We start from the raw sequence: 288,358 nt of genomic DNA on the forward strand, positions 1-288,358 counted from the left end.
AGTCAACATATCGGAACCTGCTTCTCCAATGGAGTCACAAGATGAGACGCTAGATGTTGACCGTTTAATTATAGAAATAGAAGGAGATCACCTTTGTGGTATAAATACTCAAAGTCATACAGCGATTGCATATTGTTTCACGACAAGCGACTGGTACGAAATCCATGTCGAGAATGAACAAATCGTCGACTTTTCATCGCAGTGAATTTTCTGCGATAAATTACAGCGCGATTCTAAAATCGTGTCGCAAAAATTAAAATCGTGGTACGCGCTTGGCCTTAAGCCCGCTCCACACTCGTGCGCGAATCGCGGCGCGAAGCCGCGAACGCGAGTCTGGAGTCGATTTCGCATATCAGCGAACTAGACTCCACACTCGCGTTCGCGGCTTCGCCCGCGATTCACGCGCATAGTCTGGAGGGCGCTTAACAGACGCCCGGACCGCGACTTTGCGGTCCGGCGCACGTTCGATCGTGTGTAAGGTGATCCGCCGTATGTACGTCCATTAAAGCCGTGTAACAGACAACCGCACCCATGAGTGAGAGCGAGAAAGAGATGGCTTTTAAGGACGCAGTTTTATAAAGCCACACATTCACACTCCTACCGTCCTACAAACGGCTAAACGGTAGGACGGCTCGTAGTCTGCAACCCCCATACACAATCCTACTCAACGAGGCGGACTACGAGGCGGCCTACAAGGTAGGAGTGTGAATGCGGGGCTTAAGTGAGAGCGAAAAACAGATACTTATTAAACCAGCATCCACACGGCCTGGTACAGCTATCAGTTCATGCTGTAGGATATAGAGCGAGATAGGGAGACAATTATAATAATATAAACTTATAATTATAAACTTGCAGGACTATTTTGTAACATCGTGTAAATACTGCTTAATAATCATAGACATTTCAATTATTTTAAAGCCCACTCCACAGTTGCGGTGCGGAGCCACGAATGCGAGTGTGGAGTCGATTTCGCAGATCTGTGATCTCGACTCCACGCTTGCGTTCGCGGCTTCGCGCCGCGATTCGCGCACGAGTGTGGAGCGGGCATAAGGTTAACTGGTTTGCGAAACAAGCGGTATCCAGACGGGATGATAAAATCGACCTATTTGATCAGGAATGAAATTGGCGTCAATCTCCAATTTAATCACCAATTTTAGATTTATGGTAATATTAAAGCCCTCTAAATTGAAAAAATACCCCAGAACGAAAATACTGGCGTCACAAATTATATAGTATTCTTGCATCTCATTTTATCGGTAATATCGGGCATTATCGGCGGTTGAATTCGGCGAGCCAAATTGTCGTTTGCGTCCGCACGTCCTGATTCGATCGGGCAATTTAATCAGATTGGCAAAAAATTGACTAGTCTGGATACGCGTTCTTAAAATTGCTTTATTTTTTTTTTAATATTAAGGAGGGAAAATCGTAAGTATTTGACATTTTTTATATTAAGATTCGAGTAATGCTTGATGCTTAAATAATTAATTGCCTATTTTAACTTATTTCCTCGCATATTTAGAGCAAAGCACTATGCTCCGGTGGGAATAGCAATTCGTGGAATCGTCTCATTGTCGGACTCAGTTCAATTCTTTCATTTCGTCGAACAAAATCGAAACTCATCCACGAATTGCTATTTTCGCCCTCTGTAATCATGTAATAATAAATCTCGTCTACACCACTCATAGTACATGGACGGAAACTGAAACAATATTTAAAGCTATTTTTAGTTTTCGACCACGTATTTTAAATATGATTTTAATCAAGCAACAGTGACAAAATCGTGGACGAAAACTAAAATGTATAATCTTATAAGCAAGAAACATCATTTTAAGAGAAAATATATAGTAGTTTATAAGTCTTTTGAAGTAAAACGACCATAACAAATACTCACCTAGCTGTTCCAGTTACCGTCCGTGTGGTCGGAAACTAAATATTTTTCAAAATTAGTATGTCAGTACTCGTCCACTAAATTTATCAAAGATTATTATGAAAAAACTATAAAAAAACACTTAAAATTGCGTTTATTATACTTTTCAGTTGCAGTATGTGCCAATAACGTAACTTAAACTAGCTAAATTAATTAATAAACTTACCGTGAACATTTGCCGCTAACACTTTTTTTTTCTTGCAAAATGACGTTTTCAAGCTCTGGGTGCAATGCCGCCACTTAAATAATTTTTATTTAAGCCGCTATTTGTCAAATAACACTTTTATTTTGGTAAAAATATTGCTTAGACATTATGGATTGCAACAAATCCAAACATGTGTGAGAAGGCTTGTTTATATTCAAATTTTCCGCAATTCTTTGTAGCAACTCCGCCAAGTGGACGGAAACAGGCACTGGACGGCAAACAGACACAATTACCCTATTTAACGTCATTTTTGATACTGGCATATCCGATCCATATCGTATCTAGAGCAAATTTTTGACGTATTTAAAGTTCGAATCAGGCCGTCAGTCAGTTGTAATCTTGACAACTTCATGCTAATATGCTAATACTTACTACGCGCAGTTATTTATACATGTTTTTTTATTACTAAAAAATACTTACATTCGAGGTTTACAATATTTTCGTCCTGCCTAGGTATCTATTTCTCAATTTATGTCATTGCCTTTTTTCTGTCCAATTTTTAAAACTTATTGAACTAAAACCTATACAAAACAAATCATTATATTTCACATTTAAAGCAGTGCAATAATTATTCCGACGCTGTAACTCCTGGTTTTATTTTTTCATTCATAAAACCACTAACATCATAACAAAAGGTTAATGTGTTTAGGCAAATACCTCGTTAGTAAAGCAGTACGCATAATTATATTGCAATAATTAATGATCACTCTAATAATGATTACAAATTACAAACCTGTGGCGCCTTTCCGTCGTCTTAAAGGGCTTGAATGGTAATAAGTACCTGTACTACCTACTCCATTTCCAGAAATCATTTAAAATTAAAGTTAAAGTTATTAATTATAAGAGCACAAAGTCACGTAGGCAACGTTAAAACACTTTGACACAAAGAATACTTGTACAATTGAATTGAAAGTGGAGAAGTGGCAGATCCACTTATTATGTTATTATTTTTAACTTATTCATAAAAAAGTTGACAGGCTTTTTAAATATAATTATTATATATGTATATACCAGTCTACGCTAACTCCGCACAGAACTTGCAGCGACAGAATGTGGGAATGTCATAATAAACGCCAAATAAACAACACTAAATTCCAAACCTGAAATATTAATCATTTAGGCGTAGCCATTTATAGCATAATATATGTGGCTTACCTAGTACCTAACTTGCACCCCAATATTACGTTAGGTTAATAAACAGAATTTTCCAGATCGATCGAGCTGCACCTAAGTATTTTTCTCAAAAATGGATGGCAAAGTCGACTTTGCCGTCTAAAAAATAGGTCGCGAAGCGCGTAGTTTATGGTCAGTCAAAAATTAAAAAGTTAAAAACATTGCAGTCTCGATTTTGGGACTGCAATGTTGCATACAAATTCCATTATTTGTCGAGATCCAAACTTTTTAAAAGTTGAAATGACCATATCAAATGAAGGCCCAGGCCCATTAAACAGCCAAACAGATGATTAGTACTGCGACTATTTAGCTGTCTCAAATAGGTTGGCGTATTTTTGCCAGAAAAATACACTTCTATTTTTTATTAAAAAAATTAAAAGGCGGCAAGGGCTTTTTTCTATGAAAATATATACGTTGCCTTTGTAAAATATTTCTATGATATTTATATTTCTTGCACCATTTTTGAGAAAAGCACTATATATGACTCGGCTGGAAGGCTACTTGCTGGCTTCGGATTCAATTAAACGGACTCCCAAGGTCGTCCGTTTAAAACGAATCCTCAGCCTGCAAGTAGCTACTTCCGAGCCTCGACAATAATGTACTATTTTCTACTCGTGTACTTTTATCTGTCATTTACATAGTCACGAACGAACATATAAGGGCATACATTATTAATACTCCTTAAAAGTCTATAGTCTATTGCCCAAAAAAGCACTTGTGTCGTTTTAGAGACATTACGATACGGTAAGCTAGTGCAGGTAACAAACCAACGTGACAAACGATTGAATGCATACGGTTTTATAAAAAAAAAAACAAATTTGTACTGAGTTCATTGCTACCAACATAATAAAACATACTTTTTTTGGTATCATCACTATTGGAAGGTGGACTTCTAAGGCCTGTAACACACTTATACCCTACAGCACCATAACCCTGGTGAGGTGCGGTAGTGTGTAACGGCTTTAAAAAAAAACATAACCATAGACATTACTGGTTTGTTTTTACGTTTCCCGCCTTTCCCGGTAATTTCTTGTTCTTTAAGTATTTTGCGTTACTATTTGTTTTGCGTTCATAAAAAGTGTTGAATATGGACAAAGAGGACAACATTGTTTATACACCTGAAGAAATATCCGCTGCAGCACAAGCAGCGACCGAAAATTTGTTGCCTAAGTAATAAATCGCAGCACCTATACGACAAATCTTATGAGAAGTTCATGGCGTGGAGATTGGAACACATATCTTCGGCATTCTCTGAAAACGTCTTATTGGTGTATTTTCAAAGACTTTGGAAGCTCCGGATCAGATCTATCTTTTAAGCAAGGTTGGTATATGTTGTATTTTTTTTTTATTTAAGGTACACAGTACAACGAGCTATATTTATGCACATTTTATATTTTTGCATTGAAACTGAATATTATTTAATTCTCCGTTGTCTTGTTACAGGTTGCAGTAAGATTTGGTATTATGGGTGCTTGTCGCAGAAAAGAGCTACATACATACATATAGTAATACCTACTATCCAAAATTTACATTGACATTTTCATAAATAAAATTTTGTTTATATTTTTTTGTATTTTATTTAATATATTGCCTACTCATAGAAAAAGTATTGTATGCAACGTTGTATAAGTAGTCAAAAAATGCTCATGGCGTATTTATTAACAATGTTCGCCTTCGGCTCACATTGTTACCCACGCCACTCACATTTTTTGACTCCTCTTATAAAACTGTTGCATAAAATACTATTTTATCTTTAGTATAACTTATTCATAATAATCTGTAGCTGTTTTATAGTACCTCCGCCTACCTGATCTTGAAATACTGTCAATGACTAGGTAGGTATAAGTTACCATGAGGTTACCTATCCTAGCAATTTATAGATCAATTGACAAATAAACCAGCCTGGTAAATTTCTATGGAAGGTATAATCAGATTAAATACTTATCTTAATCTAAAATTGTATTTTTAATATTCATAAAATAATACGCAGTGTTTGTGCTAACCCCGATTATCTACCTAGATCAGGAAATTACTTACGCATTAAGAATTATAAACCAATGGGCTTAAATTGTTAACATTGTTCTTAGAATATAACTGTGCAGAGTATTTGTGCTATTTATAGCTAAGTACCATTAACAACTTCCAGTTTAAATTGTTATGTAGATTAAGTTTAAGGACTGACAGCAGCGGAATTACCTGAGTACGCGGGATTTTCAAAATTAGGACACTTTCTTCTGAACAGTTTTTTAATGTTAAGATAATATGTAGATCATTTGAATACCTCTACTTATATTACAGGTACTTTCAGTGAAGATTGTACAAGTAAATAAGTAGGTAATAGCTGTAGTACCAGACACGACACAAAGCTATCTCTTGGTTCAAACACAAACTAGGAAAATGACTAAAATGGACCTAAGATACAATCAAATGAAAAACCTATACCTACTTGCAAAAACTAAATAGGTTAGTGAGTGACCTCTATTATCACCTAATTTTGTTGAAATTAGAAAATCAAGGACAAAATATTCAGTTGAAATTGGAATGCGTTTGCGGCATTTGCGCACCCGGCCGCGGGTGGTGCGTAGGTAGGGTAAAAGCAAGGACGATATTTATATCGTCCTTGGTAAAAGGGACCTTTTTGCCCGCAGAGATGTTACTTTAAACTACAGTGCGCGGTTGTTTGATGCGATAAACGCAACTTTAAACGCAATGCGTTAGCCGCACGCCCATTTTACATCGGATAATCTAATGACACTAAATGTGGGTAGTGTAAAAGAATGGTTTTACGCGATATAAACGCAGCGGTAAGCGCATTGTATAAGTTTACTTACATTCCGTTGAGGCATGCGTTCATCGCATTTCGTGCGCTTTCAAATGTCAGTAGCGAATAATAAAATTCTTATTGTTACTCCGTTTTTAGCCACGAAACAACCGCATCACAGTTTGTTAATAGAAGGGCTTAATATAATTACCAGTCACCAAAATTCATGTTTGATGAATTTTAAACATATAAAACCAAGGTTTCTTGATTCAGCCACTTATAGATAAGTAGGTGCGTTTTAGTCTAAATATCAAAATATATAGTCGAATAATAATAATAAAATGAACGAAAAAATCGACATCTAACTAGTACATGCGTAAAGCTCTAGACATTAAAACGAAGAATCGTAAAATTAGATTAACTATTAGCTAACTAATGTAAGTACAAGTCAGTATCAATAGTAGCAAATGAAACAACGTTCCAAAAGTATCTGCTACCCTGGAATACTTTTCCAAAAAATAGATAAAGGTAAGGTATACCAATCTCTAAAGTTTGAGTTCAAAAATACGTTTAACAATCTTATGGTTCTACATACATACATATATTTATTCAAATCATGGGATTAGTTGTCAAGGGACCCCAGGCTCTCATGAGCCGTGGCGAAATGCCGGGATAACGCGAGGAAGAAGAAGATACATATATTTATACGACAAGGCCTCTAACGTTAAAAAGTTTGCAATGCAAGTACCTAATGCGTAGATAATTTAATCTAATTAGTGCTCTAGACACAATTTTTACGACAAATATGCAGTAGTTCGAAATTTTAAAACCTTTTGTAGTGAACCGCAGCGCTAACTATGCAATGCACAGAAAAAATGAGATAAACAAAATTGCAGTCGACACTCACGGGATACAAATAAAATAAAATACTGACTGAACTACTAACAAAGCTCGGGAAGCTTGTGAGGCGTGGCTCTATGTACCGCAAAGCTCGCTCCGTGATTGGCCGGTGATGCTCCCTTGTTTCTCAGAGGCGGGTCGACGCGCGCGCCGTATAAATAGGCGAAGCCGCCCTCGCGCCCGCCAGTCGTCGCCCTGCTAGCCCCCGGTGCGCACGTAACGTTCTAACAAGTGAAACACACAAGTGACAATATGGTGAAGTTTGAAGGAGATTTCAGTATCAATTCTATACTGATGAACCACGAGAACAAGGCGCCGCCGTCTCCGGCCGCCTCCTCGACAGGCGCATCACCTTCTGAAGCAGATCTTAGTGATTCAGAACTGGATGTTACCGGAACGGAACCTGTCGACTGCTCTAAACCAAAGGATGATGAGAAAAAAGACAAGAAACATGAAAAACCAGCGTACAGTTACAACGCCTTAATAATGATGGCTATCCGCAACAGCCCTGAAAAGAGACTCACACTCAACGGAATCTACGAATACATTATGACCAACTTCCCGTACTACAGAGAGAACAGACAAGGCTGGCAGAACTCCATCCGTCACAACCTGAGCCTGAACAAGTGTTTTGTGAAAGTGCCACGCCACTACGATGACCCCGGAAAAGGCAACTATTGGATGCTCGACGCGTCTGCCGAAGATGTGTTCATTGGTGGAACTACAGGCAAACTCCGTCGGCGATCAGCACTCAACGGCCGCTCGCGTTTGGCTTGCTTCAAACGCCCACTGTTCCCAGGAGCTCCTATGCCCGGCGCGTATCCCCCGTCTTCTTACTCTCAACTTGTCGGCTTGTACTCTCAACTGCTATATCAAAGATATGCTCCGATGCAAATGAAGACACCACCAGTAGCGCCAAGTGCAGTACACCCAGCATTCCGAGGCGCGGAAGCGATGGGCTTTGGAGGCCTGCCTTACTCGCCAGCACTGTACGAGCGATTACCGTCGGCACCTTTCCTGAGCCAGAATACTTTACTACAGAGCTCACATTTAGCTCAAGCATCAGCGATGATGGCCCAGACGTCCCCTCTGCTGCCGCCGTCGCCTCCCCTGATGGCTCACTCACCACCCACGTCTGGAGCGTCGAGCCCCGAGCTGCCGTCGCCGTCGCATCACCCCCTCACGCCACACATCTACAAGCCGGTGACCATCCTCAGTCGACAGTGACTTACTAATCTCCGTACGGCTGAGCAAAGCTTGACGTTCCTATCTGTGATCTAGTTTTAATTAGTGTACCAAATGGACCAGTGGAAGTGAGGTAATTTCTAGTAGCGAGTGTAGCACTGATGTCCGCAATATTAGTAACATTCGTTGTGACCTCACTTAGCATTCCGCATTAGCAATTGTAAAAATGTAAATATTTGCAGAAATGTATATTTATTGAAATAGGATAAAAATTATGATAAGAGAGATATAATTAATAAATAAATTGAAAATATTGTTTCCCTTACAAGTTGATTTTATTTAACTACCTTTTTTTTCTTAAGCTGGTTGCCAGAGATGTTTACGCTCGTGACAAACAAAAGGGTAATAATAATAAAGCAAATTAACAAGAAGAATATTCAACAGGCGATTTGTTTTCGGGTCGGATTAAAAACTTTACGAGCAGGTAAGCCTGAATTAAGATTAGTCTCACACGCCATAATTAGGTTCCTTATTTTAATCCATGGAAAAGATAAATACTAAGCCGAAACCGAATAGATAGTGAGCTTGGATTAGTCATATTGGATCATAGAATGTGTTTACTGCCGGAAGACAGGCGGCTCATTAACCAAACATCCTCAAGTGTTCGGCGCCCACGCCACGCACTAGATTTGAAATAGAAGTATTAACTCTTAAAACAACTTCGCCTTTGAAGTCTGCTTCAAATAAACTTCATTGTGAATGTTTATTTACACTAGTTTGGTTTCAAAACACATTTTACTTTAAACAAATATCTTGCGTGCGTATTACCAAATATTTTATATCTACCGGTCGCTACAAGGTTTCGATATATAAAAATTTTGTGATAACATGTTTATCGTTATGCTTTATCGCCAATCACAAAATTAATCTTTTGCAATAATCAAAATAATACATATTTAGGTAAGTACCTAAATATTTATCTTTACAGTTCTGATAAAATATTACTTACTTACAATGAATGTTCATAGACATTAAATTGAACTGGGTAATTATGACACAAATAAAATAACCTACATTATTATATATAGGTATACTCGTATATACTTTAATTTTGATTATCTATACAAACACTATTATATAAATTATAAACTGAAATACTGGCCGGCACTGGAAACCTAAATCTCTTTTTCTCTCGTACTTATGATATCCAGGTTTCAGTTTATAATTGTATTCCGCATTAGGTAAGTATGGTATATTATAGCTACATACCTACTAGATAAATCTTAAATCATTATTCAAAGTTATAAGATTTGAAAAGCATCACCGAACTTCAAGCAGATACGAGTCGCTTAACTTCAAACTTGGAATAAATCCTCTCTACCCTTATATTAATATGTTTATAAGGGTAGAGTGGATTTATCAGAGATTCTTTACGTTAGCATGACAGACAAATAGTTATCTAATCTAATACCTTTAAACAAGCAATTATTGTTTATTTATTTAAGTATATATACCTATGTATATATTTCGGGGATCTCGGAAACGGCTCTAACGATTTCGGTGAAATTTGCTATATGGGGGTTTTCGAGGGCGATAAATCGATCTAGCTAGGTCTTATCTCTGAGAAAACGCGCATTTTTGAGTTTTTATGTTTCCCCAGCAAAGCTCGGTCTCCCAGATATTAGTATTGTAATACGAGTAGGTACGATGACACAGATTTGTTTTTCGTTTACCCAATCAGCATAAATTAAGTAAATGATATTACATTGGCTGGTTAACATTGACATTTGACTCTTTAGAGATTTGACAGATCATTTGACATCCCGCTACATCTCTATTTGAATACATTTGATGAAAGAATGAGTATCTAAAGTAGATGCGATTCTATTATTTAAGCCAGGGCTCGGAACCGGTATTTTTTGAAAACCCCGAAATAGACCAATATTTAGAATTATTTTATGCTCTTTACGTAAGACTGGATCATGTATTTAGGTTACGAATTTGTGTTATCAGATTGTCCAATTAAAAAAGAAATAATAAACCAAAGAACGAAAAAGAACGTAATAATACCGGTATTTTTGTATGGAGCAAATACCGGTTTCCGAGCCCTGATTTAAGCTCTCCTTCGCATTAAAGTATATATTACAGGTAACTTTACCTTGTTTATACCAAGATTACACAATGAATAATTTGAGCAAAATATTTACCGAGATAGCAAATTTACTTATCATGTCCTGGCGATAGCGGATAACTAATGTTGTGACATGACGGAGATACGCATTGTTATCGAATTACAACACGTCAACCGGATTGATTTAATACGGAATCTTATCAAATAATACCTGACTTAGCTTACGTTTTACCTACTCGTTCCCAAATTCAATGTAATTCATTTAATTGTTTTAAATAAAACAAAGATTAGTGAATTTAAAACTAATCCATTTCAAATCTAAATACATTTGAAGTTATGTTGTAAATACTGTATAGTAACAGCACCAGTCATGGGACATTTAAGAGGGAATTTGGAGTATTTGTGATATTTCCCTAATACATGTGAATGGTCTACCGCTTAGCGTATTGAAAGATGAAAGTCCTACCCGTCTTTCATGTTTCAGGCGTGTTGTATCAAAGATACTGCAATGAGTTTCCACATACTTAACAAATTAAAACTATGCTATTTTTCTCCAGTCATGGACACCAAAGCTCCAGTAATGGGCCCCCCAGTAATGGACACTGCTCTATCAGTATAAAATATTGAAATAGGTCATCAGATCTGGTCCATGTTATCATAATATTGCATTATCATCCGATTTGCATATTTAATTACGAATACAAAATTTCAACTCAATCGGAAAACGGGAAAGTGGCTCAAACTCGGCTACCAAGATTTGACCCACACTAAAAAACGATATTAATTTATCCGAAGTCCGAGCATACCTCCTGGTTGACATATTTCGTAACTACATTTTACTTCTGTATTGTTTAAACATGAAATGATGGCATGGCAAGCATCATTATGTAAATTTCCCATTATAGGAGGTATGCAGTTTTACAGCTCCTATAATGGGATTGGGCCAAATACCACTATTTTTTTACATCTGTGGACTCACAACATAGTATGTTGAATACCTTATCTCATGGTAAATGCAATTAACAAAACACATTTTAGTTTTCATCAAGTATTAATTAATTAAAATTTAATAAATTAACTCACCTCTCTTAGCGAAGTTGTTAAGAATTCGTAGTGGTATTTTTTTTCAGTGACACGACAACTTTTGGGTTGACGCCAATTTCTTAAAAAACAACCAAATTTAATAAAAATTCAAACTGAAACAGCTCTAGGACTCTTATTTATGATAATATACAGGCAGTGTTTATAAACTACTTTTAGACACTTATTTTACAGGATTTGTGGTTTTTTGTCCCATTACTGGTTCCACGCCCATCATAGGGTACACTACTATAAGTCGGTGCCCCAACATAAGTAGAGTTAGACCAAGCTGCCAACTTACAGCTATTTTGATAGCGCCGACGGTGCAAATGTCATTTTAAACGTCAAACTTCTATGAGATTATGACGTTTAAATAACACTTGTACCATCTGAGGGGCTCTCAAAATCGCTGTCAACTTGGCTTGGTCTAACTCTATTCACTTTACTAAACAGCTAGTATGGCCACGTGGGTACGTAAATAACTTGTATGATACCTTTTACTTGGCAGCTGCGGCCTTTACAGCATGTCTTTCCCAACTCAGCACGCATCTGGGGAATAGTTTGTATCTATGAGCCAAGTAACAGAGGTACAAATTGCATTGATTACTTCTGACAACTATTTTATATAAACATTTCTATATAGCAGTATACGAAAAAGTGCCTATTGATTCTTTATCGGAATTACTAAAATTATTCGTTAGCTTGATAGGTAACTTTGATGGGAATTATACGTTGCTTTCAAATTGTATGACAAAGGTCAGAGAATTTATTTGTGTCCGTGCAGTATTGGTTAATTGTGACCAATTTTTTTATAAGATCTAACACAACAATTCACATGTCGCATCCTAAATAGGATGCGAATAGGAATAGGATGTGAATTTCCCAAAATGCATAGGTAAATATGCATTTTGGGATATTATGATAAACAATAACTGGGTACTTTGGTACTTTATATGTTTCTAATAAAAATACATGCCCATATATGTACATATATACTAAATTAAGCGACAGTTAATTTTACAAAAAGTAAAATTAATTTTACAAATTTATTATTTTGGGGTTAGCTTCCTACACAACATTAATTTTAGTACATACTAGCGACCCGCCCCGTCTTCGCACGGGTTAACAAATTATACACAGAAACCTTCCTCAAGAATCACTCTATTGATAGATGAAAGTCCGTTCAGTAGTTTTAGAGTTTATCGCGGACATACAGACATAGAGACGCGGCGGGGGACTTTGTTTTAGGTGTAGTGATAAATATTTTGTCCCATGGTATCTGTTCCGGTACAACAAATATGTATATACCTAAATGTAACAAGCTGCTCAAATTTTGTGTTTAAGAAACTATTTACAGTAAGTATTTACCGAGCTTACACGTGTAACGGCACCGGCGGCATTCGTCCCGGTTGAGCGATACATGCGAAACTTACGGCCTTATACACTGCCACAATGCAATACAATAAACATTCAGCAAACATCATTTTATAGGCTTAACAATAGTTATTTGCACTCATTATTTAGAGACATTTGTTCTTATACAAGCAATAATTATGTGAATGTTCCTTTTCGAATTCATTGAATATTTTACTCGAGTACCACACATAAAGGTAAACAACGTTGTCTCTACCATCTGGGCATAGACGAATAGGACGCGTCGATTAGGTCATTAGGGTATTACTAACCTATGTAATGTCAGTTTAGTCGTATTTTTTATATACTAATTTAAGTATTTAAAAAGTCACGAATCCACAAAGTGAAAATAGATAACACATCTGTATCTTAGGTAAATTAAAATCATCGCAATTCATAATGTAAGTCCTACAATGAACGACGTAGGATGGCAAGGGTCACCCCTTGATATAAGGGGTAAATAATTTAGGAATATGAGACTTGTTACAAAATCCGTTATTATAAAAAGACAGTTAATTACATGGTTAATTAAAAGATAAAGACATAATTGATACGAAATTGTCTGACACCTTAAAAACTACGTCGATACGTATTACTTACTAAAGTCTTACTTAACCTCTGAGCAGAATTTGATCGTCAAGTAATAGGAGCATTCGTTAAAAAGTTATTAATGATATTTAAATACTTTATCATCCCCGTACAGTTTTAATATTTCTTCATTATTATGTGTTAACTTTTTTACTCACTTTAACTTTACCCACTCTTGTAGGTACTTATACATCCTATAAAATAATTTACAAATTTCAAATTTTACATAAGTAGATACCTACGCTATAATAGGTTCGTACCGTTTAGGTAGTCCTTTATTTGATATACTGCCGGTATATGCAAAAAAAAGAGTAGGTAGGTAATAAAAAAAATTAAGCAGATTTTTAACGAAATGTGTTTTTAAGTAATTCATTCAGATTCCGTTTATTAATTATTTATGTGGGATTACTAGGCGATGATGTCAAAATGCTCGTCAATACTAAATAATCCATTACTGATTTTACGGTTGCCTTAAACTCGGCATGTGCAACAATGGCAATCTGCAACGTGCTAAAATTCATTCTGACTTCTGAGGATATCTATCACTACAGGGGTGTGGTGCAAGTTATAGACGGATGATGCTTGTGAAGCTGATGTTTGCATAAATTGCTTATTTAATTAACCTACCGCAATTAGACACCTAATAATTTTAATATTAGTCTCAACGAACGATTAGACCTAGACTTAAACTTTCAGACTTTTAGCATATAAATATAGGACATAGAACATATACCTGAACTGCAGTGCTCATTATTTTAATTACTTCACTCGGAATATTAGTATTATTTTCGTGAAAATTTGTAACCAGATTCTATGATTCAATGGATTTTTTTGTTGATCCAGTTTTTGGTAATTTTTCAAAATGCTGAAATTGGCACAAAGCACCGTCTATGGCGCCTAAAACTATTGTGAGTTCACTGTGATAATGACTCAACGAACTAAGTATTTCGCACTTTACATTTGTTTTTCTAAGCTTATCCCGAGGGAAACAGCTCACAGAGTGACTAGTGAGTCATAAAAGTGTGTATAAAAGAAATACAGTTACATGTATTATAAAATTTATAAATGATGTAAAAATTATTAACTATGGAGAAGAAAACAATGACCTCATGTATTAGCGACCATGCAGTCATTGGGAAAGAAGAAAGAAGATAAATTATACAAAATATAAGCGAAATCATCATAGGTTTCAAAAGTTCCCATTCGTTAATCTTAAAAACCGATTCGCATGGTAAGGCTTCTTTCGCCTGTGCCTTGGCCCCGCTTATACCTGCGTCTGTCATTGTCGCACAGACAGACGGCAGCCCATCATTAATCATCCATCACTCGAAGCCGGGAGATGACACTTGTATTACGGTACATCTAGTAGATTGTATGATAGAAGTTAGCACAATGAGTCTTGTTTGGTGGCTATAATATAAGAACCTGCGGGTGACCATATTATTGAGTGACACTAAATTTGATGATTGATATCTACAGGGAACTTTAAAAAATATTTTATATAAGTATGTGAATTACTAGAACAACTACTTAGTTCTTATAAAAACAATAACATCAAAAAAAAGCAAAACCAACAGACATAAACCAGACAGAAAAAAAACCCTATAAAGCTCAACATAGTTCAAATCATATAAAAAAGATCTATTTGCTGCTAATCTAAGCGCTGGTGGCCTAGCGGTAAGAGCGTGCGACTTGCAATCAGGAGGTCGCGGGTTCAAACTCCGGCTCGTACCAATGAGTTTTTCGGAACTTATGTACGAAATATCATTTGATATTTACTAGTCGCTTTTCGGTGAAGGAAAACATCGTGAGGAAACCGGACTAATCCCAATAAGGCCTAGTTTCCCACTGGGTTGGAAGGTCAGATGGCAATCGCTTTCATAAAAACTAGTGCCTACGTCAAATCATGGGATTAGTTATCAAGGGGACCCCAGGCTCCTATGTGAACCGTGGCAAAATGCCGGGATAACGCGAGGAAGAAGAAGACTAAAAAAATCTATCTAGGGCCAAAATCCACAGAGGTAAATGTCGAGAACATTTGTATGGATAAATTACCACTAATATTTCCTATTAATGAAAATATACGCACATATCAATCTGTTTTAGAGGTGGTTAAAATCTGGTGCGATTCCCTTGACAGTAATGAATAAAACATTTATCACTGGAGGTGCGAAAAATGGACAACCGCGGGAAATCGTATTGTTCTGCCCATCCATTGAGATCACTGCCCACCCTGGATGATGTCGTGAACTGAAGATACCAATCGGTCTCTGGGGACAACTGTCGCGTCGCCCAGTGAACAGTTAACATATCTCGCGACGAGAACTTCTTTCATATTAGAACATTATATTAGTAACCCTTTGTAACGATTATATGTAACTATACCTAACAAGTGTAAGACAAATAAGCAGAAAAACTGTAGATATCTCTCGGTATAACTATGTTCTAAATGGAGTTAATTATGTTATTGACCAGTTCAAAACGTCTCAAATTAGTTTCCCAGACAATAGTAGACTATTTATACCTACGTTCTGCGGTTTTCCTCCTACAATATTACCAAAACTATAAAACTCATAACGTGGTCAATGCGACATCAATCTACTACTTAATGTTATTTGTATTAATAAAATGAAAGCGATGTCTTCAACTGCAAAGTTACATTTGTTGCTCTATCAAGGTAATAAGGCTTCGATCGTTTGGTATGTTGACGCCTACGTGCGTAGCGATGGCCTAATTCTAACGCTGCGTTAATGACAGGCCAATCGTTAAGCGTTAATTAATTGTTATACAACATTTGAAGGAGTACGTGCAAAAATGTCATTTTGTTTACTAATATTTGGACGAGGCGCCAGCACGTCGCGACAATAATATACGTTAAGTACTGGTATCATTTGGTGGTTGACTCGAAATTACATTACGTTTCCATTTGAAGGTTGGAGGAAAGTTTGTAGTTGTGACGTTATCACAGGTGCGAGGTGCGGTTTTCATAACTTAATTTGGTCTTAAATACGTGTACCTAATCCGAGTTTGCGCAATCCCAGGGAGTGTGCATATATTTTTGCGCTTTTTCAGTTTTTTGCTTGTAGATAGGAAAATTTGTTCTAATCATTATGAAAATTGATATCTGAGAATCCCAAAGGTATAGAGACCTTACAGACAGTCGGCCGCCGCTTTCATATAACGATATGAATTCTGTGTCAGGTATGTCTATGAATTAGTCCTTAACGGATATTGGTATGAGGGCCAGTAAAGCGATTGAATCGGAATCTTGTCCTAAACTTCGGCCAGGTGACGCGTGACAGCTAATCGTTAATTAATAGTTATTTCTATGAAGTAAATCGTTTGTTTTGATTAGTTTGGTGAACAACCGTGCTCGTAGTCACGTATACCTAGCACTCGCGTCACAAACCTTAAAGTTACTGGAAGACCTTAATTGCTTTTCTGTAGGTTCACTTTTGGTTGGTTTTGGGCCAAGCTGTGGAGTCGTTTTAGACGCCGATTCGGTGATTCTCTAATGTTGTGCCTAATTAATCGAATTTAATTGTACCTAATGCGGTGAGTCAATAGGCGTCTATGCTTAATTGAACTTACAATTAGGTTCGGATAATCCTTAGCGGAAATGTTTGTTTGGGTTATTTAGTGCAATGCTAATAATTACAAACATGCATTACATTCTATGTATTGAATGCGATTTAAATCGATTTAAGAGTGTCGTGTTCACTTTTTAATAAACAGGGAAAACCAAGATTCATGTACCTACCAGCTAGAGACGTGTTCACTATTTTATAAACAAGTTTTACACTAGATACCTACGTCTGTAATCAAAATCGCAATCTAACAAACGAACATCGTCCTTTTAAAGCAAGAAGAGTAACATGATACGAGTTTTATTGATTTTTAATTTAATAATTTAATATAGCTAGTTATACTTATAAGTACCTAGTGTACTCGTACTCACATTCTAGTGCCGTATATATACTCGTACTGCAACTTCTTGTCACATTAAGTTACATACACTTGGCTAACTACACTACCGTATATACCACACAGAACATAGATATATACACACACACCAGACATAGGCCAGGCACATTAGTTCCCAAAGAAGCGTTTCAGGAATTAATTCCCAGCAAGCTGGAAATAATTTTAATCCCTTCATTTGGTCCTAATAATCGAAGTTTGCTCCATCCCAGGAGATGTGGATAATTTTTGGGGGCCTTGGGAGATACATTTTACCTTGCATTGACAAAACCACTCGATGTAGAATAAAGCCCCATTTACACGTGTCAAGAACTTGCATGCGATTTTCGATACATTGCGGTATTTGGTCGTTCGACTGAAATTCATTATACTCTGTAGTTAGCAATGTATTGAATATTGCTTGCAAGTTCTTGAATAGTCTAAATGGGGCTTTACAATGGCAGTACCAGCAAGATTGTTGTAGATCACACTGATAAATTTACAATATTTGACCACGAACTCATATTTAGGTATCTTTTGGATCATCAGATGTAAATTTTTATGATGATTAGAGAAAATTTTCCGTCGGACGTACGGTTTTTGAACTACAAGCAAAAAACTGAAAAACCGCAAAAAAATCTACAACTCCTGGAATGGAGCAAACTTGGATTACACTAATTTAAAACCAAATGAAGGTATTAAGATGATTTCCTGCTTGCTGGGAATTCATTCCTGGAAAAATCTAATTTGACTGGCATAATAGATATTATTCACCTTTGGAACTAGCGCCACCTGTTTCAACTGAGACTGTCAATATTATTGTCACTACTTACACGTGGACAAGTGTTTCTACTTGTGCTGTCAACAAACAATTTCTTCTATATTAGAGGTTACAGTAATACTCGTATTAAGGTATAACACATAACGAACGAATACATAGTGAATTTAATGAACGAAGGCTTACTGAAAACACAAGCGTTTTCTAACAATGTTTACCTGACTGCCGATGGTGGGTTATATTTAGACCAAATTTATTAAATTCACGAATTGTGCAAAAATGAAATGACAATGTAATAATTTAAGAGCATGGCTCTTGTCCAGGTTGTTTAGGTCCCTGTAAGACACAACATAAACATATTCTGCTGCTGAGGACCATAGGGAATAGACGAGGCAAAATGATAGGTCCCAGACACGACACTTTCTTTAATACTAGGTATAATAGAACTTATTATTATATATATATAACACCTACAATGAAAACACAAAAACACGTAAACACGTATCGTATGCATGCACACAGCTACAAACACCTTTAATTCGGATCACACAAATGTTTTGGCAGACAATGACGTAGATATTCGACTAATATTGACTCGTCTAGACGTATTGTTCGGTATTATTGTCGAAAACATTCGATTGGTATTGGAAAACATTGATTCGATTTCGAACTTCGATCGTTTGGAGACTGTACTGGTTGATCATAATAATATTCCAAATTGTAAAACACATTACACAGCCTATATTTGCAGGTAGGTAGAAGTTAATTAGTTTGACGCAATTAAATTACCTATGTAACCTATGTTAGGTACATATAGAAACGAAACGATAATTAAACAATTTTAAATATAAACTAATAAGACCATATAGATGTCGCAGTCGGATCTTATAATCCGCCGTATTACATTACGGCTAGCCGTTTTCAAAAACAGGGGCGTTTTGAAATGCAGCGGTTTAACGATTAGCCGTATTGAATGCGGCTGAATGAGAATCCGCCGGAATGTATTCGGCTCCATACGTTCTTCAACACGGCTAGCCGTAATGTAATACAGCGAGTCATTAGCCGCCGCTTTGTCAGTTTTTAGTTCCCATTTTTAACACTCGTGTTGCTGCCTGACAAACGCTGGGGTGTCCATCAAATCTGGAGTTTGTCGGACTGTTTCTTTTCAAAAAAAATTTCCTTCGCAACTTAACTAGACGGAGCCCCGCTTCGCGGGGCTCCTATTTCTGAGCGGTTTGCCCTTCGGGCATCTGAAGCTACCTAACGAACCTAACCTACCTACCTATTGATTAAGTGAGACGTCCGTGAAAACATTACACTTTGGGGAAAAAAGCGTAGGTAGGTAATTAGGTTAGGTTCGTTAGGTAACTTCAGATGCCCGAAGGGCAAACCGCCCAGAAATAGGAGCCCCGCTTGCGGGGCTCCGTCTATTTAAGTTGTGAAGGAAATGTTTTGGAAAAGAAACACATGTAGTGCGGTGGGACCATGCATGGTAGAAATAAATTAAATTGCAAACATTGTCAAACTCCGGTTACGTAGGCGGCCGAAAGAACTGGTCACTCTACAATGTACGATGCGGCTAAACGTGGGCCGCCTTATTGAAGAACGTATCGCAATGACAATCCGGCTAATCATCGAACCGCCGCATTTCAAAACGCCCCTGTTTTTGAAAACGGCTAGCCGTAATGTAATACGGCGGATTATACGATCTGACTACGACATAGACAATTAGACATGGCAAAAATATTGTAAGGAACAGTTGTTCCTAACTTCCTAAGTCCTATTTGTATGAAACAACATCCTGTGCCCTGTATAACTGTACTTAGATTGATCTAGCCGTGTGTTTGTTTTATGTGTTGTTTAATTCGTTAGTGTATATTTGGTGTCGTCTGCGTCCCTAGCCCGTTCTCAAGCAAGCATTATGCTTATAAGGATGTGTTCACTTGAACAATTGTTGGCTGGCACGACGATATCCTTCGCTCTAGCTGGGCAGCGGAGCTCAAATTTTGCGTAGGTTGCAATAGGTACCAATGTAACATACCGTTTATGCTTCCGTAGTTAACATAACCCTTGATAGTTTCGCCATTCCATGCATTTAAGAATGTATTTATCAATTCACGCTTAGCTCACTGTGGTCACTATCGTGAGTGCTAAAAAACTTCAATTTATTATGAATGAATATTAATAGGTAATGCCGACAAATAAGCAAAATTATATGTATAAGTAGGCAAAATAAAACAAAACTAAATTTTCCCATGAGTTTTACGCCGCTATATTCGCTACTAAATCGCTATTAAACTTACTCATAGACCTTCAGTGCTTCTCGCTCGCACTAATGTCTACATGAGCGAGATGCACTGAAAGTAAGTTTACGCAGTCGCTAGCGTAAACCGCGGTAATCTGTTGAAATAAGGATACTGTAAGCGCTGACGAGCGACAGTTTTAGAATCTCTGGCAGGATTAAGGAATGTGACAACAATTGAGTTCCACGTCGGACTTGTGTTATACACAACGCGACGTGCGTTGGCAATTGCTCCAAACTGCCCGTCACCAGGAGTTACGGCTCGGGGTCGTTGTAAATGGGTCATCCTATTCACACATACATGTATAGTATGAAAATATGCATGATTTTTATTGATATGTTTTCAAATACAGATAAATGCGTTAAATTTAAGCGTTATAAGGCGGGCGAATCTGTTGGTACGAAATATCATTCGATATTTAACAGTTGCTTTCGTAATAACTATTAAACGTGGCTACGCCAATTCTTGAGAGTAGGCTATTGAGCGAACCCCATTCGCAAAAATATTCGCATCGTAAGATTTCTTTGACAAAACTTGTTCTTTCTTTTGACTGTTTGCATTTTAGGTATCTCAATCCCGAAACATTTAGTCGTAATATAAGTAACTTAAACAAAGATATTAGGGTTCCAGCTTGACTACAGTACCCTAAACAGTAGCTCAGACATTTAACCTCTTGTGACCTTCTCACAATTGCTGAACAAACTTTATTAAAATAACCCTCTATTTAAATACGACATAAACAATGAATCACCAAAGTCATACGAGTACCCGTACCCACTACGTCTTCTCTAGGCTGGTAGTACAGTTTAGTCCGACGATTTGACACGCACCTTATAAAACAAAGTCCCCGGGCGCGTCTGTCTGTTTGTGTGTTTGTTTGTATGTTCGCGACTCAAAAACTACTGAACGGTTTTCAACTTTACTTGCGGTTTTCAAGATTCCTGAGAAGATTCAGGAATCTTCCTGGAGTGTATAATTTGTTAACCCGTGCGAAGCCGGGCGGGTCGTTAGTAATCTGCTAAATATAAGTTGAATTGAAACAGTACCTAAAGAGAAGAGTTCTTCTGATGATTAACAATTAAAACTATTAAAAGCACGCATTTACACACTATTAAAACACGTTTTTTATTATTAGAAGAATGATCGGCGATTGGCTCTAGTCACACCTGATGGAAAGTGAAGACAGAGCCTAAGATGGAGCTCACCGGTTCAGTAATAATAAGTAATTAAATTGTTAAGTGATATATATGAATAGTATATATATATGAATAGTGGCTCTGACCAATATTCGTACAGTTGGAACATTTATGGGTACGAGTACCATAGGCTACGGTAACCACATACATATACGGCAGGCTATATGCTTGTTTGCCCTAGTATGTGTCTATCTGTCAGACGCCAAAATTAGGGTTTTGAAGGTTTACCCATTCTTCATACCTCTGAACCTCTGTATAGTTTGTAAGAATGAGAGTTATTTATTATCTAGGCTTTCTTTTTTATTTTATTTCATATTTCTCCTGCATGGCACACCCTGATTGCAAATATGTACCTCCATAAATAAATAGACTATGTCCATTCTTCGGATTTAATAAACTCAAACTAAATAGGTAATAAGTAATACCGTAAACGGGTATCCAACAAACAGAGTAGGTAACGTTCGCATTTTTAATATTAGATAATTAATATGGAATAATTAACACCGTGTTAATAACTATATTAAGGAAGCGTTCTATGGTTAAGTCACCGTTCACAGTTCACTGTACGAGTACTTATTCCTCTTAGAATAAAACCAACGACCTCTTGTATAGTATTACCTATGTCAGCCTATGTAGAGATTGGGAGGCCAATTCGAACATAGGTACATTTTGATATCAAAATTATACTTAAATGTAATTTTATTGTTCGCGGGTGCACTTCGCTCGTTATTGATCGTACATGTATTGTCTCAACCGAGATGCACGGAGGAATGCATAGAGGTACAATAATATAGAGAAGACACAGGGGAGGGGCCAATTGACCGAACGAGATACACTTATAGAACTTTCAGTAGGAGTAGCAGAGAAAGCGGTACTATTGCTTGTCCTTGTCACAGTCTCACTTTTTGTTTGTTCCCCACCTTTTTGTTAGTATGGGCTATGGTGGGCAACAAATAACCCGACCGAATTACGAAGATTGTTTTTGGTATATTGTCAGGAATGTCAAAACGTGTTTTTAATATTGTCGCATTGCGTATGTTTTGTCCCTCACGGAGGCACGCGCACACCACTTCTATAGGATGCTACTTCTATGGAGGAATGATAACAAAATGGCATTATTTGGATATCAAAATATAAGTTCGAAATGTTGGAATTAGCCTCCGGGTCGCGACTCGCGCGACCGGCGCACGCGCCGCCCAATCTAATTACCGAGGCGTCTGCACAGCGTTGATTAACGACACTGAGCGTACTCGTAGGGATGTCCACGAAACGTTAAGATATCGACACGTTAACACGATTATTGTAACCAGAACACCTAGTTTTATTCGAAGTTAGAACACTTGAATTTTAATTAGTTTTAGTAATAGGTACCGTTTAAGAGGATACAATTCGGCCGCTTCTCCATACAAACATTTTCCCCATTTTCCTCTGTGGATATTGACATTATGGAAAATGTTTTTACATTGTTGTATACTGTGTGTAATAAATGTATTGATGTGTATTAACCATAGCTATGTTTGACTTTTATCGATTTTTTTTATTTGTGTATAAGTAAATTTGGAGCGAAAACCAGATTTAATACATAATCCTTAATAAAACAAATAACTTTTACGTTTAATTCGCTTGGTGCCTGTAAGACATTCTGTTCTTATGTTATGAAAAATGGTTCCAAAACTATATATTTTCGATAAGTGTACGTGCGTCCCTACACTTTTGAGCTTCACTCCACGGGGCTTCCTTGTTAACAAGCCAAATATCCTCTCCTATTACAAAAGCTGGACTAGTCTTTTATCGCTTAGGTTACACTGAATATAAAATATACAGTCAAACTTTTATGCAGAGGGACTCAACTATCCCTGCAGCTGCCTGTACATTTTAAGAAAACGCTGTGGAATTAGTTAGCTAAGCAAAACATGTGATTTACAATTTTACACTCATTTTAAATTATTTACAATTGAGTATGGTAATTCAAACGTAGTGGATTCGCTATAGAAATTGACAGTGGTAATTACGAGTAAATAGTACCTGGAGGTTGTACAGCTCCATAAAATATAATATACCTACCTTCAAATTTTAAGTTTCCATTCCTTTATAGTGCTAAACATATTTCTCATTTTTCCCGGTTACATCCTAAAGATGCTCGGGTTCAGTTTTGGCAACATTATAATAAGAATTGGTGTAGGCACTAGTTGTTACGAATGTGAATTCCATTTGCTCTACCTTACCTATAAAAAATATAAACTTGTTTAATATCCAAAGCAAAAAATGGCAATAGTAAATTCTTGGAAAACGTTGCACATTGGGTAAACACATATCTTAAATACATACTTTATAATCTCATTCATCTCAATACATATATATCATCCTAAACACATTGACCATTTGATGATGTTTGAACTTGCAATTCGTACAATTATTTACATGCAGGCAAATAATTAAGGAAGTTGAATATGTACGACTATTACTAATTAGTAATTACCACAAGCGAATCTAAGTCTTCAGAGTGTATCAATAAAGTTTAAAAGAATTGGTTTCCCCTGAAGTGCATATTTCCCTTTGTTTTGCAGAACATTTGTTTTATTTATGAAAGCGTGGGAGAGGGCAGGTTTGCTCAAACAGAGGGCGTGGCGGGCGCCCTTTCTTTAGAACTAAGGACTTGATCGGTGTTAGTTTACCTTTCCATTTTGATAGCCTGATTATACCAGTACACTCAACCACGCTAACTCACATTTATCCACGTGATAAAACAACTGTCACTTTTTAACTCTGCGGGATAGAAAGAGACGAACACCGTTTTATCACGCTGTCACGTAGACAAATTCGACCATCATATCCGTACAGATGTCAACATATGCGGCGCGATTCGAACTTTAAGATATCGCGCCGTTAGACATTCACTAGATATGAAATAGTAAAGATATGTGACGTTCCACGGAAAAAGGTACCTTATGGCGGCTGGCGCTTACGCTTATTATTAACGCCGCTCCAATATTCAGTCGGGGCAATGGTACCTTTTGCCGTGGAACGTCACATATCTTTACTATATCTTATCTAGTGCATCTCTATTTCATTTCCCGAATCGCGCCGATGGAAAAATTTAACCAAATACAAAACACTAGATAACATACAAACGCGAGATTAATATACACAGAAAGAAAATTCTTATACAAGGTTATTTTTTAGCATGAATCGAAACAAACGAGTACAGTGACCATATTTTTTATTTTTGATGTATAAAAATGCAAAACGAATTACTACCTACTTAACACTTTTTTTTTTCAAAAATGTGCGCTACTGCCTGAAGCTATTATAATGACATGTTCAAATACCTACTTATGGCTAACTGTTCAAAAATGACCCTATCTTTTATAAATCTTATGTGATGATTACTTACTAGGCGAGACACATTTACATACAAAATTTCGTCACCGAAATTTTTAGGATTAAAAAAATTTCGTTTCCTAGTTCAACTGTATCACAAATAATTGATTCAAGTCGTCCAATAAGGGGTTGTAACGGGCAGTGATCGGCCGCAGTAAACAGATGCCAATGTCGACAAGACTTGCTGATTACAGGGCCGTTTGAGTCCGCCGCTGTCTGCAGGCAAAGCACCCGCAAATCAATCGATACCTAACTACCTAAAATGCAGGTCAACGTTGGGAAGAAATACAATGTGATTAATACTCTTAGCGCTTTACAAATTGAAGAGAATATCTCTTCTATCGTAGCTAAAACTTAAGCTAAAAAGCTACTTGCAGTTCGATAGCTACATTGCAAATTTCACAGATTCTAATGACAAAAACCAAGGACAAAGATACGCAAATATGCAAATACCTAGTATTTATGTACCTCTCTCGCATAGGACTATACAGCCACGAACGCAAGTGTCGTCATCAGGATGCTGCTTAAAACATCTGACACGGATGAAAAGGCCTATTATTATTATTACTATGTACCGAAATAAATGTCATATACAAAGGAAAAAATGACCAGCGAATGAATGAATGCACTGTATCTACTTGACATAACACAAATTAAAATATATTCATAGAAAGTAATTTAATTAATTCTATATGTATATGTATTAATAATTAAATTTGATTCTCATAAAAAAATCATTAAAAAAATCTGATTCTCATACATACTCATCTCACACTCTACTATCCTGTTCCTGTCGCTCCACACTTCACACGCGTCATTGTGTCACGAACATATTTACCATCTTTTATCAAAATAAGCCATTCGACATCTAAATTAGGGTTCTATAGTCAGAGGATACATTGACGAATGTCAAAAAAATGTCAAAAAAGGCTGCGGCATCAAAAAGCCAACACAACAATGGCTATCCGACATTCGGCTTTATCCTGCGTCCACACATTAGCACTCTATCAGATATCCTCGAGAAAAAAGGCTCCATACACTCACATCTGACAAATTTCAGACAACAATACTGCACAGAATGATTAAGGGTTAAACGGATAACGTCTTACCAACTTGTGTTTGCCTTTCCTAACGAATATCCTCTACAGTCACGCTAAATCAGTCCGTAATCCCTCGGAATACGATTATTAATAAAATCACGAGACTGCAGTCTATGTTAATCTAAAAACAATACTATTACAGTGTGATAAGGTGTAATTTTTTTCGACTGGTTTTTGTGGGGTGCAACACGCGAATAGTGGATACGTAAAGGGCTATAGAACGCGGTGCGTTTGATGCCGTGTCGGATGTCTCAATCGTATCGGAGGCTGCGCCCGCGCCATCCCACACGCGGGGCGTTTCTGAACGGATTTTATATGATAATTTTAATCTTTGATAACTTTTAATACTTAAGTATCGACGACGTCTAAGACGTCTCTCTTTGATGATATAATTATAACAGCTTGCTGTGAACATTTTAGAGAAATAAAAAAATATTTCTTTTGTTTTAAATTTAATGTATGAATGCTGACATAATCTATCTATATATATAAATGCAAGTGTCCTGACTGACTGACTGACTGACTGACTGACTGACTGACTGATTCATCAACGCAGAGCCGAAACTACAAAAGCCAGAAAGTTGAAATTTGCACACCAGATTGCATTTATAAAGTGTACAAGAGATAAGAAGCGATTTTGAGAAATTCAACCCCTAAGGGGGTTAAAAAGGGGATGAAAGTTTGTATGGGGTTAAAGTTTTCTTTTAAGCTAGGAATTTGAAACTTCGTAAAAAGATATATTATTAAAATACAAGAAAACTGATTTCAGCGTTTTTGAAAATTCATCCCCTAAGGTGGTGAAAAAGGGGTTGAAAGTTTGTATGGATATCAAAAAAAATTTCAAGTGGTGGGCTTGAATCTTTGTATTTAGGGATATTATTAGAAGACAGGAAAAGTAATTTCAGCGTTTTGTAAAATTCATCCCCTAACAGGGTTGAAAAGGGGTTGAAAATTTTAATCCATTACAAATGCTTTGAAACTTCGTAGAAAGGCATAATAGCCGATTACAAAAAAAGTGATTGCAACGTTTTTGGAAATTCAACCCCTAAGGGGGTTAAAAAGGGGATGAAAGTTCGTCTTCGGGTGCAAATTTTATTTAAAGGTAGGAACTTGAAACTTTGTAAAAAAGTATCAAATTCAAATACAAGTAAACTTATTTCAGCGTTTTAGAAAATTCATCCCCCAAGGTGGTGAAAAAGGGGTTGAAAGTTTGTATGGACATCAAATAAAATTTCGAGCGCTGGACTTGAATCTTTGTATTTGGGGATATTATTAGAAGACAATAAAAGTAATTTCATCGTTTTGTAAAATTCATCCCCTAACAGGGTTAAAAAGGGGTTGAAAATTTTAATCCATTACAAATGCTTTGAAACGTCGTAGAAAGGCATTACAAAAAAAAGTAATTGCAACGTTCTTGGAAATTCAACCCCTAAGGGGATTAAAAAGGGGTTGAAAGTTCGTCTTCAGGGTTAAAAAGGGGATGAACGTTTGTATGGGGTTAAAGTTTTCTTTTGAGCTACGAATTTGAAACTTCGTTAAAAGATATATTATTAAAATACAAGAAAACTAAATTCAGCGTTTTTGAAAATTCATCCCCTAAGGTGGTGAAAAAGGGGTCGAAAGTTTGTATGGATATCAAACATTTTTTCGTGTGGGACTTGAATCTTGGTATTTAGGGATATTATTAGAAGAGAGGAAAAGTAATTTCAGCATTTTGTAAAATTCATCCCCTAACAGGGTTAAAAAGGGGTAAAATTTTTGAATCCATTACAAATGGTTTTGAAACTTCTTAGAAAGGCATAATAGCCGATTACAAAAAAAAAGTGATTGCAACGTTTTTGGAATTTCAACCCCTAAGGGGGTTAAAAAGGGGATGGAAGTTCGTCTGCGGGCGCAAATTTTATTTTAAGCAAGGAACTTGAAACTTTGTAAAAACGTTTTAAATTAAAATACAAGAAAACTTATTTCAGCGTTTTTGAAAATTCATCCCCTAAGGTGGTGAAAAAGGGGTTGAAAGTTTGTATGGATATCAAACATTTTTTCGAGCGCGGGACTTGAATATTTGGGGATACTATTAGAAGACAATAAAAGTAATTTCAGCGTTTTGTAAAATTCATCCCCTAACAGGGTTAAAAAGGGGTTGAAAATTTTAATCCATTACAAATGCTTTGAAACGTCGTAGAAAGGCATTACAAAAAAAAGTAATTGCAACGTTCTTGGAAATTCAACCCCTAAGGGGATTAAAAAGGGGTTGAAAGTTCGTCTTCAGGTGCAAATTTTATTTGAAGCTAGGAACTTGAAACTTTGTAAAAAGGTATTATATTAAAATACAAGAAAACTAATTTCAGCGTTTTTGAAAATTCATCCCTATGGTGGTGAAAACGGGGTTGAAAGTTTGTATGGATATCATGCATTTTTTCGAGCGCGGGATTTGAATCTTTGTATTTGAGGATATTATTAGAAGACAATAAAAGCGATTTCAGCGATTTGTAAAATTAATCCCCTAACAGGGTTAAAATGGGGTTCAAAGTTTGAATCCATTACAAATGCTTTGAAAATTCTTAGAAAGACATAATAGCCGATTACAAAAAAAAGTAATTGCAATGTTTTTGGAAATTCAATCCCTAAGGGGGCTAAAAAGGGGATGAAAATTCGTCTTGGGGTGTAAATTTAATTTTAAGCTAGGAACTTTAACTTTTTGGAAAAAAAGGTAATAAATTAAAAAACATGAAAACTAATTCAAGCATTTTTGAAAATCATCCCCCAAGGTGGTGAGAAAGGGGTTGAAAGTTTGTATGGAGATCAGATATTTTGTGAGTGCGGAATGCGGAACTTGAATCTTTGTATAAGGGCATAGGTACCTATTATGAGAATACAAGAAAAGTAATTTCAGCAACCAACATCAAAATCCACTTGACTTAAAACTTCATACAACTTGCTAAAAAAGAAAAGAACTTAATTTCAACATTGCTTGGATATGAAAATTATAGGTACTAAAGATGTAAAATGTTGAAGATAAGATTCCACGCGGACGAAGTCGCGGGCAACAGCTAGTCTCTCATAAGCCTTCTTTTAAACTTTTTAGATAATTTGGTTCACCTGTATATCCATAAGCACTAGCATGAATATGATGGGTCAGTACTAAATAAGTACTTTGTAAAATCGAGGACGGTTCTAAAACAGAATGAAGTTCTGTCATGACATGTGAAGGTCAATCCAAACACGTGAGTGTAACTAAACCATGTTTGTATACAAGTAACGCCGCGCGCCGCGGCCCAACAGAATCGTAGATAAATCGCGGCAATAAATCAAGGATGCGATGAAAGGGTTAAACGCTGTGACGACACTAATTGTGTTTTACTGCATACAAAATTAACAGTAGAAATTAGGCTCTATTTTAATGGCACAAAGTTCAAATTTAAAGATTCATAAAGTGATGTTAGAAAATATTTTATAACAAAAGTGGGCATTAAACTTATTGTCATCGTGATGCGGATGTCCTTTTGTTTTTTTTATTAGAAATGTTTTATTTTATAGCGTTATAAATTGGAAATTAAGGCTTGGGTTTCACGTAGGTTTAATTTCCTTCGTCACAAGGAGGCTTATTTTGAACCAGTACTTCCGCCAGAAACCGCACTTTTGACACTGACCGATCACATCCAAAACAAATCTACTTAAAGATCAAATTCATAACCACTTATCACAATCAGAATAAGCCTCAAGGATTTATGCGCATTCGTAGCGACGTGATAACAACCACTAACACGAGTATTAGTACTAAGGTAAGTACACCACCATTCGTCACCCGAAGAAATGTGACTTCTCCCTTTCAAAGGAAATTATAAACACTGCAAAGTAAAGGTAGTTTTATAGCCGATGGCAGTTTTGTGGCTATATCCAAACCTAAATGTAAAGCTATTCAACCTAAATGGGAATTGGGTACCTACAAAATAAGTGACATTTATTTATTTGCAGATACATACTCTAAAATACATAAATAAATCGCTCTAGGATTTCTTTGATTGTCTGTCCAAGTTTGAAAGATCAACTAATCCTCTAAAACAATATCAACTGCGAAGTTATAAGAAACATCAATATTATAAAACCTTCTTAAAGAGTAAAATACCACTTGAAAGTTAATATAAGATTACTACCATGGTTAAATATAGCACTATCCTTTAACAAAAAGATAATCAGCTTATTTTAACTGCTTTTCACTGTAATATAATCTAATAACAATTAAACCATCATACCCGCGAGTATCCTCACAGTGATCCCTCTAGACGGAACCATTACACCGGAAAACGCAAATTATACAACAAAGATGTAACACATCTGCACAGACGCATCGAGCCATATTTAAGAAATCCTTACCATCCATTATTGGAAAACATACTTAATTCGCAAAACATAAAGTTCAATCTAGACCTAACCCTATACTTGCCGTATTTAAGTGCGCAAATTTGAATGTTATACCCTAGTAATAAGGGTGCAGGTAAGATGAGATAAGAAGATTTGTTATTGATATCAGATATGGTTAATGTGGAAGCAACGGCGCGGATGGATTTGAACAGGGTGACCAGTTTTACTTATGGGTGAAGGTGCTGGCGCAAAATCCTGGCCTAGTTCTCTTCTTCTTTCTTCTTTAATCTTTATTTATTATTCCCACGTAGGGGTGTTGTACTAATTCACAAAAATCATTTGACCATTGATAAAGAAACCAATTTTTGTATGTTTCCAGCACATATTATGTATTTTATAACACACAACGTAGCTCTAATAATTACGTAAAAATCTACAATATTTCTATTAACGCGAAAATGTGATACTGACCCATTCTCGAGTAAATACAGTAACAGCAAGAAAATACAGTAGAAAAGAAAAACTGGTCATCAAAATTAAAATTGCTTTTGTCTCAAAATATTGTTAAAAATTACAGTCACCGTTGCAAAAGCTTTTGAAAAGCTCACTACCCACAACGCGTGTAAGGTTAGCTTCAAGATCAGTTTATACGGACTCTTGTACAGTCAGTCCCAAATGAAGTCTGCATCCAGTGACAAGTGTAATAAGCATCTGGTAACCAATGTATACACACAATTTTTCAGAGGAATAATAATAATATTTTAGTCGTAGTACGAAACGAATGAAATAAAGAAATGATAAAATTATGTGAAAATGGGGTAATTTAACCTGTATGTATATAGCCGTAAAACTCTACCAAGGAGAGTACTCGAAGGATAGATAGGTCAGGAAATGAATGCTCAAAAAACGTTGTAGAGGGAAATGCTAGAAACACAATTTTTGACTCCGTAACTTTGTTTGGACTAGTTAGGAGGTGAACATATCAAAAGTCCCCGGCTGTAGCCCCGCTGCTGGGGGGTAGAGGGGGGTAAGAAGGTCGAATTTTTCGGTTTTTCATTTATATCTTGGAAACTTTGCGTCTTAGCGACATGACTACTAAGACAAACCGAAAGCTGATAAAATTAGTTACAAGTTTTATCCAGTCAAGTTTTTCGATATCATGAATAGTTTTTGAGATACCCGCTCTTGAAAGTTTATTTAGGGATTTTAATTTTATCTTGATATCTACGTCAGTGAAGCTGTTAGGCCATGTTTGGTATCATTTTCGTATAAATCGGGGGTGCTGAATTCATTTATGGTATCACATTGACACTATTCCGAAATAAAACCAAAATTTAAAAAAATATATTTTGATTAAATCCCTCTTCACGCTTAAACTGCTGAACCAATTTCGTTGAAATTTGGTATAGAAATAGTTTCAGTCTCGACACAGAACATAGGATAGTTTTAATAACCAAAATCATATTTTGAGGGTGTGAAAAGTGGGGTGGAAGTTTGTATGGAGAGTCAATAATTGCTGAACCGGTTTAGATGAATTTTAGGACGGAATACATCTGTGATTTAGATTAAAATGATACCAAACATGACTTCAAACCTTACCTTGAGCAGTATTAACCTCAGGAATTCAGTTTCGTCGACGAAGTTGAATTCCCCCCATACTCCATTTCAAAACTTTAAAGGATGATTATTGAGATAAAAAGTATCTTATGTCCTGTCTTGGGACTCGAAATATCTGTATACCAAATTTCAATTAAATCGGTTGAGTGGTTTAAGCGTGAAGAGGAATTTAAAAAAAAAAAGGTATTTGTTTAAAGTTTATGTTTTTTCTTAGGAATGGTGTCAATGTGATGCCAAAACTGAATTCAGCACCCCCGATTTATACCAAACGAAAATGATACCAAACACGGTCTAGCAGCGTCACTAATGTAGATATCAAGATAAAATTGAAAGCCCTAAATAAACTTTCAAGAGCGGATATCTCAAAAACTATTCAAGATATCGAAAAACTTGACTGAATAAAACTTGTAACAAATTTTATCAGCTTTTGGTTTGTCTTAGTAGTCATGTCGCTAAGACGCAAAGTTTCCAAGATATAAGTGAAAAACCGAAAAATGAGACCTTCTTTCCCCCCTCTACCCCCCAGCACCGGGGCTACGGCCGGGGACTTTTGATATTTTCACCTCCTAACTAGTCCAAACAAAGTTACGTAGTCAAAAATTGTGTTCCTAATAGCATTTCCCTCTATAACTTCTTATTGCTTGGCCTAAGAGCAATGTTTCAAACCAAAAAAAAACTATAAAAGTATATTCAGCGGACGCCAAAATACGGGTATTTTTCTCATACCTACAGTAGTTTCAAACCTTAACCCGATCAAACTCGCAAGTTGCAGTCAGTATTATGTTCGTGATAACATTATTGCATGTAAATATTAAGATTTATATGGGTCAATTTTCAAATAGGCATTTTTTGCTGTCCCACGGCTAAAACTCGAAGTCCATAGGACTAAAAGACTGGGTATGTATATATTTTCATTCAGTGTATTATAAGCTTTAAAAATCATGCACAATTGTACCAAAAATATTATTTGGTTCTGACAAAATCGCATTTGAAGTTCCAAAAACGGCGAAATTTGCCGTTTTTCGCGTGTCCCAGTGGCGGCATCGCGCAATAAAAAAAATCATAACTCTGGATGTAGGCAACGTATTATAAACAACTTTGTATTTCTATAAAGAGCATTTTCTAGAGAATTGATTTAATCATATTGATAAATTTATGCGTTATTTAATAAAACAAGGGAAGCCTTTTTATCGCTGTCCCGCGCGGCACCTGTTTTGTTATGACTTAAATATACCCCCTATAATCTTCTTTGTCTATTGAATAACGGTTAGATTAAATTTACAACGCAATAGTGCGGTTAGTTGGGCATCGATTGACATCAAATGTAAACCCGGAAACAGTTTAATTTATTTAAAAATAGATAAAAATCTCTTTCGATATATTTTGGTACGACTACAACGACATTTGTATGGACGCTGAATACGTTGGTACATAGTTGGAATAAAAATATTTCTTTTATAATAATAGTTGCAAATATAGTGTTAAAATATATAGTAAAATAAATAAGTGAATCTGTTGTATTGTGTAGGAAATATCGCAAAAAAATATTATTGGCGACATGTCGCGACATTTGTATGGCGACATTTATACGGCTATTTTGACCGTATAAATGTCGATTGTGGCATAAAAATGTCGACTTAGTGCCATACAGATGTCGAGAAGGTGTCATACATATGTCGTCAGGGTCTTATAAATGCAACAAAAATAATAAATAGTGGCATATACATGTTGATACTGCCATATAATGTCGAAAAAATGGCGTATACATGTCAAAAGCGCCTTACAAATGGCTAAATAGTGTCATACAAATGTCGATCTTTAAACGTCCATATCTAGCTAACTATAAAAAGTACAGAGGTGCCTCCTACAGTATTTTTTTTGTTGTTAAGAACCCTTCCTAAAACGATGATTATAAATCAGATTTTTCAAAAATAAAAAATTGCCATACAAATGTCGAAAAAACACCCTCTTCAAAAATTGACCCATATGAGCTGACTGTACATCCGCCACTTCAATCTTCCCGCTTCATCTCACAACATCCGACGGACCGAACAACACCACTCCAAGATTACTAAAAAGTTCCCTTATTCCCTATTCATACGCCAAAAATTTCTTAGATTAAAAAAATTAAACATCAGTGTCCGCTACATTGACTTAGAAAGGGTTAACATAAGTGTTTTGTAAGCGGATTTTTACCTTTTTTAACCTAGTACGAATAAGGGGGTTACTGGTTACAAAAGAGCTTACTTTAAGACCTTTAAGTGGTTTTTAACGGCTGGTTTTATGATCGATTACCGAACAGTGGATATTTTAATAGTTTTAGATACCAGGTACCTATATAATTATGTGATTGCGGGAAATTATTCTCCTTCATGTACTTTTGCATCCTTAGTACACCGCACCACCGTGACCACATCACTGAGTTTTCCCTAATCTACATCTACACCTACATCTGTACTTTTTAAGGTAAGTATTTCTTCCTAGTATTCCTAAATTTTTTTAAATACATCATATCTGCATTGGCTTTAGGACTGATTTGATATATGTTAATTAAAATTTATTAACTATTCTCTAGAGAACCCATGTTTATAAAAATCATGGACCTTTAACTGAAATCAGATTTAGTAATCGGTAAGTAATTATGTAAACAAAAAGAGTCATTAAATCTAATAGCTTTTAACCGATATTACTCAAGTCAATAGAAAGTAATCCATCTCATCGCGCCGACGGCAATGTTTGTGTATCGATTAATTAATAAACCAAGATAGCATCGGCCGAGATCGACCGTCGATACACCGCCTCTCTAATTGAGCCGCCATCTCAAAAAAATGATCAGTGAAAACTATGCCATCAAAACCAATAACGACCAAAATATATTTTTCAAATATCAACCTTATGTCCTTGAAATTGACGTTGGCGATCGTCTAACATAACACTGACTTCGAGCTTTTTGGACTTTGATTTCCGATCTGAATATTGAGCGAATTAGAACTCTATGGATCAAACTCTAAAAACAGAAAAAGAAAACGGAGAACGCTAAATGCCGAGCATTTACCTGTCAAATTATTAAAAAATAAATCTCCTCCATGCCTGGGAACAACGATTTTGATTAATGGAGCTCAAACCCGATTATGTTGTTACATTGTGCAAATTTATAATAGTAACACTATCGCCCGCATCTTTTTATTGTATCTTGTAATATTAGCAGATTTTCAGCAGTTTTTTGCACTTTACTCCTTTCCCACCTGTGGGAAGGTCGCTTTAACAAAACATCGGCACTTTTGACATTCAACCCAGGTTCATCACAAAACACTTTTTACCATCCGCGATTTTCATCAATATTCTAAGGCACAACACAATGCGCACTTTTTAAAAGACATTGCGCGGCGTAAGCCAATACTTGGGTTTATAAGTTAAGCTGATTGGAGGCGTCGGGTTGCGCGGTCAGGTTTCTGCGCGGGCGCAGTTCGTTAATGCGGGAGGTGTTAGTTGTAACCGTATACGAGGTTATTTGCATGGACGGTCATCCGACTGGGAGATCAAAGGCCTTTGCAAATGCTCCACGTTGGTATAAACAACGACGCGGCGCTCGGAGCCGTCACAGACCCTGACCTGACAGACGTTGCCGCGTGACTGACAAAGAACAGACCTACAGTGAATTCGAAAACTAAGATAAAGAATCTAATGAAATAATTTATACGAGGAATAGACGTCAATGCTTATAAATCTAACAACACGTTGAAAATACAATCAGTCTCGTATTTAGGGCTACAGACACAGACCCTAAATCAAGATAAACTAGTACTTACGTATGATCTTGTACTTGACATACATAACCAAGTAAGTACTTAAATAATTATGATCATACTATCAAAATCATTAAAAAAAATTAGTCATGTCGGTGAATATAATTTTATAAGGTTACTCCAATAATTGAAATTGAGTCGAGCTCAATTTTAGGGTTCCGTAGTCAACTAGAAACCCGTATAGTTTCGCCATGACCGTGTGCCTGTCTGTCTGTCCGTCCGCGGATTTGCTCCGTGATCGTTAGTATTAGAAAGGAGCAGTTTAGCATAGATAAATAAATCAATCATGCCGACAAAGTGGTAAAATACATAACTAGAAAAATCAAAATCAAAATCAAAAAATATTTATTGTATGGTTATGGGTGAGGTTTACAAAGGTGGTACAAAATATTTATGTTCTCCATATCCTGCCTTACAAAAGCGTACAATATTAGTAAGTTGTCTTAGAACTAAATACTATTTTTAAACTTCAATAACACTTTTAACAATAAACTATGCTAGATAGACTCAATAATAATGAATAACGTGAACTAGTTAGCTCTGTAAAAAGTCATTTATGCTATATAACAGTGTTGGGCGTAATTAATTACTCGTGTAATTTAATTACTAATTTAATTACATGTAATTGAATTACAATGTAATTGAATTACATAAAATTTAATTACATGTAATTTAATTTTCTGTGTAATTTGCAATTGTAATTACATTAATTAGTAATTAAATTACTCAATTACTTTTCATTTACTTTTTTAATAATATGCAAATATGAACAAATTTACTTGGAGTAATTATAAAGAAAAACTTTTATGAATTCCATTATACGCTGGATAACGTTATAACATATTTTTTGTCCCTGGAATCATACCTTTACAGGGTACTATGTGACAAACCACGTTGAATATGGCGGTCGGCGCTTACGTCGCGTAGCACCGCATTAGTATTGGGGCGCCGCTAATAATGACGTAAGCGCCAACCTAAGGTGCCTTTCGGGTTGGACTGTAGCAAAGGGGGGCTGGGACTTCAAAATAAGCATCTTTTACTGAAAAAACTTTTCTCTAAAATAAAAAATGGCTGAGTTAGACGCCTCCAAAGATTTATGTTTTTAAAGGGAGCTGGGACTTAGAAAATTTTCATCGCGAGAGGTGTCATTATGACATATATTTTAAATGATTGTAACTTATAGAACACGTCAAAATAAGCTACTTTTACTTGAAAAACTTTTTTCTAAAACTTTATTAAGAACTGTTTTAAAACCCCTGTTTTTTTCATTTTCTCAAAAAAAATTCCAAGTCCCAGAAACGGCCCCCCTTTGATACAGTCCGCTATTTTCAATTTTATAAAAAAGTTTTTCAAGTAAAAGTTGCCTATTTTAACGTGTTCTATACGTTACAATCATTTAAAATATATGTCATAATGACACCACTCGCGATGAAAATTTTCTAAGTCCCAGCTCCCTTTAAAAACATCAATCTTTGGAGGCGTCTAACTCAGCCATTTTTTATTTTAGAGAAAAGTTGTTTCAGTAAAAGATGCTTATTTTGACGTGATCTACACATTACAATCATTTAAAAATAGTATCATAATGACACCACTTAATCAGAAAATAATTCTAAGTCCCAGCCCTCCCTTTGCTACAGTCCAACCAAATCAACCAAAGTTAACATTGACAATGTTGCTTAGTCAAATTTAAAACCATTCAAAATGTTCATCTGATTTTGGAAATAAAGATGATCAAAAACTTGCATTCTATAAAAGTAATTGTAATTCAAAAAAGTAATTAAATTACAAATTTTAATTACAAAATGTAATTAATAATTTAATTACTAATTACATTTTGCAATTGTAATTAGTAATTAAAATTTTAATTACTTTCCACATGTAATGGAAATTATTTGTTGGAATTACATTTTGTAATTGCAATTGTTAATTAGTAATTCAATTACTTTTTGCCCAACACTGCTATATAAGCACTGTTTGATTAGCCAGTCAAACAGGCTTTTTTTGAAAGGTAATGATGCCAATTTTTTAAGGTCTGAAGAATACGGTACCCCTACAGGTTAAGTGGGGATGACCTTTTAATTCTATAGTGTAAAGTACTTAACTACGGAAGTACGAAACCTTACACTGAGCGTGACCCGAAATGATCTTGCCCGGTGAATTAAAGGATGATTAGTTATTCGTGGAAGGAAATGATTCTTAAGTTGATTGAAGTGATTCACAGAGTCTGCTATTTCAACAAATAAACAGACTACTTACGTTATTCGCTCATATCCTGATTATGTCTCGTGATCAGAGATAGCTGAAGCAAAAAGTAGCAATGATGAGAAAGAAAAACGATTTGGTAAAAATAACAACACCATTAATTATCAATGTGGTAAGAGTTGTATGGGCACTCTACTAGTGTCGATTACAAAACAATACTTTTTTAATATTTCTGAGAATGGTAAGGATTTTTATTGACATCTTTTCTTCTGGTCTGACTACCGAATACAATGTTACATGCGTTTTGCGACGGACGGACTCTACTTACAAGTAAAGGAGGAAAAGTAACTTACGTATCGACTTACATTTACATATTTTAATTTGTTTCACTTCAAAATATATTGAACCTTTCCAAAAACTGATTAGAGATATATGTATATTTTAATGTAGGTAGATTATGATGCCAAGTCGCTGGAGCATGGTCGGCAGGATTAGCCGTTTGTCGGCGCCGCCGCTGAAACTGTTTCCATGTTCCACTCGCTCAGGCGTACACCCCGTTCGGCTAATTACAGGGTACACTTTACCATTTCATACTAGCAGCTCTGTGAGCTGTAGACCTCACAAACCCGCACGGCGGATCATTTCGAATAATAATAAAAAATTGAATCGAAAAAAGAAATATCGGACTTGCTAACAAAATTTCACGAGAATCGGTTAAGTTTGTATGTCATGTAGATGAGAACTTCATAACATACGAAATCATTTTGTTTTCAAACTGAAACGGAGACCTTTAACTTGGCTCGGTCAATAACGGAGCGTTTTTATTGGCCTCATTGACAACTCGCGTACAAACCTCTTTACTTGAGAGGTCAATATGAGTACTCGTTACAGTATCACTTAGAGTCTGTTCGGTAAGAGAAGCTAGTCGTGGAATGTATTGGGTCGCGTACATTTCACGACTCTTTCTTACCGAACAGACTCCACAACATCATTTTAGGTACCTGCTTTATGCACCTCCATCATCATTATCATCAGCTTATATTACGTTCCTCTAAAACGGGCACGTTTTCCCTGTAATGGAAAAGAGAGATTATGTTAAACATAGGTATGTAGTCACTATAAGCAACATCTCATACTTATGTACGAGTATATGGAACCCATCCAATATGTATATTATCATACTCATATTTCATACTCATACTCATGCTCATACTTATGTATATTTTGTATATGGAATTCATTGTCCTGAAATAAATTATTTGAATTTAAATTGTATGTGTATGTGTATTGTAATGGCTGGCCTATCTGCCTCGAATATCCTATAGTGTCGAGTCACGTTGACATATCAATAAAGAACTCCTGCGCAGCGGCGCGGATGATCGCGCCGACGATCCTTCCCGGCCGCAGGATTTAGGAAGTATGGTTCTTGATGGAAACTAAATCGATTCCGATTTAATATGACACTCAAAAGTACACATAGTAACGTTACTTGACAGTCTTAAGACCGGCCTCACTAACACATCGTATGGACTATTCTCCGAGTATACAATGTTCCCGTAAAATGCTTTTTAGCTCTATAAACTTTTTTAGTATAAAATTGTATAAAAATCATTTTACTTGGATACATAACTTATATTAAATTGAAATAATCAATATAGGTATAATATACCTATGCTTTTTAGTAAAGCGATAATTATCTATGATACTAACAACAACATGTACAGTTGCGCTCCGCGAATGATATGCCATTTAGGGTCCTAATATAATAGTTGTTCAATACTTGCGCTATAGAATGTCCAATCTAGCTAGAACCCTATATGGCTCAACAATTACGGAGCGTGACTGTACCTATGTAGTGTTTGACAGGCAAGTCAAATTAGTTACTTTTTTAACTGAAAAAACGTTTAGCTACTTATAGAGTTAATATGAGACACACATAAACTCACATTACTCACACATATGGCGTTACGTTCAAATCACTTATAATATAATAATATCTGTGAGACCTAGCTTTGCTCGGAAAACATAAAAACTCAAAAATGCGCGTTTTCCCAGAGATAAGACAAATTTCATCGAAATCGTTAGAGCCGTTTCCGAGATCCCCGAAATATATATATAAATAAATAAATATACAAGAATTGCACGTTTATATAGTTCGTTTTTTTTAGCATTAGAAAGAACTCCACAGAAGCAAGCGTGGAGTTTTTATCAGGCTCGTTATTTGTTAATAATTACTGAATTATCTAATTTAGCATGGTCAATACATATAATTTACTTCAAATTATTACTGCTAGAAGTGCCGGATTTGGAACCACAAGCTTACTTCTGCGAAGTTCTTTCTAATGCTAAAAAAAACGAACTATAGGTATAATAATTATAAAAGCGAAAGCAGCTCATACTGTCCTATTTACCACTCTTTCACGCTTAAAGTGCATTTCCAAATACATATTAAAGGTCCCTGTAGCATTTGTTCTCGCGGATCTGAGAGAAATATTACTTACCTACTTACTGTACTTTAAATCCATACACACAAAATAAACAAAATTAAGTTAGTAGTAAGGTTTGCAATTATATCAAAGAGATTTTTCCCGATCAGATGAGGCAAAGAGTTAATTCTATTAGAGTGACAAAGGCGGGTTGTTTAACAATAAAACGATGCAGACGATATCTGAAGTGAGATGTGTATCTCGCTACCACAGAACTAAGAAGCACTTAACACAAGAACTTTGGGTTCTACACATAGCTCTCAGTACGCTAAGGCCCACTTAGTACCCATATACATAGTTAAGGTTTATAAGAGTTTTGCAAAGGTGTCCAAATAATTTAAAATATATATCAACGTCATAATGATAGTGGCCCTAAGAGTTTTAATTTAAATTCACAGTAACAGCAAATCTTTATATTTTATCTTGAAGCAGTCTTTCTTGCCCAGTTGATTTACATTCTAAATAGATTACCTACCACGTACCTGGGGGGCGATTTTTGAATTTCGATCGCGCGAATTCGTTACTCGAAATCGGCGGAAAACGGCAAATTGCTAATTTTTGAAATACAAGCGATAGACATTTGGAATCGAGTGGTATTGACCACTCGTTTTCAATTCTATTAGTAGAATTTAAATGCCTAGTAGTGGAGATATTATTCAACGAAATACACGAAATAGAGCGGTCGAAATTCAAAAATCGGCCCCCTGATCCTAAACTTGACGTCATTGTCACTGTAATCAGAGAACAGACATTTGTGTTTGTGCTTAACAATGGCTGAAATCAAATCTGTTTACCTAGCAACATTCTTAATTCTTGGGACAGACAGCTTTGTAACCACAAATTTAATCTGCAAAGAGGTTGTTTATCCTAAAGAGGTTTAGTTTATCTTACACCATCTTAAGACATTTTTCAAACAGAATTAAAAACCTTCTAATCTTCCCTAACTCTTAGTCATATCAACGATAACCAAACACAATAACTGACGATTATCTCTCGCTAATCATCTGCAAGCAAATTTGAACGTTATCAAGTAACGTTAAAGTTTAATATTGGTGTAATATAATCTAGCACAGGGTCGGACGGTCAACGAAATGTTTCTAATAATTAGTTATCATCGATCATCGGAGCTTGGATACATTAATAAAGATATTAAATGCCTTTAGCTTTTCAGCAGTAAACAAAATTGAACCATTTTACGAAAGTTTAAAGTCTTTATTGGTACATTAAAGAGTCAGGTGGGCGGTGAGATCAAAGACGGCGGTATCCGTTGTGCATTAAGGGCAAAACCAATCATGTGACAGCTACAGCGGCGTGCGCGCAGTCTGGAGACAAATAGAGAAAAAAACTGTGCACAGTCATCTTGTGGTGATAATTTTATATGCAAAATCATCTGTTATTGAGCAGGGGGTTAATTTTCAGTGCAAAATTATAATGTAATTTCTAGCACCACCCATCACTCTACATTTCGAAGGTGCTTGATACCTGCTTAGAGTCTGATGACTCCTGATGGAACTAGCGGGCAGTACCTGTTAAGTAATCGTATTAATGAAACAAATAGAGAGTATGACAAAGAAGAGGTATCACGGCTCATACCTACTGCTACTGAGTGAGACCTACACGAGATCGACATTCACTACTTTTGCTAGGCTATGTCATTATTTACAAATAATATAATTATTTCTCAATGTCTTCATCAAACCACAGTTGCTTGAGCCCACCGATCCAAATCTGTCAACATATAATTGCATTATAATATATGCCTCCAATTACTATTTATCGTAGGCCCCGACGTCATGCGGTCCGTCATCCGTCATCCCCCATTCCGTCATTCCGTCATCGAACTCTGTAATTGGTTTTATAATCCGGTATTGACATGTGACGGGTTGTGTCCAAACCTTTTTGTATGTCAAACTGTTTAATAATAAATTAGGCATGTTTGTCTGCTGGTATTTTTAATGAATTTACTTAATACTGTATGTATGTGACTGTCTGTATGTGTTGTGTTCTGCTTTTAATGTCGCCGAGAACTGTGTAATGTCAAACAACGCTGATTCCATTTATACTAACATTTCAAGACTTAGGGATAAACCCATAGATAGATAGATAAACATATTTGCAATTTCAATGGGCACTAAAATAATAGTCTTCGTATATTGGCAAAGAACTACGACTGGAAAGACCTCAACCAAAAGTTTTAAATGTGAAGAGTTAACATCAGAAAGAGAGAGTTAGTTTCGCATATTAATAAGGATATATAACGCATTATCGTAGGTAAGTGTTCCTATAAGTGTGACATGATTCAGTTATTTTAAAAGTCAAACTTCTATGAAATTATGACGTTTAAAAAACACTTATGTACACTGCGCTAACACTTATCAAATCCGCTGCAGACTTTTTTTGGTCCAACTCTATCTACATATGCATGGCAAACAGAGTTACTGCCTTTCAACTTTGAGTAGCAGAGTGAGATACGAGATATTTTCAAAGTAGTGACGAAATGTTTTTATTTCTTCAGGGTTTGATGCTTAGATTATCTTGTAGCGAAAGGATTTAAGCAATTTTGTATCATAAATTAGATATAGTAAGTCGCGAACATCTTTGATAACGAAAGCAAAGCCACGGGATTGACACTAGTTATTTTGATGTAAATTTGTTCCACTCGACTGTCATACAAAATAATACCTTACCCAAACGAAATAGAGTTAACAATATTATGCAGATATATAATAAAGATATAGTAATGATTATAAATATTTGCAACCGGATTGACGTTGATACGTCTTAATTGCCACAATAACTCGAAAAGGACAACATTTAAATATTATCATAAAATATTGAGTCATAATCATAATAGCGACGGAATGAGAGAGCCGGTCATTATTTCCTAGTGTTTTAGGGTTCCGTATGCAAAATGCTAAAAATTTAACATTTTAAGTTAATTATGGTTATTTCTACATAGTTTTAAATCTTATTCGAAAATATATCTTTAGTTAGGTTAGTGTGTATTATTTAGGTTTGCAGACTCGTTATTTTTTTTTTATCAAAAGTAAGCATGGTTTACTAATTACGGGAGGCTATTATTTGAAAAAAATATTTTTATTATGTATTTTAAATACACTTTACAACTGAATTTAAATTTTTAACTATAATTAATTACCCGTATGTATAAATTAAATAAGTTTTTGGCAAAAATTTCATTTTTGGTACAAGCTTTTATCGCTGACTGTACTTTTCTTTCCACAGGCAACTAATGCTCATCGAGACAATTCTAAAAACCCCAAACACAATTAGGTTTCGTTGTTTTATCGCATAGTTCCTATGGCCACCTCCGGTCTCCATCATCAGATCAGCTCGATGACACCATAATATTGCATTGTCACCCGACTTAATACGTATGTATACAAAATTTCAGCTCAATCGGAAACCGGGAAGTGGATCAAATTTAACTTGCAAGATTTGATACACACAGACAGACAGACAGACAACGGTCAGGAGAAACTAAATAAAAGCTTGTAAATGACATCTAACACGCGTATTCGGGAAACGAGATAATCACAAGATCTAGAGACGATATAGAGATCAACTAGATTTACATAAGATATCGACTAGATGTGACTTGGATATCTAAGTCATAACTTGTCGAAATCGTTCAAGAGGACCTCCAGAATCGCGGAAACGTCAAATTTGACATATCTATCTTACAAATATCTTTAAATTATCCATATCGTAACTTGTTGAGGTCTAGTAGAGATCTAATTCATTTTCCGAATCGAGCCGTTAATCTAAAATATCGGAACGAATATCTTTCCACGTATCTACACAAACTGTACACAACCGACACCCTCATACGAGTACTACTCATTAATATAATAAAAAAACCCTAACCTAATTCACGATTTATCCTTATTAAAGTGTCCAAGCGATAACAGTAGAATAAAACCTATTTCTATGTAAATGAGGATTCCCTCCTCCCCCTCCTCCTCACCCCCCACTCCCTCTTGATCGGCGTCTTTCATCTGTCAACGTTTTGACATCTTTTCATATCCACCGACAATTACACTATTACCACGTTTCAACCTCCATCACATCAACCTTTATGACTCATACTATAAGGATCACATTTAATAATTCTGAATGTAAATAGTCCTAATTCTAGGTATGACAAAGCTACTTTATATTTACACATGTGTTAAACACTATTACTCGTGCCTTAAGAGTGAATATGGTATATCTTTGGTAGTAATCAATTCACTGCCCCATACCACGGATTCCTGTTTGGTTAAAGGAAATAATATGTCAATTTGATAGAAGTATTGTATGAATTTGCCGGATCATTATTCGAAATATGTTCGATTGTATTTATTGAAACGTAGATAGGTAAATCATAAGAATGATGTATTTATGCAAAACATTGCTACAGTAATTATACCCGAAGTAAAAGCGTGTTGTTTTTATTGATTTTACAGTCGCCATCAGATATATCGGAGCGGCCAAGGTGCTCACAATATCTGAATACGCACTCTATCGCCTTGACAATAAAATATTCAGATATTTGTGAGCGCCTTGACCACTCCTATACTAAATATCTATAATGGCGACTGTAGAAGAGTTTGTAAAGCTTAATAAAAATTTGTGGTTCAAATTTTACTGTTGATGTAAATGGCGCTGTATGGCTCCGTATTACATCATATGGAAAGTCTAGTTGGAAGTATTTCAGGATTTTTGGCAATTTGAAAATTGTATGTCGAGCGTTATTCCAATTTCGACCAGAGAATTGTTTCGTGTCATTATTTTAAATATATGGTTTTCATTGTGGGCTCAGCTAACAACACAGTAACAATAGGCTTCAGATATATTTTTATAACGAAGCCTAGTTCTCGTACGATTGTTTACACTTAACTGCATAGTATTCCAAATTCAACTGCTTTGCTTGCTTTTTTAATTCTTTAACGGATGATCATAGAGAAGCATTCAAAGGTTTAGGTACTACAATCTTACCAATTCAGAAACCTTTCAGTAAACGAGATACTCCTTCTTTCAATAGCCGTCTATTGTTTCTAAAACTATTCCTTTTTACTCCCCTAATTACTGAATCGCGATTAGAAAGGGATTGAGATAGCTGTCAATCCATATTGATTTTGACGTAAGTGTATGGAAATCTGTTATTTCTAATCCCTTTCTGATCGCGGCATGATAATAACTATACACAATTACACATATGTATTGTACAAAGTAAAACACAAAAGACCTGCCAAAACAGCAAAAAAAAAATAAAGTTAATCATTTCATTATCAAGAATCTAAATGATAATCATTTCTTGGTATTAGGTAGATAGCGCTGAATATAACAATCAACCCGAAATATTGAGTAGTTAGTGCTAGTGATAAGCATCACCCACGCGCGCACCTCAATTCTCTACGGTTGTCCAATGTACTACAATAAGGGTTGTTTCACACGTACCACAACCACACCACGTCGCAGCGTTAAAATGCGGTCAAGCAGTGGTTACGTGTGAATTGTACTATTCATTAAATATACAAAATATGCGCCCGACCACATGTTGTGGTCGTGGTGTGGTTGTGGTTACGTGTGAATTGTACTATTCATTAAACATACAAAATATGAGCCCGACCACGTATTGTGGTTGTGGTGTGGTTGTGGTTGTCGTGTGGTTGTGGTACGTGTGAAACAACCCTAATACGAAGTATATTATTTATTATCCAAAACTTGGTTTGTTTTGTACACATTAGTGTTACGCTTTGTTACGTTGTTCACGTTCAATTGCCCCCTAAATTAAAATTACGTCGTAAAGCCTACAAGCCCCAAAAATACCCGAAAGGGAAAAAAATAAAAAGCACTAAGTTTAATTTTTCTCAAAGTACATATATTAACACGCTACAAAGCTAACTGCAATCCAACTATGTATGTACTAAGCTTCTTTTTTAACCACAAAAATTAAAGGACATTTTGTAATGAAAAAGATATTAAATTTCCCCTTGTGACAATAATGCTGCCGGGGCTAAGAGCACGGATGCACGGGTTGGCGTGTAGCATGGATATCCGGAGCCCTAGTAGACACACATATCTATTTTTTCCCTAATGCATGTCTTTACGTCAAAGTCATGTTTAGCTAGTTTGAAGTGAATGTTAGCCAGGGCAGGTGCTACCGTTAATGGAAGACGTTGCAGTTATGCCATTGTGTCCGTCTGTCCGGTATGATCGATGAGTGGGCGGCGGCGGCCTGCGCTCGCGCCGGGCCCGTGCCGTTTTCGGGTGCCTGTGCATTTTTACTTGAGGAGATGGTTTGTAACTTTGTTTAGTTTGGCTTTATTATAAACAATGAGCGAAATCAATTCAGTGACATGGAGTCATAAAAAATGCAGAATGTTCCGTAAATAGTTAAAACAAGTGTTTTTAAAACATTAGACAGAAAAATATACCAAATATTATATTCATTGCGTAATTACTATTTATTCGTTTAGAAATGATAAATACCGAACTAGGGAAAAAATCAAATTATTTTTTATGAAGTATTTTTTGATTTGTTTTTCTTTAAGTACGTAGTCACACTGTATATAAACTGATATGGATAACATAATTATTTACACTAAATAAAAAAGTGACTAAGTCTACCGGTTACTTTATAAATCAGTCAGTCAGGGTTCAGTTTATAAATGATAAATAATTGCAAGCAGTTGTTATAAAGTTAAGACTCACTCTGCAGTGACAATGATGCTAGATGGTTGATAGGGATAGGAAACGGACACTGGGCCATTACACGAAAAACGTGGTCACCATAGCAGATAAGGACACTGTTCCATTGTCGGCGAGCGATGGTGTGATAGCGCCCCCCCCCGGAGTTAACACATAATTACATAACTTAATTTAAGCTCGCCCATGCGGGAAACTTAATTGAGTTATACCCCAAATAACATGTAAGACAGTTGTAGAAATGGTTTGTTTGTGTCAATCCTCAGTGCGAGTTGGTTCTCATTCAGCATTGAACACGTTAAGGACATGTCACAGCAGAAAGTGATCACGAATACGTACGAGGTTAACTACATGTTAATATCGTTCACTGTTGTGTTTACCGAGATGAAACCTATTATGGTTTAGACAGTATTTATTATTTTAATTTTATTTTGTAAGCTATTACTACTAAAGTTATACCAAGAAAAGTCTGCAACGGATTAGATAGCCCACACAGCGCAAGTGTTATTTTAAACGTCAAACTTCTATGAAATTATGACGTATAAATAATACTTGCACTGCGTGGGCTATCAAATCCGCTGCAAACTTTTCTTGGACCGACTCTATTTAATAATATGAACCAACAAAACCCCGCCTGTAAATTATTATACATATAAACTCTAGATTAGGGTTGCCAACTTTGTTTTGGTGGAATAGTATTTTCCAGGATAAGTAGTACCTATTTTCCAGGATAAGGCATCAAAAATATAGTACATACATTTCAAAAAAATATAGTACTTTTAGATAAAATACTAAGCATGAGTGTAATATACGTTTAATCGGAAATATAGTATTTTAGCGTACTATATATTTTTCCAAAAGTATAATAAGTATATAGCACAGAGAGCCAAAATAAAGTACAATACTATATAATATAGTACGGTTGGCAACCCTACTCTAGATTGTCAATGTATTGGCCCCATACATTCCACGACTCTTCTCTTTCCGCACTGACTCTACCATTTATAAGTTAAAATCTTTATTTATAACCCGTTAATGGTTCATGGTCATTTCGTATCTCAAGTGAAAATATGATGCATATGAGTTGGTCAAGTAACTTATATAAGTTACGAAGTCGTGGGTCGTCAGACAAACAAACAAGTGGAACAAGTGCGATCTGATCACCGTGCGCAAGCGACGCGTGCCGAGAGACCCTCACGCCAGTGGTCGCCAACATTGTAGGCCATCGCAGCAACAACTAATTGTATTATATCATTTATAACCCTAAATATCTGGGAGACCGAGCTTTGCTCGGAAAACATATAAAAACTACAAAATTCGCGTTTTCCCAGAGGTAAGACCTAGCTAGATCGATTGATCGCCCCCGAAACCCCCCATATAGCAAATTCGATATCGTCGGCATAGCCAATATTATTAAAATATAAATAACTAGTGCCTACGTCAAATCATGGGATTAGTTGTCAAGCGGACCCCAGGCTCCCATGAGCCGTGGCAGAATGCCGGGATAACGCGAGGAAGAAGAAGCCAATATTATTAACAAAACAGCCGTCCCCTGAATAATCTACATTCTACACCAGCGCTGCTGAGCTCCTCTGCCTAAAAATCCTAGTATAATTATACTTCCAGTATGCCTAAGATTATTAGACAGAAAGTAAGTATTAGATATTGTTTAGAGTTAGACCAAGAAAAGTCTGCAGCGATTTTGATAGCCCACGCAGTGCAAGTATTATTAGACATCATAATTTCATAGAAGTTTGACGTTTAAAATGACACTTGCACTGCGTGGGCTATTAAAATGGTGTCAGAGATGGGGTCCAATTTCTGGATTTCTCATTCTGCTCAAATGACCAGACTCCGTTTTATTTATACAGAATCGTTTATGGCCAAATTATTAATTTCACATTTTCCCGCTGCAGACTTTTCTCGGTTTGACTCTATTTCATTCGAACGAATATTTAAGTTCATAGTTTAAGTAAGACATTATGATATCAAAGTTATTTATTAACTTGCCTTTAATATTACTGATAACAAATTCGAAGGAGGAGCACGCTTACGTGTCACAGCGAATTACCAAAGCTAGGACAACTGGCCGGTCCTTAACTTGTCGCACATCAGATGCTTGGTGCAAAAGCTGTAAAAAAAAGAGATAAACAGACCTAGTTATTTCTATTATAACATGCGCAGTCTTTTGCTCATGAATATATTTCTCGTGTAAAGGTTGATGAACAACTCACCGCTAGTGGCAGAATGTGGTGCACCCCTGTTGCGCCCGAGCGCCAATTGCTACCAGATTATCCAATCAGGACTTTCTCCGCAGCTGCGACCCTGTTAGCCTCTTGCACAGCTGATAACGTTTCACAGCGCGGTCATAACCTTATCTTTCAAAAGGATTAATCAGGAGTCTGATAAAAATCTATTGCAGTTTCGCATTAGGCGAGCTCTTTAACGTAATAAGTGTATAATAACTTAATATTAATACATCCTTAAGTATTATCTTGAAAGAAAGCCATGACAAAATAGTGCTTATTCCGTGGTCGTAACCCTAGTAAAACTTATTTTTCACACAAATGTCAAAGTTGGGAATTGATGATAAGATTCTTTTTGGATACCCTGAGCGAGGAAATTTACAATCCATTAATCTTGTTTTGCATTTGTCCGGACATTCGCAAATTTTTCTATTGCCTGGATTTTCACATTCATGTACAGAATTACCATATAAAGACGTACGCTCCATGGTTTCGACACTCCCCCGTATGCAAGCTTCATGGTATCGCGATACAGATTTATAGGAATAAGGAATGCAGTTTTTAGAGTCATCTACATTATGTTTAACGCATTTTCTTTTATGACAGTTTGAGCTACTAATACTAGGACACTTTATATTAGTATGTGAAGGAATACAGCCTATAATTACGTCACTAATGCCTTCATTGTAGAGGTTTTTCCGAAACATTTTTTTAGGAATTATGATATTAGGCCGTTCCGTCTTATTTATATCTTTATGGTTAACGGAACAGGGGCAGTAGCGGATGTTTTTTAAATCTAAATAGTGGCATCTAGCCGCTTGGCAACTTTTGTTAATCTGCATCATGCTGCGATCAGGTATTGGTTTACTTTTAACAAGAAATGAGCGTCGCCTGATTGGAAACCAACCAGCTGTGGTGTCGGAAGGCATGGGTGAACATGTAGAGCATGTAGAACATGTAGTGCAGGCGGTATCCGGAGGGAACAGCGCATCACAGCTTGCATTAACTGTGTTCCGCGTCGTTGTACCTTGATCACGGAATGTCATAATACTGCTATTGACACTGTTCTCCCTTCTGGAGATTAGTTCAGGTCTACATTCAGAACATTTGACTTCTGATACATTGTATTCTAGGTCTAGGACGGGAATTTCTGCTGGAAAATGCTGTATTGCCAATGGTTTTAAAAAACAATTGGAAGTAGTAGTAAAAAATTGGCGATGTGTAATAGAATCTAAGTCAGAAGTTACTAAGTTGAGCGGTTCAGTATTGAATGTAGAGCCCAGGCAGTGAAAACTAATTTTCTTTGACTTTTGCTGGACCAGGTTCTTGCATTTTTCAGCACCACTACTTATTTTATTTACTTTCTTCATTTTGATATATTTTTGTACCGCTGTTTTGTCCTGCGAAGGACAAAACTTTTCCAAAAGGTTTGGTTTCGCTTCAGGAGTTTCGCCATATTTGTAAATCATGATGTGAATCTAAAAACTATTGAAGCTATTTTTGTATTTATGTCATTTTTTGTTGTGACATATTACTGACATTCCGATTACTTGCATTTTTCTCTATGATACATCACATTAAGAAATGAACTCACCTTTTTGATACAAACAGCTGACGCAGCGGAAGCACCCAGTTGATCGCGAACCACTTCAAATCATAACCTCGTGACAACAAGGAATTGAGTAACAAATTTCCTTACAAACTTTACGTTGCGGTCACCAAAGTCGTAACTCGCAGTTTCTCATATAAAACAGGTTGTAAATCTACCGCACACATACTTTGTGAATAATGTCACCAATCCAGTGTACGCTGGCCTTCCTCACTGCTCTGGTAGTTGGTTTGATTGGGATCTAGAGGGGGCTTATAGATTCAATTGGCGAGACCAGCGCGTGTCTTGAGACGACAGATGTGGACAATTGGCCGAGTCAAAGATCAGAGGAAGTGGAGGCAGCTGGGGCGCGCGTGCGCGAGCCGTCATCGCGACGCATTTGATTCAAGCTGTTGCCATGAAGAAACAAATCGCATTGTTGCTGACCAATTTGAAGCAGAGAATTGTCAATGTTAGTATTTCACCTTTTTTACAAGACAATTTTTAACCAGGCCCCTGTTTCACCAACGTGACAGGTGCGACAATTGTAAAACATGACTGTTGCTGACGTCACAGGCATCCATGCCAATGGTTTTAAAAAACAATTGGAAGTAGTAGTAAAAAATTGGCGATGTGTAATAGAATCTAAGTCAGAAGTTACTAAGTTGAGCGGTTCAGTATTGAATGTAGAGCCCAGGCAGTGAAAACTAATTTTCTTTGACTTTTGCTGGACCAGGTTCTTGCATTTTTCAGCACCACTACTTATTTTATTTACTTTCTTCATTTTGATATATTTTTGTACCGCTGTTTTGTCCTGCGAAGGACAAAACTTTTCCAAAAGGTTTGGTTTCGCTTCAGGAGTTTCGCCATATTTGTAAATCATGATGTGAATCTAAAAACTATTGAAGCTATTTTTGTATTTATGTCATTTTTTGTTGTGACATATTACTGACATTCCGATTACTTGCATTTTTCTCTATGATACATCACATTAAGAAATGAACTCACCTTTTTGATACAAACAGCTGACGCAGCGGAAGCACCCAGTTGATCGCGAACCACTTCAAATCATAACCTCGTGACAACAAGGAATTGAGTAACAAATTTCCTTACAAACTTTACGTTGCGGTCACCAAAGTCGTAACTCGCAGTTTCTCATATAAAACAGGTTGTAAATCTACCGCACACATACTTTGTGAATAATGTCACCAATCCAGTGTACGCTGGCCTTCCTCACTGCTCTGGTAGTTGGTTTGATTGGGATCTAGAGGGGGTTTATAGATTCAATTGGCGAGACCAGCGCGTGTCTTGAGACGACAGATGTGGACAATTGGCCGAGTCAAAGATCAGAGGAAGTGGAGGCAGCTGGGGCGCGCGTGCGCGAGCCGTCATCGCGACGCATTTGATTCAAGCTGTTGCCATGAAGAAACAAATCGCATTGTTGCTGACCAATTTGAAGCAGAGAATTGTCAATGTTAGTATTTCACCTTTTTTACAAGACAATTTTTAACCAGGCCCCTGTTTCACCAACGTGACAGGTGCGACAATTGTAAAACATGACTGTTGCTGACGTCACAGGCATCCATGGGCTACGGTTACCGCTTACCATCGGGCGGGCCGTATTCCTGTTTGCCACCATCATTGTATTAATAAAAAAAAACTTTATGATATCGGAAAAAAACAGATATTTCTCTTGCTAAGTTTATGACAATTGTCACAAGAAACACTACAATTGTCACGAAATTCCTATTCTCATTACCTGTCAAGAATTACCTACAATTCTTCTAAATCTTTGACAATTGTCAGAAACTTCGCAGGAGAAATATCTGGTTTTTTCCGATATAATAAAGTTTTTTTAAATAATACAATGATGGTGGCAAACAGGAATACGGTCCGCCCTATGGTAAGTGGTAATCGTAGCCCATGGATGCCTGTGACGTCAGCAACAGTGATTTTACAATTCGTGTCACCGATGTGAAATTGGGGCCATGCTCAGTATAGGGTTCCATAGTTACCCGTCCGTTACAATAGGCTGCCTTAAGTGCAAGTGTTATTTATACGTCATAATTTCATAGAAGCTTGACGTTTAAAATAAGACTTGCACTGCGTGTGCAAGGCGTGTGCTATCAAAATCGTTGCAGACATATCTTGGTCTAACTCTAGATGATATTATGGGTGCTAATGATAGTTGACAGACCATTATTCTAGTAAGTGCGTGTAATAAAAAACTTAATAGTTGTATAGGTACATAACAACCAAAAGGGAGTATCTTCGCAGCACTTGTACGAGTTGTATTGTACCTACGTCGTTTTAGTACTTATGAAGGAAAATCTGTTCGCGAAAACTCAGTATTAAGGAAACATTTATTTTAAAACTGGCCAAGAGCGTGTTGGATCACGCATAATGAAGGGTTCCGTACCTTCATATAATACAAAAAGCAAACAAGCAAAAGGGCGTATTTTAGCAAGACTTGCGTCGTTTTTATAAGAGGGTATTTTTTTAAAAAAAAGCTCGTCAATGACTCAACCAATCATCCTTAAAAATTTTTTTGTGGGAAGTATTTATTAAGGTTTAATTTCTATTTTTATTTTTTTGCAAGCCCGGTACGAGAGATTAATATTTTAAATTACATTTTGACATAGCTGTCGATTCACACGACTTGAATCCTTACCATACCCACATACCCATATACGCACACTAATAAGCTATAGTAATCGTTCAGGCACACACAAATACACATAAAGTTGTAAATATAGAGCAGTTCCTAACACCCGTATTCGAACAATGAGATACGTCAAATACTAGATGTTGAAACGATATGGATTAGATATGTCAGTGTCAAACAAGTGTCAAAAGTGACGTATTTGTTTGAAGAAACGTCAATTTTGACACTTGTTTGACACTGACATATCTAATCCATATCTTTTCAACATCTAGTATTTGACGTATCTTAAAGTTGGAATCGGGCCGTAAGAAAGTTACATTATGCTAGTAGCGAGCGACCGACCCCAACTTCTCCCGGGACCAGTCTGAAAATCAGCGCGGAGCCTTCTGGCACTGCACATGCTGACACTGGGACCCTTTGCCTCACCCTAGATTTAAGTTTTATGTTAAGTTTAGTTGACAAGTTTAAGTTTATTTTGTAATCCTAGTTTTATTTCTTTTCTTTTTTACCATAAATTGTATATTGTATGTTAAGGTGTGGCAATATTTTTTTTTTATTATGTATTTAAGTTCACTAAGTAAACGGCAATGGCTACAGAATGTTGTCCAACACTTACTTTTTAATAATATGACTCTATCAAGTCGTAAACTGGTAAAACACAGACTACGTTAATTGGCTTGACAATATTAACAGCAGCACTCGGATCATACCGTCGTTAAAGATATTATTTTGTCTCAAGAAACGTAACACTAATACTGTAACACCAAACAGGTCCTATAGATATACGAAATCGTTTGATAATCGCTCTTATATCCATAAGCTTAGGGACAATGTGATTTTCAGACAGGTCTTGTACGAGGCGACCACTGGCGCTTGGTGGCCAGTCATTAAAATTATTTGACGATCAACATATCGGTTAATAAAAAGTTTATGGGCCATTAAAAGGGAATGAATCTATTCTAGATAGGTCCTTATCAATTACGGATGCCAGTCATAAATAAATGTCGCTGAAACTTAGGGTTCCTTTGTATCCAAGGTTCTCACAACCTTGTCTCAATGAAAATAAGGTCTCGACGAACTCTAGTTACGCTCCCGCCGCTGCACGCTGCACATATTTTTAGTATTGCCTTGTAAACATCCACATCCAAACATCCATCCATCCATGTACTTTTACATTTGTAAGCCATAAACATCCTAGAGCTCGACATGCTAATACCCAATAGATGACACCCTGCTGTCACGTTTTTTAACTGTGACTTATTTAAGTTAAAGATGACATGTCCTGGAACAGTGACGAGCTCTCGGACGTGTATCCTATAGGGAGCTAAAATTTGCATATTATTACCTACAAAATTTTTTCACCGCTACCTTAAATTTGGCACTGACATAAACGCTAGCGTGAACGTAACTTACCTACTTTCTATGCATCTCGCTTGTACTGACATATTAGTGCGAGCGAGATATATAGAAAGTAAATTAAGTGGACGTAAGACGTGTATAATTATGTTTTGACACTGTCAGTGACTCATGGTACGGGTACTAGTAATGATAATTCATGTAGGTACTTTTTTTCCTACCACTGTAGGAAAATCTGGAACATAATAATAATTTAAGATTTAGAAGATTGTTTCTGGTAAAACAAAGTACAGAATATAAAAAATAACCAACCCAGCAAGAATTTTTAGACTCAGGTTTACAAAATGTAACGCCTATAATATATTTTTGCAACACAATTATATTATAGTAAATAGTTATAGCTGGTCAAGCAAATCTTGTCAGTAAAAAAAGGCGCGAAATTCTAATTTTCTATGGGACTATATCCCTTCGCACCTAAATTTTTCAAATTTGTCGCGTTTTTCTATTGACAAGATCTGCTTGACCAGCTATAAATACTGAACCAATTTTTATCAAACAGATACATCTGCAAGCGATACAACAAGGAAAAATTTACGCTTCCAGCAGGACCTGAACTCGCGACCGCGGATTACAGAACTCGCGGGCTCAAGTCCTGCCGGAAGCGTACATTTTTCCATTTATTCCTTTCACATATTTGTAGTAAATACTATAAGTATAATAAAGTTTTATTAGTATTAAATAAACAATGCGTAATAATACGAGTAATAATTCTACGCACACGTAGTGATTGTCACCTACGATAACACGATTTTATAACATTCGAATACAATAAAATATCCAAACAAAACGATTTTGTAAATAAAACCCATTGGAAAGGTTTTAATTCTTGTTTTAAAACATTAAAAATGTTACGAGGCTATCAATTTAAAACATCGTCGTGGCTTTTGAGAACAACTTTAGTTTTTGACATTTATAGTGGATACCCAGTTGCATAACTTGGAGATAAATGTAGTCAAGTGTTTAATATCCATAAGAATGAACGAGGGCTTGTCTAGCATCAACGCCTATCAATAACGGTAGATGTTTTTATGTTTGGTGTCAATAAGACGTCTACAACATTCGTAGCATCCTCTACGACATATATTATAGACTCGTAGAGACAATGATACTTACCTACGACTAATGAGACTAGTACAAGGTGCACTTATAAATATGATTAGAAGATAAAATAGCAATTGGTTAGTTAGTACGCAGTCTATCGCACTAACGTAAAACTAAAAAATTAAATATTTTCAGTACCTACAATAAAATTAAAGTAAAATTTTCTGAATTCATTAGGATATCACGTAATTTAGTGATATCACTCATCTAGTTCAAAAATGTATGTATGTATTATGTCACTTTATTGCACATAAATGCAGGTTTACATAAAAAGGACAAAAACAAAACAAAAATAAAAATGTTATGTACTAAGGCGAACTCATCCCTAAAAGGGATCTCTTCCAGCTAACCTTTGAGAAAATGCGAAAGGATATACATATACTAACAGGTGAAAGACAATTTAATATGGACAATATAAATGTAATTTTAGTAGGGTGGTGGGTGGTTTACACTAATACATTAGGTACGCATAATTAAGGATTTTTACTTCACCATCCACTAATTATCAATTCTCTCCTACTGCGTACAGTGATGATATCATCCACAGGTGGAGAGCAAACCGTAAAAGTTTTATGTCTCCCAATTATTTACACCAGCTATTCAACTCACCTGCCGAACTAAAAATTGTTTGGAATGTAGTTTTTTTGGGTCAATGCTGTAACATACATGTTTAATTTCCTATATAACGATATAAAATATTTAATCAAAAAAATAATATAAATGGTTAACACAATGTAAGATTTATTAAATAAAAAAAATATTAATTTAATAGGAACCTACATACTCGTAGTCACCTACCAAGAATGACAGGCGAAAATATATATAGGTATAGGTAATTTTGTTCTAAGTATTTACGCTATATAGCTATGGTGTTTGGCGTTTAATATATGGGACGCACAATTTGCAATACTCAAATGAATACAAATGTATTTCAGTTAAGTTTATCACTGAACAAAATGTGGGATTTCTAAAAATAACTGAAAAGAACAAAGCGCATAAATTGAAATATTTTATTTAACAATTTATTATGAGTACATTTTTTAATTACAAAGTTAGTTAAAAATATGTATACAGTACTGACGTTGTTCCAGATTTTTTATGACTTTGCTACAAACAAACAACCCTCATTTGACGAGAAGAGAGCGACCCGATGAGTATCTAATTGCAAGACTTCATAAAATCCTACTAAAATTATGCAACACCCTTGAGGAACACATTAAGGATGAAATCATTTATTATAATAATATTGTAATAATTAGTAATAAACAATACGAAAATAAATACTTTCCTACGACATCTTTTCTACTACATGGTTGTTTGATTGGTAACCATAATGTCCTATTCTTAGTGCCCATATTGCCTTGTGGATGTTTAAGTGGCGCCCCGCCGCGCCATGGGGCCTATTTTATGCAACACTGCAATCAGAATGCACAGAGTAAATTTGCCATAAATACAATTTATTTTGAAATATAAATCACCCTTATCTCCGTTATATCAAGATATAAATTTGAGTTTGTGTATGTTATTCTTGCCGACCTCTTGGTCTGTTCGCCGCCTGAGGTAATAGCTTAATACAGATCATTATGTTACACTATCAAAAACTTCAAATTACTGGCTCTGGAACACTGGTACTCAAGGGGAGTTGCTAGGAGACTAGACAGCTATTTTATTTCCATCACACTTGTTCAATGCGCATAAAGATTGGTAGAGTCGGTCCAAGAAAAGTCTGCAGCGGATATGATATCCCACGCAGTGCAAATGTAATTAATACGTCATAATTTCATAGAAAATTGTCAATTAAAAGGTATCCGATATTTATTTTTATTTCAATACTAATGGCATGGCGAATATTTATTGTACTGACAAAATATAAACAATTAAAATAACACTTTTACTGCGTGTGCTATCAGACTGCTGCAGACTTTTCTTGGTTTGACTCTACCTAATATTTAACGTAGGTTTAGCGGGAGGAATAGAAAAAGTCGCTAAGGAAGATTTTTTAATAATATATAAAAGATTTTCAGCAGGAAGCTGTAACAGTGTAGCGGTAAGCATTTAAGAGAGGAAGCGGCGACATCCCGCCCGCCGCCCGTGACGAGATGGCTGTCACGCCAATAACAATAATCGTAAATACTTACGCCCAACCCAATGACACGTGTTTAACTACTTCCACTTAATATAAATTCATGTTTTTATATTTTACTACAGTTAAATTAATTGAAAATTGTATATTTTTGCAAATTAAGAAAATTTATGTTAGGTGAAGGCTGATGCAGATCAACTGTATACGTAATAAATCAACTTAATTGACATATTGCGTTTATGGACCCTTTAGTTTAGAGAAAAATATTAAAAGTAATTTAAATCTTTGCTCTATTATAGGTTACACGTATATTCAATAAATTAAAATCAAAGTAAGATAATACAACAATTCACCAGTAAAAGTAGACGAAACACCCTTGTCAACGAAAAAATGTATGTAGGTAGGTAGGTTTATTTATAGCATTGACGGCATTATACCAATAATCAGAATAAATAATATAAATATGCATCCGAGATCTCTATTAACAGAAACAGTATACTAAACAAAAACAGCGGTTACAAACAAAGGTTTTTTAGTCAAAGGCAGGTGTAAGCTTATATTAGGATGTTACAATATTAATGTTTTATTTTGGCAAGCGAAGACACGAGCGGTATGCGAGTATGCCATGGTACAAGTTAAAAGCTTACCTACATACCAAAAAGTACACTAAGTACCTACAGTAAATAAAATGTCGGTATTTGCAGTCTTTAAATTAAATTAAGTTAGATAAATTGACGATCTTGTTTACCTAATTATTGGACCTTTTTAAAGGTTTTAGTATGAAAAAGATTTTAGTATGAGAAAGAAACCACAAGGATTTAAAATACACATGAACATGGAATAAAAATGCTGGTAAGAGGAAAAATGACGTCCATACACATGGGCTTGTCCGCGAACAGAATAAAATCAAACAAGAAAATATTTTCCTAATTTTCTACAAAAAGTCCTGAATTGAATGATGCACGCGTCTTTAAGTTTTTTTGTAATTTGACTGATACAAAATTGGTAAAAACCTCCCCGATCAACCACGTTTCCTCTTATAAAGATCCCGCTACATCTGTACCCTTGCATCAGTGTACGCGCGTGACCCCGCAGAGCCAGCGGGGGTCCATTCGGCCCCGAGCTAAAGGCCGTCATCCATTACCCCGTCAACAGGTGGGTGACGGCAACATGACAATGCCAGGCTTCTAATGCGGTCTGCTGTTCACTACGATAGAGCGTGAAAGGCAAAAGTCATGTTTACACAATCCATCTTTGAATTATTTAGGTACACTTGTGTTTTGTGTTGATGTGTTCATTCCTAACTCGATTCCCTTTGGTTTGCCCTTTATTTTTTAGTCTCGAATAAAAACAAGTAGGTACAGGTAATCTGCGATCCGGAATCATGTGCTCCACTAGGAGGTCACGACCCTCAGCACTGAGGAGAACGAAGCAAGGAGGAGGAGGTAAGGCGGGGTAAGACTAACATACTCGTACTCGTACCTAGTTTATTTTGCTCGGGTCAACACAAACTGTATGAGAATTCCATAATACAAGTGATAATCTTACCCCGGTGATAGTCCTATTCCACCTTACCTTATCTAAAATATGTAATTGATCAAACTTGCGCCTTGTAGGAATTTCATAATAAGTACTTAGTGCCAAGTAAATAATTAAATACAAAAATGGTTTATTCGCAGGAATATATGTTTCGAATGGTCTTAAAAGAACAAGGGGTCAATGTACCTACTTATTAGCCTTTAGCCTATATGCAGCAAATATGTCAAGCATACATTTTTTTGGTTAACTGTATTCAGCTTCTAATCAATCAGCTGTGAGGTATCTCTTATCAAGATTTAACGCCTTTGATTTAGAAGTTTATTATAGATCTAAGTACATATAGTATACTGTGCGAGATCCAATATTGATCGAAAGTTCTCACCAATCCCAGCCTCATCGTTACACAACAATAAATCCTAGCGATACAATTCAGATCAAATTAATTACACTCTCACAATTAAAAAAACATGTTAATAACATCGAGTTCATAAATGGTGATTTATCAAGCTTTTTCCGTCATTAGATTCGCGTTGGCTTGTGATTTATGTGCCGCGCCGCGAGGACGCACGAGACCCGCGCGCGCGCAGCGGGACAGAGCAGCGATCCGGTAATTGAGACTGTTTGTAATTATTTAGTGCCGAGGCCTTAACGGGGCTGAAAGCTGTATTTATATCAAATGTTCATTATAGTTACGTATATTCACGATTGAAGAGAGTACGTATGTACAGTCAGGTTCAAAAGTAGCGGATGAAACAACGCTCGAAAAGTATGGTAGAATCATTGACGTATATCTCAGGACGGGCCTTACGGGAACTAAAAAATGCTACTAGTTCAGCGGTGTCAGTCACGAATTCGAGCCAATCAATCGTGCAGTCTAACGCAACTAGTTGCGACCAATCACGCGCGTAATGCGAACTCGCATCAGCCAATCGCGTTATAGCGGTTGTCACACCGCTGTAATGGCCCCATTCTTATTACCATTCCTGAGATAAATGTCAATGACAATCCTTTGTGACGCACCTCTTTTTTAGGGTTCCGTACCCAAAGGGTAAAACGGGACCCTATTACTAAGACTTCGCTGTCTGTCCGTCCGTCCGTCCGTCCGTCTGTCACCAGGCTGTATCTCACGAACCGTGATAGCTAGACAGTTGAAATTTTCACAGATGATGTATTTCTGTTGCCGCTATAACAACAAATACTAAAAACAGAATAAAATAAAGATTTAAATGGGGCTCCCATACAACAAACGTGATTTTTGACCAAAGTTAAGCAACGTCGGGAGTGGTCAGTACTTGGATGGGTGACCGTTTTTTTTTTGCTTTTGTTTTGTTTTTTTTTTGCATTTGGTACGGAACCCTTCGTGCGCGAGTCCGACTCGCACTTGCCCGGTTTTTTTATTTTTATTTCGAGCGCTCGGTTTTGTCACTCGAAAATTGGGAATCTAGTGGTAATGACCACTCGTTTTCAATTCTATTAGTAGATTTTAAAGGCCACACGAAATCGAGCGCTCGAAATTCAAAAATACTACCCCCTAGAATACTTATGAAAATAGAGATAAATTATTATGTAAAAGTAATATTTCGGCGACGCCAACATAGAGGTTTTTTTATGATGCATATGTATAATCATTTAAACGGGTGGCATAATGCCGTAAGCAAGCAGTGAACTTTATTGCTTTGTTATAAGGATTTAAGTATTAATTTATTACCCATTAATTAAATTTTGTTGATAAATTTATATGACTACAAATAATAGCCGTAAACATGTTTTTAATCGTTTATTTTCTGATATAATAGAATTACATATATAAAATTTGAACATCACGCCTTTTATTACTGAGAAGGTTATTTGACAGACTATACAGGGCGTCCCACGGCGATGCCACATGGAGGGAAAGTACCTTAAATATCATAGATAGCATATTTTGCTGAAAGAAGACTTCATTTTATTTTTAAAACTTAGTAAAGTTGCATTCATACTTTTTTAATTTTTTTTGAAAAAAAATGTATGGAAAAAAATTATCGCGTCATTGGAGGAAAAGTACCTTAATTATTGTAAATGAACATCTTACTGAAAGAAGACATTATTTCGATTTAAAAAAACAAGTTGAATTGCATTTTAAATAATTTCATGGTTAAACCGGGAATCGAACCCGCTACACGAGAAAAAAAAATACCTTGTACCAAAAAAATAATTCTCACATTGAAGCCTTTCGATCGGTATGACAAAGCTACAAGGTATTTTTTTTTCTCGTGTAGCGGGTTCGATTCCCGGTTTAACCATGAAATTATTTAAAATGCAATTCAACTTGTTTTTTTAAATCGAAATAATGTCTTCTTTCAGTAAGATGTTCATTTACAATAATTAAGGTACTTTTCCTCCAATGACGCGATATTTTTTTTCCATACATTTAAAAAAAAAAATTAAAAAAGTATGAATGCAATTTAACTAAGTTTTAAAAATAAAATGAAGTCTTCTTTCAGCAAAATATGCTATCTATGATATTTAAGGTACTTTCCCTCCATGTGGCATCGCCGTGGGACGCCCTGTATAAGTATATGTACAAAGGCAAACTTATCCCTAAAAGAGAACTCTTCCAGGTTTCCTTTGAGAAAATGAGAAAGAAACAAACTCTTAAAGGTGAAAGACATCCTAAGTAGGTACATCCTTTAGGAAGATATCTGTACTTTATACTTTCTTAACACTTGTCCGTTCTGTTTAAACTTTGTATTTTCATAATTACAACTTAATTTACCTACGATTCTACTGTAAATCTGTGTCAAAACATAAACGAACGGTCATTCAACCCTTCAAGAGATGTCATAAATAGTGACACAACCATAAATTATGAGTAGGTAGGTAAATAATATTGTTTACGTTCAACTTTCAGTAAACAAAGGCAGTCTGTTAGGAGCTATAAACAACCAACGAGGGTTTTATAACTATAGGAATACAAACATAACTTTGCAGCTATGTTTTCTCCGATTATGCTTGTAAAACTATAACTTATTAATTTGGTTAGGTGCAAAGGCAACTTTGACATAGAGCAATAAACCTATTTGGTGAAATGACCATTCAATTTTGGTGTTTTGTAATAAAACCGTAATGTTTTGTGAAACGGAACCCGCAGAAAAAACGAAACTATTCTAAGTTAAAAATTCTGAGGAACACCTAGACTGGAGTAGGAGCAAGCTAACTCTACACATGGCAATTGCAATGCCATCATTTAAGTATGTATGTATGTCAAATTTTAATTACTATGAAAATAATCATAACGTTGTACTTTCTCACTTAGTTCTGTTCAAAGTGCAAAGTTAGTTTAGAAGGGCTCTAATACTGTAGTAGCTATGGTCAGCGCAAACTTATAAACCCAAATATAAGTTTATAAGTTATACATATTATATCTACCGTTTAACTGATGTTAACCGCAAAAGCAACGAATTTCTGGTCGGAAAGCCAACCAAAGCCGTTTTTGACGTGACATCTTTCACATGAGACCTGTAGAGTTAGTGCACCATGCACTCTTGTTCGAGTTGAAGTTGTTGTGCGACGCTGACGGAACAGGAGCTCCAAGATCATAATTATTATTCAACGTCAATTCATCGTACCTATTTTTTGTATTTTTGCATATAAATTTTACGTCAAAGTACTTAATAAAAACAGCTTCATTTGTTCTATGGACAGTCCAAACGCTTGCAACAGTTGCAACGCACGCGTCATTTCCAATAATCAACATCCCAAAGTTCCAATAACATTTTTTCTGTCTACTCCAACCTTATTGTCTCAATAATATTTCAGTTTGTCTCCAAAATTTACAACTGCCATATATTACGCCCGTGGCTACAGTGTGCCCCTGAATGGTCAATTTGACAAAAGAACGGTCAATTCGACAAGAATAGCTAATTTAACAAAAGAAAGTACGTCAATGTAGCGTTTAATTTGTTTTGGTTTGAGAGCAATGCTTCTTTGTTTGTGCATGAGTTCGTTATATTGTTTTGATTTAGCCTATTTGTTTAAGAGGCTCCAGGGGGTCCGAAAAAGTTGATTTATGTTGTATTTAGCTAAAAGCAAAGTAGAATGGATTCCTGACTGTTAAAATAAGAAGAAAAAAGTGATGATATTTTTTATACGTACATACATGATTTAATTTACATTACCTATTAGTCAAAAAAAGTCTGCAAAGGACTTGATAGCCCACGCAGTGCAAGTGTCATTTATACGTCATAATTTCATAGAAGTTTGACGTTTAAAATAACACTTTCACTGTGTGGCTATCAAATCCGCTGCAGACTATTCTTGGTCTGACTCTATCCACTTACACGATATAGAATGGCTTTCAAATATTTACGTAGAATGCTGCCGTAGGACAGAAACATTAATTGCACCAAATATACATTTGCAAAATATACATCAACATAAACATACTTTTTACTTATGTCATATTGACTAACAACAATTTTTTTTTTCTTCCTCGCGTTATCCCGGCATTTTGCCACGGCTCACATAGGAGCCTGGGGTCCGCTTGACAACTAATCCCATGATTTGACGTAGGCACTAGTTTTTTACGAAAGTGACTGCCATCTGACCTTCCAACCCAGAGGGGAAACTAGGCCTTATTGGGATTAGTCCGGTTTCCTCACGATGTTTTCCTTCACCGAAAAGCGACTAGTAAATATCAAATGATATTTCGTACATAAGTTCCGAAAAACTCATTGGTACGAGCCGGGGTTTGAACGCGCGACCTCCGGATTGCAAGTCGCACGCTCTTACCGCTAGGCCACCAGCGCTTCTTACGTTTGACTAACAACAATATAAGACGCTAAAATAATAAAAAAAAGTGTTCGCGCTGCACATTATCAACACATTTCATTTTATTAGAAGACTTCCCACAACATCACCTTTTTAAAATCAATCAACGCGTTACCAAATCTAAATCAACGTTTATAGTTCGTAAAACCAAAGTATAAAGGTCTTAGACAAAAACTTTTACTGCAACTTCTTTTATTGTATATGACATTAAAAATTTAATAGTGGTCGCCACGATAATGTGTAGTTTGATATACTGACACACGAATTCTTTGATAGTTTTATAGACGAAATAGTATTCGTGAATTCTTTTATAGGATTCATTTCGTTTATTTATGCATTAGGTTAGAGTCTGTGCGGAAAGAGAAGAGTCGTGGGATTTGAGGGCGCGGCAGTGCTATTTTATGGTTTTTGCTATGCTGACAACACTGGTCACGTGATTATAGTACGACACTAAAAGTCATGATACTTGAATCCCTTTTGTTCCGGTTTTTTACCACGGCTTACTAAACAGAGCCTGGTGGTGGAGTCGGCTCGTCAACTCAATCCTCTGATTTAGCGCAGGCACTAGTTTTCTTTTTAAAACACACTTGTAGATACTAAAAAGTGACAGTGCGATTGACAAAACTGCTAAAACTAGTTAAGAATCTGCCCAATACCTACAACTGTAATTTTAGTACCAAACAAGATAGAGTCTCATTTATGTACTGCCTAATCTGTGGCTGTGCAGTCCAACAGTTATTACAAAACCGGGTAGATCGGGTAGAAATTGGGCAATAGAACTGTAATTTTATCTGGGATATATTTCACCCATTGTAAACTTGACTTGTAATGTATGTGTACATTATTAATAATAAATATGAATATGAATAAAAATAGTGCATAAGTAGGTAGGCCTTATTGGGATATGTCCGGTTCTCTCATCTCACGATATTTTACTTCGCCGAAAAGTCACTGCTAAATATGAAATATAAGTTCGTAACTAACAGAACCTACAAATAAAGAAATATTTTATTAGAAAAAGTTTTATTCAGAACCTAGTAAACGAACTTACAAATAAAGAAATATTTTATTAGAATTTAACTATTCAATGTCACTTATGTTTGAACTAGCTTCAGAACAACCAGGGACACTCATAGAACTATCTTCATCTGAACTGGATGTGCTTGAATCCGGCACGTAGATTACGAATTCTTGCATATCACCTACTTAGCGGTCTTTTATTCGAGATACCGTAGGTACTTTTACACAATCCTGAAAAAGAAATTACATATAAATAGGCATAAAATGGCAAGTATCAAGACTATTTGTCAGTTATTTTAAAGATCATGAATGACCTGCATATTTATGAAAATTAATATATTTTGAATGAATATACTTACCGATTATGTACCGGAGACAAGTTACTTAGGGGGCTTATTAAACAGGTAGTTATTTAATATTAAATACAACATCAATACCCGCGAATAGCGGAAACACGTTCCGCGACTTTTTGTAAGTCGATAGTCGGCTTTTAGCCGTTTTCTTCCCGCTGACAAAACCGAACAATGTTAAATTAACTTTCCTTGTGGTTTTATGTACGGTTTTATCGTGTTTTAAAAATATTATATACATAAATCTTGCGGTTTTTGTTAATAAAAATATACAATGACAGAAGTTTGTTTACTTTTTACAAGACAGGTGTCAAAGGTTTGATTGCCATATAAAATTTAAAATGTTAGTTCCCGTTTCTGCCACGACTCTTCTCTTTCCGCACAGACTCTACATTTGTTTAGAATCACAATCGAATATGACAGAAGACTAGGCATAAGTAAAAACTTAACATGAAACTATATGAAGTGTGTTACTATAGTTAAATGCATAGATTTTTCTATCTGTGTTTATACGGTATGTATATACAAATATTACTTAGATACCAACCTCGCAGGCAAAACAAACCAATGAACCATTGAATATATATAGTCTTTGATATATAGGCACTACTACTAAATAGGTATACTACCTATTTTATAAATATCTTTGAATTGGAAGGTTTTAATGAGTCATTTATATTTTACTAAATAAAAAAATAATTTGGCCAAGTCCGAGATAGCTCGAGGCATTTAGTGTTCCGTACGGCTACCATCAGTTTGGCATTGACATAAACGATATCGTGAACGTAATTTACTTCCTATAGGTATATCTCTTTCGCACTAATATGTCAGTACGAGCGAGATGCATAGAAAGTAAATTACGTTCACGCCCACGGTAGCGTTTATGTCAATGCCAAACTGATGGTAGCCGTACCGCTCGCATCGTTACATTTTACAGAGGTTGTTTGCCTGTTTTTAGGGTACCGTATTCAACTACACACACAGAACAATAGTACAAAGTGTCTAAGTGCGAAGGCCGAAGGCCGAGCTTTAGCAAAATGTCATCGCTTTAGCACAGAGCAATAGTACAAGTGTCTAAATGTGAAGGCCAAAGGCCGACCTCCGCGTAGCCCGAAGGCCCGAAGCGTCCAGGATGTCAGTGCTTTAACACAGAACAATAGTACAAGTGTCTAAATGCGAAAGCCGAAGGCCGAGCTCCGCGTAGGGCCGAAGGCCCGAAGCGTCCAGGATGTTAGTACTTAAACACAGAACAATAGTATAAGTATCTAAATGCGAAGGCCGAAGGCCGAGCTCCGCGTAGGGCCGAAGGCCCGAAGCGTCCAGGCTGTCAGTTCTGTGTTTAACCACTGATATCTTGCAGGCGTCGGGCCTTCGGCCCTACGCGGAGCTCGGCCTCCGGCCTTCGCATTTAGACACTTGTATTAATTACCTGTGTTTAGAACTGACCTCCTGGATGCTTCGGACTTTCGGCCCAATGCGACTTCAGCCTTTGGATTTTGCGACTTAGACACTTGTACTTAAAAATACTTGGAAAAGTTACGGGAGGCGCGCGTCTGTCGGACGCTTCGGATCTTCGAATCGCTCCTTCGGCCTTTGCATTTAGTTAGATTCTTGTACTATTGCTTTGTGTTTGAATACCGAAGTCGAGCATCTCGCGAATGCTTGATGTATTATAATAATTTAGAGTAAGGCCAAGCGCGCACCACGATTTTTTGTCCTGCGATAATTTTGTCGCAGAAATGCAACGTATGTGTTTATATGTTAGTGCGCGCATATGCGACAAAAAAATCGCAGCGATTTTTAAATTGTGATTTGTCACATTTTTCCGCAATTGTTCGCGACGCGATTGTCGCAAAGTGAATTGCAGCATGCGGAGTTGTATGGCCCCGCGCGCACTATGATAATAAAATCGCACCCCGGCCGGTCCTCAGTCGGCATTTCGCTCTCCAAACCCCAACATCTCGGCACCTGCACCTCCAATGGAGTCTCAAAATGAGACGCTAGATGTTGACCATTTAATTATGGAAATAGACGGGGATCACCAGTCATACAGCAATCGCATATTAAAGACACGTTTCATGACAAGCGACTGGTCGACTTTTTCATTTTCATCGCTGTGCGCGCAGTGAATTTTCTGCGATATATTACAGAGCGATTCTAAAATCGTGTCGCAAAAATTTATATCGTGGTGCGCGCTTGGCCTATAATACCTTAAAATGTAACATAACTCCTTCAATTTGAATTTAGAACTCATTATTATTTTTTATTTGATTTTGTTTCTAGTTCTATGCCATATATATAGACTTTAATATTATTTAGAACTGCTAAAAAACAAGATCGGCTTACTTTAAATATTTCGTCAATTTTACCTTTGTTTCTAAAAAACTGTGATATTTAACTGTCATATAGGTACTATTTATTAATGTCTTCCAAAATTATTTTCTCGTAACAGGACTGAGGGGCTACCGCGTAAACCGAAATTCGCAATTTGCGGGGATCTTTCTCTTTTACTCCAATGAAGGCGTAATTAGAGTGACAGAGAAAAATGCTCGCAATTTGCGAACTTCTATTTTCGCGGTTATAGCCCTGAATCTTGTTGCTCACCGATCCGTTCAAAAATATACATAAGTACTGAATATAATTAATAGATATTATAATTATACAATTAATACAGAAATGTAATGGTACTTAATGAAAAGGAATATTGTGTATATTGTTTCGACGAATCAGATACTCTCAATAAAATCTATACATGAGGCCAAAGCTGTTCATAAATATTAAATGACTTTATTATCTCTATACGCCTTACTAACTCTATGTGTCCTATTGTGGAAAAAAAAACACAACGACAGTCAAGAACGGAATTCTTAATTTGAATTTTTCAGATTTTTGAGATGCTAGTCCATTGCTTGGAAAGCCCGTTCGAAATTGAAACTTATTTGCAATATAATAAGGTCGTATTTTGTAGATCTCTCTCATACTTATAGTAGGCTATTAAGATAAAATTAAATATCCCACAAAAATAAGCAAGCAGAATTAAACTTTATGTCAAAGACATAAGTCATAAATTTCAATGCCAAAGTTTTAACTAAGGATGTTTCTCGCCTAATATGAATTGACCAGTGTAAGCATCAGTTAGCTAGCCCTAAGCAACCAAAGGTCAAGCTGCAGTTGAAAAACTAATAAAGATAAAGTTAAGCTGATAATTTTCCCGCCGTCTCCATGCTTCTTTAAGTTGGGTATTGACTGGTCAGCTGCCTGTTAGCTATAGTTTTCGCGAAAATCGCCAGGACAGAGGTGAAAATTTTTGTATGAAAACTTGCAACTTTAAATGCATTTTTTGACGAAACTATTGCAGTCTAAAATGAAGTCAAAATCAGTCCATCGACTCAATTTTTTGCAAGCTTTCTAATGGTACCCCACACGATTCTTACAAATGAAAAAAGTTTCAGCCTACCCCTCTCAACCCCCTAAATTTCCCCCTTTAATAAGAAATAAGCAGTTTTGACTTATTCACAATATGAGTGGTGGTAATTGCTATAACTGTTCCAAATTTTAGGTATCTATGTCAAACGGTCTCTGAGAAAAACGTATTTAACTGATTTGCAAGACCGAAGTGATCCCATAAGTGTTCCGTAAACAAAGTTTTGTACGGAACACTAAAAACTAGATTAAAAACCTGCTGGAGTCAAGACCAAGAAGTCTGCAGCGGATTTGATAGCCCACGAATTGCAAGTATTATTTTAAACGTCAAACTTCTATGAAATTATAACTTATGACGTATAAGTAAATAACACTGGCACTGCCAGGGCTATCAAAATCGCTGCAGACTTTTCGTAGCTTAACTCTACTTGACTATGACTATAAATAAAGTACATACCTATAAGTACTAGAATGATAAACAAAATCAGCCTTACCGACATACAAAAATGTAAATGGCTGCGGGTAGGTAAGAATGGTAAGATGCGTGTCTGTTAATTAGTTTGGCAACTAACTCCCTATTAACATGTCAAACCATTGCAACAATATCAATCTTAACATTTTATACAAACATTTGGACGTAAACATAAATTAAACATTGAAAAGTAACTTAGGCAGAGCAAGGAGTTCCTTCCGTGAACGTCATTGTCGCCAAGACGGCCAAGATGGTCGCCCGCTGCGCCCCGTTCCGCGCATTGTCAGTTTTGTCCATGATTAAATAGTTGCGTTGTCTTAGCCCGCGGGAGCGGCTGAGGCGATCCATCACCGCTACTGCGCGGTTTGGTTGCGTGCCGTTATGCACTTTTGGGTAACGAGTCCTGTTCACAACAGGATGTTTTTATTTCATCATTCATCATCATCATTTCAGCCTATATACGTCCCACTGCTAAGCACAGGCTTCCTCTCATGCGCGAGAGGGCTTGGGCTATAGTCCCCACGCTAGCCCAATGCGGATTGGGGACTTCACATACACCTATGAATTTCTTCGCAGATGTATGCAGGTTTCCTCACGATGTTTTCCTTCACCGAAAAGCTAGTGGTAAATATCAAATGATATTTCGTAGATAAGTTCCGAAAAACTCATTGGTACGAGCCAGGATTTGAACCCGCGACCTCCGGATTGAAAGTCAGACGTCATATCCACTCGGCCACCACTGTTTTTATTTCACATACTTAAAATATGAAAAATAAACGGGATTTCTATTGTTAAATCAAATCATTTTTGACGCAAAAAACTCAGCAAATTATTAACTTACTTAGGTTCCTACTAGGATTAGTTAGGTACATTTAAGTCATTTAATGATTTGGTTGGATAGACTAAAGTGTTTTTTTGCTATGCATTTGTTTATTTTATCATTAAGGAACAAATATTTCAATATGTATTTTAAATTTTATATTGTCTACTAGCATTAACCCTGCTGTTATCATTAACCAAAGCTGTTATTCATTTTCAATCTCTGTTCCGTTTTAGTTAGACTAAAAAATCATCATCCTGTAGACTTGGCGCGTCATTACCCATTGTCCTTTCCACATTGTCATACAGTGGCCGTGAATGGCCAGCCTAACTCTGTTTACGATTTACAATTGTATGACTAAAATATGCTCAACAATCGGTTAAAATCATTCAATTTTGGATTTTAATATGTAGTGCTAAGGATAAAGTTTGTGTGCATTTTTTGTTGAAATAGGTATCTATCTTTTTCATCTTGAATGTGTATATTGTCTTTTCTAGAACAAAGTACGCCTGCATGCGGCCAGACAGTGCCTCCGTGTGGCGTTCTTAGAATGAAAGTTAAACATTAGAATTTGATCGATTCGTTTTTCTATTCTACCTACCTTCTTTTCGATGTTTATTAGGATAAAGGATTGTAAATGTACATATTTGTTGTTATGTCGTAAATGTGACTTAGTGAACAATAGGAACATTTTATTGCCATTTTGCCAAGCTGTCACACATATAATTAATATAGGTAAATTAATAAAAACTTAATTAATAAAAACTTTTTACAAAAAAAAGAAAACCGACTTCAAAAAGGATGAAATAAAATATTATCCTTTTTAAGTCTATGCGTTACCAACTGATATGTTTGAAGTCGGTGCCAGGCCAACTTTTGAAGCATACCATGATTTTGGTGCGATTCTATAATGATTTACGTTGGATTGCCTTACACGACAACAATGAACGTACTTTCTGTAGGTACAGTCGTCGTTAAAAATATGTTTACACTTTTCGTCTTATATTACATATTACAAAGGAGTACGGTGCAAAAGTGTAAACATATCTTTGACGTCGACTGTACCTAAGAACACACGATCAAACCTTCTTGGTACAGTCCGTACCATGTTTGTCGGCACGCAAGCGTGGGATTGGGACTGAGTTATTTCCCGTCCTTTATTCAGAGGACTACATTTCAAAATATAAAACAAATCAAGGAATTTACGTTCTTGCCAAATTTCACCTAAAGCGGTTCAGTTGTTTAGCCATGAAAAGGCGACAAAGAGGCAGACAGAATTACTTACACATTTATAATACTCATTAGTACAGTTCTAATGGGGTTTAAAGCTGATTATTTTTGACGGGTATTGTTACTACTTGGCTTGGCACCGACTTCAAACATATCAGTTGGTAACGCATAGACTCAAAAAGGATAATATTTTATTTCATCCTTTTTGAAGTCGGTTTTCTTTTTTTTGTAAAAAGTTTTTATTTTTCCATTTTTAGTTTTTAACGCATTGTTAAGTGCGCGACGCATGAATGAATAAATTCGTGTACCTACTTTAATAAATATGTACTTAATCAGGAATTTTTTCGAGTCCGTCTGGGAAATTATAATTCCTGTCACTACACTAAATCCATCCTCCGCCCCGCCGCTGACCCAATCCCTCAACTCCCCGATCACTCTACCTCACAGCGCATCAACCCCTGATCCATGAACCCCTCGACCCTGAACCAGCAGCCCTTCAACCGCCATTCCCTTAACTTCGCTTCGCCTTAACTCCTAACCCTAACCCCCGATCAGTAGCCTTACCAGCTTACCAAGAGTTTGACATTGATTTATTCGCTAGCGTATGTGTAACTTACTTTCTTTGCATCTCGCTCGTACTGGCATATTAGTGCGAGCGAGATGCATAAATAGTAAGTTACGAAGACGTTAGCGTCGCTAACTTAGCGAATATGTCAATGTCAAACTTGTGGTAAGGCTACACTTGGCTACACTTGCACTACATCAAATTGGCGGTTTTCGGAAGCAAATGCTCGAGTTACTTTAGAAAACACCGAAATCACTTTACACGTGCCTTTAAAAACTGAGGAGTTCCCTCAATTCCTCATGGATTCCATCATCAGACCAGAACCAAAAATAATACGGAAACACCTTGGAGGTAACTCCTTCCAAACAAAAAAAGAATTACTCAAATCGGATCACAGGTGCCGGAGTAATTGCTGAACATACTACATTTAAAAAAATCATCATCATTATCATCAAAACAATCATCATCATCTGGTCTACTTCATCAAAGTGGTGGTTTTCGGGAGAAAATGCTCGAGTTGCTTAAGAAAACACCCAAATCACCATGCATGTGCCTTTAAAAATTGAGGAGTTCCCTCAATTCCTCATGGATTCCATCATCAGACCAGAACCAAAAATAATACGGAAACACCGTGGAGGTAACTCCTTCCAAACAAAAAAAGAATTACTCAAATCGGATCACAGGTGCCGGAGTAATCGCTGAACATACTACATTTAAAAAATCATCATCATTATCATCAAAACAATCATCATCATCAGGTCTACTTCATCAAAGTGGTGGTTTTCGGGAGAAAATGCTCGAGTTGCTTAAGAAAACACCCAAATCACCATGCATGTGCCTTTAAAAATTGAGGAGTTCCCTCAATTCCTCATGGATCCCATCATCAGAACAGAACCAAATTAAAATGGGACCAACTCGGAGGTAGCTCCTTTCAAACAAAAAAAGAATTACTCAAATCGGACTACGGATGTCGGAGTAATCGGTGAACGTACATAGAAAAAAAAAAAAAAATAGCCACAACCGAATACAGAACCTCCTCCTTCTATGAAATGGAAGTCGGTTAAAAAAGCTAAACATTGGTAGATAACATAATTACCGTATTCTCTCTCTGTGAGCCTGATTACCGTTACTTATACCTAATACTGTCTCTACATTTATTAAAATACGTATTGTGTGGGTGCAACTTCCTAATGTTTGCAACAAAAACACTATTAATATTCAAAACAATGTCAGCATGACATTTAAATAAATGTCTTAACCGACTCGATTGGGAATTGGATGTTTTAATTAAAAATAATCTGTTATAATGCGTCCATTGATCAGCGATTAGCATAATTACTTGATCGAGCTCCTATAAAGTGTTGATAATCATAACAATCACGGGTTTGGCAGATTTATAGCTCCTGATTGGGCTCGGCTCTAGTGATGCCAAGAACGTAATGTTAACCTTTTAAATGTAGGTAGTGGCGATGGTATTAATCTTGAGACAAGGGGCCAAATTCGACACGTACAACTGTCAGATTTCGCATCCATGTCAAATCAACAGTTGATTTTATTGCATACTGAGTATTGATTCCATCAACTGTGGATAAAATCATTTGGTACAACCAAAACCATCCAAAACTCAACTCTAAACTAAGGGTGGTTCGGTTTGGTTTGCTTGTCACCCTAACTGTGGATTGTTAATGTCAAATTTTGACATTGTACGTATTCGAGAACTTATGATTTTTCCCACATCAACGGGAGATCAACACGATACGTCAAACGTCGCTTGTCGAATACCACCCAAGTCAAATTACGTTCAAATTCCGAACATCACTGAAAATCAAACAAATTTGATACGACCTCAATATTAATATTAGTCGGGATCACGATCTATTGGAAAAGAAATACTCGTAATACCTATTGCAAAGCTTTTATTATGTGCTGTATATGTAAGTACCCGTCCCCGTTGTGTCCGTTAGCTCGTTGGGTGGATGACATTCGGAAAATTGCGGGCCACTTTTGGATGAGACTAGCCCAGGACCGGGATAAGTGGCGTACACGAAGAGAGGCCTATGCTCAGCAGTGGGCGACTGAAGGCTAGAATGATGATGATGATGATGTAAGTACCTGTACTTACGCATTAAAACACTCATGTGATATATTATCGCCTTTGGCACACACTCGTATTTTAGTGCAATTAATTATCCAGCAGTAGGTAATAAGAATAAATAAATAAATCAAAAATCAAACTATGTATGTAAAATGGCCTAAAATCCGTTTACATATTTGATACGGACTCTTTGGAATATTATTGTAAGTTGCATGGTGAATGCTTGTAAGCCACAAGCAATATTAACGATATGTCTACATACATGTTTCAAAACTATAAAAATAGTAAAATTTTGGGTGACACTTAACACTTCAATATTTATTATGGGCCACATGAAATAAAATTGTATTTGGTCGGTTAACAAATTTATAGCTACAAATCTGAATGGTTGTTTATGATAGCTATTGTTGGTGGCCAGTGACGGTGAGGGCTGAGGGACGACCACAGACCGGTCACCGGGACGAGAAATTTGTCCGTTTGTCTGTAGGCGTAAAACAATAAACCACCACGACGAGGTGTGAGTCAGGATGAGAACCTCTTACTAAATCTTTCTTTATTTATGTGCCTTGACATACTTCATAAAACTGTCTTCGATATATTCCTTGATCGTTACTGACATTAACTTCCTGAGGATTTTAAGAGTCCACACGAATCTAGCCACCAACATTCAATTTAATTTGCGCTCCCATTTTAAAACGATATTGTGAAAGAACATTAAGTTTCAGTTTTACACATTTACGTAACATATGCCTGTTACTGGTACATATTTGCATATTAAGTAAATTTTCATGTCATATTTCATGTTATGGAAGGTAGAGGTATTTCATGTAGGTATTGTACTTCATTCAAGCATGTTGTTATAAAATGAGAGCGTGACTAAGATCGTATGAGAGCTGCTTTTTGGCGGCAGGTTTGTGTGACTTTTTAAAGGCACCAAATAACAGGCACTATTCATTCATTTAAGGCTGATAATTACTCCATTTTATAATATCTCTTATTTTAAAGCGGTGCGCCCGGAGAGGCGGCCAATCTCATAATCGACTAAAGGCCACGGTATCTAATTGGGCAAGCTAATCTAGATTTTTTTTTGTCTACCTACATAGTGCATTTTTTTTCTAAGAATTCTAAAGAACCCCCAGATGGATGTCAGCTTCGCTTTTAATCAATTTTCATTCCTAATACATACACGCCCCGTATAGGTACTGCTTACGTTAATAAAGCGCGTCATAAATCAATTGCTATCACAGTTAATGAAGACATTTTTGGTTTGAAAGTAAGTAAATCAAATTAAAGACCGATATGGTCCATCAATTATGGGATGGAAATAGGGCTAATGAAGCTATTTTAGACAAGTGGACGCACGCATGTACCTAGGTACCTACACAAGAATAAATCTGGTAGGTAGTTTATTTACTTATAGATTTATTCTCATTACAATATTATGTTAATGTTCGTTTAATAGCATGGATAACGTTTTGTAAGACTGTTATTTAATAAAGCATACTTAGTTACTTACAGTACGAAAAAGGCAAAAGCTCTAAACAACAATCACTCTAATTCTAGACCATATTATGATGGAATCAATTCACGCATGCATCAAATACATACTTAAGGCCAGTCCAGACGGCACAAAGTTTTGCACAATCTGATTAAATTGACAATTTGATTGTGTATTGTGGACACAAAAATAAATGGGCCGCCGAGCCCACAAATTGGTGCTTACATTTTTTAAGTCAATTTTATTTCTGATCATACTTAGGTACTAGGTATTTGATTGTCCCGTCTGACCCGCTGCCACGTATAAAAATTGTATAGCAATTCCATATAGAAAGCTTGCTCCGTATCTGGTACGAAGGTTTTATCGTTTTTATTTACGTTATGAGTAGGTAAGTCGATAAACATTTTCTCGGCCTTTTGCCGTACCTGTGTCACAGTAAAAGAATCGTAATGCTTTCGCCAGAACGCAATAAGTCTAACCAAATATGTCAAAGGACAGTGTAGGTACTAAATCAAATAAATTTTGGCCGTCTAATCAAAATCCGAATCAAGAATCAAAGTCTTATTAAACGGATGCTTCTATCTAGTACGAGTACAACACCGAAGGCTCGTCAACTTGAACATACGTTAAAAAATATCAAAGCCGATGCCGCGTGTAGAACATATACCGTCCAATAACGTTGATATATCGGCCTGATAAATCTATTAGGCGACGACGTCTCCATTGGTGACGATATTATTTTAATGTTATTATTCGGATTATGCGGCGGCCATATTTATTGCGTTCGAATAATCCTTTTTGATACGCCGCTTAAGACAAGGGCACACGCATACAGAGCTAGTACAACGCTACCGTAGTGAGTAAATCGTCGTTCATAAAACGCTGATGATGATTACTTTTGTACGTTGTACAGTTATGGGTGTGCTGTTTTCGAACATTACACTTCAGGTAACTAATGTTGGAAGAAAAACAGTCGTACACATTTTATATCTACAGAATAATAGATTAGGGCTGGAAAACTTAGCTAAAGCCTCAACATACAAAAGGGACTATAATCGTGCTATCTTTTGTATAGAATGTCAATTATGTAAAAAACTTTTACTGCGCTCGGACGAATTAAACGACAGCTTTGCCTTATAAATCATCATCTCAGCCATAAGACGTCCACTGCTGAACATAGGCCTCCCCCCTGGGACCCGGGTATGTCCTTAAACTACGTCCAGGACCCGGATATGTCCTGAAACTACGTCCAAGACCACCGGTGGACGGGCAGCAGCGTCCCTCAAATTCGGTGTACTCGACTGCGATCGCCAACCCGCCTGCCAAGCGTGGCGATTATGGCATTCACCCCCCAAAAGGGGGAGGCCTATGTTCAGCCTTATAAATATATACTTTAAATTCCATCAAGCCACGTACCTACCTACACCAAGCATTACTTCACATGTCGGGTAAAGTAGGTACATACAAGGAAAAGTTTACCTATACCTAAAAGAGAAACCTAACGTTAATCCTATTCCCAGCGTTTCTAACGCGCACTGTCCGTCGATCCTACTTAGGTGTAAACGCTTGTAAAATACGCTCAGGACTCAACCGGGACGATTTATTTATGGAAGAACCCGCTCCCTCCTCCCTCTCATCTTTACTCCAAAAACCACCTTAACACCTACGCATTACAATTATTTTTTCTCTATCAACACTGAACTTAACCTTAGGAGGTTGCGGTAAAGAAGTGTGAAACTTAAGACGATTGACTAGAATTCTTTTTAGGGCATCTCGCCTGGGTCCTTGAACATGGAAGGCTTTACCTCGGATAAATGAGCGCCGTAAAGAGGTGTGCGGCTAATTTACTTGTCATCTGCGACTCCTCGGTTTTTAAAGCGATTTCGCAGCGTGACGGAAGGCATATTTATTCTTGTTTATATTGTAAAGTAAGCGATTTATATGAAGCTCGCAATTAAGTCTCTCGTCTGAGCTGTTCGATAAGTTTATGTTTTCGTGATCGAATACTTATTTCAAACATTATTAAAATCAATCCTTTAAAATACTAATGGCCCAAAAATTATCAGAAAATAAACATTAACTACTAGGTACGACATTAGTTCGTTTGTAAGTAATATAAAATTACCATTTTATCGATAATACTATTATGAGTAAAGCGAATGGTGCTAGATGTTACCTACTCTAAATTTTTTAAACGGTGATGATCTGACGACGGTGCGGACGGATTAACTCCCAAAAATTTACTTCACCTTGTAATATCTTATTCCATTATTACGTGTCATGCTAATATCGGTGTTATAATTATATGCTCTCATATATCTGTTACACATCGCCGTCATAGACAATTAGACATGTAATTAACACGAAAAACGTCTATAATAATAGTTGAAGTATTGGTAATTTTAATTAAGCATGTTTTTAAGTAAGCGTATTTGCTACCTCGGTAATATTTGACAAGTGCACTCAGAAGGAATCAAACTATCTGAGTAAGCATACCCTCTTATTACGTTCGTGATTAACCCTTTAAAGCGACACCAAAGGGCTCGGAGCCCGTGTCAGCCGTGTCTAAGGAAGTGGATCCTGTTTCCGCCAGGCCCCGCCTTATGCGTGCCTATAGACTGCGCATAAGTATGTAGTACTCACAAGCCAACAGGGCCGCCATTGCACTTATATTTTTTGTTTACGTTGTACATATTATTAGATTAGAGCTAGGTAGGTAGGTATGTTATAACTGTTAGAATATTCATATATGTAGGTATTGGCTTAAATAAAACAAATACCTCGATGAATTAAAATTTAAGCGAAATTTTTAAATCGTTAAAAAAACCAAGGTATGAAACGGTATTAACTTACTGGAAAAATCGTAAGAAATACAATAAGTACGTATTTCTTCAAGACAACACAAGTACAAGAGAAAATATATAACGGTGCTGAGCAAAACTTAACACTATTAAAAATACGACAAATTATAAAATGTTACTCAATTTCGGTAAGATATCACGGGGCTGTTTTCTACTTAAACATGATATCGTCTTTGATCCCGTTCTTATCTATCATCCTGTTTCTATTCAACATTATTTATCATTTCCCAAGAATTTGCCTGTCAAAATGTTTCCTCTCAAATTCGATTAGAGCAGCAATGGCGGCCGAGCTTTTTGAAAAAACGTCCGCGCAGGGTGTTAGGTTACCTTCCAAGGGTTACCCGAGAGCCTTTGTACGACCGCGCAACACCTGTACAAAAGTGTTGAAGCCTTTGATTGAGGAAGCTTTGAAAGCCCGCAGTGCGTATTGTGGATAAATAAGCACTTAATTCAATTCGGACGATCTAATGAATTGAGCTTCAATGAGGCTTTTTTTAATATGTCGCCTGCGACTGCCGATTGTAAACAGTCGGTAGTTCTTTGCCACTTGTTTGATCTATAGTCTTTACAGAAATCTTATCAGGTAGTAAATGTATGGAGACCAAGTGTGTCCTACTTTCTAAAAAATAGTTCAACTAATTAATACTGATTCTAAAATGGTACCTATAAAAATAAACACATGCTACTTTAATTTTTACAAATAAAGATAGGTACCTACTACCTACCGGTTATGGCCTCGATGGTCATTATAAAGTGAAGTAAGGTGCTTGCTAATTGGCTATTAAAAAAGAAGAAAACTTCGATTATCTCGAAAACCACCTAACTTTTACAGACCTGTAGGTCCATTTTCTGGACCAGCCTAAGGTACTGTCAGTGGTTAGAAGGTTGTCCATTAATTATCGTAAACATACGTATAGGACAATAACAACAGTAGTGTGTGCCGTATGGCGCCGTCGGCTTGCATTGTGCTTATATATATATCCTGTGTTTAGCATTTATTGACTTCCGAAGTACTCACCAAATCAGTGGTCTACATATCACCAGCTTTTGTTTAAATCATTGACATACCAGGCCGCGTAGCCAACATGCCAATCGCTTACGCTTCGTAGCGATGGAAACGCAACTGTCACTGTCGCACTAATATGAAAGAGTGATAGAGAGACACAAAGCGTTTCGTTGTCGAAGCGATAGCGATTGTCACCTTGGCTAGGCCGGCTGTCCCGCTTATCCCGCAGAAGCCGGATTTACAGTTTAGAAAAACTCTATAAACTGTGGTGTCTGGCACACGTCTCTGGGTGTTAAAATAATAAAATGTTTAATTTTTAGCAAGTTTTTACTGGGTAGCTTTTAAAAGTCAAAACTCGGAGACTGGTACAGTTGGAAAAATAAATGTGTATAGGTATCAGATTACAGGTGAGAGCTTAACCTGGCTTAACTAAAGATTTCCTGTCAAAGTGTCAGACACGGCAATGATTAGAATGATTTCATTACTCACTTATGAACATTGTACTTGACTGTACTAATATATACTCTTAAACCTTCCTCGAGAATTGCTCTATGGCCTGAGTTATACTTGTAAGTTTTACTTACGTAAGTAGGGACAAAGCTATTTGTTAGAATGAGATAACGATATTCATCTCTCATTCTGTAGTATAGCCGTGTCCCTACTTACGTAAGTAAAACTTACAAGTGTAACTCAGGCCTATTGATAGGTGAAAACCGCGTTTAGTAGTTTTTGAGTTAATCGCGAACATACATACACAAACAGGCAGACGCGGCGAGAGACTTACATACACAGTTAATATCTAAGGTGTAGTGATAGATGCAAAAGTAGGTATATCTGTCTGTCTGTCACGTCTTCGCGCTTAAGCCGCTGAACCGATTTAGGTGTGGCATGGAGATAGTTTGAGGCTCGGGGAAGGACATAGGGTAGTTTTATCAATCATCATCATCATCATTCCACACAGACGAAGTCGTGGGCAGAATGTAGTGGTATGTATAATATATGTAGGTATTGAACCGTCTAAAGAAAGTTATTTCAGATTAAAACATTTCCCAAATATAACTTTACTAAAACATCATCTTAAAAACAGTTCCACGTTTTAGAAACTGATACTTATTAGCGTAACACGGGTATCTCTGTCGCGCCACAGACGTATTGAAACAACAAGTCAAACGCGACTCAGGTTACAAACAGCTGGCATCTGACAGAAAGAGCCTGTCGACGAAGCTGGTGGTTGCTGTAAATACTTACTCTTTTGTTTTTTCCAACCAAAATTCGTAAAACATAATTCGATTTCCTATTAATAAATATATACTATGCATATGTAGGTAGTTAGGATAGTTTGTTCCATACAAAACTTCTCAATAACGATTGCAACTGGCTTTCATCGAGCTTTCAGCAAAAGAAGAACTAAAACCAAAGAGAATATACCTATATACCTACCTAACCTAATCGTCACTCTTGCTGTAAAAATATTCGCAGAATACATCAGAAAATGTCGAAGTAGTAGTAGGTACCTATACTTTTGAGGTAAACACACACACACACACACACACGCACACGCAAGAATACTTATCATAATAGACTCAATCATTCATAAATAAAATATATCAAGTGCACATAGCAATAGAAATTATCAAATATTAAAGAAATATTCACCTTGTTTCCCAGACGAATCGCACAGTAGGTACCCACTCGAACGAGTGTGAACACCTCGGACACTTGACGGTTCCCACACCAGTCGATTGCAATGAAGCGTAATGATTTGACTCTTTAACTGTTTGACAGTTTCGGGAAAGATCCATGTGCAAAAGAAAGCAAATGTGATGGGATTTTGTAGTCAGTATCGCTAATCCTCTTGTGTTGAGCTGTCACCCGGTGTTTGAAAATTTGATGAGATGCAGGTACCTGCATATGATATGGATATCCAGAGGCCGTGAGTTCAAGTCTCACCCAAGACAGTAATTTTTCCACTTTTAAATTTATTCTAAGCTTAATAGCATCGTTCGCAGACGTTTCTGCTTGTTAAAATTAAATTTGCTTAAACAAAATCGAGGGTTTCTTTAACAAAAAAACGATTATTGATTATTATATGTAATTAAACATATTAGTGCTTAAAACTAACCGGCATAACTTTCCTTAGGAAGTTTACTGTAATATTATTTAATGTTAATTAATACAAGTTTTTTGATATTTTATATTTATAGCAGTATTGAAAGATATGTGCTGCCATCTATTATACAATAGCAAACACTATTTAAATTACTATAATCTCTAATAGATGGCGCTAGCCACATGCAAGTAGCGTCATCTATTGTTGAGTAGAATAGCTCAACTAGTGCATGATGTGGACAATAGATGACATTAGAATCAACTTTTTTTTAGTTGTTAAATATACCTATTTAATCTCATTCCGTGTTTAATTTAATACGATCGAAAGGTTTCAAAACAAACGTTCTAAATAGCGTAGATTCTAAATAAAAGTGTCCCGTGTACAACTGTAATATCAGCAGTAACCCCTTCCTCCCCTATACCAGCAGATACATTTTATTTATTGTATTGGTACTAACAGATAGTTAAAGTAGGTATTCTTAAAATGTTCGTTGCATAAACTATACCTTATATAAAAAACGTTAGTTTCAAAAAAGTCAAATTGTACCAATGGTTAATTGTTTTTTTTCTGTCTATTATTTTTTTTCCTCGGTTATTATATTAATATTATTTATCTATACTTATTTATATTATATACATACATATATGTATTATATCGTATGTACGTATACATATATAGATTTTGATTGTAAATACACAATTATTACTATTATTAGCTATAAAGTAGTATATTTTCCTGCTAAGAAGTAAACAAACCGTAAATTACCTACCCTAAAACAACAAGATGCGTCAAGCGGATGGGAAACTCACGCGGTAGGTATTTCCCCCTTGACAAGATATAACTTACATTGAGGAAAACTGGGTTTGCTATCATTCTTATAAATATAGCATAAGTTATATCCCAGCCGCAGTCTGTAAGAAGCATGCAACTAAACAAAATGGAGTTCGAAAATAAAGTGATATTGGTAACTGGCGCCAGTTCTGGAATTGGCAAAGCGACAGCACTATTGTTTGCCGAGCGAGGCGCTCGGCTCGCGCTCGTGGGTCGGGACGAGGCGAAACTGCGCTCGGTCGCAGAAGAGTGTGTGAAACACCAGCTGCAACACCTGCACATTGCAGCAGACCTGTCCACGGACGAGGGGTGCGAGAGGGTCGCTAAACAAACTTTAGAGCATTTTGGACGGTAAGAAGGTCTAATAGGAGGACATATTAAAATGAGTTTTCATTATTAGATAGGTAAAATATGGACTGTTACCTTAAGGTAGTAAGATTCTTACGGCTTGGCCACGACATTGCGCGAGTGGCTTCGGCTAAGGCGAAAACCATTTAAGTGTTGATAGCGATACCGTAGCGCTAAAACGATTTCCAAACCAGAAGTCGCGTAAGTACCTAAGTATTCGAACACGGCTGGTACTGATTTTCTTATCGCCATCCCTATTAACCCCAGTATCTAACTGCTTGCAGACTGGACGTGCTGGTGAACTGCGCCGGAGTGGCAGCCATCACATCGTTGGAGACGGCGGACATGGCGTCGTTCGACCGCGTGTTCGGGACGGTTGTCCGCGGCGCCTTCAACCTGACGCGGCTGCTCGCGCCCGCGCTTGTGGCGGCGCACGGTTCCATCGTCAACGTGTCGAGCATCGCCGCCACCATGGTGCACGTTGGCAGTCTGCCCTATGGAATGGCGAAGGTTTGTTTTGTGATGATACAGCATTACGCATTCTAGGTTAATCCATGTATGGTTCAATAACTATTCCAGGTCAGCACTGCTTTCTTCATTCGGTACTGATTGTTTTCTTTCAACAGGCGGCTCTCGACCACTTCACGCGTTTGATCGCCCTCGAGTTAGCCCCCAAAGGTGTGAGAGTGAACACCGTTAGTCCAGGAATCACAGTAAGTCAACCTATTATGTATTTCAATTTCTACATAAATAAATATTCTCTATCGATATCATACTGGTAACCGTGCCGATAGACTTACCTACATATACCTAAAGTTCATTGTGAACATTGTAAAAGTTTTTGTATTTTTCTAGAACACACCTCTCCTTCAACGTTTGACCGGCCACACAGACGAGGAGCACGCGGCCTTCCTCAAGAACAGCGAGGCTAGAATCCCGATGCGACAAACATGCGAGCCGGCCGACGTGGCGCGTGTGATCGCGTTCCTGGCCAGCGGGGACAGCCGGCTGGTCACCGGCGCCACCGTCAAGGTCGACGGCGGCCTGCAGCTCGTCGGCCTCGGAGAGATGCTTAAGGACCAGAACGAGCAGATGAGAAAGTGAACTTGACGATATATTTTTTTCTATCTATGTTAGCTTATCGGGTACCTACCTACTTATCAATTTTAGCACGAGCATAACAACTTTGCGCCCTCGTAAAACAAATGACTATTCCAAAATGTCAAGATCCAAACAGGGCAATGGGGACCACCTACGTTTGTATGGAAATGCGCTCTATTATCTTCATATGTGAAGGTTCAGTAAATCAGTATTTAATAAATTGATTTGTTAGATAATTTTTACATAAGCATTTTTTTTTAAGTGAAAATGTTCCAACCTGCTACATCATATGGATGGAGATTTCTTTAATTGAAATTAGAGGGTGGTGGTCAAAAATAGTGGTACCTCGGTTGTGCTGTGTAGAGCACAAATCGTTCTCAATACAAGCCTTGTTGAGCTTACCGTGGGACTTATTTATTCATTCTCATATTAATGTATGATCTAGTTAATTCTAGTTGGTTATGAATGAAGTGTCATTCTCATTAAAATTGTATCTAATACAAAATGTTCTGCTTCTACCTCAAAACCTGAATATTTAAATAAAGCACTGATCCCCAATGCGGTAACTGTTATCGCAAAATAATTGGTTATTAATTGCGAAGTTTGAAAATGGAAACTTGCGTGGCTCAAATTTTCACTATTACTATTAAACAACTAATATAGTCCAACTGTCAAGCCAGACCACATTCCTGAGTATTCAATAAAAGCACATACAATAGATGTAAGTACAATAAGTAATCAGTTTCACGAGCATAAAGAAAACCATATTCATTAATAGGGTTTTACTATTAATTTAAATGCATAAATGCTACAAATATATTACACAAGACTTTAAAAAAAAAACAGAAACAGTACTGTTATTTAAAAATAAACTTAAATAAAAGTAACATATTTAGTCATGGAAACAAGGTACTGACTCCAATAGGCTATCCTGAGAAGACGGACTCATATTAAATTACATTATGGTACTCCATTCATATGGTCTCATATTAAATTACATCAACTGTACACTATTCAATTACTTTCAAGAGTTGATTGAATACAATAATGGGAAAGTATAGTGTACTAAGTTTTCATGCAAAGATTTGTCCTAAGTTTTCCAGTAATTGGATAACTTATTATACAGTATACAATTCCTATCCTCGGCAGTGTCAATATACACAGACACAAAAAGTCAGAACTGAAATAAATTAATATAATATAAATTATAATTATGAGACCGACAATTATTCCAGTGTTGTTGGTACAATGGCACTTTATATAATTTATAAATTCAATTGTGTATAGTCCAATATGACATGATCTATAAGATATAATAAATATAACACGAACTACATCTAGGTGGGTGATACAAGCTATGTATAAGTACCATACTGAGTATGGCACTGTTGTCTGTATGTGCAATATTTGGCTGCACAAATCATTGTTATTTATAACCATCATGGCAAAACATATTTTTAGTTCCCAAGTGATAAAAATCTTAGAATGCTTTCTGTTACATACATTTTACATTTAGATACATCATAATATGACAACACTTTTATACAAAATTAAATATACTTTACAAATTACTCATTTATTTATTTGCCTCATTATGAAAAGACAGGATTTCTGCTGCCAAAATGCACATTATGTTGTAAAGAACAACAAAATCGATGAATATACTTGACAATGAGTTAATGCAAATACCAAAACCAGTCATGTGCTCATCAAGTTACAATTCTAGAAATCATCATTAGAGATCTGAAAAGCAGTTTCACTGCCATATCAAATGTGATGATATTTCTTGTGTAGCAATAAGTTTACACAACCAATTGGTACACCTATGATTTTGGTGCTTACAGTTGTAACTCTAGGTTCATAATAACATATCCACAAATATGTCTACAAATCCCATACTCATTAAAATAACAATTAAGCTATGACAAGTATTTCTGTGGTTTTAAAGGTTTATCATCATCACTGTCAGAGAAGCAAGCAGCAAAACCACTTTTTTCTCTAAAAGAGTCTTTATTAGATTGTCCAGTTTTGTTAGGAGACTTTTTTACAACTGCACACTTTGATGATGTTCTTTTCTTCTTTGAACTATCTTTTGCTTCATCTGGCACTGCGTTAGCCACATTAACAGTTGCCACAGTACTTTCAGGAAAGTCGCTATGAACATACACTGTAGGCTCTGTAACTTTAGAATGCCTGTTTCTCCCACTCCTTGTTCTGGAAACCAGTTGATTAGTTGCAGTTCTCTTATCTGAACTTAGCTTGGAGGGTTCTGTCTTCTCAGACATTTCTACCATTAATACATCCGAGGAATTATTTTTGTGCCTCTTTGGATACCTGGACCCAGTTGTACTTGTTGACTGAAAAGATGTATTCATTACACCATTTTTACTCTCACTCTTAGTATTTACAAGTTTTTGCCCTTTTTTGCTTTCCATAAACTTGAGTAAGGAGGTACTTTTATCAAGTTTCTTTGTGTTTGACTTTTTATCAACAGTTACAAGGTTGATAATATTCTGGGAAGAGTCAGTGCTGCAGTTCATAATGTTTGTTTTTGGATCCCCTGTAGCTTTGTTGATACTCACAATCAGAGATCTCTCTTCCTTGTGCCCTGATTTTTGTCTCGATTCTTTAGCCAAGTTTCTACTTTGCTTATTTCTTACTTTTCTGGGAGTTTTTGAATTTATTTTTGTGGACTTTATATAGTTTGCTGTGAACCCAGAAACGTCACTGAGATCATCAAATTGACCATTAATAACCCCATTGTTTGGTTTTGGAACTGATACAGCACATGTATTAACATTTAGTTCCTTGTTTGACATATTTATTAATTTTGTATTCTCCTCAAATTTCCCTGTCTGACACTTGGGAACAGTGGGATGATCGTTGCCATTGGATGTGTCAAAGATATCAAGGGTACTGTTTAAATGGCTATTATTATTGACAGAAGACTGAACTTTTCTCAAGCTCCTCCTAAGATTTGTTGTCACCTTGGGTGTAGATGTGACCACCTTATTTTTTTTATGCAGAGCTGCACAACTGCTTTTCTTTTGTGCCTTTGTTTTTCTGTTCTTGACCTGCACTGATGATTTTTTTATATTAAAGTCCACATCTGACACAAGTGTCTCTGATTCATCACTGATCACTTCACACTCAAGTTGAGGTGGTGCCTCAACTTGAACATTTGTTTGGTCCAATGTATCAGAATCATCATGCAAGACAATAAGTTTCTTTTTTTTCTTCTCGGGCTCTCCTTGTTCTTCAGGGCTAGCCGAGTGACGAGGCGCACGAGAACACTGTGGCTGCACACGCCGCAGGGGGTTGTTGTAACCTGCTAAGCACGGCGCGCGTTTTGTCACGATCCAATAAGTGATTTCGTCCATGTTGTTCATAAAGGGAGAGTCTGACACAACTCGTGGCAACGGCGCTCGGGGAGAGGGCCGCGGCTCAGGGCGGCGTCGAGGAGAGCCGCTGACGCCGCCAGCGAGCATGGCGCCGCCTTCGAGAAGAGCGCCGGGAGCCAGCACTCGCCCAGGGCCCGCACTACGACCGCCAGGCCCGCCAACCCGCATGCCTCCGTTTCCGAACTTACGCTTGACCCCGCAGGCCCATGCCTGCGGTGTCGAAACAACGTCTTGTCCATTCTCAATATATCGATCACATTCCATAAACCTGCAAGCATAAACATACGGGTGAAGAGAGTCCAGGCAGTACGTGGCCGCCAAGTGTCCCAAGGGCAAATATGCAATACTCACTTTATTATACTCGTCCGTTTCGGAGAGGAGAGATCCAGCTCCAGGTGAAACGGAATGTTCCAATGGAGACAAATGTCATCACCGGGCGGCGGCGGAGCACCAGGCTACACTACGACGGTCACAATATACGATGATGTTATGACTCTGCGACTACTAAATCATTAGAATGTCGAAATAAATGTCACAAACCTACGTAATTTTACGAAATTACAAATTCCTACGAGTTTTAGATGCTTTTTCACTACGATTTGACGCAACAACAATGAGAAGGAAGATGGCGCCCCGCCGATGGTGATTGATGTGTGGCTAGAAGTAAAAATAACAACCTAGCGTCGCGTCTTGACTTTTTTTAACAAGTTATGTTTATGGCATGTAATAATAATAAGAAAGTAATCCCTGACACCAACTCCCACAAATAAAATAAAAAAGGGCTAAAGAAGATTTTTTTAATTTCACCAACAATCGAATTGCCAATCTGATCAGTCAATTAAATTGGCTACGATACCAACAATGAATAATCTCATTATTTGTAAAGCGTTTGAAGCCCTTCACACACATTACTACTAGGTCGCACCAAGAAAAGTTTGCAGCGGATTTGATAGCCCACGCAGTGCAAGTGTTATTTTAAACGTCAAACTTCTATGAAATTATGACGTATTGCGTGGGCTATCAAATCCGCTGCAGACTTTTCGTGATCTGACTCTACTACTAGCATCCTAACTAGTATTATAAGTAGCATCCTAAAAAGTAATTCCTAGTTTTTGCAGTTAGACTACAGTACTCTTACTAGGCTACTTTTTACACTTTTTAGGATACTTACTGCTCTTGTTTCCTAGGATAGCGGTGCCGTCATATAGCGCCGTATGGAGACGGCCGCTATATGACGGCATCGCTATCCTATAGTTCGTTTTTTTTAGCATTAGAAAGAACTCCACAGAAGCACGCGTGCAGTTTTTATCAGGCTCTTTAATTGTTAATAATTATTGAATTATCTAATGTAGCATGGTCAATACATATAATTTACTTCAAATTATTACCGCTAAAAGTGCCGGATTTGGAACCACAAGCTTACTTCTGCGAAGTTCTTTCTAATGCTAAAAAAAACGGACTATAGGAAAGCCGATCTTTATACTCAAAGAATTTATAATACTCACTAGGCTTACACCTCTCACGTCTCTCGGTAGTATTCGAGTTTGGGGGGCATTTTTTTAAATTTAGAGCGCTCAAGTATCGCCATATCTTTAACATTGGTAATTAAATTGGAGATTGACGAGATTTTTTTTTCTGATTAAATCGGTCGATGTGATCTTCCCGTCTGGACTGGCCTTATTATCATTCTCAAAAAAACTGGATACAAAACGCAAATTTAAAAATTCAAATGGCAGTGACACTGACATTTTACTACATGACAGTACTCCATAGACATAATATATATATATAGACGGTGTCTCAGCGAGCTGTCACTGTTGCCACTTTTGTTTAGTGTACGATTAACAATTTAACACCACCTTGCTGTAGCCATGTCGATAAAGTCATATCGATAAACTATCGACATTTCTTACAATTTTAATTTTACTTCAAAGGTTTGACGATATCTAAAATGAACAAAAACGCTTTTATTCTTTATTGTGGTTATCAGATCACAATTTTATCGTCACGCCCCAGCAGGGAACCAAGGGAAAGTTCAGATATTTAATTAAAATACATAAATACCTACTAAGATATGTGTTCCGCAATAATTGAAATATTTTATTATATTCTAATATATTTATTATTCATTAGCATTTCAATTATGTATATGTTTAACAAAGATATTGAAGCTTCAATGAATAGCTATTTCGTTCCGCTGTGTAGCGTTTATCGATATATAACAGGATTAAAATCGACTTTTCACATCCCTAAAAGAACACACATACACGCTTTTACGCACACATTCACAGCCTGGATGCATCAAAAAAGGCAACACTTGATTTGAAGTTCACCTTGTCAGCAGTATGGTTGTCCTTTTTTGACAAATGGCATTTTAAAAGAGCGAGGAGAGAGAAATGATACTAGTTGCTGCGCCGTCAAATAGAACAATAAACGTAGGGGCCTTGATACAGTACTCAGTAGTACGCCATTTTCGCGCCATGCCATGTCTGAGTGTTGATTTTTATCATTGTGATTAGTGTGAGGTGAAAGAAGACGCTGTATATTATATTTTCTTTTCACAGATGACAATTATCTGTTGTGTTAAATGTAGTTTTTCAACTGATTAATACAATGAACGACCTCCAGTATCTCATCGATAGACAATTTGGCATAAGTACGTTGTATTTAAATCGTTACAATAACAGGCACTTGGCAACCTTTTCTTACTCTCGCTTCTTTGTAGGCAGCCGCTATAACTACGACAACGTGCTCAAGCGACTGGTGGTGAACGGTGCGGAGTGTTTTTACGGGCTGCAGCCTTCGAGTGCGGTGCCCGCAGCCTCACTCGATCAGCAGGACCCTCCAATCTTTGCATGCCGATTCTCGGAGGCTGCCGGCTATGAAAACATCTTAGCCTTAGCTAATGAAGACGGAAAAGTGGCTATTCAGGTATTTTTTATCAATATCAGAATATTACTACAGCATAATCTAAATACTGTTAGTGTGTAATTGTGTATTACATTGTTTTATATAAACACAAGTCTGTTCCATTTGCTTTTTTTAAATAGTCAATGAGATTGCCATGATTTTATTTTATATTCACTTATCATTTGATCTAAAAGGAATTTCAGAAATGTATAATTGATCAATAAGTCTTGTATTTCTAGAACATTCTCTAGAATCTAGAACATTCTGGATAACTACGCCCTCAGTGTGTCATTTTCACCTCTATTTGTTGATGTTTACAAGTTATTACAATAGCAGCAAGCAAAAACTCATATTGCACAATGATTAATGATAATCTGACATTCTGAGCCACAAGCACGTCCTCTGGAAATTGCTGTAAACCATCACTACTTAGTTGCTCCAGAAGTGTCTTACCATGAAATCTATGGCTTTCTAGCTTCTGTTGATGACCACTCAGATTGTTAACTGTTAACTTATACAATCTTCTATAAATTTGAGTCATCAAGGTGGATTATAGAAATAGAGAGACCTACATCCATTAGTGTACATAATTTGACTGACATGATAATAATGATTTCTATTTTCATAAGATTTCTAAATACCCCTTTGAAAGTAAACTCTGTTTACAAGGTTAACTTAGGATTGTGTTATGGATAATACAAATACTATAATGTGGCAATAACTTGCCTATTATTTCAGATTATAATTTCTATCTACTCATGTTGCAGGATACATCAAAGATAAGTTTCACAGGAGCACTAGATAGCTTCCAGTGCCATAACAATGCCGTGTTTGACTTGGCCTGGGCGCCTCGCTCCCTCAGCTTCGTTACCGTCTCAGGTAAGACATTTTTTGGTAAGTTGCCAATTTGCCACATTCTCATTTCATCGGATTCTCTTATACTCTGATTGTGATATACCTAAAGTAAATCCGGTGAAACAGGACTCTGGCGAGTTGGGAACTAACCTTTTTTTGACAGTGGTGCCCCATAACCTACTGGTGCTTACAATTTATTATGTTAAGTACAAGCCTTGAGTTCTTGCAGTTACCACTAAGAAAACAAAATTAGTGTATTTAGGTTGATTTTGACAAACATTATTAAATTGTCACTAACCTCTTCCCACCCCATAACCCCTCTAACCTCTACCCTATACACATTACCATATTCCAAACCCCAATCCATATTCCAAAGTGAATAAGAACCGCTCGAAACAGAGAAGATGGGAAAGCTTTAAAGGAGACTTTTTTCAGAAACCCGGACAACCTGACTATAGTTCGTTTTTTTTAGCATTAGAAAGAACTTGCAAGAACGTAACCAAAACGCTTTTTAAAAATCAAAAACTATTACTTATGAAAGCAGAAGAATATAAATGATTGTATTAGATTAATAATTGATTTTTAAAATGTGTTTTTTAATTAAAAGACACATCATGATTGTTTACCTTATTTCTAATGCTAAAAAAAACGAAGTATAGTGACAACTAAAAACAGTGAAAAAGTAACATGACTACAAATGAGTCACTGAATAAAGGGCTAATTGTATTGTATTGTAATATGGATAGAGGAGAGGGGCACCTTTTTAAAGTAAAAAGTAACGTAAAGTAAATTCTTTATTTGCTTTATTTTCTAGGGCTATATAGCTTTATATCTAGTATATTATGAGTGGAAAGAATTCTGCAGTACCATAATGAAGTGAGACTGCATATCATGTATCTAACAAAATGAATTCTTGTTTTCCAGGAGATCATACAGCCAGTTTATGGGATGTGGCCGAGAGCACTCCAAAACGTGTCCTCGTATTCTCCAACCACACGCGCTCAGTCAAGACAGCTGTTTTCCGCCCTAATGAGCCCTCAGTTTTTGCTACTGGGGCCCGAGATGGACACATCCTTGTTTGGGACGTGAGGTGCGGGCAACCCGCTGTTGTTGTTAAACCCGACAACTGCCTCATGAACTGCCACTCCTCATTCACACCAAAAACACCAGGTTCACATACCAAAAGACCCCGACTTGATAACCATAGGTCCATCAGCATAACTGGTCTAGTTTTTCAAGACGACACAACCCTAATATCATGCGGCGAATGCGACGGTAACATCAAAGTGTGGGATTTAAGAAAGAATTACACTATTTATAAAAGAGAACCACTACCAAAACATTCTATACCATATTGTGGAAGTTCGACAAAGAATGGTTACACAAATCTCATTATTGACGATGCTAGGATGAGGCTCTACGCCAGCTGCATGGATAATGTAATTTACTGCTTTAATATTTCAACGTATAATTCGCTGCCAGAACAAAGATACGTTGGCCATGAAAATAGCACATTTTACATCAAAACTAGTCTTAGCCCAGACAGTATGTATTTGGTTTCTGGCAGTAGCGATAAGAATGCTTACATTTGGAACGTAAAATACTCTGAGCCGGTTGTAAAGTTGGTTGGGCACTGGGCCGAGGTCACGTGCCCTGCGTGGTGTCAGAAGGGTGACATGAAAATCGTCACTTGCAGCGACGACGCACGACACAAGATCTGGAGAATAGGGAAGGAGTTTGTATCGGATCATGAACGAAACATGGAACTGAAGGGGCACGCCGAGGTCGTCCCAAGGACTGACATAACCACTCTACCAAAGTGGGGCACTCTTGACCGTACACCCAGCTCGTTAAAGCGGAAATTGGTGACAACTCCAGGCTCATATAGCTGTAAACGCATGCGTTCAGACAGTACTTCAGTAAGAAAAACTAAGAGATGTTTAACAGATCTGATGAACGCTTCCAGAGAGGCAGATGACGCCGAAATCCTAGTTAAGCGTTTAAAGCTGGATATGGTCCCTGAGGATGGCGAGCCGAAGTTGCTTCCTACCGGCATTAAGAGGCACAGTGATTTGTTAGACAACACCAGTCCTGTCCACTTATCCTTTGATTCAGGTCAAATGTCGAGTGATTGGAACTATATAGCACCGAAAGCTGGCACTTCATTTATGACACCCACAAAAAACTATGAAAAGAGGGCATGCAGGAAACTGTCTCCAAAATCACCTAAGACTATCACACCACCTTCAATGCCTAGTTGTTCACCAGTAAGCGTTTCTCCTACTAAACTTAGAATAATAAGTTTCAATACTCCCACAAAGAATTTACCTAATTTTGTGCTTGATGGAGAGGCTCCACATTTAAGACTGATGTCACCCGTTAAGAAGAAACAGGACACCACTAATTGGCTCACACGTATAGTGCGAGAAAAAAAAGGAAAAAACTGCAATCCGGAAGCAATAGAAAAAGATTTGGTTGCACCACTTAGTCCTAAAGAGAATATACCTGTTAGAAGGAATTCTGTAACAGAAAAAACACCCAAATCTGGCAAAAAATCTAGAACGCTGCTGACGTACTTCTCAGTTGCCAATAAAGACAAATAAGTCTTAACATATCATACACAGATTCTGTGATGTATTTCATCGCAGAGATGTTAATTTGAATATCTGTGAAAATTTACCGTTATAATATGTAACAATATTCCTATATGTCTAGAGAATTAGAAAAGGTTGCTCGATAGTCAGGCCCCACATCTAAGACTAGTTATTAGGTACCAAGCTGTATATAAATAATTACCACGAATATACTGGCCGCCGATATTTGCCCTATTTTAGACATCGTGTATTGGTCTCGAAGTCGCATGAGCGGTTCCTAGTAAAGTAATTTATACAGTTGAGCATAATGCAAGCAACTGAGTATTGAATAAATTAAGTCACTTAAAAACTAAGGGCCGTCGACTGGACAGATTTGGGCAGAGTAGCACGGCGGTCTTTCGTGTGGGGGCCAAGATCCACTTCGGGTCGTTGCTACACAGCAGTAAGTAAGAAATTAAGGGCAAGTTACTGAGGCTTATGGGCGAATTTAAATATTTTGGTTTTGTGAACTTGAGACTACTATTATTTCTTTCAACGCATTAGGGGTCATCCATTAATTACGTCACACCAATTTCTAGGTTTTTTGACCCCTCCCCCCCTTGTCACACTTGGTCACATTTGGCAAACCCCTCCCCCCCTAGTGTGACGTCACATTTTTTCTACGAAATCGCCAAATCGAATTAAGTAAGTACCTAAGTATTATTAATATTTTATCAAAATATTTTTGACGATATAAGTATTAGTAATTTTATAACCCAAAACTGCTTAGGGAAGAAAATTAAACGATTAAAAACTATTTTCGCTTTAAAAACTTGTTATTTAAATGTACAGCGAACTAAATAATTTAAATAAATTTTCGGTTACTGATGAAGTTAAAGTGACGTCACAAAGTTTGTGTCTCCCCCCTCCCCCATGTCACAATATGTCACATTTTCTTGACCCCTCCCTCCCCCTAAACGTGTGACGTAATTAATGGATGACCCCTTATGTAAGCGAAATATAGAGCCCTATAAGTGGAGTTCTATTTCGTATTCGTTTTTAAATACCTTTTTAACGACACCTCGCACCATAAGGTTTAAAAAAAATGCAGGGGAGGTACCCTCAAAAATTTCTATTTCTTATGGATATAATCTGTCAGCTGTCAACAGTCATATTTCTGGCCAGGTCAATTTTGTATGTAACAGATTCACTTCACTGCCAAGAACCCACGAGGTGGGTTCATTTTATATTGGAAATGGAGTGCTTGGCACTGTAAGTGTTAATAACTAGATGTGTATTTCGTCAGGTGACAACCAAAACTTAACTAATTACTGAAAAATAATTAAATAAAAATCTACCTTATTGTAGTACTAATATGGTTCGCTATGGCTGTGAACTTGTGGTGGTAATTAGTGAGTTTTTGGTTTTGGTTTTGGAGCAAACAGTCACACATGTTGGCCCAATTTGAAGACTTACGTGTTTTCGAATTAAATCAAATAGGAAGTTCTAAACGCCCTTTTATACGAAATGAACTGATATTGTGATTTAAGCTTAATTAATGCTAAATTGATCTTTTTAGTTATAAGCAAACATTTTATTGAGGAACGTAAGTAATTATTTTAGAATTGTAGTAAACTATTTTAGTGCATAGAATGGACTCGGTAGGTAGGTATAATGTACGTGAAGAAATATTTATTCGGCAGCGAATTTTTTTTAATACTAGCGAGCCGCCCCGGGCTTCGCACAGTTTACACAGAATCTTAACAAATTAAGCTAAACCTTCCTCAAAAATCTCTATTGTTAGGTGAAAATCCGTTCAGTAGTTTTTGACTTTATCGCGAACAGACAGACGCGGCGGGCGACTTTGTTTCATAAGGTGTAGTGATAGTGTTGTATAACTGTTCGTATATCATGCACTGTTATTGAAAGATAATTTCTATGCACTAGGAAAGTTTAAAATCGTACCAAGAGTTTAGATAGTGTAACATGGAGTCTACGATGATCTTGTGTTATTTGTAATGAATTACATTTTCGAAAATCAGTTCTACATATTGACATCTTACTTTGTGCATTTTTTACGATGTTACATTCATTAAACTATATGTCCTTATTAGAGTTGTTTTAATTTAAAATATGTCCTCGCCTCGCCTGTGTGTCGGGCGGCAGGCGTACGGCGCCCGCACCTTTCCCGCCGCCCTTAAAAGCTGGCCACCGACGTCCAAATAGCGTGGCTGCAATCCAAAATCAGTCCGTGAATGTCAAAAACGTACAATGTTTAATATTAGGATGCCGTCCATTTGGATGAATCCATTGTAACGGCATCCATTTGGAAGGTCAGTGGCCGGCTTTAGTCGTCCTACCCCGTCGCTCCCGTACCGCGCAGACGAGGATACATTTAAGCGGTCGGCCTATAAACATCAATATTTCATTCAATCACGTAACTATGGCTTACTATAGTTACAATTGAAACAGGTGTCGAATATGACGGGTAGAATAAAACAGCAATTAAGATGTGCCATTGCTCACTCTTTATTACGCTTGTTAATTCAATATATAAAAACAAAATAATTTATTGTAAAATATCACTGATTGCTCCGCGGGCCCCACGGGCTGCCCGGTAGGCCAAGCTTGAAATACACATGAACCTTTCCTCTATGAAAAACCTTTATTGTTATAAATTTAAGGTTCAAAATTAAGAAAACAGTAGATTTGTACCGGTACCTGATAGTGATAAGTGATAGTATTTTCAAATATGAGAGAAGTCCAGGATGTCCACCCGTAAATTTAATAACTACCAGTCTTCGCTACGTAAAGATTCCGTCACATAGGCACGTTTTCCGGACGGCGTGTGAGCGTTTTATATGCAAAAGCGGCACGCCCCGCTCGCAAAACGTGCATGTGTGACGGAGCCTTAACGGCAAATAGGGCTACGGTCTACGGCATAGCACTTAGTAGCACAATAACGTAGTAAGAGAGTTAATTAGGAATTTTATCTGCTGATTGATAATTAGGGTTAATTAATAAATAAGTACTGAATAATTATACAAACTAAATACTGGTTATTTTTCAGTATAACATCTGAAAAACTAGAACAGGTGTTACTCTGGGGTATTTTTAGTTATCACTATTATCAGGCAACGAGCATTTAATTCAAATAGTGATTGGGTTACGACATGAATAAAAACAGACACAGTCGACCAATATCCATACAAAATCTACTTTCATCAAATCATCAATTCATCACATGATTGCTACAAACAAAGTTTCCGACATTAATGGCAGTCTCGGAATGTGTACGTTGAATGTTAATTAACACACCGTACACCGTATCATAAAAGAACAGGAGGCCGCCTTAAGTTCGTATCAAAACAAGATAAAACACTTAACAATTATTTAAACAGAATCGGCCTCAAGTACGAGTATACCTGTCAGTTCTTCATGACTGATTAATGTTGGAAACTGAACTTTCGACACAAAGCTATCCGGATGTACCACCAACTATATAGCTAAATGTTCCCCCAATTCCCTAAAAATGGCATAATTTTAGGGGATCAAATTGTAGTTTTCTCGTCCCACGTACCGTATTCTAATGCATCTATATAATTGCATATTGAAGGGTGTACAGATAATTAAAAAAAACGTTGACAAAGTATTCTCGACATTTTTCATTTATTTTCCAATTATTTTAAAGACAAATATGGAGGTTGATATTAAAACTACTTGCAACAAAATTGTCATCACGGATAAGTTTGTGTACGTTACAATAAGTTCACGACCTGCCGCCTTTAAATTCTTCAATTTAAAAAGCATAACTAAAAGGGCCCACGGTAGGGCTTCGGCGCTTTAGCCCATATGCGCACAACATGGTGCTACAACGGGGGCAATACCGCATGCGTTAGGTATTCTATTGTCTTCACATAATACATATGCATAATAACAGCATATATAGAAGGTAAAGCTAAAATCGGCCGTCGAGCATCAATGGGGCATTAAAATTTCCATTAAAGCTTGGCAGCAAGTTTACTCGCTCGAGATAATTCGTAAGCATAGTTTCGAGATTTGTAATTTTTTTTTGTTTGTTTTTTCATAACAAAAATAATTACAAGTCTCGACAATCATAATGAATCATTGCCGCAAAAGTAACTAGATGTGAAGAGACTTCGACTAATCATATTGACGTGATATTTTAAAACAGGTATGTGGTAGGCACGTTACCCGTGCCATTTTATCGAGTGGAAGTCTCCCTATAAGTGATTTAGTACATAATATAATGTATTGCGATAAACTGAAAAAACTTAGTGGATTTTAGTTTAAATACCTGCTAATTCAGTAAATAACACAAACAAAACTCAGTTACATACTGTCATATGCGGCCATGCGGCCCTGGCTACCGCCTCCGTTGAAGCACCACTTTGAACGGAAGGGGCATCGTAACAAATATCGTCAATAACGCGCGATTAAACAACACAAAAATTAAATTCAAGAGCTGGCTTCTGCCTTAAAATTTGTTATACCTACTACATCTATGTATGCTTATTCTACCTTACATCTATACATACAATCTTCTTCCAAGCGATTTTAAAAAAGTCTTAGTACTTTATTTTAATCGTAGGTATTAATTTGTTAAATTGTCTTTATCGTTAAGTTCACTGAATCCACTTGCACCACTTTAATCCCGTTTAACACAACGAGTAACGAAAAGTTTAGCCCTGCTAAATAAAACTACTATAACATACAACTAGGGTACAATACAACCGACAAAACTTGTACGACGAGCTTGCGCCTAACTCATACTGCCCCGTTGCTATGGGTGGGTATGTAGGTACTCCAATTTATACTTGACCCCAACTAGGTATAAAGTATGTAAGTATTGAGATACTTACCTAACCTTTCACGACTTTTGCACATTATTTTAACAGGAAATAGTCGCGTAAGGTACTTGCTTTTTCCTGACGATTCGACTCCAGAACATGAAATTGCGCCTTGGTCGTAGGCACACTTTGCGAGGAATTGGACCAAGTTTCAGCTAGAAGATATCGATACTAGCATGCTCTAGCTGCGCGGGTTGTTCGCACCACTACTGTTCGAGTTATTATAATTATCGTGATGATTTGTCGAAAAAGTAAATAAATTTATTTCTACGTGATTAAGTTCCGTTTACGTGATAAGTACCTATTTGATGAACATTTTAAAACAGCCCATACTCATATTTAATCAGATTCCGAAAATAGCCCTAAGAAACGATTTAGCGCAAACTCGTCCTCCCATACAATTGACATTTTATTTTGATAAAATATTATAAAATCTATGTAGGAACCACGCGCGTCAATCTACGTCAAGCAGAAAAGCATATCCGCTGCGAGCGAAGATTGAGCCGTGGCTCGAGATCAAATCATTAAAAGTTTAAGGGTCCTTAATAAAAAACGGCTGTCCATCTAATTTAAAGAATAAAATGTACTTTATTACTGAGATAACTTCAGGTATGATCTGTCTTGTAAATCAGAGGAACAGCCGTAGTTTAATTGACAGACTCTTCAGTCCCGAGATACCATTCTATCACAACTCGTAACAAAAATATTTTTTGGATGTAGCTAGCAATGGCATCGCTAAATTAAAAATTAAATAAATCTTTGTAATAGTCTCGCGCGGAAGATCCAATCTATTCGGTGATATTATAAGATCATATGTAAGCACACAGAAGCTACATGCTGCCCGACTCAAAAGTACAGATTAATTAATTGTGCAATGCACATAAACAAGTACAGTGTTTGAGGACACGATGGAGTATGTAATAGAGTTCGAAGTTTCCTTCACACAAACGTCGCGTCTGGTCTGGGAGATAGGTACTGTCTACAACAGGTCTAGCGTCATAACAACTGTAGTGTAGGCTTGACACAGAAGCGCCGTGAGTAAAGAAATAAAGGTTAACATCTAACACGTAATGTAACTACGGGTACAAATAATACGAGTCGTGTAGGTATGTATTGTAACACATTGATCAGAAATGTGACCCACATATTATTTTATAACGTCACCGCGTCTAATACAAACGTTCAAATCATTGTAACAGTGTCAACACAACGTTCAAAAACAGTAAATATCTCAAAAATACTACTTAATGTGACGGTCGTACGATATATCTGTAAGAGGCGCCACAGGATCCGACGCGACGCGCACGACCCTACACAAATACACCAAGTTAAGATGATATTAGGATATTACTCTCACTATCATCAACTTAAACTTCAATGCCCTAACACATATATTCTAACATCATGTATCTACACCGACCAAAGCATGCCACAGGAAGCATTGTGTGATTTCTCTTTGAGAAATAAGATTATTTAGGACTTAAAACGGCACAACTTGAAATGTAAACACCTCTACCCCCAAAACTGTAGGGAAAACGGATTAGTCGAAACGTGCGATGCGAAATAACGATAGGTGAAACTTGAGTGATATACGTAAAGAAATAGAAAATAACTTCGCCCGCACCCAAACGACGAGCGCCAGCTCCACCCGCGGCCGCGTCGGATCCGCCCCGCCCGTCTAGTACAAGCGTTACAATATTAAAGTCTTTCGTTATTTTGTACTGTATCATTATTGAGTGCAAAAGGAACGTCAGCAATAAAAAGATCAAAATGTCGTGTACAGTTATCAATGATATGGAACGGTGCTGGGATATCTAGGGCCCGCTCGCGGGGGAGCGGCTCGGAGCCGCCGCCGCGCGCCCGGGGACGCGACGCACAGGGAGCACGACTCACTGCAACAGGACAAAATACACAGATTTTAGTATATAAACATTATTTATCTACACACATGTCATTAGTGCTCTATAATGCGTTCAGAAACCGTAGGAAATGACAAGCTTTATTACAACCAATTTTACTATGAGAACTTTCTTATCTGTGGCAGTAGGAAAATTTGTACTTTAATGTACATAACGTTATAGATTTTTGTAGGTTATGAGTTTAAATTTGGAACAGCAGTCCAAAATCAAGTAGGTCTCTATTCTAGTATCCATAGATATTAAAACAGTTATCGATACGAAACGTCAATTTAGTATGTTTTTTAAATATAAACCGCACGATATTTGATTTCGAGTGACATGAGAATAGGGACCTCATTCTTTTGTTTAGAAATTAAAAAAAACTACGGATGTATGGCATGCGTGAAAAAAGTTTTCATTCACCGCCATTTGACGTACAGTTTATCTTTTAGTTAGTTTTAAGTATGTGTTTAGATAAAGTAGTGTATGTAACTGTACATAATTAGGCATTAAAACACTCGTGTGATCCTTTTAAGAAACTCACTAACGTTCGTTTCTTAAACCCACACTCGTATTTTGATGCCTCTCATTATGTAGCAGTCACATAAACTACTATAAACTACGAGTATGTACAGTTACATTACCACCTTATATTTTTGCAGTGTAACTTTCTATTTAAATAATATAGGTACTTAAGTTCCACGGAATTCAGACGTACATATCCTGGTAAAAATACTCCTTAATGTGCAATCTAATATGTGCCTCGGGGGTATCAATAAGCACAAAAAGGTAATTCGATACGTACAAAAAAAGCGTAAATCAGCATTATTAAGTATAAATTTACTACCAATTATGAACTAAATAGGTATACATAAGAATGTTAGTGATGAATAGTTTCGATATAATAGTTACCTGCGCGCTATCACCAGCAGAAGACGGAAAGCTCGCCGCCATGCGCGTGAGCATGCGCGTGCGAGCCCACGCCGCGCCACGAGCGCACGCCGCCCACCTTAAGCTGTAACAAACAAATAAATACTATTAATCATACCTTTATTCATTTATAATTACTTAGATAACATTATTGCTATAGTTATCGGCTACTACATAGTAATTGACCATTCTTATCAATAAGGTTTCAATTGGCTTGTTTCTTCCTGATTTATTAAGAATGGCCAATAACTATACTTAGCAGTCATCCTATCGTTATTGTAGTCAGTAATAATTCATATATGTATCCATAATAACAGCCGGTCGACGAAAGCTATTTGACTGAAATCTGCTGTTAGGCAAGAAACGAACTAACTAAATGTACCTACCTAATGGACACTAATTTAGAATGTTCAGCGTGAAAGACACAATTCGATTTTCTATCAAATATATTTATAAAAGCAAACTGATACGGCACTAAACAAGTGACCACTTACACTAAACAAGTCAACGGGTATCCATGTATCACATTAGTAGTGCCTTATAAGAAAAACCCGGCATATTAACCACTCCTAAACAATTTCTACAGATCAAATCCAGCAAAAACAAGCACCATACCAAGAGGCTAGCGCAAAAAGTGTAATGCATCGAGTTCTCAGTCCACTGCTAGCCATATAGGGGCAGGAGTGGGCCGGCTCAGTCTGCGCGCGCAAGGAATGCGGACCATTGACGACTGCTCAATGGGCCGGAAGAGTCATTGAGACGCGCGGATTTTTATGGTACGTGCTTAGAGTGGGAAGTTTCGACGAGTGATTTTCGCAAGGGCGTAATAGATAGTCCACATGATACAACCTAATGTAGGTAACTATTATTTACATATATTGCACAACACCCTGCTTCATCATGTCATCAAAAAGTATCGAAAAGGTTACGTCTTAAAGTCTGCAGAGCAACAACACCATAAACCTCAAATTTATATGAAAATGTTCACTGTATATGTAGCCTCCACGGAATATATTAAGGGTGTATTTTTTAGGTAATGTACAGTCACCTGCAATAATATGTTATTCTTCGACGGACGCAAAAATATTAAAATAATAAATATTTTAGCGCAAAAATATAAAAAAGATATATGACTTGCTCTTATGGCTCTTATAATAAGGTCGTCTTATATTATGCAGGTGGCTGTACTTACTACTTATACAGTATGTGTATGTATAACCTATAAGTGTAGTGAGCTTATGTTTTGTTTTATTTAATTCTAGCTGCAAAAAATACAGGAGGTCAGGGACCTCAGCGATAAAACTTATCACGCGGAAGGGGATTACTTCGAATCCTTATCTGGAGCGCAAGTCTTAACCCACGGCATGCGCACTTGTTTGCCTTGGTTTCATTTGATAAGCTAACACTAGTGCATAAACCATCCGCCCACGCATCCTACTTACCGTACATAGAATACTGAATTTATATTAAGACGTTATGGTAACTGCAAGCTTAGCATGTTGATCGAACACAACGGATAAAACCTTGCTTGTAAATACAGTCGTATTCAAATACATAGATATTTCTAGCAATCACAGGCGTGCTCATGAACAGTGAACAAGATAATCTACCGCAAAAAATGAATATTCGTTATCGGCAGATCACTTTGGATTTGGATATTCATTATTCAATTGTATCAACTTTGGCGGTAGGTCTGCCCCATCGATTGCCACAAAGCCCTAGCAACCTCATCCACCGATTTCCCGTAAACGCTTAAGAGATTGCCTCCTAATGAGGGGTCATCCTGGTTAGCGTTTTAAATTCTTGTCTGTTGTCGCCAGTCATGAACTTTTCTCAAAAATGGACGTCAAAGTCGACTTTGCCGTTTAAAAAATAGGTCGCGAAGCGCGGAGTTTATGGTCAGTCAAAAATTAAAAAGTTAAAAACATTGCAGTCTCGATTTTAGGACTGCAATGTTGCATACAAATTCCATTATTTGTCGAGTTCCAAACTTTTTAAAAGTTGAAATGGCCATATCAAATGAAGGCACAGGCCCATTAAACAGCCAAACAGATGATTAGTACCGCGACTATTTAGCTGTCTCAAATAGGTTGGCGTATTTTCGGCAGAAAAATACACTTCTATTTTTTTATTAAAAAAAATAAAAAGGCGGCAAGGGCTTTGTTCTGTGAAAATATATACGTAAGAATGTTGCTTTTGTAAAATATTTCTATGATATTTATATTTCTTGCACCATTTTTGAGAAAAGCACTATATATGACTCGGCTGGAAGTCTACTTGCTGGCTTCGGATTCAATTAAACGGACTCCCAAGGTCGTCCGTTTAAAACGAATCCTCAGCCTGCAAGTAGCTACTTCCGAGCCTCGACAATAATGTACTATTAATGCCTTAAGAGCCATAAGATGCGTTGCACATATTACTACTTGCAACACAATTTCTTGTTGTCGCTTTGTTATCTTCCTCTGCCTAGTTCAGAAGTTCTCGAACTTGTATCGGCCCGTTTAGTGGTTTGTAACGCACTAAGCATTAGTATAGGTAAAGAAGATAATAAACCTACGTTAACTATAATATTACTACTCTCAAAGCAAACTGACAAATGGGGTCGTAAGACACAGACAGTCACACTCGAAACTCGTGGCAATCGCGAGATCGTGATATGAATGTGCTCCTCAGTTTGTCCAGCGGCTAATTATGCGTACCAGGGATGTTGCGGATGCGGATGCGGATATTCAGAGCCTCACATCCGCGGATGCGGATGCGGATGTCACGTTTTGGTACTTAAAAAACGTCAAATATTACATTTTTATTAAAAAAAAACGAAACGTTTAGTATTTGAGCAAGAATATGTGCGTTTTATTTAATAAACAGTAACTTGGCCCACTTTTCGGGATCTAGATATATATAATGACGAAATTACCTAGATGCTCCGCATCGATTTTATGCGGATGCGGATGTTGGAAATAATGCGGATGTTCCGCGGATGCGGATGCGAATATGCGCAACATCCCTGATGCGCACTATAGCAATACATTATCAAGAAAAATAGTGACAAATATGAACCCGGTCCTCAGTCGGTTTGCGGCTTGCTACTATAGCAACATCAGCGGCCGAGACCACGTGCAGTCGTGGGAAGCGCTGGCGCATGTGCATCGCACACGGCACGACTCACGTAAATAACCAAAATAAACATCATGCCGGCTATTGCAACGCTGACGAGGCTATTACCGCTTTACACAAAAACGTAACGTCGTGTCTCCCGCATAGCATAAAATAATTCATCTTAGCATCTGACATGAGTAATATAATTGTATGTAGCTTTGGATATAAATCTAAGAAATTAAAGGTATGTATTTGCAACGTTCGTGCTAGGCGCCTTGTATTGCAGATTTCTGATTTCTGTACTATTTATATGCATATTTTCAAACCTTTATCTGCAGTTAATTGCTCGAATCTAGGATGAAATTGATTGTACGTGAATTATCGATGACGGTCAATTACTATGACGTAAGTTTAAACTTGACATGTCCTAGGAAAGTGACGAGCACTCGGACGTCTATTACCTTACACTACGAGTAATTAAGTTTTCTGCTACAGCTCCATCACTATATTATTGATTTAGTCCTACTAAGTTAAAAGAGTTTCTATTCCTAACTAGTGTATCTAATCTGGGTACTACCGTGAGTACCATGACTACTTCGGAAAGGGCTAATCGCTATAACTCGGAACAGACGAGTCAGCCCTGCCGCAGCAAACCAAATTTAGCCGCAAATAAAAGTTAATTAAATTCCAGATAGCGGCGCTGATGGCCATCAGACACGACACGACAAATTGCCCGAGATCCACGACCAGATCTACGTGCGGCCGATTGTACGAGTAATTGGAGTTCAAGGGTAGCGTTCAAGTACAGTCGCCGTCAAAAATATTAGTACTGAAGCCTTGGATAAGTCGGTGAGTGAGAATTAAGACATTTGTATCGAGACAAAACTGTCTGTTTTAAAAAAATTGTATAACATTGTGATATATCTGCGTACCGAATTTTTGGAGCGCAATTACGACTTGCACTTATCCGGTTCTATTTAAGGTACATGAATTAAATCACTATTCTTCCGTACTCGTGTGTAATGTCCTAAATTAGACCAACCGTTATTAAATTTACTTATAGGTAAGTCGTCAAAGTGAATTACCACCCCATAAAATGCATTAAGTACGTCGTTTTTGACCCAGTTTTACGTATAAATAATAATAAAGGTGTTTTCCTCGTGGTAATAATGCGAGTTATTTAAACGAAGTTACCGGCGCGATTAACATAACGCGCGTGATGAATTTGATCGAGTTACCGAACAGGCGTTAAACTGAATTACGACGGATATCTAATATTTTTCAGGGAGACTGGCATCAGGTGAGGATTCCTCGCCAATCTAATCAGATATTTTATTTACATAATGCGTTTAGAAACCATTACCTAAAGCCCAATATAACAAAGTTTCCTTGAACCAGCAAGTGTAATCTTTCGTAAACCCTGAGAACATTAAGGGAAAATTTAAATAATGATGTATGTAGTTGGTTGCGTGCAGTAGTACATCTTTTATAATTAAAACCCTTAGGTGTGATCACACTCTAATTTTCAATTTGATTGTAGCGGATTGAGCGATCTAATTGCGACAGTAATGCGGCTACGAACGTCAGTCCTTTTATCAAGGAAATTGACAGTGACGTCGCCAAGTAAACGCGGCAGCAGTAATGCCGCAACAGTTACCATCTGAATGTCACCCTAAGGTTACATGCGGATGGTGACTGCAACAGCTTTTTTTTCGACCAAGACTGCAACAACGTTGATCATGTGACTGACGGATTGAACGTTCCAATCGCCACGGCAATCAAGTCAATATCTAAAATCCGAATATAACGTTTACTCTGTATTAAACCGTTTTGCTGTTGAAGTATTTAGTAGAATTTATGTGTGAAATTTTATGTTATATTCGACAATGTTGTTATTTATATTACCTACCTATATACCTGTCACAAATATTTATCTATTTATCTAGATAGAAGAATAGAAGGGGGCGCCACAAGCCTTCAGTAAGAAGTGCATATACTTGGAAAAATTTGACTAATGCCGCTGTGGCCCGGTGCCTGAACCACTCGGTGGTTCAGGCACCTGCCGCGATAGCAGAGGACGCTGGTTCGATTCCAGCCTGGGGCACTGGAGGCCTTGGTCACTTTTTCTTAGTATATGACATTTATTTCAGTTTAGAAGAAATCATCTTACAAGAGATATGTTCAGGTAATACCTATTATCTATGATTTACTAATTGGCAATCCCGAAATTTATATTTTTTAATACCTACGATATTTTGTCCAAAGCCTCAGTTTGTGATGAATGCCAAGACGCCCATGCCTGTTTATTTGTATCGCGTACACACATATATTGTGTCGTGTCTCGTACGTGCACGTGGGCTGTGGACGTGACCGGCATACTGTGCGAGCACGCTATATTCACAAACATGCCATCTCGAAGCGTAACTTGGCCTTAGGATCCGTAAAGATTATTCGTAAGAAGTTATCGCACTAGTCTGGTTGTGGTTTGTGCGAGGCACTCGGTTAGTGACAGTGATGTTAATAGAAAGGCAGGTAGCGTATGTTTCACATTCAAGCAACGTCTTTACATTGGCTTTGTGAGCGATCTTTGTCATCTTTGCCAAATTTCGTCAAAAGGGTAAAAAATTCTTACGCAGGTAATTAATTAAATTTCAGCAGACAATTCACGTAGTGACCCAATGCCGGCCGAACTTGCCAGATACCCGGAGTTTTGAGATCCTAATTATTTAGTCAAAATTAATGATCACGCCAGATGAAGCCAGATGGTCTAAGGGTCAAGCCGCGGAAGCATAAAAAGCAAAAAGGTGACGCCCTTCAAGCTCTGGCTGCTCAGGTGTTCAATCCATAAAATAGTAAGAAATCTCCATACCTGCTGCATCTTATCAAAGTCTAGCGCGGGGCGGTGCCTGCGGGGCGGCGGCAGCGCGGCCCGGCGTCGCCGCGGCGAGCCGGGCGCGCGCGCCGCACACGCGCATCCCGCGCCCGCGCCTGCGCGCCGCGGCTTCAGCGCCTCCAGCGGCGGTGACGTGCGGAACCTGACTGGCGTCTCTACCTGGAACACCAGGTTACAATATCTTTGAACAATGTTCCAACACCATTCGTCGACTTTTCTCGAATTAAAACTTCGTATATACCAAACTGTACTCGCATACTTTTTAAATATTAATGGCTCCTCCCGCTCAACTATAATGAAGCTTTTCCAGCCCGTACCTTACTTAGGCCACTCAGCAAGTTTCTTGGACTAAACACGGTACTCGCCTGCCAAATTCTCTATTATATCAGGATTATACCACTATTTTCTGTCGAAAACCAAAGGGTTTTGATGTAAATGTTCTCGATTCACCTGGCCTACAGCTTATGGAGAATCGCTTCAAAAGGACCGTCTCCAGTATAGATTATTCTTATTCTTGGCCACAAGTACAATTAAGGTGAGACTTTTAAGCACTTGATCATTGGAAGAAAATTATTTCTTGTGTCCTTTTATTAATCCTTCAAATCACATCACGTTATTTTTTATTATGCGATCATTCATTAGTAAGACATTTCAATAAACATGTTGTAAATAACCGATACTGACCTTTTTAAAAAAGGTAGAATCATAAACTAATAGTCAGAGGTTCTCGAGAAATTAAGTAAATACTAACATTAGTATTTACTTGAAGTATAAAAAACTTAATAAGCAGGAACTAAAACAAGACCGTGGAACTCCCGATCCTATTATGTTATTTAAATAAGAATTAATATAATAACGTCAATAACACATGTTACAATATGTATAGCTATAAGTATAAGGGAACAAATTCTGACATTGGTAATGGTAATACACTTGGCCGTATTTGCGCAGGTATTCGTGTGGCGTCTGTTTCTTGATTGGACATGAGTATTGGAAATATTGCCAAGTGTAATTACCCTGACAGGTTAGCCACACAGTGCGGTGATTGTTAAACGTCAAACCTTAGTGTCATCGTCGTCGGAGCTGGGCGCGCGAGCGGGCTCGTCCGCGTCGTAGGGCTGCGCGGGCCACTTGCGCTTCTCGGGCGCCGCGGGCGGCGGCGAGGACGCGCCGCGCCGCCGCGACTCCGTCGTCGCTCCGCACGGCGCCCCGTTTATGACCTGCGCATGCGATGCTAGTATGGGCGTGGGGTGGTGTTAGCGAGGCAGGAGATCTATGGATGTGACAGCGATAAGGGTTCAAAAAAGTCAGCTCTTTAATTTCAATATAGGTTCCAGGTTCTTTAAAGACATCGTAAAATAGACTGCTTGGAGCGGTCTAGACGACCTGAACAAATCAGTTTTTGTAGTTGTGATAGGCTCCTATCGCAATGCAGCTTGTAAAAAATGCTCCATAACTTTAAAATCCATAGACAATCATCGTTATCATAATCATATAGTAAGGGCCACCTGTGTTAGCAAATAAATTATACATAGCTGGTAGATCCTCCCTCATCGCTGCCATCTCATTCAAAAACCTCCTGCCATATCATGCATTATTAAAAACAATGTCAATGAATATAGAATAACCATGTGCTCGGAGGTTTTCAAAGTAAAAAAAAACTCCATCAAACAATAGTTTTTACTACTTAAAGGCCTAAGTTTGTAAATGTTCATATGTAATTCTAAATCACACGTCATAATATTGCAATGTTTTATGCCAATTGCATTAGTTTGCTTAGCTAGCGAACTAACCTGCCCTAACACAGTAGCTCCTGCGCACATAATTGCGCCAATTATACAAGACCTTGCAGTAGTTAGTTGCAATTGTGATTGTACCCTAATTATAAATATTCTTCTTTTTTTTATACGTTTTTATTATGATTATCTGAGATTGCACTGACACCTACCTATTTTCCTGATTTTGTACCTATACCTGTGGAGTCTAAGAAACTCCATTACATACATATATCCAAATAAAGGTTATATGGCTTTTTTCTTTACTTTTGTTGATAACTGTAATTTTAGATGATTTTTTTTTCTATTTTGAAATATATGAGACGCGTGGAACCATTACTTATTATTCATTAACGGTATCTTTACTAGGGAATGTAAATCGGTTATTTTTGTATGGAAATAACCGCGGTTTCGGTTAATAACCGATAATTTCCATACAAAAAATAACCGAAAATAACCGATTTGCATTCCCTAATCTTTACGCTGACTAACAATTTTGAACGAGCCTAATTTGTACTATTTGTAGGTATCTTGGAATACTCATATTCCAGAGTCTCAGCAAAAGGAGACAAATGTATAGCAAGTCAGAGGACATTTCTTTGCCTTGCAATTAAGAGAGGAGTAGACAAAAGAATTTCTAATTCGGAGTAAAGTACGACAAGCGCAGACAGATGCCAAACTGCAGCGAACAAATAAGCAAGGAGCAAATGTTTCGGCTCTGGCAGGGTTGCCTGCGTCTCAATGGAGTTGGAGTTACTGGAGTTAGAATACCTCTGAAAAACGCAACTATGTCGTTGTCAACAAAGATTTTTGACAACAATAAAAGTTTTGAACAACAGTCTACGGCATTTAAGTAGTATACGCAGGTATATACTATTATAACAATAATTACTAGAATCCAATGCAATCGCTTATTTATGGCGTTAGGTATACTCAGATTTCCATACACACTTGTACATAATATTTACAATGTACAATTCAGAAACCACGAGCCATTCTGCAAAAACATATCCAAATAATATCTGTAAATGGCTACGTACTTGGCTATAAAACAAGATAAATGCGCTTCCTCGGTATCTAACACTGGGCTGGGCGTGAAATATCGTGTAATGGAACTGCAATTTACAGAAGCTAAGCTCTGTCTGGATAAATGAGCGTACTTTGTTAAAATAAAACGGTGTACATGTTTACTTCCAACAGTCAGCTCTATAGAAATGTAACCCCATGCATGGAAACATCTATGAAAAGCTGCAAGCCGTAACTGTTTCTAATTCAGGAACAACAATAAACGATAAGTAATCCAAACTCACCATCTTTATGGCGACTTTTTCCGGTGATAATATTCAAATAAGGTAGGTATCTACTTAATACTGGCCATACCAAGTTCGAATAAGCATTATTTCAAGTCATTATACCATGAAATTAACGAAACCCTCTAAATTTTTTTTCATAAACGAATATTTTATACAAATTTCAAGAGGCACACCCAAATTTATCTGCATTTCAAATAAATTATACAGCGACATTAAAACCATGATGAGAAGGATTTGATTGCCTTGTCTGCGAGTTATAGGTGCGCAGACAACGGTTCTTGACTTGAACAATGGGGCGACAAGTAAGTACTACGCTATTATCTGACATACGTATCTGTGAGAGTTCCAGACAGTTGAAATTCGCTAGATGGAGCTACCGTCACGTCCGGTCTGCTAAGTATTTTCGGCCGTCGTCGGCAACACCATCAAGTAAATTAAATATAAGACAGACTCAAACGCGTTGGTAAATTGCTGCACTAAGTTTGTATAATGAATATAAACTTGTAGTAACATTTTGGTCTCAAGACTTTTCAGAGAACCTCCAGAAGCCTCTAGAAACCTCTAGAAGTCTAGGAGCTCAAGGTTACACAAAGACTTTCGGCAATCGTTCACTCTCGTACTCGTATCCTTAGCTACTTCGGTCACGTTACGCGCAGGGAAGACGACGCCATGGAGAGGCTTGTTGTACAGGGCAGAGTGGATGGCACAAGACCCAGATGCGATGCCTTCAATGCGATGGACCGACCAAGTTAAAGCTCTCACCGGGTCACCTTTAAATCTGTGCGTGCGGAATGCAATAAATAGAGAAGCATGGCGGGAAACAACAAAAAAGGCCGTACAACGACCTCAATGACCACGACTGCTCTGACAAGAGTATCCGACTAAGAAGAAGAGAGAAGCCTTGATAGACTTTATACTCGTACATATATTTTATCCGTTTTTATTTTAATTTTATATGTAGACTGAGAATATATACATAATTATGTTTTATGTGTATATAATAATATTAAATAGGTTCAATTCAAACTATGTAAATTAATTATTTGTAAGAATTTAATTGTGCCCCCAATTTGACAGCTAAAGATGGCGCTGTACGGCGCTATATGTATTGTGGTATGTATTTTAACTGAATTGTCCAACTCCAACTTTAGGGCCCCCCACATCTAGCGTCTTTTGAGCGTCGGCGTCTACAACTCTATGGCCGCTGCTCGACGCAACGTCGACCGCAGCGACGGACCTCATTTTCCATAGCGCTGACCAGACGCCGACGCTCGAAAGACGCTAGATGTGGGGGGGCCGTAAACGCCAAGTCTCGTAAAAACGAGCGGGGTTCTTCAAATTCATACTCAAAAGACTCGAACACTTCTAAATATCAGGTTCAGATTTTTAAACGTTGTAGTTTTTCTCGTTTAATGTTTTCTAACTCCCAAACTCAAATCGGGATTTATCTCGGCGACCTTGAGTTCTTAGTTCGCTGCTGCAGCCACGAGGTCGCCATTTTCCCGCTGCGGTCATTCACCCCGAATCAAGATGCAGCTGCAAGCGTTATGTCATGTTACGTCATTAAAACGTTTGGCTGGTGAAATGTTTCCGGATAATGGTAGAAATTAATGATTCACAGGCCGAGAAAAGTCTGCAGCCATTTTGATAGCACTCGCAGTGCAAGTGTTAATTTAAACGTCAAACTTCTATGAAATTATGACGTATAAATAAGTTAAATAACACGTGCACTGCGAATGCTATCAAAATCGCTACAGACTTTTCTTGGTCTAACTCTAGCGAATATTTGGAAACCCAGGGCTCTATAAGAGGGCTTGTTATAGTTGTGGGGCATTCGACGAGACTGTCGCTTACATAACGCAATTCTTCTAATACTTCTGGAAATGCTGAGTAAGCGATATTGGGTCAGGTAATATTTCATGACTTGGCTAACAAATTGGCAGTATATTCTCGAGATTCACGTATTTTATTGAGGTAGCTGCCATACAAGGCAAAAGCGTTATGTAAGCGACAGTCTCATGGAATGCCCCTTTTGCACAAATTCTGAATAGGAATAGGCTAACAATCAGACCCAATGTTGACAGAAATGAATAAGTACCTCAAAATGTACAAATTAAGTAACTTTATTTGATTCGTAATTCGTAAATCAGTTAAATTAAATACCTAGCGATGAGCATGGATAAAAACGTCAATTAACTTAATTTGCCCAGATTGAGTGTACAATTTGGCTAAGTTGTTTACTCCGTTGGGACCCCTGCCATCTCTTCGAGTGAGATATAAATTGCGATGTTTACCTTTTTACTAACAAATGACTCGCAGACACGAATACTTTCACAATCGAAATTCTACCCCATAATTAACCCACGTGTAACATAAATTAACATAATGTTACCTACTGTTTATTCTAATTGTAATCATTCGTTTACATCCTGTTTTGACTCAGTAAATCCACTGTGTGAAGAAAATCTGGATTAATACTTGTTATTTATATCGATACCGTAATACACTCTCGGGGACTAATTACGAGGAAAATTTTGTTCTGAAAGTACTATATAGTGCACAAATCAAAAAGCTTGCAACGATGATTTCCGCGTAATTAGTACCTACGAGTGTGAACTAGGGTATTATTTTAACCTCGTAAGACCCAAGTCAATTTTTGCGCTTTTGAATTTGGAACTTTCTTTTATTTCTATAAGAGTTCAAAACTCGAATTTAATTTGTACTTGTACAAGTACGCGGGGACTTACGAGGATGGTAAATTTGATAAAATATAGTATACAGGATCTACACATGGCAGTAAGATTTTACTTTCACCAACCTCCGAGCTCATGAGTTTTGTTAAGTTCTAACTATATTACTAACGGCTCTAAATTTTATGTCAAGATATTTTCATAAAGAATTGTTTGCGTCGACCAATATCAAAGACGTTCAAATGTGCCGTGTACCTATACTGATTTAACATTTAGTCCATGAATATCAAAAATCAAAATCTGTTACCACTTTGCGATGAGCGTGGACTAACTAAAACGAACCGAACGAAACGAATGTAGGAACAAGTAGGAGCGAAATTCACGCGCAAATGATAAGAAAATGCCATTATTTTGATGGGTGAATCACCTCGATATCAATATGTACATTTGGCCTGGCCTGGTATCTGATAGCGTATCCTTGGCATTGACAATCGATGACTCTAACAAACCCATTAAACGAAGGAGCGCTTTTCAAAGCGACCTGGCGATCATTGTTAACTATCGTTGTAACTGTTGTAAGTGCTAACCTCTAGCTCTTCTTCTGAAGAGTGGTGATCGTAGAGCTGATCTGGCTCGGGTTCTGGCAGCGCGCGAGGCGTCGGCGCGCACGCACATGCCTCTCCGCCCATACCTGGAGCAAAGAGATTATAACCATTAAGGTAATTAAAACTAAGACAATAATAATACATAGCAGTAGGAGTTCAGCCAAATAAAAATAATCCAAGATGTTCAAGCCGATATAGTTTGATGTGCTAATTTCACCAAAGATGGCGCTGTTACAAACGCAAATTAGGTAACGGTATAGTTCATCGTAGAATATATATATATATACTGTCAAATATGAGATTAAACGATTGGTACTGGTAACATAGCAACTATCTTATTTAAACACAAGACAAGGGTTCCATTGCATCAGTAATCTCGATGTACCTTAAATTCTTTTCTATACAAAATATTTAACATCGTGATTAAGTACATCTATACACTAATAGCATCATACTAATTGTTTAATATTTCTATGTGTGATTTAAAGTTAACAATGTTAAGTGAGCAATCGCTAAGCTACATACATTGGTTCGTGGTTGGTATGTATCTAGTATCTATTTCAAATGTAGTAAGCCGGTGTTAGAAATAATCTGTGGCTAACGATTTTTATCTTATTTATAAACGTTCACCACTGCACCGTTCCAGCCCCTAGTCCGAACTAATTCATGCATTTAAATTAACCGCATGCAGAAACATTTTATCAGTGTTGCCAGACGGTCACAAAAGTCACATTTTTAGTGACTTTTCGCCTCCTCGTGTGACATGTGTGTGACTTTCGAACATGAGGCAATTTTTGTGACTTTTTAAGCTAATCGAATTTTGGACAAGTTTAATTCTGCAATTTGTATTATTTAGGAACGCAGTGAACGCACCCAAGTTGACACTTGCAATGGCATGGCACTTTGACGTTACATCCACCATCATCATGTTTATTATAATAGTCGTGGCAAAATGAGACTTGTTACCTTGACATGACGGTGTTATTTAGTTTGATAGTATACCTAGTAGTTATCTATACGACTCTGGCGGCCTCTGATTCGATCGGGCAATTTAAACAGATTGGCGAAAATTTTGACTAGTCTGGATACGCCTTAGAGGATATAACCAACGGAGACGCCGTCTATAATTTTCGGTACAAAATAGTCTGCCGTTTTTTGCGGGGGAGGCGCACATCAAATGTATTGGTACGTCATGTCAGATAAACGTCAGTCCATACATGTGGTTGACATGTGGTTGACCATTGGCCGCCTATTTTCGACAGAGGGGAACGCCTGTTAATGACCACTCCGTTTGGTTATATTCTCTAAGGAATACGCCTTAAAATTCATGAAATCAATCACAAATAGCATTTAGTATGAAAATGTGTGTATTTCAAAAATTTATATCATATAAAGTTAGTAGATTTTATGTAAAATATATTATTTTCTGAATTTGTTTTTCTAACAATATCGATTTAAAGTTGGTCAAGCATGTCTTGTCAGTAGAAAAAGGCGGCGAAGTTGAAAAATTTAGGCGCAAAGGGATATTGTCTCATAGAAATTTGAATTTCGCGCCTTTTTTAACCGACTTCCAAATCCCAAAGGAGGAGGTTATCAATTCGGTTGTATGTTTTTTTTTTTATGTTTGTTACTCCATATCTCCGTCATTACTGGACCGATTTTGAAAATTATTTTTTTGATTGTATGTATATGCATACAGATTGGTCCCGTTTTTGTCAAAATCCAGTTCTGATGATGGGATCCATGAGGAATCGACGGAACTCCTTAAATCTTAAAGGCATACATATAGTGATTTTTGTGTTTTTATCAACAAATCAAGCATATACATTCAAAAACGTGACATTTGATGAAGTGGAACTGCTGATGATGATCAGAACGGAACTCTTCAACGACGCATAGTTCACCTTTGGCGATTTGACCTCTTCGTTATGTTTGTTAAGCAAGTTTAGTTTTTAAGCCACATTTCTGTCAATCTCGAGTTCTGATGATGGGATCCATAAGGAATCGAGCGAACTCCTCAAATCTTAAAGGCATACGTATAGAATTTTTTGTATTTTCATCATAAAATCAAGCATTTACATTAAAAACTGTCGCATTTGATGAAGTGGAACTGCTGATGATGATCAGAACAGAACTCTTCAACGACGCATAGTACATGTTTGGTGATTTCGAATTTCAATTTTGACTTGGACTCGGACTCGGACTCGGACTCGGACTCGGACTCGGACCCGGACTCGGACCCGGACCCGGACTCGGACTCGGACCCGGACTCGGACCCGGACCCGGACTCGGACCGGGACTCGGACCCGGACTCTGACTCAGAGACCCGGACCTTGACCCGGAAAACCACTATGATACTTAAACTAAATAAACCACTATGATTACCTACCATAAAATGTGGGTATGATGATGCCAAACCCCTCCCGCTCAAACTCCCGTACACCGCATCGCATGCGCCGTTAAGTGGGTTAGGTTAGGTTTGAACTGCGATCCTCACAAAACCGAACAAAAGTGGGTTAGGTTTGGTTAGAACTGCGAGTCTTACAGAAACGAAATGCTACTAGAAAAGTGGGTTTGATTAGGTTCGAACAGCGATCCTCACAGAACCGAACTGCTATCAGAGAAGTGGGTTAGGTTAGGCTAGAACTACGATCCTTACGGAAACGAAATGCTACTAGAAACTACTGGTTTTACCTCCTTTTCTACATAGTGCACCATCTGCCATAATCTTTCACCGGGCCCCATAGAAGTCGGTTTTTTTTTCTTAAAAATTATGTACTGACAAGATTTGCTTGACCAGCTATACCTACCCATACAATACAATAATATAAAAATGTGACTTTAGCAGCAAAAACGTGACTTTTAGGGAAACGAAACGTAACTTAGGACTCCAGAGCCCTGGCAACACTGCTTGTTAATGTTGTAATTAGCAGTGTTGCCAGATGGTCACAAAAGTCACATTTTTCGTGAATTTTAGCCTTCTCGTGTGACATGTGCGTGACTTTCGAACATGAGGCAATTTTTGTGACTTTTTAAGCTAGTCGAATTTTGGACAAGTTTAATTCTGCAATTCGTATTATTTAGGAACGCAGTGAACGCACCCAAGTTGACACTTGCACTGGCACTTTGACGTTACATCCACCATCACGTTTATTATAATAGTCGTGGCAAAATGAGACTTGTTACCTTGACATGACGGTGTTATTTAGTTTGATACCTAGTAGTTGTCTATACGCCTCTGGCGGCCTCTGATTCGATCGGGCAGTTTAATCAGATTGGCGAAAATTTGAGTAATCTGAATACGCCTTAAATCGGAGATTGACGCCAATTTTATTTCTGATCAAATCAGTCGATTTGTTCATCCCGTCTGGATACCGCTTAAAGGCTCTCGTGATTGTTCAAAAACTGATAAGAAAGTTGCATTTTATCCACATGTGAGGCAAAGTAATCAAGTGCAAATTTTGCTGGTAGAATTTATTATTTTCAAGAACAAAAATACCAATAGATTTATGGTGATATTAGATATTAGTACCCCTAAATTGAAAAAATGCCCCAAAAAGAAAATACTGGCGTCACAAATTGGTATTCTTGCGCCCGTACTCCGTTTTATCGGTAATATCGGTCATAATCGGCGAGCCAAATTGGCGTTTGCGTCCGCACGTCCTGATTCGATCGGGCAATTTAATCAGATTGGCGAAAAATTGACTAGTCTGGATACGATAAAATTCATGAAATCGATCACAAACAGCATTAAGTATGAAAATGTGTGTTTCAAAAAGAAAAATCATATAAAGTTAGTAGATTTTTTGTGAAATATATTATTTTCTGAATCTGAAAATCGATTTAAAGTTAGTCAAGCAGATCTTGTCAGTAGAAAAAGGCGTCAAATTTGAAAAATGTAGGCGCAAAGGGATATCGTCTCATAGACAATTTGAATTTCGCGGCTTTTTGTACTGACAAGATTTGCTTGACCAGCTATACCTACCCATACAATACAATAATATAAAAATGTGACTTAAGCAGCAAAAACGTGACTTTTAGGGAAACGAAACGTAACTTAGGACTCCAGAGCCCTGGCAACACTGCATTTTATACTTAAATATTTCAGTCGAAACTTGGAATACAGATGCTAATAATTTATTTTACACCACACCAGCTCGGAAAGGCTTACTTTGCACTTCAAAATCGGATAGCAAAGTTGCACTTTGGCGCTGGTCCGTCGTGGAGAGGAGTCATAAGGCAAAGTAATCAAATGCAAATTTTGAGTTGTTTTCTTATGTTTGCTGGTAGTATTGACTTTTAAATGATGATTTTAGATGATAAATATTAAAAACATTCGTTTGATTTTGTTTGATATTTTTCATTTAATATTTAGCTTCGGATTGGTGTGGTGAAAAATTTTGTGTTTCACTCGCTACGCTCGTGGTTCAATTTTGGAATCTTTCGGTTGCTTGGGTATCAATATTAGCACAAGCGGTTAAACAACAACTTTGCCCCCTTGTAAAATAAATAACTATTGAATACCGCCACCTATCTATTTTTGTTCTTAAGACTTTTTAGGATACGGTGTTGCGTTTTTATTTAGGAAAAAATAATACTTGGCTTGTTCTTCTTCATATCTTTAGTTTACCGCGAAAACTATGTACAAGTATGAAAATGTCCCAAACAAAGTGACCACGAGAACATGATCGACGGAAGGAGACTTACAATTGCAACGATTGGTCAGTGCATAATGTTATAGAGTGTTTATTGCCACTGGTAATGTTATTCCTATAGGTCCTATCCGATTAAGCTGAAATTTGGGCTTAAGGGAAACCGGTGACAACATGAATGATGAAGATCGAGTTGGCCATAGGACCTACGTGATAAACTTACAGTCGTCGCGTCGAGAAAACCATATATCAAAAATTGAGAGGAGACTAGGAAGTATTGGAACCTAAGCCAGACAAAAATACCTTTGGTGCTATATTTTGGAAAACTTTAAGAATTCCGCTCCGATCCGACCCGCCCCGATCACTAGTTATACTCGTACTATGGCAGCTGTCCTGTGTAAGACATCCCCTAGCAGAGATGTGACTTATTTGAAATACTTGTATTTAAAATGCAAATACAAAATGCAAAATACCTATTTTGTATTTAAATACCTTTTGAAGAAAACTATTTTGTATTTTATTTGAAATAGTTTTTGGGACCTATTTTCTATTTTCAAAATACTTTATAGTAGGTAGGTAATGTAGGTAGGAGTTACAATCTCTTCTGATGTTACAATCCTGGCAACTCTCTCATTCTTTTAACATAGAACTGTTGAATCTGCTGTTTAGTAACGTCGCACATGACCACGAGCGTAGCAAGTGGTTAAAAAAGAAGTGGAATCTTGAGTGTTGCGAGGGTTTCAAGGCACGAGAGGAGAACAAACTTTTTGCCCTGGTGAAACACAAACGAGACGTTTTCATCACACTAACGAGAGGCATTATAATTTAGCTGTAAAACATTACAAATTAATGCTTTAAAAGTTGGCCGTTAAAAACCATCATCCATACCTACATCCTACCGGTTAATATGAGCAAACAACTAGAAATTGGCCTCTCATGTGCTCGAAGCGCTGGCAGGATCCCCCGCCATGCCAGTATGAATGATGTCCTCCGTCGGGCTCTTGTTAGTGCCAAAGTACCTGCAGTCCTCGAGCCCAGCGGTTTGGCCAGGGATGACGGCAAGAGACCCGACGGAATGACACTGGTGCCTTGGAGCATGGGTCGGCCGCTAGTTTGGGACGCTACTTGCGTTGATACCCTGGCACCGTCCCATGTTCCAAGCACCAAAGATTCTGCTGGCGCTGCGGCTTCCTCAGCCGAAAGCCTCAAGCGCCGCAAATATGCCGATCTGGGAAGCAGCTACATATTTGCGGCGTTTGGTGTCGAAACTTTAGGGCCGTGGGGGCCAAGTGCGCGTCGACTGTACAAAGACTTGTCGGCGCGCTTAATAGAGGCTTCTGGTGACCAGAGGGCTGGCCACTATTTCGCCCAGCGTATTAGCATCGCTATACAGCGGGGAAATACGGCCAGCCTTCTGGGCACCTTGCCCGTTGACGGCGACCTGGGGCAAATTATTTATCTATAGTTTTGTAAGTTTTATTATGTTTGTTTATTCCTTTCTTTGTTTTTATCAATAAATAACTAGAAATTTGCACTTTAGATAGAGGATTGATTTCATAGAATAAAGAGAGTCTTTTCAACTCGGAAATTCCGTGTAATACTGTTTGAATTTAGAGTATTCACTACTCAGAGTACCTTTTATCGCAAAGTATTTGTATTTTAAAAAAGTATTTTGAAAATACCTATTTCGTATTTTGTATTTAAATACAAATTCAAAACCTATTTTGTATTTTGGATTTGAAATAGTATTATCAAGGAAGTATTTGCATTTTGTATTTAAATACTTTTTATAAAGTATTTTTCACATCTCTGTCCCCTAGTACGTTGACTGTCTTAATATAATGGCGTTCCTGTACTAAGTTTCCCTCCTAAATAAACATCCAATTATCCACCTCGGGGCCAAGCATCTAGTGAATTGAAAACTTGCCGATACACACAGGCGAAAAATCAATAAAAGTCGGACAAAACCAAAAAACTTCTAAGTAGCCCCAACAGGCAAAAACCAATCTTAGCGGGTAGTCCAATAAACAGTGCACGTTACTCGCATAATCATTTTCATGTTAGAGTCATCTACGCGACACGTTCTCATTCCAAAGTTCGACTTGTTCAAAGGCGAATATTTTAGTGCTCTGCGAGTGTTACTTATGTGCTTACTTATTTATCGTTTGCTTTCAGAAAGTTGTGATTTAATGATGGATACCCTTCCAGGAGGTAATAACCTAATTACTAATAGTTACTTTTGATAGCTATGCTTGCTTGTTTATTATAAAAAAAAAAAGTGTAATGTCTTGTATTTTTTGCACATTGTTCAACTTCACCAAGGAGAAAAGTACAACTTCCTGATAGATCCGGTTTTGATATTATCAATTTTAGAAACTACAGAACTTGGGTTTTAACATACAACCATTATTTTATGCGACCTTACGCGACATTTTAACAAAATTTTCATTTTAATCGATGACTAGTTTAATCAAAAATGTGACTAAGCGACATTTTTTTTTAGGCAAATGGCTATGGAAGACACTTTCAAAAGACTTTTAGTGTCTTCCGATCCTTATATAACAGGACTAAGAAAATTGGGTGGTAAAAAGTCGCTTCCCCTATGCCAAAATGTTTTAAATCTTTTAGAAGAAGATATTATGATCAAAATTTAATAAAATGTCATAATATAATTGTAATTTTGTTTTTATTAGTTGGCAAACCTGCATTAATACGATTTCTATAATAATCCTGAATGTTTAGGTTTTGTCCGACTTTTATTGATTTTTCGCCTGTGTGCGATACAACGATCTTATCTTGAATTCTCCCAACATTACTTTTAAAGTCAATGGCGTAAAGTCCAAGTTTGCACGGTGGTTACATGACAAAATTAATCTTGCCTTCTCAACATGCCTCCAAAGCCATAACTAATAGACATTATGGTGGAAGATGGCGTGGCAAGTATTACTAGGGTGAACATGATTGTGTGATCACTGATCAAGATTCAGTGCTGACGGACTGGTCACGACCCGTCAATCGATATGGTGGCCACATTCAAGTATGTAATTGGCAGGAATGCTAAATTGTATTTTTTTAGTATTCTCGTAGGCGTTGATTTCTATCAGAGCTCTTTGAACTCTGTTGAAATTATTGCAAACCCTCTTTTATGCCTTAATATGTCAATCTGTGTTAACCTTTGTTCCGCAAATAAAATATTTGTAGTTTATTCCTTAGTTCCTATGGAATTTTCCTATAATTCTCAACGCTATCTATCTAAAGTGTACCCACAGCTACTCCTCAGTGACGTTACATTTGCGGAGATTAGGTGCAGCCAATAATATTGATAAAGAATCATTGGGGTAGGTCAGCTCCATGTCAGCTATATTTAATTGGACACGATATCTTCATTATTAATTGTTGTTCTAGGAATAATTCCAGTTTTTTAACCTAGTGTATTCCTAATCCTGCTACCGAGAGCTGAAGCAATCCGTTCAAGGCGTTCAATGTCACAACACACTTCCCTCTATTATTGTCCACGAATATAATTAATGTGTTAAAATTTCTTTGCTTCTTTCTTTCCTCTCGTGGGCTTTCGCTATCCACTGCTGGATTTTCTCATGATCTTTAACTCAATGAGGCTAGTTTTCCGTACTTTTAACATATCTTTTACCTAAACTGTAAAAAACTCCAGATGACTTAAGTGATGCCCATGCCATGCCCAATACATTACACACTTTCAAGTGGTGTTTGCTTTTGTAAATGTTCTTTTCTGAAAACGACTCTTTTTGCGTCTCTTCCAGTCTTATAAAATCTAGCTATTTTTTAAAGGCGTAAAGTACCTATATGAATTGTCTCAAAGCCTAGTTGGTCACCGCAATGCAAACATGGCGTGGCGGCGTGACGTGCATGCGTGGGCCCGCCCGGCCACTCGAACGCATACAGCTACAAAGTTTCTAGCCCGTTCTGGGGGCCTACCGCGAACACAGAAAATTGAAAATTCGTCTTGCATATTTGAGCGACAGAGGCAAATAAATGAACGAACTAACAAACGCAGTGAGTCGAGGTTAAAAAACCCGGTAACTGCGGTCGACATCGAATAACCAAATGCAGTGCAACAAATGAGAGAATGAATTATCCAAAAAATATTCCAATCATTACAATATATAGGTGGTGTGACAAAGGCGCAAAGGCTTCGGTGGCTCGGCCATCTTGAGCGAATGGAAGGTGATCGGGCGGTGAAAAGAGCGTTTGAGGGAAAACCGAACGGACGCCGCCCGGTCGGTCGACCTAGGTATCGATGGACGGATGTGGTGGACGCTGATCTGCGCGAGCTCCGGGTTGAGAACTGGAGACACGGCACAGGACCGGGATCAGTGGCGAGCAGTCGTGTTGGAGGCCACGACACACTTTGGGTCGCTGCGCCAGAGGAGTAAGTAAGTAAGTGAGTAAGTACAATATACAGGTATACTGCGATGCGAATGCGATGGTTGTACATAAACAGCTACAAAAATCTTTGGAGTGCTCTAGCTGTCATCATACTCATGAAAAACAGAATTTTCCTTTTAGTTACTTGTGTGTTGTGTGCACGAGGGCGATTTAATCATTTGTGAAACTATTATGGACAGACTGGACAAATCATATCCATAGCCGTTTCATTACAAGATCCTCCTTGATTAGCTGGGACGTAGATACTTCAGCATGTTTATTTAGATACTTCTACAATCGACAAAAAAAAAACATGGGCTAGCAGGTATCATTTTGTTGCTGGAGTAGAGCTACTTTTATATTGTTATGGAGTTAATCCGTTTTGGTTGTAAGCATACAAGTAACATATAATAACATCGGTAGACTAGTGGGCGCATGTATAATTGCCCTCGCCTTGGCAGTGGCAAGGCCAAGGCCACTCGCCCCCCCCCCCCCCCCATCCCGCGCGGTTTTTGCGCAGTGATGTAATCCGCAATTCGGCGCGAGCGCAACATGGCCGCCCGACGCGCTCGGATAAGCAATTTTATTTCTCTTTCTTTAAACAAAAGCCTTGGTTATGAGATCTTATAGCATCGTAACGTAATCCTTCGTTTTAGATAAGTAAATTTATGGTTGTCGTCTCATGTTACAAGAACAGGGGGGTTAAGGGTGGTTAACAAAAGGATGGCCACCGTCCGCCAGTTTTCACTATGGACAAAGATCGGATCCTAACGATTTTATCTACTGACTGTTGCTGCTGCTTAGTCTTTTACGCGGCTGTTGGTTTATTAGACACAATGTAAGAATTAACAGCGATAATGTTTTAATAATGATGGCAGTCTGGCAGTAACAGGTGGGGTTTCCATTGCCACAGACCATCTATTAAGTACCTACTTACTATTAGAATGACTGATAGATGATCGCTATTAGTTACCGTCCATGGTAATATTGGTAATCCATAGGGGACCGTGATAACTTTATATAATTCACATGTACAGTTGATGTACTAAGAGATGGAAGAACGATTCTTCTCAGCATCACTCTTCTATATACTTACTCGTATTAGTGAGATAGCGTTTTGTTGTCATCGTAGCGCAAACGATTGTCATCTTAGCTCCCTGTACTTCTACTGTGCTATGTATATTTTGATCTTTTATTGAAGAACTGATGCGTTCCTGTCGGCATAGCTCAAAGTATTTATTTAGTCTTCTCTATAATCATCAATCCCATGCAATGTTTTCTGTCTTTTCTCAATACATAAGTACCTACATCAATACTACCAATTCTTAGTCTTCCTCTTTTTCGCTTTCGTAGTACTTATACCCTAATCACTCTAGACAGTTTATGGACAACACGTCTCTATGGTAGAACTATTATATGCTAGCTTGAATGTAAGCCGTGGCTTGCGTGAGGGAAACTCGTTTCTGATATACTCTTAGTTTCCGCAGCCAACGGACGCAACGTGCGACCGCATCGGGACCGCAGGCGCATTGCACGTGCAATTACACACGCGCATGCGCCCACCCCATTAGTCATGCAACACCTATCAAGAAATCTCTCCGTCGACTCCCTTCTCCGCCGGCAAGATAAGTGTGTGGAGAACCAAAATGTATCGTTGTCTTTTAATGCAAGGAAATATATTCATATAGGTACTTCATTTTAGTGACAAATTCTAAATCTATCGAGTTTGACAGTCGAACTAGATGGCGTTTTGTAATATCTGAATTGTCATTGTCAAACGTCAGCATCTGACAAGCAAAGCTACCGTACAATTTACGGAGCCTCAAGGGACAATTTAATTTAAGTTATCGAATTAGAGAAAAGTACGAATTTTACTTAGGATAAATATACACACCTCTATTACTATTTATTAATAACTTTATCTATAGGTCTATAGTAAAGTATAGTAAGTCTGAATAGTATTATCCCATTAATAAACACAAGACCGATAAATAAGACTTACAAACAGAGCGATATCTTCATACTTTTAGGTTGTATGAAAATGATGTATAATAAGTACAATAGAAATTTGACTACTCCAAAAAAAGTGTAGAAACGAACCAAATCAACAGAAAAAAGCTAATTTGAACAAGTTCAAAAAACCAAGTAAAATACCAAGGTATCCCAGCAAAGAGTGAAATAATCAAAATAAGAAGACGTCGTAGAAAGTTATGAAAACAGTTCGTAGTTTTGGTTATAATAATTCATGGTCTGGCCTGCTCCATACAACAATCCAATAGAAAATTATCGGGAACATCGTCTCATGCTTCTCGTACATATTTATAATCGCAGTCTGACGCTATAAGATACATTCAGATCAATTTAAAATCAAATTTGTGGATGCAACAATCAGATGTCAGCCTGTATGGAGGAGTAATTTGTCAGAGAGGCATCGGACCTTGTGGCCGGCGTCGCCTCTGTACTATTTCCGGATGAATGGCCACTACTGTGCGTATCGTCCATATTACCAGAGTCAATTTATATAGGGTAATCTATCTTCAAACAAGACTTCGCCCGCGCAAAAGAACAAGTGACGATACACGTTACTAATAAAGCTACGCAAATTGATAAATGTTTTGTCATTATATTTTGAAGATAGGTTACTGTCTTTAGTCCTAATACTATGCATATACCTTCATCGTACGTGCCTTCCTGGACACTTTGCCAAACTATCTGTCGTATAATTGGATGCTGTGGAGATCTGCGCGGAAATAAATCAGAGGTTGTTTGATTTAAGAGTGAATTTAAAGCGACACGCTAATTTAATACGGGTAAATAAAATTGTTTATGTATCAGTAATTGGCAGTCTCCTGTATATCACTAAAACTGGTCATGTCGATAGTTAGACAGAATAAACATCAATACCTAAGGTCAAAATCTGTGTCTGCTTGAATAGTTGCCTCTAACATAAACCCACTGCATATTATATTACTGCATTCAAGAAAACCTACAATTTCCACAGCTTTCTTATTGTGCAGATATTTTAGTCTGTTACCTACCACATATATAAAGGAATAAATTGGTTGACGGACCATTGGTCGACAGAATCCCGATTTATTGGGCATCAATCAACCGGGAAGTGACCTTTACGCAGTCAAAGCAACCGGTTAGAGGAATCACTTTGAAAATACGAAGTTACAAAGAGTTGTTGGTAATGACCTATCAATCACACCCGCCCACCGGGCACCCAGCGCCCACGTCGCGCTCCGTTACTAGAGTTACTACTGTAGTATGTAGTATGCGAGCGAGCTGCCAAAACCAACAGATATTCGTATATTATCCCGTCATTTTATTTATAAAATACTGTACCGACGCCAAAATGGGATTAATTGCAAAGGAAGCCGTAGAGTCAGTGTTATACTGTTAATGTTCGTTTCACTCGATTTGTGTGAAAACTAGAGTTAGATCAAGACAAGTCTGCAGCGATTTTGATGGCGCAGCATGAACGAGTATTCCTTTTTTAAACGTCAATCTTATGTGAAATTATGACGTATAAATAAACCTTGCACTGTCACATAGCGCCAGCTAGTGGTTTAGGTGGAACTTCGTTGGTTTTGATTATTTCTGTTAGTGTTAATTTCTTTTTAGAAATATTGAACAGGATTTAATTTAATTATAGTTTAGGTACAAATATAAATATTTGTATTTCACCTTTTTTCTTGATATTGTGTCGTTAGTTAATTAAACCTACATGTTTAAAGGGTAGCACGATATGACTGGCAACGTGCTGTTCGTATTGTAAAGAGCACTAAATTTGAAATGGAAGGAAAATAGAATAAGAAGAAAAGACGGCATTGATTAGTGTCAGAACATAATATTGTTTGTTACAAAAATTAGAATATATTAATATAAAACTCAGCGTGGAAATCCATTGTCGCTGTATATAGTTCCAGAAATAAATATTGATATATATTATTGGATACTGGGGTTTAATAGATCGAGGCAAATGTTGCTGAGGAGAGAGGTGTGTGCCCATGAGCGTGGCAAGCTGATGTAAGAGACGGGTCTTCTCAAGATCGGGACGCCTTTCATGGCCATTGTCACAAGTTCCGACCCAAATGCTATTCTTGACCGCTGCAGACTTTTCTGTAAGTGTTACGATTCGGTTCAGTGTTTAGGTGTCTGTCAGCAGTTGTGCACAAGCTAAATCTCATGATATTTATTATATTTTAGATCGTCAGTCTCGTTCGTCTGGCGGAATGCAGAGGAGTTAACTTTGAGGAATTAACATCGTCTGTGGCCGCAGGTATGTGTTGGCCCTTAGGTAGCCCTTAGTACGTTCATAGTTTACTTGAAGTCCAATTTTATTATTGTCATAGATCGGTAACCTTTTGCTTTTGTCTCATTTATAATGAATAACTTTAATATCATAACTAAGGTTTACTGTGATCTAATGGACAGTGTAAGGGTAACATTCCATTTCCAACGACAGCTGCACTACTGTCAATTTTACTATGGAAATTGACAATGACAGCGGCGCGTTCAGTACCGGTAGTGCAGCTGCGGTTAGAAATGGAATGTTACTATTACTTGCCAAATTTAATGCTCAGGTGTAACTTTCGTATTATAATTATCTGAATAAAATTTAATTAAACAACTAATTTGTTGGTGGTTTATCCTAAGTGTAAGAATACAGATATTATTGAACCAACAGCTCTACCGTTAGCAGTCTGAGCTAGAAGTTGTAATTTTAGGGTATGTAGGAGAAGAAATAAATCGACTATCAAGTGGATTCTTGTGTTTTCTTTATTTTATACATCCCTAAGTATTATGTAACAAGCCGGGTACATTTTCGTAGGTTTACAGGTTACAGCACAGTCTAAGCTGTCAAAATCGCTGCACCCTTATCTTGGTCTAACTATACATGTGAATTGATTCAACAAGGTATTTCGTATCAACTGGACTGGATTACGTTGACAAGATAACACGTAAGCTAGGCTCACACGGCGTTAATTTTATCACTCTACTCTCTACATGTACACTCTACAGCTACACGATATAAAACTTATTAAACCAGATTTCTGTAGGCCAAGCACATGATTGGCGCGACAGTATCTCGCCGCGAGATATTTAGACTACCGTCTTTTTCTAATAACTGAATTAATTAAAGGGTAGTCTATCTCGCGGCGAGATACTGTCGCACAATCTTGTGCTAGACCGGCTGGACCAGGTAGGCATAATATTAGGATAAATTAATAATACTCACTGATATCTGTTACATCGTTCCACTTCATGATGACGTCGGTACAAAAATCACCTGTAACAAAAGAAAAGGCATTTACTTATATGTACCTACTATGGAACAACTTAATGATAATATTATAAACATTCACCTACACTACACTAAGTATTAGGATTGCATTTTAATTTTAAACCTAGATAAAAGGAACGTGGTAAGTAGAAGTAGCGTATTTATAGTGTCTTCCAGAAAAAACAGTTTTTGTTCGAATCTGTAAATGGTGTTCGGTATTTTCGGCAAATATTAAAATAAAATAAAATCGTACATTACGAACTATGACTACTTATTTCTACGTCGAGTGTAGGATACCGAGTTGCTATTTCCTTTGGATGATGTGATGATGACGATGAGCTGCTATTTCAGACATCTCAGTGCATTTTAATTACTGTATGTTTTAGTAGTATCGATAACGGTGTACTACTGTATTACTGAGACGATATAACTGACTAAAGCCATCGTATTGTATTTAGTTTGCTTGCCTATTAGTGTCTTGGGAATATATTTATGTATAAAAGAATAGCACGATATAAAATATGCACGTAGACAATGCGATAATATCGCATACATATTAATAACCCAAGCATGACTCTGAAATCTGCTTAAGATAAATTTATTACACGGCACTACGGAGAAAATATTAAAGTATGTAGGTACAGTAGTCTGACTTTATACACAAACTTAATAGTTAAAAATTCAAACTTATTAGAAAAACAATGTGTTTCAATTATCTGATTGCAATCAAGCGAGGCAATTCGTAAAGATTATAATTTATTATCTATTTCCAAGGGTCCGTTTACTCCGTTTCAGGTAGTGCATTAAACTATTTCACTTGTTATTTTATTTCATAGACAAGAATTTCGATTTCTATGATTTTAAATAAAATAATGGGTTTACGACTTTTTTACATTACGTCCCGCTTGTCAATTGTCATCGCCGTTATAGAGGAAGGACCACGTTTCTTTGCGCACAGCTAGTGCGCTAAGAGTTTAAATATTGCAATGTCTCAAATGGTGTGGTTAAACTTCTGCGTATATATATTTACTACGACGATATTAGCATAGAATGAAATTTCGTTCAGCGTGAGAACGAACTTCACAATAGGAGCTCTAATTACAATGGAACGCCAGAGAATCTGCTGAAAAAAGTATGTTGCATACAATGTGCAGCGGTCGGTGTTTAGTCAAACTAACTATTGGCACGCACGTGACGCACGCAAGCTCGTCGACGCTTAATAAACGATTTGATATGTGGCGTCCCACGGGTAAAGGTACCTTATGGCGGTTGGCGCTTACGCTATTATTAACGCCGCTCTAATATTATTGCGGCGCTATGCGACGTAAGCGCCGGCCGCCATAATGTACCTACCTTTTTCCGTGTAATGTCACATATGCACATTATAAACGATCCGCGGTCCCATGCAGTATTGCTTATAGTCTCCCTAGACTAAAACTGAGGATCGGTTGCGATATGCACAGTACGAGTAGGTATCAGGACTATCAGGCCTAGAAAAATACCATCGCAAAATACATTAGCAAGATAACGAATATAACGATATATTTATAAGTAAATAAACGTGAATATCTGAATTAATTACTCGGTCTACATTCACTAAAATTACGGGAGACGATACAATCTAAATGTCATTGAACCCTAGCGAAATTTAATCTTTTAAGCTCTAATAAAATAATTTTATAAGAGTACTAGGAGAGCAAACAGCGCTAAGCCGGCCTACATTTCCTGAATCTCTCAGATCGTCGGTCGCCGACCCGGCTTAACCCTCATTTGCTAATTCAGTTTAAAATTAAAACCCGAGGTAGTCACAGGGAGTTGAAATTTTAACACAGATCTAAAATATGCATGCCATGATGCCATGACGTCGCTATGTGATGTGACGAACTACAGAGCAAAACTAGACCGTTTATTCTTTGGCTTTTAACTACTCTCGATTTGATAGAGACAATTTTTCTTTTTGGAACTATGGGTTACGGTTCAGAAATGATGGAGTTCTCATGTAAAGTATACGCAGATATCTAAGGCAGTTGACATCTATCGCTCTGCCGTTCTTTGTCTAGGCGGGCAAAGAATTCTAGAATGCCGGCATTCTCTTTGACCTCCGCTTTCTGAAGTCTGACTGAACGTCTCCTGTGTCTTATAGTTAGGAGTTATCTACATAGCAAAGAACGCAGAACTCTGAACACGGATCGCAGAACTCCAGACCGCTATTTTTGTGCGCGGGCAAGAGAGAGGTATAAGAATACCGGCAACAGAAATATCAAAATCAGTCAAGCGTAGACTCCTGCGCAGCATTCGTCAGAATGACCTTGAGCTTGAGCCTTGAGCATCGCAGAAACATCCATAACAAACACCTGGACTCATCCAAGCGTGAAGTTCAGTATTGCTTAGAATAATGAATTAAGTATTACATTAATAAAAACCACCATAGAATTGTACAAGTATTTTTGATAATATTTTAAAACGGTTTGTTTATTTAAGAGGTTCCCTGCTCCCTAATACTGCCCATGATCTTCAATTTGAAACTATAATATACTAGATCACAACTTTGGCAAATTTAGGCAAAAAATAAAATAATTGTTTGAACACAACTTTTGGGCAACTGGGTTTAAAATGAAAACCTATAGTATAGTAGTTGAGGTGTCAATGAATAAGTAAATGCAACAATATTTAGATATAAAAAAAAAATCCCTTTTTAGGCCATGTTTGAAATAATCTTTAAAATGAGGTATTCATGTCTTTAGAATCCAGCTTCTACAAATTAACAATAAAAATTTAACAATAATTGTAATATCTTTAGTATTGCTGGAGGAATAACAACTAAAAGTAAAAACTTAATAAAAATGGTTAATTATCTAATGGAGCTCCTTTATGGTACCTAATCCCCTGATACCAGCATAACACGGGTAACGATTAAACAGTTTGTCGCACAAAAAACGTGCTTGTAGATGTATACCTTTTTTTATTCTTTTTCGTAGCCTATTTGAGTGTCCCACTGCTGGGCAAAGGCCTCTCACCTTAATTTCCATGACTCCCGATTTGGTGCTTCCTCCGGCCAGTTGTTCAGGAAGCTGTATAATGATGTATACCTATCCTGTGTAAATAAATGAGACTGCTGGTGCTGACTGCAGGTGCCGGCGAAAATTTTCTAAGACAAAACACTCGCTCGGTGAGACATCTTGCCTTATTACCTACTCAAATATAAAATATAACGGTAAAATTTGGCCACACATCGCTGCCAAATGTCGGGATTTCTGGCAGCCTTAGCTATACATGTGACGTTACACAGAAAAAGGTACCTTATGGCGGTCGGCGCTTACGTCGCATAGCACCGCAATAATACTAGAGCGGCGTTAATAATAGCGTAAGCGCCAACCGCCATGAGGTACCTTACCCGTGGGACGTCACACATATGGTTGAAAATTAAAATAATAGTTTTTTATAGAGAACCAGACCGTGCCGGTTATAGTTAATTATCTTGCATAACAAAAATAGTGAATAGTGAAGTGCATAAAACGATTTATTTTTTCGAAATTAAAGTTTTTCATTGTGACCTGTTTTATATACCTAAAAATTATCTTCGGTGTTAAAATATAAACCCACTATGTACGTTTTTAGTCCATTAATCAGTATCAATCCTTTCTTTTGTTGTTATATTACGAAATAGGTTGGTATACCCAAACAAAATTATTCAGTCAGTTAAGGACATCTAATGCCTTCTGAACTGGAATTGGAATTAATAAGCTCATAATAATTAGCAAATACTAACAATCTAAAACTCTCAGAAATGCAGAGGTAACTTATGAAAGCTAACAAACAGCTTAATAAAAAGTAACAAGTTCCAACCAAATCACTTGAGTAAGTTGCCTTAAAAGGAGTTGGCAGACCGGTTCTGCGAGAACACCTAACCGCAGCCTAAACAAACCGAATCAGATAATGCTACGCGCTTATTGAATCGTAAATATCAAGTAGACGTAGGTAGTTTTATTGACTCTGCTATTAAAAGGTCTCATCTCAAACAAGAACGTTTAAAAGAAATGAACTGTAGGTAAACGGTAAAGGCAACTTCAACTATTAATTTTAAATCATCAAAACGATTTGTTCAATCTATGGATTCTAGTAAAATATTCCGTGTTCATGAGATGAAACCATCGATTGCTTCCATTATGTAATTTTATACATGAATTTTCATAAAAAAAACCGCAATCGGTACGGTAGTTTTCTTAAAAAAAACCCGTACTAGTTTTACACCAATTACGTTTTAATTAATTTTTGAGAATTGTACTTAATTAATTCTTACTCAGCATCATGTAAACCTAATAGGAGAAAAATTCTGTATTTAAGTTCAATGTCGACGTCACCTATTAATATTGTTATCAGTCGTTGTAGGTATTTTTTTAAAGCTAAAAATACTATTAATTGAAAGGTTATATCAAGTCTCCAACTCTCCACAGTATAATACGAGTAATGTCAAGGGTTAAGAAACTTGATATTTATAATTATTAGGCAATTAAAATGCAATTGCGATAAGAAACACTAAATTGAGGCGGACATTTACTTTCCCAGGCTTTTAAAACTAGTCTCGCCGTTTAAATTGGTTCATGCTTTTCGGCGTGATTACGATTTAAGGCTTCATTAAACTCGATTAAATTGGCAACTCGGGTGCCATTGCGTTACGTTTTTTTTCCATGTTTTTGACTTATTTTATAACTGTCTTTACAATTTCTTTATAATATCTTTTTTATTTTATTATACGCACTTCTGACACCATTTATAGTAAAGTGAAGGTTCATTTTATTGAATAGTTAGGTACACTGGCGTTCAAAAGTGCATGGAGATGTTTCAATCCTAATATTAACGACCGCAATCGACATCTATCCATGCACTTCTGAACGCCGCTGTACGCATTGTGCAATTCAAAATAAAATAATTCAAATGTTAACTTGAAGATATAGTAAATGGATAAGTGCTCCTTGGTTATGATAGTTTTATAGAGTCTGTTCGGAAAGAGAAGAGTCGTGAAATGTATTGGGCTCCATACATCTCTTTCCAAACAGACTCTACATCTACAATAAGAATTTATAAATACACGTATACGTACCTAATCTTATTATGTAATAGTTTCTTCTATATTTTTCAACTTATTGTAACCACCGTTATTTAATTTAAGAGATCTTTTGTCGGTGCAGTTCCCTCAGTCAGTTCTTCTTTATGTAAGTTCTTTCACCTCTTTGGTACGACTCCGATTCTACCTTTCCTTGGTCTAAATAACTTCTCGGCCTTTCATTTAATAGTTATTTATTTTACGTCTATTTTATATATGTAATGACACAAACGGGTCTACCACGATATAATTTCACTGTTTTACGTTAAATTCCAACGTTTCAGCTGAGTTACACCAGCTGTGATCACAGAAGGACCAATTTCAATTCGGAAAGAGGAATGTGGTCGGAGTGTAAGATAAAAACAATAAAATTATATCGCGGTAGACCCGTTTGTGCAATTAATTAAATATGTGTACAAAACGCGATAGTTTAAAATTTAAAGTGTAATATTTTATTGATTTAAGGATCACCAACGCGTAATACATCTAGAAACAGGTATGTACCTTAATATATACAAATACAGAAAAAACCGGGCAAGTGCGAGTCGGACTCGCGCACGAAGGGTTCCGTACTATAAAGCAAAAAAAAAACGGAAAAAAATGCAAAAAGAAAACGGTCACCCATCCACGTACTGACCACGCCCGACGTTGCTTAACTTTGGTCAAAAATCACGTTTGCTGTATGGGAGCCCCACTTAAATCTTTATTTTATTCTGTTTTTAGGGTTCCGTACCCAAAGGGTAAAACGGGACCCTATTACTAAGACTTCGCTGTCCGTCCGTCCGTCCGTCCGTCTGTCACCAGGCTGTATCTCACGAACCGTGATAGCTAGACAGTTGAAATTTTCACAGATGGTGTATTTCTGTTGCCGCTATAACAACAAATACTAAAAACAGAATAAAATAAAGATTTAAATGGGGCTCCCATACAACAAACGTGATTTTTGACCAAAGTTAAGCAACGTCGGGAGGGATCAGTACTTGGATGGGTGACCGTTTTCTTTTTGCTTTTTTTTGTTTTTTTTTTTTTGCATTATGGTACGGAACCCTTCGTGCGCGAGTCCGACTCGCACTTGCCCGGTTTTTAGTATTTGTTGTTATAGCGGCAACAGAAATACATCATCTGTGAAAATTTCAACTGTCTAGCTATCACGGTTCGTGAGATACAGCCTGGTGACAGACAGACGGACGGACGGACGGACAGCGAAGTCTTAGTAATAGGGTCCCGTTTTACCCTTTGGGTACGGAACCCTAACTAGATAGATGCTTAGCCAACCACCTGAAAACAATTCATAACTTCATTTTATTTCTTTAGGTCTCATAAATCAGTGAAATGATGGTGAAATATATGTTAAGTTTAAAAAGCTATGGGTATTTCTTACCTTGAAACATAGGTAATTAAACCTCATCGCAGTACTCGATGAAAAAAAGCACTGGCTTAAATCAATTCCGACAAGAAAGCCTGAAATACTCACAAGTTTCAGTTTAACAAGTTCCCGGGGCGATTTATGTTGAACTGATAACGGGCCCGTATGAAACGCCAGGCCAGTGCAATGACTGCCGAGGTGACAACGTCAAACACATTCTACGTTTCAAATTTGGATTATTCGCCACAACCAGTTGGCAGCATTGAGATCCCTTTCTCAACGGCTCGTGTTTTTCCTAGCAGTTGGCGGAGCTGCGTAACCTCCGCGACCTGGATTCAGTTCAGGGGTCAACGCCCGCTGCACTCACCTACGATGCGATACTATCGCCTAGTGTAGATTTAGCAGCGAGAAGCGAAGCCTATGGATTAAGCAAGGCTCGTTGCTTGATGCCTTTAGAATGGAAGCGAGGGGTCTTTCATTTGAAACTAAATATTTACCTTTTGCCTTTTAAGTTTGAATGACTACCATTTTATTTTTATAATAGTTTTCTTTGGGCGAACCTGTAATTAAACCATTTTTTTTTACATAAGACAGTCTATAAAAATAGCTGACGATTTTGTTAACGGGAAAAATACAACAAAATGTATAACAATTATTGTTATTTAACAAGCAATCGTTGTTTATCGTATGCCTGTGATACGTCATACGACACAGAGACAGTAGAGACAAAACAACGAGTATATCTGTATAATCACCCACTATTTTCATTAGTCAGCGATTCTTTCACGTGTAGTTTATTTATCAGGCCTAAACGTTATCAGTAACGTTAACGTTACACAATCCCGGCAATTGGGGTGTTATCGCACGATAGTGCGCGGGTTGGTGACCTCCGCCAAAGAACAGCTGTTACGTAGGTACCTATACTTGTTGTAAATGAACTACGTCATAACACATTGTAAATAACAAAAGACATTTTGGAAAATATTTTTACACAACCTGATGTATATCAACCATAGACGCCCCTTGGTTTGATTTTTTTATTATAAATTATACGAGCTAGGAGCGAAAAAAAAAGTATTCATACAAATTAAAAAAGCGAAGCTGTTATAATAATAAAAACATCGAAAATAAATCAAATAAAAGGGCATTGCTATGGTTAATTGATATTAATCAGGTTATAAAAAAATCTTTTCCAAAATGTAAATATCCCTAGAGGAAAATGTGGACGTGTATGGAAAAGCGTTCGTCCACTTTCCTCTTAAAAGTCAATGTAACTTTAAAATAACCTCGACACATAGGTGATTCTTAATTAATTGTGCTACTTACTTTCAATTAAACCAGTTTCTGGTTATGGTTTATTACCTAGTTGCATTTGCAGCTCTTGATGTCTGTATTATAAAGGTCGAATGTCTACAGTCATGATTAGGAAGTTACGACAACAGAATAAACTTTCAGTTTGCTAAATGTTAGAAAAACACCTTAAAAATTAAAAGTTGTTTTTTCAGCAAACAGCCATATTACTTTATTTTTGTTACCTTTATTAGTACAAACAGCAACCTATTTTTATAAGAGCGAAAACGGAGTTAAATCAAAACTAAAGATGTTTAAGCAATGTCAAGTACCCTGTTTGAACTAAATTAAGGAAAAATGCCTTAAACCTTTAACTTGGCAGGGTTTTCTCAAATATTCGTGTTAAAAAAGTCTCTTTACTTTTAACACCAAGGAATGAGTTCCTTAGTGTTAAAAACAACATATGTAGATTCATATTTCATGAACCATTTAATTTACACATAAATTTGCCGAGAGCAAGTTGTAAAACTTGTAAAACAGCAGAGTGCGTAAAAGAGGAGACTTGTTCCGCGTGTTCGTGACGATATTGCTTAGGAGAGTAGTCGCTGACTAGTTATCTGAGGGCCTACCGCGAACCACGTTCGACGTGTTGCCTCTCTGTCACACTTGTAAATTCGTACGTAAATGTGACAGGGAGGTAACACATCGAACGTGGTTCGCGGTAGACCCTCTGTGCTCGAGCGTCCCCAATGCGGCTCATTACTATGTTGCATGGTAGTACTCGCTTGTAAAAACCCGTCCTGGGACCAGTTGGGCTGAACCGGTGTCGCCGAGCTAGGGATGGCCAATGGTGTAGGTATAGACACTAGAGTAGGATGATGATGATATTGATGATCCTTCCGACCGATTTCGACCACTGGCGACCACTTCGACTCCTAGTTAGCTCGGCGCTCGTGCGCCCGAATATGTCTTACGTAGCCGATCTTATCCATAGAGTATAGTAGAGAATAGTGGAGACAGTGGCACTGTTTATAGCATTTTCTGGTACGTTTCGTCGTCAATATCACTGGGATGTACAGTCATAACCAGTGTTGGCCGTAATGGTTAATTCTAATTAACAATTAATCAATTGCATTAACCATTAATTCCGCAATTAATCAATTGCATTACGCATCAATTTAATTAAAGTTAGTTAGAATTGAATCTTGAGACGTTTAATTACATTGATTGTCAATCTAATTGCCTATTTAATGGCATTAAAGTTTCAAAAAATTAATTAGAATTACTCTCAATTGCATTAACGTTTAATGGAATTAAATATTTTTTTCATAAACTAATAATTAATGTTAATTTTGCTTGAAACTATTAAATGGGAATACACTCATTTTTGGTGTATTTTTATTTGTCCCTGTCATATGTGAGTTGGAGACAAATGGGAAACGGGGACAAATGGGATTTATTCATTTATATGAAGCGCTTATTCCATCTGCTCCAGGCGGGAACAAATGGGAAAATATCGGATAATGATGTGTTCCCACACCAATAAAGTGGGGAAAAATGGGAATAATTTATATGCAAACTGCACATATATTTCCTATTCCTATATGTTCCCCGTGGGGACAAATGGGAATAAACCCATTATTGTTATAATGGGTGCTCATAAAATAAATAAAATAAACAAAGTAAATAAAGAAAACAAAGTAAACAAAGTAAACATAGTAAACAAAGTAAACAAAGTAAACAAAGTAAACAAAGTAAACAAAGTAAATAAATAAAATAAAATAAATAAAATAAACATAATAAATGGTGACGCGGGCCGTACTTTGTTAATATTTATGACTTTATGAGACATTGTCGTTTGTCACTATTACATATACACAATACAAAATAGCCAAGGCGGCACTCGGGCCGCAAGTGATAGGTTCACGAGCCGCATGCGGCCCGCGGGCCGCATGTTGCCGACCGCTGCACTAGACCTTTGATCCCTTGGACGTCTTTATAAAATTACGATATTTATTCTTGTTAATTGTTAATTATCAATCACATGTTTAATTTTCATTAAAAATTGTTTTAGTTTTTAATGGTTTGTAAAGCAATAACCATTAATTCTTTTTAATTGTTAGTGGTTCGTAATAAATTAACCTTAATGCAAATTGATGTTCAATGCAATTGATAATTAATTTTCCTTCAATGGTTAATGGCTAATGGCAATTAACCTTTTCAATGGTTAATTTTTAATGGTCAATTGCATTAACGTTCGGCCAACACTTAATACAGTCATTATATGTTTTCAGACAAACAAATTAATATAGTTTTCAAACCTGTGTGACGTGATACGTCTAGGTGTACTGTTTAAAATGCACCACTCTCCCCCCCCCCTCCACCTGACGCTCGACCCCCCCCCCCCCACCTTGAAATGTGTCCCCGTTGGTAGTTTTTTGGCATTCTCACGAAAACTATAATAGATATCAAAAAAGTGTCAAGGACAGAATTAATCCTCATTAAATTTAGAACAAAAATGGTCTTATATGTTTTATTATAAGTTGGACGGTATTCAAGCTATAAGTACTTGTATAACCTTAAAATAACAAAATAACCATACTAGTATGACGAAATGCAGAATATCTTCAAAACGGCTAGACCGATTTTAATAAAATATGCCTAAAAATCACCGCAGTGAAGCCAGCTATCAAACAAAAGAAACTACATCAAAATCGGTTCATCCGTTTCGGCGTTACGAAGTCACAGGTAAACACAGAAATACAAATTTTTTTCAACTGCACCCAATAATTTTGTAAACCGATTAATTTTGATCAATTATTTTAATAAGATCATGTCCCTTGAAGTTTTAGCTTTACGAAAAGTTAAAAAACATGGAAAACGGCCCAGTATTTTTCAAATTATCGGCATTTTCCCGATTTGTGAGTGGTTTCGTGTTATCACGCGCACGAGTTGCCCTTGACCCCTATAAAACGGGGGGTAGGGGAGGGGTTGTTATCAGTCACTTATCAGAAGTTGACCGGTACACATATCCGCATATTTTCCCGTAAAGAAGACCTGTGAAAAATGGAAACCACTGAAGCTGAAGTCCGCCAAGTCGTCCAGCTCAGCTCCTGCAAGAGGGGCGTAGCCAACGTTCAGTAGCTGCCACGCTGAATTTAAGTCAATCTACAGTTTGCAGAGTTTACCAGAGGTTCCAACGGACTGGATCCTTTACTTCAAGACCAAGAAGCGGCCGCAAAAAGTGTACATCAAAGAGGGACGACCGCTTCATTGTCACAACATCTCTCCGAGATCGACACCTGACAAGCGTTGCCATCCAGCAGCGTCTGCGTGAGATACGAGGAGTGGCTGCCAGTGAGTGGACAATAAGAAGAAGACTTAAGAAAGCGAACTTGACACCCAGGAGGCCTGCAACGGGGCCCAGATTGCTGGCGCGACACCGTACAGCCCGAAGTGAGTTTGCAGAAAATCATATGGACTGGACCATTGAGCAATGGACCCCAGTTCTCTTCTCGGACGTGTGCAGAATATGCTTGAATGGATGTGACCGAAGAGGAAGAGTCTACAGAAGGCCAGAAGAACGGTTCGCCCAATGTTGCTTCTCCGAAAGGGTCGCGCCACGGCCCCCGCCAGGCACGAAAACCAGCTCTGTTCGCGCGTCGTAGGAAACGTCGTCCCAGAACATCACGGATCCACCGCCATAGGCGACCCTTTCGGAGAAGGAACATTGGGCGAACCGTTCTTCTGGCCTTCTGTAGTCTCTTCCTCTTCGGTCACATCCATTCAAGCATATTCTGCACACGTCCGAGAAGAGAACTGGGGTCCATTGCTCAATGGTCCAGTCCATATGATTTTCTGCAAACTCTCTTCGGGCTGTACGGTGTCGCGCCAGCAATCTGGGCCCCGTTGCAGGCCTCCTGGGTGTCAAGTTCGCTTTCTTAAGTCTTCTTCTTATTGTCCACTCACTGGCAGCCACTCCTCGTATCTCACGCAGACGCTGCTGGATGGCAACGCTTGTCAGGTGTCGATCTCGGAGAGATGTTGTGACAATGAAGCGGTCGTCCCTCTCTGATGTACACTTTTTGCGGCCGCTTCTTGGTCTTGAAGTAAAGGATCCAGTCCGTTGGAACCTCTGGTAAACTCTGCAAACTGTAGATTGACTTAAATTTAGCGTGGCAGCTACTGAACGTTGGCTACGCCCCTCTTGCAGGAGCTGAGCTGGACGACTTGGCGGACTTCAGCTTCAGTGGTTTCCATTTTTCACAGGTCTTCTTTACGGTAAAATATGCGGATATGTGTACCGGTCAACTTCTGATAAGTGACTGATAACAACCCCTCCCCTACCCCCCGTTTTATAGGGGTCAAGGGCAACTCGTGCGCGTGATAACACGAAACCACTCACAAATCGGGAAAATGCCGATAATTTGAAAAATACTGGGCCGTTTTCCATGTTTTTTAACTTTTCGTAAAGCTAAAACTTCAAGGGACATGATCTTATTAAAATAATTGATCAAAATTAATCGGTTTACAAAATTATTGGGTGCAGTTGAAAAAAATTTGTATTTCTGTGTTTACCTGTGACTTCGTAACGCCGAAACGGATGAACCGATTTTGATGTAGTTTCTTTTGTTTCATAGCTGGCTTCACTGCGGTGATTTTCTAGGTATATTTTATTAAAATCGGTCTAGCCGTTTTGAAGATATTCTGCATTTCGCCATACTAGTATGGTTATTTTGTTATTTTAAGGTTATACAAGTACTTATAGCTTGAATACCGTCCAACTTATAATAAAACACATAAGACCATTTTTGTTCTAAATTTAATGAGGATTAATTCTGTCCTTGACACTTTTTTGATATCTATTATAGTTTTCGTGAGAATGCCAAAAAACTACCAACGGGGACACATTTCAAGGTGGGGGGGGGTCGAGCGTCAGGTGGAGGGGGGGGAGAGTGGTGAATTTTAAACAGTACACCTAGATGTATCACGTCACACAGGTTTGAAAACTATATTAATTTGTTTCATTTTCCCATACATTGATTACATAGAATAACTCAATTAACTGGCTCATAACCAACAACAACAACTTTGAACACAAATAGCAAAAACTACCAGTTGGACGCATAGTGTCCATCGTGGGTAATATAGAGAAGTAAGCAAGACGCCACTTACATATGTAGTAAGTAGATAAGACTTTGCTTTACCACCACATACTGTGCTATAAGAGAGCTGCCCCGATCTTTGGATCGATAAAAAAATAAATAAGTAGTAAAACGCTGTATATAATCGTTTCATCGCGCTGCATATGAAAGATTCATCAAAAAATACGGAATACAATTTATACAATCATTAACATAGCGTATTCCATAACAACAAAACTTATCTTTCTACTCGTATATATTTATCAAAACATCACTAAATCCTTAATTTTACCAAAACGTGTTTCTGCAAGATATTTTGTTGAGCTGCCATCATCATGACGTCTAACAAAATTCAAAACTGGCTTACGGAATTTTACTCAGAATGTTAAAAAAACCATATCAAAGAAAGGTCAGTCTATTTGATTTTGGGACAAATCCGGGAAAATTCGCGACAACCCTAACCTTCCACGACTTTACACTACTACAAGAAGTGTTCGCGGAAATCACTTACGCCTTATTCGCAAAAACGTTTATTGTCAATGATCTTATTGATGTTCGTTATGTACTTGCGATGATGAAGAATAAAGAAAAAAAATTTAGTTTACCAATTCTGATAGGTTTATTAATTTATAAAATAATGATCTTATGTGTCGTTTTCGATGGTAATTTGTCGAAAATCAAATACCAACCTAACTGATTACATTATTCACTTAAGTTTTGTGAATTTTGATTTAGTTTTCTCAACCACGCGCAGGCCGCATGTAGACAAAAGTTTTTAAGAAAACCGACTGCTCCTCTATACTAATCTTGCCGATAAGACCCTAAATTTTTGATATCACAACCTTCAGTTGGTTTCCAACTGAAGATAAGCAGTTAAGCACAGAGATGATTTAAAACTGTATGCTTACCACAAAAAGGTTAGATATCTTAGCTTAGAGAAGAGAAAGTGTTAAATCATAACGATGCAAAACCACAAGTTGTGCAATAGATTACATTTATCATCGTGATGCATTAGGTAAGCAAGATTTGCATTTAAACGGTATAAGGGGCGAGAAAAACCTTTACAATTTGCACAACAACTTACAGAACGAAGACTTCTGACAGTTTCGCCATAAAAACTCAATAGCACATTGTGCAATAGGTACCTAAGGGAGATTGCCGAAATAAGACGATATTGTTAGCGAGAGTCACATCAATAGAAACCCGATACCCGGGAGGCAGAGGGGTTTTATGACTCGATTTTACAATTTTTATACTGCCTGTGTTACACTATACATACACACAATTTTGATCATACTTGCGAAGAAAACAATAAGTTTAAGAAATTTTAATTCGCCATTTCCTGTATAAGTAGTTTGCGATAACCTAGCTAAACTAACCTAACCCATCTGTATATAGTCAGGATTGAAAATGGAATATATACCTACCTATACATAGGTAATTTTTAATTTGAACACTTGTCAAATCATTAATTTACCTTTTTTATAAAAAATCTCAACTTATTTATAGCTTGATTCACTTTGACTCATTTATATAATATGAGGATCTAAACTTATCAGGGAACAACTCCTGAGAGTCCTGAGTATTTTAAGTATTCTGAGAAGCATAAAATGATAATAATGTTAAGATCCCGGTATGAATTGGCAAAGAGCGCTCAGTACTAAGAACTCTAATCATTTTGCCATACTCGTACCGATTACCGATACGCGTTTAACTGTCTATAAACTATGTTACATGCTTATATATGTCTGAGATAGGTTAGACAGAGACACAAGATATTTTATGGAATTTATCTACAAATAATTCATAATTTATACGCGTATAATATAAGTAATTAGTTCCTAGTAAATTGTTTGGCAGCATGAAATTCATGGTGTTATTTCTGATTATTTAACAAACCTTACCATGCCATTTATTTAAACATGTTTATAAACGTTTAGTATATTGTTTGCATGGCTGGTCTGCCCCCAAATTCAATGTTGCCTGTGCAGCGATTTTATTAATTGCCTTTCCCTTCGCAACAAGGATTAAACACGCAGCCAAACCGGATTTCTGCTGAGAAAAACCGTTTAAATACACAATAAAACCCGCATAAGCCAAGCACAACACAATAAACGTTTAGCCATATTTCTCAAGAAATCTGATATTCTGATCAAACACCAGCCTTCCGCACATACGCAACAAAGTCGTGCACATTACGCCCTTTCCTGAGTCCGTTTATCGAGTCGCTCTTTGCGATGGATGCAATTCGATTCGGATGAATAGATCGAGCTATCAGTGGAACCAACCAATATATACATGCGCTCTGTGGACCTACATCGAACATCAAAATTTCATTATCTGCCTCTTTATAGCTCGTATTCGAGCGATAGAGGAAAAAAAGGACGCCCGAAGTGGTTGCTGTTCCACTGTAATATCACAGATCCCGAGGTCACAGTTACACTGGTTCACTTGAGCATTAGACGGACGCTCGCTTGCGATTGATAAGCGATACACGGCCAGCTGATTACCATCAAGCGATGTTAATCGCCGGTTGATGGACAACTCTGGCGAATGGGTGCGCTTGGAACGAAGCGGTTTCGATACAAGCGGTTTTGTGCTGTAAGATTGGATTACATTTTGAATTTGAACAAGTCGTGCAAAAAGATGTTTTCAGACGCCTTCCTAATTTTTATTTATTTTTCCTATTTTCCACATCTTCAATTGTATATAATAGGACATAGGTATTCCATAATAGTTCTATTACTTACATACCGAGTAAACTGGCATACAACGGACAGCTTAAACTGTTCGGTATATATGACCTTGAGATTTGTAACATTGGAGGTGATGTCTTCAATGAAGAGGGTTTTCAACTGATGAGCATATTTTTATACCAACCAAGCCAACTTAACTTTCTCAGTAGAAAAAGGCGCGAAATTCAAAATTCTATTCGAAACTAATTGCTGAGGGTTCACATCGAGTGGTTTTGTCAATCCAAGGAAAAACGTATATCCCAAGGCTTTCGAAATTTATGCACACCCCTGAGATTACACGCATTTAGGACCAAATGAAGGTATTAAAACGATTTTCAGCTTACTGGGAATCAAGTCCTCAAAACGCTTTTTTGAATCTACTTTGATTGGCCTATCACGACAGTTTAAAAAAGTAAATATTGTTGATGGTTGCTTCATCCTCCTGCAATTCTAGATCGACCAACATACAATAACGGTGACCCAACACAGTAAGCGTTGCCATTGTAACTCTCAAATGTTACAAAATATTTATACTGTTTGGATGTTTGTATGTGGTACCCGATACGCAAAGCAGCCTCGTTGGAAAGAAGTGCCAAAGTGTACTTGTACATGTCGAAATAGTAATTATAACTAGCAATAATCGCATAAAGGCTCCTGTGTTTATACAATAGTGTCGAGAGTTGGAAGAGAAGACATGGTCAAAACGAAATAGTATGCGTAAAGTTAACGAAATTACATAGGGTAACGTAATTTTTTACAACACTGAAAGTTCTTAAAATGGAACGCTAAGAGTTCTTGTAACAAAAACAGGTGTTGAAGTTATTATAACTCTAGGTGTAAATATAACGCTAAATTCTAACATCCATAGAAAATAGTGTTCGGGAGAAAGAGGCGTGCGCGCTTCATTGATTCGTTTCGTAGTAAAAATATTGACTACCTTATTGATACATTTTGTCTATACCAAATAACTAAATATGATTAAAAACCATCAATTCCCTCGTAAATTCAAAGAGACATTATGTATGTGTAAATTACTTCTAATGAATGGGGTGCCTTTATAACACAACACACATGTGATAACTGGACGCCACACGCACATGACACGCGACAGTGTCACGTAATCTCTTGCTGGAGTTAATCGTCTTAAGCTGACACGAGCTGGCCATAGGTTTCAAACTAATAGGATAAGTCATGGCAACTTGTTAACGTGTACTTTGAAATTCGAGGCGCATTGCTTTTTCATTTGATGTTTTAATTTGACTCTCACGAGTATGTTTGCTTGAAAATGGATAAGCTATTTCCTTTATTAAGACTTGAATCGGAAATTTATCATCTTTTCAATTTAGCTACCGGTAAAAAGTGGTATCGATTATCAAGAAGATACAATTAAGAAACAATAAGTGGCACCCCACGTCCGAACTAAATTATGACGAGTATTAAGCGTAAAGTACCTAATAGAATAAACACGTCTTTCAAAAGGAACACACCCGTAAATAGACGGGTGGTGAGATTAAAATTCAGTGAGTCAATGCTGCGATCGTAAACTGGTAATCTTATGGCATGTATAACCAATTTGAAACTAAACACTGTAGCGTAGGCAGCGCTGGCGCAGAGAAAATCGATACCGCGGTGCGGGTGCACCGACTTTAATTTCACTGCAAAGGTCTTTCTCGATTAAATAAGGCATAACGCAAATTTATGTAAGTATAAGTTACCTAGCACACTTTGTTTGGGAACTAAATATTTCTGTCAGCCAGAAACCAATTATATTATATATCTAGATAATGAAATAGACAAAAAACAATAAATACAAGTCAATAGAACAAAGAAAGGCTTGAACGAGTTAAAAGTTTATAAAATATATTATATATGCCTGCATTTCTCTCAACAAAAAACCCTTCCACTTCAAGAAGTAAGTTGACCATAAAGTAAACTTTCAAGATTTCTCAAACCCATAAAGGATATAAAAAAGTCGAAGAAAGAGCCACGCAAGTGCGCAACTGGTCTCACTCCCACTCGCCACAATGGCGTTCCCGCTCGTCGGCGCGGGAGTGCTTTTTGTGCAGGCAGGGGGCCCATTCACCGCGCAAATGCCAATTGATGGCACAAAATGTCTACCATAGGTAGGGCTGTCACGCCAAGAAAGCGCTGCTGATAGGATGTTGTTAAATATTGTCAGTCCAATAAAATAATGCTCGTATTATCATATCTCGAGGTATCGTATCTAGTTTTACCTATTTCGATAAATAGACTTATGATGATAGGAACGCGTGAGCAAGTCATTATGTATCCGAGGGGTGGACAATAATGTCAAATAGTCTTTAAAAATGAAATGCACAAGGACCAATCAATCCCATAAGAAAGAATACATACTCGTAGCGCAAAAACGGGAATGTACTTAGAACAAAGATGATGTATCCTTTACATGACATGAGCAAGTAGACATTAAAGTTCTAGACCTAAATATGTTTAATACTAAGTATACAGGGTGAAAAGATAAGTCGGGCCCTGGAGGGAAACTACCTTAAGCATAAGCTTATCCATAAGCTGGCTCATTTTACTTAAAGGAGACATTCCTTTATTTTTAAAAAGAAACAAAACTGCATTCAAAGTATTTTTCTTTTTTTCCTCAATTTGGCTTGTCTAAAAAAATCTTAAGTACTAAATATTAGATTTTATGGATATTTTGTACGAGAGACGAGTGTAAGACCTAATGTTTCTTGGAGAAATGTTATCATTAACTGTATCAACTAGTACAATAAAATTGCGAAATTAAATTTTTTTGATTTTTTAGTCGGTTCGAGTCCCGGGCGAGGCAAGCGAGTTTTAGAAAATCTTTGAATGCAGATTTGATTTTTTTATAAATAAAGGAACGTCTCCTTTAAGTAAAATGAGCCAGCTTAAGGATTTAAGGTAGTTTCCCTCCAGGGCCCGACTTATCTTTACACCCTGTATAACGAAGTATTCAGTGTTGTCATGAACCCTAGCTCTTTCCCTTTGAGTACCAAGCTTCGGAGAAATGGCAACCAATTAATACATCCACTTTTGGAAAGATGTTTAATTCAACGCAATGACCGTCGCAAGCACACGGCACGAACTGAATGCTAAGCAAATCTAGATCTCGATAAACTGGACTCGATACGGCTTCGATCAAGCTGACATAACTGCACTCTATCATTTGAGTTTTATACTAGTGCATTTCTGTATAGTTTAGCCCAACTATGTCGTTTCCATAGAGGTACAATAATATAGAGATGACACGGGGAGGGGCCAAACGACCGAACGAGATGCACTTATGGAAATTTCAGTAGGAGTAGCAGAGAAAGCGGTATTATTGCTTGTCCTTGTCACAGTCTCACTTTTTGTTTGTTCCCCATCAACAATTTAGTATGGTTTATGGTGGGCAACAAATAACCCGACCGAATTACGTAGATTGTTTTTGGTATGTTGTCAGGAATGTTAAAACGTGTTTTTAATATTGTCGCTTTGCGTATGTTTTGTCTCTCACGGAGGCACGCGTATCATCTCATCTATGTAAGCTCATCTATGTAATGTTAGGTCTATGGTCGTTTCGCTAATAGAGGCTACTATAGGTGCAAAATAAAGAGAAGGAAGACTAAGAAGTCGAGCCGAACTTCTATAAGTCCATCTGGTATTGCTTATCTACGCCTGTAAGTTGCTTAAGTATGATTATATTAAATCATTTTCGACTAACTTCTTCGTCAACTTCATGCTTCAAAAGTATAAAATTTTTAATAAATGGCAACCGTAAAGTACTAAGTAAGTATACCTTAAACTTTTCAAATACTAGGATCGAATAGTTTACATACAAGTCATACAAGTGTTCATGTACACATACAGTGTACGCATCAGCCGGTCAAGTATCGCCTACCGCCTCTGCCGTCACCTGAGCAAATACTCTGTTTAAACCAAAACACCTCCCAAGGCCGTACCTCAAGTATTTAACTTAGTACATGGAATAAATTTAAATTATTGTATTTGATAATGTTTAAAAGTGTATTTTCTTGTATTTACCAGTGGCGGAGCGTCAAACATAACTAGGCAGGCCGGAACTAATTTAGTTTATTTTTCTTAGTTTTCTTCCACATTTTTTTGTGGAATCAAGCATAAGCTTTCTATGCCAACGGTAATACATCTGTGTACAAAATTACAAACCTATTTCTTGTCGCCATTTATAAGGAATAACCAGATGTTCATGATCCATCAATTAAATTGATATATACTATTCGATGTTGACAAATCATAACTTTGAAAATAACATGATTAGTAAATATAAACGACGGGACGCAGATAGTGGCAATCAGGCTGGAATGAGTGTGACAGTCAACAACGATAAGAGAATAATAGAGCTACAGTAAAGGGCCAAAAAGAATGCACATCGAGCTTTAGAAAGAGGCAATCGGCTAATTTCGACTTCGTATAGCGATATCTGTGTCGCACACACCATGACGTTTGTTTTGTCAGTCATGGTTCAAATGCGAGAGAGTGCAGTCGCCTATCTAAGTCAATATATATATAGAGCTGCTAAAACCCCTATAAAATTAAATTTGTACTATGGCATCTATAGGGAAAAAAGGTAAGCCGTTACTCTACCAGTCACGCGAAATTATCCACAATGTTTATAAATATTTTTTATCTGAAGCCAACCAACTTAAAAAACATGAGGATGTTAATGTAAGTAATTATTTTAAGAAGGTTCAACAGAGATTTGTCATTACAATATTACACTTTTTGTCGATCTTATATAAAATATATATTTATGAAGATTATTTTGCCCTAACAAGAATATAGCAATAATTAAAAATAGTTACATCGTGTTTTACAGCTCTATATATTTCACGTGAAATCAAAACAAAACAACAATAAAGTACTTAGTTCTAAATTCAAATTCTGATAAACGACTAACCTAATAATTGATGTACATGGAAATGAGCATTCGTTTGTATTCGGAAATGCGATGATTGCCGATGTGCATTCTTTTTGGCCCTTTACTGTACGTAGCTATTAAATAAAGTCTTTGAAGTAATGATTGCTCCAAAACATCAAATCTTATCCTCCTAAGGCCCAAGGTCCTACCTATAGTACTTAATCAGTTTGAGGAAATTAAAATCATATTCAATTGGAACAGAGTCGCATTTGTTTTGTTTCGTATAATTTTTCAAGATTGCTAATTAAATTCTTGGCCACAGTATTTTGATCTAAAAAAGCGGTAGGATTTTTCAAAAACTTCGCTCTATGAACCTACGGCACCTTAATAAAATATATTATATTTTATGTTTATTTCGCGCATGGATTAAGCGTTGACCTCGTAAGTCACCATTATACCAATACCTAATTGTTTGTTTATACTGTGACACGCAAACAAAGATTTGCGTTAGCGAAACCACTGGTTATATAGTAGTCTGTTCGGAAAGTGAAGAGTTGAGGAATGTATTGGGTCCCATCCCATAAATTCCACGACTCTTCTCTTTCCGCACAGATAATTAAGATTAACTTCTACAATACAAGTCCTTGTCCCAAAAGGGAAGGGAATCATCTAGCTTTCTGTTACTTATGGCACCACAAAAAAATCTTTCCTAGTAAAATTTCAAGTCTCTATGAAGTCTATGATAACTATACCAAAATTTATTAATATTAGCTAAATATAGCAGCTAACGGTTAGATTCTAACCAACTATAAATTTACTTGTGCGAATATGGATGATGCTAATGATTGGATAAGTGATTACCTCTTACTTACTTACCCCTCAACTAAACCGTTTAAATAACAATATAATTTAAAGAACAGCAAGTCAATTTTATTTACGAACCTACTTGATACTTATAATATCCATATGGCAAATAAATACTATCTAAATGAGGTCTATAATCAGCGAATACACAATGTCAAAGCAATTAATGTTAGAGACTATCAATCCTGCCCAATCGCACCGTCGTCTCTTCAGCCGTGGAAAAATTTAGTTACGATTCTTTGTAGATAAGTGGAAACCACTCGAATCTGACGCTTTCGTGATAGTAAATAGGCATGATAATGGTGTGGCGTGGTGATATGAATCGTGGCAGACTGCGTGACGACGATAATAAATATGTGGAGTACGTGGACCGTACTGGCGTGTTGGTCTACTAGTGCCAGTTCACCAGTGGTAGCGTGCCGGGGCATCAGTATTTTACAATCTACATATTATTATTATATCGAAGCTGGAATATAAGTGACCTAGTCATTCCTTCTGTTCTACATTTTTCCTTGTGAAGGCAGGAAATTAGAAGAAAAGAAATAGGTGATATGGTGTGCCGAAACCAATTTTCGCGTACCCTGTTCTAGCGGCCAGCGGACATAGTAATAGTAAAATAGCAACCTTCAGACTTGCTTAGTGGGAGTACAGACCCAGTGACTTAGGGCTTGTGCACGAATCACGCGAGGTTCGAATGGTCACGAAAAAATCACTACAGATCACGTTTAATTTCCTTATACCTTACGTGTATTTTTCTACAGTGGACGAAACTAAGAAAAAATACCTACCACAGTACCACACATACGTATTCTAACTCTATCCTATACATTGTCAAAGTACCTACCTACCTCGTGTTAGATATTATTTTACAGCACAATGAAATAGTTTTAACAATAAATCATAATGTAATTCTACCGATGGTTAAACCTGAATCCCATATTTCTGATTCAAGGCGATAACAATTCATACATTATTTTGTTAGTTTTTTAACGTATTATTTTGTAATACGCTAATATTTAAGGATAAATAAATCAGGCGTTTATCTTTCCCTATCTCTTGTGCAACACACAGCCATTACATTGATAAAGGAAATGAATACAGGAAATTAGACGACGAATCGATTTTATTATCATTACGATGTATTTAATGGCATTATTGTTGACTTCTCCTGTGATTGATAAATCGATATAACTATTACGTGGAGGAAGCTTACTGCCGTGAATAAGTTCCATTATTTTCGGAACTAATACAACTAGGCGTTCTTGAAAAATCGACGGATATCCTTAATCCTTATTTTATTAAATGCTTTGGTTTCAAGATTTGTGTTATTGGTAAGTGCTGTCAAAAACCATCAGACCATCACGTACATTGTCAGATTAGAACTGTTGGGGTCATTTGTTTTGTAACAGTTACGCATATCGGTACTCATGGACAGGTATCTCGGCCTGCCTTTTATCGCCGTTCATTCAACTTATTTCGAAGGTCTAACAATAACATGGCGATGGATGATAGATAAAAATTTGGGTTGGACTGAAGCACACATCCATGGGTGGATATTTTATTGGTTTGGTTTAGTGAAAGCAAGTTGGTTTAAAATAAGTAAGACAAGACACACTGGAGAGAAATGAAAGGTGCGAGTAATTCTCAAGTTGTAGATAATAAATACCTGCCTTATTAATTTTAGTATCAGATGAATGCTGATTTCTTCTTAGTTCTTACACAACAATTTTCGGATTCGGATACAAAAAAATCATAGTTTTTGATATTATTTATGAAAGTAGGCATATAAAACCGATGGATGGATTAGCTCGGAGAGGATTTACCTCGCTTTTCTGGTGTATGAACTCGTCTAATAACGACAAATTATAATTAATAATCTGAGAAATAAAAGCAAAATCGGAAGGTCAGCAAAAGAAATTGGAAATTTACTGTGTTCAGGCACGCCAGCCTTACATTTGGCTTCATATGATCTGCTGTTCCAGACCAAGTTATTTACGAAAAAAAAAACCGATAGCTTAAAAGCGTTTTTCGTTGCCTTAGGGATACAGATCACAACATTTTGTGCCAAGGAATTTTTAAAGATACCCTATACCTATACCTCTACCACAGTCACTGCTGAATACCATGTGGTTGGACCTATCTAATCTAATTTTCTATGGGTTGTTGTGGTGACGTGATTTTAGATTATGTATGCGATATGGTTAAGTATACCTACACCTATTCTTGTATATTCGTTTTGATAACGTTGTTTACAGTGTCACGTGCATATTTTTATTACCTATCGGTTGTTTTTAAATAAATAATGGAACAGCTGTTATCAGGGTTGTCAGTACGTAACGAATCGATAAAATTCTGATAAGAAATTTGAGACTTATTGACTGAGTTATATGTAAGGAGAGGTAAGAAATCACAACATAACTTGCCTACTTTTAAAATTCTAAATTTAATAACAATCTTTAAAGCAGGGCTCGGAACCGGTATTAATATACCGGTTAATATCGTTCGTAAACCGTTATATTATTTCGTTCATTAATAAACCGGTTAATTGATGGAACGCGAACTTTAAAATTTAGTTCTCTCTTCTAACCGGTTAGTTGAGAGAACGAAATGTTTTCATTCTCGAGGAACCATATAATACCGGTTAATCTCAGCCGTCTACAATATTAATACATTACCCGGCTACTCGCTCTAAGGACTCGATCTGGATGTTGAATTGACGGTGCCGCTTGCTGACTGAATTGTTTATTTTTTATACTTTTTGGGCGTGTGAGTTTTGACTGTTGGTGTTGGTGGTGCTTTGTTACATTTAAAATGGATTCACAAAGTTGTAAATATCGACGCCCGAAAGCAAACACGTAGTAACCCACAAAAACCAAATTGTTCACCAGAGACGAAAAACTTTTCTAGTTTAAAAAAAAATCATAACTACGTTGTTTATGAACATAACTAAATCAAAAGTGGATGCAACATTCAAAATTTTTTGGACTTCAAATTCATTTAAATAAATTTAACCGCAAGTTGTCACAAGACCCTATTTAGTGGGTTACTACGTTTTGATCTTTTTTACACAGTGCGCAAACTCGTAGTAAACGCCAGTACCAAGATCCTCCTCCTCCTCCTTAGTCGTACACTCTTGTCAGAGTGGTCGTGGTTATGGGTTGTCCTTTTCTATGTTTATTGTGGCTGTTGCGATACTCCTCCATCTCTCTCTGTTTGTGGCACTCCGAGCAGCCTCAGTCAGGGAACATTTCGTCGTGGACTTTATGAGATCCGTCCACCTTGTAGGAGATCGGCCACGAGAACGTTGACCTTCCACTCTACCCTGCACTACCAACCGCTCCATCGACTTTTCGTTGCGGATGATATGTCCAAACATTTTCAGTATTCGCACTTGCACAATCGACGAAAGTCTTTGCTTAACATTTAACTCTTTTAGGATGGAGAGATTAGTACGGCGAGCCGTCCATTTTATTCTCAGCAACCAAGATAGCTAGAGATGATAGATAGAGTACCAAGATAGCATTTCCATAAAAATTGTATGGGCAGCAAAAACGCAGTAATCCACCTGAATATGACAAAAGATATCCGTAATAAAGTCTTAAACGTTGTGGTTTAGAAATTCTGGGTGAACAAAATGCTGTAACAGTATTTTTTATTCTTTTTGTAAGCAATTTAGAATGCATTTAATGTATTGTCAAAAATTCTACCCCACCCTTAACAATTACTTTAATGGCATCTTAAAGTAAATTGCACGACATTTCAAATGTATACTTATAAAATGTGAAGACGTCTTCGGGATTCATAAACGAAAATAACATCTATTATGATGATTTGAACTATTAAAATCAATATAAGCATTCTTAAGACCAAACAACACATCACTTTTTTTTTAATTTTCCAGGACATAATTAAATCTTATAATATTATTGTAAAACCAACTAAAAAATAAGAAGTCCACTTTTGAAAAGACATAACGTAACGGGAGATCAAAATCTAACCAAAGTATTACAACGACGTTTGATTAAAAAAAGTGGTTTCTACATCCTCTTATAAAATAAAAGTCCACTTTAGACAAAACAAACTTTCATCAGATATCATAAGACCAAATTTTATTTAAGTACCATAAAACCATAAAATCGATACACACACCATGAATATTGCATGCTTATCATTGAAAAAAAACTTCTTTTTTTAAATAAAAATAATCAATTTATCCAAAATCCCCGTAATATTTTACTTGATTACAAACACGTCGACTTACTTTTACCCCGGAACCGCACTGAGCGACGGCGCAAACGTTCAAGTAATGGCCACGATAGCCGCGTAAAACGAAATAAGGCGCAGAAGTTTTAACTTTACGCCCTACAACAGTGAAGTAATTATTATGTGGTAGTTTTACTTGGTCCTTGTAAACGTAGTATAAGACATGTCTCTCATAGGTATTTTAATAGTGTATGAATTTGTGTTAAACCACTACTCGACTAAACATTATTTCCCACCAAATAGCGTAACTGCAAGACATTCACATTCATGAGCGGCAAACACGTAGTAACCTACACTTGCGTCAGACCAACGGAGGTTGTAAATGACAAAAGTACAAATTATATGGAATTTAAAATGCTGTAAATACAATGATTTAAATTATTGAGTTTTATTTGCTATTTACTGCGTGTTTGCTGAGTACATTTCAAGAAAAACTAGAAAAAATTGTGTTCCTATTTTCCCCATTTTTCATCGTATTGGCACGTGGATTCGACCTATCGACGCAGAAAAAATTGGAGATTCCAAAAATGGAATAAAATTTCTTTTGACCTTGTGTGGGTTACTACGTGTTTGCTTTCCGGTGTCGATATGTTCCGGACAGTCAACCATTTTTCAATGAAGAAGAGACCGATAATTTCGATTCTGACAACTGTAAGTAAAATAAGTGGGTACACATTTTTTTTGATAATCCTAGTCTGAAAGGATATAACGCTCTGAATTGTATTCGCAGCTTCTCCTCTCCTCCTTGCATTTTGTATGCAAATAAAAAAGAATATTAAATGTTGGTGGATGTCATTAAGAAAACAATGCTGACACGCTGGCGTGCAAATTATTTATTGTCTATAGATATTCATTTTGAATTTTGTTAATCCTTTTATATGACCAATCAGGATCTAATAGATTTATATTATAAATTCCAGATGTTCAATTGAAAAGAAAAATGGAAGATCATTTTGTGACCCAAAGACGGCCATGTACCGTAAACAAACGAATTTTAAACATGGGGCCACTTTTAGGGGGTCAATGAGAAAATTTTAAAATAAAAAAGTTCAAACTAAATCGTGTTGATATCGACGCCCGAAAGCAAACAACTAGTGACCCATAAAAACCAAATTGTTCACCAGAGACGAAAAACAATTCGAGTTTTGAAAAAAAAATCATAACTACGTTGTTTATTAACATAACTAACTCAAAATTGGATGCAACATACAAATTTTTTTTGAAAAATTCATTAAAATAAATTTAGCCGCAAGTTGTTACAAGACCATATTTTATGGGTTACTACGTTTTGATCTTTTTTACACAGTGCGCAAACTCGTAGTAAATGCCAGTGCCAGTACCAAATGTATGGATAGTATTTCCTTAAAATTTGTATGGACAAAAAAACGCAGTAATCCTCCTGAATATGACAAAAGATATCCGTAATAAAGTCGTAAACGTTGTGGTTTAGAAATTTTGGGTGAACAAAATGCTGTAACAGTATTTTTTTCTTTATGTAAGCAATTTAGAATGCATTAAATGTATTGGCACAAATTTAACCACCACACCCTTAAAAATTACTTTAATGGCATCTTAAAGTAAATTGCACGACATTTCAAATGTATACTTATAAAATGTGAAGATGTTTTCGGGTTTCATAAACGAACATAACACATCGATTATGATGATTTGAACTATTAAAATCAATATAAGCATTCTTAAGACCAAACAAAACACATAACTTTTGTTTAATTTTCAAGAACATAATTAAATCTTACAATGTTATTGTAGAACCAACTAAAAAATAAGAAGTCCACTTTGGAAAAGACAACGTAATTAGAGATCAAAATCTAACCAAAGTATAACAACGACGTTTGATTAAAAAAAAGTGGTTTCTACATCCTCTTATAAAATAAAAGTCCAAATTTACCATAAGACCAAATTTTATTTAAGTCCCATAAAACCATAAAATCGATACACACACCGTAAATATTGCAATTTTACATGCTTACAATTAAAAAAAAAACTTCCTTTCTTAAATAAAAATAATCACTTTATCCAAAATCCCGGTAATATTTTACTTGATTACAAACACGTCGACTCACTTTCACCCCCCGAACCACACTGAGCGACGGCGCAAACGTTCAAGTAATAGCCGCGATAGCCGCGTTAAAACGAAATAAGGCGCAGAAGTTTAAACCTTACGCCCTACAACAGTGAAGTAATTATTATGTGGTTAGTTTTACTTGATCCTTGTAAACGTAGTCAAAGACACGTCTCTCATATTTTAATAGTGTGTGAATTTGTGTTAAACCACTGCTCGACTAAACATTATTTCCCACCAAATAGCGTAACTGCAAGACATTCATATTCATGAGTGGCAAACACGTAGTAACCTACACTTGCGTCAGACCAACGGAGGTTCTAAATGACAAAAGTATAAATTATATGGAATTTAAAATGCTGTTAATACAAATTTTTTTTTTTATTATGAATGGGCTTACTCATGGCCACAGACTAGCCGAGGCGTAGACGTGGCCTACGATGGAGCGAGCTCGCCCAGAAGGTGCCTGTTCACTCTTGATTTGAAGGTTGCCGGGTTATAAGAACACGGAAATATAGACGCCGGCAATACAACAATGACATATAGACAATGATTTAAATTATTGAGTTTTATTTGCTATTTACTGCGTGTTGTCCGATAAGATAAGTACCCCTATTAACGAGGGGGTTAAGCAAGTTTCCCAAAAAGAGCCAAAAATTAAGCATAAACCGGCGGTGTATGGACCAAGACATATTTTTTTATGTTAGTTTGTTAATTAAAGTTTATATTATTTTAGTTTCTGGCCTTGTTTTAGAAAATTATAAAGGAAAAAATAATTATCAAAACCAAAATGTCGAAATCGCCTATTACCGTGGTAATGGACCGCTGTTACCCAAATACCGCGGATGTGGGTTCCTTTTTACGAGGGTATATAACCCGTTGCATTTTTAGTTCCATAATTATGATAAATATTATTTATTTGACAATAATGGATAAAATATGGTATATTCAATACATACGCTTTTCATATAATAAGACTTATTTAATTACTGAATTTTAAATAGAAATAGTTGATTCCTTTAACGCTAAAAACATCGTGGGGTACCCTTTACGAGCAAGTGTGATGCTATCGAAATTCTTGTTTAATTTATTACCTATCTACGTTAAATAAATAGGTACATACTTAATTATTTCAACCGGACGTGGAGGGCAAATTGCGCCAAAACGTTCAAGCTATCACAATTATATTCTACACAATACATACAGTGTGGAAAGATAAGTCGGGCCCTGGAGGTAAACTACCTTAAATCCTTAAGCTGGCTCTTTTTACTTAAAGGAGACATTCCTTTATTTTTAAAAAGAAACAAAACTGCATTCAAAGATTTTCTAAAACTCACTTGCCTCGCCCAGGACTCGAACCGACTAAAAATCCCAAAAAATAAAAACTCGCAATTTTATTCTACTAGTCGATACAGTTAATGTTAATGATAACATCTTTGAATGCAGTCTTGTTTCTTTTTAATAATAAAGGAATGTCTCCTTTAAGTAAAATGAGCCAGCTTAAGGATTTAAAGTAGTTACCCTCCAGGGCCCGACTTATCTTTCCACACTGTATACAAGATCTGTGTAAGTTAATGTTAATGTTGTATGATTGTGTTGTGTGTCTATTTTAACATAAAATATATTTTTCTACTCCAGCACTTCTATTTGTCGATTAAATGACTGCCAGTGATTTCTAAACCAGCTACATTTGAAGCGCGGTGCGTAGGGGGCCGTGTCCTTTGTCTATATGATCACAAATATCACAATAGCCAAAAGTTGTATAACTGACTGTATTTAAAAAAAACTATTTTCTAGGCAAAGATCTAAAAACCAATATTTACTTTGACTTTATATATCATTTTATGTTTGCTGCCTTATAAAAAATATTATGTGCAACGGTACAACATTAGGTCTGAAAATTCTCGGGCCTTTCTTCGGCCCTTGAATTTTAAAAACCCTTTTATTGTGTACCTGGTATACCAAAGAATATCAAAAGTATTAGGTATTTTAAGAACCTATACATTTCGAAGCCATGAAAGTTTTGGGTGGGTCTGTATTAGGTTCTCATACAGCTTATTACCGAGTGATGTCTTTTCTAACCATCGTTAAACGGTTCAATTCAAATAATTTTAAAACTCATTTACGACTAATCAAAATAAATAGTTATCTTGTATTTTTTTAATACGATCAATATGGATGATTCCAAATATTACAAAACAATGGTTAAAATAAACTTTTTCTACTCGTCGACTATAATTCTTGAATTAAGATTTCTTATACCAAACTTCAATTGGGTATTTTTAATGTGTGGGCTCCTAACTCAACTATAATATTCATTACGATACAGTTTAGTCAACTATAATGAATTTGACCAATCACAGCTCTCCGCGATCAACAGGACGAAACAAAACCATAGCTCAAATTAATTATTTATTTTAGGTTGTATAGTAGAAACAATTGGTTCATAAGTCAGAAACGCGCATGTGACACCCTTAAAATAGCAACATCCATAGACTACGAAAACCACTTAGTGTTGCTTGTTAGTCTCCATAGGCTACGGTGGCCAAAATCGAGAAAACAACTGTCTAAAAATTCAATTTAGCGCGGAGCAAGTACCAGGGCCTCATGAGTTACGAGAAGGTGTCGTTGACCAACGCACCGGGCGCGGCGGCGGGGGCGCGTACCAGTATGAAGGTACGATTATCGCGGCTGCTTGCGTATCTTAGCTGTGTATACTTTTGGTTTGGTTTGTTTGTGTAAAGTATTATTTTTGTTGGCTCGTAGAAAAAGTATTGTATACAATAGTGATATAATCAAGCTTTTCAATCTCGTACCTGACTTAGGCAACTCAGCAAGCTTCGTTGCCTAAACACGGTACTCGACTGAAAAGCTGTCTATTATATCACGATTGTATAAAATACTATTATAACCATACTTCTGTTTTTATATCAATACTTGAACGAGTTTCTCATATAAAGGTTTCTAAGAAAACGTCTGAGAAGGTGTCTAAAATTGTAATCAAAATTAAGAGTTCTTGCATAGATTTCATACCACGTTAATAGCTCTTTAGTTTTATAGGAGGTTAAATAATTCAATAACATCAAAAGTCAAGGAAATGTGCATTTATATATGAATATAAGATCGCTTGAATCTAAAATACCGTTTCCGTTATTACCGAGGTATACCTCGAAATTAGGTGTCACACAAAGAAAATGGAACCTAACACCGAGGTTTTTAATTTCCTATTTTTTTCCCTATTGGCGAGCAAATATCGCAAATAAAGTATTTGGGAATCATAAAGATAATAACTAAGAATCAATCTCAAGTCTTAGTCTTTCCATAATATTTACCATTATTACGCTAATCACTAAATAGAATACGCGTTTACTTACTTGAGGTGTTGCGTGTTAGTATGGAGCAACCAAATCTTGCGCTCTTGATACGCTAGTTTACGTTTATCGACTTGTTTGTGTGATGTTTTCGTAGTAGTGTTATACTTATTCGACAGTCAAAAGATAAGGCTTTATTTCTGTGTTCTTAGATTCAAAGAAAGTTAATAAGCTTTCTTATTAAACGCTATTTTGTACATACCGCGGTAATGAATGCCAATTTTAATGGGGTCGTTAATAGGGGTACTTACCTTATACATTTCAAGAAAAACGAGAACTTTTTGTGTTCCTTTTTTCCCCATTTTTCCATCGTATTGGCACGTGGATTCGAGTCGTATCGACGCAGAAAAAATTGGAGATTCCAAAAATGCAATAAATTTTTTTTTGACCTTCTGTGGGTTACTACGTGTTTGCTTTCGGGCGTCAATATGTATCAAATAAAAGAGCTCATTGTGAGAATCCAAATATATTTTTTTTTATAATTTTAGTATAAACATTTTAGAAATGTGCAGTCAAGCGTGAGTCGGACTTAATTACTTCGTTTTTGATCCGACCCTACGGGTTTTTCAATCACGTTTCACATAAAAATATATTGTTAAAAATTGTGTAATGTTACATTTCTAATGTACGAACGGAACCCTTGCAACGCGAGTCTGACTCGCACTTGGCCGGTTTTTTTAAATTTTCAAGCAGATGGGCTAATTGATGGTGGGAAATATAAAACTGATTCGTTTTCTTGTATAAATAAATAATTGGTTGATTTTAATAAATAATAAAAATAATTAATAATACCTTTTTCTCCAATATGCTCGGAAATGTACACCTTACTGTAGCAAAAATAGTACGGGAAGTTCTTCGTTAATGTCAAACTCTAACTAAAAAACATCAAACTATCGCTGTCCTGTTCTAGCGGACGGGAAGTAAAAAAACACTACAGTAATAACTTATTACTGTAGTGTTTTTTACTTTTTAATAATAAAAAACGCAAACAGCCAATTATTATTGCCGCGAGCCGCTTCTACACGACCCGATCAGCTATCATTTCACGTGTATGATCGTGCGAATACTGCTTAATAAAATCAAAGATTATTTTTATATTTTTTTTAAATCTCATCCGTGTTCATAAAGCTTACATAGTTTGTCAAAGGACTTTCTCATTTCAAACATAGACAAAGAGAATCATACTATCTTTGTCTTACACTAGTACTAGCACCCAAAAGAAAAGGATGGGTGTAGTTTTCCTGGTTCTTACTGACTGAAAAGTTGGTTTGACAAACTATATTGCGCAATTATATTGAATGAACGAATATTGAATGGTACTGAATGGCAGAATAAGTTTGTGCCTTTAACTTTTAAAAATTAATTAAAGAGGGAAATTGTTTTTGACATTTTGGATGTGAAGGTTTGATTTGAGTGATGCTTGATGCTTAAATAATAATTATTTTAGCTTATTTCCTCGCATGTTTGGAGAAAAGCACTATATATGCCTCGGCAGGAATAGCAATTCGTGGATTCGTCTTCTTTGTCGGACTCCGCTTCGCGTCGTCCGACAAAATCGAAACTCATCCACGAATTGCCCTTTCCCGGCCTCTGCAATAATGTACTATTTCTCTAATCATTCTAAAACTGCTATTAAAAAAATATTAAATAAAAATTATAAAATAAAACACCGGAAACTATTTATTAACAAACAGGAAAAAACATGTAACAAACATACACTAATTAATTAATAAGTAGAAAAGTAATAAAAAAACAATAAACAAAAAAAACATATTTCGGCGCACACAGCGTATACTGCAGGACGCAAAATGATTCCTACGCAGCGATACGCTTCGCTTTTTCGAGGAAAGCACTGATATTCTGCCTGTTACAAATAATAATACTCATTTTATCTTGCTGCGACGTTTTCAATTTAACCGGTTTATTTCGTTCCTCAAGAACGAAACGAGAACGTAATTGGTGTAAACCGTTATTTCAAAAGAACAGTTCTTTAACCGGTAACCGCAAACGGAAACGAAATCCATTTCGTTCCCGGGCAAATGAACGAAACCGGTTTGAGCGTTGAGAACGGTTTCCGAGCCCTGCTTTAAAGGAAGCGACATCAAAAGTTTACATTACACTTGTGTGGTTAATAAAGACTGACAAAAAAGTTGCATATTCGCAGATTTTGCCCAGTATTCCTACGACAGACACCAGTGAAGATATCTAGTACCTATGAATATTTATGCGTACAGAAAACTTAATCTCGATGTGCAGGTACTAAAATAAAGAGGACAAAGAGGCGGCCTAATAACTAGTTTTATCTATTCTAAAAGCTTTCAGTTTGCCCCTCGTACTTTAGGGTTTCAATAATTTCAATAAAATGTAAAGTAAGTATACCTACTCAGTACGTACGTACCTAAGTATCAAGTCTTTAATTTTATCTCTTCCCGTTTATCGCCGCCATTGGTCCCTTACGACCTCAATGTGAAATCAAACTAGGAACCTACTAGAAAGAGAAGAATGCGGTAATCCTCGATAAAATGAAATCGTAATCCTACCTGCTACTGGGTACTTATTCAATTACATTTAGCACAGGAAGACTTTCATCTAATTAAATAAAGTAGACATCTGTGTATAGATCTGTATAACAAAACAAATGAATGCCAGAAATTTAAAAGTAAAGATTAAAGATGAATGAATTGGCATCGTTTCTCTATTCAGACTAGGAAGTAGGTACAGTCGACGTCAAAAATATGTTTACACTTTTGCACCTTACTCCTTTGTAATAAGGCGAAAAATGTAAACATATTTGACGTCGACTGTACAACACTGGCTTTCAGTCTCGCATTACCTTCCTGATTTATCATTGTGAAGGTAAAGTAATTCCCGGTTCCTGATTTAGACACATGAAATTCAGTATTTAATTATGATCGAGGTTTAATACCTCCCTAATGTAATGAATTCGGTAATTACTAATTACTGAGCTGCAAAGCTGGTACCAGGCTAGGTACCAGGGAGTAGGTAGCTACCTAGATTTAATATAAGTCAAGATCCTCATCTAGCTAACATCTTTAAAGGCGCCACGCATTTGTTTTTTTTTTCAAAGTGAGGAATTATTGCCTTCTAAGTAGATCATGGGATGGCCGAGGTTAGTTCAGATCTCACTTCCGCGAGGTGTGTTCCCGCATCTCTGCCACGTCACGACACACCTCCGATATCAATCTCAAGGTCGCACCCCAAGGTCACCATACTGATAAGAAAACCGATTAGCATGGGAGTTGATAGGTACGATTGCGAAAATAAAATTAACTTCTTATAAGATTCTAACAGGATTGAGGAATTCTTCTGGTTTGACTTAGATTTGAACTGTGTGATCTGAGGTAAGTACCTAGGTAGGTACGAGTAAGTAAGTACAGATTTGACCGGTAGCCGGCCGGCGTAACTCACCGGTGTCGCCGCGATCGGCCTCGTCGTCCGATTCAGTGCCGGAGTCCCGCTCCTCGACCTGTAACAACAACACGACGGCTCAACAACACGATCAATCAGAGCGCCGCCTTCGAAGCCCATAAACCGCACTTCCTGCCCGCTTTCTAACGCTATACAGCTTCTAAAACCGCTGAAGGATAATCAGACAACGTATACACGACGATTTTAGGAGAATTGTGTGCGAGTAAAGCGGGCCGGGAGCCGGCGAACGTTCCGCTTCTTTGTTCTCGGTCGGGCGGCCATTTTCTGGTGGCGGCGTGACCTTCACGCGAGCCGGCAGAGCCATCGCGGCGACACCCACCTTCTCGGAAACGTTCTCCTCATTCAACGAATGCGTTCGCAACTTGTGGGTCAGAAATTTGAGCATTATTGAGCCTCGGGCCTTGTCCCGCACTCGCTACAGTCGCTCGCCGGCTCGACGCGTCACTGCCTCTGCAGAGCACTTCACGACTTCACTTCTTCGAAGCCAACGAAATACCGTCACGCCTATGGGAAACGTTCTATAAACATTTTAACCATCAACGACATATCCGCTTTGCACGGGTACGCGCGCAACCCGACCGCCTGGCTCGAACGCCGAACTACTACTGGAGTAGGTAGAGTAGCTTCGCGTACGACGCAGTCAGCTGAAGTGGGCACGACTCATTAATGCCGAAAGGGCCTAAAGACTATCGCGCTAAATACTTCGCTTCCGACGCGAATGCGTTATCGAGCGGTCGGTTTATTACATGCGGAGGCCGCCGCAGCTTTTCCTCTTTCCACATTCGACTAGGATATCTCGTAAAAGAACTATAAGAGGCACTCGAAATGGACTCGCCCGGCGACCCATTGATGACAAAGAACCGGAACACGCGAAGATCCGACGCGATTGGACAAAACATATTACAGAATAGGATCGAAATTTAATGCAACATGCTGCGTCTCACTCGAGTCCGAACGCATCTCGCTCGCAAGACGCGCGTGTGAGGGAGAAGGAGTACCGGTCGGTTATATAACCGCGTCTGATAATAAATCGCTGATAAAAAGTTGCGCATGTTTAACTGATATGGATATGCCAAACACCTCTAGACTTTTGTGCCCTTTTGTGAACAAACCAAACGTGTTAAAAGTAAGGGTCGGCCTTATTATGATTGCAGTATGATTCTGAATTTTGTGAACCCTATTAAATTAATTATAAATGTCCCTAAATAGATACCCAAGTACCTATCCGACAAAGAATAGTAAATATCAATTACTTATGAAAGCAAAAGAATTATCTGATTCATAATTGTTACATATTTGCAGTGACTTATTTTTCAAAAGGGTTGTTTAATAAAAAGACACGTCAAGATTGTTTACCTTTTTTGTAATGCTAAAAAAACTAACTGTAGGAATGGTAATGTCTCTCTGTCGCACTAATATGGAAGAGTGATAGAGAAAGCTTATTTTATTTTAAATAAAATAACAATGAAACAAATTCACCAAGTTATTATAGCCGGTCGCGGTGCGGTGCGGTAGTGTGTTACGGCTCTTACTCTTAAGTGCCATACTTACAAGCTTTTATTTTACTTGCAATGTTCGTAATTGTTTTCTTTTTTGAAAATTTGTAGAAGATTTTTCAACCAATGGTTGATTTCAGTTTCAGCTAAATTATGACGTGGTACTTATAAAAATCAGATGTTAATGCAATTCCTAATAAAAAGACAACGAGCTGATCTGATGATATCTGTACAAAGTAAAAAATATTACCTAGTCGTTACCATGATTTAAACTTTCACGATTTTTACACGATTAATGTGTATTAATAATTAACCTACTAAAATCGGACTTAATAGCGTAAAATTAAGTTGAGTCTTCTACGACACCTAAGAGACAACGCAGTGCTCGAAACTTTGGAGGTAAAATTAATTTTATGCGATTTAGTCACGTTTTAGTAAATAATAAGATTAATAAGTCGTATCCATACCTTTCTTTCGCTGCGCCGCGCATGTCAACTCGTTATGTCCGCCATATTTGCGCGCCATCTTTGAATCATATTGTTATAAAAAATTCAGATGATTCTACTAAGTCTATTACTTACCTCATCCTTAGGGGTAAATTAAAATTACAGAATACATCAGAAATATACAAGTACAGGCAGAAAAGATTAGTCATTATTCAACCTGTCTTGTTTTGTATTTTTCTTTGTCTTTCGCATCGCATCGGAGCTTTGTTTTTTTTTTACCAGATTTGATTTTTTATGTATGAATAGTTCGCGTTTTTAACTATTTAAACTAAAAGCCTAAACGGTTTACTAGAATAATACCTATCCTATACCTAGGTAACTGGTTACACAGGAAGTACCTAGTCTGGTGGCTGTACTCCCACCGGCACCGCAGCTAATAAAAAATTTGTTTACACTCTCATATAAGTCATATAATTTCATCATTCATCAAATGTTAATTATTGGGTATAATGATGAAGTGATATATCTCTTTACTACAATACTATTTAAGCGTATTAGTTATGATTGTCTTAATTTTTGGATATTTATCAATGAAATAAATTTTATCTTATCTTTGGACAAGTACCTAATCGATGGTTGCAGATACTTTCTTAGACGCGTTGTTTCATTCGCTGCTATTGATGCTGACTGTACCTGTAAAGATTTAACGAAAACTCAAATGCAATATCAAACGTGTATTTATAAGAAAAATAACATTAACTGAGACCCTTATTTTAATATTAGAACTAGAAGTAGTACAAATAATCCTCATTGCAATAATAGTAAACGAAGGCACAACGTGAGATACCCTCGTAAGGCCCAATGTGCATTACAATGTACACTCTTTGTCCATCTAATTAGAACCTTTCAAAAACTACATACGGTAGCATTTCTTTTGTTTCATTATTTTCTAAAACAAACGAAAGTCACCTTAATCTATTATACAACAAGGTTCAAATTAAAAATAGGGAAATTTTGTATGGTGGGCCTTACGAGGATAAATTTTATATCTTATACATATCTAGTCAAAAGTTAACTGCTGTAGGTATGTTCTCTTTCAAATGTTACATGAAAAGTTACTGCACAACCTAGCTCAAATAAAAATGTGATACCTAGTTTATAGATAGGGCGATACCTAAGTGGAATTTCTTCTAATTTTGCTATTACAGTCATGCCACCAATTACAGTAATTTTCGTGGCCAAAATACATCAGAACACACTTTTGTTACCATGGAAATAAGGATGTGTTTCGATATAAGTATTTGACGTTGGTCATACTGGTACTTATAGTTCGTTTTTTTTAGCATTAGAAAGAACTTGCAAGAAGGTAAGCGATCTACACAGGTCTTTTAACTGAAAAACGCTTTTTAAAAATCAGAAACTATTACTTATGAAAGCAGAAAAATATAAATGATCGTATTAGATTCATAATTCTTACATATTTGCCGTAACTTATTTTTAAAATGTGTTTTTCAATAAAAAGACACATCAAGATTGTTTACCTTATTTCTAATGCTAAAAAAAACGAACTATAGTAATAACTATTATAGATCGGAACGCTTTATGCGATAGCTGTACATTAAAAGCGTTTTGTGTATTCATTGTCATTCATTAGTTAAATAAAATTGAGCAAGAGGATCAAGTGAAAAAACAAAACTATATTTACAATTACCTATTTAAAGTGTGCCAAGATACTAAATACGTATCTATGGACTAATAACAATTATTATTTATTAAACACCGACTGTTCGAAATGCCTAAATGGCTTCTTTATTCTTCTAGATGGGTAGATAAACTAATTTTAGTAATTTTTGTTGTAATTCTGTCCTGTTGACCTGGACCACGTTAGATGAAATGTTGTTTCACGTTTTAACATACTCAGTAGGTGGTCCATTACAGACACTATGTCTGGTACATTTAAATACCATTAAATTCAGGGTTTCAAGTTGTCCAGGGAAACGTAACCATTTACCAAGATACAAAATACAATAGAAAATTAACTGGGATAGAAAATCACACCTTGAATAAACGCCACTCGTACCATCCCACTAATGCGGGGTTAACCGGTTAAACCGTTAACTCAGTGTCAAATTGTACTAGTAACTATGATAAATTGATAACTCCAGGTTGAACCGGTTAACCCTGGGTTATTATTGAATGGTGCAAGTGGCCCTTAGAAGTTTATTGTACGGTCGAATTCACACACATTTTTACAAGTCAACATTTTAAAATATATTTACACGACCTGACATTGCCACACTTTGTCATTGCAAATACCATGTCGAGTTAGCTTGGTCCGACTGTAGAGGCGTGTAAATATATTACTGGAACTTTGGTTTACAAAGATCTTTATGAACTGGAACTTACATTATTATTGATTTTTTCTAGTCGGCGTGTAACAGATTGACAAAAACACTAACTTACTTCTAAGTCTAAGTACAAACAACACGTATATATCTATATGAAATATAAACAAATTACAAAAATATGTAATTTACAAACAGCATTAGGTACAATTTCAGTCATTTACAAATGCGTCTACTATTTACAGTAGGTACAGTCACCTGCAATAATATGTCATACAATGAAGGCCGCAAAAATATCTGACACGATGTTATTTGTAGAGCCATAAGAGCGTGTCACTTATTTTTGCGGCGTTCGAAAAGTAACATATTTTTGCAGGTGACTGTACTAGGTTATAATATGCGTGACTTAGCAAACTCAACATTCTTTTATTAAATTATACATCAAACTAAGAAAAAAACAACGTTACATGTTTTATTTGTTTCAATTTTGTATAATCTCAGGTAAATCGGTGGACAAAACATACATTTCACATTTGCGACGTAATAGAGACCGGTTAAATATATATTATAAGCAAACGTCGGACTACAGGGGGCAGTTTGAGGGCAAGGTAAAGTTTACAAAAAAATCTTAACTTACGAGTATTATAATGTCCCTAGTATTTGTAACATAGTTAATTAAATTAATTACCCGTTATCATTTATTCATCTTTAATGTGTAAATACTCTTTGAAGTGATGACTGAGTGAAGTGGCCACTTAAAAAACAAATATATATAATAGCTGACATGCGTCATTATGACTGTTGTTCATACTTATATTTGTTGGTAGAGTGCTGTCTAATCAACAGAAAGATTTGCTTTATTTGTTACATTATAAATACTAGGTACCAAATACTAAGTACAAATACTCGAAAGTGAATTGATTGATTTGCAAACCTTACCTATCGTTCTGACATGCCACGAAAATGCCCGCTGGAGTCCGACGTATGATTATAAGGAAAGACCGCGAATAATTATTATTACTTAGTCAATGTATGTCCCAATTGTATGTAGGTACATATTTAATTTGGACTAACTTATGTTAGGGTGGTATTCCACCTATCAAATTTCTTTGTCTAATGTGTATTGCGTCTCACATTTTGCTTTAATGAGAGAGTGAGACACGCTTCACATTGGACAGGTGGAATACCACTCTTAGTCATAAATATTTTAACTGAACACAGACACTTTTTACATTAAAATATACCTAAATAATAAAGATTTTTACTTAAAAATAGTCTCAATTGTACACTACAAATATAGTCACCGGGAGAGATTTCAAATTCGGAATTGATTAAGATTCATTTTAATAACAATTATTTTTATATACAAGTACAATACACGTTACAGTAAAAGCCAAAACGAAAACCCATTTAATTTTACCGTATGTATTTTAACAAAACCTAGTAGGGATGTAATGAAATATCTATACGGGTGGATCAACTTTTATTGTTGTTATTCTGTCCCGTCAGCCAAGCAACAATAAATAAATATTAAATATTATATGACATTATTACACAAATTGACTAAGTCCCATAGTAAGTTCCTGCTTTCTTTTAATATGCTAAGTAGGTAGATGACCTTTTAAAAGAGCTTGTAACTGCCATAAAAATGTATGTTCGCCATTATAAAGCAATAAAACCAGGCTTTAAAAAAGTGAACCATGCGACCGTAACCATGGCGATGCGTGACAACAAAAAGTTGATTCACCCAAAGTATCAATATTTCAAAATAGAACTATTTATCTAATTACATACTAATCTAATATAAGAAGAAAGGCACTTACGTTGTCCTCTTAAAACGATTTTACAAATTCGCACCCACTAAGTTAAGCTTCAAGTTTGTGCCACGATCGAAATTAAGTATTACCAGAGATAGAAAATTTTTGTAGAGCGTTTATTACGCGTATTTAACGAAACTATCAACATTCCATGAATAAAACTTGTAGTCAACTTTCATTTTGTATAAGTGGCCATGTCGCTAAGACGCATAGTTTCCGAGATATAATCGAAAAACCGAAAAATGGGACCTTCAAACCCTCTCTCCTCCCCGGCTCGAGAGCTACGGCCGAGAACTTTTAATATGTTCACCTCTTAAGTAGTCGAAACATAGCTACACTCGTAGCTGCATTCGTATCCGTATCGTTTATTGGAATAAGCTGCGCGCGGATATGATTGACAGGCACAGCAACATATTCAACATAGGGCATCACACATGGATTGAACTTCCGATTTGTCTATACTGTTAAAAAAGTAAAGAACATTGTTAAAATAGATCTTACAAACCTTTAACAAATACTTCACGGAAGGTTTTCGCCGATATAATATATCTATCTATCTAATACCTTTAAACGAGCAAATCTTGTTTATTAATTTATATGTATGTATATTTATTTCGGGGATCTCGGAAACGGTTCTAACGATTTTGGTGAAATTTGTTATATAGGGGTTTTCGGGGGCGATAAATAGATCTAGCTAGGGCTTATCGCTGTGAAAATGCGCATTATTGAATTTTTATAGCAAAACTCGGTCTCCCGGATATTAAAAGTATAGAACTAGGAATTTTCCTGCTCACTTTGGGTAACAGAACTCACACATTTTGTTTTCCCGTGTGCATATGTCCTCTCCACTAGATGGCGCCGCGCTTTTCTAACGACACAAATAACATTAGTCTTCAAGTGTACCTATATGAACATGAGTTCGTCCCGCAGGTAGTTCTCGTTGGCGCGGACGTAGTCGAGCAGGCGCTGCACGGCGGCGGCGAGGCCGCGCAGGCGCTGGGGCTGGTCGGCGCGCAGGCGCAGGTCGGCGAGCAGGCGCGCCGCGTGCGCGGGCAGCTCGTAGCGCCGGTACGGCGCCACCTGCGGCATCAGCTCGTCGCCCAGCTCCGACACGCTGGAATCAGTATGGTCACAGAATAAATAATAGTACATACTATCGTACAGAAAGGAAACTTCCTACAAAACCGAATTTTGACAGCGGTTCAGGGTCGAATCATGCTGTCCCTTCTAATATATGGCACTATCTTTCGGCTATTTAGGCTTGTCTAAATTCAAGCCATTGTCTTATCTGTCGTCGTGCACGCAAAGGGATGTTAAGTTGTGTAAATCCTAATAATTTCTTGGAGCAATGCTAAACCGAATGGAGCAGAGTTTACCCGAAGGGAGGAGTTTCGCACCTCTGGTATGGTGGGGATCAGAGTTAGCTTAGTCCAACGCTAGTGAGGTTTTTAGGGTTCCGTAACCAAAGGATAAAAACGGGACCCTATTACTAACACTCCACTATCCGTCTTTCTATCTGTTTACAAGCTGTATCTCATGAACCGTAATAGCTAGTTAGTTGGTAGTTTCATAGACGATGTATTTCTGTTGCCGCTGTAATAACAAATACTAAAAAGTACGGAACCCTCGGTGGGCGAGTTCGACTCGCACTGTCCGGTTTTTTAATAGTCATCCGAGCTCCACATACCAATAGCATGACTTTGCAAGTAACGTGGTTTAACTTAAAACATTACAAGTTGGTACTCACGTAGCGATGTAATACCGGGCATACTCTTGCTGCATCGGGGCCATGTCCCGCACCAGTCGTAATGCGAACTGCAGTAGCACATCACCGTAGTGAGGCTTCTTGTACTGTACACGAGCTCCCAACAGCGGTTGTTGCACTGAAAATAAACGAAAGTGTTAGTTTATACAAAGATACTTCAGTAGCCGCTCCATACTACAATACACTACACTACTAACTATACTATGCACTAGCACGACGCGCACCTCAGGCCGCGCTAGCACGTGCTCCACTTTACAGTAGTATACTACTTGCGTCGAAAGATGGTCCCTATGACAGTTAATTTTGATATGGGCAGTAGCTATCACGTAAAATCTATGTAGGTAGCAATTTTTTTGAAGTTTAGCACATTAATTTATTTAGAATTGTAACATTAAAGTAATAAAAATACAATTTGGCAGGTAACTTGTACAATTTGTCACAAGATAAGCGCTTCGCTACAGAGTGGGAGCCCGAAAACGCAAATCGGGGAGTTGGCAGACCCCGCCGGCGATGGCGGGATGAACTAGACTCCTTTCTGAAGTAGTGGCCAGACACAGGATCGGAAAGAGATCTGTGGAGAAATTAGGGAGAGGCCTTTGCCCAGCAGTGGGACACGTAAGGCCCCAAATAATAAGCGCTTCAATTTTGGAGCGCCTATAACATATCTTGAGTTATAATAATTCATTGTGTATTACAGACTAAAGATAGACTCACTCTGCATGTCGTGGGAGACCTGCGCCGCGTACAGCGCCGCGGCGGCCGGGGTCTGCACTAGCACGACGCGCACATCGGGCCGCGCGAGCACGCCGCAGAGCCACTCTTCCGGCGCTTGGGCGTAAAGCGCCATGCAGTCGGCGCTGAATAAGTCGTATACCTGGAATATATTAAACATTGCTGAAGACAAATGCCTGTTTAAAGTCTAATCTTAATTGGTCATTTTGGGAGTAAATGCTTGGCTACACAGACAGCGCGACGTCATCTGAACATGTTATCCGCGTAAAGCCGCGTCTCCATATTGCGCGGCAAGCTATCGAACATTGGCGCGCGCGGCAGCCGCGCGCAATGGATACCAGGCTGCCGCGCGCGCCAACTAGAACATTGGCGCGCTCGAACGTGCCGCGCGACGAACCATTCACTGTCGGTGTTTCGACGCGCGGCAAAGGAATGTTCGCGCGCAGTTGGGACGGGTGTGTATATATTTCAGTTGGCTCGCGCGGCAGCATACATGGATAATGAAAAGTGTCGTACTTTAATTAAATTATATTGCACTAAACAGTTTCTATTGAACAGTAAATGTAGTGATTATAGAAACAGATCATTTTTCTATTTGGCTATATTTCGATCCGAATAATATTTTTTTGTGATATAATGTGGTCGATCGTCAGATCGCCTGCCGCGCGCGGCCGCCGCGCATAAGTTCTAAGATGGTGTCGAAATTGGCGCGCGCGCCAAAATACAGGTGTGCCGCGGTCGAACATTGCTCGCGCGGCCGCCGCGCAATATCGAGACGCACCTTAATAATTGTAATAAAACCTTAAATATAATTGTTTCCAACAGTGACGCTTTCAGTTGCAAAAGCAGCCGGGAAGTGGATCAAATTTAACTTGCAAGATTTGATTACACACAGACAGACAGACAACGGTCAGGTGAAACTAAATAAAAGCTTGTAAAACAGTAGGTAAGAGTCTACTAAGTATTTGTTCCTCGAATTTGACGACCGGAACAGATGTCTGTATACGGCCCAGTAGGTACCTACATTATATGGTAACTATGCAGGCGCAGCACTGTTCCATTTTTATCGCCTGTCACTATGCGCGTCCCTTTTGCACTTACATACTTGTTAGAACGTGACAGGCATGGTGACAAGCGATAAATATACGACCGTGCTACCGCCGCTGATTGTCAAAATTTGACGTTCCCTTTCGTTATCACATCAATTGGTTACCACAAAACACATGGCGCCATACAACGCCATCTAGTTTTTCTGTCAAACGCGATCACGATTTTTTCTGATACTTTCACCTTTCTACAATTGATAACTGTTTGATATCTCAACTCTTACCCGGCCCGGAGCGCCTTCCTCGAGCATCTCCTTCAGCACGCTGATGGCCTCCATGGCCGGCTCGCAATCCCGCGCGTACAGCAGGAGGATGTGGCCCGGGTCCACCACTGGCGTGTTCTCAGCCGTGTACGAAGCGTATCTGTAGGCAAATAAATGTATAATGTACGGTCAAGGAATTTAATGTCAATACTATTTCGTACTTTGGCACAGTGACAATAGTATAAGGTCCCTAGATACTTTCATATTGATTGTCACTACAAGGTATACGAAATGTTGACTGTACGAGTGTACGCGTATTTACAATTTCGATCGCAGTCGGGTATAAAACTATTCGCGATTCAATAAAACATTACTGTAATCTAGTGGCGTAGCGTTTAGCTGCTAAGCCAAGTACAATAGGGTTATTGGAACGTATATACGGAATATAATTTTTTTAAATAGTGAATATAAAATAACGTACAAAATCCGGCACTTCAGTGAATGAAGCATATTGAGAAGAAACCAGAATAATCTCAAAAAACCTAGAAGGCCCTGATACTGAGACTAGATGTCTGTCCCATTATTGAGATTAGGTTGCTATAATCATCCTGGCTCTGGTGTGCAACCGGGAACCGGGGTATGAGAATAGTAGTTTGTGTTACAAGGGATCAAAATGATATATTTCCGTCAGGGGCGTACATTGAATCCTGAGCGTAATGAGGGATTCAAGTGTTAACGCCCAAGACGAAATAATTTTGATACCGTGTGACACATACTGCTTTTCAGGAAATTGTTATGTTCCAAAATATGTATTATTTGACCAAAAAAAAATAGTATGCAAGAAAGAAAAAATCATGTCCTAGAACAGAAAAGTACAACTTTGATCCCTCCTAGCAGGGAAGAAAAGTGCCACTTTGATCCCTCCTAGCGGGGAAGAAAAATCCCTTTTTCGAATAGGTGATGTGAATAAATAATGGTAGTCAATGATGTACCTGTGCACCCAGTCGTGCAGCACCTTCTTGCGCAGGTTGGCGAGCACGCGCGAGTGCGCGGCCCAGCACGCCGCCAGCAGCGTCAGCGTCAGCGCCAGCGCGCCTATCGCCCACCACACGCGCGGGTCCATGCCCAGGTCCATCACTCTTTCCTCGCTCGGCGGGGCACCTGTAATTGCGATTTACTTCATAAGTAGTGTTCGTAAACTAAAAGTAGGTAAGTACTTAGATGTCATAACGAGAGAAAAAGTGACCAAGGCCTCCAGGGCTCGAGGACAGATTTTAACCGTGAGGTATATCAGATTTTTTATTTAATTCGAACGTTTATTTTTTCTGCGATTTAATTTATTTTTGGTGGGAAAATGTTTATCGTCATTATTTAGATTATTCGTTACCGATTCTGTGAATATTCTTTTGAGTTTTAAGGAAATTAATGAAATTATAGATCAGGGAAGGACAGTTGGAATTAAATCCTTTCGCGAGTGTCATAAAGTAAATACCTACAAGGAAATATTGTCATTGTTTACAAAATCTTTCTGTTAAATTGAATGTAAACATCCCGATTCCAGGTCCATACACTATTCTATGATGCGTTACCTACTTATTTCAGTAATAACTCTAAAAATACATTTGTAGAAATCTCAGCGGCAACAGATAGGTATGAGAAATAAGTCGCGTAGGTACTTATAAAAAAAGGATAATAAAAGAAGCACATGTATTCAAACAGGAGTTTCCACCTTCTATTGTTTTTAAGTAGGTATTGTCTCAGGTGAATAAATACCTATAATGTCATATAACTGTTAAGGTAAACTGTAAATTTTCACGTACAAATACTACGCATTTTCATTCGCCTTAACCACAACGCATCATTGGGAAAACAGTTATTTAACTATTTATGTCACGGGGATGTGACACAATGTTTTGAACAACTTATATTTTACACGAATAAAGGTTAAATTGTACTTTAATTTTTGATGGGTAATTGGGTATTCCGTTTAAATATTTATCATTCGTTGATTTTCATTATAATATGTTACATAAAATTGAAATGCAGCGATTGCAAGTCACTAATGACGAATCATCTATGAATGAGTATCACCTTTATACGTCTTTATGTGATTCAATCGTTGACTATTAAGTAAAGCCCGTTACAATAAAGCTGACGTTAATAAAAACCGGCCAAGTGCGAGTCGGACTCACGCACGAAGATTTCCGTACCATCACGCATAAAATCACGTTTGTTGTATAGGAACCCCACTGAAATATTTATGTTATTGTTTTTAGTATTTGTTGTTATAGCGGCAACAGAAATACGTCATCTGGTGAAAATTTCAACATCTATCTATTAAGGTTCATGAGATACAGCCTGGTGACATACAGCTGTCCGTCTGTATGTCCCGGAGTCTTAGTAATAGGGTCCTGTTTTTATCCTTTGGGTAAGGAACCCTAATAAATTATGTGTGTAATAAAAAGCGGCTCTCGATGTACTCACAGTATTCAAAGGGGCTGGGGTCGTCGATGGTGTTTCGATACGACGCGGTGTATTCCAAAGACAGTAGTACACAATTACCCGCATCGGGACACCGCAGGTGGCAAACAACTGTCGCAGACTCGGGCAGCGCGGTGCAGTTGCCTCTGATGTTTATCCAATCTACTGCCTAAAATATTAATTAGAAATAGATAATTTTCATCATTAGAAAACTGAGAGTTTCGCCTAAGTAGCAATGACAACTGATCGGTTTAATCGTACCAGTAGTTTTGGAACAAATTCGCTAGAACAGACGTTTAGCGCGAGCCGGCGCAAGTACTTACCGCACGACAAGGTAACTCATTCATTGCGTCGAAATAGGGTTAGGCAGCTGTGTTGTTGATATTTGATATAATGATACCTACCTACCTAAGTACCTACTGTTATTGTTTTAGTTTAGTTGAGCGCTTCGCCAACAAACTGTTTTACAGTTTGGCGAAACTTTAATTATAGGTAACATTGTACTTTGTTTTGTTAAATAATAAAAAAAGACGAACGGAGTGACACATGAATGATCAATTGATTATACATAACTATAACATCTTGAGACCTTCCTCCTTGGTGAATGTCGCTAGACGTTGGTGGGTGGTCACCACAAAATAATAAAAAAAAAACCGGGCAAGTGCGAGTCGGACTCGCGCACGAAGGGTTCCGTACCATAAAGCAAAAAAAAACGGAAAAAAATGCAAAAAGAAAACGGTCACCCATCCAAATACTGACCACGCCCGAAGTTGCTTAACTTTGGTCAAAAATCACGTTTGCTGTATGGGAGCCCCACTTAAATCTTTATTTTATTCTGTTTTTAGTATTTGTTGTTATAGCGGCAACAGAAATACATCATCTGTGAAAATTTCAACTGTCTAGCTATCACGGTTCGTGAGATACAGCCTGGTGACAGACGGACGGACAGCGAAGTCTTAGTAATAGGGTCCCGTTTTACCCTTTGGTTACGGAACCCTAAAAATCACACCGGCGAGATATGAACTATTCTGAACTTTACGATTCTCGGGACAAATCCGGTATTTACTCATACATACTTTACCCACTTGCTGTACATTATGCTTTTAAATACTTACATCAATTTCTTTAGTACTGGAACTATTCTTATACTCTTTTGTTAGCATGCCAAACGATTCGCTCACGTCTATGTAGTGCAAGTTATAGGTGGCCACGAGCTCACGGCTGAAACAAAAGGAAAATTTGCTTTTGAGCATGGTATAATAATATACTCCGCATGGTACAATCTTCCCGTCTTTTCATGGTCACGTGACTGACACAAGCCTACGTATATCATGCGACAGCGCTATATGATAATACGCGATAGCGCTATATAAAGTGGCAATATTATTGTGACGTAGGCTTGTGTCACTCTGGGAAGAGAAGACCATGTTTTATTAGACTATGCTTTTGAGTAAATTGTTGTGCATGCATCAGAGGCCTCTGGGACACCGAAGGATAAATCGATACAAAATGAATAACAATTCTTGTACGGGTCTTATACTGTTAACTGTACATCGGTGGATCTTATGCCTTTTGTAATTAGGTCCACCGATGTACAGTTAGGAGTGTTGATGTTTGTACTATTTGATGTCAAATACTGTTTTAAATTTCAATTTCCTAATCTTCTTCATCAGAATAGATGACTGACAGACAATAACGTCGAAATATTAAGTTTCATATATGACGATGTTCAATTATGTATTTTTTTACATACGTTATTATAGCGGCAATAGTGATGAAACGTAATATAAATAAACCCTTGACATGTTACGCAATACCGTACACGTAACATTTCTACTGTCTATTTATTTCAACTTGTATGAGGGTTCATAGGGACAGAGATACGAGAATTTTCTATTCTCACGGAGTTGACACCCTAAGAATACGAAATCCTAAACAAGGGAAAATTATATTTTAGTCAATGAACTAACAAAATTGATTTGATTGATTTTAAAAACCATAATTACCTACTATTGAACGTATGAAATTACGCCGAAGTAGACAAAGTTAAGGTAAGGTGGGGTAAGACTATATCACCGGGACAAGACAAACACTTGTCCACTCATACCGTTTGTCATGCCCCGAGCAAAATAAACCATGTTCGTCTTACCCCGTCTCGCCTTACCTTACAGTAATGTACGTCTGTACGATCGTCTAGTGTTACCCGACAATTCGTAAACCTTATTGCAAAGGGAAAAGGTCCACCTATGGTCAGATAACAGTATTATAGTGTGATTATAGTAAAGTATTAATAACAATAGTAGTAATGTATTGTAGTAAAGGTATGTACGAGTATATGTATTGTTGTTGTTATGTCTGTATTGATGATGAGTATTCAGCTGGTATTCAGTATTCACGTATAGTTAATAATAAATTTAATACATATGTAATTAATTTGTCATAATAAGGAAACTCCAGCGAATATACAGCATAATTTAAGGAAAATTGCCTATTGCAAACATCTATCTCTTAATAAAATCAATCAAAGGTCAGACCCTTAGACATTATGATACGATATCACAAAATTGAAAACACGCTGACATCAATTTATCTCGGAGTTTAGTACTCTACAAATCTTTTGTATCTTATTCACCTACATTAGACTACATTAGAAACAACATACTCGTACTTTGTATAGCATTTTTGAGTATGCAAACTTCAGATTGTTTAACCTGATTATTAAGTAGGTACCTACGCCTAGGTAGGTAGGTACGCCTTTGCTGCGTGCGTGGTAGTGGTAAGTACATTCGATAGTCCTTATCAAGACAAACCAAAATACCTATCACTTTCAATGACCTATGAGTCGACTACGTAGTTACGTACACAAACACGTTAAAAACCCGTCATAAGCAAAATGGTGAGTGATTATCGGTTTTTACATATAAACAATTACACATACCTATAGTTTATATACAACCAATTCAATGATACATATATGTATCCCCAAATTTGAGGTGCTCTAGAAATGCTACAACTTTTAAAAGTCTGCTTAGATATAGGTATGTAGTATAGGTATGTAGTATAGGACGACATTAAAAACAAGTGATTGTCGCGGTTTGGTGCATTGAATCGCCTTAGCAAATCAAAATGTATGTGTTGTGTAAAGAGTCGCAAGTAGGTGAGTAAAACGAATTAGCAAACACGAACCGGTTAGCACGCCTAATGAAAATCCAAACCGGTCGAAGCCTATAAGAGTTTGTTTACATCAATACATTTTATGTTTCGCCTCGCAGTAGGTACCTGTGGGTCGAATCCCTTCTTAAAAAATTGTCCAAATCTGTGAAGCCGTTTTTGTTTGATTAAGTTATTAACACACCTCGAACAACACAAAAATCCAATGCCTATTAGCAGAATCCATATAGCGCAGAGCGGCAATCTGAATGTGACGAGTTCTAACGTAGCTAGGTACATCAGCTTCTTTAAAAATAGGCATGTGTTTGAAACGCGTGACTGGTCGAAACAATTAAACAAACAGATAGAGGGGAAACTACATTAACGAGGCTCGTGATTTTGTTGTCGAAGCGATGATGATACTTACGTGTACTTACTGATCGTACTATAGACATTATAGTGTGTGCGTTTGGTGGGTGGTGACCGTCTTGAGTTAATGTAGGTCCTTATCTACTACATATAGACCATATATAGTCAACACAGTTTTAGGTTACTGTTGCTACTAACACGGTTGGCTCGCTCGACTATACGAGAAGCTGTCCGATCCCACGACCTCTCCACGCCTTATAATTAAATACGCCACATATTTGTGCCCTTGGGATAGGACACATTAAACTTACTTATTCTTTTCAAGTTGCACGACGGGTTCCAATGCATTGAGGGCTTGATGGCTGGTAAACATGTTGTCGATGCGATGATACGTATCCATCATTAAATGCACTAGCGTGTTAGTGACCCCATGCTCAGTGGTTTCTTTCTTCTCAATTATCTTGTTGGATACCTTGTAGCAGCTTGAGAAAACTGCATCAAACTGTTTTGATAGACAGGTCTGGAACAACAGGATGTGATGTATAAAAGACGTATACATATAATTTACTTTAATATTATGATAATGTATCTTTGCTGGTGAATTAGACATGACGTGATTCGTGATGGTCCATATTTGAAGTATTTGAAGCCGTTTATAAAAATTGCACTATTCTCATCTCATACCCTAGGCCCTAGAGTCAGGCGTCAGGCGGCCCCCCAGGCCCTAGGGTCAGGCTTAGGGGTAGGCCGCAGGTCGGCGCACAATTTTATTTTAACTGTATGGCTACCGGCGTGGGCGCCGAGCGTGCATGCGTTTCGTGGCCAAGGTGTAAATTGTTGAGTATTTATATAAATAGGTATATTCCAAAAGTTAGACCAAGATAACTCTGCAGTGAATTTGATAGCACAGAGCGTGGAAGTGTTATGACGTTTACCACTTCCACAGTCTATGACATCAAACGCGCTGCAGTTATCTTAGTCTAACTTCTACTAATTTCTGAACTAATGACACATAGCTGACATAGGTCACCTGTTAAAGTGACATAAAACTTAAACAAAAAATTTGCAATTCCACAAAATTTACATTAGATATCTACACTACATAGGGGTAAAATCGATGACCTCCTTTTCATATGTTGGTTTAAAAATATGCCTGTTTAGAACTGATAATCCATCAAAAACTGAGACTAGCGAACATACATATATCTGCACTTAAAAACATATACATTTCATACCTAAGCAATTTATTAATCGCATACGTAAACAAACGATCGCACGAGATAGTGACGTCTCAAGTTCACAGGGCACCTAAGTAGATAGCAGAAAATTGTTATGAACATACATGCACAAGAAGTTTGGTAGATTGTGCAACTATTGAGTGGATTTTTGCTGAAACTGAAGGTTTGGTTTTGCTCTATTTTCGGCCGTAGTCGTGTACAATTAGCCGAGACATGACTTTTGTGTTGAAAGTGTTGAAACATGCAGAAACCAAAACTTTGGCCAGTCACTACCAAAAATAAAGTTACGGCGCAGCAGGGTAAGGTTTAGTAGTTCTTGACCAAAACTAGGACCCCAGGTATTTGGTAATAAATATGCATGGTATATGCTTCCAATAATAACACCTGACCTGACACCTGAGGCTGTAAACAATTTCCACTGTTGAGTGTTAACACAATACATGTTAGCACAGGGACATATAAGTAAGTACAACAGTTACAACAACCTAAGAACTTGTATTGTCACTTGCACACAGAAATTCTTTGCGAAAATGATACTAATGTAGCATTTAATGAATTTCACGACTTGGTCACTCTGTTTTACAATTTGTGTTTTCCTTTAATTAGAGTGAAAAGAATAAATAAACCTATTTTGAACAAATGGTTAACCAAAGGCATAAAAATATCCTGTAAAAATAAAAGGAAAATGTTTAAGATGACTATGCAATGCAAAGAAAACACTGAGTACCTAAGAAAATATAAAATGTACGCAAAGCTTTTAAAAACATGCCTTTACACTGCCAGGCAAATATCAAATAACCGCTTTATCAAATGTTCTAAAAATGCAGGTCGAGCATCTTGGCAAATAATAAAAAATAACTGCGACGTTCAGCTCAATTCTAATGAAATCACTCAAATTGTATCTGATGGTAAGGCAATAGTCGATCCTAAAAGTATAGCTGAGAAATTTAACGATTTCTTTATTGACATTACTAATAGAATACAAAAACAGACGAAACAATGTTATATTATTGACCAAAGTAGAGATAGCATATTCCTATACTCAGTAAGTACAGAAGATGTAATCAGAGCAATAAAGGCGCTAAACAACACAAAAGCCACGGGGTACGATGGGATATCTACTAAAGTCCTAAAATTATGTGCCATCTCATTATCAGTGCCTCTTAGTCACATAATAAATCTATCTTTTTTGCAAGGAGTTTTTCCTGAACGGTTAAAATTATCAATAGTTAAACCACTTTACAAAAAGGGGCCAAAAACAGATTTAAATAATTACCGTCCTGTCACCCTGATACCAGTTATCTCAAAGATTTTGGAGAAAATTATGTTCGACAGGGTATCAAATTTTATAACTAAACACCAAATCTTAAATGATTATCAGTTCGGTTTTAGGAAAAATAGTTCAACAAGCTTAGCATGTTTCCACTTAATAAAAACTGTGATGGAAAGTTTAGACAGTAAAACTCCTATTGTAGCGGTATTACTGGACATGAGTAAGGCATTTGATTTTGTGAAACACGACTTATTATTAAGTAAGCTGTATAGATATGGCGTAAGAGGCCCTGCATTAGAGTGGGTAGATAGTTACCTCAAAGACAGGAAACAGTGTGTGGAAACTACAAATTTTATTGGCAGAGATAAAGTTACCCATAGATCCAGCTACAGAACTAACTTATATGGGGTTCCACAGGGCAGTATATTAGGCCCACTGCTGTTCCTGCTGTACATAAATGACCTCCCGAAGGCTATGGGGCATAGTTGTTTACTCTTTGCAGACGATACCACACTACTTGTAAAATGTGACGATGTCAAATCATTTGAGCAAACCATTAATAAAGCAATAATAGATATAGTAAATTGGCTTGACAGTAACAATTTAAATATTAATCTTAGTAAGACAAAAATTGTACAATTCCAAACATATAAAAGTAAGCATATTCCGATGAACATTACCTACCAGGACTCCCCTATAGAGGAAGTAAAGTCAACCGCATTTTTGGGATTGACCATAGATTGCTTTTGCAACTGGAAAGCTCATATTGACAGTTTACGAATTAAATTAGATCGTTTTGTATATGTCTTGCATCGTATTCGTAATGTAGTGTCAGAATCTACAGCTATGACAGCCTATCATGGATATGTTGCGTCACAATTAAGATATTGCATCATTATGTGGGGAAATTCGGTAGACTCAGATATAATTTTTAAGGCCCAAAAGAAATGCATTAGGGCAGCGTGTGGAGCAGACTTCAGAGAGCCCTGTAGACCACTGTTTAAAAGTAAAAAAATATTAACATTACCCGCTCTGTACATACACGAAATTTGTATTTTCGTTAGGAAAAACCCGTCTTGCTTTAGAACTATCACTATGACATCAAAACGAGGTGCTTATAGGAATAAACTTTTCATGCCGACAACAAATCTTTCTCTACCTAAGAAGAATGTATATGGAATGGCAATACAAATATTTAATTGTTTTACTGATAGTTTTAAGGAACTGCCATTTAATTTATTTAAAAAAAAATTATATACATATTTAATTGAGAATTGCTATTATTCGATCGATGAGTTTTTGGAAAATTGTAATTTGTAAGCATGATAATTTGATAAAGTATTTATTGATTATGAAATTATTTATTTTATATTTATTAGACATGTTACCAAGCAAGACATTAATTATCAATTTCATTTTAAATTATTATTTTTTGACTTTGTGTAAAATTGTGCCATATACTTAGCTTATAAGAATGCATGTATGTACATATAGCCAGAATATAGCTCTTAGGGGTAACATATTGAATATTTGTACGCCATATTATGGTAAAATAAGGAATGCGACTGAAAACTTTGTATACCACCTATTGTACCCTTATTTATGCAAATAAATATTTTTGATTTGATTTGATTGTAGAACAAGCATATTACAAACAACATGAATGAATGCGCATTATATACTCGTACATACTGCAGAGTGACGGTGTGACAATAACATCATATAGCTTCTATAACTTCTATTTTGGTACACTATGTTACAAGAACCCTTATGTTATACCCTTGTGTTATAGTTTACTTAAAAAACCAATACCATGGTCTGATGACAATTCTAGTATCGTCGCGCGTTATGCTTACCAAATCTTATATGTGCGAGATCTTAATCAAATTAATTCATACCTTATGTATTTTGTTGCTATGTAACTATTTGTCAATAAAAAATCGAACACATATCAGCTTTGAAAGCACAACAGTGGGTACTATATAGATATACTATAAATTAAGATACCTTTGGTTGCATAAAAATATGACGAATGAAGACAAATATTAGCTCTCCTTTCTGTTCCCAAACTAACATTAGGTTAGGCATAATACAAGATTTAACCCTGGGAGTTGAACCATAACTGGGGGAGATTAAACCATATGTGTCTCTTCTTCTCTTCTTCCGGCATTTCGCCGGATTATCCCGGCATTTCGCCACGGCTCATGAGAGCCTGGGGTCCGCTTGACAACTAATCCCATGATTTGACGTAGGCACTAGTTTTTACGAAAGCGACTGCCATCTGACCTTCCAACCCAGAGGGTAAACTAGGCCTTATTGGGATTAGTCCGGTTTCCTCACGATGTTTTCCTTCACCGAAAAGCGACTGGTAAATATCAAATGATATTTCGTACATAAGTTCCGAAAAACTCATTGGTACGAGCCGGGGTTTGAACCCGCGACCTCCAGATTGCAAGTCGCATGCTCTCACCGCTATACTACCAGCGCAAAATTTAACCCTGGGAGTTGAACCATAACTGGGGGAGATTAAAACATATGTGTATGAACATGAATCTTTAATATAAATTACTTCTTAACATTATAAACCCTAATAAGTTTCTTCAAACAACTAAATTTTGTAGATTTAGTTCAGATTGGACTGAATTAAAAGAGCTAAAATAAATAAGTTGTTTACATCTGGGCTTTTGGTTATGCTCTTTAGACATACAAATGCAAAGTGTGGCTTATAAATTCACCCAATATATTGCCATAAAGAGTTTTTAGACTGCTGAATACAATGTTTGTAGCTGATTGCATAGTCTACAATAGAAAAAAGTATAATACTACTCTTACAACAAAAATGTTAAATGGCTGAGGTCACAAAACATAGTCTTTACAAGTCAATATTCCAAAAATATACTAAACAACCTTATTATCAGCATCTTAGGGTGGTATTCCATCTGTCCAATGTCAGTGTGTCTCACTCTCTCATTAAAGCAAAATGTAGATGCAATACACATTGGATAAAGAAATTGGGTATGTGGAGTACCACCCTTGGAGGGATATTATTATATTTATGGAATCTTAGCTTAAGAATGTTTGTGAACTGGACTTACCTAATTTAATTGTTATAATTATAAAAAAACAAATACTTACAATGTTACACTCAGGTCTATTGGTAATGTCCAATATCAATGGTCGGGAATGAAATGCCATTTTCATTCCATGCTTCTGCCTGAGAGTGATATTATTTCTACACACATTAAATTTATTGTCAGTTGTGTGTTCCAATTGAATTTCCCAAAGTTTTGCATTCTCGGGTATTTGGGTACACCATTCCACGGTGTAGCGTCCTTCTACGCCGTCTTCAGTTTTGTTAAAAGTGGTACCGATTTTAGATCCACATCGTATCGTAATTTCTGCAACTGCTGTCGACACCATAAAAAGAAACGACGCTGCCTTCAGCATCGTTTTTATACTCGTTAACCCCGCGATCATATACGATCTAACAAACAATAAACATGTTTGTATTCCTCACGTTTCGATAAAACCACAAGAAAACCCGTACTATCGTAGTTTTAAACACTAAAGTATATAAAATAACTATGGCAAAAGGAAATTAAGGTAAGGAAAATGTTGCGAAAACAACTATTACCAGCTAGCCTTCATTTACATTTGACTTGACAGCATAATTATAATATTCTCTCATTTTTGACAGCTGCTAGACGTCATACACCACAGATAACGTAGGCGTGCGTGATGCCCGTAAAAGCCTTTACAGACGGGCTTGCCAACCGTCCCACGATCTTGGTGCGGTCAAAATATCTCTTTTTCGTTCTCACCAAAGAATATAATACAGCTTGGCAAAAAAGAGTAGAAATTAAAAAGTGACAACATTGTAGTGTCGTCCCGTTTTCTTATATAAATTGGTTTGAAAGGGACGACACTACAATGTTGCCACTTTTTAATTTCTACTCTTTTTTGCCAAGCTGTACTCGGTTCTCACTTAAGTTGCTAACACACTATCGCACCGCACCAAGGTCATTGTGGGACGCACCCATAAGTAAGAGGGAGAAAGAGATATCGCTTTCTCCCTTTTACTTATGGGTGCGTCCCACAATGACCTTGGTGCGGTGCGATAGTGTGTTAGCAACTTTATAGCTGCGTCCTAAACGGACATATAGCGGACCATCTTACACACGATCGAACGTGCGCCGGTCTGCACCAAGAACGTGGTCCGGTGCGACCGTCAGTAAATACTATAAGTTATGTCCAGTCCAGACGGGACAATCAAATTGCTAATTTGATCAAGTATGAAATTGGCGTCATCTAGACTAACGCCCGCGTACGACTTGGCAAAAAAGTAGCAACACTGTAGTGTCGTCCCTTTCAAATCAATTTATATAAGAGAACGGGACGACACTACAGTGTTACCACTTTTTAATTTCTACTCCTTTTTTGCCAGGCTGGGACAAAGGTGGGATCGTCGATCGGCGAGCCAATATCCTTGAATATCATATTTTTTCTTATTTTTTGCAGTTGTAGCACAATGAAATCAAATTGTGAAGGTGTTATTATCCACAATTTTCTTAGGGTTAAAATGGCCCAAATCTAAAAAAAAAACTGATATTATCGAGGTTTTCTCGATTTTTGACAAAGTTGCGTCCGGAGCTCGATGTGGATGTCATGGATTATTCATTGAGCCAACATCATAAACAATTCAGCAAAAAATCAGAACTACCGGATTTGCGCAAACTAACCCCGTTACGAAAAGGCGACTAAGGTGGTTAGCTGATCATATTAATATCTCGATCTCGCTCTAATCCACCGCCGTGTCCTTATGGGACGTAAGCTGTATCCAGACGAGACAATTTTTCGCCAATCTGATGAAATTCTCCGATCGAACAGGGCCGTGCGGACGCAAATACCAATTTGATTCCCCGATCACATCAGCAGGTGCGGACACAAAAATGCCAATTTTCATAGTAGAATGCAAATTGGTGATTTAATTTGTGTACGTGTGAACGCTAGATGAGATTGACCAATTATTTTCCTGAACAAATCGACTGATTTCATCAGTCCCGTCTGGATACCCCTGTCCACGTACAGCAAATAGCCTCTCTCACACTTGAACATGCTGAAGGTAGTGGTGCGGTAAGTACCTTCATATTTAACATGACCTAATAACCTTATGCCTTCTTGTGCTTGTCATTAAGGGTTGTAAATAAAACAACGGTACCTTTTCTCAATACACCACATACTTATTAAATAATAAATTAAACTACATTAAAAAATACAAAACGTAATCACATCCCAATCTGTTGGGCCAATACAGCATACATGCCTAATGCGGTCAGTCCAATAACTGAAGCGTTGAGTGCTCGAAAGGCTAGCAAAGACCACGCGCTCAAAGACAGAAGGGAGCCAACGGCGTCTTCAAGCAGCGCTCTGTAAAGAAATAGAATGATGTCATATATACTGTTTTTAAATTGATGTTTTTCATTTGGTTCAGAAAAAAATGAACGTTAGAGTTAGACCAAGCTAAGTAGGCAGCAATTGCAAGTGTTATTTAAACGTCATTATTTCATAGAAGTTTGACGTTTAAAATAACACTTGCACAGTCTGGGCTATCAAAATCGCTGACAATTTAGCTTGGTCTAACTCTACCAACGTTATCTAACATTGACCTAAAATTACTCTCAATGTATTGGTACCTAACAATCTAGAGGTCTTTGTGAAACCTGATTAAACAAGTTTCACTCGATAGAAAAAACGAACATAAAGTGTCATTCTATGGACCTTGCTAACTATGTAAACAAACTGCCATAATGAAATTGTCTTTGAATGATGAATTTAAGTGAATTTACTAGAGACTTTTGTTTACATAGTTAGCAAGTTCCATAGAATGACACTTTTTAATTCTAATTTTTAATTTTAATTCTAAAATGCACTATCTTTTGGCAGCGCCACGTTGTTTTTACCTGTAGGGAGACAGGGCCAGCAGCGCGACCACGACGGGCGCGTGCTTGCGGGGCAGGTCGGAGCGGGTCCACAGCCACACGAGCGCGGCGGAGGCGGCGTGCTGCAGGAGCGCCACGTTGTGTTTACCTGTAGGGAGACAGGGCCAGCAGCGCGACCACGACGGGCGCGTGCTTGCGGGGCAGGTCGGAGCGGGTCCACAGCCACACGAGCGCGGCGGAGGCGGCGTGCTGCAGGAGCGCCACGTTGTGTTTACCTGTAGGGAGACAGGGCCAGCAGCGCGACCACGACGGGCGCGTGCTTGCGGGGCAGGTCGGAGCGGGTCCACAGCCACACGAGCGCGGCGGAGGCGGCGTGCTGCAGGAGCGCCACGTTGTGTTTACCTGTAGGGAGACAGGGCCAGCAGCGCGACCACCACGGGCGCGTGCTTGCGGGGCAGGTCGGAGCGGGTCCACAGCCACACGAGCGCGGCGGAGGCGGCGTGCTGCAGGAGCGCCACGTTGTGTTTACCTGTAGGGAGACACGGCCAGCAGCGCGACCACGACGGGCGCGTGCTTGCGGGGCAGGTCGGAGCGGGTCCACAGCCACACGAGCGCGGCGGAGGCGGCGTGCTGCAGGAGCGCCACGTTGTGTTTACCTGTAGGGAGACAGGGCCAGCAGCGCGACCACGACGGGCGCGTGCTTGCGGGGCAGGTCGGAGCGGGTCCACAGCCACACGAGCGCGGCGGAGGCGGCGTGCTGCAGGAGCGCCATGTTGTGTTTACCTGTAGGGAGACAGGGCCAGCAGCGCGACCACGACGGGCGCGTGCTTGCGGGGCAGGTCGGAGCGGGTCCACAGCCACACGAGCGCGGCGGAGGCGGCGTGCTGCAGGAGCGCCATGTTGTGTTTACCTGTAGGGAGACAGGGCCAGCAGCGCGACCACGACGGGCGCGTGCTTGCGGGGCAGGTCGGAGCGGGTCCACAGCCACACGAGCGCGGCGGAGGCGGCGTGCTGCAGGAGCGCCATGTTGTGTTTACCTGTAGGGAGACAGGGCCAGCAGCGCGACCACGACGGGCGCGTGCTTGCGGGGCAGGTCGGAGCGGGTCCACAGCCACACGAGCGCGGCGGAGGCGGCGTGCTGCAGGAGCGCCATGTTGTGTTTACCTGTAGGGAGACAGGGCCAGCAGCGCGACCACGACGGGCGCGTGCTTGCGGGGCAGGTCGGAGCGGGTCCACAGCCACACGAGCGCGGCGGAGGCGGCGTGCTGCAGGAGCGCCATGTTGTGTTTACCTGTAGGGAGACAGGGCCAGCAGCGCGACCACGACGGGCGCGTGCTTGCGGGGCAGGTCGGAGCGGGTCCACAGCCACACGAGCGCGGCGGAGGCGGCGTGCTGCAGGAGCGCCACGTTGGACTCTGCCGCGGCGCGCACGTAGCGCCAGTCGAACTCGGAGCCGCGCGCGCCCACCCATAGCATCACGCTACGAGTCACGACAACCTGAAGCAGAGTGCATATATTGAATATTTTTTTTATAGAACAGTTACTTTACTGTATGGTATGGGTATGGTGTTGGTATTTGTCTATGTGACAGCGTGATAAAGCTTGGTGTTATTTTATCAATTACACGCCGCCAGATGGTGCTGTACTTTTAATTTTCATGAGTGACAGTAATCAGAAAGTTACAGTAAGTTACGAAAGTTAGCAAATTTAATATGGGATTTTATATAATATTCCATTGCCATCAAACTTACATATGTGTGTGAAGTTTCAGCTCAATCAAATAAAGTTAAGTGGTTCTAATTTAGCTGCAAAATTTAAAGATTGCAAGTTAAATGAAAGCTTGTAAAATTGATGATACCTCTGCACTAGCCCAGCCTATAGCAGCTGTGAGGATTTTCGCATGGCCCTTCCCAGGTACAGAATTAATGGCAAAATAGAGCCCAAGAAGATCAGCCAGGTCTACAGTAGCCTTCAGGATTTCCTGAAAAAAGTACAAGTTTGTTTAGTTCATTTGGTTATTCATATAAAGATAAATAATGGAGCCTAACAGGGTCATTCTCCAATAATATGTCTGTGGTTCCGTCTAATTGCCACGACTCTTTTCATATATTTTGTATGGATCGTGGCAATTAGACCTCAGACATATTTTATGACAATGAACCAAAACAGTCTTCATACTGAATGTGGATGATGCCATCGTGTGCAAATGGGATATGGCTATACATAATATGTAAATGTGCATAATGCTCACACACCAGAGTAGTGTGCACCTTGAGAAAACAGACAAGTGGATACTAAATATAATTGACCGTTGTCCAACAGAAAACAAATTGTAAATAAATAAATCTAGATGGTCAGACAACCTGAAAAGGAATGGCAGCATTTGGTGTACCCCTTATGTCTCATTAATGTGTCAAAAGGGCCTCTATGTGTTTGGTTCTGCGCATGTCTACTAAATAGACATAATATGCTTGCTTTTATTCAGTGGTAAAACATTTCACGGCTCCTCTACACAATGGCCCAGTGCTGGCCACTCCAAGGGACGCAGCCATATGGTAGAATGAGATACCAATATCACTTGCTCCCTCTTAATGCATAAATGTGTCCCTTGGAGTGGCCGGTGCTGGGCCATTGTGTAGAGGAGCCATCAATTATGCTCTTTTCATGATATCATGTCATGTATTTTTAAAGGATGAATGAAAAAAGTTTGGTCTATACTGTCTATGCCACTGTTTAAGACTGATGGTGTTATTGTAGGACATCACTAGGTTTACCACTCTTTTTCAATAAATTATTATATTTAAAAAAAATGGTTGTCATGTAATATGATATGAATTAAGGTACACAGGACAGGAAAACACCAAACAGCAGTTGTCTCAGAAATCATAAATACACCCGTAAGAGGTTATTTCATCTATCCTTTTGTTGGACACTTTTTAGGAGTCCAGTTTCACATTTCATGGTATGTTAGAGCGTACCAATTCCAATAATTTTACTTAAAAGAAACTTTAAAATGTTTTTATTACTATTTTAAACTTAAACTCAACAAAGAAATGTTTTAGTTCAGTCTTGTTTGGATTATACCATTAGTTGTGAAGTTGAAAAGTAATATGTTTGATTGTTTGTAGTAAATCCGTAACAACTTACCAAAAACACATCATATTCACCCGTTGCTTGGTTAGAATCATAATCAGGGAAGAATGTAGCAAGCAGTAGCATTTTGCACAACTGAGTAAAGATGTACAGACCTCCGGCGTATACACATTTGGAAAATGTTGCATATTCAGATCTGTAACATAGCTTTTCTTATTTTAATAGGCCAAATTAGATTATTAACTTAACCTAAAAAAACATCTTAGTTCTCACTTACACTCCGGAAAACTTGTAGGCCATGTGATATGGCGCATAAACTAACGCAAGACAGTTCCCAAAGTGATAAAGCGTCATTTTTATTAATTATTTAACTTATTTTGAGTATAATGTTAGTAATATTTACTCAATAAAGACAAGAATCAATAATGCTACAAATCACAGCCAAAATTTCATTCCATTTTCATTCCAATTCATTTGTCAAAGTGACATTGACGTTACGTTGACGTGACAGCCATGATTACTTTAAATTCCGTTTTACGTTTCGGCACTGAAGTGGAGTGTACATGAATAAAATCCAATTTTTATTTTATTCTATTTACATTATACAATGGCTATGTTACTACAAGACTTACTAAATAACTAATATTAAAATAGTAAACTTTTTAAAAACAGAGTAAAGGTATTAAACAAAATTGTTATTATATTTATATGCGCTGATATTGCGTAATACGAAATGTTAAGTGATTCCTTTTTACGTTGTAAAGATGCAGAATGAATTTAACATGTAAAAGATGAAAGTAATAAAATAGTTCGTTATTATTTATGTTACATTATATATAGAATTATTATTTGGATCAAATTTTAATACGCTACTTTTAAAATAAACTATAATATCAGATCAAAGAATATAATACTCACTAGGAATATAATTCTCTGTAAGTCATGTCAAACTCACGCACGTATAATGGAAATGATATCATCGCGGGAGAGGAGATTTTTTGTTGCTTCAATTGATCGAGTAATTTATAACTTTTATTATGTTACTTACCCCTTTTTTTAGTATGAAGGGGTGTTTTCAATGGAATACAATGACGGAGACTTACTAAAGATGTTTCTTTTTGTAATTTGAACTTAGGTTGTTTTTGTGTTTTTTTTTTCTTTGTGGTAAGTAAGTATTATACACATTATTTAATTTTGCTTTTAAATATTTAGAATTAATTAAGCATTTTATAAAATACTTAGAAATAGCTATCAGGCGTCATATCAATTGCTTGAATTTTTTTAAAAGGATAATACTGAATGGGGTGCCAACAATATAGAAAGGATAGATTGTGCAGGGGTTGATAAAAAAGGGGTAAGTTGTTCAACCCTTCCGTTTTTTAGCACACGCGCAAAAGAGTAAAGGGTATGTTAACCAATGGCAGGGCTAGGTTTGGAGAATTTGAAATTTATTTGTCCGGAGGAAAACTTAGCCACCGCTCGGTGGCTGCTCCGGACGGACTCATCAGTACCCTTTCAAACCTGCTAGCAGCAACCTGTCTGTATTATGCAAACAAGGGTGCTCCCATTATTGTGTACATGTATACACATAACTTTAAACTTGAGAGTTGTAATTTTAAATTTTATATTTGAAAACTTGTGGATAGTTGGTTATACTAAACATGTAGTTGGTGAATCTTTTTTGTGATCTTTGGCTGATGGTTTCTAATTGGATTGATTTGTTATAATAGGTGAGTTTATTTGGTTTAGTCAGTTTATGTTTTATTAACACTATTAACAGTCATAAAAAAAAAAATTAAGTACCAAGTTTTTGGGAGCCAACATGATCTTCCTGTACCTACATTGTTAGATAATACTGAAATTCGAATATGGCCCAGTGGATATTTTTTAATTGATTGTTTATGTGTTATTGCAAAAGATGAAATGTAAAATGATGTCTGTATTGTGTGAAAGCACTATTAAGTTTCCAGTAACCATGTTTAGACCCTGCATGATTGCATTAAGTTTTAGGTAGGTACAATTGATCTGTGAAGTGTGTGTGTTTTTTATAAATTAATATAAATACTAACAATTATTGTTAATTTAATAAATAAGAAGTGATGACCAACATAGGCTAGGTAACCTCTATATATTCAAATAAAAAAAATATACTGTATACGATTACATTACCACAGTAGAGCTAGGTAGTAGGCATTTACGGTAAGGAAGGACACTGGTTTTAGTGTTTTTTTTTAATTTAGCAATATTCTATTTTCGGAAACATAATACATATAACGACATATAAGTCATATAGAACACGTAACTAGAAAAGTGACATAAAATTTGAATTCAAACTAATTTTCTGACGCCTTGGAAAAATACCATCAAGAGTTGCATTTAATATCAAATATATTTTATTTAAGTTTATTTATTTAGGCCACATTACCTTTTTTTGTATGCATGTTTAAATAGTATGGTTGATATGTGAATTACAAGGTACATGTACTTATTGTAAAGCTTTTAACATATTTGAATTCAGATCTCTTTTGTAGGGATGTACCATCACTCTCCGCGATTGTTGCGCCATTTAGAGTCCTGGCTAAATTGGTTGTTCAATACTTACGATATAGAATTTCCAATTTAGCATGAACCCTAAATGGCATAAAAATTCTGTGTGGTGACTGTACGTAGAACTTTCAACGCATTTCATTGCGTCATGTGTGGTTAAACTATTTTTATATTAGTTATTTTATCGAACCTCATACAAAATCGTTACGTATTTCCAAAAGTACTTGAATTTCTAAATACCTCTATAATAGATACCTACTGAAAACAATATTGAAAAACGGAAAATGTAGGCATGCGAAAACGCAACAAACAATAAGGTCAACGTCTCTCACTAAGCAAAATGTGAGACGCCAAATACACATAGGTATTTACATTGGATTGGATAAAGAAATTGGACGGGTGGAATAACACCCTCAGACACAAATTAACTCCTAATTCTGAAAATACAACCATAAAACTACCCTCAAGAGAAAATTACTAAAAAGTAAAAAGGAATAAAATAAAAGGCAGCCGGAGTCCACTCACGTCATCCCTCCATTACAGCATTGTCCTGCGACAATGGGCCGGGATAAAGAATCGCGGCCATTAGGTAAATTTCCTTATTCATTTTTTGCGTGACACCCGAGGGTAGCGGTAAAAAGGACGCGCATTTATCATGCCCGGAGAGCTTGAGATTGAGATCTCGACGCTTGAGGGTTTTTGCTGTAATCGATTGGAGTGCAGGTGTCGGGCGAGCTTTGCTATGGTACCTCCCAACCCTCCTTGTTAAAACAAGTAGCATTTCAGCATTAAGATGCGTGATATTGAAAATAAAGGTCGGCTTCAGACAGATCAGTGTTTAACTTAGAGAACTTAGGTAAGTACAACATATTTTTACCGACTAGCATGAACAATTAATGTACTTAGGTATAAATATGTAAATTGTAAGTAGGTACCTACTAAATATGTACATATATGATATCTATACAAATGCCGAATTTCACCTCGGCTATCGCCACCTACGGTTTTTTGAAGTGCTTACACAAGATCTTAAGTTTATTCAATTCAATCCTCTAAAAAATCACCATTATTTTTACTCTTTATTCTGTTAATCGTGTGCTTCAGATCCATACAATTCACTTCCACCCACACACTTCTACTGGCCTAACATGAACTGTCAAATTACCTGTGCGTTAGGTAAGTATACGTTTGCTTAAATAAGGCAACCTACTTATACCAACCTACCAAGTATATTCCACTAAAGTTTTTAATACCTATTACCTACTTAACTTCAAATCTAAAACGAACTGGGGTTCTACTACTGCTACAAAAACGAATGTAAGTAACCTCCAAAGACATGTATGTATCTTTAAGGAAGAGCTCTTCCATCCCGAATTCGTCATCAATAATGCGTTATAGAAAAATAATTTCAATTTGGGGTGGCTGCATTATTCCAGTCACGCGGGCTGCAGGCGAGTGCGGCGGCTGATAGCGGCGGGGCTTATCGGAAACGGCTTACGGTGACCCCCGGCCCGGGCCTGGGCCCCCTGCGACATTCCTCCGACCCTCCGATCGATCTCAATGCAAATACCCACGGTAGGGGACCCTCCACTATTGTTTCTTGCTCGTAATTTTCTTATTGCTTTTCCGAAGTTTTCGACCGTCGTAGTTACCTATAGCTGAGCTGAACAAAGATGTCTATCTGTATAACTTAGGTATAATGTGATTTCGCAAGAAACACGGTTATTGCAAAGTTGGTAGACAGCTATAAGTTACCTACTGCGTAATCGTAATACTTGTATGTAACTATCATTTAGATGTGTGGATTTCCACACAGTTATCAATATTAAAGTAAAAACTTGATTCATAAACGCTGTAATCTACTCTCTACTGAACAGGAATATCGAGAACTGTATAACACGTTTACATGTGTAGGCAGTTGGATAGGTACCTAATATGTCGGAGTTCCAAATGCTAATGCCACCTATAAATTCCATCTCGGCTGAAGTTACTGGGTAATATCCAAGGTTCCATTACGTGATGGCTGATCAAAAAGTCCTATTCGGTTTTATATGCCACTGAATATTGAGCGACTGTCGTATAATATCCGCAATGAGATGTACGGTGGAGGGCGTGAGATGGGAGCGTATCAGTGTACAAACAGCAACACTCGATGTCTATCTGTGGACCTTATGCCTTTTGTAATAAGGTTTACGAACTGTCAGTTAAACAGTGGGCGATGGTACCTACCTAGTACCTATTTGGCCTACGTGTGGCTTTGAATCGAATACTAATTCGATTCTGTGTCTTTTTAAGACCCATTTCTAAAGCAATGATACAAATATCACATATACGTAACGATATTTTCTTAACGATGTGGTAGGTATATGATATATACCTAACTACGAATGTTACTCAAAGTTAATACAGCTTGTAGCTTAAGTGCTTATATTAATCGGCTAAAGAGATAAAAATAATGTATGTACATTCTCAACACGAACAAGTCAAAAACCTGCAATAATTATTGGCACAAGCAGTTGGAAAATGTTGGTAAATTAAATCAATATACAGCAAAATATGTACTAAGGCAATTAAAAGTATGGCTAGTAAAGTGCATAATTGGCGTTCGTGTGAACATTACCGCATGCGATAGCTGAAGCGAATTCAGTGCGAGGGCGCTGCTGTGTTTTGGCAACCACGACTTGTTATTCACGCTCCCTGTTTTCCTGGCGTATTTATTCATAGGTCGGCGCGTATTTTTTACTCGCTCATAAATATTAAACGCGGCTCGTGCCACTAGGATTTTCAATTCGACAGTTTCGCCGGATCCCCTTAGATTTTAGGCTTTCTTTCCGCGGATTAGAGCGGCCTGATGTATGGCCGCGGGTGGCGGTAAATCAAATTTTGATTGGTATTTTCTTTGTGGAAAGTCGGAATCGTCCGATGGGAGCGTCGCATAACGTGGGTTAACCGATCCCCTGGCGCCGCGACCGTCTTATGTGGATTACGATATTTTGTATTTCTTATTCTGAGATAGACGTGCCGCGTCGCTGCCCAATTTCACACTATCGCAACATTCCCGACGAGGTAGGTAGTACGTATAACGTAGGTATCGTTTAGCCTCCCCCAGTTATTTTGAAGTTAGATCATGCCTTGTACGTCCTTTCCAATAGCTAGAAAGTTTGAAATAGGTCGATATTAGACAAGCGTAAGTACATAATTATTTTTAAAAAGTACGGATATGTACAAAATAGTATTAGTAAGTAATGTGTAAGGTAATCTACTCGCAGACCTACCTACATAATCTATAGACGGTAGGTACGTGTCATACTAATACAATACCTATTCCCTCCATATTTAGTTCATCGTTTGAATAATCAATAATCTTATAGCAAAACTTAAGTATCGCTTGTAAAATGACAAGGTCTCAAATATCTACTTTAAGTTTACTTAGGGGCTATTGGAATCAAATTTGCTTGGATAAGTTGATTTTAGTGAAATAACTCTGAGATGGCGCGCCGGAGGCGAGTCGTAACCGCTCGTGTGATCCAATTGCGGGAGAGAGCCGCTTCAAACGGATGAAATCAAATTCAGCCGCCCTTTAAATATTTGAACTGATGCTAGATTGGCGGGCGGGGGCCGTGGGGATGCGTCGTACTATTATTTTCAGGTAAAAAAGGGCGCTCATGCTCGCCCATAACAGGACGTAATATTACGATTGCTTCGGTTTTATTCATAGACCTCATTCTTTGCTTCCGATTTAATACATAAACCGTTTATTCTTGATGATACTGCACGACTGCCAGGACTTGTTAGTAAAGGTTACATTTTATTCTTCGCGTCCTTTTCGTTATAGGTACCATACTTCGTCAGCACAACGAGGCGTTCGCAAACAGAAACGTATTGTTAACGAAACTTACAGTTAAGCATACTTTGCAAAAATTGAAAATCGTAGCGTCGCCCCGCGACGCCCAGCGGGCGGAGGTGGGGTCTCCTCCGGATAAAAAAAGGATCTCAAGAAATGCTCGACCCTTTTTATACTAAATAGATAGCTAACATGACCTGAGTGGAGTTTCAATAGATGCTTTCTCGACGTACGTAGCGACCTGTAAGGAATCGAGGGGCCGGTGAAGTGAGGCGCACTCCACGCCTCCGCCGTGTGTCGCAGTTTTTCCTTTTATTTTTTACGCGAGCCCTCCGAGGGATAAGAGCTGGAATTCTTTTTAAATTGGAAATGTTTTCTAAGAGGATTACAATTTGCGGAGGTGTACGGACGGTATTGGGAATAAGGGATAGCCGTGTAATAATGTTTTGTGTTTAACATGCTTAGAATTCTTTAAGGAGTTTTCAAGTGGGGTTTTATTTCAAAATACGTTTCCGGTTTTCTATTTCTCGTTAACTTTCTGTTTTCCTCCTTTTATTGATTTTTGTTTTGCTTGCTTTCCACTCGTATCATCACACGATGAATATGTTCGGAATGGGAGCGTTGTGCATATTTAATGCCATACAATTTTATAATTTCGACTCTCGGAGACTAATTCGCACCATTACAGTAATCCACTGTGAATAAAAATGTTGAAAAACACTATTGAGCAGTTTACAATAGATGAACATGCCTAATAGTCGTCGCACGTGATCACAGTGTGTATGTGTATAGCTGAAGCCAATACGCTGAGTAAAGAATAGTCGAAATTGTAACTATACTCCCCTAATTGTAAAGCCCTTTGTGCCATTGTCACAAGGGCTACTATGGCTTGGTTGTAGGCCGTAGCTTGGGAATGCACATGATTATCCCTTGCAGTGGAAAGGGGCTTTATTTTTTAAATTCGCCTCCACCCTCGCGGCCGTCTGCGCAATTTGACCGGCTTTGTTGTTATAGTGCAAGAGCTAAGCTACAATTTTGGTTCCAAATTACATACACGAAATAGTAGTGACTAGAAACTTGATTTTTCCATTAATTATAATCATCATCATCATCATCATCTCAGCCATAAGACGTCCACTGCTGAACATAGGCCTCCCCCTTTTGGGGGGTGTATGCCATAATCGCCACGCTTGGCAGGCGGGTTGGCGATCGCAGTCGAGTACACCGAATTTGAGGGACGCTGCTGCCCGTCCACCGGTGGTCTTGGACGTAGTTTAAGGACATACCCGGGTCATTAATTATAATATGTGTAGTATAAAGTGATCGAAATCCCATTTTGTACCTTATCACAGTGACAATATTATAAGGTCTCTAACAACTTTTATATTGATTGTCATTGTGACAAGGTATGAAATGGATTGAAAATTAAATTCTTTGACTGTAGCTGTAGATACCTACTAACTTTCGGTTAGGTTTTTTCCGATATATGTATATTTAAAAAAATATATAAATTGCAGAATAAAGATCTTTGCTCTTAGAGCAATTGATACCTGACATGTTTGAAGACACTTGTCACCTACTCAATTACATATCTACTGATCTTGATCTTATAAAATATTCCTTCTAAAATGCCCAAGCTCTTGGTTCGCCCCTAAAATCATTCACTAGGGTGCGAAGTATTGAAAAAATATTTTTCTACTTGCTCCTGGGTTCCCACTCGGCTTTAAATTGTAACCACCCACAATAATTGAGTTTCTTTCGGGGTCTATAAGGCGTGTGCATTATTGCGCCGTGGAATGTGACAGGTGGCCATTTTTAATTTTATACAATGCAAAATGGGGCAATCCAATCCAATGAATATCTTAAAGACAATATATTGTTATACTTGAAGGAATTATAGGTAGAGTTAGATTAAGAGAAGTCTGCAACGATTTGTATAGTACACACAGCGCAAATGTTATCTAGACGTAATAATTTCATAGAAATTTGACGTTTAAATAAAATTGATGTAAAAATCGTTGCAGACTTGCCTTGGTCTAACCTAACTCTATTTAACTATACTATAAAAGCTAGACATGATTACAAATTTAACGTATTTGAATGATAACTTCTATATGATTGATATGATAAGTAACTACTTACCTACAGATATTTTATTTAAATTTGTAAGTAAGCAGTCGAGTCAAAAATCGGTACCTACAACCTAATTTCACTAAAAACTATTTTGGTATTAAATTCAGTTTTACAATACTCGTTTATAAGCACAGGAAAAATAAATACATGAAACGTGACATAAGTGTTAACAATAACGCCTTGCAATAATTGAAGTAAAAGATCACGGTTGCACGGTACAAAGCATTAAAGATTAACGTCAGTAAGAAAAACTAAATAGGACGGTGTAAAGTAGACTAATGTGGCCACATATCAAAAGACATTATGCGAGTGCAATACCTCGCCGGAAGTGTCCGAAAGTGGGGTTTATCTGTTATTAAGATGATTTTACTATTACGACTGCCTACATCCTGGGGACACATAAAGGGGAGTAATATGACAGCGGTCATTATACGGAATGCTCTGAAATACGAGTATAACCGAGGTAGTGATGGCTGGGGGACTTTCGACAAGAATGGAGAGCGAAGATAAGGAACGCCGAGGATTATTCGGGTTCTCAACGTCTTTAGGATGGCAATACTTTACCTACTCACAAAGCGCTAGTACAATACATACATACTATTAAAATGCCATTATACAATTAAATAAAGCATAGAAAACATCCATAACTCAGGAACAAATATCAGGAGCAAATAAAAGCTCATTCCAGGATTTAAACCCGGGACCTCCTGCTTCGTAGGCAAGATCACTACCAACTAGGCTAGGCTAGGAATATACATGTACTAAAAATATGGAACTATAGAACATACGCATAATATCTGCTTGAAATTAAGGCTTGAAATGAGGAATTTACTTATATTTTTCACAATTCCTACCCATATGGAAATAAACAAATTGAAACAATCTAGGTAGAATGTTCTTAATTAGGTAGAGAGCTCATTTAAGTTGTAAAAATCTGATGTTTAAGTAATGTCAAATAAATCTAGTTAAGATTATTTTAAATTAAAACAGTCCGCGATCGATTTATGTACAAAATTGAGTGTTCATTTCGACCTTTCTTCATGTTCCAAAATCTTTTTGCAAAGATTAAATTAATGCTGGAAAATAACTGATAAAAGCTCTGTGTAAAAAAATGCGAAACACGATACCATCCCGAGCCTAAATATTTTATAACCCAGGATTATAAAAAGCATAATTCTAGCCATTCGTTCGCCCCATGGTAATAAAAGATACCTACATTATAAACGGCGTGTCCTCGCCCATTAAAGACTGCCGCGAGGCGTGTCGTAGTTAAATGTTTTATTGCTCTTTTCACGGTTCTACAAGGCGATGTAATGATTTTTGTCTAATATGAGTATGTTTTCTTTTTTAATATATCATTTAAATGTAATAGGAGTTGAAAGAAACGTAAAAATAGGAATGTCAGACACACGATGGTAATTATAGAAAAGCATTTGTCCTCTTTCTGGGAAATGGGCATCATGGGGTAAGCGCAAGTGTTTAACCCTTAATGGATGAAAGTTTATATTAACTGTAACAGTGCTCATCATTTGACGTTCCTAACGGTCAAATGGTTAACACTGTAAATAGGTATGTATCAAATTTTGAAGTTAAAGAGCACTGTCCTCTCCTGATTTATTTTATTTATTTTTAAAAGGATATCATGTCATGACGCTCGAGTCATGGATATTGTGTTCACAAACTCTTCAGAGTTATCTTAGTACAGTGTTCAGTTGTTATGATTGATGACCCACCGAAAGGGTTGTCTCCGCGTGCATTATCACGTAAATGACGGATGACGCTTCGCGACTCGATATTGCCATTATCGGAGCTAATTGACTAAATAACGCAAGATAAATTAGGCAAGTATCACGGTATTGTGAGAAAGGATTAGAAAAGGGTTGGTTTCAGTATAGTTTTATCCTTTGGGGTCATCCATTAATTACGTCACACTAATTTCTAGGTTTTTTGACCCCTCTCCCCCTCCTTGTCACACTTGGTCACATTTGGCAAACCCCTCCCCCCCTAGTGTGACGTCACATTTTTTCTACGAAATCGCCAAATCGAATTAAGTAAGTACCTATTTTTATTTATAGGTTATTTTAGTTTAGTAGTTATTTTAATTGTAGCTTTATGTAGTTTTAATTTTAGTTTATAATTGTTTTTATTTTGTATGAAATAAAAAATTATTCCATCCCCTAAGGTGGTGAAAAAAAAAAAAGTACCTAAGTATTATTTTATTAATATTTTATCAAAATATTTTTGAGGATATAAATACAGTGAAACCTGGTTAATTGGCACCTGGATAAATGGAAAACCTCAATAATTGCAACCAAAAGGCCGGTCCCGGTCCCTTGAGACCAAAAGGCCTCTATAATTGAAATTTTGGAACCTCTATAATTGCAATTTAGATTTTAGTGCTTTTCGTAATTTTGCCTCTGTAATTGACCACATCGCAACTTAAGACCTCTATAATTGACACTGTGCTAAAAAAATCCGTTATTTTTGCTCTTGTTTTTACCTCTATTATTGAAACGAGTCTTACTTATTACCTCTGTAATTGAAATAATGTAGACAGCAGAAATAATATTTTAATAGCAATGACCATTTTATTTATATCTCCATCCAGAATTTAATTTATTTATTGGGTATCTATTACAGCCTGTAGTAGGTGAAATAGTTTTGATCAATAAAAAACAAAGTATGCATTTTACATTCTAATAAAACTTTCTTCTACAATTCAAGGGATTTTTTTTCACCCAAATGATAAGAAAATAAAGTGGTAATTAATGTAGTGTAAAAGTGCAAGTATAGACAGAAGCAATATATAGACCAGAAACCCAGAACGTAAGCGTGTAAATCTACTTGAAATGGTTATTTGCACCTCCATAAAAGAAATTTGTCAGAACGCAACCTCTATTAATGAAAAACTCTATAATTGCAATCACAACGATTTTTTGAACCTCGTTAATTGACACGACCTGCTTAAATGAAAAACCTGGTTAATTGACAAAAACTGGCCGGTCCCTTGAGATTGCAATTATCCAGGTTCCACTTTATTAGTAATTTTATAACCCAAAACTGTTTTAAAAACTTGTTATTTAAATGTTCAGCGAATAAAATAATTTAAATAAATTTTCGGTTACTGATGAAGTTAAAGTGACGTCACAAAGTTTGTGTCTCCCCCCTCCCCCATGTCACAATATGTCACATTTTCTTGACCCCCTCCCTCCCCCTAAACGTGTGATGTAATTAATGGATGACCCCTTTCCTTTTCTTTAGACTTATAGCTGGGTATAATGTTAAGGATTTTGTTTTTGTTGTGACAGTAGCTATTTATTACGTACGTTGTCATTTGTTTCTTGTTGGGTATCTATCGGTTATTTAACAGAACTGATTTTAAACTTCATTTATTTACGAACTATGATGTGTCTACTAAAAAGAAATAAAATCGTAACTTCATCTTTTGACAAGGCATAATAAACTTATTTAACTTAAAGTTAAGTAACGTGTGTATGTATGGCTTGTAAATTTAACCGATTTTCATTTAAGACTTAACATTTCGCCTGTCTAAGCACTGATCAGTGCGCACAAATTTAAATCCATTGTTTTATACAATAGGTTTAAATTCGATCGCACTGATCAGTGCTTCTACATACGAAGGGTTAAGTCTTGTGGTCAAATTACAATAGGATTTCGATAAATGACAATATATTTTTGAAGACGCAATATTAAAGTTACCTAATACTGTTTGTTTATTTATACATTTACTTGGATACGTAGATAAACCTACTAGATAAAGATGTGTCCACCTAACTTTACATTTACAAGTTTACATGTGTTAACTACATATACCCGGTCACAAGATGCTATGTCGTCATGACGCGGCATGACCGTAATCAATAAATTCCATTAACATAAAGTTTCCTTATGAAACGGGAAGATTAATATTACAGCCGTGACTGGCTGGCTAATCGGCTGAACGTATCTACCGTTTATCGCGCCATATATCTGCTTAATATATGTCCAACGAATTTTAGGTGGTTTGAATGAGCTATTGATAAAAACAAGGGATTTTTTTAAAGATTAGACATGCCGCATTGGCAATTACACGGCGTTAGGTAATACACAAAATCAAGCTTAAGAGAATACGAGGACAACAGTTTTTTAAACATATTTGGATTTTTGATGATTTTCACCTTATAACCTGTATATATTAAGTGCAGGTTGCTCCTATGATATCGCCTTTTACCTCTTATAGCTGTCACCGTAAAATTGTTAACACTCGTCAGTTTATAATATCGCTAGTTAAATTATAAACTGACGGTAGGGAGATTGCAATCTAACCTAACCTAACCTACGTTAGATTATAAACTAACGGGTTCACAATCTTACGGTGTCATAGCTACACCATAAATAATGCTTTGTATCGTTATCGACGTAGAGCCACGTAGGACAGTTAACGTTTCCTGGCAGATTCGGGAGGTTGACTTGCTACACTATCGGTGCTCAATAAATCATTTAGGCTCACGTCATCGTGACGCGCTTTTTACTAACACGCTTTTTCCGTTTAAGTTCATAAGCCGACATGAAATCACTTCAAGTTATGGCGCTGTAACAATTTATTGTTTTTTATTTCCCCTTATTTATGAGGATAGTTATACAAAGTTTTTCTTGCGTAATCGTTAAATGCTTTTTGCTTTTGTATTCATTGCATGAAAATCCAATTAAAACATATTGATGATGATTCATCGCGAAATTTAGGTTACATGCCTAAGTTATTTCAGAATAGAAGTCTTGAGTAACGGTTTGTGTGATTCCATATAAATTATGTTTCAACTATTAGTTCTAAAGTTATGCCCTAACAGTTACATTACATGTCAATTGAGCAATCGGCTTATGTGTATGACTGCTCCAAGCAGTCGTTAAGGTACATTATAGTGAGCAAAAATCGCGCCATGCTCTAGACAATTCGGTTTTGTTATAAATAGGTACAGTAAGAATTTTATATATACGTAGTATGTACTAAGTATAATGTCTATAATGAGTATCTATTATGCGGCTTTAGTATTGACATATTGCATTTTGACCTACCAGAATTTTTAGTTTATATATGTATAGGCAGTTTTTAATTATTTTTTTTGCTTAGAGGTTTGTACCGACTTGTAGCGGAACTCTTTACATTAAATTCTCAAGAGTGGATTTAGCTTACAAAAGGTTCGATCGAAGCAGGCCTGACTTCCCATTACCGATCAGCCTAGTTCTTTCCTCGGCGCCATTCATTCGCTCAAATAGAGAAAGTGCCAGGGACTATGTCGATAAAAAGCGAGCCGTGCCACTGACAAGCCTAAATATGTCGCTGCTGGTTTAATAGATTCTTTGCTAGTTTTTTACGCGTTAACTACCGTATTGGTAAGGTTATGTAGACGTTAAGTATCTCGTGATTTCTAATGAGTAAGTTTAATGTCGATATGACTTCATCTGTATGAGGACACAGTGACTAGACATAGGCATATTGCCTAGACAAAATAATGTACACCTAGCTCTCTATGAATTATGTTACTTTAAATGGAGCGTCAAAAAAATTCTTAAACATTACCCACATTATATTTAGGTACCTCTCGAATATATTAACGCAACACAATATATAAAGTAAATTTGCCTTGCCTGATGACAATATTTAATATAATCTGGTACAGATAATGTATATTACACTAAAACGAAAGTCAGTGTCTACATAAGAACAAGTTTAACTTCACGAAAGTACGTTTTTCGACACGGCTTAGGAGTCCAACACAATCCATTAAGTCTGAAAAAGTGGTTGAAATTCAGGCTCATGCAATATACATCTCGGCGCTTTTTGCTGCGCGACGCTTTTTGCTGTGCTGTTTTATACTAACAGATAAAACAGCAAGTAGCTTGGGCACTTTTTTTGCGAAATATAATACTTGGGCCTTTATATTGTCGATTTAACGTTACATTTTGAACTAAAAGTTGCTTAAAAGCTTGATGGATTCAAAATAAGTAAGTATAATATAGTTGACAGTTATCGTTATGAACAAAAAAAAGTAGACAGCACAACAAATAAATATGTACACAACAGAATGTACTTAAATACTTTTAACTCCCACTACATAATAGATATTTACGATACAAGTGCGAAAATAAGAAATTCGCAACAAGTACAACGTTGTACATTCCATATGACCCTTTAAATTTTCAACGTATTTAAGTACCTAATGTGCTTATGTTGTAATGTAGGACCAGATACCTACTTATATTAAATTAACGGGCATTCATAGATAAAAACCCAATAACAGTGCCCAAATATATTATAATTCAATTATTAAGGTTGCTTGTAAATCAGACACGTGATGCATGCCTACACCAATCGAATCATTTCATTACAACAGCAAATAACTCTTCACTTGCATACGCGATAGAGCGATTTTAGATTTTTCAACTTTCACGGTTGGCCCTCTGATTATAAAATAATTAATACGATATAAGCATTCCACAACACAATTAGGTACGTGTATACGTATACACTTGTTCCCTTTTTGTCCCTATAACTCAGACTATTAAGTGTTTTTTTTTTACATGTTTTATTACATGTTAATTAGTACAATTTTTCTGCCCATTACTGAGACCGCGGTCTCAACATATATTTTAGATTTCTACTAGAACCAAGACAGCTTACTACCTTAAAATAATTTCTATGTTCCTGACGTTTCCCACCGTCCTTGTTATTCCACGCATAAACCCGCGAATATCTTACGTCGTCGACGGCGGCAGAAAAATTGACGTGACTTATCTCGCGTTTTTACCCGCTAAGCTGGGCATGTATTATGGATGGAACGCTGCCGCCGGGACTCTACGTTCGCGGTAGATTTCCCACAAAAAGAATAAAAATAACGTCTTGAATTAACGCTTAGCGTTGCATAATGTAAGGGCGCCCGAAATTAAACAAACTCCTGTCATTGATTACTCGCTATACTTATTCCCTATGTGTATTCTAATATTTTAATTTCATACATAGTCAATACATTTGGTAGTTAAATGTGACGTCCCACGGATAAAGGTACCTTATGGCGGTTGGCGCTTACGCTATTATTAACGCCGCTCCAATATTATTGCGGCGCTATGCGACGTAAGCGCCGGCCGCCATAAGGTACCTTTTTTCGTGGAACGTCACAAATATACGTGTAACAGTTTATAAACAGCGAATACTCACTTGAAGAATCCTATGAATTAAGTATGAATAACATACACAGGAATCAGGTTGCAGGTGAGCATGTCTGCATGCAGATTAAGATAATTTAAATCAAATGCAGCGCGATTCGGGAAATGATTTAGAGCTTCACTAGATATGAAAAAATCGTAAAGATATGTGACGTTTCACGACACAACAGGTACCTTATGGCGGTTGATGCGCGCGCGGTTACGCTATTAGTAACGACGCTCCAATATTTAGCCGGGGCAAACGTCACATATCTTTAATATTTCATATCTAGTGAATCACTAATTCATTTCCCGAATCGCGCCGATAGGTAAACTTAAAGGTATGAACATAAATATTATACATTGACGAAACAACACGAATAACTGAGCGCAGTATCAAAAACAATATGTTGTTGATCTAATTTTAATATGCTGTGAAAAAGTGTGCTTCTTACAGTTCTTACATAGGGCCCGCTGAATTATAAACCTATCTTAGTAGAGTTCAAGCGTATAGGTAAACTACTTATGAGTTATTGCGCTTCGAATATTCAAGTATATTTCGGCATGTTACACTGAAACTGGAAATGTATTATGCATTTTGTCATCCCCCTTGACCCTAAGCCGTTGGGGTTGCACCGCTTACTCCGGGGTGGACAGATGGACGTTCACGCATATCCTAACATTGTTGTGAATTTCGACGTTTGAATACGAATGTTTAGGGGAAGGAACGTTCGCTTCTTTTGTTTTCAAATAAACACAGTCTTGTAAACTTTGAGCTCTGTATTATTGAGATTTATGGATGTTCTTTAGGTACTTTTTCAAATTAGCTCTAATAGAGTCGTAGGTACATGTGAAATAGATATGTTTAGCGTTCGCAAAAGTATAAATATGTCACGTCACTTCATAAATATACAAATTCACAGAACGTTAATATCTAGCCACGATTTCGATTTAGAGGCATTACATGTTGGTAAGATACATTTGTATGTAATATGAGTACACATATCTATTAGTTCGGCATTCCGAGCAATATGTATGGAAATAAGCGATATCAGAAGCTTTACGGCGTTCAGGTCGTTTGGCGTAATGAATGGCGCCTTTATGTGCTGTAACGCGCTGCGCCACGCTTTATAGCGCTATGTAAGATATTGCCGATGCAACATTGTTATCTGTTTATTTATTACTATAGGTATATGGTCATGAGGTGCCGCAATATGATAAGGTGCTACATTTATACAAAAAAGCGCTGGTGGCCTAGCAGTAGGGGCGTGCGACTTTCAATCCGGAGGTCGCGGGTTCAAACCCCGGCTCGTACCAACGAGTTTTTCGGAACATAATATGTACGAAATATCATTTGATATTCACCAAATCACCAGTTGCTTTTCGGTGAAGGAAAACATCGTGAGGAAACCGGACTAATCTCAATAAGGCCTAGTTTCCCCTCCGCGTTGGAAGGTCAGATGACAGTCGCTTTCGTAAAAACTAGTGCCTACGTCAAATCATGGGATTAGTTGTCAAGCGGACCCCAGGCTCCCATGAGCCGTGGCAAAATGAAGAAGAAGAATTGGAAAGAGACTTGGCTAATTTCGCCTTCATAGAGCGTTGTCACACGATATCTATGTAACGTTTGTCAGTCCTTGTTCCTACCATTTAAATTTAATATGTATGTCATCGATTTGATGTAAACTAATAAAGTCCATAAAGTGCAGCATTTATGCGATATGAAACGACATTTAATAAATACGATGGTTGATGATGGATGGTGGCCAGTGTTCGGAAATTGTCGTCAAACAGCCAATTGTCTCTTTCCAGAAACCGATGGGCAATATTTATCACCGGGTACTGTATATAAAATATGGTTTTACACCTTGTTTTGCGCTGTTTAACAATCTGACTGTGTGGTAGGTATTAAATATTTATTATCAACACTTTCTGGAGATGTATACTTTATTATAAAACCACATTATTAAGTAAAAAATGTGGCAGCACAGACATTAATTTTGACTTTACAGAAATTCTCTTTGATCAGAATCAAGTAGATAATGTTTAAGTGCCTATCTAATTAATGCAGCCAGACATTGTATGAACAAATTGCCACAATTTGTTAACACTTGCATTTTTCTCACGAAAAGCCTACTTTGTGATGAAAACGCGAGGGTAGTTGAAAACATAGCTTGTTTTTTATGAGGCAATTATTAGCATATTGCGACCAGTCGCCACGGGAGCCGTGCGGCCCCCCGTCGGTAGATAAACATGTTTGAGAAAAAACCGCTCGGATTATGTATCACGATGATTGTATGTCTTTATGGGTTTATTTTAGGGGGCGCTTTGGGTAAAGTGGGTATCATTTAACTGAGTAATATTTTTCAATATAGGTACATATTATGGGAAATATGTATATGTTAGGCTAATTCTCATATAGATATAGTTATCTATATTAACAGTGTTAGATCCCAATTTTATGCGGGTAATGTTATGTGATATGTGTGTTAGTTTTTCACAAGAATATGGATCAATTGTCGTTTGTCTCTTTAAGGATGCAAACGTGAAACAGTGTCAATAAGACAACTTTTACTAATTAGTGGACATTAAAAAAAGTGTTTTATTTCGGTGTAAAATGTATATAAGTAGCACTGCTTTGAAAGATTTTATCATAGCACCCTATCTGACAGTTAATGTCTTTACCGTTATTGGTAATTCGTACAATTAATCTCAATAAGTGTTCATAGCTCATTCTAAGTACAGTTACATTGTATTTTGTCTATCCGCACGCAGCACGCACTGGCTTGGACCGCTAACCGTGGTCTAAATGGTGGCAATTCACGGATAGTTTTTGCGTCGTTATAGAGTTCTTAGTTTGATAAAGTGAACGATTGCGATCAGAAGTTCCCATCGCTCTAAATTATTACTTGTGTTTTAGTGTCTCCTTTGGGATGCCTAGATAATTAATAAAACTTGGCTTAATATTTCGTATAGTTTATTTGTCGTCAGCAAGATTTCTGTCTCACCTCGAGATGACTGTTTGTTGATTTGTGTTGATTAGCTCATAAAGAAAAAACGGAACCCTTATAGGATCACTCGTGTACTTATGGTCCATGAGCTCTAAGAATATTCGATTTACGAGTAGCTTCTGACGTAATCGTGTAGTAGAAATTTACAATTACTTTTTGGTTTAGTTTTCGAGTCCAACAGGCACGAGAAAAGTCTTCTTTTTTGTCTAGAATATTATTAATGTATAATATCAATTTAGATATGCTAGAGGTATTATCAGCTCTATACATTTTCTTACAGAAGCAGTAAATGAAGGTGTGCAATTCTACATATAAGTATATATTTAAATCATCGTTGGAGGAATTCAATGAATACTTTGAAAAGAATTCAAATTGCATTCAAATTTTAAACCCAATATTTAGCAGGAAAAGGAAATCAGGTTTATTGTGAGTAACGATTTTTTTAAATAGCTCGTATTGGGAGATGTACTCATTAAAGGTACTTACATTGCAGGTATGTAGACTATGTAGTACCTATATGTAACACTATGTTTATTATTATATGTAATTCGTTGAAATACCTGGAGGTCCAAAAGCCATCCTGACGCTCACTATGACTTACTTTAATCTCGTGAGAAACATGCGAGCCTTCTTTTGCATTAATTATAAATGTAATTTGCAAAAAAACTTCTTGTATGATATTAAACAGGATGTTCTTATAATTACGTGCAATGTTCCATCCTCGAGGAATTAGATCATTACCATCAGCCATTCCCGTGCGACTTTGCTCTCTTTTAATCAGTCTCGCATTAAGCGACTTTTTACCGCTCTAATAGGATAATTATACCACCATTCGTTCATTACATCTGCAGGATTCTGCGACGCCGTGTCCTCAGATTCCTGGCTGCGATTTATTATCCTGAGGTGCGCACGCGTTTCTTGGAAACCTCTCCCCTTACCCCGCTCGATATCGCGGTTGCGAGTTAACGCAGTTACGCTAGTTAGTTTGATGGGAAACTAACGTCCCGTGTACCTTAGTGAGATGTGCGAAGGATTATCAAAGTATTAAATTTATTTTACGCATTATTTCACTAGGCATTTATTTTTATAATATGTATATGTTATATCTTTGCCATCACCAGATGGAACAGCTGAGTAGACTTTCTAAAAAAAATCTCAAATCTCTGTCTCCGAGAAATCGGGAAACATAGGTACTTGAAAACTTGACGAAATGACAACCTCATACTCCTCCGAATATGTATTTGGTTAGAAGCAACAATTCGTTTTGGACTTGATACATTTCCCGAATCAATGAAAACATTTAGGTAAGCACTGCATTTTTGTGAATTTTATCTGCAAAGCAATAGGTATTATTTAAATTAGTAAATGTTAAAAATCAAGTCGATATGTTAACACATTACCTAATTGACATAACCGTATAAGTAACTTGGAGAAGGTTCAATATATTTTCTTAAAAATTACTTAATCATAAACTTGATTGCAAAGTTGTACAAATGCAAAGATTATGACAGCAATAAAAATATTAATGTTAATAGACGACTATTATGTTAATACATACATAGGTACGCCGTGTGATTGAAATGGTGGCACGTTAATATTAACAGGTGCTGGTTTCAGTTTCTAATGTGCTGGGGTCACATTCGTTTGCCATCAAATTAGTGCCAAGTTTGGTTCGATCCAAACTAACCATTGATTTTATTTGTATTTAAATGACTGTCTCTTCTTCCCGTTTGATATTGCGAAATAAATCGAACTAAATACTATAATCATCGCAATATTTCATTTGATGAAATGCTTAATAAGTTTAAAACAGAATTGAACTACCTACATTTTTACTTAAATTACGAGTTATTATATGCTTTTACTTTCTTTTTGAATGAGCCTCGCTCCATCCATTAGGCATCGGACCAAACATGATCCAATATTCACAGGAGTGGGTAGTTCGAAAGCGCACCCGACTTATTGAGTTACTGTTTTTCACTCATGTTATTTACAAGAGACCCTTCAAGCTCATGTTCCAGTAATAACTCAGAAAGCTTTCTTATTGCGTTGCAATAAGGGTGGTTGTGAAACGCTTGGCGTGGGTAAAACGGCAAGTGGAATGCGTTATTGAACATTCAAATGGACGCCTTTAGATTGAGCTACTCGAACCATCGATTGCCACTTAGACAGAGGTGGGAAATTCATGAAAGGGATGTAATTTATTCGTGTATATTAATTATAGTTTTCAATTTAAAATATTATAATACTATAACATCAATCACATAAATCTCAGGTAAGCACCTAGCTACGAAGAGATGTAGTTTAGTATTTAATTATAATTATAACTAAATATTAGTTAGCTCCGTTTGTTTACGTACACCACTTTTTTGCAGTAGCAGTAGAATTTATTGCTTTTGCATTTTAATTGATTCGCGCACAATAATTAATTTGCTGACATCCTGTAATTATAGAATCGTCAATCAAGTCGGAATAAGGGAATCCATTATGCGAAAATTCCTTGGCTAATTTTATTTGATTATCAAATGATTATGGATAGAATTATAAGATTGTCATTATGCCAAAGGCGGTAATAAATCTACCTAAAAGACAACTCCAATCAATAGTTACCATCCGGAACGTATATCGATTTGAGAATCCTATAGATTATAGTTATACCTACAATTACTTATATAATGGTATCAATTTTATGAACTTAGTAAACAAATACACTCTATGACGTAACTTGAAAAATATTGATTATTCTGCTTCTGTATGCATTTTGAATTAGTAGATAGAAGACGGAAGTTCTAAAAATATTTTGTGATCATTACAATGACTTATATTATAACCTACTTATTATTATATCCCTAAAAATATATATGAAAAATATATAGGTACCTACTTACTGCTATTGTAATGATATTAAATTGATGTCGTGGCTAGATCATTTAATTTGAGCATTTCATGAAATGCCCTTTTAGATCACTTCAATTTGACTTTTTCATGATTTGTCGCAAACGCTGTTACTATCAATTTCCTTGATAAAATGACTGACGAGTTGAATGTTCTAATCGCAGCAATAATGCGGATTCGAATGTCATTCACTTTATCACGGAAACTGACAAGTAACATGACTACACCCGCGTCAAGGCGCAGCAGTAATGCATCATTATCATCATCACCATATTAACGTACTTTACCTATGTAATTCTGAGTATGTAGGTATTTGTATCTAGCTTCGTATCAGCTTCGTTCTACCTTGTAGCCTGCCCCAAGTGAATGTCTTTCTTCGCCGGTATGCATCTTCATTGAAATATCTGAAATAAATGTAAATCTTAGTGACCAGTACTCGGTACGGTGTGGTCCTACCTAATGCTGCCCATTAGGCAGTGGTTGCGGCGTCTTTGACTCTACCGCAAGATCTGTACTACCCCCCTTGCCCTTTCGTGGCGGAGACGGAGATGCGAATGCCTAATGAGAGCTAGGGCTTGTACAACTTGACCATTTCAGAATTATATTATTATATTTAAATGGTGATGCATTATATCATCATCATCATCATCATCATTTCAGCCTATATACGTCCCACTGCTGAGCACAGGCCTCCTCTCATGCGCGAGAGGGCTTGGGCTATAGTCCCCACGCTAGCCCAATGCGGATTGGGGACTTCACATACACCTATGAATTTCTTCGCAGATGTATGCAGGGCAGAGCAGTAGTTATCATAATATTTCGTATTTAATTTTAATTTTACCAAATTTACGACATCATTATCTCATTTTGGTATGCATGTAGGTAATAAATGTATCTGAAGAATTTCATTTTTAGGTTATAAAAATATACAATAAAATAGACCGAAGCTAAATAGGTAAACTAAAAATTTGCCTTTATTAAGGTGGATTCGCGGTTCTGTATTTTCAAGACGTGCACTTTTATTAACAATTGTATACTTACATCAAGTTCACATTATACTTAAACTAGGAAATAATATAATTATTAAACTTGACTTCAGAAACTCACGAACTACTTAACTATAGTGACTTAATTATAGTGTTTCAGTTATTGTGTTAACTAAGCTGCTGAATATATATTTTGAAACGTGGGAACGTAACGTCTTCACTGTTAAGTACTTAACAATAACCTCTAGTAGGTATTACTAAAAGATCAATAATTAACAGTGTAATCTTGTCTCTGACTATAGTTCGTTTTTTTTAGCATTAGAAAGAACTTGCAAGAAGGTAAGCGATCTTGGCATGTCTTTTAATTGAAAAACGCTTTTTAAAAACCAAAAACGATTACTTTTGAAAGCAAAAGAATATAAATGATCGTATTAGATTCATAATTGTTACATATTTGCCGTAACTTATTTTTAAAATGTGTTTTTCAATTAAAAGACACATCAAAATTGTTTACCTTTTTTCTAATGCTGAAAAAAACGAGGTATAGGTACACAATCAATCAATAACTAAGTACGACAATTAAGCATTACTTAAATAGGTTTGATTCGATTTCTTTCCCAAGCAGCCTTCCTGCTGCCGCTCGTCTAGCAATACGTTAAACCTTCTAATCGGTCACGCACCTCAATAACTCTTCTAGTCCACAATCCGCGTATATCAGATCATTCATTATCAGGCGCAGGTCTTTGAAGCGGATAATTAACCGCAATGCAACATTCTTCAGTTTCTAGTTGATATTTATTCGGTGCGCGGGCGCGGCCCTGGCTCTTTGCGGCGCCGACGTCAGCTGTCATCCATCAGTCGCGGGCGACGCGCTTGCTCACCACACACAAGGGCACGCACACATGCTCTATAAGCAAATTCAAATTTAACGGTACAATGTTAGCGGAATGCAACAAGACGTGGCTGACATTCTGCGGGTCGGGTTGTTCCAGACCATTGACGACCGCGACAAAAAAGGGCCGGACATACAATAACATGCTATTGATAATGGTCCACTTATACGAGATAGCGGCCACGGAATTAATATCTAAAATTCCTCGGCGGAGAAGAAAGGCAGTCTATTTTGCATGGTCGGAAACGTTCCGTTCGGTTGACATAATTTAAATGCGTCTAGAACCGGCCAGTCACATTTCAATCATTCATCAAACCACGGAACATTATTAACGAATATGATTCCGTTTTTAGGGTTCCGTAGCCAAAATGGCAAAAACGGAAGCCTAATAGTTTCCTCATGTCCCGCCACTTCATACTTGGTACAAGTCACAGTGACTTCTATGAAACAAGTGATCATTGTTAGGCCAATTTGAGTTTTAGTTATACGATCTGTTTCCAATATGTCAGCGTCAAAAGTGACTTTTGACACTGAAAGATTAGTATCATATTGGAAACAGATCGAATAACTAAAACGAATCGGCCTGTGTGTCGAATTTAGCTCCTGTAGGTTTATTCAATATCGACAATGCGGACAATTTAATGATCGTATTGCCTTTACATGGTATGTGATGTGCTTAGCATTTAGCAATTCCATTAACACCACTCCGCTGCACCACAAAATGCTGTAAAAGTTACGATATCTGCTTATGAAAGAATAAATCGCGGGGTGACAAGCAAAAGTCACTAACAGGCCTATTCGGATTTCGAGATAATCACAAGATCTTGAGACGACATAGAGATCAACTAGATCTACATTAGATATCGACTAGATGTGACTTGGATATCTAAGTCCAGAATCGCGGAAACGTCAAATTGTAACACGATTTTGATGTCTAATAATTTCAATGGTGTTAGTTAGTGACTTTTACTTGTCACCCGACGAAATATTCTAACCTACCAAATAAAAATACTTAAGAATGTGGGAAATGCTCTAGGTATATTATTTTGTAAATGTGGGAAATTATTTTATATATTACTTATTGCTATTATTAGGGACGTCATGTATGCAATAAGTAATTTACGTTCCGCGTGTTCTCTGTTCTACCCGCGACATCAGTATGCGCCGCCGCACCGCAGCCCAATTGCCGAATTAGCATACTTAGCGCAGGCGCCGCCGAATTCGCTTGTACCGCTACATCAAACGAAACACCGCCCGCAACCCAAACGTAACCTAAACAACCGACTTTAAAGCTCATTATTGCCTTTTTACACTACAAAGATGGTGTTCAACGTTGCCAAAGAAATTAGGACTCTATTACCCTGTATTTAAGAGCGTTAAATGAAACGTAGTGGCTTACAAAAGTGTAGATTTTATGACTGTCAGCCGCCGAACTCTGACCCGTTGTAATGGACGCAAATTGATCGCGAAGGCAAATTTTTCAAGCACATTATACTGACCGTGAGACAGTGCTGTGTTGAAGATTTCTAGGAATCGCATTAGATGATGATATTGTAGGCCTCGTTAACAACACGGCTTAATGATGTCACTTGAAAACAGTTCTGATTGATCTCGTTCCATCAGTGCCTTTTAAAAAACATATCATTAGTGCAGCTAGTTAGCGTCTATCTATATAAACAAGTTAATAATTTATACACGTGTCAGCCGTCATTACGATGAACGGATGGATTTTAAACAATTCTCGTTCAGGAAAACATCCGTTTTAATGAAGACACCTGTGATTAACTCTGGAAAAACTCGGCATTACAGATTATACAGCGATCACGAGGCGATTGGCCATGGCACAGATTTCCTGATAATTTAATGATCTTTTGCATGTTAAAGCGTGATTTTGCATGCTGCTTTGCATTAACTCCTTTAATTGATCAAATGATCACCCAACGTTCTAGTTTTGTATAATTGTGTTTTTATGCTGGCTAATTGCGAATTCTTGCTGTAGTAATAACAGGTATTTTATGGAATTTCCACACTCTTGAATAGGTATCGATTACTTAGAAATACGCCCATTAAATAGGAGTTTCCTTCAAGTAGATTATGAGAAGTAAAAATAATTATGAAAAATACCGCCTTCGCGCAACAGAACGTTCTACGGACTAGTAATTCCATGAGAACAAGTGCTCACGAATATATATTACTCATGCAACTTCACATGTGGATTACAATGTATGGTTTAGTTATTGGTATACCTACTATGCCTGTGACTTTGTCTGCGAACAAGTTGTTTTAATGTATAGTCCCCCCCTCCCCATTATTACTCCCTTTCGGTTTAAAGAATATTTATTGTCTAAAGAAATTACAAAATTTCACTTATAAGACAACAATTAATAACTATACACTAACAATTCATATATTAGCAGTAAGCAAGCATGCAGACTTATTTGATAGGTTAGTTAAATCTTTAATGATTAATATTTGCTATAGCAAATACAAATTATATAATTGGTTTGGGATTCTGTATCAATTCAGAAGTTAACTGTTTAAATTTGAACACAAAATTAGCTTAATTAGGAAGTCCTACTGATTATTTATGTGAGGCGATTTTATCCTTCCCTATTTAATCCAGTTAGGAAGAATTAAAGTATCCTCAAGTGTCTGTTCAGACGTTATTATGTGACTAAGGAACAAACATACCTATTTAATATATCCAATAATAATATTTTTCAACATGCTAATTGGCGAATTAAAACTTGTCATAAATCATGAAGTATTTTTACTCTAACTCTACTTTGTTTACAAAGAAGCATTAAAACATTTAAGGGCATTGAACTCCATGCCGCGCTTTTTGCATAATCCATCAAAACACCTGCTTACTTGCCACATTTTAACGTATAATGCATTCTTGCTTTACTCGCTTCAATAGCCGTCATTACGCTAATTATTTTGGCGTTCAAGCGACCTTTGTAAGTTGTTATACTTTCACCTTTCCTTAAGGTTATAAGTACTAATAGTATGCGGAGGGGAGAAAGTACGGCTTCAACTATGCAGCAAGAGCCAAATTAATTGACCGTATGCCTAAAGTTAGCTTTTTTAAACCATACATGCTTCTTTATCAAATTGCACAAAGTCGCCTAACTTAATTCTTATGAATAATTCACGGTGAAAGAGTGTTACAATTCGCAGGGCTTGCCCTTTCCGTGCAGTGCCCGTGGGATATTATTATTTATTCGAGTAGGTAGACGAGCTATTTTTTTGCGGCACGCCCTACTTTCTCCAAAGACTCATAAAGGATATTGTACTCTATCACCAGGCAGGAAGACTTGGTAAAAATAGCGATTAATTATGGATCTGTGACCTTTACTTTGGAACAAAGGGTAACGGTGCGCAGGCGCAATTAGCGTCGTGCGTGTCCAACGGGACTCTATTTCGAAGTTCAAGGGCGGAAATATTTATATGTTATGGTACTTTTGGAATCGCGTTGAAAACAAACATACGTACTGCGACATCTACCTTCTATGGTCCGGATGGAATCATTATTTGAGAGCTTGCAGTAGATTTCAACACATGCATGATCATTAAGAATCTGATCTTGAATAGATATGAAAGGGGCTAATGCCCCAAAAAATAAAGAGTATAATCTCTTAAGTCCATTTTGCTTGCAGCACTAGGTGGGCATATGTTTCTGAGCTCGCAATTTAGCTATGCAATTTCGTTTACTCGCTGTTAACGCCGATTTCGTGTCACGCCGTGTTGTTCTAATAAAGCCATAAGTCAGCTCATTTATAATATATCAGGTTTAAATTTTACTGGATGCTATCGCCGTAACTGCTATGATGCTGCCGTTCCAAATTAAAAACGTTATATTGCTACGAGACCCGTACGGAGATAAAACTTTTTGGCTTTTCATGGTAGTATGCTATATGAACCGCTACATTTTGCATCGTACAATTTCGTCAAAGCCGGACGCCGAGGGGGACCCTCGATCGATTGTTGCACGTCGGATGTTGGGGCTATGCATGCGACGCAAAACTTACTTCCCTTCTTCCTACCCTTCCTTAAGCGTCGTCCCTGACCAGCCGGCTTAGCCAGGGTTACAATCGCTATCGCTACGACAACGAAACGCTTTGTGTCTCTCTAGCACTCTTCCATATTAGTGCGACAGTGACAGTTGCGTTTCAATCGCTACGGAGCGTAAGCGATTGGCATGTTGGCTACGCGGCCTGGGCCGTCTTTGAATCAAACTTTTATTATACTGCTGTTTTCTTCAACATACTGTTATTTGCTTCCTATATTTAGTTTTTATATGGTTTATGGTATCTATTTACCATAAACAATATAGTAAAAAATTGACAAATCGACCGAAATTTAATCAATTGTATTCACTTTGTTACGAGTTACCTATGTGTGTACGTCTCATCTCATAAACAATAACAATTTATCGACTCGGAAGCGTCTTTGTCTTATTTTTAATTATATTGGTGCTATTTAAAAGCCCTGCAAAAAATTTAAAAATTGATGTAAAACAAACATGGAATGCAAAGTTCATATGTTTGAGTTTAGTAAAGACTATTTTAATGACTAACGAATTTCAGGATTCCATTAAAAGTCTTGTACGTAATTAGAGAGTAGGTATGTGCTCAGCAAAGTCGCCTCAAGCAAACATGCCTCCAACTGTACCTCATTAGGGAGGGTCGCCGGGATAGGCGGGGGTCATTATCGAATTGTTTAAAATAACGAGGGCGCATGCAGCAGCTCGTTAGGTTTGTTTCGGATTTTGTACACGATTTGAAACAAATGAGGATAAAATATTTGACCCCTGTTATACTTAGATTACTTAGATATTGCGATACAGCGAGGAAATGCCGCCAGCATTCTTGGCACAATGCGTCAAGGGCCTATTTTAGATTTAACCTAGTTATTAATTTCTTTTTTTTATATAGTACCTCTGTACCTATATATCTTGTTTGTAAATAAAAGTAATAGGCCTATTCAAGTTATTTGATCTGTTTCCGATATGATACTGGTCAGTCAGTGTCAAAAGTGACGCTTTTGGTTACAGAAATATCATCAAGGTAGTTTAGAGGTATCTAATATTTTACACGACCCTGGCGGTAGCTTCCGTTGTTTGCGCGGGGGCAAAAAACTATCCATTTGGTAATTAAATTGACCCCCCTAGCAGCCAAAAGGCGGGGAGAACAAACTTGAAGAACAAACAGCGCCGGGAACTGGCTGACCACTCGCCTTCGCCAATTAGGAGCCTTATTTGACATGCCAACTCAAGCTTGCGAAAAGAGAAGTATGCACGACTAAGTTGTATTCAGGAGTTCCTTTATCGTGACATTATGAGGTTTTGGTGTCAACCCAAGGGGGACAAGGAAAAAGAGATTGAAGTTGACAGGATATGTCTGCTTGGAGTTCATAGAAAATAACAAAGTCTCTATGATATTCAATGTAATAATGTTGAATGGATGTGAAATTAGCTAGGACATTGCAACTGTTATCATACAACATTCATATCAATACAGTATTTTTTACATAGCATGGGGAAGGTGACAGCTGTAATCTCAATAGGTAATTTTATGCGTTTTTAGGTTATACATTGTATGGAGATGACAGCTGTCACTTTACTCAAGCTATGTGAAAAATATATAGTCGTGAGTTGTGGTTTAACCTAACTACTTACAGGTACTCGTATTTTATTTAACAATAGTAAAACAATAGGTACCATATTGTTATTGCTTTCATAAATTTAATAGAAGTCTATAAGACAACTATCTATTGTTGTCGTAAAAAACGCTTTATAATCACAGTCAAACATCCCTCACTTATAGTAAGTAACCCTCCAAGGAACGTCCCTTAAATTTACAATCTTGCTAAACGTATGACACTGAAGGGTCGGTTTAAATTAAACTGGGGAGACTAAACGTACAATGCGAACTATACGCATATCTACATACATTTCCATATCATAACGACCAACAGCCAGCAACCTGGCACTCCTGGCAGCGAATCAAAAGCCGTATAAAAATGACACTTTAAAAAACGTATTCGGGTCCCATTGCGCACGCTCGTACGTAAATGATGACCAATCACGAGGCTCAACGCTCTATGTAAATGTGATATATTCAAATCAGTTTAAAATCAGAGCGCGCATGCACGCGCCGGGCTTTTTTATTGGTGCTTTGCATAAAGGGTTTTTTACTGAGCACGTGTCCCCTACCAGGGAACTGCAAGGGTTGCAACCCTTGCTCAACCCTTTTTTGCAGTTTTTTAGTCACACTTTAAGCACGCGTTGCGTTAGAACGTGTTTTTTGTACCCTTTGATTGTAATAGAAGTAACAATATTTAAAGCTAACATCTGCTTTAATCAGCGGTGAATGCTGTCATGTTATAAATTATATGGTTGAATAGGCAAAGTTGTTTTATATGTGAATGTGAAAGGTGCTTGTGTTCAATTAGTTTTAGGCTGCAAAATGGCAATTAAACATCTGGGATGCTGATGTGCTGACAATTTTAAGAGCACAGTTGCTAACTAGGTACGATTATTATTATACTTTTAATACGTGTGTTACGGGAGACAAAATTGTAACAAGTCTGTATTTTTTGATGATTTATGGCAATTTTGTAACCATATAGTTCTTTACAATGAAAACTGTGTTCCACGTGCTTTTTCTGATTGTAATTATAGATGGCCTACCACCAACATCGAAAAATCGAAATACGGTATCTGCCTCTTTATCGTTCTTGTAGCGATAGAGAAGCGGATAAAAAAAATTAGAAGGTATTTCGTTTTAGGACCTCAGGTTATGAGTTTGATCTGGATTCGTTATAGATATGACCTGTCAGTGTCAAAAATGCCGTTTCTAGTGGACGAAATGTCACTTGGCACTGACAGATCATATCCACCCTCCACCACCGTAGCGATCTTTATGGTTGTATCAAAACCAGCTCAAAACCTTAACAAGTAGCTAAATCTGAATCGGCCCCAGTGTGGTGTAGGGCTGCCATAACCCAGGGCGCGGCAGGTAAACAGCCACGCGACAGGTTTGCTCATAGCCGTCGCTTGTCACAGGCAATCAGCTAATGTTGCGTACCTGGGAAAAGTGGGGAAGGTGCGTTTGTTTTGTAATGTCTACTGTCTATGTTTGATTTTAATTATGGTGATGTAGGTAGAAATTCTTCCCTAATCTTAATCAGGGGCCTAATCTTAATACGGATTAACAAAATCACTGGATTTTGTATGTAAAATTACTAATAGTATTAGCTTGTATTTTATTATAGGTCGTACGTACCAGTAAATTGAATCACTCCGCTAAACGCTCAACTGAACGTCAGGATGTCACCTATTTTCAAATCAATTAAAATGACTCCTTCTTGCGGTATAAAAATACCTGTGCGGTTCGTGTCTGGTATTGAATACTTAGCACAGTGTTTCGTCTAGAACAAGCTAGGTGGACAAAATTATTTTTTTGTGTTTTTGGGTAGCATTATGGTTAGTATTGCTTAATTAAATATAATTTACTAAAAATTTTAAAATACCATGAAAAAAAGCAAAAAAATTAAAATAAAATATATATTTAAATTAATTATATATTTTTTTGCAAATAAATTATTAACACAATAATAAACAAAATTTTACAGTTCATTAGATACATTATTTTCATAGTATTTACTTTAAAATATACAAAAAAAATAAAAATGTAATATAGAAAATTAATTAAAACTTAACTTATTATTAATAATTAATCTGTTAATTATTAATAACTTTAATCTGTTCTAACTCATGTATTATATCAGAATAATAATTGTTTTCCTTGTTTTGCGTAAGTTTTTTAAAGTTCTTCTGAAGGATATAACACGCTTGTACCTTTTGCATTGGGCAAATAATGATATGATGAATATTTATGATAATCACCCTTCATTGACCACATTTTAGTCTGCTTGTAAGTTTGTATTTGTCGATTTTAACTCAATATAATATGCTAATGCCTCATTAACACTTAGCTGCCTAGAATTCATTGAAGTACCTACTGCTGTCGTAAGAACAAGACTACGTTGGCTTAAGTGGACTTTCACTAATATTTTTTAACATTTTTGCCGTGTTCTATTTTCTGTCGATCACGAATCAATCGGGATTTCGGCAGCAGTTAAAATATAGGTACGTAATTGTACCAGATCTTTAACTCAGCGTTTTTTCCGTTTCAAAAGGGGAACTTTTGAAGTTTAATTTGGGTCTTCCTGCAGGATTAACATTTTCAGACGACGTTGATGCACTTGGTCTAGTTATGTACACTCGTAATTCTATATTTTGGCCATCCATACCACTTTTAAACTTTTCCACAAATTGCTTCTTTAAATCTTGACGCACTATTCCACTTGGTATTCAGTTTTGATGAATAACTGGTTAAAATATTTTTTAACCGTCTCTCAGACTCTTCTTTGAAATCTCGTAACTCATATTTTACCAATATAAACTGATAAAGGTGGAAATTTTCGTCGTTTTTCCCCTTATTTGCCCATTCTTCAAAAACCCCTTCCTTAAAATAGAGAAAACGTGTTCTGCAAAAAAAATGAAAAAAAAATGTTATGCAAATTTCTGCAAAATGAAATATACACCATCATAAAATAGAATTATGCAAGTAAATAATATCAAAAATCTAGACCGGTGTCAAGCGGTGTCAAGTATTTGCTAGTCTATCAAAGTTCTAAAATGAAGAAAAAATCACCACGTTTTTAAGTGCATATTTATTGCTCTATACGAGCATTATTACAACTGATATGAACATGTTTTTATGAAAAATATAAAGTGCTTACCTTCAGTTATAAGATCTATTACCAAACCTTTTCATAAAATAACGTTTTACTTGTAAGAGATGTCGTTGAACGCATCACAAAATTACAACTGATTAAATTGTGCAATTGCACTTACCTCATTAGCTGACTTCTGCACCCTATGGCTCATAATATTAGAAAGTTAGACATAATCTATTAATGGGTTTGGGGGTTTCAACATGTTGTTTATCATATCTAATGACTCATTAGAGATAATTTGATAACGACTTTTGTCCACCTAGCTTGTTCTAGACGAAACACTGTGCTTAGGTAGCCTACCCGTTAGAAGTATGTCTTTGAGTTCGTATTTACTCTGAAACATAGTCGGCAAACTAAGCCCCAATGCGAGCGCGACTGTTTGGGTTAGAAGCAACGTTTTCTAAGAAATATAGCTGTAGCAAAAGCTGGCATATTCCTGTGTTACCATGTAGCATTAACGTAAACAGTCCCCACATGTCCAAACATGATCGCTCGCCAAACATGTCGAGTAAACGTTTTTTGCCATATTTGCTTTCACTCTGGTCTGTTTTTTCAGTTCGGGTTTCGGATGTTTGGAGGCAAACGTACATTTTGTCTAGTTTTATGTAGTTCCTGTAAGCTCCTATTTCTAGCAAACGCACCTACTATAGGTACTAAGCATTTAGTTTTTGCTAATAAAGAGGATAATGGAAATTTTCGAGAGACGTTTTGTATAATATGTTTTCCTACTTACTTTTTTCTGCTTTCTGATTACATCATCTGTGAAAATTTCAACTGTCTAGCTATCACGGTTCGTGAGATACAGCCTGGTGACAGACGGACGGACGGACGGACGGACGGACAGCGAAGTCTTAGTAATAGGGTCCCGTTTTACCCTTTGGGTACGGAACCCTAAAAAGGCGGGATCTGAAAATACTTACTGAATTGGATAGTGTATATTGTGTTTGACTAAAAAATATAAGAAACGCGTATCTACGCTCGCTATAAAAATGAGTTCTTCTAGTGAAGAAAATGATATTCTTACGCTGACGCCTACCGAAATTCAAGAGATAGTACAGGCAGTGGCTAGTAATTTGCTACCAGAGAAATCGCGGGCTAGTACTTATAGTTATGTTAATGTTTTCTTATTTCCTCGCAGTAGTCGTGAAAAGCACTATGTAATGCCTCGGCCGGAAACGCTAAAGATGGACTCGTATTATTCGAGGGCCTCCACTAACGTGTCGGCCCTCGAACTCACTCGTCCATCTTTTAGCGGTTTTCCGTCCTCTCCTACAATGTACTATTTTTGATACTTTCGACCAATATTTGGTTAAAAAAAAAGCAACCCGCAAATGCATTACTTGTATTGGGACTAATGTACTCTTAGAATAAATTATAAAGCTTAATAGCATCGTTCGCAGACGTTTCTGCTTATTAAAATATAAAATCTAATGTACTCTTGCAGAATTTATACAAAAAAAAACCGGTTCACTTAATTAAACAGTAAAACCTTCTTTTATATGCGCTTTAGGGGTCATCCATTAATTACGTCACACCAATTTCTAGGTTTTTTGACCCCTCCCCCCCCCTTGTCACACTTGGTCACATTTGGCAAACCCCTCCCCCCCTAGTGTGACGTCACATTTTTTCTACGAAATCGCCAAATCGAATTAAGTAAGTACCTAAGTATTATTAATATTTTATCAAAATATTTTTGACGATATAAATATTAGTAATTTTATAACCCAAAACTGCTTAGGAAAGAAAATTAAACGATTAAAAACTATTTTCGTTTTAAAAACTTGTTATTTAAATGTACAGCGAACTAAATAATTTAAATAAATTTTCGGTTACTCATGAAGTTAAAGTGACGTCACGAAGTTTGTGTCTCCCCCCTCCCCCATGTCACAATATGTCACATTTTCTTGACCCCCTCCCTCCCCCTAAACGTGTGACGTAATTAATGGATGACCCCTTATAGTCAATATTTGGGTTAGTAAATGTACGCGCAGCTTAAGGACTTGAACATTTAGTAAATTAGGTACTACTGCGTTTAATGAAATGGTTTATAATTATTATAAAGGTTAAGTACATACATTTTCCGCAGCTTTAAGCGCTCTTAAAACAAAGGTTAGTCCATCCAGATAATGTCTAATTACCTAAAATATCCATAAAAACTTGTTTTGTAATGTACAGTACGTACAGTATGTTGTAACAACATACAAAACTAATCACATAATAAACAATAAAAATAGCGTACATTTTGCCGGACAGGGGGAAACCCTTTTCTCTCCGGACCATCCATCACAGCGCAAATGTATTTTAATCCACCCAGTTCATGAAACGTGAAAAATGATCCCAGAGCGGGCACTCACACTATCATGCTGCGCTATAGGTACCATAACCATAGCATACTATAGCAGTGGAAAGGGCGTTCGTTCCGGCGATGTTTAACATCGCTGTTTTTTATGTATTTTTACCGGACTTTATTTGTATAATAGGTTCAAAAAGTACCTACATATTACACAAATATTCAATAATTACATATCTCGTGGTTTATTATTAAAACAGGAAAGGAGACGACGGTTCTCCTCATACAAACGTAATAGTCCCCATTATCCACTGTGGATATTGACATTATGAAAAATATTTTAATAAAATAAGATGTTTATCGATTACAGCTTTGCCCCCTGCCCTTCTTTTACTATTTCTTTTTTTTTGCTGACTTTTTTCGATTTTCGGATTGTTATGAGGATTGGCATGTTGTCTACGGGGCCAGGGCCGCTAGCCAAGGTTACAATCGCTATCGCTTCGACAACGAAAAGCTTAATGTCTCTCTGTCACTCTTCTATATAAGTGCGACAGTGACAGTTGCGTTTCGATCGCTACGGAGCGTTAGCGATTGGCAGGTTGGCTACGCGGCCTGTTTCGTTTTCATAAACAGACGGCTGTGGCTACGCTCCGTTTTCGGTGTGGTTTTTTTTATTGCCATAAGAATATTTAAGAAAGTTAATGTAGTGAACCCACTTTGTAACGGCGTATGTCTTTTAATAAATCCATCCATCATGGTTTTCATACCAGCTAACTGAAGCCCAAAGGCCGCGACTCCAACTGCATCAATTTGTGTAAGATGATTGATGATCCTGGAGGGAGGTTTAACTTTAACTGTGACTTGTCTAACGTTTCGACTAGCGATGGCTTACCGCTGGACATTTCACTTGGGAATAAAATGTTTTGTCACTCGGTACTTTACAGGAAATAGATTCGTTACAAATCTTAAGGCAGTATGCTCAGAGAACGAGTTTTTGGGAAGTGGTAGCGTTTTTTTTAATTACAATATGGTTGCCGAAAATTTAATTAATGATCTTGAGGCCTTACTCTAGGGACCTCAGCGATTTCGCTTTTCTTGATACTTTCGCTAAATAGAAAAAAATAACGAACATGGGTCAAAACTGCACTTTAAAAATTATAATATATTTCGCACAAAAACTAAACATATGAATTGTTTTTTTTTTAATTAAAATAAATCTAAACGAGTTAAAACAATTACAAGTTATTTCATTAATAATTTTAGTAATTTAGTAAATTAAATTTACCTTTTTTATTGTTAAAAATATTTTTGGAGGAATTTCCATAGAAATGTTAAAGGTAATGTTGGCTTCATTGCTGTTGAAGGAATATTACTTATGTAAGTAGTTTTTAACTAGTTAGTTTTATACATAATATTTGTTTTATTAAGTATTCCTAATTCTACCAAACATAAAACTCAATAACCTGTCACAAGTAAATTCCCACAGTTTTATCTGCAGTCGGATTTTCCACCTAACAATATTCTGGATGCAGGTTTCCTCTCATCATCTCAACGACCATAATAATAGAATGTTTTATTACCGATATCTCGAGGATTACTAAAACATCTGTCCCGGAAAATTCACTCTTGAGAGGGTAGTAGAAAAAACTGCAATAACATGTAACAAAGGCGCGCCACCGGCCGATAATACTATGATTAATACCCAGCGTTATCTGCACCGTGCAGGCTCGGAACTACCCCCCTTTTCCCTTCCTACCAGCGTCTTACGATTCTAACAAACGCATATCAAAATAAACCTTAAGCGGTTAAGAATAAAGTGCACGGTTGTTTGTGCAGGGGTAAAGTTTAAGGTATTCCGAAGGCGCTATAAGAGTTACGGATTTCGCATAATGCATACTATATTCTAGAAGGGAGAGGGTGTCGAGACCGTGACCGCACGTCTCCCGCACGCGACCAACTAGAGAGTTTTTTTATTGTTATTACTTTACAGAAACTTGGGGAGGGAGTTTGAATATCGGTTTTAAATCGCATAATAGGAGTAATGGAGTGATTGGAGTGAAGAGGACCCCAGCAATAAAATGATTCACGCATAACCTTGTGAATATATTTTTATTATTATGAAGCAATTTATGATCCTTTTTTACGATGTTCATGTTTCGAAAAGATTTTTGTTCGACTTAATTACGGTATACTTGCCTCAAGCTGGATTTGAATAATTATTTGACCTAAAACTGCAAGTGTTTTTAGACGTCTGTTGGTCGCTACGCATATTTTTGTAAATATGTGTCTGCTGACGACGCAAAATTGCTGGTTATGCACCTTCACACGAATATTACGAAAAGTAACGCCGGATAAAACACCTTTCGGTGTATGAGGGTTTTGTTTACCTATGTACCTATATAAAAACATTCAATTATATTAGTTATATTATTGTTTTTTTTATTGTATTTTTCATATAAAAATATAGCTATACAAATAGACTATCGTCCACGTCCGTCCATATTGCGACATTGACGCAGTTCTACATCCAACTTACCATCTCTCTCAACTTATGAATGTTGCTGAAACATAATTACGGCATTTCACAAGCCATTGCTCCAGCAAACCTATTACAGGCACGATAAACATCGATAATGCGAGCCTTCGGCCGCAGGTGCTATCAATTAATAACCCCCAAATATCATTAGACTGCAGCAAGACTTGGGGGGAAGGGGGGAATAATTGCCCCTCCTCTGGTTGTCATGTGCACTCCCGTTATGTAGATGTGTGATATTAATGCGCTAGCGAGGCGTACGGATGCGAGCCTTAATGATTCTAAGAGTAGCTACATATTCTAATGTGTGAGGGGTTCTGTGTATAAATGTAAGTAAAATACCTTTTGGACATTGGTAAACTTTACTTTTTTTTTTGTTCACAGATACTTATTTTGTCTGATGAAGGTCATCATTCATTCAAAATCTATGGATTTCCATCGAGGTAGGTCTTTATTGTGTAATGTACTTATAAATATAGTTCGTTTTTTTAGCATTAGAAAAAGACTACGCGATCTTGGCGTGTCTTTCAATTGAAAAACGCTTTAAAAAAATCAGTAACTATTACTTATGAAAGCAAAAGAATGTAAATAATCGTATATGATTCATAATTGTTACATGTTTGCCGTAACTCATTTTTCAATAGAAGTGTTTTTCAATAAAAAACACACGTAAAAATTGTTTACCTTTTTTCTAATGCTAAAAAATATACAAAATGAATCAGCAAAGAATGATATAAACAAGTAATTATTAATTATATTTGTTGAATACAGGTCGGTACGAGAGCTGTAAACGAGAGTGGAGTGTGCAGATTCGGCATCACACAATGGCGAGGTGAATAAAACAAAAATGCGGTTTTTAATGTAAGTATACATTACTCAACACGCGAATTCTTTTCATTGTCAACCTCCGAGTGTGTGCTCAAAGCATAGTGCAGTCAGTCTAAGACGGAATTTGTTTGTTTACCATAATGTTGTAACAATACTTGAAATTCTAATATAAAATAGAAAAACCTTCACAATCTTGTAAATCTTTTTCAGCTCGTCCGTAGCAGCTACATCGTAGCGTCGCTACGCGCTACGCGGCTACGAGGCAGGTGGGATTGGCTCCATTTCAGAACCTTGCGTTTGATTTTATTGTGTGGTTTTACTGTGTGTAATATATTATATTTTAGTTTGGTTTAGTGTGCATTTATTTTACCAACACTTACTTTGCCCAATTCTATTTATACAGGGTGTGGCCTGTAATATGAGCAAAAAATTAAACTGTAGGCTGTACTCCTCATACTGAGTAACATTTGTTCAGCGACTTTTAAAAATAACTTGTGGTTTGATTTTTAATACACTTTAAAGTTTATTATAAGACGCAATGTATTGCGAATTATGTTTTGTTTAAGCCGTGACAAGCAACGTCAATCACAATGATATGGTGTGGCGATGGCGTCCATTGAAAATAATATTTATTTAATATGAAAAACAAAATAATTTCATAATTTTTAAAAGTTGTAGAACAAAAGTGTCACCGTTTGAGGAGTACAATCTATGTTTTAATTATTTGCTCATGTTACAGGCCACACTCGGTATTGTGATTTTAATACAATCAAATATTTTAAGCTAATGATAGGTTTCAGTGGCTCAAAGTTAAATAAAATTGAGACCGCGTGGTCATATTTAGAAATATTATCAAGCAGACCTTAGCATATCAAGCCGATATAAATAATAGCTTACAGGAATATTAATAATAATTCAAAATAGTCGTTTAGATAAGTAAGGTTACAAAGTAGTTTTTTTTCTTACGGGCTTTGAACTATTATATTGCAGGTACTTATAGGCATGAAAAATAGCTCTACCACCACCAATTGCACGTATCCTTGAAAGTACATATCACAATTATCTAGTATTAAGCTTGACATAAATATTTAAATAGGTAACTAAGTCATCCCTAAGTACACAAGTAGGTATACCATTTAAGCAAACGGCACACACTTTCAATAGCCTTTCCTTTATAACCGATTACAATAATAACTCCAACTCTATACGTCTTCTTGTCGCATCCAAGTGTGTGTAACGGTAACCGTCCTATCTTGCCCTCGGAACCTACATTCTAATCCCCCATTTTTGTCCTTAAATCTCGCATTATGGCGGGGGCATACAGCTCAAGTTAGTGTGGTTTGGTTCCATACATATTTCTGCAATTGATTAGACGGGGGCGGTTGCTATGGCGACTGCACCGGCCCTCCCCCTGCGCCCGCGTCGGCGGCCTCACCCCCTCATAAGTCATGAGTGTGTGTACACATGGACACGTTTCGACGTTCGAGTGAGTTAATATGCGTTGTTGTTTATGGACCTCATTTTCTTGTGAAATCTTGGCTTTCCATACGACATACCTAGTAGATGATTATACATATTGAGTATATCTATAAATGTTAGTATAATAAACTAATTTAATAACGAGTATCTTTTTATGAAAAGTCAAAACGATTTTTAACTAGGTACCTACAGTAATAATGACGTCATGGCAGTGATGTTACAAATGATGATGAATCCAAACCCTTATTTTCATTTTCTTTGTTGGTTTTTTCTAATAGTAGTCTTAAGTTTTTGGCAAAAATTTCATTTTTGGTACAAGCTTTTATCGCTGACTGTACTTTTCTTATGACAGACAACTAATACTCATCGAGACAATTCTAAAACCCCCTAACACGATTAGGTTACGTTGTTTCATCCCAGAGTTCCTATGGCCACCTCCTGTCTCCATCATCAGATCAGCTCGATGGTACCATAATATTGCATTGTCATCCGATTACATGCATGCAAAATTTCAGCTCAATCGGAAACCGCGAAGTGGATCAAAAACTTGCAAGATTTGATTACAGACAGACAACGGGACAGGTGAAACTAAATAAAAGCTTGTAATAACAATTTATGATTTTCGATCTGGATATGATATGTCACAGTAAAAAGTTTATTTTTTTCAACCAGAAACATTAGACCCTGATTATAAATCATCGAAAACGCAAAGACGTTGTTTTTTCCGTTTAGGTATTCTTTTAATAACGATTTCATGAATACTGTAAAGTCATAAATTTATCTAGATCTAACTACCCTATTGTAGACTTGCTAAGAGTTTGGGTTATTATTCTCACTACAAGGTTCCGTAGCCGCTACTATTTCAGTAGGTATAAAGAAAGATAAGTCGATTAAGTATCATTACAACTTAATTGGACGTAATCAAGTATAAGTTAAATATATCATCAATTGTCCTTCCAACTGCATTGTTTATTCGTTACTCATTACTAGTAATTTTCTAGTGCATTTTTTACACATCAAACAACGATTGGTAGCCTGGAGGAATGAATCTCGAATAAATTCAAGATTACTTATATTTTTGCCATAAATAATATACTTATGCATACTTGTATTAAGTACTACTCTAAGCTAAGCATACCCACGCCAGATGGTCTACGAGTAAATGCTTCGAAGTGAATTTGTGAGATCTTGTTTTCTGAATAAGTAGTTTTACGATTCGGTACATAAATCTGAAGTACTTTAATGTCGGACTGAATAAATATTACCTTCTAATCGACATTAGAAAAGTTGTAGTTCGGATATGCATCGTGTTGCCCCCGAAGCCCCGTGTCCGCGGCCGGTGAGGGAGATGTGTGGATACAATATTTACGCTTATATTCATTCGATTAAGTGCCCCACAACTGTTAGCGAAGGCTGGCCATTTGATTAAATTCACTCACTTGAATTTCACAGATAAATCAGCTTGAGGTTGGAACAATTAGCATTATAAACGATGTTTTAGAACCAGTTTCTCCACCTCCTGTTTTCCTCCCATTTTAGCATTTAAAAAGAAAACAAAAGCTGTATCGATACATTTTTTAGGGTTCCGTACCCAAAGGGTAAAACGGGACCCTATTACTAAGACTTCGCTGTCCGTCCGTCCGTCCGTCTGTCACCAGGCTGTATCTCACGAACCGTGATAGCTAGACAGTTGAAATTTTCACAGATGATGTATTTATGTTGCCGCTATAACAACAAATCCTAAAAACAGAATAAAATAAAGATTTAAATGGGGCTCCCATACAACAAACGTGATTTTTGACCAAAGTTAAGCAACGTCGGGAGTGGTCAGTACTTGGATGGGTGACTGTTTTTTTTTAATGCCTTTTTTTGCATTATGGTACGGAACCCTTCGTGCGCGAGTCCGACTCGCACTTGCCCGGTTTTTTTATTTACATACATAGTTCTAAAACGTGCTCACAAAATTTCACAATCGAATGAAAAATGCGACTTGTAGAGGAGAACATCGGGTCATACGAAAGAATTTGACTTTTGCATCGCTCGGTCTATAAATCTATCGATTCAATACCAGATCTTTCTGAATAATTTTAATTTCAAGTATGTATATGTAGACTATTCGCCCGACAGGTCATTTGTAATATAGGTATAAGCTACCTGTGTTCATAGTCTCCTATTCTTTAGCATACTAATAAATCATAAACATAGGTATATGTAAGTATCCAGTACACGTCTGTCTTCGTTTGTCCAGCCTCCACCCCCATATCTCCCTCATACACCCCCTTATCGTAATTAAGGTTGGCGACACTTCGCTCCTCGTTACGGTAGGTCCAGTCTTGGGGGTGCTTTCTACATATATTTATATGCATAGTGAATGGTGGCATGTAACTGTTAGAGTTAATTTACTATGTATGAGATTGGGCAAAACGTGGTTTAGGTTGATATACCTGTATATTGTCAGTGGGTAAATAAATATGCTTTTGATTACGTTTGCAATATTGTTCTACACACAGAGGTTGACATTTTAGATTCAAGCTAGGTAGTTATTGATTTCGTTTACTAGTACCACTTTATATATCTTGTATCTAAATAAATGTTTTTATTAATTCTTGGATTTATTTTATTATGGGTTAATTCAGAAGGCAGCGTAATAATTGCACTACAGTTTAATTCTACCAATGAAATAATATTATTATGAATTAACAATTGGCTTCATGCATGAAGTTTAAATTTCAATCAAATATTTTTTATTCGGATGATTGTTACTATTATATCATGTTACAAATGCATTTCCATTATTAAATTATCATTTAATTGTTTAAAATAATAAATAAAAAGTACAAAAACTTGCCCGCGAAAAGCTAGTGAACGAAACGGAACGCCATTGGTCGAAACGTCACGTGACGTCACTCGTTGAGTTTAGTGTCATTTTATTTACGCATTAAGCATGTGACCCCATATTAGATCCAATACACTGCATGTGATATTTCTGAAAACATGAATAATAAAGATATCTTTTATTTATAATTTTTATAACCAAACTTGTAAGTATCTGAACGGTTAGTGCTGTCATCTAATATGTCATTGTCATGCGCACGGGATACTCAAAGCGCGCCATTTAAATTTTATCAATGCAAAATATCCAAAAAACAAAGCGGTGGAAATTTAAGTTAAATAGAAAATATAAGTATTTATCAAAGAAAACGACGCCACCGAGACGATGACGGACAGCGGGTTTATCAAAGCGCAATCGGATAATCTACCACACATAGATGCTTTCATGATGTCTGCATATTTCGCCAACAATAAAAATTTCGTTTCCGCTGAGATGAAAGGAAAGAAAGCTGAAAGGTAAATATAATAATAAAATGATTTTTACTGTGTGTGTGTGTGTGTAAAGCTCAAAGTGATAGCAAATGTATAGTTACCATAGTAAATAACCTATAAACTGTGTATGTATATTTTGCTTTGAAAACGCAAAGGACGAGTAACGTTTTATGAGCATGTATGTATCAATATTGTTGTAATTTTACAACAATGAAAAGTAGTTTTGGGGTTTAGTTTTCCTCTTTTCATAAGTTTACACCATCGTTTGCGTACTTTCGCATCTCTTGGCACGTCAAAAAATGTTTTCTCGGGTGCATTCATGGTAGTATTTCTACACATTGGTACTAAACAATACCTATTAGAAGTATAAAATGTTTTTTTTAGGTTCTTCCATGTTATTAACAACAATACAACGAATAAACACAGAAAGAGCGGAGTTGCTCGCATAAGTTTCATAGAACAGTAAATAATAACAAACGTCAGTTAGTTCACGAGTCCAACGCGTGACGTCATCGCGTCATCAAGAATTCGCGCCAAAAATTATGAGCGTTTCAACCGCTCAAAATTTTTCAACATTTTAAATATTTTTTAATAAAATAATGGGAAACTTTATAAAATAATTTTTATATTTTCCGGTGTTCAAACGATGTAAATAATGATTTGAAAAATTAAAATAAAATCACGCATGGGGCTAATTACAAGTTTCCTTAGTCCAGTCGATTTGATTTGATATTGTTCAGTATACATAGGTAAGCTAATGAAATAACCAAAATTAGATACTTTAACTTTTAAAAATCACATTTATTAAGCGGGGAGGCTGGCGGAATCAATTTACCAACTGAGCTCGAAGATCCAACCGCCAAGAGCTCTGCCCTTACAAAACAGTCTTGTAAGAGCAGGTCATTAAGATTTGGTTAGGTGTGGGGGGATATAATTAGGGTGAGGATTAGCCAGCGCAAATTAAGTTGAAACTGGAGGGCTTCCGTTTTTGAGACAATTGCACTGATTACGGCGCGGGCGCAGGCAGTTTAGGTAATGAACGAGACAGGTATTGCCAATTGGGTATAACTCTTTGAAAGTACTGCAGGCAACCGACTTTAGTGCCCATTGTTTTTCTCTTACATACTTGGGTTGAATGTGATTTGTAATCTACTTCGTCCTCGCGTTATCCCGGCATTTTGCCACGGCTCATGGGAGCCTGGAGTCCGCTTGACAACTAATCCCATGATTTGACGTAGGCACTAGTTTTTACGAAAGCTACTGCCAGGAATACATCGTGAGGAAATCAATAAGGCCTAGTTTCCTCTCTGGGTTGGAAGGTCAGACTTCCAACCCAGAGAGGAAACTAGGCCTTATTGATTTCCTCACGATGTATTCCTTCACCGAAAAGCAACTGGTAAATATCAATTGATGAATGTGATTTGTAATCATGGGTTTTATACCGAAAATTTCAGTAGAGATCTGTGTTTATAAATTACTGACTAGTGCCTGGTAAATCTCAGCTGTGCGTGGTGAATAAATTACGCAAAGTTGAGACCTTATGATTTTTATACATTCAATAATGTGTACCAAACCAACCTAATAGGTACCTAGTTTTTGGCACTCTCGTCGAAATACAGAATTTTGTTAGATATAGTCCAGTGTTGAGTGTTTACATTACAATGAGTCTTTCCGCCTGGTTTAAGAACTACTGTAATATTATTCACTGACTTATAAATTACATATTTAAGCCTACCATAAATTTAATTTAGCTTATCGCAGTTATTCATCCTAAACTAACTAACTAAATGCACGTAATATTATATGCATTCTACTGGACCGGGCCAAAACAAAACTGCACTTGCAATTGCAATCTTACTGCCCACTAGGGAGAACATTCATTATGCATGCAACGGCGAGGCATGTTCACAAACCTATTTACTTTCAAACCACACAACTACTACCCGTATCCTCCTATACATAAGGACCTGTTTTGATTGGCCAGTAGTTAAATGTCTGCAGATAAACGCGTTAATGTACCGCAGGTCGATAATGCACCCTTCGAGCGCTAAGCCGCTATTTGCATAGGGGATGCATGGATGCTGCATTGCATTAATTATAGGTGCATATAGATAACTAGATATTGAATCCAATAGGTTTACGGCTGTATTCTGAAAATGTATTAGATCTCTACTAGACCTCAACAAGTTACGATATGGATAATTTAAAGATATTTGTAAGATAGATATGTCAAATTTGACGTTTCCGCGATTCTGGAGGCCCTCTTGAACGATTTCGACAAGTTATGACTTAGATATCCAAGTCACATCTAGTCGATATCTAATGTAAATCTAGTTGATCTCTATATCGTTTCTAGATTTTGTGATTATCTCGTTTCCCGAATACGCGTGTTAAGGTAAAGTTAAATTAAAAAAACTAAAAGCAAGATATATCCAAAAATTGAATACCTTGCATAATTTGAACAGATATTTATCAAGCTCTACGAAATATCCGTACAAACTTATACCTGATACAATTTCGTGCCTGCGCAATGGACTCTTAATGTGAATATATAATTATTAATTTGTATATGTTGATATTTTATTGAAACATGTTTTATAATATTAAATAAATAAATAATACCTGTATTAATTTATGACGCATTGTAAATATAGTCAGACCGTAAAAAGTCTGCAGCGATTTTGATAGCCCATGCAGTGCAAGTGTCATTTTAAACGTCAAGCTTCTATGAAATTATGACGTATAAATAACACTTACACTGCGTGGGCTATCAAATCCGCTGCTTACTTTTATTGGTGCGACTATAGAACGAATACCAAGAACCAGGTAAGTAAATAGATTTGAATTTTAGGAAATCAAGAGCATAATATAGGATAAGTGCTGTACGATTATGTACGTAGGTAATGTTAGTTTATGAAAGATGGTATATACGAAACGAAGTCTTAAGAAACATGAACGTTACATCAACTAATACTTAATACCCTTTATAATTAAAATTGTTGTGTCCTTTACAAAGTTATTATGGATGAGCAATATCAACCGAAGCCATAAAGGCCACGTAACGGCGCTTCATAAAACTAACTCAATTAAGTGCATTTTACAGCATGCACTCGGCCCGCCCGTCCTGCCTCCACCTTCGGACCACCTACGCTTTATTAGACGTGACACTATTACCTATCACTTGCTATAAAAAGATAGGAAATTATAAAACCTACTTACACTTAACCCTGTGAACAGTTTTGCTGTTTCCGCTAAAAACATGTTGGTTCGCTTAAGTATACTCTTATGGAATTACGTTTATGAACGCTCGTGATAGGCGTGTGATATCTACGTGGTATAAAAATTAAGAAGCTTTCTTAAACAATAAATATTTCATTTGAGGGACGAATTCAAATTGTATCATATCAATAAAGTGATAGCCGTAATTTAACAAAAAAGTCTTTACAACTTTTTGTCGTATTTCTGCTTTTACGCAATAGTTAACAAACGTACGCAGACAGTCATATTGTTTTCTATTGTCAGTTATGTTAAATGTGCAATTATTGACTGTTTATTTGTTGCCATATAACTTATAAAAATATTGAATATTAGCGCCATAACGCCCATAACACAACAAACTGCTCTTGCATTGCAACATGTGCAAATATATATTTTTTGCAATTACTCAAAATAGAAGTATGTAGTTTTTTAAATGGAAATTTAACCTTTCCAGTATCCCACTTAAAGCTTTATTCCCCAAGAAAACAACTTTGATGCTAATACACATGTGAAAGCAATGATTTTTTCAAAGACATAAATACATACAATAAAACATAAACAGTAGATTTCCTGCCGATTTGTGTTCTAGTTAATAAACTCTGATTTTACATATTTCTGTTGTTTTTCTTTTTTTTCCTCGCATTAGTGAGGTGAAAAGATTTGTGTTACACACGGCTGCAAAGTTATTTTACGTCTCGTGTGTTGCAACATTCGCTACTCCCAGGATTCTATTTTTGAACCACTCGCTTCGCTCAGGATTCTATTTACATAATTTTGACCTAATTTTTACACAAACAAAGCCGATTGTTTAAATCGTATATTTCGACTTTTGCTTCGACTTTGATCAAAGCTCGCTCGTTACGTGTCGCTGCGTGCGGCAATAAAGCTCGCTTTGTAAAAGCTGTAAAGCTCTTCAAACGCCTTTGAACGTACGCTCGAGGGCTCCGCGCAATCCAATTTAAAAACTAAATCGGACATTGCTTCAGGTTTTAACTGCGTACCTTAACATAAAGTTTGTACCTACCTTTGCTTACAAAGTACATGATAAAAGGCAAAAGAACGGAAACTGTTGCAAACTGGAAATAGATTTTTTAAATTGTTAATTTTTAAATTTATTAGGTATACGTCAAGAGATACGAGTATAAAGTTGTGATACTAAAATATCTCGCTCGTCCACAAGACAGTTAAAACATAAATGTTTTTTTTTTCATATCGTATTGTGAAAAATAAAGCAAGAGGAGGTTTTTGGCCAATAAAATTAACCGACTATACAAAATAATATTCACAAGAGACGACACGTACTATATCCATTCTAGATACGTTATAGTTTAGATATCAACTAGTTCTCTTTTGCAGCGCAATTCGGGCAACCAATGTCACTTTTACGTTAGATAGAGTAAGATATCTATTTGATGTGCATTGGATCTCTAAGTCATATCCTGTGGAAATCGTTCAAGAGTATCTCCAGAATCGCGCAAATGTCAAATTTGACAGGTTAGATCTTAAATATATCGTTATCGTATCTTGGTGATGTCAAAAAGATATCTAATAGATGTCTATTTCAAAATCCGAATCAGGCCCATATGCTTTACCTAATTATCGATGTTATTCATAAACGCTTGTCAAGGATATCTTTACCCTTGACTGTAGGTACATGTACATGCGACCGCGCGGGCGAGACGTTTACGACGCTTGTTACTGCTCTTGATTTTTTGCGAGAATTCATTTAGTGGCTTTTGAAAGCAAATTCGAGCCCGATTGCGTCATTCGTGTTTGTGATTTGATTTTTATTTGTACATATTTATATTGGTGGTGGATTGTGTTATCGTTTGAAATAATTTTAATTTATATAAGAATTGGAATGGAATAAAGGAATAACAATAGGTACATTATAAATGTTATTCTTACTGACAGCGTCTACACCGAAATGTCTTTTTTCGTTTAATTCAAGATATAGAATTATGCAACTAACCGTGTGAATAAATATTAGTAAAAATCTGGTAAACATCATCATAATTGTCTACTTTCCTACTAGTCAAATCAGCTTCTTTTTTAGAACTGTCAAAACGATTTGCTAATATGGAATTTACATGAAAACGCGTATAGTGATGTCACGGTCAACTCATCTACTTTTTCTATTTCAATCCCATTTATTAATAGAAATTATGGTTAAAAATGATTGGTGTATATGTTTGTGTGCACAGTGTGAAATAATTTATTTTAAGTAGAGGAGAGTACCCAATTTCAAATAGACATACCTAAATAGGTACCCATAAAAATATTAACGTAACGAAACCACACATACCGATTCATACAAATGAGTCTATATAAGTCTCGTTAATTTATAACTCTTAGCTTTAAAATTCAATTTAACTTAAACCGTGTCCCCGTAATCTCAGTTTTAGCTTAAGCTAAGGGTGTTGCGGGGGTGGGAGTGGGGGTAGCGATATTATACCGTCCGTAGTTAGCGCACAGATATTAAGAATTCCACGACGCACAGAGTAGCTACGGAATGTGGTATTGCCTCGTTTAGATCGGACCGATGATGGGTAAAAGCCAACCAGTAGGTATACTCAGAATATACAATAAATAGAGAATAAGTACTAAGAATTATGTGACACTCAGAATATTTGCGGTATATAATATTCATATTGATTTGATTACTATCTTATAAAAATCAGTAACAGATTTTATAAGTAATAATAACATATATATCAGCTCACATGTACCAATTAAGGTAGGTAAGTATGCTCGAGATTTAGTGCAACTATGTAATTTAAAACTAGATAAATTTAAAATTACTTACCAAAATGAATCTTTCTCCTTGCACTGGAGTTGTAAGCAGCTGATCCTGACTTAACGTTTTGTTAAGATTTTGATCCAGTGTTGTTAAAAGTTCCATGCCATGCTCTTAAATTATGATGATGATGTTGTTAAAAGACTATAAAAACATAACAATAGGATCAAAATTGAATCCTATTGTTATGATACGAGCTTGACGATCGATCGAAGGTGAAATGCATCAGGTCCAGGAGTCGCGACTCTATTAGGCATCTCATTCGCACTTAATTGAGTTCGCATTAATATAAAATAACAACTGTTTTCGTACTAAAACCATCTATATCTCCTTTGTACTCTGTAGCTCAAGATTGGAGCGAGCGGCACAAAGTTGGTAATTGAAAAATCTTTCCCGTCCCCCCACCCTTGGCTGTAGCGAAATTAAACTACACTATAATTACGACTCTACACGAGTGCCGATTGTATTGGCCTCATATACAGAACAGTACGTAAGTCATTCTATCTATAGCGCATTTACAAAATGGGTAAACTTTTCTTAAGGTGGTTCTCCTTGCTCGATTTTCATACAAACTTTCTTGGCACCCTAGCTCCTATTATATAGGGTTTCTTCACTTGTATATGTAATGTTTGGGTAGTATATATATTTCTGTCTTCGCTTAACGTAAAAAAATACTAGATTTTGATTAAAATTATTAAGAAAAAAGCCTTTGAATATTGGTAAAATTTTGCCTCATTGCTTGTTTGTGTGAGTGATGCTTATAGTATCGGTGTAATTCTAACATGGCGACTTCATTTGACAAGCAATCATTTTTAATTTGTCAAAGGTGTAACAGATGGCACTTTAAAACCGCAACACAGATTACTTGTGTATTTTGTTTTATTTTCACTCAATAGAGGGAGGTATATTTAATGCACAAAGCATGTTACGAGTATACCTACTCATTTAAGAATCTCCTTTCTGATATAATTTCATTCCCAGATTTAATATAACTTAATAATTATTATGATTATTACACAATAAAATACATTTATATATTTATAGAAAGGTCAGTCCAAACAATCATTCGCGTTACGGTCGTACACCGAAAACCCTTGTGAATTCTGCTTTCGTTTCGGTAGAAATATAAATGTTCTCTGGAAAAGCCTATATTTATTGAAACAATGATTTTTTAAACTAAAATACCTAGCTATATTTTTCTCAAAAATATATAGGTATGTGGAGAAAAATGTCATCGTCTTGTAAATAAACAAGATTCTATAATATCTTCTGCTTGTGCATAACAATAACATTAGTAGATGATATTTTTAGGGTTCCGTACCCAAAGGGTAAAACGGGACCCTATTACTAAGACTTCGCTGTCCGTCCGTCCGTCCGTCCGTCTGTCTGTCACCAGGTTGTATCTCACGAACCGTGATAGCTAGACAGTTGAAATTTTCACAGATGATGTATTTCTGTTGCCGCTATAACAACAAATACTAAAAACAGAATAAAATAAAGATTTAAATGATAGGCTCCCATACAACAAACGTGACTTTTGGCCAAAGTTAAGCAACGTCGGGAGTGGTCAGTACTTGGATGGGTGACCGTTTTTTTTGCTTTTTTTTGTTTTTTTTTTGCATTATGGTACGGAACCCTTCGTGCGCGAGTCCGACTCGCACTTGCCTGATTTTTTTCAAAAATGCTGCCTTTCACCCGAGTTAAAACACTCTACTTTTCATTTCGCATACGAGGAAAGTAAAATGCATGTGTTTTTTTAAATACATTTTTATAGTTGGTATTTTTGAGAGTAGGTATTTTCAATTAACAATTTGGCCAAAAGTATCGTTATTTATGGAATGGGGAGTCAAATATCAGAATGGAAATTGTATAACAAATCCATTTATACCCAAATTTCAATTCATCATCATCATCATCATCTCAGCCATAAGACGTCCACTGCTGAACATAGGCCTCCCCCTTGGACCTCCATTCGTACCGGTTGGAAGCCACCCGCATCCAGCGTCTTCCGGCGGCTTTAACAAGGTCGTCGGTCCATCTTGTGGGTGGACGTCCTACGCTGCGTTTGCTAGTCCGTGGTCTCCACTCGAGCACTTTTCGACCCCATCGGCCATCTTCTCTGCGCGCAATGTGGCCTGCCCATTGCCACTTCAGCTTGCTAATCCGGTGAGCTATGTCGGTGACTTTAGTTCGTCTACGGATCTCCTCATTTCTGATTCGATCACGCAGAGAAACTCCGAGCATAGCCCTCTCCATAGCTCGTTGTAATTTCAATTGCTTATTGTAAAAAGAATAATAAAATCGTACTTGGAATTGGAACCTTAACTGCTCTAGTGCAGAAACGTATCATTTCCTGCACACCTTTTACAACAACAATGACCCTCTTTCATATATTCGGTCAAATTGTGCTTTTTGAAAAACTAATTATAGCCAGCCTTTTATGAATGTAGTATGATACCTTAGGGTATGGTGCTTTACGCACACTAGCGTCCCTTCCCTTCCCCCTGACACAACCCCCCCTTTTTGCATGAAATATGTCCCGGTTCACAGTTTTTTACATTTTTTGAGGAAAGTATACATTTTAGGAAAAAAGTGTCAATGAAAGAAATAGTTCCTTATTAAATTCTTAGTAAAAAAGGTTATATTCATTTTATAACACTTATTATACAAGGTGTCCTCAAGAAATGCGAAAGATTTTATTTCTGAGGTCAAAAGAAGGAAAAAATGTATGTATGAGTTTAGGTCAATTTCGCCGAAAACATTTTTTTTTTATTGTTTTTAGGGTTCCATACCTCAAAAGGAAAAAACGGAACCCTTATAGGATCACTCGTGCGTCTGTCTGTCTGTCCGTCTGTCACAGCCGATTTTCTCCGGAACTACTGGACCAATCAAGTTGAAATCTGATACACATATGTAAGTTTGTAAACAAATGAATTTTAAACATGGGGGCCACTTTTGGGGGGTAAACGAAAAAATTCAATAATATAAATTTTCAAACTATATCATGTTACATATCAAATGAGCTTGTTGTAAGGATCTCAAATATATATTTTTTATAATTTTCGAATAAACAGTTTAGAAGTTATTCAAGAAAATAGGCAAAAAATGACTATTCCCCCCCCCCTTTATCTCCGAAACTACTAGGTTTAAAATTTTGAAAAAATACATAAAATAGGTCTATACCTATAGATGACAGGAAAACCTATTAGAAATGTACAGTCAAGCGTGAGTCGGACTTAATTACAGTTTTTGATCCGACTCCTACGGATTTTTTAAAGATTTCACTGACGTTTCGCATAAATAATGTTTAGTTTTAAGTTTATAAAATACATATGTATGTTAGTCTGTAAGGTATTTGTAATATGGGCCTTGTTCCCTGAATTAAATATCTAAATAAATAAATAAATAAAATAAAAAATACATTGTTAAAAATTGTGTAATATACGGAACCCTTGGAACGCGAGTCCGACTCGCACTTGGCCGCTTTTTTTTAATTTTTTGAATATATATGTATGTACATAAAAAGTAAATGTTATTGGTAAACTTGTCAGTTAACATGGATTTTTACTTTTTTTCATAAAACATAGTTTTTGCAACGTGTTACTTAATTGTCACTTTTTGACATATCAATAAGGATATTTAGACTAAATCCCATAGTAACAACATCGCCATCAAAAAGGCGTTTTGAACTATGTAACAATAGAAACTTGTTTTTTTTAAATTGGTATTAACTCTGAAACTAGCCGCATTTCAAAAAAGTTTATAGGACATTTTTGTCTCTAAATATCTCTAAATATAATACGCTGTCAAAATTATTCGGTTTCCTCGTGTTACACCGTGTATAATAAATGAGTTTCAAATCCTAAGTAAAAACTATGTTATTTCGAATTTTAACAAGCTAATACTTGAATATGGTGCATCATGTAAAAAAATGAATATCACCTTTTTTATTAAGAATTTATTAAGGATTATTTCTTGCATTGACACTTTTTTCCTAAAATATATACTTTCCTCAAAAAATGTAAAAAACTGTGAACCGGGACATATTTCATGCAAAAAGGGGGGGTTGCGTCAGGGGGAGGGGAAGGGACGCTAGTGTGCATAAAGCACCATACCCTAAGGTATCATACTACATTCATAAATTAGTTTGTCTTCCCCATACATTAGAACACAATTTAACCGAATCAATAGCATGAGAAATGAAACGGATATTTCTTGTTTTCTTTGCATTAGCATTTTTCTCTCGATACTTTAATCAATTTGCAACATAAGTAGAAGAATCCTCATATATCCATAAATATCAAAATATAAAAGGACATACATTTTCAGAAGATTTCCCCGTGCGACGTTGCCAAATGGTTTAAAGTACAACATGCTCGCAACGTTTGGATGTCAATAAGTCGACAATGAAAAATTATATTTCAAATCAATTCAAACTTGATATTTTTGACAGTAATGGGTTACTTAAATAAGAAGGCATTTTTCGCCCGGGTCTACTATGGTCAAATGGTCTAGTGGCTGTTAGCTATTGAGTACAAGTCTAACAAGTTGAACAGCATGACAGGGTTCAAACCATGAACAAAGACTCATTTCTTTTTGTATTTATTTATTTATTTATTTTATTTCATCTTTTTGGTAATTTTATATGCCTTATTTTAAAAGTTATTTTAAGTAAATGTGTTGTATTTGATTATTTCATGTAGGTATATCATTTCAATAAAATTTTGGAAACTTTTATTTTATACCTGGTCAAGCAAATCTTGTCAGTAAAAAAAGGCGCGAAATCCAAATGTTCTATGAACGATATCCCTTCGCGCCTACATTTTTCAAATTTGCCGCCTTTTTCTACTGACAAGATCTGCTTGACCAGCTATACTTCGTCGATAGTTGACTTCTTATGTACCTATTCTGCGATCCTAATTAGCCTTATGCATGACTTTTTTTAAATAATTTTAATCAGTATTTATATCCTTTGAAAACCGGAAAATAAAAATACTTTTATAAATCTTCCCATAATATTATTAAAAAATAATTAAAATACTGAAAATATTTTACTCACGTAAGTTTAGTTTCGAAGAATAACATACGCTTAAAATGATTCAAAAGAGAATGCTAAAATTATAAAATGAAAAAAAAATTGGCATTGTCGGGGTTTGAACCATGTATCTTAGCTACAATCAGATTTTTTTCAAAATAGAGGCTACGGGTGCCACGAGCACATGACAGTTGATGGTCGAAAACATTAGTTGCTTCTGAATGCCTTGTAATTCTTCATCGTTGCTCAAACAAGAATTTATTATTTAATTTCCAATCTTTTTTCAACAATAAACATTTCATCCGCTGCGCCCTCTAGGTTACTTTACTGTAACATTACGAATCTGCTGACATTTGACACTGACTTTAAGGTGACTTTAAGTACGTAAGTGTGCGTGAATGCAAGAAATTGCAATATTTTGCAGTTGGATTCCGATAATAACGAAATGAGACAATGTTGAGTTGAACATGTCTCGATTTGGATGTAGTATTTTTTATAGTTTTCGGACATATCAACACATCTTATGAAACTTTGTATTTTGGGAGAAATAGTGAAAATCCTTAATTCGTGCACAGTGACGCCATCTTTTGGCTGATAATCGGCATCCCGTCCCTAGACATCCACCTTAAACAATGAAAATCCCACACTGGCGTATTCTGATTGTAATAACAGATTATGAATTTGATTTGGATTTATTATGATCTGTCACTCTGTCAGTGTCAAAAGTGACGTTTCTGGTTGAAGAAGCGCCTCCAGGTATAATCAATAATTTATTTCGAGAGCGTGAAATAAGCGTGTAGTGTGGTCCATGCATTCATTGAACAGAATAGCACAATTGACTGTGCGATACTGCGCGAGTGTGTTGGAATAATATTTGACGTATCCTAAAAGTTCGAAACCGGTCGTTAGTATCATATTTTACATTTCTGATAACGCCCAAATTACAGTTAGGTCTTAACGTATCGTAACATGTAATGTTTGGTATAAGAAATCGCTTTCACGCAATAGAATCGCATAAACTATTTCATTATAATAAAAGTCGATCAAAACGCTTTCCATTCGTAAGTATTCATCTCAAACCATCCCATTATTTAAACCCACACAATCTAGCACTTTCAAATGATATAACACTGTCACTTTGCCGCCCGCCCTGGGGGCCCCCCCGGCGGGCTGGGCGGCGGCCCGGGGAGGCCCGGGGCCGGCGGCCATTCGTCTCTCCGTAGAAATGTTTTCATTTTTATTTCATAAATAAAGAGTGGAATTTTGCTGCTCGCGTAATGAGCGGGCTACGTAAGCTCCGCAACTTTTGTTCTGTATTTCTTGTTCTTATTCGTGCTTTTTCTTTACAAACAACTTGTTAAAGACTCGTTTTTTTTTAAATATAAAATCCAGTAAGCAACTTGCCTTTGATATTTATATTCTTACCTGCCTATTTATTAGTAATTAGGTATAAATATATTTGTAACTGCAGTTGTTCAGTTGATCCTTGATAAGTGCAGTCCCCATTATTTAAGTTATTTAGTTTGCTGTTCTTAGAAGAACTGCAAGAAAAGAGTATTTAAGTTTTTTTTATTGTTAAATAAATCTTAGGTACGTCAGCACTGTGTTATGTTAGAGGTAGTTACAGTCAACAGCAGAGTTAAGTAACTAAGCAGCCAAAATATTTAAAACCACTATGAGCTGTAGACCTCGTGAATCCCCATGTCTCCGCCATTTTGATAAAAAATCCAAAAAATGAATCGAGAAAAAAATTTAACAATTATCGACCGTACTTACATACAATTTCACAAGAATCAGTTGAGAAATGTGATCTGCAGAGGAGAACATCTGGCATATTTGCTCAAGCTTAAACGGAGATTTTCGTTTCGCTCGTTCAATAATTTGTAGGTACTAGTCCATAGGGGAAAACAAATCTCAAAATTTTGATTAATGTCTATAAATAGTTTTTGCTGATTAGACATGCGCTGAATAAAACACAAGTAGTCAAATACACTTATTCCTGACCAACACACCTAGATGCCAATAAACAAAGTAGCCACGCATAAGCGATGGCCCCGCAGGCGGTCTCGCGGGGCGAATCTAGCTCGCTGCAGCCGCCATAAATGTCGCGGTTCAATCCAGAACAGCCTAATTCACTGAACTTTCGAACACACTTAAGCTCTTTTTTTATTAAAGCTGTATACCACCCCTGTAATAATGTTGTTACACTTCATATTCCACTGGTTTGCTTGTGTATGCAAGGATTGATATATTTTCTTGAACCACAAACGTGTTTTGCACCCACATTACGTTTACGAGTATTTAGAGATATTAAATAAAAACAATATTTTGACAAAACTGTAAGGTATTAGGTTCAACTGTTATATTTTAAAATTTGCAATCTTTGTAAGTTATAACTAAATATAGGCATTTTGTAGTAAATACAAGGGATTGGTGCTAAGCATAGCTCTGTGTTTTATGAAAATAACGGTACCTCCTCTTTACGATTAAACTATTAAACTTAAATCTATTGGTAAAGTTAAATTATGTAAATAAAGCCAACGATGTTAAATCAAGCATGATTTGAACACGCCTTTGGGTATTCAATTTTAAGGTGAGAGCAGATTATTCTGACACCTCATCCACTAAGCGAATTCTGCTGCCGACTGTTCTATGTGAACTCATACATTGCTTTTATAATAACCTCTTACTCGCTCTCCAACGTGTATAGTCTATTTTTCTACATAAATAAGTCCACCCCAAGCTATAAATGTAAAGAAATGTAAAGGCACAAATTTGATAATTTTACAAGATTGCACGGCATTTGGGGCCGAGTGAGTTTCTCATGCATGCGTACATGCACCCCGGGATATAAAGTGTGACCTTCTGGCAGTTCTTAAAGTGAACTTAGGGGGTTGAGTGATTAGACTGCAGGGCTGGCAATGACAAGTTATTGAGTCTTTTATCTTCAAGGGAAAATAATGACAATTTGAGAAGAGTTTAACAGAAATTAAAAGCTATAGCTGTGAATTGGGGACTAGCGAAACTGTGTCAGAAAGGAATTTAAAATAAAGATGTTTAGGAGCATATGAATGGGTGACAGCCCTACCTCGGCCCTACATATTGCTAACATATTCTCGGCTTGAAATTTATTGTAAATCGCGGCAGGCGGGGCTGACCCCCCCTGTGTCAATAAACCGAATGGACTTTCCAAATTCGCTACATCGTGTTTGCGTCCGCTTTTTCTGTTCCAGCGAAAAAAATTCCGGCACTTCCGATTTTGTTTATCCAAGGTTTTCCATCGTAATTGTGTGACGCGATTGTTGCCAGAGCGAATATTTATTTGGGTTCCCGTTTGCTTTCCATTTCGGTCGCATTGTGCCACAAATTCAATTTGTGGGCTCACATCAAATGTTGTCGCAAGAAATGACTCGCCGTCGGTGACTGACGTATCAAAAAATTGATCGCGCGCTCGTTGATGTTCCCTAATCACAAATATTAGAGTTTTGCTGGCTTAAATAGTGACCGATTTATTTTCCATAGCATTCGGCAGATTACGCAGAACGCAGCAATAACATTATCTGCGAGGGGACAATCAGCATTAGTCGGAATATATTTCGCGTAAATCTTTCACGGCAGCTTTTATGTATATCGTAAAAAACGAAGTGTCCGACGACCGTCCATAAATATGGCCAGTAAAGGGAGCTGGGCGATGCGGCCCATTTCAGAAGCCTCTCGTAGCAGATTAGAAGTTCTGAAGAGGAGGTATTTTGGATTTGGTTGGGTCGCGGTTTTGAGGGCATGGGTCGCTTACGACTCATCTTGTTTGAAAACACACACAAATTATGACTTTATTTCTGAGTCTTCCGATAACACAAGTTGTATCTACCCTTGTTTTGAGCCGTGTTGTTCGACATCGAGAAGGTCGACTGACTTATATTAGGTACGTACATTCGTATACCTACTTACCACCATTACCTACCTACCTACATACCATTTTATTTATTTATTTAAACTTTATTGCACAAATTTACAAAAAAAAGTACCTACAATTGGCGGACTTAACGCCTTGAGGCATTCTCTACCAGTCAACCATTGGGCTAAACAGAGACGGTACCTAATTAATTTGGTGCAGGATTGTAAATAGTGGATATGAGATAGACACAAGTCGACACTACAAACTATAATACTATACTATACTATACTATACTATTAAACAAATATACATTTTAAATATACCTACGTATATACAAATTCAATATATATAAATAAACATACATATATATAATAATTATGTACCTAGTGTGAGACATCACATAGACATTTAGTCTCGAATGCTTTCAAATAAATGCTTACGCAACTTGCTTTTGAATGAAAGCTTGCTCTGAGCTTGTCTGATAGGCAGAGGGAGAGCATTCCACAGACGAATTGCTTTGAATTTTAGTGGTAAGTAATGTTTAAGTATTCTTGTACTGCACCTAAAGAAGAACCCTGGCAGTTCCTGGTCACATGATGACCCGGAGGTTTGAACATAATTATTATGAGTCCGTTTTATTTTACGACTGCGTCTAGTAACTGTATGAGGTGAGGGTAAATAATATTCTTTTCTCAAACATGCAATGAAATATTGATGTTATGTTCCTTATAATAGGCTGCATATATGACACTCTGCCACTACGCCTATACAAAAAAAAACAAAAAACAATGTTTGCTATAATTTGCAGTTTTATTTGTATAAAATCAACATGAACTTAATAAATAATACATTATATAATTTTAAATTATAAATTTAACTACACAAATAAAAACATTTAAAATATTTCATCTAAACGTTAGCGGTAAAAAGGTCTACCCAAACACGCGTAGTTATATTTTTTAAATTGTTATGGAGGTAAAGTTGAAAAATATTCATTCTGTTTTATTGGATTTATGGTGCGTTGTTGATTTTTTGACTTTAATATGAGTTCCGACGAAATAATGAAATTAATATTAATTGTAATCGTAGGTGTTGGAATTGGCAGCGTAAGCAGAATTGATTTTAAATAACTTGCTGCCTCTGCCGCCAAGTCAAAGACGAAGTATGTATATGGTTGCTTATGGCAATTTTATTATTTGAGAAACTATGAAAAATGGCTTACAGTTTATTAGAAACAATTTTGTGGCATATTTTAAATGAATGTAACTACAAATTCGTCAACACTGTGGAAATTATACTTATTTACTCCATGCATAAAGCAACGATGTATGTGAAACATGATATCAACATGAAAGACTATGTAAACTTATGTGACGAAAACGACAGTCAGACGGATACAAGGCGAAAAAATCAAAGATACATGAAAATATACGGGTAGTAAAAATACACGACTCGTGTAAAATATACGCGTGATAATGATATAGGTACGTGTTGATTATATTTTGGGTGTAGATTACTTTTAGTTTTTTCTATAAATAAAACTTGGGTTTCGTGGATTTTTTATTTTATTTATTTCATTGCATGTTTGAGAAAAGCACTATACATACCTCGGCGGGAAATGGGGTTGCCCGCGCTCAGACCTATCCGGCCTCGCTTCGCTCGGCCGTCTATATGTCTTCGGCCGGCAACCCCTTTCGTCCCGGCCTCTGTAGTAATGTACTATTTTCTACTCCAGCACTCTTATTTGTAGATTAAATGACTGCCAGTGAGATTGAAATCAACTTCATAAAAAGTGCGACGCGCGGGGCCTGCGCGCAGATTTCTTAGGATCCTAACACTAACAGCAGTGTTCTTAGAAGTATTCATACAATACTATGCAGCTGTTTTTTTTTAATCTGACTAAGATTGTACGCGGTTATTTCGCTTAAAAGCGATCTCTACCACCTTCCAAGCAACCCCTGTGTAGTTACTTCTTACTTCCGTTGGCGCTACAACCCTTTGTGGGTCTTGGCCTCCACAATCTTCCTCCAGTTAGGCGACCGGTGCCTGGCGACCTTCTTCCAGTTGGTAAACTTTCCCATCTTTCTAAGATCTTCTTCTACACAATCTATCCAATGCTTCTTAGGCCTGCCTTTCGGTCTTTTTTGTTGCGGCGTCTACCTTGTCATGACTTTTGGTGCCCTATTGTCCGGCATCCTTTTAAGGTGACCCGCCCATCTCAGCCGCTGTGACTTACAGAACCTGACGATTCGTGCTCTATGAGTACATCCAACTCGTGGTTCATGCGTTGACGATAGGTATCATGTTCTATTACAGGACCATAGATCTTTCTGAGCACTTTTCTTTCGAACACTGCAAGTTTTAGTTCGTCTCTCTGAGTTAGGGTCCAAGTTTCGCACCCCTGTGTAGTGCCACGTTCAAAATTCTTTTGATACGCTTGACGCTTTTCCAGGCTAGTGAACTGTGCAAAAGACGAGTACCTACTACACAATTTTAAGCATATGTCGTAAAGTACCAGCGAACTTCTGTCTTTATGGGGCTCCCTACTGAGCGGCGCCCTAGCTGGGTGCAGGGCGGGCCGAGGGGAGAGCGGCGCGGGGTGCGCGGCATTTTGCATGATCAGCCTCAATTAGTATTTATGGCGTGCGGGGGTTGTTGTCTTTGAGGGTTGTGTTGAGAATTGTAAAGGAATACAAATGTTGGTTTTTTTTATTTCATTCTGAATTGAATTGTTGGAATGAATTTCAGGTAGAGTGCACACGCAGTGCGTCATAATTTCATAGAGGTACGACTCTACTTCTCTTGGTTCAACTCTAGAGGCTTTAAATTAAAACCCCTTTTTTATATTTTCGTTTATTATGACCTAATTATTTTTCGTAAAATTCGATAAAGACTTTTTCTTGCAAACAGTTTGGTGACATTTATATTAAAACGAAAACGATAGGTGGGCCTAATCAATTTGGGGTTGTTTCTCATAGAGAAATCAAATTGTTTTGCAGCGTCTATGAAATCAAGTTTAGGGAAATTCTGAAAGCGCTATGAATTATTTTAATAATAACATAATAAAAATTAGTTATGATGTCATGTCTTCGTTTCATATAGTAACTTTAATGATTGATTTGGCTGGTTTAGTTCACCCTAATTTCAGATTAGGAGACTAAAGTACTACATTATGTTCTTTAAGTATTTAAACTAAACCAGAAAGCAGAGATAATTTACCTAATCACTCCTACTACTCGCTACTAACGTAGCGGATTAAACGTGTATTTTCCGCCTTGTATCCTTTTCGATGTTTAATAGCTATCCTGTTCATCGAGGCAGAGATGAATCAAACAGAAATCATTTAAAAATCGGCTCAACCATTCTTGGGTTAGAAATGGAGTAATTGATCTGATTTTGTTTTATATATAAATTTAGGTACTGAATGCGGTTTGTTAGAGAATGTATGAGCAGAATAAATACTACCCAACCATATAGATCTGCTGCATATCCTTTGGTTTACTGCGTATACACGTATTTATAAGTATGTAATAAATGATGACATAGCAGAGACACATTAAACCAGTAGGTACAAAAGCAAACTTATATAAAATTATAATTTTTTTAAATATATAAGTATATTACTTTGTATAAAGGTTACATTCTCATTGTGGCTGCAGCAGCAATACTGATCCTTCGTTTAAAGGATGACTCACGTTAGATCGGGCCGGGTCCGGGCCGGAGCTTCCGGAGCTTAATTTCACGGTGATCACGTGATGATTTCCATAGAAAAAAAAGCGCCGGAAGTTCCAACCTGGACCCGGCTTGGTCCGTGAGTCATCTTTAAAGCGTGTAGAAGTTTTCCTTTATTCTTATAAAAAATAACATGTTATTGTTGTCTATTTCCAGGGCAGCTCAACCGAGATCAAAGTCGGCTAAGCAGCCAGGCCTGCGCTGGTAACGGCCTATCCGTCATAACGCGCAATCCCAGTAACACCGTGTTCCGTTCCTTGCGACGATCGCATCAGCAGTAAACGCGGCCCGATTAAGCCCACGATATCGGAACGAAATAGGCTAAGGAGGTACGAAGATTTTTGAGCTATTTTGTGGTTTTAGAGGTCTGCGAAGAATTATTCCTATGAAATAATTGGTACCTATTTTTTTAATGACAGTTAGCCACATTCCCATTTCACTGTTTATTCGCTATAATTCTGCTTAAATTGTAATATTTTTTTATAGATGTACATACCTAGTGCATAATTGTTAGTGTATTTGTCATGCTCCTTCAGTTGACCTCAGTACTTTTTGTACCGAGACTAACTGAAATAGCAACGTTCGTACGTTTCCGTGAAAATACGATGGAAAATAATTATGCACTGCAATGATGCATCTGTACTTCCTTTATTGATAGCGTATTTAATCTAAATTAATTTATATCTCTCCCGGTAACTTTAATATTTTCTGCCCAACGCAAATCACATCTCGGACGAGGCAAACCTTGTTATTCCTATTACAACTCATCCAATATTTCAGCGATCGGCAACTTTCTGACATGCATGTCCTAAGACAAAGTGTGTTATTTCTCGGGGGACGGCGGGGCCGGGAGTGCCGGGGGGCGGGAGGGGATAGTAATATTTTTACGAGCGATTTTATTGTGCGCACTATAAATTTGTCATCGCTGCATTCGCTTCACGGAGATTGCTATTAGTGCACAGATTATAATATCTAAATATCAAGACAAGATATTTAGTAGCACTCTTTTTTCTTTTCCTTAGCTCCTAACTCCTACTTTCTCATAAATCATCAACACTCGTAATATAATTAGATAATTTCCAGTGTCTAATATGCGTTAAATACCTACAAACTCTTTGCTTTCAATATACAGACGTGTAAGGTATCATTAATACGTTGGTATAACGCAATCTAATGGCTAACCAGTTCTATACCGGTATTCCCCCAATTATGGCATTTCATGTTATTTGTAGTTTGGCCGTAGTTTGGGGCGCGTGATTATGGGCTACTTACCGAAACGTTCCCACAGCCGCTGGCGCAGCTTCATACAGAGATGGTCAACCAAAAAGTTTTTTCTTTTTATGTACCTGTAGACGTCAATAGAGTTTTTGACATAATCATAAATCAAAAAGAGGCAGTCATTTAAGTGCCTACGTTACTAAAATGTGTCAATTTTGGTAACATATTAACTCTTTAATTATAGCAAATTAGGAGCATTACTTAAAACCATCCTAATGATCTAGCATGCAGTTTATTATACGATCTATTTATCTGATTGTCTGTCTCACGTGGCATCAAAGTAGTTTTCTACTAGCACTGAGGTAGCCAATATGTACATATTGTGCTTGTTTCAAGGCACTGATGATGCTACTTGCCATTAAATTTTGTTTCTTCGAGTCAAAGTTTGATTAAAAGTATTAAAATACTGGCTACAGTAGGTACAGTAGAAGCCGATCAAGTACATGTTAAGAGAAAAGTGGGCGACCGCATCTCTATACGAATGTAGTGCACCTATTTTCTTAATATTCATGTGACAATCAGTAGAAACACTTCAATATTGTTAACCGATACAATTTATATTCTATCAAGTTTTATACATATAATAATACACTAGATAAATGCTTCACATTATTTAAAAGAAAATGTTGGTAACCCCTGGCCACCTCGGCGTTTAGCAAAGTGGCGACGACACGATGACGCGGCGCTTCACACACCTCTGCTCGTGTTCCAGGTTGCTCGTGACCGCCTCCCGCCGCCTACTGACCGCCGACTACTCACGCCGGCTAACGGCGACCACTGTTCCCAGCAGTTCTGCCGGGTAACTGAAACTACTGCTGTCAAGAAACTATGGGCCCGATTCGGATTTTCAAATAGACATCTATTAGATATCATTTAGACATCACCAAGATACGATAACGATATGTTTAAGATCTATTAACCTGTCAAATTTGACATTTGCGCGATTCTGGAGATACTCTTGAACGATTTCCTCAGGATATGACTTAGAGATCCAATTCACATCTAACCCTTTGACCGCCGTTGGCATGTATACAAGACAACGATAGAACGATACACTGGCGCCGCTGTCTTGTATACAAGACACAAATTCAACCGCTCGGTAAATGTGAAAAAACATCAATTGTAGTATATTTTTACACTCGTGTTAATGTTTTAGGTCTTTGATTTTTAAAATAATTGCATTTAAAGCAGATAAATAAATCCATTCTTTTATAATAAGGCAATCAAAAAAATTGCTCCAGTTTTCAACGTTTTTCACGTTCCTCGTCGCCGTTGTCTTGTATACAAGACAGCTAGGGATGGGAATGTTAATTCGATATGAGAATATTAGAGATGCAACGGATAGTTGTTTGGCCGGATACTGGATATTCGGCCTGACCATCGGCCGAATATCCGGTATCCGGCCGCCGAATATCGGCCAGCAGAGCTGCACCTACATTTCGGTTTTTCAGGTGCGCATTCTGCAGTTTTGACCTGTTTCTAAGTGAACGTTCGCGCGGACACATTTCTAGGTTCGAAATGAGTGCGCGTGCAAGTCAGTTGAATCTCTAAATTGTTTTAAAATAATAAACAAGTACGATTATGACCGTGACTGTTTCTTAAATCCAATTTGTTTACTCCAAAATCAAGCAATGGTACTATCCGGTATTCGGCCGGATAGTAGGGCACTATCCGGTATCCGGCCGGATATTAAAATACTGGCCGGATAGGGCGGATACCGGATAGTAACCGAATATCCGGTGCATCTCTAGAGAATATTCAGAATAAATATCAAGTGACCAATCTGGTTTTATTTAAGCATTTGAACACCTGTTAAATGCCAATTGGTGATAACTAGTAACTAGAATACGTTAAACGAGAGAGAGACAGGCATAACTATAGCTGGAGTTCAGGGAACTTGTTCAGCTGTCCATAGTAGAGTCAGACAAATAAATCTGTCCTTGTGGTCTATTTGCAGAACAAATGATTCATTTTGAGATGATAGTGTAGTGGGGAGTGATACCCTGCAGTGACCGCTTCGCACAAGAATGGTACCTACAGGCGGACGCTCGGACTAGTCAGTGTCGCCTAACTATGAGAATGTTATGTATTTGAAATTGACGAAAAATTATTATGGTAGGGAGGGTGTAATACGGGAACTGACAAGCTCTTCTAAGGAACATGTCGAATGTGAAACATGCATTCCCGATCATTTCTGATCCCCACCCTTTTCCAATATTATTGTTCTTCACTCATTGACAATTCAACCCACGTGTCATTTTCCCCAATGCCGTTCCGGTACATTTATATTATCGACACACGATGCGCGGCTCTAACCATACGCTTATAAAGTTTACGTACCGACAAGCGCTTACGCCGTTGACCTAGAGACTATTATTACTTAATCCGCGCGGAAACGGTCCTTGTCGGTCTGCACTGCGGGCAGTCCATGCGCGCCGTTGTCATGTATACAAGACTTCTCGTAGAGCCTAGTGCGGTGATATTACGTCATGAATCGATATTGTTTAGTGGTTGTTTTTAATGATAAAGACCTTTATTTTTAACATTGTCGTGTGTAAAAAATATGTTAATTTTTGGCATTCTCGAAATAAATTAAAGTTGGTTAAGAACAAAGCCAAATTGAGAAGATTTTTACCATAAATTGTAAATATCGATATCACATTTTGCAATCCCTAAACTTTTTATTAGTTGTTTACTTAGAATTTACTCTGGCGTGTGAGTGAGCGTCTTTGCGGACTAGGTCCGGCGGCCAAAAGGCTAATAGATATCTTACGCTATCTAACGTAAAAGTGACATTGGTTGCCCGAATTGCGCTGCAAAAGAGAACTAGTTGATATCTAAACAATAAAGTATCTAGAATGGATCTAGTACGTGTCGTCTCTTGTGAAGTTCGAATACGGCAGTATATAATTGAACATCAACGGTTGTAGGTAGCTGGGTAGGAGAATCAATTAGGTACGACGATAAGTCAAGTAGTTTGGATTTTTAGTTTCGATTGTCTAACTACTACTTATGTTAACAATTTTTCAAAAAGTTGTACGTAATAAATTATGAAAACGCAAGTTATTCTGATGGATTCAAATAAATTCTTGTAATGGATAACATATAAAATAGGTACATTTAAAAACGTCTATGTACATACCTGGTAGACTGGTAGATATTTATTAGCATTGAATTTAACTAACAAATATTGATTAGATATAGGTAATCAACATTTGGCAATAGTAACTTATAGAAAAAATTGCACTGATAATCATTAGATATTTAAATAAAACAAAATATTATTTTCAAAAATAATAACTCTATCGAGTTCTATAAAATTTGGTTTTTGATTGTCTGTTGACTCTCCTTCGTCTACCTGCATACATAGGTCTTAATTGATGTTATTTTGATAGTAATGCTTTTTGATAAATTCAAAGAATTAATCGTCTTGCTGAAACACAGAGCTCCTATTAACTAAACCATAAGTGACATGAGGCACTAAATTAATGTAAAAATAACTAATTTGCAAGACCGAAGTGATCCCATAAGTGTTCCGTGAACAAAGTTTTGTACGGAACACTAATAAACAAATATGTACTTAAAAATAAAGGTTCTGCCTATAATATGAATAAAGTTGATCATTAACTAGAACTTTAAAGTTTTCGGTCAATATTCCCTTGTTTACTCCGACTAAAGGTTGACCCACGTTAGACCGGGCCGTGTCCGGGCCGGAGCTTCTGGAGCATTGTTTTCTATGGAACACATCACGTGAACACCTGTCATGTCATAGAAAAGTAAGCGCCGGAAGCTCCGGCCCGGACACGGCCCGGTCTAACGTGAGTCATCCTGAAGTATACCACAAGTACACCAACCAAAATTCCGATGACGACGGCGGCACAGTCATAACATACTTAGTAATAGTTATTATCAATTGGTATTCGTATTTGAATAATAATTGCCGTGAGTGTTTGATACGGCATTAGCGAGCATTGTCAATACACTTGTCAATATTTACTCTTGCTATCGGGCGACGCTCTGCGCGCGCGCTGCTCGCCTGTCAGGTGGCGGGGCTCTGGTTTTAAACCTGTACGAGTATGCTTGTACAATTGTACAGTGCAAATGCAGTAATGAATATTCACATTTTATTTCGAATTAATTACCTGATATTCGTTTCATATATCTGTGTATAGAGTCGCACCAAATAAAGTCTGCAGCGGATTTGATAGCCTACGCAGTGTAAGAGTGACATTCCATTTCCAACTGCAGCTGCAATACTGTTCATTTTACTATGGAAACGCGTCGCTGTCTTTGTCAATTTCCATAGTAAAATGAACAGTATTGCAGCTGCAGTTGGAAATGGAATGTCACTCTAAGTGTTATCTATACGTCATAATTTCATAGAAGTTTGACGTTTAAAACGACACTTGCACTGCGTGGGCTATCAAAATCGCTGCAGACTTTTTACGGTCTGATTATATAAACAATTAGGTGAATTATTAAAATTATGTGCATATGTAGTAAAATCGGTCAAAATCAAAAGCATGTAGGATGATGCTCAGTTTACGGATCCGTAGCTATTACTACATATAAACAAAACTCCGAACATTTTCGCTTTACACGGTATTGAGAGAAAATCATCCCTAACGTTAGGTGAGAATAGATGTTTTTTGTTAGGTAGTTAATTGAGAACGAAATTTACTTAATTGTGATTTTTCGCGCACAATAGTTCACATGTGTGTAGTGTCTATTTTCAAGTAATACGTCCCCCCCCCAAAAAGCGATATTAAAATAACGCAGGTGGGCACTAAGTCTATACCTACCCATATAGCAGACGTAAAGGGGCCCACAGATTACCAGTTCGCGGGACGATATCAGCCTGTCAGTTGTTCGGAGCTGTCAAATGCCTCTAACTGACAGGCCGATATCGTCCGGCGGACTGGTAATCAGTGGGCCCCTTTAGACATCGCACCATAACACTTTTCATTCCATTTTGCAAATTGTATTTTATTTATGATAACATTTTACGTCAATAAACTTACGGTTGCTTCAGATACTTCAAATTTTCATTCGAAAATTAACCTCCTAATAAATTATCCTCCTAATATCGAATAATAATTTATTGTATCTTAAGTCTAAGACAAATTCGTGCTTTGCATTTGAAAGCTGACGTGCATGGCGTTGACTAAGTTAACGTTTGACATCCAGTTACTACAAAATAATTATATGGCCCGGAGGTATCAATTTATTTGCCCTGTTTACCGTTAGCTGCTTCTGTGCTAATAATCAAAAGAAAAGAAATTTAAACACAGAATTTAGGACCCATAATTTTATAAAAATAATGAATTATTATAAAATCGTCTGACCGCGTTATAATAAGTGATAGTGACCGAGTAGTACCTAAGCGTACCTTGTCGTTGTTTGCTTAAGATACGATAACTTTCTCGATACCATATCGCAAACAGCGCACACCTTGATCGACATAATGTTTTAAATTTGAGATTCATTTGAATAGAAAAAGCCTTTGGAAATAATAACCCCTACGTGCAGACTTTTTTAGGCGTACATATGTTAATTTTATGTCTCTTCTTTGTCTAAATATTAAGCTTATAGTTATCATACATACAGCGTGTACATATATTTGATACGACCACAATATATTCATGAAGAGTAGTTTATCAGTGGCTCTGTGAGCTGTAGATTTGGCGAACCCCCCACCCACATGGCTTCGCCATTTTGAACAAAAAAACATAACTGTATCGCAAAAAATCTATTTATATTTCAAAACAGCTCACCAAATTTTACGAGAATCGGTTAAAAATGCAACCTGTTGAGGAGAACTACCAGACAGACACATGAAAGCATTTATGACTTAGCTGAAAAGGAAACCTTCGCTCTCGTTTGGTCAATTAGGTAGGTTAAGTAGTACTTACCATCTAATTAATTAGATTGATCACGAAACTATTTTAAAGGGCGGCTAGAAATAATTAGCTTTTGTTTTCATAAACATTTCAGTAGGATTTATTTTTAAGTACTTACATATTACTCGTAGATAATAAATTTATGTACATATGTTAGTTAACGCCTAGCTCCCATGAACAATTCAGAGTAACTTTAAACTTTTATTAAAAAAACTGTTTGACTTACCTGAATATTATGGCTAGTACTTAAATGTCAATGAATAATGACAATTATAATTTAATTATGCTGATAATTATCCGAAGAAACAATTATATTTGCTACCTACTAAATATGCTAGTTTACAAAGTGGCCAATTTTCATTGCTCAACGATAGCTTTGCTTTACTCGTCGTTCGTCAACGTTTTATACTTCTCAAGGTAGAATTAGCTAAACTATTTGCTTAGCACCTCTGAATACAAATGTGTACAGTCACCTGCAACAGTATGTTACACAACGAAGGCCGCAAAAATATCAGACACGATCTTATTTGTAGAGCCATTCTTATAGCTTAAAGCGTGTCACATAATTTTGCGACTATCGTTCAGTAACATCTTCATTTGCTTAATTTTCGCGATTTTTTCAATGTCACAATTCGATGACCAGACTCCAACAGTCCTCATTACGGAGAAAAAATAGGTCACCGTTGGGACTTTTCTAGCAGTAGTTGGCAGTGCTGTCAAGTATTTGCTTGATAGATAACCTATCGAGCGAGGTGCGTAGGAGCGTGCTATTTCAGCGCGCCAGTGCACCTACAGGCGCGGGGACGTTGGTACTTACGCCGTTTGGGCCGGTCGGCGCCGCGCACGCGTATCGGTCATACAATCGAAATAAATGAAAAATATTGGCTCAGGATTGGACTCTAATTGTTCAAGTTAGTTTAAAAAATCGTGGCGGCATTTATGGTAGCGGAAGAAGACAGTGGTCATGGATCTTAGTCAGGTAATGTCAAGTTTTTGAGTAATATCTAGGCTTAGAATTATTTATTCAGGGTCAGTTTTTGGTATGCAATGTTTGGACCGTTAATTAGCTTAATGACTTATTCTAGGAAAGCTAATTCACAATAAAAATACGACGTGAAAAATATTATTGCATTAAACTGATGTATAGATAGGTAGGTTTTTACACCGTATCGGTTCCGACCTCCACCAAAGTTTTAAAGATAAAAAAAATTACGTTTAAGTTATTTTTTGTATCAATACTACATAAAAAAAGGCAACACTAAATAATAGGTACCTAAATCAAGGGAGATTTTTACTCTGAAAAACGCTTGCATAAAAATTCAAAAATCATTTTCTAATTCAAAATTTGTAGGGCACGAGTTTATTTGAATACGTTTCTAACCCTTACGTCCATAGGGGCAACATACTTGCCATCATACGTAAAACAAAAACAAATCTCTACAAAAATAATCTTCCTGTACTTCTTCTGGAACTTCCTGCCTCGCATACTTCGCACAGTTACACTTTGGAATGAAACTGCGGTATTTCCGGACCGATGCGACCTTCAAACATTCAAGAAAAGAGCGTACTCCCATCTTAAAGGTCGGTAACGCACTTACAATCCAACTGGTATTACGGGTGTCCATTGGGCAACGGTAATCGCTTACTCGTTTGCCTCTTATGTCATAAAAAAGAAATTACTTACGGTTTGTAATAATCGAATGACTAGAAAGGGATCTCAAATGGTTTAAGGGTTAAGAGCGTAATGCCAGGAAATTAGATAGAAAATAAAATATTGTTAAATATGACTCGCCGCGAAACTTGCAACGAAAGGGGTCATCCATTAATTACGTCACACGAATTTCTAGGTTTTTTGACCCCTCCCCCCCTCCTTGTCACACTTGGTCACATTTGGCAAACCCCTCCCCCCCTAGTGTGACGTCACATTTTTTCTACGAAATAGCCAAATCGAATTAAGTAAGTACCTAAGTATTATTAATATTTTATCAAAATATTTTTCACAATATAAATAGTAGTAGTTTTATAACCCAAAACTGCTTAGGAAAGAAAATTAAACGAATACAAACGATTATCGTTTTAAAAACTTGTTATTTAAATGTACAGCGAATATAATAATTTAAATACATTTTCGGTTACTGATGAAGTTAAAGTGACGTCACAAAGTTTGTGTCTCCCCCCTCCCCCATGTCACAATATGTCACATTTTCTTGACCCCCTCCCTCCCCCTAAACGTGTGTTGTAATTAATGGATGATCCCAAAGATACCTATGGCCATCACGAGGGTATCTTTTTTATCTGAATTACTGCAAATATACTTCAGTTTAATATTTTGCTCTTCAGATCCTCAGCTATATTATAGCTATTTCATTCTAAAATTATACTGTTATGGTATGCAGTGTAACGATACTGGATATACTACCTACTGAAATAAAATGAAAATTAAACATATCTTCGTGATTTTTCTGTAACAAGCTAACTTAACCTTTTAAGGGTTTGATTGGAGTCTGCCCCTGCAAATATAGGTAGTCTAATTTCTATGCGAATTTATCATGGCATTAAATTAAATATAAAAACTACAAGTTTGTGTTAGCCCCCTTTTAACACATTACTCTACTTATGTAAGTTAAACCAGCATACTTAAATTAATACCCATGCATAAATATAAATCACGCATAAAGTATCGTGCTTTGAAAGTCATTCGTACATGGATCACTAGATAAGTTTGGCAATAGACAAATATTAAATAAAGAGGACACACACACTATCACATATACTTTTCAAAACTATAGCTGGTCAAACAAATCTTGTCAGTAGAAAAAGGCGCGAAATTCAAATTTTCTATGAGACGCTATCCCTTCGCGCCTACATTTTTCAAATTTGCCGCCTTTTTCTACTGACAAGATCTGCTTGACTAAGTATATATTTCCATATTTTCCATTAAACAAGAAATATGATGTGATGTCACACTGGCACTCCCTTCGTCTAGCGATGTTTATGCAAATGCCAATTCGCCGATAAGCGTGATAGCGTTACTCATCGATACCTACTCGTAGTGTTTCACAATGAATAAGTTATGTTATCAAGGAAAGTTGCCGCGCTTCAGTTATATGTTAAATGGAATTGACAATTTTGAGAACTCCAATTGAGTCAATATCTGGGAAAGAGTTGTAAACATAACTGGTCATCATCTTAGTAACATAATTATTTATTATACAATATCAAACATACGCACTTAGTATTAAACTCTTGGCGTTCCGTAGTTTTCTTGAGCTACTGATCAATAATGCTTATTTACCCAAACTTAACATTCCATATTACCTTAATCGACTTATGGTAAACCCGTACATTCCGTTACTTTGTCTTGCTGGCAGTTGTAGATATATACATTAGGGTGGAGCGCGCTTGTATGGAAAAAATATTTTTTTCGTAGATTCAATTCTAATAGTGCGGAAAAGTTGTCTTATGGTGAGAGTATATTGTGTGATTTTTTATATTTTTTTATGACGTCATCTTGTGCCTCCGCATCACCTTCAAAATATTTAAAGAAGTGGCAAAACATGACACGTGTGTAACCATCAAAAATGACATAAAGCTTTATTTCATGCCTAAATATTTAATTATACAGTTATTGTAAGCACCTAAGTAAACAAATATTTAGTAAAAATATAAGTATCAATTATATAAAAAAAATATTGCTTGATGAAATGGGCCTTGAAAATCCATTACGGGCACCATCAACATCGGTAAAGTGAAAATAAACGAAATAAAAAAATAAAACATGATGTGTATGTATTGATTATTGTATATCATAAAAAAATGTTTTCCTTCTTCGATATTATCTATTTTTCAGTTAAATAAACTATAATAAATGGTTTCAAATACCTAAGAAGAAACTACCAACACTACCTGAGTGCAAACAACTTTTATACTCTCATATGTATGTGTTAAATATTGTTTTCCTTTGTTTTTAAAAGGTTCTTACTTTAGATTAATATGTAGATTGGAATACATTTAGGTGTTAAAAGAGTTTTTTCTTTTATTTTTACTTTATAAAAAGTTCTGCAATATATTTGAACCCACTTCAGGAAGACAAGATATTAAACGTGATTAATTACAATAAAAGTATATACAACGACAAACTAAGTGTCTTCTGAAACATAAATAACCAACTTTGATAAATAATTCAGAAATATAATATTTAAAGAAATATAATTGTGTATTTATAATATTATAATCAATATTTAAGGCCAAAGCGATATGTATCCCTCCTCCACTTAATCATCAGATAGAAAACTGGAATTCGCAGGAAATTTCGTCAAATTGGTATTTATATTTTGCACTAACATGGATTCACTTGCATCGCTGATGTAATGAAGACATAAAACATACATTTTGACCTCTACTGGGTCAATTTGACTATATTTCAAATAAACGTCAATGCAGTGTATACTGCCCATATTTGACTACTGGTTTAATCAATAATTACTATAGAAGTGAATGCCTGATTGAACTGTATATTCACCTAAAATAATAACTTTAAATAAAAAAGAATAATTAATAAGTAAAAAAGCTAAATTTGTCATTTTAAATCCAAATAATCCTTAAACAAAGTTGGTGCTATATACAGGACAAACATTTTTCATACAAAAGTTCATTGACCTTGCGGAGGCACTTACTCCCTTTTGATAGTAAAGTCGTCATAATAACTTCTTATCTTAAACCCTAAAGGCAACTTTTTGTCACTATTAGAAAACCAAAATCCAAAAAAAACAATTTCGCTCCACCCTAATATACATGGTGTGTCTGACCATGGGGCTTTAAATCCAGGGCTTGATTTTACACGCTAAACTGAGCTACTTTTACTATGGGACCAACCCTGAAATCGGGGAAAATTTTTTGGGTTTTCCATAGAAAACGTCGACATCTGATCGGCCAAAATGTACTTTATGGAAAATTTGACCGAGGCTAACTAGAACTGAACTGACGTCTTAAACTTTTGTGACTCACTTACGCCATAAAATAATATCTTTGACGGTAGGTCCAAAGTACCTACCAACTACGATTTTTCATACGCTCTAAATTTCTTTTTGCGACTACTATAATAGTAGGTACTTACTTAAATCACCTATAACTTTTTTCATAGTTAAGTTGTTTTAGACCTGCTTTAACGCATATTCTTTTATTGCTATTTCTGTCTATGTAACATTTATTTACGTAAACAGGATATTAAAAAAAAACCGGGCAAGTGCGAGTCGGACTCGCGCACGAAGGGTTCCGTACCATAATGCAAAAAAAACAAAAAAAAAGCAAAAATAAAAACGGTCACCCATCCAAGTACTGACCACTCCCGACGTTGCTTAACTTTGGTTTAAAATCACGTTTGTTGTATGGGAGCCCCATTTAAATCTTTATTTTATTCTGTTTTTAGTATTTGTTGTTATAGCGGCAACAGAAATACATCATCTGTGAAAATTTCAACTGTCTAGTTATCACGGTTCGTGAGATACAGCCTGGTGACAGACGGACGGACAGCGAAGTCTTAGTAATAGGGTCCCGTTTTACCCTTTGGGTACGGAACCCTAAAAATATATTTAAATATTGTATCTTAGCAAGTGACCTTTACAGATCAAATAATTGTTAGTCTCAATTAAATAATTTGTAATGAAATAAATTAAAGTGTCAAGTTAATATCAAATCAGCTGGCAGCTACTTCGGCCAGAGACTAAGTCTGGCCATCCAACGAGGTAACGCTGCCAGTCTACTGGGTACCATAGCTCATGACAGCGACCTAGGGAGCATTTTTTATTTATCAGTCTATTTATAAGATTATTTTAAGTTTTATATTGCATGTAGTTTAATCAGCATTTGGGAAAAGTTGTTCACCTACCTATTAGAAACATTATCTATTAGGTATTTAAACCTAACCCATATCGATGCCATACCATAACAGTTAACCAAAAATTCGCTAGGTACCTACTTAATTCGATTTCAAATACCCAATGAGTCAGTCAATTTAGCGTTCCAAGACCCACCCTAACCGTGCATGCGCGATAATCAAGATGACCCATATTCGATCAATTGAATATCTTTCCAATATCAGAGTGCAAACAAGCTTGTTCCGAGAAACGTTGCGAATATTGCGCCGGCGCATATAGCATGCGAGTTTAATTTATCGGCTGAATAAACATGATCGATAACGTCAGGTGTTTGTGGAAAAATGTGGGCCATGCGCAGGTGCCCTGCCTTTAATAAGAAGCAGGTTGAACAGATTGATGTGATTATACTCGTGAGACAAATACGAATTATAACATTTAATTCTTATACATAAATTATATTTATAAATTATAAATAATAGAATATAGTTAAAACTTGTACTTTATATGTATAAAACTCCTTAAAACAATAAAAAACCGAAATGGTAGGTACTATAATACATTTTTATTTTAAAGCGTGACTTGCTCTAGTGGTCATATGCTGCCCAAAATAGTTATGCTCTACTAGCTGTTGCCCGCGACTTCGTCCGCGTGGAATCTTATCCTCAACATTTTACATCTTAGTACTATAATTTTCATATCCAAGCAATGTTGAAATTAAGTACTTTTCTTTTTTAGCAAGTTGTATGAAGTTTTAAGTCAAGTGGATTTTGATGTTGGTTGCTGAAATTACTTTTTTTGTATTCTCATAATAGGTACCTATGGCCTTATACAAAGATTCAAGTTCGGCACTCACAAAATATTCAGTCTCCATACAAACTTTCAACCCCTTTCTCACCACCTTGGGGGATGATTTTCAAAAATGCTAGAATTAGTTTTCATGTTTTTTAATTTAAGTACTTAATACCTTTTTTTTGCAAAAAGTTCAAGTTCCTAGCTTAAAATTAAATTTACACCCCAAGACGAACTTTCATCCCTTTTTTAACCCCCTTAGGGCTTGAATTTCCAAAAACGTTGCAATTACTTTTTTTGTAATCGGCTAATATGTCTTTCTAAGAAGTTTCAAAGCATTTTAACCCTGCTAGGGGATGAATTTTACAAATCGCTGAAGTCACTTTTATTGTCATCTAATAATATCCCCAAATACAAAGATTCAAATCCCGCGCTCGAAAAAATGTATGATGTCCATACAAACTTTCAACCCCGTTTTCACCACCATAGGGGATGAATTTTCAAAAACGCTGATATTAGTTTTCTTGCATTTTAATTTAAAACGTTTTTACAAAGTTTCAAGTTCCTTGCTTAAAATAAAATTTGCACCCGCAGACGAACTTTCATCCCCTTTTTAGCGCGCTTAGGGGTTGAAATTCCAAAAACGTTGCAATTACTTTTTTTTGTAATCGGCTATTATGCCTTTCTAAGAAGTTTCAAAACCATTTGAAATGGATTCAAACTTTCAACCCCTTTTTAACCATGTTAGGGGATGAAATTTACAAAACGCTGAAATTACTTTTCGTGTCTTCTAATAATATCCCTAAATACAAAGATTCAAGTCCCACACTCGAAAAAATGTTTGATATCCATACAAACTTTCAACCCCTTTTTCACCACCTTAGGGGATGAATTTTCAAAAACGCTGAAATTAGTTTTCTTGTATTTTAATAATATATCTTTTAACGAAGTTTCAAATTCCTAGCTCAAAAGAAAACTTTAACCCCATACAAACTTTCATCCCCTTTTTAACCCTGTTAGGGGATGAATTTTACAAAACGCTGAAATCACTTTTATTGTCTTCTAATAATATCCCCAAATACAAAGATTCAAGTCCCGCGCTCGAAAAATTTTTTGATGTCCATACAAACTTTCAACCCCTTTTTCACCACTTTGGGGGATGAATTTTCTAAAATGCTGAAATTAGTTTTCTTGTTTTTGAATTCGATACGTTTTTACAAAGTTTCAAGTTCCTAGCTTAAAATAAAATTTGCACCCGAAGACGATCTTTCATCCCCTTTTTAACCCCCTTAGGGGTTGAATTTCCAAAAACGTTGCAATCACTTTTTTTCTTATCGGCTATTATGCCTTTCTAAGAAGTTTCAAAGCATTTGTAATGGATTAAAATTTTCAACCCCTTTTTAACCCTGTTAGGGGATGAATTTTACAAAACGCTGAAATTACTTTTCGTGTCTTCTAATAATATCCCTAAATACAAAGATTCAAGTCCACCACTCGGAAAAAATTTTGATATCCATACAAACTTTCAACCCCTTTTTCACCACCTCAGGGGATGAATTTTCAAAAACGCTGAAATTAGTTTTCTTGTATTTTAATAATATATCTTTTTACGAAGTTTCAAATTCCTAACTTAAAAGAAAACTTTAACCCCATACTAACTTTCATCCCCTTTTTAACCCCCTTAGGGGTTGAATTTCTCAAAATCGCTTCTTATCTCTCGTACACTTTATAAATGCAATCTGGTGTGCAAATTTCAACTTTCTGGCTTTTGTAGTTTCGGCTCTGCGTTGATGAATCAGTCAGTCAGGACACTTGCATTTATATATAGAGTCTGTGCGGAAAGAGAAGAGTCGTGGCAGAAACGGGAACTAACATTTTAAATTTTATATGGCAATCAATCCTTTGACACCTGTCTTGTAAAAAGTAAACAAACTTCTGTCAATGTATATTTTTATTAACAAAAACCGCAAGTTTTATGTATAAAATATTTTCAAAACACGATAAAACCGTACATAAAACCACAAGGAAAATTATATTTAACATTGTTCGGTTTTGTCAGCGGGAAGAAAACGGCTAAACGCCGACTATCGACTTACAAAAAGTCGCGGAACGTGTTTCCGCTATTCGCGGGTATTGATGTTGTATTTAATATTAAATAATTACCTATTTAATAAGCCCCCTAAATAACTTGTCTCTGGTACATAATCGGTAAGTATATTCATTCAAAATATATTAATTTTCATAAATATGCATCATTCATGATCTTTAAAATAACTGACAAATAGTCTTGATACTTGCCATTTTATGCATATTTATATGTAATTTCTTTTTCAGGATTGTGTAAAAGTATCTACGGTATCTAGAATAAAAGACCTAAGTAGGTGATATGCAAGAATTCGTAATCTACGTGCCGGATTCAAGCACATCCAGTTCAGATGAAGATAGTTCTATGAGTATCCCTGGTTGTTTTGAAGGTGTGCCCTTATTTTACCGCCAAATTTTTTGCAGAATTTTGTTATACAGAAAATTATTAATAGAATAATCGAATCACACATTTTTGTTACAATTAATTCTGTTTCTTCGATTATTCATTTCAAAGAAACATATGTTGTAACTTCTGCAGAAAATCTGCAGAAAAATTTACGGCAAAATAAAGGTAAACCCGTTTTGAAGCTAGCTCAAACATAAAGTGACATTGAATATTTTAATTCAGACTTCGATTACAAAGAATAAAACTTTTTCTAATAAAATATTTCTTTATTTGTAAGTTCCTTTACTAGGTTCTGAATAAAACTTTTTCTAATAAAATATTTCTTTATTTGTAGGTTCTGTTAGTACATAATACAAATGTACACATACATTACAAGTCAAGTTTACAATGGGTGAAATATATCCCAGATAAAATTACAGTTCTATTGCCCAATTTCTACCCGATCTACCCGGTTTTAATAACTGTTGGACTGCACAGATTAGGCAGTACATAAATGAGACTCGTATCTTGTTTAGTATTAAAATTACAGTTGTATTGGGCAGATTCTTAACTAGTTTTAGCAGTTTTGTCAATCGCAGTCACTTTTCAGTATCTGAGATATAAAAACAAGTGTGTTTTAAAAAGAAAACTGGTGCCTGCGCTAAATCAGAGCATTGATTTGACGAGCCGACACCACCACCACCAGGCTCCGTTTAGTAAGCCGTGGTAAAAAACCGGAACAAAAGGGATTCAAGTATCATGACCTTTAGTGTCGTACTATAATCACGTGACCAGTGTTGTCAGCATAGCAAAAACCAGAAAATAGCACTGGCGCGCCCTCAAATCCCACGACTCTTCTCTTTCCGCACAGACTCTATAGATAGATAGATGACCAACGACCAAAAATATTTATGCTGTTGGTATGGTTGAAATTTGACGATGACTAATATCTACATATACATTGCACCCATCGGGTCGTTAGTATTTACTTAACTATGTATAAAATTATTGCAGATTCACCGGCGATTTGTAAATGCTTAAATTACAAAATAGACAGTAAGTAGACACATTATGGGCCCGATTCGGATTTTGAAATAGACATCTATATTAGATATCTTTTAGACATCACCAAGATACGATAACGATATGTTTAAGACCTAACCTATCAAATTTGACATTTGCGCGATTCTGGAGATACTCTTGAACGATTTCCACTTAGAGATCCAATTCACATCTAATATCTATTATCTATCTTATTCTACTATATACTACTATCTTATTCTATCTAACATAAAAGTGACATTGATCCCCCGAATTGCGCTGCAAAAGAGAACTAGTTGATATCTAAACTACAAAGTATCTAGAATGGATCTAGTACAGTCAACAACGGAGCTATGAATACAGGCAAAGTGTCGAAAATATGTATACAGTACTTTATTGCCTGTATATTAAGGTCGTGTATACATATTTTTGGCACTTTGCCTGTATTCATAGCTCTGTTGTTGACTGTACATGTCGTCTCTTGTGAATATCTTGAAGTTCGAATACGGCAGTATGAATCAGATGTCATTCAATCGCTTTGCAGCCGCTAAGAACAGTATGAGTTATGATGACAACATGATTTATAACGTGACAATGAAAACTTTTGATCGTAGTAATAAATAGGTAGGTAGTAGGTACTATTACTCATGCTCAGTGTCATTACGAACTGTAATATATGCAACTGAGTATAGGTATAAAAACGGCGCCAGCTATTAGATTAGGCAGCAATTATAATTAGTGGACAGGTTGAGGGTGTGGCGAACAGCGACTGATAGCGGGTGATAAGGTGGCGGGTTCCTTCGCGCTACACTCATATAACGGCTACATCAGTTTTATTTGTTTAACAAGAGGCCAAAGTTGTTGTTCAACCCCTCATGCTATATGGAATCTTGAGTGTAGCGAGTGTTTCAAGGCACGAGGATTAAACAAATTTTGCAATGGTACTATACACTGAGAAAAAAATCGTTTAAAACAATTGAAATTGCATTAACGTTTACGCTTTAAACAGTTCCATATGAGCCTATCGCACCATGCAGTAAAGTTTACTGTTTGTACGTTACCTACGAACGAACGTAATTACCTACTTTAATGTGTGCTAGATAGATCATATGTTTTTCAGTTATGTAACGTAGCATATACTTACCTACTATTGTATCGTTTCTTAAGTAGGATTGCCAACTATTATTATAATATTGGTTTCAAGTTATCAAATGTACCCTAATTGATACGAGTGTCAAAGTCACCTGTCTCTCGTAATTTTGAATACATTTAAATACATGAGGCAGACAAATTACCGCGATAATATCGTACGATCGCCCCGTCGCTTCTGTTCAATCGCGGCTTATCATAAAAGCTTGTTTGTTTTAGGTACCTATAATCATTATCATAACCAAATCATCGCAACTAATCATATTTATTAGTTTATAATATTTTTTTTTCCTTTTTATTACCTACGTACTTAAGTAACTCTAGTGTGACCTGGCTTGTTACAAACTTTTAAAAGTAGGTACTTAGTGTTGTATGGCAATATTGGCAAGTAGGTACTTGTATCTACGTAGGTAACTATTTGCATATGCATCTTAGTTTCGTATCGTACGCGCAGTCAAATAAGTAGGTACATACTTATATCGATATAGTAGCTAACAACATAGACAGGCCGTTATTAATTCACACCAGGATCTGTACCTACCATTAAATAGGCAGGTAATCGTCTTTCAAAAATATCAATAAATATAATAGTCTATTCTTAAAATCTGAAGCGGTATTCAGACTTTACAATTTATTATAGATTTGGGATTGTTATAATACCTTGACACAATTTGCAGTACGTTTCGCGTGCACGAATAAGCGAGCAATTGTAACATCAATATCAATATAAGGTAATGTTAACTGAAAACATGAAAACTTTTGTTTTAGACACGCATTTTATACATATAATACGGCAGTTAAACTAAATTGTTTCCGTCTTATTTAATTAGTAAAATCAATAAACTGACAAAAAATTACATAGCTCAAAATACAGAAGATTGGTTCCCAAACTACGTAAGCCATCAAATGGACTGCAGGCAAATGTCCAGGTAAAGACAACACTGGTCGACTAAGAATCGCAATTACCGTAGCATCACCTAGCAATTCACCTAATGTCATAAACAGAGGTTTGTACCTATGACAAAATTACGGAGCGGGCTAGTTATTAGTAGCTAGTGAAATTACTATAACATTGCTTGTAATACTACCTACCTACTACCTATACTAAAAGCAAAAGACTTGTTAGAACTACTTACTGAAGATACCGATGCTTTTACCTACTAATGCCATTTAGCTGTACTGTTTTTGTTTCAAATTAGAAATTCAAGCTTATAAGGATATGAACACACTCTATTCTTATTCGAAATCGACACATCTTATCTTACTTATAACTAAGAGATAGGTATGTCCATAAGCATAGAGAATTTTATTGACATTCAATATGTTCTGTTGTCGTAAGTTGTATCGTGTCGTCGTTTTAAATGTGTAGTTAAAAAAAGGGGACAGAGACACACTCTGTTACCTTTTCGCCGCCACGTCAATGAAGGGATAAAGTGTCATCAACTCCACGTCAAAAATTGCACGTATACAAACCTGACCAAAACCACGACTTCATAAATCAAGTCGTGGTTTTGGTCAGCTTTGCGATTTGGTCGACTAAGATTGCGATTCTTAGTCGACCAGTGTTGTCTTTACCTGGACATTTGCCTGCAGTCCATTTGATGGCTTACGTAGTTTGGGAACCAATCTTCTGTATTTTGAGCTATGTAATTTTTTGTCAGTTTATTGATTTTACTAATTAAATAAGACGGAAACAATTTAGTTTAACTGCCGTATTATATGTATAAAATGCGTGTCTAAAACAAAAGTTTTCATGTTTTCAGTTAACATTACCTTATATTGATATTGATGTTACAATTGCTCGCTTATTCGTGCACGCGAAACGTACTGCAAATTGTGTCAAGGTATTATAACAATCCCAAATCTATAATAAATTGTAAAGTCTGAATACCGCTTCAGATTTTAAGAATAGACTATTATATTTATTGATATTTTTGAAAGACGATTACCTGCCTATTTAATGGTAGGTACAGATCCTGGTGTGAATTAATAACGGCCTGTCTATGTTGTTAGCTACTATATCGATATAAGTATGTACCTACTTATTTGACTGCGCGTACGATACGAAACTAAGATGCATATGCAAATAGTTACCTACGTAGATACAAGTACCTACTTGCCAATATTGCCATACAACACTAAGTACCTACTTTTAAAAGTTTGTAACAAGCCAGGTCACACTAGAGTTACTTAAGTACGTAGGTAATAAAAAGGAAAAAAAAATATTATAAACTAATAAATATGATTAGTTGCGATGATTTGGTTATGATAATGATTATAGGTACCTAAAACAAACAAGCTTTTATGATAAGCCGCGATTGAACAGAAGCGACGGGGCGATCGTACGATATTATCGCGGTAATTTGTCTGCCTCATGTATTTAAATGTATTCAAAATTACGAGAGACAGGTGACTTTGACACTCGTATCAATTAGGGTACATTTGATAACTTGAAACCAATATTATAATAATAGTTGGCAATCCTACTTAAGAAACGATACAATAGTAGGTAAGTATATGCTACGTTACATAACTGAAAAACATATGATCTATCTAGCACACATTAAAGTAGGTAATTACGTTCGTTCGTAGGTAACGTACAAACAGTAAACTTTACTGCATGGTGCGATAGGCTCATATGGAACTGTTTAAAGCGTAAACGTTAATGCAATTTCAATTGTTTTAAACGATTTTTTTCTCAGTGTATAGTACCATTGCAAAATTTGTTTAATCCTCGTGCCTTGAAACACTCGCTACACTCAAGATTCCATATAGCATGAGGGGTTGAACAACAACTTTGGCCTCTTGTTAAACAAATAAAACTGATGTAGCCGTTATATGAGTGTAGCGCGAAGGAACCCGCCACCTTATCACCCGCTATCAGTCGCTGTTCGCCACACCCTCAACCTGTCCACTAATTATAATTGCTGCCTAATCTAATAGCTGGCGCCGTTTTTATACCTATACTCAGTTGCATATCATAATGCAACTTCATACTCAGTTCGTAATGACACTGAGCATGAGTAATAGTACCTACTACCTACCTATTTATTACTACGATCAAAAGTTTTCATTGTCACGTTATAAATCATGTTGTCATCATAACTCATACTGTTCTTAGCGGCTGCAAAGCGATTGAATGACATCTGATTCATACTGCCGTATTCGAACTTCAAGATATTCACAAGAGACGACATGTACAGTCAACAACAGAGCTATGAATACAGGCAAAGTGCCAAAAATATGTATACACGACCTTAATATACAGGCAATAAAGTACTGTATACATATTTTCGACACTTTGCCTGTATTCATAGCTCCGTTGTTGACTGTACTAGATCCATTCTAGATACTTTGTAGTTTAGATATCAACTAGTTCTCTTTTGCAGCGCAATTCGGGGGATCAATGTCACTTTTATGTTAGATAGAATAAGATAGTAGTATATAGTAGAATAAGATAGATAATAGATATTAGATGTGAATTGGATCTCTAAGTGGAAATCGTTCAAGAGTATCTCCAGAATCGCGCAAATGTCAAATTTGATAGGTTAGGTCTTAAACATATCGTTATCGTATCTTGGTGATGTCTAAAAGATATCTAATATAGATGTCTATTTCAAAATCCGAATCGGGCCCATAATGTGTCTACTTACTGTCTATTTTGTAATTTAAGCATTTACAAATCGCCGGTGAATCTGCAATAATTTTATACATAGTTAAGTAAATACTAACGACCCGATGGGTGCAATGTATATGTAGATATTAGTCATCGTCAAATTTCAACCATACCAACAGCATAAATATTTTTGGTCGTTGGTCATCTATCTATCTATATATATAAATGCAAGTGTCCTGACTGACTGATTCATCAACGCAGAGCCGAAACTACAAAAGCCAGAAAGTTGAAATTTGCACACCAGATTGCATTTATAAAGTGTACGAGAGATAAGAAGCGATTTTGAGAAATTCAACCCCTAAGGGGGTTAAAAAGGGGATGAAAGTTAGTATGGGGTTAAAGTTTTCTTTTAAGTTAGGAATTTGAAACTTCGTAAAAAGATATATTATTAAAATACAAGAAAACTAATTTCAGCGTTTTTGAAAATTCATCCCCTGAGGTGGTGAAAAAGGGGTTGAAAGTTTGTATGGATATCAAAATTTTTTCCGAGTGGTGGACTTGAATCTTTGTATTTAGGGATATTATTAGATGACACGAAAAGTAATTTCAGCGTTTTGTAAAATTCATCCCCTAACAGGGTTAAAAAGGGGTTGAAAATTGCACGTATACAAACCTGACCAAAACCACGACTTGATTTATGAAGTCGTGGCGTGTGGGGCACGAAATGTACTGACTTTATATCAAGTCAATGGTGGCGTAAAGGTTAAGTGGGACAGGTGAGTTGACAAATTAGCGGGCGGAGGAACAGAAGGTAATGGGGTTCCTAAGTTTTTATAAGCAAAAAAAAACCGCGACTCACGGTCTAACTCATTAGTGTAAGTATTTAAAATCTGGTACTATGTTAAACAAACTTTTATCCAGAGGGGTCAGGCCTCTCAGAAGTCTGTACCTTTCTGTAGTTACCCGCTAAGTATGACTTGCATTGACTGCCCTTCGTGCACGCAACGCCTATCGTCCATCGGGCAATTAGTCACAATTCAATAATTTGATTCGACACATTAGATAGTCCCTACTAAATTACTAACAAGGGGTCTACCGTTGATGGGGTTGATTACTGCTCACAAGTTTAAATATCGTTTAAACAATTACGTTCGCCCTCTTCTCGTTATCTGATCGTTAATATTAATGCAGGTAGGGTATGTTGTAGTTTTACAGTACAAACTACATGTACAATTTGACTAACTAGTGTACCAATTTACCTACCTATGTAAAGTATTCTTATAATTTATTCACGCGTGATGGTTCATTATCAAGACGGTTGCAAGCAAGTGTACCTACAGCTCGTCTGATTGTTAGTGGAAACAGCAACTTTTATACGTTGCTAACACAGGGATTATTTTATGCAAGTTACTTAACTCTTTGAAGGAATGCGTACAATTTAAGGTTGTATATAATTTATATGTTGCAGCTAATAATGTAAAATAAATGCAATATGTATATTAATATATTGGTTGCTTAATTGCGACAGGATGGGTCCACAGGTATTCAAAATGCTGAAGTTGGATCGATAATATTTAACTTGCTGATCAAGAAAGTCGTTCATCCAGCATCATTGATCTTAAGAAGTGTCCTATCTCGCGTCGTAGAACATCTAGCAGCGCGCCGGGCGGAGGGGAGGCGTGCCGGAGGCGGCGCGCGCGCGCAGCTTCTAACGCCATTGGCTGCTGCGGCGCGCCTAGTCGGCTTCCACGAATTATCCAATGTAAATCCAAGGTTTGTTAATAGACGTTCACCTGAAATAATTACTATGAAAGTTTATCAATATTTATAGGTATTTGTCCATCGGTTGGGCAATCTGTGCTGAGGCAAGTGACTTGATGGACGCGGTTGATAATGATGTCGCTGCTGACAATGGGACGATTGACGGTCATGATTGCCAAGCGACTTATTACTTAGTAATCGATTCTTATATCCTTAATAGTTGTTTTTAACGTTTAATCATTATGTATTGTTTATGTTAGCTTATCACGAATAAATGCGATGATTCTGATTATTTTGGATAGGTAATGCTGGTTAAAATGCTAGTTATTTGGCAGACGAGACGACTTAATCATACTTTGACCATCCATACGATTATTAAGGGCTGCCCTAAAATCGTAATAGTCTTTCAAAGATTGCATAAACTTGAAAATTTGGGACGGCTATACTACTGTCTAGCGGTCAGGACGTTAGCCGCGAAAGGATGACTCACGAGACCGGGTCGTATCCGGGTCGGAGCTTCCGGCGCATATTTCTATGGAAAGCATCACGTGATCGCGTCATAGAAAAGTAAGCGCTGGTCATCTTTAACCTGAACACGCTTGTTCGATTTCGGCGACGACCACCATTAGTATATTTAATATTGATCTTGATGAAAACTAATTATTAATTATAGTAACAAAAAATTAAAAACGAGACTGTACAGTAAATAAACTGTCTCGTTAACATACTGTTTATCGAGTGACGATCAAGGATATTTAATTGAATAAATCGATGTTGATATTATCGATTACCGAAGTTTAATCAAGTGAGTCCATGCTGCGGGTCAGATGGCGTGTGTGCCTGCTTGAACGCAGCTGGCGTTACGCAGTTCTGCTGATTTATATCGATGTAAGCTTTTAGTTGTTGGACCGGCTTAGTAGAGACATTAGTCAGTTAGTAAATAGTAAATATATTGCGGTACAAATTGAAAACAAATTCAGAAACAGATTTGTAGTGTAAATTATCGTAGCAATATGTGTTCTTATTGCTCTTATAAGCTATCTCTTCTAGAAAGCGGTTTTGCATTTAGGTAGTTAAATGCGCCTATAGATCTACTCGTCTAAATCACCTAAACTGGCTCAGCAAATGTTATGTCGTGTGTAGGTATTTGTTTAAATTTAACAAAGATACTTATATCATATAATTATACAGGGTGGAAAGATAAGTCAGGCCCTGGAGGGAAACTACCTTAAATCCTTAAGATGGCTCATTTTACTTAAAGGAGACATTTCTTTATTTTTAAAAAGAAACAAAACAGCATTCAAAGTATTTTTCTTTTTTTCTTCAATTTGGCTTGTCTAAAAAAATCTTAAGTACTAAATATTAGATTTTATGGATATTTTGTACGACAGACGAGTGTATGACCTAATGTTTCTTGGAGAAATGTTATCATTAACATTAACTGTATCGACTAGTAGAATAAAATTGCGAGTTTTTTTTTTTGGAATTTTTAGTCGGTTCGAATCCCGGGCGAGGCAAGCGAGTTTTAGAAAATATTTGAATGCAGTTTTGTTTCTTTTTAAAAATAAAGGAATGTCTCCTTTAAGTAAAATGAGCCAACTTAAGGATTTAAGGTAGTTTCCCTCCAGGGCCCGACTTATCTTTCCACCCTGTATATCTTCTTGTAGTTTGAACTCTTGACATTTAATTTACGTAAACATGTTGTATATGCCCTGGCAAAAGAATAGGAACAGATTGACCATCAATGGAATAACGACTTTGTCGCACGGGTGGGTGGCGGCAGCGGTGGCCAGAAATCGAACTCACTGCGCAAAAACAGCATTCTCGTCAGATTTGAATGAGCGTGTGGTCCGATACGAGGAACAGGAAAAAGCACGAACATCAGCGTTTAGTTAGAAACAACTGGGGCCCGCCCAAGAACGAATTTTTTTCCTTTCTACCTCTTTGTCTCGATAATAATGTGGTCATTTACATGCCATTTGCCCAACTACTGATTGCCAGAAAAGGAGTTGTATAGCTTGACACGTTGTCTCTTAGGAACCAAGTTCATATGATACCTAGTACTAATAGTACTAGTAGTAGTAGTAGTAGTGCTTTTATTTACTTGATACCTAGTACTAATTATGTACAAAATTTGATGGCGATCGGAAGGTTTGCAATTATACATGGTAGCTAAAAAATAACAGAATTCCCGTTGCCACGGAGGTTTTGGGATTTTACTAGCAACTTTTACTATCGGACTAACCTCGAAATCGCGAAGAAATTTACCCTCCCTTAGAAAATGTACCAGCTAAAATGTATGAAACAGCCGATTATTTTTATCGCGAATGCAGTTATTTTGTAGCCACCGTGAATACATATGTCTACTAGCGACCCGTCCCAGCTTCGCACGAGTTGTCAAATTATACACCTAAACCTTCCTCAAGAATCACTCTATTGATAAGTAAAAACTGCATGAAAATCCGTTCAGTAGTTTTTGAGTTTATCGCGAACATATAAACACACCTACAGACAGAGGCGGCGGCGGGGGACTTTGTTTTATGAGAGTATGAGGTGTAGTGATTTGAATAAGTTATGACTCGCGCGTTGTATTTGGATTCGTTTTGACTCAATACTTTTAAAGTCTATAATTACATTTTATTAAGGAGTGTAATAAACTAACAAACACTTCGTACATTGTCCGTGTCCACTGTCCCTTTACAATATCCAGTAATAAATTGTCCCGCATATCACTTGCTAACAAGAATGGGACATCCATTCATTAATTACACATTAAAAAGCCATAACTGTCCATTTAGTTTGATCAGGTACTTACTAAACAAATAGGAGTCGACCGCACTGCGGGTGATCAAAGGGTCAATATGGGTAAAATATTATTACATATTAATATAAATACCAGGCCACGAGGAAGATCGCCTATGAGGTGGACTGACCAGATAAAAGCGGCAGTAAATGGCTCATCATCACTACATGAATGCACGAGGAAGGCGGCCATCAGAGAAGAGTGGCGACGTGTTGTGAAGCTTGCCACCAACACCTGAAGTGATGACCGCGACCACTCTGTCAAGAGTGATACCGACGAAGAAGAAGATAAATATATTTACCTGTACTGACGTAGGTAAAGTCAATGTACCAGTGCTCGACAGTGCCTGAATATCCACTTGCCACCTTCATCTTAATGACTAGCATTAGATTGTCAACCCGATACGACTTGACAGTTAATCGTTGTGTTCAGTAAAACAATAGAATTGTTCTACATCTAAAGAGCCATTTAAAGATCTCTTTTTGTTTAGTTATTGGATACCTAATTTTGGCGCATAGTCTGTGATCTGCTACTTTTGATGCTGACTGCACCTATTGAGGCAATAAAAAGGCAATTTTGGGACATTAGGAGTTGTAGACAATTGGTAATTAACAGACTAATGTAATCATTTGATCGACCGAATCGTTTCATCCTTACATTTAGGTAAAGGCAACATTCCCGCATTTTGTCGAAATCCCGGGAAACGACGGAATTGCACGCATTCTCCGTGGCTCCAGGCCACCCGGTGTGATTCTGTGTATGCACATTCATGTAGGTACACCTTATTCTGTAACCTCACTATACCAACATGTCATAATATCAGAAATGATCTAAACTCAAGACGTCAATAACAATTTAACTATTGAATGAACATGATAAAGTTCCAAGGTAAATTACGAATTAAAAAAAAAAATGGACGTTAAAAATACATTTCCAGAAGATAAGTAAGAATTTAATGGCTTTAAAAATATTAAGTTCATACCATCGGGCAATTTACAGTGTTTGCTAAATTTGCAGATTTTTTTTCTTAATTTTATTGACCGTTGGTAATTACTAATTATCGAGAAACACTTAAAAATTTGCCGCATGCTTTTACTTCTCGCATAAGTAATAAAGGAAAACAAAAAAGATAAGACCGGATTCGTAAGTATTTATTGTTTGTACGTGTCTTTTTCTACTTAGTATGCTTTTAATTACAGAAAGCTGCTTTGGAATTACAAACAGTCGTGTTTACAAAATATCATATAAATAATAACATATGTATTTGTTTATTATTGAAATAGACGTCATATACCTACTAAAAAAAAGTGACCAAGCCCACCAATGAAAATAAAAAAATCATGATGATGAGGTTTTTCATTTTCTTTTACAATTTTGCGTGTGTTAAAATATTCTTGAGTACTAAATATTCGATTTTACGGATATTTTGTATGACAAACGAGTGTAAGACCTAATGTTTCTTGGAGAAATGTTTTCATTAACATTAACTATCGACTAGTAAAATTCTCTAGTCGTTTTCTTCATTGCTGAAGGTCGTGTCCGTCTTGAAATTTTCAAATAACCTCTGTCACCAATCGCTTCCATCCCACCCTGCTCTCGGCCTTCTTCATGGCGGTTGCTATTGTGAGGCCTGTAAGGGTAGAGACCTGATCCGACCACCGAGCGGGAGATCTGCCACGTCGCCGCTTGCCGTCTACTTTCCCAAAATAAAATAGCGAGTGTTTATTGGGCATTAGCGTGTCGAGCACTGGTACTTTTACCTTTTTTTATTTTATTTCAGGCGCTCTTAGCTCAGTTTTTGTTGGCTTGATAAGACTGCATTTAATCTAGAAATTTATAATAAGAATATAGCTGGACTCAATGGTTGACATAATAGGTCTTGCGCATGATTACAGCGCAGCGGTAATGGCGGTCGATCGGTTGACCCCGAGCGGCGGCGCGGGCGCAGGTGCTTTATGGTTATTAAACCAAATCCAATCAGCCGCGCCGCCCGCGCCCTAGATAGGGCTGTCTCTACGCGAGTGCATGCTTTCTTTATGGAACCGCGAATTCTTTTGAATGACAGAGATGGGTAAACTTTAAACTACCTATCAAAAATAGTCTATGAAAGCTGTATATATACTTGGATGCAGATGCCTGGTTCGTAGGTTTCTTGGTATAATACATATAGGAAATTGCGATTAAAATTTAATACATGGATTATTATTGTATGCACGACATTTTTTTTAAAGTATAAATGTGGTTTACAAATTCTATGAAACACATTCTCGCGACATCTGTATGCCATAGGCTGATAAGAATATTTAGGTATTTTACAGATAGAGTTAGACCAAGAAAAGTCTGCAACGACTTTGATAGCTCACGCAGTGCAAGTGTTATTCGTACGTCATAATTTCATAGAAGTTTGACGTTTAAAATGACACTTGCACTGCGGGGGCTATCAAAATCACTGCAGACTTTTCTCGGTATGACTCTACTCTAGATAACCTAATCTTAAAATTAACAAGTGGCACCCCTGCAGCTCGCGTCGCAGCATGATTGCGTAATGACGCGCGCGCATCCTAAGCACGCCACTAACCACCGCACTGCACCGCCATTATAATAATATCTGGACCGATTGTGATTTTAGAGGAAGTCGTTACGTTATTGTGGAGTACTTTTACTTCCTAAAGATTGGTCGTATGGCGATTACGGATATTGTCTCGAGAATCATGATGGGAAGTAGTATGTGAACTTTTTCATCTTGAATATTGTCATAGGTACTTATAATTATTTTTTAAGTACTTACCACCACATTTTTGATATTATAATGAATAATTATCTGCTGATGCAGGTCCCGGATGCCGACATCTTTGCTGACCAGTTAGGTATTTTCCTAGAAGCTGTCATACCTGTTCTCGACTCTGTGTAAATGAATTGCTATTATTATTTTTATTGACTTATTTTTATTTGTTTATGTTTTATTGACTTATTGATAGTGACATTTATTTATTCTGTGATTTCTGTGTAATTAATTGGTATATTCTGTGACTTAATTTATTTTGTGACTTATTTTTTATTGTATGCTTAATTTATTTTGTGACTTGATTTTTAATTTTTATTGTATGCACAACTGTAAAATTTTAAGTTTTTTTTTGTACTATACCGTGTAAGCGTTTTGGTGAAATACTGTCAGCTTATATGTGGGAAATAAATGAAATGAAATTATAATTATACCTAGGTATATTATAATCATAATTTTATTCAATTTTACATATTATGTATGTATGTATAAAACTTAACAAACTAAAACCCGTTCTGAGCCATGCCGGGTCCAAAGGTCCCCATCACACTAGCAGCGTTACCCCGCTGTATGGCGATGGAGACCTGTTGGACAAGCCATGACTCAGAACGGGGGTCATGATCATGCTTATAATCATTAATTCATTATGAATGTAAATTGCATAATAAGTGGTAATATTAAACTCTACCCTATATTCGCCAATAAAATCTATAAGTAGTTAAAATAAATCAATTAATAGGTAGGCTACCGTAATAACGACAAAATAAACTTTATAATAGACAATAAATATAAACACATTAAAAATACAAAACTTTCATATTATAGTTAGCTTTACAATCCAATTATTTTTTAAGCTGGCTATAAAAATTACCTACTCAATGTAATTTGGTCAATTCTCAGCTGCAAACAAAATGCTAAGCCCGCCGAGAAGGCTGCGCAGTAATTACAGCCGGATTCAATTTGGCGGCGCTGCGCCTGCGCTGATCCCGGCGTCATCTGCATAATAACTCGTCTGGATTTAAATTATTTCGGAGGACACCGTGTTATTAGAGGCATAATGCGCGCGGCCTACACGAGACCAGCGAGAGCGCATGCGTAGAAGCGACATTCGACGTAATCGTAATACGAGCAGAGCGGCTACCGCGAAAACCGAAATTCGCAAATTGTGGGGATCTTTCTCTTTTACTCCAATGAAGGCGTAATTAGAGTGACAGAGAAAAATGCCCGCAATTTGCGAACTTCGATTTTCGCGGTTATAGCCCTGTCCCACTATCTTCGACAAGACAACATTTCGAGTTAGAACAGGTGGTGAACCCTTCAAGTTGAATAATCGTAATATGAAAATAATGTTTATATTACTGGCCTGTTGCATTAATGAAAAAATATAGGTACTATAGGTACTTTAGGCTTAAGAACGTAATTTTTTACTCTACATAAATATAGATATAACAAAATTTTACCGTAATTTACTGTATTTGAATTAAATTTATGTGAACAAAATTCACGTTCTTGTGGGAGGTTTATATGCGCAAAACGTTAGCTTCTATGGATGTTTATTCTTGTAGTGGTACGCAAATCATGCGCCGGCGCCGCCCCGCGGATAAAAATAATTGCCCCTGCGACCGCGCCATTACCTCAAACTATACACAATCACCGGCTGTGCCCCGCATCTCAGCACCAACGAAAATTCAAAGTTACACCAACTTATAGCGGACACTGCAATCCATTGCTTTTCATGTCGTATGATCAGGTATATCGCGCCATAGAAAGCTAGTAATGGACATTAAAGTAATGACTATCGACAAATTCTGGTAAGCAACGACGATACACTGCGCTCATTACAATATTAATCAATGCTTTCACATCGACTGGGATGAAATAATAAATAAATGCAGTCTTAATGTTAGTTGCGCAATACTAATGTAAGGGTTCTGCGGCAAATGATAGAGTGGAGACAATGCGCCAGTACAACAGATTGCTGGGCACTTGATTAGTTTTAAAACTACAGATGATTATATGATTCAAACGTGAATTGTCGTGCAGACCGAACTAGGATGTGATTTGGATATTATCGAGGCCAATACATGCAAGCAATGATAAGTACCTATACAAAATTGTAAGTCAAATTCAAAGAACTGAAGTAACCTATAAAATGCCTACTAAGTTTATTGATAATTACAACGCTAAATTATTTATTCGTTTAAATTACGTTTAATTCATAAAACTGAATTGTAACACTTTAATAGAGATGTTACCGATACAATGCCTAAAGAAAACTAACTACAATTACGAGGTAAATGAAAAATCTACGCTGCCACAATTTGCAAGTACAGTCACCTGCAATAATATGTTACTCTTCGAAGGCCGCAAAAATATCTGACACGCTCTTATGGCTCTACAAATAAGATCGTGTCAGATATTTTTGCGGCCTTCGTTGTGTAACATATTATTGCAGGTGACTGTACCTACCTTCATAATCTTTACTCCCATTAACACTTAAACATAATACAAAACATTTGAGATATGCCATTAGCAAGATTTAATTCCAATACTATGGAAATCTATGCATAGTAAAACATGCGGAAAAAGAGGATGGAAAATGCTAAGGTCGCCTCCAAAAACTCGCGAACTAAATTGACATGAGTTTGACAAATAAAATGATACCAGGAATAGCAGAGAAAAAATAGTCACGGGTATATGTCGATAAAATGATATCGATAAGTAAAATATTGCACTTACTACTCATGTCATAATTATAAAGGGGTCACAAACGATTTCGATTTATATGAATGTGATGAGAAAAGTGGTTAATTGGATTGTAATTGTCAACTTAAATGTCCAGTTTAGGGACTTATCTTTACAATCGAAGCAATAGGGATACCGAGGCGATTTAATTTTTGCGTCCACACCACTCAAATTAAATGAGAAATTAATCACATTAAATATACGAAATAATTCTTAGTTATTAAAATATTTATTAACTTACAATATGTTTATTCAATATCCTTGTCTCTATTAGAAATCTATTAGAAATACCGACATTCTCTAATTCAAACTTTTTTGAAAATATTGATATGAACAGCACTGGCCAAACTGTGGTATCATTTGTGCACATTGGCCTGTCAATTTAGTTCGCGAGTTTCTGGAGGCAACATAGTAAATAGATGTTCAATAAAATTTGCCTTATTTGCTGAAGATAATGTTCGTGATAGAGAATTTTCAGTTACACGCCCGTATTACCTATTGAATATGGCACATATTCGGATGATCCTAATTATTCTGTGACAAGAATTATAAGTGAGCTTGTATTGATGGCAATTACGATGCAGGTCTGTTTGTCATGCACTTATAATTGCAATATCATCGATCATTCGCTTATTGCTAAATACTTGAAATGTACATTAATGCAGTTGTTAATTAGTCAGATCCCTATCACAGTAGTTATAATTGAAATGCTGAGGTGTATGTGGTCGGTTCTTTAAAAAAAAATATTAAAGATAATTTATTTGTCAAACATGAGTAAAGTAATATAGTTAGAGATGTTACTGTACAAAGTTGTCCTTCATGCTTTGCCTCGCGGCGTACAAAATAGAGTTCACCTACTTATCTATAATATATCTATAATAATCAATATAACAGTCTAACCTGTTGGCATTCCTTAAAATTAAAATACATATTTGTTGTAATTTTGCAAGGTACATACTTACAATAAAAAGAAGGGCGATAAGAGCGTGTCACATATTTTTGCGGCCTTCGTTGTGTAACACATTATTGCAGGTGACTGTACCGTAGTTTACTACGGTATGGGAATATGAACAGGAGGTTTACTAAAGAAAAGACGACGCTTGCTCTTATAACTAACCAATATCGAATTTGCCGCAGTGCGAACGTGCATGAATAATCTTCTGGTAAATTGTAGGTAAGTAATGTAAGTATACCAGTAGAGTGTACATAGGTAGGTACTATTAAAGGGGCAAAAGCACCGTGAAACAAGTTCGCACTTACTCGCCGGTCATAACGCGCCGTTAACATTAACGACAATTGCCCAAGTAGAACCCGTAGGTAGTTAGTAATCGATGGCGATGCTTACCATTATATCGGGATCCACTTGAGAGACTACCTGACGATGAATGGCATTGTTATCTTCTGTTAAATCAAACCGCTAATTACCTGTGCAAAATGAAATGCAATAAAAGATTCTAAGCAGATAACACCTTTACCACTTGAAGGATAGAGTTAAATTACAGTAGCAAGTACTCGATACAGAATATTAAACAAGTAACATAAACAAACACCTGTACGACCACCGCTCACGGCTGTCACAGGACTTGAATCATGGTCAAAAATATTTATCCTCGACTATAGGGTATCCATCTTTCAATGAAAAATAAATAAATACAATCAGTTAATTCGCTTCGGAGCTACAACTGCTGCGAGATATATCTCAGTCTACACGGTGGAGTGCTGGTAGCTCGACCCAATGCCGCAGGCTTAAGTACCTTGGTAGCCAGGCTAAGGATGATTTCGATCAATGAGTGAGCAATACAAATCAATATTGTTAGCATTTGACTTAGATAATTAAAAACCAATCAAATATTAGTCTTATCTAAAATCAAAATGTAGTAATAAATGCATCATATGAGACGCACCTTATAATGAATCTCCAAATCCAACGTGTCCAGCCGGCATGTGTTTGATCCAGAGGGCCTACCGCGAACCACGTTCGACGTGTTGCCTCCCTGTAACACTTAAGTACGAATTTACAAGTGCGACAGAGAGGCAACACGTCGAATGTGGTTCGCGGTAGGCCCTCAGGGCTATTTTGCGTTAGTAAACAAAGTGAGGTAACCTTGTCCGTAGTTTTTGCACCTGGCCGCGCGCATTCCGCCGCCGAATGTTTGATTAGGAATGCCAGTCGCTGGTTTAATCGACGGATTTAAGAGCGCAGCCTATTAACTGCCCGATTCGAACTTTAACATACTTACGTCAAGTAATAGATCAGATTCAGATTCATATTTATTTGCAGAAAAAAAGGGTTAGTTACAGGTCTTAACGTTAGGTTAGTAATGAATGTAATGATCCACCTTAATCCGCTATCTCATGACAGCTATACTATGCTAAAGGCAATATATGGATATATGTATGCTGGAGGTTTTGTTTGAAGAAACGTCACATTTGACACTGACATATCTAATCCATATCGTTTCTAGATTTATTAACTGACGTACTTATCTTAAAATTCGAATAGGCCATAACTAGGCACAGAACGTGTTATTGTCGTTAATGGCGTAAAAATCTGCAAACCTTTAACAACTGTTTTAGATGAAAGTTTATTTTTATCCTAGTTGATAATTTACATTTTGTTAATGTGTCGTCTTTTCCCGGTGAGCAAATCACACGATAAGAGGTTGGCAAATTCGATAAGTACAGAAACTTATCGATATTTCATCTGCCATTCGTGGCGAAGAACAAAACGGAGGCGACAAGCAGTGCCCGTAATAGCCAGTTGCATATTAAGTTTAACGTAAATAAATACTAATTTTCGAAGATTGGTAACACTTGGTAGCAAAGAACTAAAGAATGTTCCGTTTATAAGGTCAGGATGAAAAATCCGTTGCACCTTACATGCAGTAGCCCATGTGGATCGTGGGTGCCATCTAATGTCTTTTTTGGGAACCATAGCCTGATAAATTATATTTCATCAATGGATTTTTTATCCAAAAAAATATTTTGTCATTAAATTAAAAGGCATCGCCGGGCTTCCGCCTAGTGTTCCCGCGGGGCTAGTTATTAAGGCTATATTTTAGTGGAGTCTTCTTTTTGCGGGCGCGTGGGGCCGTGAGCGTGCCCGCTGGTCAATAAATAAATTTAACTAGATTATCAGCGGCGCGAGCGCATGCAGGTAACTTACTGCCGCACCAACCTAAAGGTTTCAAACTTTCATTAAAAATAAACATGATTCTTCTCAGGTACTTCATAATCATAACCATTTACATAATCAAATATGCAAATATTATATTTTAATCGGATGGAACGTCAATTACTATTTTTGCATAACGCAACAGCTACCAATGATTTGCATTTTTTTTTCATAATGGGGTCATAAGTATTAAGGGTCCATTTTGCTACATTAAAATACTTAATTTTTTTACTAAAACTATTTTAATTACAAGAATTTTTTTTAATTTACCTATGTCTCATTTATGTATTGTAATTTAGCGGAATATTAAAGTGTGCTGTGTTATTATGTTAATGTTTCCAGTCATTTCCATTTCAATTTAATACGATTCAAATGTAGTACCTAATGCACAACAAAATATAAGAATTAAGTATTAATTACACCACAAATAACTTTTGATGGACAACTTGCGGGTCTAAATGTAATCGTAGATTTACCATTTTATTTTTATTTTTAAATACTTTCCGTACTTACCGATTAACTCGTTATACGTACATGATGCTTCTCACAAGCTTATTCTATAATATTACATATGTAATGAACGTAAGTCAAGCCTTAATAAAGTTTATTATAAATATAAAGTAGTAAATAAGTATGTTAGGACAAAAATACAGGTACCAGTGTAGGGTAGTTGGTAGTTACTTACCTCGGCGCATTGCACGGGGAGCCGATATTCAAACTCGGGCACTTTGCTTTATGGCACTCCGAGCCACACGCAATTACAATACGGCAATATTGCGCCCGCGCACACCCCCTCCCCGCTCCCTTACCCGCTCGCGCGCGTGAGAAGATCCGCTCCTTTATTGCACTTGCTGCATTACCATAAACCAAGCTC

The 288,358-nt window shown here is 36.9% G+C and overlaps 7 protein-coding genes and 1 long non-coding RNA gene across 10 annotated transcripts; 4 read left to right on the forward strand and 4 right to left on the reverse strand.

The window, feature by feature from the left end:
- The first annotated feature begins 7,141 nt into the window (after positions 1 to 7,141).
- On the forward strand, positions 7,142 to 8,469 carry LOC134665219 (fork head domain transcription factor slp2-like). Its single transcript, XM_063522099.1, has one exon. It carries the CDS (start codon positions 7,219 to 7,221, stop codon positions 8,191 to 8,193), a length of 975 nt encoding a protein of 324 aa, XP_063378169.1. The 5' UTR covers positions 7,142 to 7,218; the 3' UTR covers positions 8,194 to 8,469.
- Positions 8,470 to 32,369: 23,900 nt separating this feature from the next.
- Positions 32,370 to 185,228, reverse strand: LOC134665801 (uncharacterized). Of its 2 annotated transcripts, XR_010098420.1 has the most exons (10): positions 184,716 to 185,228; positions 179,381 to 179,589; positions 176,666 to 176,771; positions 175,554 to 175,719; positions 174,062 to 174,230; positions 173,091 to 173,229; positions 171,743 to 171,902; positions 171,011 to 171,146; positions 169,410 to 170,377; positions 32,370 to 32,449 (listed from the first exon to the last, which is right to left on the reverse strand). XR_010098420.1 is itself a non-coding variant. In XM_063522791.1 (9 exons), the coding sequence occupies exons 1-9, from the start codon at positions 185,055 to 185,057 to the stop codon at positions 170,167 to 170,169; spliced, it is 1,638 nt and encodes a 545-aa protein (XP_063378861.1). In that variant the 5' UTR covers positions 185,058 to 185,228; the 3' UTR covers positions 165,823 to 170,166. The 2 variants fall into 2 exon arrangements, 1 of the variants encoding a protein (XP_063378861.1); XM_063522791.1 differs by lacking the exon at positions 32,370 to 32,449 and having other exon boundaries at positions 165,823 to 170,377.
- LOC134665238 (3-oxoacyl-[acyl-carrier-protein] reductase FabG-like) lies at positions 83,045 to 85,083 on the forward strand. Its single transcript, XM_063522122.1, has 4 exons — positions 83,045 to 83,344; positions 83,626 to 83,851; positions 83,968 to 84,054; positions 84,197 to 85,083. Exons 1-4 carry the CDS (start codon positions 83,085 to 83,087, stop codon positions 84,443 to 84,445), a joined length of 822 nt encoding a protein of 273 aa, XP_063378192.1. The 5' UTR covers positions 83,045 to 83,084; the 3' UTR covers positions 84,446 to 85,083.
- LOC134665228 (uncharacterized) lies at positions 85,210 to 88,494 on the reverse strand. The gene is made up of 2 exons (XM_063522109.1): positions 88,195 to 88,494; positions 85,210 to 88,111 (listed from the first exon to the last, which is right to left on the reverse strand). The coding sequence occupies exon 2, from the start codon at positions 88,105 to 88,107 to the stop codon at positions 86,362 to 86,364; it is 1,746 nt and encodes a 581-aa protein (XP_063378179.1). The 5' UTR covers positions 88,108 to 88,111; positions 88,195 to 88,494; the 3' UTR covers positions 85,210 to 86,361.
- Positions 90,378 to 96,291, forward strand: LOC134665590 (protein lethal(2)denticleless). The gene is made up of 4 exons (XM_063522559.1): positions 90,378 to 90,499; positions 90,569 to 90,774; positions 91,521 to 91,632; positions 92,533 to 96,291. Exons 1-4 carry the CDS (start codon positions 90,457 to 90,459, stop codon positions 94,209 to 94,211), a joined length of 2,040 nt encoding a protein of 679 aa, XP_063378629.1. The 5' UTR covers positions 90,378 to 90,456; the 3' UTR covers positions 94,212 to 96,291.
- On the reverse strand, positions 96,687 to 164,233 carry LOC134666041 (uncharacterized). 2 transcript variants are annotated; one of them, XM_063523148.1, is made up of 8 exons: positions 163,479 to 164,221; positions 163,139 to 163,196; positions 128,557 to 128,607; positions 114,238 to 114,341; positions 108,934 to 109,092; positions 107,849 to 108,031; positions 101,863 to 101,965; positions 96,687 to 100,944 (listed from the first exon to the last, which is right to left on the reverse strand). In XM_063523148.1, the coding sequence occupies exons 1-7, from the start codon at positions 163,542 to 163,544 to the stop codon at positions 101,873 to 101,875; spliced, it is 714 nt and encodes a 237-aa protein (XP_063379218.1). In that variant the 5' UTR covers positions 163,545 to 164,221; the 3' UTR covers positions 96,687 to 100,944; positions 101,863 to 101,872. The 2 variants fall into 2 exon arrangements, with proteins under 2 accessions (XP_063379218.1, XP_063379225.1); XM_063523155.1 differs by lacking the exon at positions 128,557 to 128,607 and having other exon boundaries at positions 163,479 to 164,233.
- Positions 185,229 to 186,805: 1,577 nt separating the features above from the next.
- On the reverse strand, positions 186,806 to 191,076 carry LOC134670966 (BOS complex subunit TMEM147). Its single transcript, XM_063528793.1, has 5 exons — positions 190,890 to 191,076; positions 190,667 to 190,808; positions 189,378 to 189,500; positions 188,811 to 189,016; positions 186,806 to 187,007 (listed from the first exon to the last, which is right to left on the reverse strand). Exons 1-5 carry the CDS (start codon positions 190,964 to 190,966, stop codon positions 186,866 to 186,868), a joined length of 690 nt encoding a protein of 229 aa, XP_063384863.1. The 5' UTR covers positions 190,967 to 191,076; the 3' UTR covers positions 186,806 to 186,865.
- Positions 191,077 to 228,140: 37,064 nt separating this feature from the next.
- Positions 228,141 to 254,130, forward strand: LOC134670974 (uncharacterized). The gene is made up of 5 exons (XR_010099156.1): positions 228,141 to 228,194; positions 228,523 to 228,612; positions 228,790 to 228,845; positions 252,256 to 252,428; positions 254,090 to 254,130. It is a non-coding gene; the product is annotated as an uncharacterized LOC134670974 (long non-coding RNA).
- The last annotated feature ends 34,228 nt before the right edge of the window (positions 254,131 to 288,358 follow it).

Source organism: Cydia fagiglandana, chromosome 1, assembly GCF_963556715.1.
Source record: "Cydia fagiglandana chromosome 1, ilCydFagi1.1, whole genome shotgun sequence".
Taxonomy (NCBI): domain Eukaryota; kingdom Metazoa; phylum Arthropoda; class Insecta; order Lepidoptera; family Tortricidae; genus Cydia; species Cydia fagiglandana.

Bases quoted from the DNA above. Each gene is read 5' to 3' on its own strand.
- LOC134665801 (XM_063522791.1), bottom strand. From the start codon at position 185,057: ATGATCGCGGGGTTAACGAGTATAAAAACGATGCTGAAGGCAGCGTCG. The intron at 179,590-184,715 runs GTAAGTATTTGT...CTGTTGTTCCAG, and splicing joins ATAGACCTGAGTGTAACATT to ACCTGTCTATCAAAACAGTT. The intron at 174,231-175,553 runs GTGAGTACATCG...TCGCAATTACAG, and splicing joins CCCCAGCCCCTTTGAATACT to GTGCCCCGCCGAGCGAGGAA.
- LOC134665228 (XM_063522109.1), bottom strand. From the start codon at position 88,107: ATGGAATGTGATCGATATATTGAGAATGGACAAGACGTTGTTTCGACA.
- LOC134665590 (XM_063522559.1), top strand. From the start codon at position 90,457: ATGAACGACCTCCAGTATCTCATCGATAGACAATTTGGCATAA. The intron at 90,775-91,520 runs GTATTTTTTATC...CTCATGTTGCAG, and splicing joins ACGGAAAAGTGGCTATTCAG to GATACATCAAAGATAAGTTT. The intron at 91,633-92,532 runs GTAAGACATTTT...CTTGTTTTCCAG, and splicing joins CAGCTTCGTTACCGTCTCAG to GAGATCATACAGCCAGTTTA.
- LOC134665238 (XM_063522122.1), top strand. From the start codon at position 83,085: ATGCAACTAAACAAAATGGAGTTCGAAAATAAAGTGATATTGGTAACT. The intron at 83,345-83,625 runs GTAAGAAGGTCT...AACTGCTTGCAG, and splicing joins ACTTTAGAGCATTTTGGACG to ACTGGACGTGCTGGTGAACT. The intron at 83,852-83,967 runs GTTTGTTTTGTG...TTCTTTCAACAG, and splicing joins TGCCCTATGGAATGGCGAAG to GCGGCTCTCGACCACTTCAC.
- LOC134670966 (XM_063528793.1), bottom strand. From the start codon at position 190,966: ATGACGCTTTATCACTTTGGGAACTGTCTTGCGTTAGTTTATGCGCCA. The intron at 189,017-189,377 runs GTATCATCAATT...ACTCTGCTTCAG, and splicing joins TAGGCTGGGCTAGTGCAGAG to GTTGTCGTGACTCGTAGCGT. The intron at 187,008-188,810 runs GTAAACACAACA...ATTTCTTTACAG, and splicing joins CTGGCCCTGTCTCCCTACAG to AGCGCTGCTTGAAGACGCCG.
- LOC134666041 (XM_063523148.1), bottom strand. From the start codon at position 163,544: ATGCTCAAATTTCTGACCCACAAGTTGCGAACGCATTCGTTGAATGAG. The intron at 108,032-108,933 runs GTTTGACGTTTA...CTGGTGTTCCAG, and splicing joins CCGACGACGATGACACTAAG to GTAGAGACGCCAGTCAGGTT. The intron at 101,966-107,848 runs GTATGGAGATTT...TGTTTGTTACAG, and splicing joins ACTTTGATAAGATGCAGCAG to CTTAAGGTGGGCGGCGTGCG.
- LOC134665219 (XM_063522099.1), top strand. From the start codon at position 7,219: ATGGTGAAGTTTGAAGGAGATTTCAGTATCAATTCTATACTGATGAAC.